The 288,358-nt window shown below is 39.1% G+C and overlaps 1 protein-coding gene across 2 annotated transcripts; it reads left to right on the plus strand.

The window, feature by feature from the left end:
- Window positions 1-45,065: 45,065 nt before the first annotated feature.
- Window positions 45,066-216,108, plus strand: mvb12ba (multivesicular body subunit 12Ba). 2 transcript variants are annotated; one of them, XM_060841079.1, is made up of 10 exons: window positions 45,066-45,293; window positions 59,342-59,455; window positions 82,575-82,682; window positions 94,869-94,965; window positions 95,558-95,687; window positions 102,926-103,057; window positions 135,932-136,029; window positions 171,592-171,647; window positions 175,226-175,285; window positions 213,687-216,108. In XM_060841079.1, the coding sequence occupies exons 2-10, from the start codon at window positions 59,351-59,353 to the stop codon at window positions 213,768-213,770; spliced, it is 870 nt and encodes a 289-aa protein (XP_060697062.1). In that variant the 5' UTR covers window positions 45,066-45,293; window positions 59,342-59,350; the 3' UTR covers window positions 213,771-216,108. The 2 variants fall into 2 exon arrangements, with proteins under 2 accessions (XP_060697062.1, XP_060697063.1); XM_060841080.1 differs by lacking the exon at window positions 45,066-45,293 and adding an exon at window positions 45,597-45,640.
- Window positions 216,109-288,358: the final 72,250 nt, after the last annotated feature.

Consider the following 288,358-nt stretch of genomic DNA (forward strand, 5'->3'; position numbering starts at 1 on the left):
GCACTTCAACATACTGGGAATGAAAGGATGAGAAAACCCACTGAAAGTACTTAGGTGGCACAGATGAAATGTCATTTTAATGTTCCTTGCACAATTTTAAATATATGCTCTTTCTTAAAACACTTGCTCCAGTCAGGTTCGTATTTGGGAAGGAAGAATAGTAGAGCTGAATATTATTTAAATGGAGAAAGACTGCAGAAAGCTGAATACAGAGGGATTTGAGAGTTCTTATACATGAATCACAAAAAAGCTAGCATTATAGTTCACGGGATAGGGATAACAGGGAAGGCAAATTGAACATTGGTCATTATTTCAAAGGGAATGAAGTATAAAAATAGGGATGTCTAGCTGAAACTATTCCAGATGGGCCACACCTGGAATACTGAGAATACTTTGGTTCTATTATCCAAGGAAGTATATACCAGCATTGGAGGCAATCCAGAGAAGATTCACTCGATTGATCCAGATATGGACGGACTTTCTTATGAGGATATGTTGAATAGGTTGGGCCTGTACTCATTGGCGTTTAAAAGAATGAGAGGTGACCTTATTGAAATACAAAAGATTATAAGGAGCTTGGGTAGATTGTGAGAGTTTGTTTCAATTTGTGGGCGAATCTAGATAAGGGGGCATAATCTCAGAGTAAAAAGTCACCCATTTAAGATCGTAATGAAGAGGAATTTCTTCACTCAGAGAGTGGTTAATCTATGGATATCTTTACTGCAGAGGGCAGGCAAGATTAGCTCATTAAGTATATTCACAGCTGAAATAGGCAGATTTTTAATCAGTAATGGAATCAAGGGTTTTTGGGAAAAGTCAGGAATGTGTATTTGTTATGTAAGCAACAGAACATTACCAATTAAAGGAAGTCCAAACTCAACTCATTCAGCCTGGAGGTGGAGATTAATATATTTGTGACAACTTGTGGAATACTGGAGTTTGATTTCAGCGTTATGACATACTGATGCAAGTGCAAGCAGCCTTGTGTTTTCAGCCTGAGGTGGCAGCAACCTGATTAATAGCAGTACTCTTATCTCCCAGCCATCCTATACGGAGCAAGGATATTGGAAATCTGTGACAAAACAGAAATTGTGGAAGAAACTCAACAGGTCTGGCAGCATCTGTGGAGAGAGAAAGCAGAGTTAACCTTTTGAGTCCAATGACTCTTCTTCCAGTCCTGAAGAAAGGTCACTGGATTGAGAAATTATCTCTGCTTTCTCTCCACAGATGCTGTCAAAACCACTGAGCTTCTCCAGCACTTTTCTGTTTTTGTTTCAGATCTTCCACTGTCCTTTGTTTTATTTTCCAGGAATCCGTGAGTTCCCCAGTATGAACACCTCATGCCAGTTCCCAGGATTTCTGATGGAAACCTCCAAAATGTGTTTTTGATGGTCACAGCTAAGTTGAACATTGCTGGAGTGGAAGCCCTTTCAGTTGATGAACTCTGCAGATTAGTGACAGTGTTCTCTCAAAGCAATCTATCGTGCAGTCTATGCACTTGAAGCTGCCAGCAAAATCGGAAATTCCCACTGCCCAGCCCACATTTAAACTGGTATAATCTGGGAAAATGGCTTTTGGGAAATTAAATACAGGTCCCCAGTTGCCCCTTCAAATAAGCTGCTGGCATAAAAACACAGGGCAGCTGTGACCTCAATAGTCTTCAAAATAGAATGGAGAAACTGAGGACTGCAGATGCTGAAGATCAGAGTTGTAAAGTGTGGTATTGAAAGGCACAGCAGGTCAGGCAGCATCTGAGGAACAGGAGAATCGAAGTTCCAGGCATAAGCCCTTCATCAGGAATGAATTTATGCCGAAACATTGATGCTCCTCGGGTGCTGCCTGATCTGCTGTGCTTTTCCAGTGCCATGCATTTCAACTTCAAAATGGAACAGTCAGGCAGATTTTCTGAGCACAATTAGAATCCCTACAATATAGCAGCAGGCCATTCAGCCTATCAAGTTCACACTGACTGTCAGAAGAGCATCCTATCCAGATCCACCCCCTAACCGTATCCCTGCATTTCCTATGGCTAATCAATATAGCCTACACATCCTTGGATACTATGGGCAGTTTAGCATGGCTAATCCAACTAAATTGTACATTTTTGGACTTTGGGAGGAAACTGGAGAACCAGGAGGAAACCCACACAGACATGGGGAGAATGTGCAAACTCCATACAGACAGTAGTCTAAGGCTGGAATTAAACCTAGATCACTAAGCCACCGAATTCCTGCTACAGGAACAGACACAGTTCACTGATGCTAACCTGGGACACATTTAGTCTGTGGCTGGATTATGTCTCTGAGAGTTGTAGAAAGTGACAGCATCTGGGGTCATCATACTATCCTGTCCTTGGTGGATCATTATCTGCCATCTCTCCTGGAGTTTGCTGATAAAGTTGTAACTGCTCTCTCCTTCTGTGCTGTCTGTCTGTAAATAGAGGCCACAAGGACTCCAGCAATGGCAATGTTCACATCAAGTGTATAAGCTGATGATGTGTAGAAAATGTCACAAAGATCTAATCACATCATTAACAGTACTCCAGAGACCTCACATAAATCAGATAAAGCATCACATTGTTCTCTGACACAATATACCATGGAGGCTTTTAAAGGAAGTCAATGTCATGTCTCGTTAAAGAGTGATGAGATATGTAACCTGATCCAGATGTCCAGATATATGTTGCAGAACCAAAGGTGTTCCTGCTTCACAGGTGGAGTGAAATTCTGGCAGTAAGACACGATGCTGGACCACACTCCCTAAGAGAAAAGCTACCTTGGATACCACAGACCATGCCCTTGCATTCTTCCAATTCAGTGGAAGAATGTGGCAGCTCTGAAGTGTTGTCTTCCGATGTTAACTCTTAAATGGGATTCAGAAATGCGAAAGATAGGGGACACTTTCAAGTTAGCACCTAATTAGATGTGGTGAGCCAACATGACAAGGGTCAAGTAGTGCAAACAATGTAATGGCAATGATTGCAGAAGGCCATAATTTATAATTGTCCAGCCTCAGACAATGATAACCTGCTAAAGAAGTGCAATTTGATGCCAGATGGTTGGCATTATTGAAGTAATGGGTTCACACTTAATGTGATTGTTTGTAGCAGGATATCAAGCTCAAAGAATTGTATTCTATCCTCAAAACAGAGAAACAGCACTCAACACTGCCCACTCTGTGTGGGGTGGCAGCCATTTTGTCTCATTGTTGCATACTCGAGCTGACACCAAGCATGGCAAGGTTTGAACTTTGTCTCCTTGCGAGTGACTTGTAGGCTTCATATGAAATGAATGATGATTTTTTTCCCCATTCTTCATGTTCCCTTTTGTTTTGTTGTCCCTGCAACTCCTATGGTCTTTCAATATTCCCTCATTTCCTTTCAGCCTTTTATTTCACTATTAATGTCTGCAATTTAGAAACATAAAAGCACAGAAGATAGGAGCAGCAGTAGGACATTCTCCTCTATGAGCCTCCACCGCAATTCAATATGATCATGGCTGAACATCCAACTCAGTGCTTTGTTCCTGCTTTTTTTCCAATACTCTTTGATGTCTTTACCCCTGAGAACTGAATCTATTCCATTCCTGAAAATGTGGCTTCAATTTCTGTCATTGGCAAAAAATTCGATAGTTCACCACTTTCTGGGTGAAGAAATTTCTCCTCATCTTAGTCCTAAATGGCCTAGCTCCTATTCTTAGAGTGGTGCTGGAAAAGCACAGCAGTTCAGGCAGCATCCGAGGAGCAGGAAAATCGACGTTTCGGGCAAAAGCCCTTCATCAGGAAACTGTTGCCCCGGCTCTGGACTGCCCAGTCATCAGGAACATCCTCCTGAATCCACCCTGTCTAGCCATATTAGAATTTACTCCTTGAGTCCACAGCTTTGTGAACATTGTGGGAAGTTGTAGCCGTGATGTGCCCATGGCACTACTGTCTTAGTTCATCTTGATAGTAGATCTTGTAGGTTTGGAAAATTGTATTAAGGATGTCTTACCAAATTTTAACAGTGCATCTCAGAGATGGTACACACAGCTTACATTGTGCACTAAAAGTGAAGGGGATTAATGTTTAAGGTTGTGGATAGGATGCTGATTTTGAAGACAGCCTTGTTTTACAAATATTGAGCTTCTTGGGTGTTGTTAGATCTGCACTCATCCAGACAAGTGAAAGATATTCCACCACATTCCGGACTTGTGTCTTGTAGGTGATGAACAGGATCTGGAAAGTCGGGAGCTGAGTTGCTCAGTATGGAATCAGAGCCCGGAATACTTTTGCAGCCGCGGTATATTTTGTGACTGGTCCAGTTAAGTTCTTGTCAATGATGACCCTTGGGACATTATGGTGGAAATGCAGCGATGGAGATGCCACTGAATATCTAAGAAAGATGATTATATTCCCTCTTTTTGGATATGATGATGTGGAGAAGCCGTTGTTGGATTGGAGTGGACAAAGTTAAAAATCACACAACATCAGGTTCTAGTCCAACAGGTTTATTTGGAGGTGCTAGTTTTTGGAGCACTGCTCCTTCATCAATTGGCTGTGGAGGAGGACCATAAGACACAGAATTTATAGCAAAAATTACAGTGTCATTCAACAGAAATGATATATTGAACAAACCCGGATTACTGATAAGTCTTTCATCTTTTAGAATGGGTTGCAGGTTTTGGCTCATTTATATGCCATGTACATGGCAGGTACTCATGTGACTCAGCCAACATTATCTACCTCATACACTGTAGGCAAGGATGTCCCAGGGATGGTACATTGGTGAGACCAAGCAGTTGCTACGAAAACAGATGAATGGACACCACGCAACAATCACAAAACAGCTGGGGAACACTTCAGCGGTCAGGGACATTCAGCCCTGGATCTTCGGGTGACCATCCTCCAAGGTGGACTTTGGGATACGCAACAACGCGGAGTGGCCAAGCAGAGGCTGACAGCCAATTTCAGCACCCATGAGGATGGCCTCAACTGGGATCTTGGATTCATGGCACACTGCAGGTGACCCCACTGCCCTATACACGCTCTCCCAGACACACATAATGCCTTAAAAACACACACGTAGATCCAAGATGGCGGCGACTCAGCAAGTCTGAGTCTACAGAGCCCGTCCCAAAACCTGGGAAAAGTGGGTTTCCTGCCCCCACCACACTTGCCAAACCACCCAAAAAATTTCTTTAATCTTAATTAGCTGCTGAATATTATATTTAAACAGTCTAATACTGAGTGGATAATGAGTAAATCAAAGGGACCCCGCAGCTCTCAGAAAACAAAGACCCCTCCCCCACCCTCCTCTCCTCCGGCTGCAGCTGAGGTAAAAATAGGCCTTGGAGAGATGATTGCCAGATTGGAATCGACACTCGTCAATTTCATCGCAGAATCCCGACAGAGATGGAATGCATTCGAAGAAAAGCTGCAGAAACAGAATCAAACCATGGAGGAGCTGCAGGGCCGAGTGGAGGGGGCGGAGCTAAAGGCCACGACCTCCGAGGCTGCAGCTCAAACAGCTGCAGAACAGGTGTGAGCTCTGGAGCAGAGAGTCCGGGCCTTTGAAATCTACATGGATGATATTGACAACAGAAATCGGAGAAAAAATATTCGGTTGCTGGGCCTTCAAGAGCAAGAAGGGAAAGAACAGTTAGCAGCATTTCTGGAGCAATGGCTGCCCCAGCTTTTAAACCTGGGGGCTGAAACTGACCGGGTAAGGGTGGAGTGGGCCTACCGGGTCGCAGTACGCGGATCTGGCCCAAACCAGCGCCCACGCCCGGTCCTGTTCCGGCTGCAGAGTTATAGGGAGAGGCAGATACTCCTGGATGCCTCCAGAAAGCTTGGAAAGGATCCTAAAGCTATGATCCATGAAGGATCCAAGATTATGTTATTTCAGGACTTCTTCCCGGCTTTGGCACGAAGAAGGAAGGCGTTTGATGAGGTGAAGAAATGTTTAAGGGAGATATTCAATACACCTTACGCTACCCAGCGACGTTATGCTTTACCCACAAAGGATCCGAGTATAATTTTAGATCATCGGAAGAGGCCAAGAAACTTTTAGACTCGGTTAAATAAATCGTAAGAGACAATTTATGTTGGCTTGCCTCTCCCACACTCCGTGGGGAGAAATGGATACTTTATTCTACTTTACTTTTGCCTCTGGGAGCGGGGTTGTCTTCCTTGCTATGTTATTATACTTAACTGTAATCTGTTGGAGTTGTAATTTTATAGTTATGTGTGTTTGTACGTGGCATTGATGCTATTAGATATACTCAGGTATGGGTGGGGAGGGGTGGGGGTGCGGCGCTCACTGTTAACTCTAGCTCGGTATTATATCTAAATCCTATTAAGGAGCGCCCGGGTCGAGGGTGGGACACTGTTTGGGAGAGGATATGGTGGAACGTTGGAAAGGTAGTAAGGCCCCCTGAGAACAAGGGGGAAGATCTCCATTCAAACATGTTTAATTTTTATTTGTTTGTTCTTATTGTTTGGAAATTGCTTCCTTTTTATCATACTGTTATGAGTGTATTAGAGAACATTTTCTCTTATTTGAAGGATGTAAGCGACTCAACTATACACTCTGGATGATTGTGGATTAGTTGAATTTTGATGATTATATATTTAAGATCTATTTTTATATTAATGTTTGTGCTTGAAAATTCTGCTTATTTTTGTAAATTTGTCAAAATGTTAAATTCCCAATAAAAATATCTATAAAAAAAAACACACGCGCTCTTACATAATCACACACTCATGGAGACACGGAGACACAGAGACACACACACACACACACACACACACACACTCTCTCTCTCTCTTTCTCTCATGTGTGCACATGCACATATAAGATAGGGGGTGAATTTGCATTTTCAGAATTATATTTGCAGGTACATTCTATTTTATTTAAATCTACAGGCTGTCAATCCATGTGATAATTTATAAATTCCACTTTGGAAATAGAACCAATCTGACTGAAGATTTGGTTATAGACAGACTCAACCTCATACCTTTAATGCATTGTCTAAGCTGAAATGTCACCTTTTTTTTATAAAACCTTAAGTTATCGCGAAAATGTGACTTCAAAGAAATTCTGGGATTTGCATATTAATGAACTAAAACCTGCAACCCATTCTAAAAGATGAAAGACTTAACAGCAATCTAGGTTTGTTCAATATATCATTTCAGGTGCATGACACTGTAATCTTTTGCCACAAATTCTGTGTCTTGTCGTCCTGCTCCACAGGTACCTGATGAAGGAGCAGTGCTCCGAAAGCTAGTGCTTCCAAATAAACCTGTTGGGCCGTAACTTGGTGCTGTGTGATTTTTAACTTTTTGGAGATGGTCATTGCTTGACACTTATCTGCCACAATTGTTACTTGTAACTTAAGAGCTCAAGCCTGAATATTTCCAGGTTTTGCTGTATGTAGACTCACGGTGGGAACTAAAAAAATTCACAGATAAACTTCCAGCAGAAAGAGGGTACAATTGTGGTGATTATATTTGAGCATATGTGTCCCTTAAGGGACAGGAAAATAGTTTTGATGAGTTTACTCATTCTCAGACTAAGCACTAGGTGGACATGGTTCTATAGCAAAGACTTGACTTTGTATATGTGAAATTCTCAACCATTCTACAAGCAGCTCCCTGTTGACCAGTATTTGTCTCAAATTGGAATGGTTGCGCACTCGCCTAATGACTTTATTGCATTCACAACAAGTTGGTGCAAATCTAAAATCGCTATTACCAATGCTAAACATGGAGTGGTAATTAAGTGTTACAACTCAATGTGGCTCTAAACCACAGAGGGATGATCTCCTGACTGCACCACATCGTAGTGTCAAATTGGTCATGGATTTATGTAGCAGCAATAATGCATAGTTTTAGTGTTAATGTGACCTGCCCCTTTTTTGAATGAAGTCACGTGGCCGCAAGTGCTTAACTGAGGGAAAAAATTGCTAAAAGAGTTATAACGGAGCAAATAAATGTAATAGTTATTTTAAAGAAACAACGCTAGAAAACCAGTTGCAATTATTTTGGAAGATCTTGAGGCCAGATCTAATTGTTACTCCACCAGCAATACAAATACATAACTTTAATTAAGGGCCCAAGCTCTGAACTATAGACGTAGCAATTACTTACTAATTATACTAACCAGGGAACACTATCCACTCCTATAAATACCAATGATTGCTATCCATTCCTGCTGCAACAGAATGAAACTTCATCCGGCTCTGTTTGAGAGCCTGTTATTATCAGCACACAACTTCGAAAGTACTGGCTGAGGAATTCTGAAATGCTTCCCCACTGAGCCACAGTTACAAGTGAAGAGCTATTAACGTTTATTTTAAAAACAGCATTAAAAAACTCTTGATCGGTACATTAAATGTGCAAACAAAATTGTGCAACGATGTGTTAGGCATTGATTATTAACCCGAAAAAACGTTGAGCAACGTATACAGGATGCCAAATAAATAAATATCAATAATTAGTCAATCTAAATTTTATATCTGACTTGGATTTTCGATTTACTAGCCTGTAAGAATCTGAGTTTGTGAAAAAATGTGAGTAAATTTGGAGCTCAGCAAGAATGTTCATTGTTAATTTTGCCAATTGCTATTTACAGGTATCATCATATTGTACAGGGTAAATGTGCTCAATTCTGTCGAGTTATCTATCACATTAAGCTATAAGTCAGGTATGAGTAAATTTTAAAAAGGGCAACTTAGGGGGGTGAAGCAAATACTCAGTAACTATCCATAAAGGCAGATCATGTGCAGTCAGCTTCATTTATAGCCAATGGAAAAAGGAGGAGAATTATTTCTGAATATAATCAGTCCTGTTACTGTTAGTATCCCACGTCTGATTAGTATGAGTCACCTCATAGAAAAAGTTAATGGCTGCTTGAAGTTTTAAAGAACAGATTTTATAAAATAAAGGCATTTTATAAAGACAAAATTTTACAATATCATACTTTGGAAATTATATAATGCCTTAAAAAGCTACAGATATGAATTAAAAGCACGCAAACACTGGAAAAAACCAACAAGTCCATCAGTATCTAATGATGGAAAAATAGATCGGTGTTTTGAATTAAAACCCTCAATCAGTTCATTGTCTATTTTGAACATTTTGGGATGAATCCTAACTGGAAGAATGTTTTCAGCAGAAAACTATAGCATAAAATTAAGAATCTAGCAATGCACATGCTATCAAAGATGTCACATCTCATAGAAATCATGGAATTCCTACAGTGCAGAAACAGGCCATTCGGTCAGGGCAGGCAGGGACAACGTAGGACTAATAAATTAAACTATTTTTATTTCAATGCAAGGGGCCTAACAGAAAAGGCAGCTGAACTCAGGGCATGGTTAGGAACATGGAACTGGGATATCATAGCAATTACAGAAACATGGTTCAGGGATGGGCAGGACTGGCAGCATAATGTTGCAGGATACAAATGCTATAGGAAGGATGGAAAGGGAGGCGAGAGAGGAGAGGGAGTGGCATTTTTGATAAGGGATAGCATTACAGCTGTGTTCAGGGAGGATAATCCCGGAAATACATCCAAGGAAGTTATTTGTGTGGAACTGAGAAATAAGAAAGGGATGATCACCTTATTGGGATTGTATTATAGACCCCCTAATAGTCAGAGGGAAATTGAGAAACAAACTTGTAAGGAGATCTCAACTACCTTCAAGAATAACAGGGCGGTTATGGTAGGGGATTTTAACTTCCCAAACATCGACTGGGACTGCCATAGTGTTAAGGGTTTAGATGGAGAGGAATTTCTTAAGTGTGTACAAGACAATTTTCTGATTCAGTATGTGGATGTACCTATGAGAGAAGGTGCAAAACTTGATCTACTCTTGGAAATTGGGCAGGGCAGGTTACTGAGGTGTCAGTGGGGGAGCACTTTGGGGCCAGCAACCATAATTCCATTAGATTTAAAACAATGATGGAAGAGAATAGACGAGATCTAAAAGTTGAAGTTCTAAATTGGAGAAAGGTTAATTTTGACGGTATTAGGCAAGAACTTTCGAAAGCTGATTGGGGGCAGATGTTTGCAGGTAATGGGACAGCTGGAAAATGGGAAGCTTACAGAAATGAGACAACAAGAATCCAGAGAAAGTATATTCCTGTCAGGGTGAAAGGGAAGGCTGGTAGGTATAGGGAATGCTGGATGACTAAAGAAATTGAGGGTTTGGTGAAGAAAAAGAAGGAAGCATATGTAAGGTATGGACAGGATAGATCAAGTGAATCCTTAGAAGAGTATAAAGGAAGTAGGAATATACTCAACAGGGGACATGAGATATCTTTGGCAAATAGAATTAAGGAGAATCCAATGAGTTTTTACAAATACATTAAGGACAAAAGGGTAACTAGGGAGAGAATAGGGGCCCCTCAAAGATCAGCAAGGCGGCCTTTATGTGGAGTCACAGAAAATGGGGGAGATACTAAATGAATATTTTGCATCAGTATTTACCGTGGAAAAGGATATGGAAGATATAGACTGTAGGGAAATAGATGGTGACACCTTGCAAAATGCCCATATTACAGAGATGGATGTCTTGAAATGGTTAAAGGTAGATAAATCCCTAGGACCTGATCAGGTGTACCCGAGAACACTGTGGGAAGCTAGGGAAGTGATTGGTGGGCCTCTTGCTGAGATATTTGTATCATCGATAGTCACAGGTGAGGTGCCGAAAGACTGGAGGTTGGCGAATGTGGTGCCACTATTTAAGAAGGGTGGTAAGGACAAGCCAGGGAACCATAGACCAGTGAGCCTGATGTCGGTGGTGGGCACATTGTTGGAGGAAATCCTGAGGGACAGGATGTACATGTATTTGCAAAGGCAAGGACTGATTAGGGATAGTCAGCATGGCTTTGTGCGTGGGAAATCATATCTCACAAACTTGAATGAGTTTTTTGAGGAAGTAACAAAGAGGATTGATGAGGGCAGAGCAGTAGATGTGACCTATATGCACTTCAGTAAGGCATTCGACAAGGTTCCCCATGGGAGACTGATTACCAAGGTTAGATCTCATGGAATCTAAATATTCCATGAGAACTAAATATATGGATACAGAACTGGCTCAAAGGTAGAAGACAGAGGGTGGTGGTGGACGGTTGTTTTTCAGACTGGAGGCCTGTGACTAGTGGAGTGCCACAAGGATCGATGCTGGGTCAACTACTTTTTTTGTCATTTACATAAATGATTTGGATGTGAGCATAAGATGTACAGTTAGTAAGTTTGCAGATGACACCAAAATTGGAGGTGTAGTGGACAGCGAAGAGGGGTACCTCAGATTACAACAGGATCCAATGGACTGAGCAGTGGCAGATGGAATTTAATTCAGATAATTGTGAGGTGCTGCATTTTGGGAAAACAAATCTAAGCAAGCAGTTTATACTGAATGGTAAGATCCTAGGGAGTGTTGCTGAACAAGGAGACCTTGGAGTGCAGGTTCATAGCTCCTTGAAAGTGGAGTCACAGGTAGGTAGGATAGTGAAGAAGGCGTTTGGTATGCTTTCCTTTATTGGTCAGAGTATTGAGTACAGGAGTTGGGAGGTCATGATGCGGCTGTACAGGACATTGGTTAGGCCACTGTTGGAATATTGCATGCAATTCTGGTCTCCTTCCTATCGTAAAGATGTTGTGAAACTTGAAAGGATTCAAAAAAGATTTACAAGGCTGTTGCCAGGGTTAGAGAATTTGAGCTATTGGGAAAGGCTGAACAGGCTGGGGCTGTCTTCCCTGGAGCGTCAGAGGCTGAGGGGTGACCTTGTAGACGTTTACAAAATTATGAGGTGTATGGATAGAGTAAATAGGCAAAGTCTTTTCCCTGGGGTGAGGGAGTCCAGAACTAGAGGGCATAGGTTTTGGATGAGAGGGGGAAGATATAAAAGAAACCTACGGGACAACGTTTTCACACAGAGGGTGGTATGTGTATGGAATGAGCTGCCAGAGGATGTTTTGGAGGCTGGTACAATTGCAACATTTAAGAGGCATTTGGATGAGTATATGAATAGGAAGGGTTCGGAGGGATATGGGCCATGTGCTGGCAGGTGGGACTAGATTGGGTTGGGATTTCTAGTCAGCATGGACGGGTTGGACCAAAGAGTCTGTTTCCATGCTGTACATCTCAATGGCTCTATGACTCTATGATTCTAAGTCCACAATGACCCTCCGAAGAGTAAACCACCCAGACCCATTCCGTCTCTCCCTATTACTCTATATTTGCCCCTGACTGATGCACCTAACCTACATATCCCTGAACACTATGGGGCAATTTAGCATGGCCAACCTGCAAATCTTTGGATTGTGGAGGAAACCAGAGCACATGGAGGGAACCCATGCAGACACAGGGAGAATGTGCAAACCCCTCACAGACAGTCAGCCAAGGCTGGAATAGAAATAGGGTCCCTGATGCTGTGAGGCAGCAGTGCAAACCACTGAGCCCCTGTGCCACTCTGAAGGTCACATCAGAAAGTGTGAACTCAGGATTATCAATATTTGCAAAGAGTTGCAATTCAGAGCATCAAACATCACTTTGTCTCACCTTAATTACATCTTGCCCATTGGCCAAAAATTAACAATGAGCTGAAAAGCCTGTGCCTGTTCTCATTTCTGAGGGTTGGTCCATGGATTTGCATTGGGCTGTTCATCCATATGTGCATAGCACTGCAGTAGATTGCCATTGCCTTCTACAGGTTGTCTGACCAGAAGACTCTTCCACTTGTTATCCTGCCATCAGGTGTATTGTAATATATCTGGTCACCTTCCACAACCATCAAGGTCCTGGTATTGGACTCAAATGCAGAGCTATTGTTCCAGATTTAGCAATGCTACTGTAGCACCACAAGAATTCCCAACCATTAAGCATCAATCAAGTATTGATTAAATATGAAAATAGAAAAAAAAAAATCAGTTATTGAGGAGTTACCTAGGCACAGAAGAGTGAACAGTCTATTACATTTTATTTTTAAATTTACCTACATTTGAAACTGCCAAGTTACAGAGATCAATTAGCCAAAGGGATCAAATCATTTTTGGAACTTGAGCCACTATCTTGATTTTTTTCCATTATCTGAATGTAATAAAACAAATAATAAAATTGCAAGTAATTTTAAAAGTAACATTTCATAATAAAAGACATATTCTGACTGAAACAGTTGTCTGTACAGAGTCATAAATCTTTGATAAACATTTTACTGCAGTAACCTTGTCGAATCCCAATCCTCAGTCAGAAGTGCTTTCTTGAGTTTCCATTTCTGAGTCAGGCCATGTTGACATATTTTTGCTGCTACCCATTGATTGATTAATTGTGGTTCATGCTTGTGCAGTTTTCTGTGTGGAAGAACGTGTTGTGCTTTTGGGTGCAATCAATAATTTAAGATTCATACTATTAAAAACAAAAAATAAAACCATTGCTTTTTATATGTTGCTAGTTTTCACAAGAGAACCAAATGTGGTTGCTTGCTTCGGAAAATGTTGCATCAGCCATCTGCTTGATACATTTGAGAGTGACAAACCGTCTCCATATGCTGATGCCCTGTGCCAATAACTGCAGTAGCCACTCACAGTAAGGTCTAGCAGTGGTTGAAGGGAATGAATCAACAGGAAAAATCTTCTCCTGATGCAAACACACGTGCCAGGCATCCCTCCATTCCTCTGATTTTTAATTTGAACCATACACAGTATTTTTCTTCTGTATTAATCCATCTACGCCTCCTTCTCCGATTGGTCATGTCTAAGATAGAGATGGCCAGTCCAATATAGTGCTGGAGTAGGGCTCTTATGTTGAAATCAATGAGGTAAAAAGCTTGTCCACTTTTCTTTTTCTTTCCCTTCCCTCTTTTTTTAACTCACTTACCTTGACCTGAGCTTGGACTACATCATCCGTGGTGAGAGCCCAGTGCATGGACCTCAAGCAGACTTGGTGTGGGACCTCCAGCAGACCCAGTGTGCAGAACTCCATCAGAAACAGCACACAGACCTCCAGCAGACCCAGTGTGGGACTTCCAGCAGACCTAGTGCATGGGCCTCCAGCAGACCCAGTGTGCAGACCTCCATCAGAAAGAGTGCCCAGGGCGCAGTGCGTGGATCTCAAGTGGGCCCTGGGTGTGGATTTGAACTGGGCCCTGGATGTGGATCTCAAGTGGGTCCAGGGTATGGATCTCAAGTGGGCCCTGGGCGTAGATCTCAAGTAGGCCCAGGGCGTGGATCTCAAGTGGTCCCAGTACATGGATCTCAAGCAGACCCAGTGCACAGACTTCAAATGGGCCCAGCGCAGAGGAGAGTGAGCCACCCCTTACTTTATATGGAGCAAGCACAGAACCTGGACTTGGTGGTTTCTAATCGGCAGAGACGACCATGGCATGGGTAGACCCAGCTGCACAAAATGGTGCCTGAGGTTTGGCAACTTTGTTGTTGGTTGGGTCAGACACTGGCGGAAGCAAAATGCTGGCAAAAGGGCATCACGGCAACATCGATGAGCTAGGCGCAATGGCCAAAACTTGGGACTCTGACATTGGAGGGTCCGGCTCAGGTAGCAGAGGTGTATCAGCCCTGCGCCAGTGATGGTGCCTGAGGATCAGGGACTTTGATGTTGGTTGGTTCCGGTGTAGACGACAGCGAATTGATGATGGAGGGAAGGTGGTGCAGGCATTGTTGATGGTGATCAGCTGGCTCAGGACTCTTTTCAAGCTCTATTTTTCTTTCCTGTTCCTTATTCTTAACTTATTCAAAATGACACTGTGTCATGGTGACAAATGAAAGCTCTTCATCGTATTTTCTTGTATTCTTACTGTAAAATACATGTGACAGCAAAATCAAAATCAAATCTGAAGAGATACACAGCAGCCATAATTTCATGGAGTGGTGGAACAGGTTCAAAGGGCCAAATGGCCTACTTTCACTCTTAATTCATATGTTTGTATGTTGGACCAGCTATCTCAATTGTTGAAGTCTGAAACAAAAGTTGGATGGGCCAGAAACCATCTTCATCTTCTGAATTTGGCAACAAAAAGGAAAATGCAGTTAAAGAATAGAATTCAAAAGATCAATTGAAAAGCATATATTACTTTTGAATATCTTAAAATAAAATTATTTCAAAGACAAGATGCAAAATTTATGTGGGGCAGTTAAAGAAACTATGTAACCATTGCAGAAGCTTATTTAAACCATTGATCCTTCCCTTCCCCATCCCTGTATATTAAGGTGTACTTCCATTGTCAAAGGCAGCAGAGTGCACTGACATTTAAATAACATAATTTCTCTTGCATTAGCATACCATTTCTGCACCTGCTGGCAACCTGAACAAAAGTGCATCTTATGTGCATTATGGATGGAAATTAAGTGTCGGATTTCTCCACCCAAATTTACATTCCATTCAATAAAACAAAGAACTGCAGATGCTGGAGATCTGGAAGAGCACAGCAGTTCAGGCAGCATCCAAGGGGCAGCGAAAGCCCTTCATCAGGAATAAAGGCAGAGAGCCTGAAGTGTGGAGTGATAAGCTACAGGAGATTGGGGGTGGGGAGAAAGTAGCATAGAGTACAATAGGTGAGTGGGGGGGGGGAATGAAGGTGATAGGTCAGGGAGGAGCGGGTGGAGTGGATAGGTGGAAAAGGAGATAGGCAGGTAGGACAAGTCCGGACAAGTCATGAGGACTGTACTGAGCTGGAAGTTTGGAACTAGGGTGAGGTGGAGGAAGGGGAAATGAGGAAACTGTTGAAGTCCACATTGATGCCCTGGGGTTGAAGTGTTCCGAGGCGGAAGATAAGGCATTCTTCCTCCAGGCGTCTGGTGGTGACAATCACCTGATGAAAGAGCGTCGCTCCGAAAGCTAGTGTGCTTCCAATTAAACCTGTTGGACTATAACCTGGTGTTGTGTGATTTTTAACTTTGTATTCCCCTGATCATCTTATAAACCTCTATCAAGTCACCCCTCATCCTTCGCCGTTCCAATGAGAAAAGGCCTAGCACTCTCAACCTATCCTCGTATGACCTATTCTCCATTCCAGGTAACATCCTGGTAAATCATCTCTGCACCCTCTCCAAAGCTTCCACATCTTTCCTAAAATGAGGTGACCAGAACTGCTCACAGTACTCCAAATGTGGCCTTACCAAGGTCCTGCACAGCTGCAACATCACCTCACGACTCTTAAATTCAATCCCTCTGCTGATGAACGCTAATACACCATAGGCCTTCTTACAAGCTCTATCCACCTGAGTGGCAACTTTCAAAGAGCTATGAACATAGACCCCAAGATCCCTTTGCTCCTCTACCTTACTAAGAACCCTACCGTTAACCCTGTATTCTGCATTCTTATTTGTCCTTCCTAAATGGACAACCTCACACTTGACAGGGTTGAATTCCATCTGCCACTCCTCAGCCCAGCTCTGCATCATATCTAAGTTCCTTTGCAGCCCTCCTCACTATGCACAACTCCACCTACTTTCGTATCGTCTGCAAATTTACTGACCCCCCCTTCGACTCCCTCTTCCAAGTCATTAATAAAAATTACAAACAGCAGAGGACCCAGAATTGATCCCTGCGGAACTCCACTTGTAACTGGGCTCCAGGCTGAATATTTACCATCTACCACCATTCTCTGACTTCGACCGGTTAGCCAGTTCTCTATCCAACTAGCCAAATTTCCCACTATCCCATGCCTCCTGACTTTCCGCATGAGCCTACCATGGGGAACCTTATCAAATGTCTTACTAAAATCCATGTACACTACATCCACTGCTCTACCCTCATCCACATGCTTGGTCACCTCCTCAAAGAATTCAATAAGACTTGTAAGGCAAGACCTACCCCTCACAAATCCGTGCTGGCTGTCCCTAATCAAGCAGTGTCTTTCCAGATACTCATAAATCCTATCCCTTAGTACCCTTTCCATTACTTTGCCTACCATGAAGTAAGACTAACTGGCCTGTAATTCCCGGGGTTATCCCTATTCCCTTTTTTGAACGGGGCACAACATTCGCCACTCTCCAGTCCCCTGGTACCACTCCCGTTGACAGTGAAGACGAAAAGATCATTGGCAACGGCTCTGCAATTTCCTCTCTTGCTTCCCACATAATCCTAGGATATATCCCTCAGGCCCGGGGGACTTGTCTATCCTCAGGTTTTTCAAAATGCCCAACACATCTTCCTTCCTAACAAGTATCTCCTCTAGCTCACCAGTCCATTTCATACTCTCCTCTTCAACAATACAGTCCCTCTCATTTGTAAATACTGAAGAAAAGTACTCATTCAAGACCTCTCCTATCTCTTCCGACTCAATACACAGTCTCCCACTACTGTCCTTGATCGGACCTACCCTCGTTCTCGTCATTCTCATGTTTCTCACAAACGCATAAACCATCATGGATGTTTTTAAATTTGCAAAGGGTCAGATGTGGGAGGTTGGCTAGCAGTCTAGTGTATAATCGAGCTGAGAAGTAAGGTAGGTATAAATAGGGGGATCAGCAGTAGCTGGGCTGAGGCAGGCAGCAGCAGAGTTGGGCGATATTGTGGAAATAAGTCATCTTAGTGAATGTTGAAAGGGCATCCTTGGGTGAAATATGATATGAAGACGCTAAGCAGTCTGGTTGATCTCAGATTATAGGGGAAAGCTATGGAGTCAGAACTAGGAAAGAATGACAGAAGACAATGGCTTCAGTCTTGGCAAGATTTAATTAGAAGAAATTTCTGCTCATCCAATATTGGACATAAAATGGACAATCTGACAATTTAGCAGAATTGTGAGAGCTGTTGGTGTCCATGTGAAAACAAACACTGTGTAGTAATGCCCCCGCATCTGCAGGGGATACATTTCATGACTTATCGTGGAAACCTGAAACCGCGGATAGGAGTGAACTCATTCATTTCAATGGGAAATTCACCTTCCCAGCGGCACCATGGTCCCTGGTTCTGGAGGGTTCCCTATAATATGTTCAGCCCACGGTAACTGCGGGTAACTGAAAACAATTCCGCGGATACAGGGTCCGCCCTGCATTTCATTGGATGTCGCTGAGACACAGATTAGAAATGGGAGGGGTAACAAGGACAGATTCACTGGGGACACTGGAGATAACAGGGCAGTAATGGGGAGAGAAATTATTGCAAGCGATTCTCCAGCTAGATATATAAAAATGGAAGAAGCTGAGTACAGTTCCATCCGGCTGGACAACAATGGAAAGGCATGAAAGGACAATGATAGCAAGAGCATGGGAACATCATTAATTTCAAGTTCCCCTCCAAATCAGACACAATTTGACTTGGACATACATTATTCACCTTTCCATCATGATCAAAATCCTACAACCACCTACTTAATAGCTCTGCGGGAGTACCATCATCATGCAGACTGCACTGGCTCTAAAGAAACACCTCCCATCATCATCATCATAGGCACAGGAAATAAATTCTGAGAGTGAACAAACAAGAAGCTCAGCCCAAAGCTGTTTCACAACAATAATCAAATTTGATATTCTTCGAAGAATTTAATTTCTTGCAACATTATTACAAATAAAATTTGTGCTTGCAGAATTTTAATACAAACTTCAAATGAAAGATGAACAAGGGAACAATGATGCAGAACATTGTAATATGACGTTATATTATCTTTTTCTTGGAATTGAATTAAATATGTTTTTTTCCATGCAGCAGTGAAAACATATCACTATCACTAAGTGAGATTTGCCTGCTATCTGACCAGCTACCAACTACAGCCTTGAAGTATCCATCAAGGCATTAGCTTATTTTGCTCTCATTAAGGGATTTGGAAAGCAATGTTGAAGTTTTGCCCGTGTTTTGCCACTGGTAAAACCAACATAATGAAAACCCTTAATGATCTCAGTGCTTTCTTTGGCTTAAATCTACCAGAATAATTCATAACCCTTGGGCTGTCTGCTATTGCAGTAACCTATTCACTTGTACTAATAATCTTTGAAATGGTAAAAATACTAAGGCATCTCTACGGTACATGCAGTAGAAATTGTACATCAGATTTAGAGATCCAGAATAATCAGAGGATTTTCAGTAAACCTTAGTTAATTCTAGTGGTACCCACATAGCATGTGTGACATTTGCAGCTGTAAAATACTTAGGCTAATACTCAGCATATCTAAATACATTCTAGGCCATATGACCCTCCAGTTGAATTATATCCCAAGTTTCCTTTCAAGCCTCCAGGATGGAAACCACAATATCGCCACTAAATCAATTAAAAACATGTAAGATGTACAGTTTAAAATTGGACAAATCTTTAAGAAAAGACTTCCATGTTAGGATTACACTAGGACAAACATTGCTGACAAAATAATAGTAAGTCAGGTGTCAGAGCAAGTTTAAATTCCTCTATTTTTTCCAGGCTAACTGCTACATTAAATAAGTCAGGTCCCTGTCATAACTCTGACTCTAGCACAGCAGACGGTTTTAGAGAGTTCCAAATGCTGGGCAAATCCTTATGCTGGAAGTACCATAACAATATCCTGGGCAATTCTCACAAAGTTAGCTGCATTGGGACTTCTGCATTGTCCCATAATACAACTTCTGTTTTTGCTTCAGCAAGGACAATCTTCCTGTCACAAGATTTGAGCCATTTTGTTTTACAATGGAGCAGCAGTTTTGTTATATTAAAGGTGTAAGTGTAACTTGCTCATTAAGAAAATTGCTAGGAGTTAGAAATCCATGGAACTTGTAGCTCAATTTGCATTTCATTGATTACTCCATGTGGCCCTTAGTCTCCCTGTTATTCCAAAGAACCTGCTGTTGATGAACTTTAATGGTCATTAAACACATTGCAGAAATCTCGGGTCTTATAATTAACAGCTTGAGGAGCAGCCATAGTTAATGCAACACTATACAATCTTTCCATTCCTGAAAGACAAACATTTAAACTATTTTTTGGTACACTGGCATTGTCCACCCTCAGGGTTGAAAGGTCCAGGTTCATATACATGCCTTCTTTGGGCAGGCTGATTTTTAAAAACTATTTGAGCCACATTCTTGCAGATTGTAAATTAGAGAGTTCTAAGCTGTCAACTTGTTTCTTACTTTTCTGTTCCCTTTCTTCTTTCTCTCTCTACTCAAACCAATTCTTTTTCCCTCTCTCATTTTTTTGTCTGCACCTCATTTGATTTTAAGTTGCATTTCTTCTGCATCACCCCTTGTTTCTCTCAAATCAGTCCAGAACATTGAACAGGGAGATACACTGTCGGTCCTATCATTCACCAAGATTTTAAATGCCCTGTTACGTTTGTCTTGCCCTTATCAGCTAATGCTTTCAGCAAGTTACAGTAAAAATTATATTCAAATCGAAAGGTGCAGGGAAATGTCTAGTAATATCCTGCAGGCCACGAGAAGCTTTAATTCAGCAATATGTAACCCACTATTTCACATTCTGTACTTTATCAAGATTGCCTTTTTGCTCTCTCTTAAATTAAATAGCTTTGAAATCAGTTTTTAATCAAATGATTCAGAATCTCAGTCTTTTTTTTGAGAGGCATTATGCAGTTTTTATTGTTAGCAACAAAAAACAAACCAACAAAATTAATGCCCAAAAAACATAAACTTGAGAAAAATCTGTTTTCATGTTGAATATCATTATACCTGAAGAAAATGTGGAAGACGCCAACCAGAAACAGTTAAATAAATGAGAAAGAACAAATATTAGCACAGCTTACAGACTCCACTTTTATGGTCTACAGTGACACTTCCAAAAGTAGTATAATATAAGGCTCCATGATCATAAAATACCATCAAGATATTTCAGCAATAAAATACATTAATAGTATTTGGATGGACTTTGCACAACAAAATGCTGACTGCTAAAATGGGTGTTTAAAATAGCATGTGATCACGGTAGCATTGTGAAGCACAAATATTTATAAATCTATCAGAGCTGTTAAATAGTTGATGCTGAAATCTAATTTTGTTTTGTATCACTACCCTTTTATGTAGTGCATCCATTTTGTTAATGGTATTGCTGTGGTTGTGTTCAAGGTCCTTCAACATCTCTACATTTTGCATACGTAACATGCTTGCATGTTCAAAGTGACATTTGGTAAGAAAACATTGGAGAAATGTGTTTAGTTCCCCCCAGGTTCAGTAGAAAATCACTTCTTACTCATTTGCTGCCTCCAAAATATCTAAGACTTTATCAATGGAAAGTGTTAAAAACTGATGTTAAATGTTCTTGTTTTCCTTAAGTAGCACTGAATAGTTCATTTTTGTCTAGGCTACAGTAAAGGAAAGCATTAGTGGCACTAATTATTTATCAAATGGAAAACTGAGATATGCCTTGCTCTTGTCAAATATTACATATTATACTGCAGCTTTATCCTTACGTTCCACAATGCAGATTGTGAAAAATATTTCTCATGCTATGTGTGTACTTAAACTACTCAGGAATACTGGCACTTAAATGCAAACATTATTGTCTGACATTTATTTTTAATAATGTGGTATTGTGACTAAAAAGTAATTTTCAATGAAATTGTTTAGTCTTTGCGTACTTGTGCCTTAGGGAATAAGTGCTATACCCTGGATTTTAAATAAAAGATAGATTCATATCTCTTGTTGAGCATTATATTAGAAATGCATATTACAAATGTAATATGTCATGATCAGAAGTGAAATTAGGAACAATTCAACTGACAAATCATCCTTAACTTTACCTTAACGTTAAGATTGGTCACTTGCTCAGGTAAGAATCAGGTTAATTTAAATCTACAGATGTAAAGATAAATATTTGCAAACAAATTTTGTGGAATTTGCGCAGTCCAAACAAACAAAATTTGAATACATGAGGAAATGCAATTGACAGCTTTTGCAACAATTCAGAAAGTATTGCAGAAGTCCTGAACAAAAATTGGGGTCAATGTTTTGTGATCCATGCGTTGACCTTTCTGAGATTGAAAAATTGCATTCGAGAGTGTGGTGCTGAAAAAGCACAGCTAGTCAGGCAAGGCATCCAACAAGCAGGAGAATCGACGTTTTGGGCATAAGCCCTTCTTCATCAGTCTTATGCCTGAGATGTTGACTCTCCTGCTCCTTGGATGCTGCCTGACCTGCTGTGCTTTTCCAGCACCACACTCTTGACGCTAATCATCAGCATCTGCAGTCCTCACCTTTTCCTCCCTGAAAAATTGTGTTGGTCTTTTGTTGATAAATTTTATTTAGTTAATGGTTGAATAAAATTTCATACCTTTCAAAAATAAAACCACTTGCAGGAAAATTATAAAAGTGTGGTCTCAATATTATCAGCCAAATGGGACGAGAGGAAGCAAGTGGCTGCTGGGGAGGATAGATAGGCACAGCAAATTTTACTGACTAGATCTGATTAACACAATGGTTGCCGACATCCTGGTGAGGAAGGAGAAAATGAGGACTGCTGTGTTTTTCCAGCACCACATGTTTCGATCTTGATGATGAAGTCAGTGTGCTGCACCTTTCTAACCAGTAAAATCAGACAAGCACAACTCCAGCACCAGATATTAAGTGGTCTGCAAGAGGAAGGGAAGAAAACCTAGCACTGTGAAGCCCAGAATATTTTTTTTAAACTCTCTTTTAGTTATCCACTTCATGAAGAGAGAAGAGGAATGAGAGTTAAAATTGTGTCAGCTGATATTTTCTCACCTCAAAATACAATTTTGGTGGCACGGTGACACAGTGGTTAGCACTGCTGTCTCACAGCGCCTGAGACCCAGGTTCAATTCCCAACTCAGGCGACTGACTGTGTGGAGTTTGCACGTTCTCCCCGTGTCTGCGTGGGTTTCCTCCGGGTGCTCCGGTTTCCTCCCACAGTCCAAAGATGTGCGGGCCAGGTGAATTGGCCATGCTAAATTGCCCATAGTGTTAGGTAAGGGGTTAATGTAGGGGTATGGGTGGGTTGCGCTTCGGCAGGTCGGTGTGGACTTGTTGGGCCGAAGGGCCTGTTTCCACATTGTAAGTAATCTAATCTAATTAAAAATAATTTCTAGAAGAGTCTAAACTAACTTTTTATGGTCTAGGGGCTGGGGTATGTTTAACTCATACAAAACAGATAGGGTATGTTTCAAATTTTATTCATAAACTATTCAAAATGACACTGGATTATGACTACAGTTGAAGCTTTTTGCTGTATTTTACTGCATTATTCACTGTAAAATGCAAGTGACAATAAATCATTCAAATCAAATCACATTCTGTCACTCTTTCAACCCACAATCCTTGTTATGATAGTGTTTAACCTAAAGATTTTAGGCACTGATTGGTCCACAGGGCACCTATACCTCAACACATGATTTAAAACGGATGAAAAGTGGCAAGAATTATCAAATTAGTCCCTGAGAAACATCAAATTAACTAATTGTTTAACCATTAATTAAGTAAATTGTTAAACTTATCCATTCTGTTTAAGGAAATAAAGAATATGTTGCCATTGTCAGTCTCAAGAATGCTATAAATCATTTAAAATGAGGACATTGCAGATTTGTAAAAAGTGCTTTTTGATGCGATGGCTTTGATGATGATAATGTTTTATGTTCTTGACTAACATCCCTGAGATAAGGAAAAGCCAGGCACAGAGGCTGATTTAATGAACATTGCAGGAGTTTTGTCTGGTCCATCATATTCTAGACAATTTTAATTGTTCTCAAATAAATCAAAGTCTCTGCCAGGTTTAATTGAAATCAGTATGAATTATTTATCTTTTCTATTTTATCTTCCCTTATTAAAAACTATTTTCCTCATCTTTTAGCTTCTCTGTGTCACACAATTGACGCAGACTCTGCCAATTCAATCTGCCAACAACCAAGAGCATTACAAAGTAGCTTGATCAGATTTAGCAAGCAGGATCCCACAAGCAGCAATTAGCAAATCTTTCTTAGTATATTGTCTTAGTAATATTGATCCAGTGATAAATATTGCCCAGGCGAGGATATGAGAGAGTGCTATTCTTCTTCAATATATTGCCAAGGGAACTTTTACATCAATCTGAGAGAACAGATATTGCCTTGCCTTATTCTTTCATCTGAAAGGCAGCACCTTCAATGGCTCCCTCTATATTTAGTTTTGATTTAGATCCTCAAGTTCCTAAAGCCAGTATTAAGCTCTCTTTTGACTAAGGAGAAAGGTATGTTCCACCTGCTCCAAAGGTGTGTAATAACATATCTGGGCAGCACAGTGGCACAGTGGTTAGCACTGCTGCCTCACAGAGCCAAAGACCTGGGTTCAATTCCCGCCTCAGGTGACTCTCTGTGTGGAGTTTGCACATTTTCCCTGTGTCTGCATGGGTTTCCTCTGGGTGCTCTGGTTTCCTCCCACAATCCAAAAATGTGCAGGTGAGGTGAATTGGCCATGCTAAATTGCCCATAGTGTTAGGTGTAGGGGAATGGGTCTGGGTGGGTTACGCTTCTGCGGGTCAGTGTGGACTTGTTGGGCCAAAGGGCCTGTTTCCACACTGTAAGTAATCTAAAAGAAAAATCTACAGGAGGTGTTGGCTCAAGTTATATCATACAATGGCAGTGTATTGGTACATTTTGGGACGAAGTGCACTGGATGCCCTTTAATCCTGTGACACCCAGTGAGGATGTAAACGCAGAAGAGAAGCAGGCAGTCAGGTCCATCAAGCCCCCACATTACAGTGGAGAGATTATCAATCCCATGTATGGCACAGTATTGCTGTGTTAAATGAACAATCAGCTATCCCCATATTATGTCGTACAATAAGCTGACATTTATACCTCTTTGCAATTTAGAACATCCCCCTTTGTTAACTTTTTAAGTTTGATAAGTTTACTTTAATATTTTACCTTGTAATTTACAGTGATCCTTTAAAGGGTGATTCATTACCTAAGTAGATTATTTTTATTAATTTAATTTTCAAAAGGGTATAAAGAGGGAACATCTGGGTCTGGGAGTTGGAAATGAATTATGAGATTAAGACAATAATGCCAATAATCTCACTGTTCAGGAGACACTGTGTGTATAATTCACTGACCAGCTTGGATCCAGTTAACTGGTCTGACCTTGAAGTCCTCATCTGTGTAGGCCCAAAGCCTGAGGTGAACAAGTGGACAATGTCAAAAGACAAGATACTACCACTACAGGTTTAACAGAAAACTGTAGCACTCGGGTAAGTAACATTTTATTCAATAATGGAATAATTCTGTGCATGATTTAACAGTAATTTTTCAGGCACTTCGGAAAACTTTGAGACAATGAAGTTTGTTGCAAACAATGCTCCAGAATTCGCACATGCTCAGTTAACACTAACTGTTAAATCAGTGCAATACAGTAGAGTCTGTTTGTTACATGTTCTTTTTATTGCAAGAGATAGCATCAATATCTGAAACTTTTTGGAGCTTGTAAATCAGTGTCACGTTGCTGTACAATCAGCTGACAGGATGTGCCTGTGTTCACGAAGAAGGAAGCTGGTTTGTTAGTTGTATTGTGGAAAGTTCTTGCCATGTAGCAATTCAACTATGTCAGTGGATGAATGGAATAATGGTGCTGTTGTAAAGAAATAAGCTCTCTCTTCTCATGAAAATCAATGTGCTATTCTTTTATTGTTTTGTAAGAAGCAATAGAATGTTGCTGAGAGATCAATGAAAAGTGATATTGCTCCAGTCATAGACTCTTCTGTATTTGTCATTGCACTGACTGAGTTGGTTAATTATATTTTTTAACAGGTCTTTATTTTAATTCATATAAAAAAGGCTACCTTCCTACTGTCCATCCCAGTTGAAACCAAATAAAATCCAAAAGAACTGTGGATGCTGGAAATAGAGTCATAGAGTCATAGAGATGTACAGCATGGAAACAGACCCTTCGGTCCAACCCGTCCATGTCAACCAGATATCCCAACCCAATCTAGTCCCACCTGCCAGCACATGGCCCATATCCCTCCAAACCCTTCCTATTCATATACCCATCCAAATGCCTCTTAAATGTTGCAATTGTGCCAGCCTCCACCACTTCCTCTGGCAGCTCATTCCATACACGTACCACCCTCTGCGTGAAAAAGTTGCCCCTTAGGTCTCTTTTATATCTTTCTCCTCTCACCCTAAATTTATGCCCTCTAGTTCTGGACTCCCCCACCCCAGGGAAAAGACTTTGTCTATTTATCCTATCCACGCCCCTCATAATTTTGTAAACGTCTATAAGGTCACCCCTCAGCTTCTGATGCTCCAGGGAAAACAGCCCCAGCCTGTTCAGCCGCTTCCTGTAGCTCAGATCGTCTAACCCTGGCAACATCCTTGTAAATCTTTTCTGAATCCTTTCAAGTTTCACAACATCTTTCTGATAGGAAGGAGAACAGAATTGCATGCAATATTCCAATAGTGGCCTAACCAATGTCCTGTACAGCTGCAACATGACCTCCCAACTCCTGTACTCAATACTCTGACCAATAAAAGAAAGCATACCAAACACCTTCTTCACTATCCTATCTACATGCAATTCCACTTTCAAGGAGCTATGAACTTGCATTTCAAGGTCTCTTTGTTCAGCAACACTCCCTACGACCATACCAGTAAGTGTATAATAAGAAATCAGAGACAAGAACAGAAATTGCTGGAAAAGCGCAGCAGGTCTGGCAGCATCTGTGGAAAAAAAATCAGAGTGAACATTTCGGGTCCAGTGACCCTTTTCAGAACTTGTTTCTGCTCTCCCAGATGCTGCCAGTTCCGGAGCTCTTCTGGCAATTTCTGTTTTTGTTCCAGCAGAAACCAAAACTGGACAAACAGTTAAACTTGCGCAAGGGGCCACACCCACCAAGATCATGTTTATTTTAGAATTTTGTTTTGGTGCCAAAGAAGAGGGAAAGGAAAGGATGCAATCCTCTAAATATGGAGATTGAGCTCTAGCACTATTTCAATCAGAGTAAGTTAGGAAGTTGTTAGATCCTGTCACCTTTCATGGCACCCTGCACCCACTTTGCCCCAATCACACATCTTCTTACCATGTTGTGTGATTTTTATCTTCTTACCAGAGTGCTATAGCTTCCTGTTTAAACCTGTAGTGGTAGTATCTTGCTTTTCGATATTGCCTAGTTGTTCACCTCAGGCTTTGGGCTTCAAGATAAGACCTGTTAACTGGATCCAAGCTTGTCAGTGAATTAGACACATAGCTTTTCCTGAACGGAGATTTTATTGGCAATTTCGTCTTAATCTCACAATTCGTCTCCAGCTTCCAGTCCCAAGTGTTCCCTCTTTATACTCTTTTGAAAATTAAATTAACAAAAATAACCTACTTAGTTAATGAAACACCCTTTAAAGGATCACTGTAAATTACAAGGTGAAATATTAAAGGAAACTTTTCAAATTTAAATTAAAATCCATCCTGAGGGGAGGTAGTGCACTGCAACTCCTATGTGGCCATGTAGTCATGTGACACCCAGTGAGGATATAAGTGTAGAAGTGAAGCAAAAATTCAAGTCCACCAAGCCCCTTTCCACAGTTCACTGCCTGGATTTGATCATGGCCAGACATAGACGCAGACCCACAACGTCGTCCTCTGATCTGCCTGTGACCCCCAACACCAGATGATCAAAGTTCAGAAGTGACTAGGGAGTGATGTAACCAAAAATTCAGGAACAACCCTGTTAAATATCAAAATAAGGCTTTTGGTCTGACACACTCGTTTTCAAGTGTGACGTGACTCCGAGGCTATGGTAAGTACAGGCTACCTGTTAGTCCGTGAACAACCTTCCTTTTCTATAGCACAGTGTTGCTGCATGCAAAGCTCTTTACACCAAAACCCTGATGGCAAAAGGGACAGCTCCAGTGGACAGCGGTTCCCTCTTCCTAACAAAGCATACATTTTTTAAAAAAGTGGTATATTAAACCTCTTTGGCAGGTGAGATTTGAACCAGGGTCGACAGAGACAAGAGCATTACTTCTCAAGAAGCTTCCATATGAATTATTTTCAATCAACTTGTTTTGACATGCTACAACACACCTCTAGCGCAGTACCTTCTAGCCCATAGGTAGGGAAACTATAACTGCATCTGAAGAGGTCCTCCTGTTCCTGATTTATATACACACAATTAATTGATCAATTAACTTCTGTCATCTAGAGTCATAGAGATGTACAGTACATGCTGACCAGATATTCTCAATTAATTTTATCTCATTTGCCAGCATTTGGTCCTTATCCTTCTAAACCCTTCCTATTCATGTACCCATCCAGATGCCTTTCAAATGTTGTAATTGTACCAGTCTCCAACAAATTAACCTGGCAGTTCATTCCATACATGCAGCACTCTGTGCATGAACATGTTGTCCCTTGGCAACATTTTCATCCGCCTCTTAAATTTTTCCCCTCCAGTTTTGGACTCCCCTCCCCTGGGGAAAACAGCTTGACAATTCACCCTATCCAAGCCTCTCATGATTTTATAAACCTCTCTAAGTTCACCCCTCAGCCTCCAACGCTCCAGGGAAAATAGTCCGAGCCTATTCAGCCTCTCCCTATAGCTCAAACCCTCCAACCCTGGCAACTTCCTCATAATTATTTTCTGAACACTTTCAAGTTTAACAACATGTTTCCTGGAGCAAGAGACCAGAATTGAATGCAGTGTTCCAAAAATGGCCTAACCAATGTCCTGTACAGCCGCAACATGATCTCCCAACTCCTACAACGTAGTATAATACTTGTCATTTACATCATTGCTGATGTGGAGCAGTTAGCTGGTTTCTTTGCCTAAAAGACAATGACTTTATTGCAAAATTATTAATTGCGTGCGAAGCTTTTGGAATCTCCTGATAATAAAAGAGGCAGTGTTTAAAAGTAACTCTTTCTTTGTTGCTGGGAAAAGTATGTAGTTGTACCAGAGAACTGAAGTGAGGCGAACCCCACAAGTCCCAGATGACTTATACTGAATGTGGTGTGAAGCCAAAATCAGAGGGAAAAAAGAATTAGCAGAAGTACTTTCAGAAGATCAACCTCTTTCACACTAAAACATTTTCAGGGAAAGTGAGAGGTCTAAGGGTCTTGCTTGCAACCTCCTGACTCCAGTTTAATTTGTTTGTGCATTGAATGACAGCATAGATTCACATGCATGCAGTTCACTGGTCGAACAAATGAATAACGCTGTGGGAATTTCCCATCTAGCTGTTCAAATAGCAGTCATTTACTTGTGCAAATAGTTGAAAGGAATGGCATGTGACATAATGAGAAAGTTAACCTATGCCTCAAGCAGTAATTATCCTTATTTCAGAACATTTTTAAAAAGTATACCATTAATTGTTCTTTTTCATTCTTTCTCATTACATTCTGTCATCTTCGACCATTTTGAGGCATACCTTCATAATCTACTGCGAATATTCATGAACCTTTATCTGGTTCTTTTTATGCAGTCTCACTTTGTGCAAGTAAGATCACAGGATATAACAAAAGATAAGACTGTAGCATTTGCAACAATCTTTAGACAGAGGTTCCGAGTGACTGATCCATCTCAGCCTCCTCCAGTGGTCCCCAGCATCAATATGCCAGTCTTCAGCCAATTCGATACATTTGATGTGCTATCAAGAAATGGAGACACTGCTTACTTCAAGGGCTATAATCCATGACAACATTCTAGTAATAGCAATGAAGACTTGTGCTCCAGACGCTCCCGCGAGCCAACTTGATCCAATTAAGCTACAACACTGGTATCTAGTCAACAATGTGGGAAAATTACCCAGGTATGGCCTGTACACAAAAAAGCAGGTCAAATCCAATCCTGCCAATGATCAATCAGTCTACACTTGATTATCAGTAAAATGAGAGAAGGTGTTATCAACGGTGTTATCAAGCAACACTTTGCTTAGCTGAACCTGATCACTGGTCACCCAGTTTGGGTTTCACCATGGTCTCTCACCTCCTGAGTTCACTACAAACATGGACAAAAGAGCTGAATTCCAGAGTTGTCGGAAAGTGACCGACCTCGACATTAAGGTTGCATTCGACCAAGTGTGGCATCAAGGAGACCTTGTAAAACTGGAATCAATGGGTACTGAAGGAAAACTCTTTTGTTGGTTGGAGTCATACCTGGCACATTGTAAGATGGTTGTGGTCTATCATCTCAGCTCCAGGGCATCTCTGTAGGAGTTCCTCAGGGTAGTGCTCGGCAGAACCATCTTTAGCTGCTTCATCAATGACCTTCCCTCTGTCATAAGGTTAAAAGAGGGAATGGCTTCCAAGGTTTGCTCAATAATCTGCACCATTCACAACTCCTCAGATACTCAAGCAGTTCATGTTCAAATGCAATAAGATCTGCTCATTAACTGGCTTGGGGTGAAAAGTGGCAAGTATTGCGAATACCATACAATGACCACATCCAATGAGAGACAATCTAACCACTGTCCCATGGTATTCAATGGTGTTACTATCACTTAATTCTCCCAATATCAACATCTTGGGGGATATCATTGGCCAGAAACTCAACTGAACCTGCCATATAAATACAATTGCTACAAGAGCAGGTCAAAAGCTAGGAAGAATGCAACATATAACTCACCTCCTGACTCCCCAAAACCTGTCCACCATCTACATGGCACATATCTGAAATGTGATGAAATATTCCCCACTTGCCTGGAAGAGTGCAGCACCAGGAAAACTCACGAAGTTCAACATCATCCAGGACAAAGCAACTGGTTTGATTGGCCACTACATCCATGAACATCCACTCCCACCACCACCAATGCTCAGGTGCAGCAATGTATACTATCTACAAGATGTACTGCCGAAATTCACCAAAATTCCTTAGATAGCACCTTCCAATCCCAAAACCACTTCCATCTAGAACCACAAGGGCAGCAGTTACATGGGAACACCATCACCTGCAAGTTCCCCTCAAACTCACTCACCATCCTGATTTGGAAATATATTGCTGTTCTTTCACTGTTGCTAGGTTAAAGTCCTGGAATTCCTTAGCATTATGAGTCTACCTACAATGCCGGTGGACTGCAGCAGTTCAAGAAGGCAGCTCACCACCACCTTCTCACAGCTAACTAGGGATGGGCAACAAATGCTAGTCGATCCAGCTACACCAATGACCCACAAGAAATTTTTTTAAAAAGTGAGTAGCATCCCTGCTTCTAAGCCAAAACCTCCAGGTTCAAGACCCCTCCAACATTTGATGGTCAGAGAAAGTTGATTATCAACCTACAAATCTTTCCAATATGCCTCTGGTGGAGTAGAAGGCTCTCCTGGTCAGCTATGTTTGATGCAATGTGGTGCCCCTTAAGCAACAGCCCGATGACCAGTTCCAGGAAGCTTAACCATAGGAAAATGGAGATAAGTATGTGTTCTTTTCTACCTCATGTGCCACTAGACTTGGGAAGGGGAAAAAAAAAGATAAAGTATCTGCAAAAGGTTCATATTCTTAATGTGGCATCATTATTGAACATTAGTCAACATGTTAATGATATTGGAATTACATTCATATTTCATAAATTTGATGTTTGGGAATGATGAAACTGCACTGTATGTTCAAGTTAGAATATAAACAGGAATTAAAGCCTATTTAAGTGTGAATAGCACCAGATTAAGATACCCTCATCCACTTAGATCCCTTTCTGTGTACTTTCAGTGCAACATGGACCAAAAAGCCAGCTTAAGGTTGGATTTGGAATAAAAGTTCACAGTGCAGGTGACCCCCACCTCCACCCCCTTTGCCCCAACCCCTGCACCTTACCTGATTGTAAACGAGTAAAAAATATCTGGGAGCGAAGTGGTGAGCTGCATTCTTGAATCGCTGCAGTCCATGTGCTGTAGGAATACCCACAATGCTTTTAGGGAGGTGGTTCCAGGGTTTTGACCCAATGATACTGAAGGAACAGTGATATATTTCCAAGTCACAGTGGTAAGTGGCTTGGAAGGGTCTTGCAGGTGGTGGTGTTCCCACTTATCTGCTGCCCTTGCCCTTCTGATGGTAGTAGTTGTGGGTTTGGAAGGTGCTGCCTAAGGAACTTTGATGCATTTCCGCAGTGCACCGCATAGATAGTAGGCACTACTGCTAGTGAGCATCACTGGTGGTGGGAGTGGATGTGGTGCCAATCAAGTGACTAATTTTGCCCTGGATGATGTCAACCCTTTTGAATGATGTTGGAACTGCTCCCATTTAAGCATGTGTGGAGTATTCCATCACACTCCTGACCTGAACCTTTCAGAAGGTGGATAGGCTTTGTGGAGTCAGGAGGTGAGATTCTGGTTGCAGTACTCCTAGTGTCTGATCTGCTCTTATAGTCATTGTATATATATGGCTAGTCCAGTTCAGTTTCTGGTTAAGGATAATTCTCAGGATATCAATAGTGGAGAATTCAATGAAAACATTCAATGTCAATGGGTGATAGTTAGTCAAGGGGTGATCTCTTGTTTGAAATGGTTATGCCTGGTACTTGGCTTATGCTCGAAACGTCGAATTCTCTATTCCTGAGATGCTGCCTGGCCTGCTGTGCTTTGACCAGCAACACATTTGCAGCTGACATAAATATTACCAAGCCAAACCTGGCTATTGTCTAGGTCTTGCTACATTTGAACATGGACTTCTTCAGAATCCAAGGAGTCACAAATCCATGGTACCAAACATTGTGCAATTATTAGTGAGCATCCCCATGTCTGACTTTATGGTAGAGAGAAAGTCATTGCTGAAGTAGCTGATGATGTTAGGGACTAGGACACCAGCCTAAGGTTCTCCTGCCGTGATGATCTGGAGCTGAAATAACTGCCCTCCATCAATCACAACAGACTTCTCCTGTGAATCCGACCAAGGGGGAGTAATCCCCTGATTGCCATTGACACTAGCTTTGTTAGTGCTCCTTGATTCCACCTGAGATTGCTGCTCTTGAGATCCTACTTTTATATTTCCTTCCTAAGTACTTGAACTCTGCTTTCAAGGTCTCATTTCTCTTCCTACCTATGTTGTAGCTACCAATGTGAACCATGACTTCAGTCTGATTGTCCTCCCCAAGAAAGATGTCCTACAGCTACTCTGTGTCATCCTTGATTCTGGCACCAGGAAGGCAACATACCATCCAGCAGTCACATTTGTTGCCGCAGAAATACCTGTCTGATTCTCTGACTGTGGAATTCACTTTCCTATTGCCCTTTTATTCTTCTTTCTCTCCATTGTACAGCTAAGAAGCCATTCATGCCAATGATGTCACTGGTTGCACATCCATGAGAAACTATCACCTACATTAGTATCTAAAGCAGAATACGGATTGTCAAGCCTGATATATTCAGAGGTCACCTCTCCAACTGTCTGGTTTTCTAAGAATATCTACCGGATATTCCTTCTCTGTTTGTACTCTTCTAAACCGTGATGTGACCACCTCCTTATGTGTGCTATCCAAGTAGCCCTCAACCTCACAGGTGCAGCAGTGACTCCAACTGTTGCTCAGTTTCTGAAACTTGGAGCTCAAGCTTGTGCAGTGGTGACATTCCTGCTGATATGTTTGTCTGAACACATGGTATGTTCATGACTTCACACATAGCACAGGATGTGTACGCCACTCTGCTGACTTTTCATCTCATAACTTTGAAAACTATTTGTTACCCTTAGAATAAATGTATACTTATATGAAATCTTAGAAGTAATCTAACTTCATATACGTTAACTTTATTTTAGTTTACTTTGACTTGATTTAACTTTACCTCCTTTTTATTAATGTTCCTTACTGAGAATTGAGTAGAATCACAGAATCCCTCCAGTGCAGATAGAGGCCATTTCACCTTTGAGTCTGCACTGACCCTCCAAAGAGCACCCCAGCCTGTCCCATAACCTGCACTTACTATGTCTAATCCACCTAGCCTGCACATCATTGGGGAGACTGGACGCTTTCTCGCAGAGTCTTTTAGGGAACATCTCTGGGACACCTGCACCAATCAACCCCACTGACTCGTGGCCGAACATTTCAACTCCCCCTCCCACTCTGCCGAGGACTTGCAGGTCCTGAGCCTCCTCCACCGCCACTCCCTCACCATCCGACACCTGGAGGATGAACGCCTCATCTTCCACCTTGGAACACTTCAGCCCCAGGGCATCAATGTGGACTTCACCAGTTTCCTCATTTCCCCTCCCCCCACCTACCCTAGTTCTAACCTGCCAGCTCAGCACCATCCCCATGACTTGTCCTACCTGCCAATCTTCCTTCCCATCTAACCGGTCCACCCTCCTTTCCGACCTATCACCTTTATCCCCACCTCCATCCACCTATTGTACTCTTGGCTACTTTCTCCCCAGCCCCATCCCCCTCCCATTTATCTCTCCACCCCAGAAGCTCCCTACCTCATTCCTGATGAAGGGCTTTTGTCCAGAACGTCCATTTTCCTGCTCCTCGGATGCTGTCTAATCTGCTGTGCTTTTCCAGCACTACTCTAATCTAGACTCTGATCTCTAGCATCTACAGTCCTCACTTTTGCCTAGCACATTTGAATGGCCAATCTCCCTAACTGACACATCGTTGGATTGTGGGAGGAAATCAGAGCACCTGGAGGAAACTACACAGACATGGAGAGAATATACAAGCCCCACAGAAACAGTCACCTGAGGCTGGAATCGAACCCAGTTCTCTGGTGCTGTGAGGCAGCAGTGCTAACCACTGCCACTGTTCTGCCAAAAGGTAGCTACCACACCTTTTTTCTAGTTTTAAGCTACTAAAAGAGAATTAGCTGCAGCTTTTCATCGACCATTAAACTTCCTATTAGGTCTCTCTGGGACTTTTCTTACACACTCACTCCTGAGGAGACATGTCTCCTGTAGTCCCAGGTATCTCTTCTCCCTGAAAGTGAATGAAGGAAATGGGTTGTTCAATATATTACCTCTTTTCAATATTCTCAGTTGAATGGTCTCACAAGATACACTATTTGTACTGTTAAAAACCATAATCAGTAAATATAAAGTGATCTGCCAAGAACTCAGAGCAGCATAGTGGCTCAGCGGTTAGCACTGCTGTTTCACAGCACTAGGGACCCGCGTTCGATTCCAGCCTTGGGTGACTGTATGTGGTTTGCACATTCTCCCCGTGTCTGCATGAGTTTCCTCCCATAGTCCAAAGATGTGCAGGTTAGGTGAATTGGCCAAGCTATATTGCCCATAGTGTTCAGGGATGTGTAAGTTAGTTGCATTAGTCAGGAGAAATGTAGGGTAATGGGTTTGGGTGGATACTCTTTGGAGAGTCAGTGTGGACTTGTTGGGCTGAAGGGCCTGTTTCTACACTGTAGGAATTCTAATTTTCGATTGCCATGTCAAATCCATGTAGTAATTGATCATGCATGATAACAATGTAAATGGTTAATATTGTAAATAAACTTCAACATCTCTGTGTCAATAAGGACCCATGTCTCTGCAGTGTATATTACATGGACTAACCATATCTAAAACCACAAAGTACATTGTGTAGTTCAATATTGTGTGCCAAATGGCTACAATTTAGCAGTGACTATTTTTAAGAGATTGGTGAAGTTGCCCCAGAGCTACCCCAATCAAAGTCACTTTTTTATGACTTGAATCATAGATCTATGACTCTATATGTCTATAACAACATCGTGAAGCTATTAGTGGGACTACTCATAGGAGCCATTGCAACTCTGGCAGCTATTTGCATGTCTGAGGTTTCTCCTGCAGATTCAGTTGGTGTTGACTAAGTAACACACAGCTGTTGCTGTACAACTGTGTTAACTATAGAATGACACTAAATCCATTCACACCATGAATCATTTACCAGTCACAGTCAGAATATATTCTGATTTAGCTTTGTTGCTAGACCCATGAAGTTGAAATGCCAAAGCAACTCAGCAGGGTCCACAGTCATTGTAGAAATCTGCTCATGAGCCGCTAAAGTTTTATCAAGCAATCCCACTACCTCTTCAGCATCCATGATAAGTGGTTCTCCTGAGTATGAGCTGCAGGCAAATACTTCATTTGGCCATATAAATTTAGACTAATAACAGACATGGAGAGTGTTGCTTCCAATTGCACATGACAGTACAGCCTTTTTCTGCTTCTGGAAAACAATAATTGCTGCGTGATTCGTATATAATTTGTGAGAGGGAGCTTTTCTCCTATCACATCCACTCTCTCCCGATTACAGCTGCTGATTGATTCTTTCATTCTATCTTGTAAATTCTTGCAATTGAATCCCCACTGTGGTTTTAGTATATCTGTTATCTCTGACCCATATTCGTTAATCTTAATTGCAGCTTGCTTGATTAATTTGCAATTATTTTATTGGAGTCATAGAGTCATAGAGATATACAGCACGGAAACAGCAACTCAAACTTTACTAACCACACCTCCCTTTGTTGCGATACTGATTTGATCAGTCCAGTTCATTGTAAGTGTCTGTTTGTTAGGTGCAAGTTCTCCTAAGTTCATCAGTTCGAGGCACTTTAATCTCTTTCATGAAAACCCCATGCTCTTTGTATTACAACCAGCTGGCACACAATATATTGAAAAATATACAGAATGAATCATCTTACAGTTATAATTTTCATATTTTACTGCTGGCATGGTGTTGGGGGAGGGGATGTGGGTGGAATGTTGAATCTTTGATGTCCTTGGGGATTGACTTCTTCTGGTTTTGTGTGGAATGACAGGAAGCATATGGTGAGCGCATTGTTATGCAGGTTGCAATCACATGAACATTATATGCTTTTTATATCGTTTTACAATTGTTGAATATTCTATTTGTTATTGTAAGCAAGCACGATCAGACAAACTCAACCAGATCTGCTTTCATTTTGTACACTTGGTATGTGTCCCAGGCCTACTCTGAATTCTCAACCTATAATTTTTAATGGCATCTCCTCAAAATGGGTACAGTTTCTGCTTGTGCTCACCTATTAAGGAGGCTTGTGTCTTATTAAGAACTGCTTTTCTTTACTGCAAACCACCAAGAATATTTTTCCAGCTGCATGAAGATGAATTCACTATGTGCAGAATAGTCTCAAACGTCCTGCGCTTGTTACTGAACTTACTTTGTATGTTCTTGGAAGTGACTCCATCCCTATTGTTTCTAATGCAAGATTAGCAATCTTGCTTTCCTTTAAGTTTTGTAGAATCCCTACAGTGCGCATAGATGTCATTTGACCCATCGGGTCTGAACCTCCCCTCCAAGGAACATCCCACCCAAACTCACCCTTATACTCATAATCTTTACTTAGCATGGCTAATCCACCTAAGCTGCACATCGTTGGACCATGGGGGGAAACTGGAGCACCCAGTGGAAACTCATACAGATACAAGGAGAAAGTGCAAGTCACCAAAGGCTGGAATCGAAGCTGGGTCCCTGGCACTGTGAGGCGACAGTGCTAATCACTGTACCACCCCATTCTAAACAAAAACTTCAAATCTCAATGTTGGATTGGTTCAATTTTCATCAGTTGTGCATTTCCAGGTAGTTTTTATACTATTTCACTTGAACGTGTGAACAAGATGCAGCAGTAAACCAATAGGTTCCTCATCCCTGCTGTGCCATTTAATGAGACCATTGTTGAACTGATTGTAGCCACAGGTTCACATTCCCTTGTGTACAATGATAAATTTTCATCCTTTGCTTATCAAGAATCTATTCACCTCTTCCTGAAAAATATTTGAAGTCTCTGCTTCCCTTGCCTTTTCATTAAAAAACCAAAGATCCATGACCTTATGTCGTCGCCTCTATTTAAAATGGCTGACTGCATATTTTTAAATCATGGTCCCGAGCTCTACACTTTTCCAGAAGAGGAAACTTTCTCACAACATATACCCAGTCAAGACCCTTTGGGACTTATACGTTTCAGTCCTTCTTCTAAACTCCAGCAGATACAAGCCTACTGTGTCAGTCTTTTCTCATAAGACAACCCACCCAGTTCAAGTATTAGTCTAGTAAACCTTCTTTGAACTGCTTCCAGCATATTTACATCCCTCCTTAAGTAAGGATTAATTATGTTTTTAATTATTTTGGATTAAGTATCCTGTTTGTTAATGTACTGAAGCAAATATGGTGAAGTGGATGCTCAGCCAGTGATCATTATAACTGATGGGAGTGTCTCTTCATTTGAGTGCTATTTGTAACACACTCAATTTGGTTGAAAGCTGCAAAGTACTCAAAAATGTTCAAAAAGGAAGGAAAATCCTATTTAATGTGCACTAAGTGTAATTTAATCATCACAGAGTATTTTGTAACTGCCAATTCAGTTTCAGGATGACTTTAGCTTGAAGATTTTCAGCAATGCTGTGAGTCAGTTCATACATTTTAGGCTATAGCACTAGGTTTTATGTCTTGGGAAAGGATTATATCATTGTGTATCCCAAAAGGGTTCACATTGCCATCATATAAACAATTGCACCAAGCTAATAGTCCTCTGAGGGAAGCAATTAAACTCAGGAAGTTATTGCTTATTCTTATGGGTGATCAGACTACAAATAAATTTAACTTTCTATAATTGAATTAATAACTAATCGTTATAAAAGAATGATATGCCTTCACTTAGCTGAATTCTGAGGAAACTCACTGTCATCAGCATATGCCAAATAAAAATGCATGTTATTAATGCATTCACATATCTGTTCTGTACATTTGACAGCATAGTTGCATATTGATTCTGGATTTGGTTTCTGCTGGTTTCCTGCTTTACACATGCTACCAAGCTTGTTATTCCCAATATAGTATCTTTGTTTTTCATGTCTTCACAGGTGCAGAGCTCTGTCATGAAACTAAACATAAAACGGCAGCTTCACTTTTTAATATTCTTCACCACGTACTCACCATGTGGTAAGCTGACTATTATTATTTGAGATATTCAAAATGATAAAAGTTTCCGAGAGAACAGATTGTGAAAGATTGCTTCTGCTGGCTAGCAGTGAGTTACAAATAGTATAGAATTAGAGTCATCATTAACAGAGTGAGTTGAAAGTTAGAATTTCTGCACACCAAATTATTTTGTATATTGGAATATTTTATCCCAAAGAATAATTGAGGCAATGACTGTAACAGCGTTTTTAAAAAGTCTGATAAGAATTTTAAAATATGAAAGCAATGAGGAAAGAACAGGGAAATGGAAATGGAGTAGATATTTAACTCTGTATCACTTACCTTCTTTGGAAGTTCATTTCACATTCTTACTATCCTCCTGGAGAATAAAGGTCTGTCCAAAGCTATAATGTGCAGGATTTGATGAAATAGAACACAATTCATAGTTTTAAAAATTAAAGCAACATTATCAGTAAGGTATCAACAGGGTGAATGAATGCATCTTAGCATAATTTTTCAAGGAATACCTAATATTGTCAAACTTTTGCCATCAAATTTCTGAAATAATTGAAATATCAGTACATTATTTTTGTTGCCAAGTACTACGACAAAAATGTTTCTGTAGCCATAAAATTAGTTTTTTTTAGCTGGCCATCTTTGGATTAGATTTTAAAACAAGGTTCTGTCTGCCTGTTCAGATGAACATTAACAATCGCAAGGCACAATTAGAAGAGGAGTAGTGAACTTCTCCTGATGTCCCAATAAGTATTCATCCTTCAGGAAACATCGGCAAAACAGATGAATTGATTGTCTATTTCACTGTAGTTTGAAGGAACTTTGCTGTGCACAAATCAACACTGTAAAATGCACAGAGGATATAGAAAAGCCCTAAAGAAATGCAATTAAATTATTCATTCATAGTTGACATCATTTTTGAGCAGTTAGCAAAGATGGGTGACACTTGCAGGGTGCCTCTCCATAAATAAATGTATGAAAAGCAATCCATTAGACAAAGCTTTGGATATGCTGCCTTGTTATTCTTGACTTCTCTTAAAATCTCATCAGTACTTAATTTTTATAATAATAGATATCAATACTGTAAAGAGGCACAACTATTATTGAAAAATGTTTTTCAAAACCTTTTCTCCTGTGTTGGTGGAACAGTAACATGATGCTGCCTCTCATGCCAACGAATCATTGTACTGCTGCGCATGACTTCATCAATATAAAAATAGCACCAGGTGTGCTGACTGCTTTTTCTCTGGGGATCAACACATTGCTTCTATTGTTTGCCCAAATGCAATAAGCAATGCTTCACAGTTCACCACAGAATAATGATGCTGGTATAATTGTAACTTACCTTGAAAAACTGAAAAGGAACTCATTGGCACCACAAAACAGTCTGCTGAAGAATGCTTGTGACATTGCAATTCTTCTGATTTTGATATTTTTATCCTTCCAAGAAAACACTACATGATTTACTTTCATGTTGAGATCATACTCACTTGAAATTGTCAATTTCTTGAACAAACTAAAATGAATGAATAAACATGGATTTATTCAGCATGTTTTATCGTCAAAGGAGATAAATACAGATTTACAGGATTTCATGTTAATACAACTCAACTTGGGTTAAACATATTTTTATGACCAGCTTAGTGAGTTTTCTTACCTTGGTGTATCATTTTTGGTAGTTGCTGACTCAAAACTGAATTCTTTGGAATGTCTGCACATCACGAGTGTAAATTTGTGAAAATTTCTAGAAATTTCTGAAATGTTTGCTGGTTCATTTGAGTAATGTGTGTACATTCATCTATCTACATATATTATATACTGATTACTATCTCACCCAATGTGCAGATTCTCTGTCATGAGTAAGCATCTTCAGTTTGGATGCCATTGCGTTTAAGCTACAACAATAGCGCAAAGCCTTTCAAATTGATGTGAGTGATGTGGGTGTTGGTGCTGTACTTCTGCAAGAAGATGACGAGATGATAGAAAGACCTATTGAATACCTTTCCATAAAACTGAATAATCATCAATAGAAATATTCCACAATTGGGAAGGAGACCTTGAGTTTGGTGTTGGCGTGGCAACATTTCAACATTTATGCTGCCAGCAATGTGTCTGAGACAATTGTATACACTGATCATAACCCCTTAAAGCTTTTAGAAAAATGTAAGGTTAAAAATACCAGACTGTTTAGGTGCAGCCATCCACTTTAAAAATTATACACATGGCAGGACGAAAGAATGTAATTGCTGACACGTTGTCACAACTTTGATGAAGGTGTTTGGTGACGGGAAAAAATGGAGCGTAATCAACTGAAGTAGTAAATGTTTGCATGCTTACAGTCAATGTAATGTATATGTATTGTCATGTATTAATAACGTAACACAAAAGGTTTTGAAAATGAAGCCATCTTTGTATATTAATGGTTCATTTTTTAAAAGAGAAGAGGTGTAATGATACTATAACTTTAAGAGGAGTATTTTGTTCTTTTTTGTAACAAAGAGATTTTGAGACAAAAGTGCTGAGTGGTCCACTCAAAGCCAATAAAGCTAGCTTGTGATTCCTGTTTTTTTTAAATGTTTGAACAATAGAAACTGCCTGAATGGGTGGCTAAAGCTCCCATAGAACCAAGATTCTTAGTTTAGCTTTCAGTAGCAGTTGGGGACTTGAAGCTGGACCTGGGGGCTCTTTCTTCTTTCTCTGTTACAGCTAACAGCTGGGGGTCTCTTCTTGTTGCTAGAATTGCATGTGAGACTATCTATTTTACTGAATTTTCCTTTGCCAATGGTGTACTTATGAGACGTTACTATTTTGGAACACTTAATGAGTAGTTCATAATTTTGTTAAGTATTTCAATAGAGTTATAGTTAAGTCAATTTTTCAATTCCACTTTTATTTTGTCTATATTTTAACAATAGTGCCTGGTAGTTTGAACAAATGAATTGTACTTGGAATGTAACACCTGGCATTTGGCATTAAAATAAGAAAACATTATTGTCTAGGTACTTCCTTGACATGTTTTCCGCAGGTTTAGTCTGGCCCATAACATCGTGCTCAATTGGATAAAGTTGTAATCCATCCATAACTCGGTGTTTGGCATAACTCAATCTCTGTACATGTGTTCTCTTACAGCAAAACAGAACATAAGTGAAGCTGCCTTCACAGGCTTCATGGTATGTTATACATTGTGTTACAAGTGGATCATATTATATTATACAAATAAAGAATACACTGATGTAAATTTAAAGCAGCAATTTCATTGCCAGATTTAGAAAATTGCTGTAAACCAAGCTTTGGTCCTATGGTTTATGACATAATTGAAATCTCTTGATAAGATTACAACCTTCTAATTTACTTGCAGTCAGGCATTATCACATATCCGCAGTATAAAGTTATAATCTGAATAATACAACTGTGAAATCTAAGTGCCAACATTTTATTTTAACAAGTTATAAATGGAGCAACAGCTGCTTGGAATGCATTCTGCTACCCCAACAATTTTCTCTTCTAACTTCAATACTAGCTTAGCTGACGGATTTTAATATTTTACTTTTGATATCTATCTTTCTGTGCTTTCTCTGATTTTGAGTTAGCTGTGATTTTTTAGGTTGAAGTTTGCAGTTAGAAGTGTGAATATTCCAATTCTAAATCTACTGTTGCCCATTGAGACCTGCCATTAATCTTTCCACTTCCCTTTTTTCTTCTTATTTTCAGGATTAATTTGGTTTCTTGTTGCCCCCTATTGCTCCCGTTCTCCCCTATGCCCCTCCTCCCTCCAACTTGAGTTTTAAGGCAATCATGTATTTGGAGCCATGTTGAGAAACTATTTCAGTCTGCTAATATTAATGTTACACAGGGGAGCCAGATTGCAAGCATTCTTATTTCTAATAAGTTTGTGAATTTCTAACAAATTGTGAAGGGGTGGCATGGTGGCTCAGTGGTTAGCACTGCTACCTCACAGCACCAGGATCCCAGGTTCAATTCCAGCCTTGGGTAATTGTCTGTGTGGAGTTTGCATATCGTCTTCATGTCTGTGTGGCTTTCCTCCGAGTGCTCCGGTTTCCTCCCACAGTCCAAAGATGTGCATCTGTCAGAAGGAAATGGGTCTGGGTGGGTTACTCTTCAGAGGGTAGGTGTGGAGTGGTTGGGCCAATAGGCCTGTTTCCACACTGTAAGGAATCTAATCTAGCCTTCGTTCACCCAGCCAAAACAACCACAAGTTAAAGGAGAGGCAATGTAGCTCAGTGGTTAGCATTGCTACCTCACAGCTCCAGGGACCCAGATTTGATTTCAGCCTTGCGTGGCTGTCTGTGTGGAGTTCATTGTACGATTGGACTCTCTGTAGAGACATACAGCATGGATGCTGCCCCTTAAGTGGCTATAGAGGGTAGACACTGTCACACAGCTCCTTCTGGAATAGGCCTTTGCAAAGGAAGTGTGGAGAGAATGCAGTAGTTTTTGTCGAAGTTCATCCCGAGCAACTCCATGATGCAGGACTCTGAGTCCTACGGACTATTCCCTGGGATGTACACTGAGACAAACATCGATTGAGCCTGGAGGTCCATCAACTCAGTGAAAGACATTCTGTTTTGTCCGATATTTGTTGGTCTTCCAGATCAAGGAGTTTACCTTGACTGAATGTTGCAAACTGAGAGAAAGTGAGGACTGAAGGTTCTGGAGATCAGAGTTGAGAGTGTGGCACTGGAAAAGCACAACAGGTGAGGCAGCATTTGAGGAGCAGGAGAATCGATATTTTGAGCATAAGCCCTTCATCAGGAATTCCTGTGTTGCAAACTGACACATCCTAAGGTCCGGGACTATGCGCTGAGGGACAGACTAAAGCTCGGGTAGCGGCTGCCAAGGCGCAGTGGGGAAAAAATACCATCTAAAGTCTTTCTGATGAAGTTCAGAGTGGGCTTTTTTTCAGTTATCGAACTGGTGCTTCAAATTTATGTAAATAAAGTCTTGTACAAGTAAGAGATGCCTTTGGCTTGTTCGTTGGTTAGTCAAACTCCAATGTTTGTTTGTTTCTTCTTATGCTATTATACAGGCTATGTATGTATGTAAAGATATTTTATGAATAAAGTATATTTTTGAAATAAAAAATTAGCTGTCTGTGTGGAGTTTGCACATTCTCCCTGCTTCTGTGCGGGTTTCCATTGGATGCTTTAATTTCCTCCCACAGTCCAAAGATGTGCAGGTTATGTATATTGGTCGTGCTAAATTGCCCCAGAATATGCAGGCTAGGTGGGTGAGCCATGGTATGTATGGGATTACAGGGTCTGGGTGGGAGACTCTTCAGAGGAGTGATGCAGACTTGATGGACCAAGTGGCCTCTTTCTGTACTGTAGGACTTCTAAAATGGGTCCTCATAATTTTCAGACTCCGGCCTATTTTCATCCAAGCATGTTGCTTACATTTTTAAAAGTTGTTTTTTTCATTCTTATTTAATCACAGATTTTATGTCTAACATTATTTTGGAATTGCCAGATCTCTAGTTAGAGTCACATTTACGTACATTCCTTAACTCAAATCTTTAACCAAAAATAAAAACCTTTTTTTGTTTTGATTTAGCTTTTATGGGTGCCTTTGTAGAGTTATTTGGCCAACCTGCCGACACATTGTTATCAGTGAGATTGATATATATCATCAAAGAATGAAACTCCTTGCAAAACCCTGAATAAAATCTGATAATTGGGGCTTCTTTTATTTTTAGAGTGATACGTTGATTCAACTGTTAAACCAAATAAATATGCACCTGCTGAGTCTCATTCACTTTGTAAATGTTATCAGGTTTGAAATAAACATAACTTAATGTGGTTAAATCAGCAATATAATAAACAAAATTCATTTTGAGCTAATTTATGAGTTATGCACAAAAAACGTTCTGAGTGCAGGAAACTCGTACTGTGCAGCTGGGGGAGATGGCATTCAACATAAAGGAAAATGAAAGACTTGCACAATCACGAGATATTCTGAAGTGTTTTAGTGTGTTTTGAAATGCAGTCACTGTTGAAGGAAACACAGAAGCCAATTTGCGCCGAGCAAGCTCTCACAAATGACCTGATTTTTGTTTTGTGTGACCTTGATCAAGGGATAAATACCGGCTGGGGCACACTGGGCAGAACTAGTGACCGATTCCTCGGGGTGGTTCTGTGAAACCTTTGATGCCCCCTGAGAGGTCAGACCCTGGGATCAAGATGTCAAGGGGCGCGGAAAGTGTTGGTAAGCTGGTGGGCCAGGTGAGAGTGCCACTGAAAGCCACAGAACAGGGTGGGGAATGGGTTAACGTGGGTCAACCAGGCTTTGATAGGAGTCTCTGCAAATGTGCATCAGTCCTCCCTGTGGGTGTGTGGGTTGATTGACAGTTGAGCTGGTGCTGCTCTGGGAGGGGAGACAGTGCAGGCTGCAGGGCTGGGGAATCCGGCTCCTTTAATTCGGATGTTAAAAGCCGCCGCTGTTTTATTTGCTGAAGATTCTGAGAGAGAGAGACTGACAGACAGGGAGATAACCTGGGTTCCCCCTCCCCTCCTTTCCCTTAGCCAACCCTAGGCTTTGTCCTGAGTGTCGGTTTGTTTGTTTTTTAATTTTGGTAAGGATTTACCCTCCTCGTTTATGTTGATCGTTTCGTTTTCCTCTTTTTTTTGTGCTTCTGGCTGCGTTTCTGTCGGCTCCTTCGCTCCTGTCCGGGCGGGCCCGCTGTAGCGCTGCTGCTGGGTCGCCCGGTGCACGGCTTCACGCAAGCCCGAGGATTTGAGGCCTAGTGTGGGAGTTTGGGGGGTGTGTGTATATTGGGGGAAGGGAAGGCTGCACCTTCATTCAGTCGTGCCTTTGTGTTTTTTAAAAAACATTAATTAATTATTTATTGGGGAGGGGGGGTGGGTGGCCATGAAAAGCTGTTTTTGTGTCAGACGGAGAGACGAGGTGCCGCAATTAACAGTTAAGTTTATTTTTTGTTTATGGGGGGGGGGAGAAGCAAAAGTTTCACTGGGTTACACAGGGCTGGACGTTCACTGTGAAGTGGATTTTCTTTTTTCAAGGAGATTTATGGCATTTAAATATCTGTATTTGTAATGCAGTGAATGCTGGATTAATGCAGGGAAGAGAGGCTCCAGGCCTTTAATCAATTTATTGTTTGAATTTCACTCCTCCTGTCCACAGCCAGATCTAATGTTTTATTTTTCTCTCTCCATTGTGGTTCCTCTTGACAATAGGAAGCATTTTAATGTAGTGTCCCAATATTTGCCATCGTGTATCTTTACACTTGCATCTTACTGAACCTGGCCAATCCTGATATACAGTTTTTTTTATTGCAGTTAAATGTTGGGAATCATTCGATTTCTTTCTGAAAGGCCTGGCTTTGTTTGAACAATTCATGAATTGATATTCTATACTTGCTCAGTGGTTACAGTATCATTTTATTAATTTCTTGAAATCTAGGAATTAAGTTCAACCCTGCATAGTGCAGAATAAAGCTTATCACTGTAAAATTTCAGATTGGCTTTGGGGAAATCTTTCTTTTAGCACACAATAGTTTAGTTATACTCATGGGTTTTTTGTGACAAATACTTGGAGCATGCAGTTCATTGTATATGAAAAAAATTGCAAATTTCTCATAGATCTAACTTCTAATCTGCTATGCTACTAGTTTGGTAATGATGGTGTCTTGTCTAAAATATAATATGCTGCGTATGTTTTTGAGAATGGTGTCAGCAGCATTTTAAATTATGTTTACAAGCATTTTTTAAAAGTGTATTAGACATTTCTTAGATCATTTTTCTTTGCAAACCAGTTTTTAAGTCTTCAGTTTCTTAAATATGGAAGACTTGTGCATTTCTTATGAAACACTTTTCATATCAAAGTTATGTTTCATAAAATATTTAATCAGCATCTATTTTCATGAAATGTTTTGGAAAGATCAGATGTTATAAGATGAAATGAAGTCTGGAATAATTTTCTCTCGTATTGAAGATCATTCTTGTTGGAACATGCGCAAAATACTACAAGTGCTGACTTTGCTTGAATGAGTGCAGATTGTGAATTTTGAGGACTGTTTTAATTGTATAGGGCATCTTGGTCTAGTTTGATACTTTTTTTAAAGTCATGTGAACTATACAGTGTGGGTCATTGGTATTTGAAGTGGGAACCCTGACATGTTTTTGCCTCTAGTAGCCTGGGAAGCGAGGGGTGGTTATGTTGTTCCAACTAAGATAATTAACTCAGCATAGTTAAAAATCACACAACACCAGGTTATAGTCCAACAGGTTTAATTGGAAGCACACTAACTTTCGGAGTGTCGTTCCTTCATCAGGTGATAGAGGAGGGTTCAATCCTAACACAGAACTTATAGCAAAAATTTACAGTGTAATGTAACTGAAATTACACATTGAAAAATCTTTCAATGTATAATTTCTGTTACATCACTCTAAGTTTTTGCTATACATTCTGTATTAGGATTGAGTCCTCCACTATCGCCTGATGAAGGAGCGACGCTCTGAAAGCTAGTGTGCTTCCAATTAAACCTGTTGGACTATAACCTGGTGTTGTGATTTTTAACTTTGCACACCCCAGCCCAACAGTGGCATCTCCAAATCATAACTCAGCATAGATTGATAGTTTATAAATTTCTCTATCTAAATTATCAATAAAAACATAACCTATAGAGTATGACAGTATCTGTGGAGAGAAAGAATTAACATTTTGGGCCTGTGACCTTTCATCAGAACAGGGAAAAGATAAGAACGTAACAGGCTTTGAGGAAGGGGTAAATGGGACAAGAACAAAAGGTCAGTGATAGAATGAAAGATGACAGCCTAAATGACTGCAGAGTCAGCCTTCTAGGGCCAATGGTGCTAAATGCTGAGAACACAAATATCTTTTGTAAAGAAGGTGAGGTGTACTGTCTGGATGTATATATGATCACTTACCGGTCTGTGTTTTGTTACTGAAGTTATGTAGATAGATTTGGAGAAGTTGGAATTGATAACTTTCTCTTCTCAAAAGCAATGGGGAGACTGGATAAAAGCTTTCAAGATCATAAGGGGTCAGCACAAGTTAGATCAGATCTGTTCCCATTGGTGGAAGGTTCAAGAGCAAGATGGGACAGATTTAAGGTAATTGGCAACAAGAAACAATTGTGACTTGAGTAACTAATTTTTCATGCAATAAATGATTAAGATCTGGAATGTACTGTCTCACTGTAGTGGAGACAGGTTCAATCAAAGAACTTGGGAGAGAATTAGATTGATATCTCAAGAAGAAAGGTGTGCAGGGCTACAGGGAAAAGGTGAGGGATTGGCAGTAGATGAATGGCTTTCTGTGTTGTAAAAATTCTATTCTAGCAATGTAAGAAATAAGATCAGGAGTAGGCTATTTGGCTCCTTGAACCTTCACCACTATTCTGTTAGGTCACGGTTGGTTTGATCTCTGTTCAACCCCAGTTTCCTGTGTCTAGGAACCCTATGGTTAAGCGAATGTCTTGGCCTTGAATATTTTCAATGACGCAGTTTCCTTAGCTCTGTGGGGTACAAAATTCCAAGCAATCATAATCCTCTGACTCAAGAAATTTTTCCCAATCTTCACCTTAAATGGGCGATTCCTTTTTCTGAAACTGCCTCCTAATTCCAGTTCTCCTATGAGGGAAAACGTTTTACACTTCTTTTCAAGGCCTCTTGGAACTGTATGTGCTTCATTGCAACAACCGTTCATTGTTCTAAACCTCAATGAATGTTGGCGCAAAATCCTCGATCTTTTCTGATAACCTAGCAATTTCATCCCGGGAATCAACCCAAGGATCCTTTTCTAAATTGCCTCCAGTACAAAAACGGTAATTAGCTGTCGACTTCTTTGGTTCAGAGATAGGTGTCTCCAGTTGAGCGAGACAATTTGTTATATAGCTTGAGGGGCACCACTCCATATCAAGTTTGGAGTGGGGTATGGAGACAGGCCTCTGAGACTCTGCAGTTGGTATGGAGATTGAACCTATCCTGTTAGTGTCATTCTGTGCATCACACTAGCTGTCTAGCTAACTGATATAGCTTTCCCTAAATAAGAAAAACAAAAATTGTACCAAAATCATGCAATGATCTTTGTTTAATGGTGATTCTCTATTTACTGTATGCAAGTATACATGAAAGCCAGTTGCATTCATCTCAATTTTGTTCATATCTGATTGTTGAACAATTTGAGATTTTTGAAAACCTTTTCAGCATATATAGCTTTGAAAATTAGAATGTCTGTTTGCAGTTATTACATTTGGAGCATTTCCAATTTGACAACAGTTTACTGAGAGTGTTTAATCTGTTGTCATGAACATTATTGGCAAGTAGTGAATAATGGGAATTACCTAGGAAGTTTGAATTTCTGATGGGCAATTCCCCTGCTCCCTGGGTTCCTCTGCAGAATTCTGACTGAGTTTAGAGATTTTAGACCATTCTGACCTTTGACTTGGATAGTTAAATGTTAGTCAGAAAAATATTAGTCTAACTCTTGGATAAATACACAACCAACCTCCCAAACACTCACACTGATAGCCAACCCTCAATTCCTCTGCTTGAGTCTCAGCCTATCTACTGTTGTCTCTGGACTACCCACCCTGACTGCCTGACCACCAACTCAACTTGATAACCCTCATTGACCACTCCCCACACTCGACCAGACCTACCCCTGCAACTTTATCCGAATTCAGATTCATACACGTGCCCTTCACTTAATTTTCTTGCCTTAGAGTGGCTAGTATTGTAAGGAACCAACATCATAGCACGTCTTCCATCTAACATTTCAGCTTTGTAATGAAGCTCCTTATGGGACAGTACACTTGATGTTTTCTGAAGAAGTCAGGCTTGGAAGACCGATTGAAAATGTGGAGTAGTGTCAGGGTGGGCAAACATTGGAGCTGAGCAGCAATTTGATAGTGGTTGTCATTTTCCAGTCCTTTAGTTTGATTCTGAGCTGATTTGACATGTTGGAACCTTGTGTTTATATTTTGCAGTGGTTATATGTGGTTGTTAACTTCTATTTTTTAAAAACAATGACTGTAGAAGAAAAGGAAATCTAGATGTGGGGCAATTCTGAGTTGGTTCTAAGTAACTGTGGAAAAAGTGATATGCTCCATGGGCTACAATCATTTGACAATAAGAGTTGAATATATTCAGGAAATGGAATTAACAGACACATTTAGGGCGGATGATGGTCATACAAGTGTAACAGCTTGGCGAGGATATGATGTTTTCAGTAGAATAAAGTGAACTGTGTTAATTTGTGCCAGAGGCTAAGGGGCAAATTCCATGCTGACATTTTCAGAGGAATGAACAATAGTTTTAATGTCTACGCTGTCAGGAGCGTCCCTGTTTGGTTCCCTTGAGTGAGCCCCTTTTGAAACAAAATCTAATTCATGCACCATGACAATGAAACTAAACCTTTTTTCAATGTAGTTTAATACCCAGAGTAACGTTTACTTTAATAATTATAAATAAAAGGACTTTTAAAATATAACTCTACTTCTCTTCACATTTTTCTGTGCTCTTCTTTGTTCTATACGTAACTTTTTTGTTGCACCTTATATCCTGTTTTTGCCAGTTTATTAATCCCTGCCTCCTGATGTTTCTGTTGGCTTTGTTAGTTTGCATCCATATGTAAATAGTCTCTGATTTAAATGTGATTAACCAGTTATTCTGTCCTGCTAAAGAACTGAGCAACCTTGTTAGAGCCACTTCTAGTTCTGCAGTATCTAGATTAAACTCCTGCTAAAGTCAGGGTGATATTCAGTAGCTCAAATTGGTTCAAGTATTCAGGGTAACTAGTTGAGAGCTGAGATTAGATTACTTACAGTGTGGAAACAGGCCCTTCGGCCCAACAAGTCCACACCGACCCGCCAAAGCGCACCCACCCAGACCCATACATTTACTCCATTACCTAACACTATGGGCAATTTAGCATGGCCAATTCACCTAACCTGCACATTTTTGGACTGTGGGAGGAAACCGGAGCACCTGGAGTAAACCCACATAGACACGGGGAGAATGTGCAAACTCCACACAGTCAGTCGCCTGAGGCGGGAATTGAACCCAGGTCTCTGGCGCTGCGAGGCAGTAGTGCTAACCACTGTGCCACCGTGCTGCTCACAACTAACCACAGTTGTTTGAAAATGTGCTTGTTTTAATTTTCTGATATGGTGGAGCTCCTTTTTGTAAAACATATAGGTATAACTGTTATTTAATTGGTATTAGACATATTTAATGCATTGATCTCAATGTACAGTAATGTCCTTACCTCTAGGCCAGAAGGCCTAGTTTCAAGTTCCACCTACTCCAGAGATGTACCATACCAGACATGTCTGATCAGGTTCTTTAAAAAATATTTACATCCTGCCAAATCACAGACAGACCAGGGTGTTTAAATGTATGCTCATCTTCCATTAATGACTCAAATTTATATTTCTTATCTTTTGTTCAAATCGCTTCATTGCATCATTCCTTCTCATCTTTGTAACCTCCTGTAATCCTCTGAAAACTCAGTATTCCTCCAGTTCTGACCTCCAATACATCCTCTCACTATATTAGCCTCTCTAGTGAAAACCCATGCTTTAATCTGTCTTGCTAGAGAAGACCTGGGTTTCCATTTGCTTTTCATCTTTTTAAGATCCTCGTTCAAATCTTCCCCTTGACCAACATTTTCTTCTTTAATAACAACAGTTCCTCCTTTGACTAGGTTTCAGTTTGTCTGATTACACTTTGCTCATGTTAATATTCCGTGTTTTTGTGGGCTTTTTGAATATGTGTTTGAGACGAAGTGCAAACTCTGCATTACAAAGTACTTACATGCATTCACTTCAATTACAGAATATTGGATAGAAGCTGAATGAAAAATACATTTTTTTTGTTCTTAATTTCTTTCTTTGCCCAGAAGAACTAAAAGCATTTTTGATCCCTCCTGATGAAATGAGTTTTCAATGTCATGAATCAAAACTGAGATCAATTTGCTTATGGACTGTTTGGACCGAAGGGTCTATTTCCATGCTGTATGACTCTTTCCCTTGCCCTTGAGGGTTTGACTCAGGTACTGTCTTCAGCACAAGTCTACATGTGTTTCCTCATCGGTCAAGGGCAGTGTGTCTGGCTTTTCTCTTTTGCTATTTTTAATTGTTGCAAAGTCCTTTCAAATGGAACTTCAGGAAGGACAATACCTAATGTACCTAATGGTCTGCAAAACCAAAAAGTGTGCACATAAATTTAAAGCATCATTCATAAGTACCTATCAATGTTAGGATTTTATAATTTGAAGTTGAGCAATGATATTTAGATTTGTATTTCTTAGATTTACTATAACTCTAGTTTCATGACAAACTTGGAAAGTTGGAGTTGGATAGTTTTACAAATGGATTTGGTAATTTGATTGAACTTTCATGATGCTACTATAATTTGGAATCCAACTTATAGAAAAATTCAGAGCTTTTGCGTTTGCAGTCTTGCATTGCAAATCGTCAGAAATGTTTAGTGTCAGTGGTCTGTCTGTGGAGCTGCTGGATTAAGTACCATGCCTCCTTTTCTAAAGTTTCTGCACATTGCAGCTGTTTTATAGTGGCTAGGGGATTTACAGGGAGTTTTCTCCAGTTTCCTCATTTCCCCTCTTTTCCCCCCACCCCCCATTTTGTCTCAGTCCCAACCCTTGAACTCAGCACCACCTTCCTAACCTGCAATCTTCTTCCTGACCTTTCCGCCTCCATCCCTACTCTGGTCTATCGCCCTCACCATAACCTCCTTCCCCCTATCGCACTTCCAATGCCCCTCCCCCAAGTCCCTCCTCCCTACCTTTTTATCTTAGCCTACTTGGCACACTCTCCTCATTCCTGAAGAAGGGCTCATGCCCGAAACGTCGATTCTCCTGCTCCTTGGATGCTGCCTGACCTGCTGCGCTTTTCCAGCAACACATTTTCAGCTCTGATCTCCAGCATCTGCAGTCCTCACTTTCGCCTGGTGTGTCAGTCATAACCAGGTAGTATACTTGTTGGAATTTCAAACACATGCCAATCTTTTATCATTATTTAACTGTGTCCTGTACCAAAGAGAAAATACTTCTTGAGTTAAGGTGAAAATGGTGATGTGGATGCAAAATTGGCTTATTTGCAGAATTAAAGGCTGGCATGTGAGTTTTTTTTAGACTGGGAAGTGATTTGCAGTGGTGTTTCTCAGGGATTGGTTCACCTTTTTATAAATTTCTTAGCTTCATGTGTAAGAAGCAACATTATAAAGTTTGCAGAAGGTCCGTGATGAAGTAGTAGATCTTGATGAAGATGGTTGGAGGTTTCAGGATACCATAATTTGGAGATGTTGGTGTTGGACTGGGGTGGACAAGTTAAAAATCACACAACACCAGGTTACAGTCCAACAGGTTTAATTCGAAGCACTAGCTTTCGGAGTGCCGCTCCTTCATCAGGTGATTGTTAGGATGCCATAGACATGGTAATATTCGCAGAAGCATGGCCTTTGGAATTTCATATGGAGAACTGTGAAGTGATGCACTTTTGGGATGGTTAATATAGAAAGACTAGTGGTTTTTGGAAAGTATAGATCTACAGAAAAAAACTTTGCATGTACCCATCCTTAAAGGTAGAACAGCAAATTGAAGTGGTTTCTACTTTGTCATCTGGGATCAATAAATTACTTTGAAATACAGTCAAGTAACATTACAAACACAAAAACACTTTTAGCTCTTTCTGTAACAGTTAAAACTTGTTCCTTTAGGATCATATAAATAACTAAATCACTTGTAAGGAAGAAGTTTACTTTTAACATTGAATCTGTAATGTAGATCTAAAGCTTCTGCTTTAGGCAAAAGTAAACAGTGTTTCTAGATACCCAACAAATGCTGTTGGGCCACCCCAGTGGTTTATCATCAAAGGAATGTGACTTGTGTTTGATGGTAATCACAGTGCTGCATCATCTGCCTTGAACTAAGCTTTGTGCATGTTATAACGTTTTTGTCACGCTGGAAGAGAGACCACAGCTCAGTTTTCCACTTGCTGTCAAGTTTGTTTATTCTTGACTCACTGAAACGTCAATATTTTCTGTCCATCCTAACTGGAATCCACAAGGCTGGGACTCCCACCCTCCTTCTTTTCCCCAGCTTTTATTAACCACCTGTTCAGATTATGTTGCACTTTGAGTAAGATGTTGCACTTTGTTTGAATTTATATAACTAAGCTTCTAAGACGCTTTGATATCAATATTTTTTTGCTTAAGTTAAAAATCTCACAACACCAGGTTATAGTCCAACAGGTTTAATTGGAAGCACTAGCTTTCGTAGCGCTGCTCCTTCATCAGGTGGTTGAGCTTCCAATTAAACCTGTTGGACTATAACCTGGTGTTGTGTGATTTTTTTTAAACTTTGTACACCCCAGTCCAACACCGCCATCTCCAAATCATGAATATTTTTTGCTACAGGAAAAAGGGGAGAAAAGTTGATCCCTAATCAAAAACTTATTACAATGAGAGAGATCTAAATGAAGGTGGAATGAAAACATTTGTAAGAGATTAAAGTAAGAATGTATTACATTGGAAAGAATTTAACATTTTCTAAGGAGAAATGAGGTTCTTGTATAATATGTTTTTAAAAAAACACTTTCTTACTCAGTCTTTTCTGCCTTTTTAAAAGTAAAATGTACTTTAATCTCAGTAACCATTTATGTAGATAATTACAAGGTCTGGCGGCTTTCAGTACAAATTGCCAGTATGTGTAAAGTTGTATAAAAGCTGCTTGTGCAGCCATAAATGATCAATGTAACTAATCATTATGCAGTTGACGAATACTATGAAACAAATTTAGGAAGCATACCATAGTTTTCATTTAGGTTCTAAAAGCTGTTGCATTCTGTTCATTGCTGTTCAGTAGGGAGGCAATAATATAATTTAATTGGCTGATTTTTAAAATATTTCAGAAATGTACTGTATCATTTCAAGATGTTTTAAATTGATAAGTTCAGGTTTATATTTGTGATTTTCTATAATTTCTTAGGCTTGTAGTATTAATACTGGATAGTATTTCATAGATTTTCCACTGAAGACTGGCTAAAGGACATGGCCAGAAAAATAGTGTAGTGTCAAGACTTTTGAATATCTCTTTCGTGCAGTGAGCTTTATCTTGGGCTTTAGGAAAGGCCATACTATAGTCCCAATGATATACTCTCAGGATTCACTGATTGAAGAAATAATTGAAGAATTGTATGGCATTAAAATTAAATTTTAGGGAGACTGAAGTCATTGTTTTTCAAATCCTGCTCAAACTCCGTTCGCTCATTGAATCCATTAACTTCCCTGGCAATAATCTGTGATTAGGCCATCTGAAATTTCAGTACGATATTTGACCCTGAGTTGTGTTTCTGACCATGTATCTGCCCCCATTTCGAAGACTGCTTATTTTCACCTCTTGGACATTAAAATAACTTGGTCCATGTCTCAACTGATCTGAATTAAAAGGCTTTATTCAGCAGACCATTAATTCAGGACTTGACCACTTCAGCATACTCTTGGCTGGTGTCTTATTTTTTTTTTGTCCTCACTATAAACTTCAGATCATCCAAAACTCTGCTATCTGTGCCTCAATTTGCATTCTGACCTATCCACCTGTCATCCTGTACTTATTGATCTACTTTGGCTCTTAGTAAAAACAACAGCTTGAAGAGTCATTTGGACTGCATGGGTGTCTTGATGGTTAGCACTACTTCTCCTTAATGGCAGGGACCCCAGGTTTGATTCTGACCTTGGATGACTGTATGTGTGGAGTTTGTACATTCTCCCTGTGTCTGTGTGGGTTTCCTCTGGGTGCTCAGATTCCTCAAAGGATGTGCAGGTTAGGTTGATTAGCCACAGTAAATGCAGGCTTGCAGGGAAAAAGGTTGGGGGGAGGAGCGATTCTGGTGGAATGCTCCTAAGATGGTCATTTCAAACTCAATGGATAGAAAGGCCTCTTTCTGCACTGTAGGGATTCTGCAATTATCTGTGATTATCTTTATTTTCAAATTCTGCCACTGCTTTACCTGTCATATCTCTGTATAATGCTGGAACCCGATAATCCTTCTAAAAAATTATGTTCACCTAATTCTGGCATTTTGTGCAGCCATAGTTGAGTGATGATGACATTTAGTGGCCATGCCTTTGTTGCTTAGGTCCTCAGCTCTGGAGTATTGTTCCTATAGCTCCCTGACACACTCATTCTCTTTCCTTCTTTATGAAACGTCTACAAAACTTCGACCAGAAATGTCCATCTTACCATCTGACCATATACGTCCTTACTTGAAGATATGTTGCATTTCTCATGCTTCTACAAAGTACCGAGCATTTTTTTTAAATGATAGGGGCATTATATAAATTTATTCAATTCTGTATCTCACATCTGAAGGGTCAGTTTTACTGCAAATAGTTATTCACATTACAAGTTAACTCTGAAAAATGAATAATGGTTATCTGTTCAGATAGCTATCTGTTGTGGTAGAATAGATTTTGATAATGTGAGCAGTGAATTTACTATTTCCTTATTGCTGCGTAGTTATGACAAAAATAATTTTAGACTTGTATGTGATTGTGTTTCACTATTATGGTTTAGAAATTTGTGTGGTTTCCAGAAAGTATTTCACAAAGGTTGTCCTCTAAGAATGACTTGGAACAGTTCTGGTTTCCACATGTTCTTAAAAGTGACAATGGATTATGTTGAGCTATTGAAAATTGTCTTTTAATGCTACAGCCAGAAATAATTTAACTACGGTCTTGACTGAAGCTACATTCGAAACTCTAACATGCAGAATTGAGCTTGAAAAGGCACTCAATTTTTAAACTTTGAAGCAGTTGATCCATTATCAAATTGTATCTTTCAATGAAGTTTTATTTTGGAGTTTGTCCAAAGGTCATTTGGTTTCTGTTTTGCTTCCTGTAAAGTTATTTTACTCTCACTGTTGTGGTTTAACTTGGTTATGTAGTGAAGTCAGATTTCCTAGAACTCTATTCTATCAATTGAATTGCCTATCTGGATGAACTTGCCACCAAATTTTTTAATCAATATTGAACTGAACTGGATAGACTGTGATCAGTAGGAAAAGAGCCATTAACGTCAACAAAGCTTCTGAAAATAGGAAATGTGTGTTCAAATCCCAGGGTGCCTGCATTGGTGGCATTTCGGTTTTCTGCTTCACTCTCTTGTGATATTTGAGGGTGCGTTTTTTTGCACTTCCTTCCTGCTGCTGCTCTTGCTGTACTTGTCTAATGACAACGTTTAGATTGTAGCAATAGTATCCCTTGGCTTTGTGGATACCTGCATCTCAGGAGGCATGGTGGCTCAGTGGTTAGCACTACTGCCTCACAGGTTCAATTCCAGCCTCGGGCGACTGTCTGTGTGAAGTTTGCATCTTCTCCTATGTCTGTGTGGGTTCCTCCCACAGTCCAAAGATGTGCAGGACAGGTGAATTGGCTATGCTAAATTGCCCATAGTGTTAGGTGCATTAATCAGAGGGAAATGGGTCTGGGTGGGTTACTCTACGGAGGGTTGGTGTGGACTTGTTGGGCCGAATGGCCTGTTTCCACATTGTAAGAAATCTAAATCAAACATCAAAGTCTTTTCAAAAACAGACTAAGTTAGCTTAATTCAAGGGCAGGTTAATTTGATTGAATTTGTAAACTGTTTTATTTCACATTTTAGTGAAATACAGGATACGATTGTATAGTTTGATCAGCGTAGCAGTTCATTTTGAAGTTCTTGTAATGATATAATGGTGTAATAAACCTGTGCCATCACATCATTTGCATTGTCTTACTGGATTTCGGTGCAGTATCCTTGCATACTGACCTGGGGTCTAGATTTAGAATCACACTCTCTAATTTACCCTGTCCTTTTGGAAAATACTTACTAAGTTTCTGCTATCTCAGTGTTATCTATAAAAGTCTCTAACCATATGGAAAAGTACCATCCCTGTCAGACTGACAGAGATCAAAGGATTTGCAACACATCAATGAGTGTGCCTTTTCAAGTGCATGGCAAACCAGCAAGTTGTATATTTTAACTCTTGAGGCAAAATACACTCATTAACAAATTAACCAAAGTTCTTCCTTTTTAAAAAGAAAAATAAGGAAATCTGTTTTCTTCTTAGAAACTTAACCTTTTCTTGCTGCTTTGTGGAAAAAAGGAGGGAAATCCAGAAATTCTCCCAAGTTGAACAGCAATCGCAACTGAATGTTTGTTTGCAAAATAACTTGGATTAAGTGTAATAATACTTAGATTTATGTTGCATGGAAGGCGGCATTGCTATTTGCCTGTACCCCCGTATCTCCCAAAAAATAAGTGGTTAGTGGATGTTATTTTGTGCTAATTCTTGTTGGCAGTCGTTAAGAATTATTGTGTAATCACACTAGCAGACTGGAGCACAGTTGATTTCAGAAGCTCATTTGTTTCTTCACTCAAATCACCACATATGAAAAGCAAAGTGATTTTGTTATTAACTTGATTTGAAGTGATATATTTTCAGTTACAGTTCTTCGAAATTTACTCTTTGGGACAAAAATGGAAAACCTTTAAGTGTCTTTACTGTTGCTCGATAATTAAGTATTAAAATTGGATTGATTTAGATCAGTTCTGCAGCTGTGCTGACAAAACACTGCAATTAAGACAATTCTAGTCTTCAGTAGAATTCTATATTCTACGATATTTTGAAATGCTTCCCTTATTGAAAGGAATTAGTTTCATACTTCATCCAGTTGTTTCCAGTTGGTGCACTGAACTATTTTGCTGCTAAGCACCACCTTTCTTCTACTGGAAGAATTTCAGTCTTGGCCTTAAGTTTCTTTCTTATTGAATTGTCTGACAAATCTGTTATGACCATATTGATTCCTTTTTATTAAAACTGAAATGCCAATAGTATGTTATGGCTGAATGTCATGTCATAATATACTCCCTTTTTTTTTGCTAAGTGATATTGTTTTTATGATGCACCTCTGGAGAATGTAAATGCCTTTTTGATTCAGCTACAGGCGATACATAGCCAATCTGTGGTTTAAAGTAGATATGCACTGCATGCAACTTTGCCAAACTTCTCGCTCTTCTTCCCTTCCTATTGCATCCCTTCCCGTTTTTAAAAAGATTTCTGAAGCTCATTTTTAAGCTATTTATACTTCTTAATTCTTTAATGTTGAAGAGCCCATAATGAAGACCTCCAAACATGGAAGCAATGAAAAATGTTGAAGTTGAGAATAAATTAGGACAATTTTGCAGTGTTGTATTTTGCCTTATCTTGCGGTACAATATATATTGAGTAACTGCTCCAATTAAATGAACGTGTACTTTTAAATTTCTGGATTAACCCTTGTTTCAGTAACTGGAAATCTTGGAAATCTTTTTTCTAAATACTGTGTTTGTCTTGATCAAAGCTATATTACTGAATTATCTAGAAACAGCTCTTAAAGTTATCATAGTTTTAAAATGAAAAATGTTCCACGTTATTGCTATTCTGCTGGTGACAACCTATTTGTGATGCGTGACTGTGGTTAGCTTTCCCTGCAGCTATGAGAGCAGGTGTCTGCAGCATTCTATGGTTAGTAGTATACAAAATCATGTTTTGTGTAGTTCAAATTCAAGAAGGATTGTATGTTTTATTTATTTCAGTGCCGCTCAATGATGCCTGAACTGTGGGAAGCCTTGCCAGATTTGTCTATGGATCCGATTACTGGTGTCGGTGTGGTCGCATCTCGATATCGGGCACCTACCACTTACGAAGTAGTAAGTAAAGTGTTAACCTTTGTGACTGCTCTGAAATTAAATTTGGGATCTGGTAGTAATTTTTAAATAGAATACATTTACTCGAATATCCCACTATCAGTGTCCCAAAACATCTCCAGGAGACTTATCAAAAAAGAAAGGGGACTCGTTAATAACGTACAATCCAACTAGCTTGAATATACTCTTCTCCCAATAGCTATAATTTCCCCAAGGATTTGCTTGTGTCCTTCAAACCATCTGTTTGATATTTGATATGGTTATTATTATCAAAAATTATATTTGGAGATTTTTAGTTTTCATGTTGCATTTCTTTATTCAAAAAGTGTGGATTTCAGAAATTGCACTTTATCATAGATTCTACTGTATAAAAGATCATTTTATACAGATCAGTTTTCATATTTTTCAACATTTTTCACCATTTCAAATATTTTGCAACTTTTGATTTGTTTTTAAGTTTTCACTTAAACCTCATAAATTACAAAACGAACATGAATCTTAATATTTCCAACTTGGACTACAATTCTTTGTAATCCATAGCAAAATGTTTTCTGTTAACCCTCCAATAACGTATTGGGAGGCAAATGAATTCTCTTCTTTGAGCAAGAATTAGTGTGCCTTTATAAATTCAGCAGAAAACAAAGTAATAGCAACAGATCCTAGAATTTTGCTTTTTTAAAAAAATCAGGTTTACTCTCCGCAAACAGCGCATGTGTTTATGTATACAATAATGGATATCCATTGAGTGAGTTACAAGGCTATAATTTGCTTGAGTGCTCCAGGTGATGTTTATAAGCTGTTTTGGATTCACTTACCAGTTTGATGTGTGCAAATCCTTCTTTTAAATTACAGTCTCTTAGTCTACTTCTTTAATGTGTGTGTTCTTCTGTGGATTATGATACGAACCTTTAAAATATCATAGCTTATGTAAGTATTTGCCTTTTTTCTGATGTTCTACCCAGAACTCTCATAACAGATTATTAATAATTTTTGATAATTATGCATTTACAGTCATTTCTGCTGTAACGCAATGGTGATGTTCTTGTGTGAATTGACGCTATAGAAAATTGTGCAATAAAAATAACAGGGCTTATGGAGAAAATAGGGTTAGAGGCAGACCACCAAAGATATTACTCAAAATTGAAACAAGTATAGTAGTTAGCCTAGCTCCAAGGACAGCACGGTTTAAATAAATGTTAAATTAATATCTAATAAAATAATACAGTAAATGTAACACTGAAAAAGTTTGAAGATAACTTGGGGTGGGGGAAAGTGGTTTTGAGGTTGCTGAGATATTAAGACAAGGGCTGAGGGTCATCATCATCACCTTCAGATACAGTTGTGGTTGCAGGATTAGAATGAAAAATAGTTAATCCATAAGTAGATGGCTGTGGCTCATTGTCTTCTGACTGTCTCTTTGGGTTTAGCTTAATAAGGCATCTAGCTTTTGCTGCTTTGCCATTTTTTTGATTCTCCTTTTCATAAAGGAGCTGTTCATCAGGTGCCAAGTAAGACCTTACTCCACGAACTGCTATCTTGCTGCATCCTGCATTGTAATCACTTGTCTTCAAAGAGCTGCAACTGCTTCTCAGCTTCCCTCAGGATAGAAGACAGACGAGAAATGGAATGCTCTCGTGGTCCTAGACTTCATTTTCTTCATCTCCAGATTCCATTTCCTGCTCAGCAACAAGTTGTTATAGATCAGCTGTAGAGAGGTCTTCACAATGCAACTCAAGCAGCTCTTCAACATCCTCACTCTCCGCTTCTTGAAATCCAGTTTACTTTGCAAAAGCAACATAAGGTTTGTTTGATTCTTGAGAGCTCTTCTGACCTGTCTCATCCAAATTGAATATTTGATCTAAGTTGTAGCCTTCTTCCTCAGTCAGTTTTTCACTATGGGAGAAAATGTCATCCCTCGTTCCTCATCTACACTGGCAGATTTGCCACAACCTTACATTATGCAAAGTATAGCAGTTCTTAAAACCATCAAACCAGCCACTACTAGCTCTAAAGGCAAGCACGTCTGCAGGATTTTCAGCTTTTTTCTTTTGTCTTCATAAATTGATAAGGTTTTCTCTTTTTATGGTGAGAAAGCTGGTCCCAGATCACTTTTTCATTTGGTCTTCTATCCACGCACTAGAAACTATTACATCTCCTCAAGTTCCTTTGGCCATGATCTATCAGATTTACTAGCAACAGGCTTGTTCCAGCAATACAGCTTGCTGTAATTTTTCTGCATTGTCTGTAATGGTGTATAATGTAGACTCCTTTATTCCTGTTGCATGAACAGTATCACAGGTTTTTTCATTACATTCAAAACACTTTATAACATCTAGCTTCCCTTCAAGTATTATAGCCTTTCTTTTAAGTTCACCACCTGCAGTTTAATCACCAGGATGCTGCTTGTAACTTTGTTGTCCCATATTTAAAGGTAACACTGAAAAATTTGTAAAAAAAAAAGAAAATTTCTGAGTACCTCTCAAAAAGCATTTCACAACAAAGCACGTGAGCCAACTGAACATGTGATGTTGACATGGAGACTCTGTTAACATAAGCGTCGTATTTTCTCCATGCCCCATGACACTTAAAAGTGTTAGGGATGGAATCGTCTAATAGCCAACACGTGCATGCGAATGTTCCCGTTTTACGAACGCATTCACCTATTCATCAATTGTGTTCCAGCCAATTGATCAAACATGCATAGTAGCAGGAAGGACTGTGTATAACAAAACAATGTCATATTCGTTTTGGAGAATACAACAGTGCAATTTAGGTTCTCATTAACCGCAACCTCCCAACGCACACACAACAGAGTTTATCTTTCAGAGACCCTTTCTCATCCTGTGCACTGAAGACCTCCTCCAATTATTTGAATCTCCCTTCTAGCTTCACCTTTTTCCTTTAGTTGTATCTATCTCCTATCTTTCCATCATATCTGCCCTTGCCACTCCAGTGGTCTGAGTTACAAATGAAGTCAACTCTGATCACTTCCTTGTATTTTTCACCATCCATAACCTCTTCAACTCTTTAAACTTTATCCCAGGCTCTGAAAAGTTCTTTCTCAAGTCTTTTTGAATTCTGTTTTGAAGTTGTGTTTTGCCAAACTTTTTGATCTTCAATTTTAACCGAATTCATTAATCTGCTTAGCTGCTGTGTATCTTTTGATGTCCTTTTCCTGAGCAAAATGATGATCTTCTCCCATCCTGGTTGCTCTCAGCTATGAGGGATCTAGTCTGAGGGTGCTATTGTGCTCTTCCCCTACCAGAAAACCCTCTAGCATTTTATGTTCCACTACCTTCTAACTCCGGTTTGCTAGAGAGGAGACTTGTGGGACTAACAATGAGCAAGAGATTCATAGACCTCTAGGCATTTAAGATTAAAATCAGTTGGTATATCGGCCTCAGTCTTATCACTTTTTGCTTCTGCCCACAAAGCTAAACCTTCCTCCTACCAGAGCCCTGAACTTGTGACTTGGCTACTATTTATTTGGAGTGCAGAAGAATGAGAGCGGTGACCTTATTGAAACAAGGTTCTTGGGGAGCTTGACAGGGTAGATGCTGAGAGGTTGTTTGCCCTTATGGGACAGTCTAGATTAGAGGACATAATTTGAGTAAGGGGTCACCCACTTCACTCAGATGAGGAAGAATTTCGTTAGTGGTTAGTGTCTCTATGGAATTCTTTACTGCACAAGCTTGCAGAGGTTGGGGTATAAAGTATATTTTAAAGCTGTGATAGACTTTTAATCTGTAAGAGAATTAAGGGTTATGGAAAAGGAGATGAGGATTATCAGGTTAGTCATGATCTCATTAATTGAAGAAGAAGACTTGATAGGCTGAATGACCATCTTTTGCCCTTGTCTCTTAAGATTTCTCTAGTTTCTCCCTTTGTTCGACACAAATGCATCTTGTCCATTGTTCCTTTAAACTCGTTCCCACTAAATTGTTGAGCACCCATCTTTTTTCCAGATGGGCTTCCTCTATTCTGCTGTCTCCTTCCTTTTCAAAATCACAATCTTCACCCTTCTGTGTAAATGGTTAACTATTGTCAAACTGTTGCCTTGAAAAACTTTTTGCTTTTAAAATCTGTACCCAAATTTCCTGTAGTTCCACGTTTCAACTTCCAATTAGTTTTCAAGGTGGCTACAGCACTGAAATGGCAATGGTCAATGTCATAAATGATATCCAATGTTACTGTGCCCATAGTGCATTATCTGTGATCTTTATCATTGTCTCTGCAGCATCTGATGCTGTAATTTATCACGTTCTAATGACGTTTTGTGTTCTCCAGTGGAGCTGCCCTGTGCTTGGTTCCACTTGTAACTAATCAATGATGAGTAGAGCATTATAGCAGTCACTTTAATTCTTGCTCCTTTATTCTGCCTCTACAAATTTTCATGCATCTGTTCTTGGCTTCACCTCATCCATATGCTGCCTTTTACTGACCTAACTCAATGACAAGATGTCAGGTTGCATCCGTAAACTGAAGTGCCAAGTTTTATGTTTCAACCTAGGCCCAATGTTCTATGACTTAGTGGTGTTAGATTGTTTTCATAGCTCGTTTAAGACTAGATGCTACAATTTCAGAAATTGTGGGAAAGCCTGAGCATGTCTGGCAGCATCTGTGGAGAGAAAGCTGAATTAATATTTTGCATCCAGTGAACCTCCCTCAGAAGTTCTTTGACCTGAGTTGCCACACTTGAGATTTTCTAGCAATATCTGAATTTGTTTCTGATCTCCAAGGTCAGCTGTGAATTTCACTGTTTGTTTATTTTCCTTAGAACTAACTGATGTCCAAGATACTTGAAACTAAATAGTAGAGGCAGTCAGCCGTGAACGTTCATTGCCTAATCAGACAACTGTGCAGGTTTCGTACTCTATTTGTTTCACCTCCCACTGCTTGATCCCTGCATTGTCTCACTTCCTCCTTTATTTAAAAAAAGTACCTTGAGCAGATGGGCCATTGGGCCGAGAAGTGGCAAATTGAGTTTCATTTAAATAAATGTGAGGTGCTGCATTTTGGAAAGGCAAACCAGGGCAGGACTTGCGCATTTAATGGTAAGGTCCTGGGGAGTGTTGCTGAACAAAGACCTTGGAGTACAGGTTCATAGTTCTTTTGAAAGTGGAGGCTCCGGTAGATAGGATAGTGAATAGGGTGTTTGGTATGCTTGCCTTTGTAGCTCAGTGCATTGAGTATAGAAGTTGCGAGGTCATGTTGTGTCTGTACTAGACATTGGTTAGACCACTTTTGAAATGCTGCATATAGTTCTGGTCTCCCTGTTATAGGAAAGATGTTGTGAAACTTCAAAGAGTTCAGAAAGGATTTATAAGGATGCTGCCAGGGTTGGAGGGTTTGAGCTGTAGGGAGAGGCTGAATAGACTGGGGCTGTTTTCCCTGGAGCGTCTGAGGCTGAGAGGTGACCTTAGAGGTTAATAAAATCATGAGGGGCATGGATAAAGTGAATAGCCGGGTCTTTTTCCTAGGGTGGCGGATATCCAAAACTGGAAGACACAAGTTTAAGGTGAGAGGGGAAAAGGGACCTAAGGAGCAACTTTTTCAAGCGGGCGGTGATGAGTGTATGGAATGAGCTGCCAGAGAAAGTGGTGGAAGCTGGTATTATTACAGCATTTAAAAGGCATCTGGATGGGTAAATGAATAGGAAGGGTTTAGAGGGATATGGGCTAAATGCTGGCAAATAGGGCTGGATTAATTTAGGATAGATGGTTAGCATGGACAAGTTGGACTGAAGTATGCTGTACAGCTCCATGACTCCAACATCGTAGTTCTTTTTATTGAGCTGCAATTTCCTTCATTTTATCAATAGTGCTTTGCCCAGGACTGTAAGAAATGAGAGTTGTGAACACAGCCCAGTCCGTCACGTAAGCCAACCTTCCATCCATTGACTCCATCTACTTTGGGAAGGCAGCCAATATAATCTAAAACCCCTCCCACCCCTGTTATAACTTCTTCCAACCTCTTCTGTTGGATAGAAGATATGAAAACTTAAACACACGTGCCAACAGAGTCAAGAGCAGCTTCTTCCCTGCTGTTATTAGGCACTTGAATGGACCTCTCAAATTTTAAATTTAATGTTAATTTTGCTCATTATGCACCTTCTGTGCTGCTATAACATTGTATCCTTCACTGTGTTCAATTATCCTAATACACTTTGTATGGTGTGATCTGCCTGTACTGTGCGCAAAACAAAACTTTTCACAGTACCTGGGTACATGTGACGATAATCAAATCAAAAGCTGTATGAAATCATTGCCTTCAACTTCACAGCAAACTCCATATGCTACCCCAACCATTGCCTTCAGTTGTACCTTGTTGTTTGTTGCCTTGGTATTCTATTCCTGAGGTGACCATCTAGCGCCATGTTCACTGCATTATCTAATTCCATGTCATTAGACATCTTCTGCCTCTTCCCCTCCCACAATTCGTGTCCTATTGAAACTCTCATCCACTTTTTTTCCCATCATGTCCATACTTATCTATTCCAGTGTTATATCTGATCTTGCCCTATCTTCCAACCCCTTGCAAGTCTCAGCTGGCACTAAACTCTGATTTCTGTTTTCCATCTCATCCCAAGTCCCTACTTTGTCCTCGCTGACTTACATTGACTCCAATTCTACAGTGCCTCCAATTTAAGACTATTATGCTTGTGTTTAACTGTTTGTAAAATTTTGCTTGTTTGTATATCAATAATCAACTTGAGCATCATGAGACTCCAAGAACTCTTGTGTTTCTCTGAGCTTGGCATCCCCTCTCCCCCATTACTTGATTCCACCAGGGTTAAGTCTCTGGGAATGACTTTTTTAAAAATGAAAAAGAGTGGGAGGATCTGGATTCTCTTGATCAGATTGGAAGTACTAACATAAGTACTAACATCAGAAGTATTTTTTAAAAGTTTGGTGCTGAATTAAGTAAACTACAGGTTTACTGTCAAATTTATAGGCAAAATTTAAATCCTTTAAACTGACATTGACTACAACTTATGCCGCACTTAGATTCATCTAATGGTTACAACCACAGGAGGAGGCCTTTTTTGGTCTGGTGTGCCTGTGTCTGTTTGCCACACTTGCGTCAAGACAGTAATGGCATGTCTTCCAAACACACTGACAGAGAGAATTGCTGCAAGTTCTGTCTATGTTTGTATTAACTCATATACCTAAAAATTCACAGCAACTGTGTTGTTCACTTAGAAGATTGCAAAGTCTGCCTACAAATGTAATACTTCTTTGTCACTAAGAGGATTTGCTTAGCACAGTTGCTTGTGGAGAGAGACAGCAGCAGCTTAAATGACACAATTGGAAATATTAAAGTGCTGGCTACGCTTGTAGTAATCCCCATCATAGCCATTCAGCTGAAACAAAATGAGATCTATACTGCAATACAAACTGAAAACTACAGCAAACAGTGTTGCCCATCGAGGAAGATGATCTTGTTAACTCAATCAGAGGTTTGGTCCTTACTTGTGAATGATCCAAGAACTCCATTTCCCAGGGATTGCTTTTGTGCTCTTTATGTACTGACCACGAGAAACAAAACAAAATCTGTCAAGTTTCTGAGGAATTGTTGTTTGAAGCTTTTGTAGTTTAGCTTCAAACAAGATTCAGTGATTATGTACCGGGTTCAGCTGCAGCACGAAATGTTCCAAACATCACATCACAAGGTGTAATATAAATTACTTGGAGCTAAATGTATGGATTGCACTTTCAAAACTCATGCAACCAAAGAAGTAACTGCTGCTGCTGCATAGTACCAGCAGTGAATGGTATAACACAGGAGACCATTCAGTACATCGTGCCCATACTTGATCTGTGAAAGAACAGTGGAAAGGACTAATCAAACTATTCTTTCCCCATCGATCAGCATTTTTAAAGTTTTTAATTAGCTATTCAATTCCCTTTTGCTCTTTCAGGCGATGAATTACAAATCACAACCAGTCACTGCACAACTTTCTCTCATGATACCTCTGGTTCTTCTTGTGACAACATCTTAAAATCTGTCCCCTCTAGTTACAAGGTATTTGCTAAAATCGTTTCCACACCCATGCTCTATTTCTCAATGACTGCTTACGGCTCGGAAGATGACTTTGACATCACGTCTATCATTTTCACTCCGTGCCCACTTCTTTAGACAAGAGTCCTCTCCCCATCCCATAGACCCCTTGGTCCAACTCCAACACTGTCCCTCTACCTGGGCCCGTCCCTCTGACCTTTTTTTATAATATATTTTTATTAAGAAAAAATAGATTTTGAAATATTACAACAAATACAAAACAGTACAAAAATAATACAAAACTAAACCCCCCAAAACATTCCCCAACCCACCCACCTATATGAATGTATAAACATCTGTAGAGAAGTATAAAATTAAAAAAAAACTTAACTAGTTATTTAACTAAATAAATAAATACCTAACAACAAACAAATAGTAATAACTCAGCCCAGCCAAACAAATCACTCAGACATTCACAGTTCCTCCTCCCTGGATATTGGACTCATGAAACACAATCATTACGGCTATATAAAAGCCCTTGTTAGTGTGGCAGGTAAGTCTGTCCAGGTATTTCAAAAAGGGTTGCCATGTCTTGTAAAAATTCCCAGTTTTGTGGTGTACCATATTTGTGAGAAAATTCAGGGGAATATGCTCCATAGTAATCTTCCGCCAACCTGACAGGCCTGCAGGGTTTTCTGATATCCAACCTAGCAAGATATTCTTCCTTGCACAGAATGTAAGAATATTGAAAAGTTTTGCCTTATATGAGTCTGCAGGAAATACAATGGGTAGCCCCAAAAGGAGCGAAATAGGGTCCTTCTCCACCCCTACACCTAAAATCCTCTCCATTGCACCCACCACAGCGCTCCAAAATGTTTGAAGCCAGTCACAAGACCAAAGACAATGGGTAAGAGTACCCGTACAGACCTTGCACTTGGGGCATGCTGAAGATACCCCTGGTTTAAATTTTGACAAACGGTCTGGGGCTAAGTGTGGAGAATCTTCAACTGTAAAGCAAGGGTCCTATTGCAAATTGATATCCTCCTTGCATTCTCCCAAATACCCTCCCATGCCTCTGAAGAAACTTCCAACACCCAGCTCTCTTTCCCTCATCTTGCAGAGTCAATCAGACTCATCTGAGGTGGCACACCCCCCCCCCCCCCCCCCCCATTCGTGGCATAGAGTACTGACAGAGAGTGGACTCTTAGCCCTTAGTACCCCTCTTCCTATGTCAGATTTGTAGGGATCAGTCAAAAGTATGGACTTTTTTGAATAAAATCCCTAACTTGAAAAAAAATCAAGAGGTCCCTATTAGGTAACTTGTACTTCCGTACTAACTGATCGAAGGACATCATTACATCTCCCTCGAATAAATCACCCATGCAAGATATACCCCTAGCTGCCCAACGTTTAAATCCTGAATCTATCATACCTGGTTGAAAACTCGGCATACCCACTAAAGGTGTAAACAAAGATGTTTTGCCAATATTATCTTCCCTCTGCCGAATTGCCCTCCATGCTTTAACAGTATTGATGACTCTTGGGTTATGGCAATGTTCCTTAACTGTCCTCACCTTGTCCAAAAACAGCAAACCAGTAAGGGGGCACCTTGCCTGGGAGACTTCGATATCTAGCCATATTGAAAGAGGGTCCCCACAAACCCAATCACTTACGTAGGTCAAAAGCGAGTTTAATTGGTCATTTTTAATATCCGGAAGGTCTACTCCCCCCAGTCTGTGAGGCAACTGCAGTTTGGCTAATTTAATGAGGGGCCGTTTACGGTGCCAGCTAAAGGAGCTAAACCAACCATTCAATCTCCTGAGTGTTTGTTTATTAAAAATCAAGGGGAGCATCCGTATAGGGTATAGCAAACAAGGGAGAATATTCATGTTAATAAGCGCTATCCGACCCAACCATGAGACTGGAAGTGCCTCCCATCTTTGGAGATCTTGTTTAATTTTTTCAAGTAATTGAGTAAAATTGGCTTTGAACAGCCAATCCAGAACTGGAGTAATGAATATGCCCAAATACACAAAACCCCCCTGTGACCACCTAAATGGGAATCGATAGTCACACTCAAGAGCCAACTCTTTCCTAAGACCACCCATAGGCATAGCCTCTGATTTAGCAAAATTAATCTTATTTTCTGAAAAAGCGCCAAATGCGTGAATGCATTGTATCAGGCAAGGCACTGAGACTACTGGATTTGTCAAGAAAATTAGAACATCATCTGCATACAGCGAGATCTTTTGTAATTTTGACCCCATTTCTGGAGTTGATATATTGAGATCCCCACGAATGGCCTCTGCCAACAGTTCAATCACCAACATAAAAAGTAATGGTGAAAGGGGACAGCCCTGCCGGTTGCCCCTTGAAATATTAAAATTGCTTGATCGTACACCGTTGGTAATGACTGCAGTGAGAGGTACACTGTAGAGAATCTTTAGCCATCTTATGAAAACTTCGCCCAGACCAAACCGGTCTAGAGTGTAGAAAAGGTACAGCCACTCAACTTGGTCAAATGCCTTCTCTGCATCTGAAGAAATCACCAATCTCTGTATTGACTGCTGTTGGCATGCTTGAATTACGTTAAGCAGCCTCCTAACGTTATTAGAGGATCTGCGACTCTTTATGAAGCCCGTTTGATCCTCTTTAATAATAGAGGGTAACACAGTCTCCAGCCTTAACGCAAGAGCCTTAGAGAAGATCTTAAAGTCCACACTTAAGAGTGAGATGGGCCTGTATGAAGCACAGTCTTCCAGATCCTTCCCTTTTTTAAGGATAAGTGAAATATTGGCCTCTCTCAGAGATGGTGGGAGACGAACATGACTGTATGAATCATTAAACATATTCAGCATCGGGCCTGACAGTATACTTATAAATTCCTTATAGGACCGGGCGCCTTTCCACTCTGAAGCTGCCTGACAGCTTCCTGCACTTCTTGCTCTGATAATCGGGCATTGAGAAAGGACTGCTGTTTAGGAGTCACACCCGGGAGCTTCAGATCTCTAAAGAGGGATTCCATTTTGGCCAGCCTCACCTCTCAATTCTCCGACTGATGTAACTTAGAGAAGAATCTCTGGAACACCACATTAATTTTTTTAGAATCACATGTTAGATTCCCAGACCCTTCCCTAATCGCTGTGTTGGTTTGTGGGGTACTCCTCTTTCTGGCAAGGTATGCTAAGTTTTTGCCTGGCTTGTCGCCATGTTCGTATAACCTTTGCTTTGCACAAGCCAGCCCCTTCTTTGCTGTCTGCATGAGCATGGAATTTAGTGCAGACCGCAGTGCCGTAATCCTCTGTAGTTTGACCAACCAGGGTCTGTCAAAATAGGTCTTCTCAGCTGCCTTCAACCGTGCTTCAAGGAGATGTTGTGCTCACCCTTCTGCTTCCTACTTGTGGAATATGAAATAACTAACCCTCTGGCATATGCTTTGGCAGTTTCCCAGAGAACAGATGTGCTATCAACTGAGCCTATGTTGATGTCTAGGAATGCCCGAAATTGCCTAGAGAAATACTCCACAAACTTGCTGTCCATTCGCCAGTACCTTGACTCCACTGTAACATCCTTAATTTTAACCATGAGGTACACTGGAGCATGATCAGAGATGGCAATATTACCAGTTGTACAGGATGCCACCAGATCCAGGGTTACCGCAGGGGTCAGAAAAAAAATCAATCCTTGTGTGACATCTGTGCGGATTGGAGAAAAACGTGAAATCTCTACCTGTAGGGTGGAGACACCTCCAGATGTCCACCAATCCTAATTCCCCACACAAATACACTAACTGTTTAGTTTGTGCCGAGGGTATCGAGGGACCTTTAGGCAACCTGTCTACTGTGGGGTCCATGAGGCAGTTAAAATCTCCCCCTATAATGATGTGCCGAGACTTGAGACTTCTCAGTTTAGAAACAGCATCTACCAAGAACTTAAGAGGATGAGCTGGGGGACAATGAAGATTTAAAATGCCATATTCTTCCCCATTTATCAAGGCTTTAAGAAATACAAACCTCCCGTATGTGTCTTTAATACATTCCAACAATTTAAATGAGAGATTTTTCCTTACCAATATAGCCACTCCCCTACTTCTGGTATTAAATGAAGAAAAATAAACTTGGTCACAGTCATTCTGCTGTAATTTCAGATGCTGCTTGTAATCCAAATGTGTCACCTGTAACAAAGCAATATCCACCTTCTCCTTTCTAAGACTCCAGAGTACCTTCTTCCTCTTAATTGGTGAGTGACTTCCCTTGATATTCCAGGTAAATCATTTAATAAAATCATTAGCCATAATCTTCTCTAATTACATTTAAATTCCAGAGAGGAGGAACCCGAACCATAAATTGCTGAGCCTTAATGTCACATGGTCCACCAAATATAAAAACTACATAAACTAAAACCATAACATTTAACAAACATACAAAATTAAAAATAAAAAACAACAAAAACCAGAAAACAAACCAACATATAAAGTGCCAATAGTGCTGAGTAGGTGAACTCACCCCCTGCCTGGAGGGGGGAGCTACCTGTCCCGAACTGCCCATAAATAGGCATCTAACCCTCAACCACCTTCACTTCGCCCAGCTAGAGCTGCATCGCAAGCACAAGCTAAAAAGAATAAACACCCCATAGAATATCAATATGAATAAAAAAAATTCTGTTATTAAAAAAAATGGGGGAATAAATACCTCACCCATCCTTTGGGATGTCCTAACTTAGAAATTTAAAATGTACATCTTAACCACCGCCAGACATAGTTTGAACCAAATTATTATCAATAGAGGGAAAAAAAGGGGAAAAACAATACTCCAACCGGATTTCCTCCATTTCTTTTACAGAATGATAAATGCATACCCAAGCAACAATATTTATGCATACTACAATTGTTTAAATTAGGTTAGTTTGTCCCACAAAGTCTCTTGCCTTCTCCGAAGTGTCAAAGAGATGCATGGATCCATCTAAGGTGATCTGAAGCACTGCCGGATATCTGAGTACTGTATCCCAAGCTTCTTCGATCTTCTCTTGACACCATCATACGATTTTCGTTTCTCGATCACTGCCGCTGAAAAGTCCTGAAAAAACATGATCTTAGACCCTTCATAAATTAGGGCCTTTGGATCCTTCCCCTGGAGTCTGGAAGCCTCCATGACTCTCTCCTTATCCTGGTAATGATGGAACCGCACCAGGAAAGAACGAGAGCATTGACCCAGTTCTGACCTCTGTGCTGCCACCCAGTGAGCCCTCTCTATCTTCAGTCCTCTCATGCCAGTCTCCAGTCAAGGAATTTCGGAAGCCAATCTTCAACAAATTCCGCAGGCTGCTCACCTTCCTTACCCTCAGGCAGACCGATGATCCGAATGTCTTTTTCTCCTGCCCCTGTTTTCAAGATCATTCACTTGGTCATGCAAATTACGAACCTGCATCTTCAGGGCTTGGATTTCTTCCTTGAATGAACTGGCATCAGCTTCCACCATTGCGACCCTGCGCTCCACTTCATCCGTCCTCTTCTCCAGGTCTCCCAGCTGTTGCTCATGCTTCTGCAGCATGAGAGAGACTGGAGCCAGCTTCTCTTCCCCAACATCTCGCGAGATTTTGAGAGCTGGTTCACCAGGTCCTGGAGAGTAATCGGCTCCGAGGCTGCTGCAGGCTGAGCTTCAGGCCCTGCCTCAGATGCTCCTCCTCCCTTTTTAGGCATTTCTGGACAGCTGAAAATACAGGTAAGTCAATTTTTAAATGTTTCTTGAGGCTCCACAATCTTTCCAGCGCCCCAAGAAATCCTGATGACCTGACTTGGGTGGGTTAAAGGACCATCCTGCTCCTGCTGCGATGCAGAGCTCTGCAGTGTGATCTTCTCAGATCGCTGCCATCTTAGATCCCCCCCCCGATCTTTGTACATGTACTCGATCTGTTCATTGAGAACTATCAATGTGACGTTGGTTGCTTCAATTTCTCTGTCCCCTCCTTACCCATTCTAACCTTTTCTCTCCCTGAACTGACTGTTCTCCATGCACTTAAATCCACCCCTGGCATTGTTATTAAGCCTGCCATTCTGAGGAAGGGTCACTGGACCCAAAATGTTAACTCTGATTTTTCTTCATAGGCGCTGCCAGACCTGCTGAGTTTTTCCAGCAATTTCTGTTTTTGTTCTGACTTAGAGAATCTGCACTACTTGCGATTTCTTTCCAGCGTAAAGTCAATCATGGGGAAAATGTTAGAAGTTATTGTTAAAGAAATTCACAGAAATTCAGAGTATAAGGCAGTGTCAGCGTTGTTTTGTAAAAGATAAAATACTTTTGACCAATTTGTTGAAGTTTGTGAAGGTAATGTGGTGAGAGTAAAGGGGAAGCAGTGGACGGACTGTTCTTGAATTTCCAGAAGGCATTTGTTAAACTTCAGTACCAAAGGTTATTCTGGAAAGTAAAGGTGCATGGTGGAGGGGCTAGCGTATTGACATGGATAGAAAAGATTGGTTGTTTCACAGAAAGTGGAGAGTGGGTCCAAATGGGTCTTTTTCAGGTTGGCAAGGTATGTTAAATAATGCAGATTAAAGAGAGACCCAGATTGTTTTACTGAGAAAATGATGCCGTGTAGTGCAAAACAATACAATGGCAAAAGCATTTTTGCTCATGGCTCACGTTAGTCTCCAAAATCCCAGGAAAGTGTTGTGAAATGTCATGCTTACAGATAGTTAAACTTTTTAAAAATTCTCTTATTCAAGATAGAAAGGAGTTGGAAGCTTAAAGGATAACCAGCATTCCTGCAAGGCTAATGTGATTCTCACTGCCGTGACCCTGGACACTGACAGGGAAGCGCTCATAGGAACCCATTGTATGATCTGGTTGCAGGTCATCCTAAAAATATCACTGACATTGCACATTCAGTCAAAAAGAATCTGAGAAAGAGATGGAAGCAGTGAGTCTTTTACATATCTCTAAACTATAAGTGGAAGCATGGACTCAAATTGAAGAGGCCGATACCATAAAGCTGGAAAAGTTACACAACAACGGCTTAGGGGAGAGATCTTCAGAGTAACCCGCACTTGTGCTTGTAGTTTGTGGATTAGAGGTTGCCAGCTATATGGGAGATAAGAATCATTTTTGAATTGCTTTCATGAAAATCAAGTAAAATATAACCATAATGATTTTAAGTTGTTTGTAAATATTAATCTTTTCTACAGTTTACAGTTTAAAAAGTTATCTACTGAAATAGTGTTTAGTCAGTGTTGCTTTATGTTTTTGTTACAGAAGGAGTATTTAAATCTTGTGTGATTGTTGCAATCTTTGACCTGGATGCTGCACAACAAGTAAAAACTATAATGTATTTAAAAAGCTTTTAGCTGAATATTGCTGAAAGAAAACACATTGTTGATACCTTTGATCTTGCACTTGGGAAAATTTACAAAAATACTAACATAAAGGAAACAAAAGAGCATGCTGATTGGTTGGTTGTTGATTGTTGTAACATTGCAGTGGAGAATGTACCAGTTACATGATGACTTCAAATGTGGCTTAGATTTAAACAGATATGTTGATCCTAATTAGTCAAACCGTTGCCCTGAGGAATAAACCAGAATATGGCTGTCATTTATATTCATGTGAAGTAGACTGTAAAGAACAGGACCCTGTTTAATATGTAGCTTCCAGTGCCTGCAGTATGCTATTCTGAGAGTCCAGCTGACCATTTCAAATTGGATGTCTGCATACCTGTTAGCACACCCAGGATTGTTGGACAGAATTTGCTCTATCTATGAATCACATGTAATGTTGAACACTGTGTATAGGATTTTGTTAATGGGATGATTGGGCATAGTCAGTACCTTGTCTGTTATAACTATTTGAAGAGAAAACTGTTTAGTGTGATTCACCAGTCTTTCGGACGTATAGCCTATACAAGTAGTGGCACATGAACACTGAAATTCATATACCACACAACTTCAGTGTGATAGGCAGAATAGTGTTGGGCTTGACAGCAGGTGCAAATACCACTTATATTGTAACTGTATAGCATCAGCAGGAAACAGCAGGCCTCCCCTCACCTGTTGCTCACATTTTTTGAGATACCTCAGCTAGACTGGGCACTTCTTATAACTGAAAATGGTAGCCTTTGGCCTGTTCACGAGTTTGCATGATATAGCAAAAAATGATCTGATCAGCTTAGCCACTGTCCTACAGTATAGATTTGTTGCACCCTATTTCAGCATCAATCTTACACGATGAGCAAATGGTTTAGGTGCTATTTACAAGGCAAACCTTATAACAACTGGAACTGTAGGAATCCCAGTGCATAAATTTCCCAGTAAAAGTAGGGTTGCAGTAGTCCATGGTAGAGAAATGACTGGCAGATTTCTCAACTGGCCTATGAAGAAAAAGGAACATTCGAGTGCTCAGTTTCAAGGGTACGTTTAGGCAAAGGATGAAGTCCAGTAGAAGATGTAAGGAAGTTCTTAGGTGTTTATCTGCGATTGATTTAAAAATAACAAATTTGTTATCTACGTAATGGAAATGTTATTCTTTAAGGATAAAGTATCTCTGAATTGGAGCAACAGGTGAAGCTTGCTGGTTCATGCAGATTTTCTGCTTCAGCAACATGAGTGATGTTCAAAGCTAACAGGATACTGTTGTCAAGCCACAATATGTGTTGGTTGTAGTCCTAATGAATAATATAGTATATGGATTTCAGTGGCATGGCATTGCATAAGTAGACCATACTTTCCAACTCTGGTGAATCGTACCATGCATAGATCCCTTTTGGCTGTTCAAAGCACAAACATACTGACTGTACCAACCAGCCCATTCTTGCAAAGGTTCTAAACTGTGTTCGATACTAGATGTGATTCTGCCATTGGGCGCCATTTGCTGAATAATTCCGAGTGTGCTATGAATCGCACTCTTGTAAGAAAACTTGCATGTTTTCTTTCTGGATTGTAAACTGGAGTTGAAGTTGGATTGCTCTATACCTGAAATATCAGGAGAGTAAAGGCAAGTGGATTACACTGTCTTACACCTTAAATAAAAATGTTATTTTTTGAAGTACTGAGGAGGATACTTTGAGACTGAATCTTTTGTGTTAAGGAAAGACTGCCTGATGGTAGCCTTGTGTTTGGTTGAGCTACAGTTTGTTGCAATGCTGTGCAACCAAAGATCTCCAGAGCTGTCAAAATTAAACATCTCTCTCTCTTCCTCTCATGCAAAAAATCCCAAGAAAACTTTAAAAAATGAAATCCAGCAAGAAAAGAGCTATGTCCAGAGATCACTCTGTGGCCAAGCACCACTCCAAGGCTCTGTACATGCCAATTGACACGGTGGTGCAATCACTTTCACTTTCTTCAACCACTGCCACATGTAGACCTTGGGTCCGTGCTGTGGAATTTGGAGGGAATGTATCGCAAATTCACTGGGGCAAGTATCTAAGTTAAGGATAACCATTGCTTTGCAAATAAGAGTATATCATCTTTGCTGAAATCTGAGACTATTTAGAGTCCTATACAGAGTCAGAGATGTATAGCATGCAAACAGACCCTTTGGTCCAACCCGTCCATGCCGACCAGATATCCCAACCCAATATAGTCCCACCTGCCAGCACCCGGCCCATATCTCTCCAAACCCTTCCTATTCATATTCCCATCCAAATGTCTCTTAAATGTTGTAATTATACCAGCCTCCTCCACTTGCTCTGGCAGCTCATTCCATAAATGTACCACCCTCTGTGTGAAAAGGTTGCCCCTTAGGTCTCCTTTATATCTTTCCCCTCTTACCCTAAACCCATGCCCTTTAGTTCTGGACTCCCCCACCCCAGGGAAAAGACTTTGCCTATTTACACTATCCATACCCCTTATAATTTTGTAAACCTCTGTAATGTCACCCCTTAGCCTCCGACGCTCCAGAGAAAACAGCCCCAGCCTGTTCAGCCTCTCCCTATAGCTCAAATCCTTCAACCCTGGAAACATCCTTGTAAATCTTTTCTGAACCCTTTCAAGTTTCACAACATTTTTCTGATAGGAAGGAGACCAGAATTGCATGCAATATTCCAACAGTGGCCTAACCAACATCCTGTACAGCTGCAACATGACCTCCCAACTCCTGTACTCAATACTCTGACCAATAAAGGAAAGCATACCAAACGCCTTCTTCACTATCCTATCTACCTGCGACTCCACTTTCAAGAGCTATGAACATGCACTCTAAAGTCTCTTTGTTCAGCAACACACCAGAGGACCTTACCATTAAGTGTATAAGTCCTGCTAAGATTTGCTTTCCCAAAATGCAGCACTTCGCATTTATTTGAATTAAACTCCATCTGCCACTTCTCATCCCATTGGCCCATCTGGTAAGATCCTGTTGTAATCTGAGGTAACCCTCTTCGCTGTCCACTACACCTCCAATTTTGGTGTCATCTGCAAACATATTAACTGTGCCTCTTATGCTCACATCCAAATCATTTATGTAAATGATAAAAAGTAGAGGATTCAGCACTGATCCCCTTCAGAATTTTGTTTTCCCTACTCCTGATATCTATGCCAAATCATCCGGCTTCGTTGTGAATGATTGTGTGGATGTATATTTGAGATTACTGAAGAGTTTTGCTTTAAGCCACATTGTAGGGGATTAGGAATCTGTTCTTTTCTCTGCTGTTTGTTAAAATTGAGTTCATTACAATGAATATAGTTATTTCATGTTTGTGACAAAAGCTGGTATGAATTGCTTCAGTCCTGCATAGCAGTCAGTTGGGCAAGTTTGTTGTTTTACTGATCTAATTGGGAACTTGTGTATTTTGTGATGTCTTGTGGAAAAGTGGGATACAATTATTGGAGCACTCATCCTAGTTAAATCGTGACATTGAAACAATTCAAGACTTGTCAGTTGCGTTCACAACATTTATTAATGTGCAGGGTCCTGTTCTTTGTAGACAAGCAGAACATGTCGCTGCATTACACATGTTCCAACTAAACAAAATAGTTGATGGCTATTTCCTGGTTAATGCCTTTGATCAAGAGATTGTCCTATCTGATAACTGCCTAGCTTAAATTGATCTTTTTTTAGTTTGATTCTACAGATTTTATAGTCTGCCTGTTTAGAGATATTATTATACACCTAGAGCAGGTGGAAATTGAACCTTGGCCCAGAAGTAAGAACTCTACCATTATACCACAAGTGCCTTCCTGGCTTAAGTTTAAACAAAGCTTGGCAATTAACTATCATTTATCTATTGGTGTATTCACCATGGCAACACCTCCAGAGTCATGCTAGCCAGCCACTCGGAGTCAGTGAGTACGGAAACCGAGCCCTCGGTCCAACTCATCCAGGCTGATCAGGTTTCCAAACTAATCTCATTTGCCTGCCTTTCGCCCATATTCCTCTACATCTGTCCAAATGTCTTTCAAATGTTGTAACCACTTTTTCTCTGGCAGTTCATTCCACACACGAGAGCCACCCTCTGTGTGATCAAGTTGCTCCTAGGGTGCATTTTAAATATTAAACTGATGTCCTCTAGTTTTAAACTTTCTCCTCGGATGGGAAGATCTTTGTTATCCATTTTATCTATACCCCTCATGATTTTATAAACCTCTGTAAGGTTACCCTTCAACCTGCTATGCTCCAGTGAAAAACAGTCCTAGCCTATCCAGTCTCATTTCAATCTCCTAGACAATTAGGAGGTACGTTTAACTAACGTCCTACTTTTACATTTCAATCTCCTTATAACTCAAACTCTCCAATCCCAGTAATACCCTTGTAAATTTTTCCACTAAATAATATCTTTCCTAAAGCAGACAACTAGAACTGTATATAGTACTCCAAAAGCGGTCTTACCAGCATCCTGAACAATAGCAACATGATGTCCTGACTCTTATACTCCAGTGGTCTGAGCAATGAAGACAAGCATGCCAAACACCACCTTTTACTACCCTGTCTACCTGCATCGCAGTTTTCATGGAACACTATGTACCTGAACCCATAGGGTTCTCTGTTTGACAACACTCCCCAGGGCCCTACCATTAACTGTGTAAGTCCTACTTTTGTTTGTGTTACCAAAATGCAGCACCTTGCATTTATCTAAATTAAGCTTCACCTGCCACTGCATGGACATAACTCAATCTAGAAAATTGCACAAATGATAATGTACCATCTGCAAAACATTGGAGTAACAGTCTTTTATTTATTTTGTATGCTTTGTCCATGTGAATTATATCAGTCATCAGTAATTCAGGAATAGGAATAAATACCTGAAAATGTGCTGACTGTGATTGCAAATGCAGAAATTGTGCAAAATATGAGCAACTCCAAAAGGCTGATCAGAATGGTGCTTCCCCAAGAAGTATTATGTAGTTCTTTTCCTTGTGAAAATGGTTAAGTAGACTAGTCTCCGTCTTGGATTGTTTGCAAACAAATTTTATTTAAAGTACAGAAATGAATGTACCTTTGTAAAGGAATGCTTAAGGTTACTCAGTCATTTCATTCAACCAATCTTGAGTTCTGATTGTTTTTTAAAAGTTCCATTTTGCTAATACAAGTACTTTTTGGATTTTTTTTAGCGCAAAATTGCCTTTGTAGTCTCTGGAGCTGTCGGTCCAGTGAAGCTGTGAAGAACAAGGTGTATTGTGGTGTTCTAAATGTTGGTTGTGTTAGTTGAGAGAGTTGTTTTAACAAATATAATACTGAGATGAAATAATGGTGGTTTTAAGCCTGTCACTGATGATGTTGGGCATGGAATTGTTTGAAGTCACTAGAAATATTGCACAGTATTAAGACATTATTTTTCTCTCTTTCTCTGTCTCTGTCTGTGTGTGTCTCTGTCTGTGTGTGTCTCTCTCTCTTTCTTTCTCTCTCGCTCTCGCTCTCTCGCTCCTCCCTCCCCCCCTCCCAACCTCACATTGAAATAATCTTGATCTTGCTGGTTTCTTTTCCTTTGAATGGCAGAAATGTGTCTCTGCCACTCTTTTGCAAATCAATGTAAATGGTCTCTTTCTGAGACTCACAATAAAGGTAGACCTTTTTGAAATGAAATAAATAATGAGCAGCTCAGTGTTCTAAATAATGGAAGCTGCTATTTCTGCAAAGTTGTATATCTGTGCATGAAAATGATACTAGTGGCCTGGTTTGCATTGTATATTTGGTGCTTGGTTCATGTTACTGTGCTGTAACAGGCAGTGAATTTCCTTAGTGTGATTATCAAACCATTGCTTTGACAGTTTCACCCTAAAGTATGTATGTCATGTTGGGTGCTTTTGTGAAAATGATTAGTGTGTGCGAATGCTTCAGGTATCTGTAGTCTCAGCAGAGGCTAGAGCAGAGGTTCCCAAACTTGTTGCGTACTCCCTTCCAGAACAGCCAGCCTTCCAGCATACATGTTTAATACTTTAAACTCCTAGTGCCAGAGCATTGAGCGCATTGTGCAAGCTATATTTGAAACACTGTCTTATTAGTTCCACTTGCCACTAATGTAATGGCTGAGGTTGTTTGTTTGAGCTTGCTTGCATACTGTTTGCAGTGATTCGTGATTGTTTGAAGTGGAAGTTGGTCAGATTAGGCTTCACTGGCCAATAGCAAACTCTCTTTGTGCTCCATGCTTGGGTGAATGAAAATTGTATTCACCTCTGCACCTGCCTGTTCCTACCAAAGCAGGTGACTCCTCCATTTCATTTAATTTCATTTCATTAAGCAGTTTTTCACATTGTTGCCAGTAGTCTGATTTATTGGTTAACATTCTCACTACTTACTGCATTGTATGCCAAATAAAGATGAAAGGAGCAGCATTAAACCTTGCAAGGAGGCAGCCATGACAAGGCCCAAATCATTTTTTGTGCGTGTATATAAAATACCAAGTCTACAACATCCTTGTGTTTACTCAGATAAACTTCTATTCATCATTATTCTCTGACTCCTTTTTTCCTCAAGATGGTTTTGGTCGAAAGTTAGCTTTGTCTTTTTAATTTCCCCTGGACTGCAACAAATGCAGTTCTTGATAAGGATGCTGGCATCTTAAGAAATAATGAAAATCCCTTAATTACTGATTACTCTGTTTCTTTGTCTAAGTTAGTTGATGATACGTTTTGTGAGGCAGACACCAGATTGCAGAGATGTGGACATGTTAAGTGAATGGTTACAAGGTGGTAGATGGAATATAACATGGGCAATTGTAATATTATTCACTTTGATATTTAAAATTGAAAAGCCTTTTTAAAGAAGTTGTGAAACTTTGCAATTCCCTGTCAATAGCTCCCTTGATAACATATACCCCTTTCTCACTAATTTTCCTTCCAGAAAATCTGTAAGTATAAAAAGGCAAATTTTTGTTTGAATATATTACTTGTGTTATTGTTTTGGATCTTCAGCCCACCAACATGATGCCTTTCTATACTAAAAACCTTTTCTCTCTGTGCTACCTCTATTACCTACCTATTCATATATCTGTCAATTTCAGTTTGAATGTTTCAATAAGTAGATGTAATTGTGCTGTCTGTGTTAACTAATGAGTATTAACCAAATCTAGTTTTTAAATTGAATAAAGTATTTTCTTTTCCAGATTAAAGAAAGATTGCATGTTTCAGTTTCATTTTTGAGGTGGACCGTGTTAATTGTACTATAACTGTAAATTGAGATTACCCACGTTACAACATCTCCATTTCAAAATGAATAGTCTGATGTGTGTAAATTGCAATTACCATTGTCAATTGTGTAAACTGTGCTTTCAAGACTGGTGACTAACAGTAGTCAGAAGCAAAACCATTCTTAGCACATCTCATTATTTTCTCCTATGTTGTTTCATAAGTTGTCAACATAACACAATATAAGCATTCCCTGACATGGTTTGAATTTTAAGTATATGGTAATTTTTTCCACCATTGCCAAGCACCATCCATTCTACTTGCCCACAAATGTTGTAAAACTTGCAGATTCCTTATCAAAACCATTTGCAATGTATCTTGAGGCAGCTGTGCCCTTGAAGACTGTATTTTTTTAAGAAGCATTTTTGTAAATAATTTTGTACAATGTCTGATGGAATGATTTAATGAGATGCAGTATGATACAGTCAGTGCTAATTAGGGAAAGTAGCAAAACTCGCTGTACATGAATCAGCTTTATCCCACCTCATATTTGCACATGCTGTCTTGTTCTTACAGATTTCACAAACAGCAGATGGTTTGGATGCTGACCTCTGGAAGGACGGCTTATTTAAATCCAAGGTCACAAGATATCTCTGTTTTACGAGATCATTTTCTAAGGAGAATGTAAGTTCAAATCAATGACCTCGTGCTTGTGATTTTATAGCAGTTGGTCATGAAAAATGGAAGCCTGTGTAAATGTATTAGAGTACATTTCAGTAACCAATTTAGGAGCACTTATTACAAATATAGTGGTTTCAATAAGATGGTAGAATGCCATGTAATACTTTCTTAAATTCAATTTATTAGAATGAGGGTCAAAATATGAAATCACAGTTCAATTGCTTTTGCTTTGCCAGTTACAATTCACATACATATATTGTGTAGCTTCAAATTTTACTAGGTACAGCTTTTTAAATATATAATCAATAGTGTACTGAAATGAAGAGTAACAGCCTTTGTTTTTGGTTTGGTGCAGCTATGTTATCATATTCACAACTTGAGTGCAGAGTGCATTGTATATGAAGCTTTTACGTGTCTTTTTGAAGCCACTGTTATGAGATAACCAGGCAATCTTAAGTAGAGGTCTAAAAAGAATCGTTGCCCCATTAGTTGAGGTATGCCTAAAGGAGAGTAGGGAAAAAAAATTGCAGAGAGGTGGTAGCATATTATAAGTCTTGAGTAGAAAGGTTTCCTCCCTTTGAACCATTCTGTACACACCTGAAAGGGCAGGCAGTGAACTTGCTTTCAGAGTTTTGCCACTGCTTTTAACTAGTGCAATTAACTAGCCCTTGGACTTTCCTTTTTTTCCCTTTTATTCCACTACAGTCTGCCATGGGGAAGCACGTGGCCTCATGGATGAGACTGGGATCTTATGGCAGTGAGAAATATGGGAGTATGTGGCTTAAATGACCATGTAGGCTAAATTTATGGTCAGTTAAAAATTTTGAAGCTGAGATGAATGTCAAAAGACATCCTTGCATCTCAGTGTACAACTATGTCAATTGTTATCTGCATTTTTCTTCCAAGCTACTTCTGAGATGGGCAAAGCTGAGAACTAACTAAGTTCTTGGCTAATAAAGATTCTGTGTGGAATGTTGGAAAAGTAATAATTATTCATTTTTATTCCTGATTGTGCACACCTGTGAAAAGTTGAACAAACCATTAGTGTACTGTTCATGTTGACATGAAAATTTGTGGTCTGCAGTCTGTTCAGTCCTCTAATCGCTTCCACATGTCTTACTCTATCTCACTGAAGAATAGTGACCTTTGCTTTTTATTAGAACAATTTAAACTATGTTTTTATTCTCTAAAATCTTAATAAATCTTTAATATTAAATTGCAGGTTTTGTCTGGAGTGTTTTGGTTAGTCATTTTATGAGGTGTATCTGGTTATTTGGTGAGGAGTGCATAGGTGTAGTCTGTACTGAATGTTACAGTCAAGTTTTAAAGTTACCAATTGTTACCCACAGTTACAGATAGCACTTTTTTTTTCAAAACCACTTCACAAAACATAGAGCGCCCTGTAAGGGAAGGGAATGGCATGGAGATTATCTAGTAGGTATGGGAGGGGGTGCATAAGATATATGAAATGGTAAATGGGGATGACATAGAAAGAAGGGATTGAATAAGGATGATACACAGTAGGTTAATGAGGTGGGATGGATATGGCATTGGAATGGAATGGGGTGGAGCTTTAAAGAACATTGTGGAAGTAAAGTTAACAAATAAGACCATTAAGACATAGCAGAAATTAGGCCATTCAATCATGGGCTGATAGATTTTTCAACCCCATTTTCCTGTTTTTCCCTTTAACCTTTGATCTCCTTGGCAATCAAGCACAAATGTTTTGTCTCTGCCAGTTTAAATATATTTGAAGCACGCACTCACAAGCTGTGCATTAATCTGTATTTGGTGAGTTATGTTCCTATTTCAAATTTCCATCTGTTGTATGCTCAGTATCACTGTCTATTAACCTTTTACTGTGTAAGTGATTGAAAATGTTGCTGCTTGATATCTTCGAATTCTATTAGACTTGATGCTGATTTTCTGACTCTACGTCCTCCAGCATCAAACAGGTAATGTGGGCTGTGTCATGGATATATTCAGTACTGCAAGACATGTCCATTGTTGGTAGTAAAAACATATGACACTTTCCAGTGGTGACAACCCACACCAGTGATTTACAAGTTTCCATTTTTGGAGTTTTTTTTTGTTTTGTTCGAAGCTTTGCAGGCTGACATATGCTAATACTGCAATATGTCATCAGCTTCAGTCAAAAGTCCTTCAGTACACTTTCTTCATCATGACGAACTACAGCTCCTCTCCTCCTACAGGGTGCTCTATGTTTATTGTGATGCTTAGCCAACAGCAGCACACACCAACCTGAGTTACATGGCCTCGATCTTGACCAAAACTGGTAGATGTCTTCAAAAACTTCTCAACTTTGCTTATGATGATTTGAATTGGTGTGGCTCCAATGTTATTTTCAAGTAACAAAAAGCTACAGCAACCTTCATTTGCTTGATATCAGCCTCTGGATTTAGCATCTGTCTTCAGCCTGCTTGTACTTCTGTACTGAACTCATCATCTCCTGAACTCTGATTACTCTGTTTCATTTTTATATTGTTTTCTAGCAGAGCTTTTGTGGAGGTGCTGGTGTTGGACTGAGGTGGACAAAGGTAAAAATCACACAGCACCCAGGTTATAGTCCAACAGGTTTATTGGAAGTACTAGCTTTCATAGTGCTGCTCCTTCATTAGGTAGCATTAGAAAGAGGAGCAGGAGTAGGCTATTTGGCCTATCGAGCCTTCTCTGCTATTCAATAACATTATGGCTTATCTATTTGTGGACTCAGCTCCACTTACCTGGCTGCTCACCATAAACCTTAAATTCTTGTCCAGTAAAGGAATTATCTTTACCTTAAAAACCTTCAGTGAGGTAGCCTCAACTGATTCATTGAGCGAGGTGGCAACTTTCAGAGATCTGTGTACATGGACACCGAGCTCTCTCTGCTCATCTGCACTCCCAAGAATCTCACCATTAGCCCAGCACTTTGCATTCCGATTACTCCATCCAGAGTGTATCACCTCACACTTGTCCACATTAAACTGCATTTGCCACCTCTCAGCCCAGCTCTGCATCCTATTTGTGTCTCTCTACAACCTACTACTCTTGCTAAATCTATTCTTCATCTCGCCTATCTCTTCTTTCACCATGATCTACCTTCCCCCAAAATATTTCATTACTTGGGTTGTGTCGCCTTGGGCATTTCTTCTCTCTCACCACTTCCAGCTGTCTGAGCCCTGCACCCCTGAATTCCTTAAAATATCTTTGTCTCTGCACCATCTCCTTTTCCACAAAGACCTTCATTAAAATCCACCACCTCATTTACTGTTTTGTTCATTCACTGTCGTCTCTCTGCCACTTTTGAAGTGACATGGGAATTTGAAAGATACTGTTTAGACTCAGAACCGTTCCTGAAGGATATCTCTTTCGGCTTCACAAAACTCAAGCCAGTTGTATCTTTTGCTAACTGCTTTTAAACTGCTCGGTCAGACAGTACTTAACAATAAGGCTGTGTTAAGAATTAGTATTTGAAGATTAAAGTATGAGTGTTTAATTGAGAATATCATTTCTGCAGCAGTCACCAGCATGCTTGACATGGAGTGAGCTTTTTTTTGATTCAATGAGTTTTTAGCTCATTTCACCTAATGGTATAATGATCTCACAAATCTACTTCAATAATACCTTGAATGAACTGAATGAGCAGCAAAACCTCAAAGTTGGTTACCTGACTGAATGCATCTACAGTTTAATAGTTGTTGGTGATATGACCTTTTTATTTAATCTTTTGAAGGCTTGGGCCTGTTCATAGGAATGGATTTTAACACCCATCTGAGTGATCATTTATGATCATTCCAATATCTCTAACATCAGCAGTACCTCTTCAACAACATTCCACTCCAACAAAATTTAAAAGCATAGTATTTTTGCAGTTAAATTGGCCTACCTATTATCGATAAGCTTCTTATTGTAAGTCAGAAATCCACTAATGCTTTTGTTTTGCTGATTTCTAATAAAACTGCAATTGATGCTTTGTTCAAGCTAGATAATCAGTTGCCTGAATGTTTAAATTTGCCTCAATGCAAAGACTGCAGTTGCAAAGAAGAAAAGCACAAGAATGCAAAAATAAATCATTATTTATCAGTTGTGTATTAACTGGCAATATTTCCCTTGATTTTTTTATATGAAAGGGTTTAGCATGGAAGAAGGAAGTTGGACCTTTGCCAGGAGAGAAGAAAATTCAAGTTGCTGGAGCAAAGTGTGATTGAATAAACTGTTCTTAATATAATTTCCAATAGGAAGCAAGGAAATTGCAAAGTGTGGAGAAGTTTAGCAAGATTTTTGCTGAAAGAATGAATGCAACTGTTGCAACAGATCGTAGAAATATATCGGTGGCTATTTGCACCTTCAAATGTTAGTTGAAGTGCCACGATACATGCCCTTGGAACATGTTTGAAAGCAAGTGTGCCAACGTGCATAAAACTGGCAAAGCTTAGTGGGGCACAGATAATTGATTTTCTGGCTAGAAGATGGAAAACAGTGGAAAGTAGTAATAAAAACCAATAAAGGTATGGATTAATATATGGGCAGCCAGATTGAATCTGTCTTTCATTTAACTTGTGTATGTACTTCTAAATGTTAACTAATTGCACCAGAAGACTGGCAGAAAGAAATTGAGCAGTTTCCGTAAGATTCTAACTTGCCCATCATAGTTCAAGGCAGTGATGGTTTTAACCAATGTGCCTTGTTAATGTACTGCTAGTTCATGGAAAATCAACTGCTATGCCGTCAAACATTTGACTGGTCTTGGACATGCAGTGATATTTGCAGAGATATAGGGTACAGGTTTTTCGAGGGCCTTACCTTAACAACTGGATGTGCATAGCAAGGAAAGCCTTATCTCTCTTTTGTAGGCTTTGAAGGAAGACTTGCCCAGAAGGCAAAGTTTTAAAAAAAAATCTTGCAGTTTCAAATTCGAGATCCTCTTCTCAGATTCTTGCTCAGGCTGAATGTTAGCTTTGGGGCCCACACCATAAATTTGTCATTGCACCCTAATGAGCTCACTCATGACTTGCATGGGTGAAACCAGCCTGTCTTGAAGCATGGGTCTGAAATTGAATATTTCTGCTGGTTAAGTCATGTGGGGCATTTTAACTGCCCATGTTAAAATCTATCCATAGGTGAAATTCCATTCTGCCCCCCACTCCCCAATCCAGGGCTAAAGAGAGAAATTATGGGCTCCTTTTAGCTTCTGACTTTACAATGTACTTTAGGCCCTATAGAATAGAAGAGTGCAGAATAGAAAGAGGTCATTCAGCCGATCAAGTCTGCACCAGGTCTTTCTAAGAGGAATCCGGTGCTTAAACATCTGTATCCCTCTGCTCCCCACCTACTCATGCATCTGTCCAGCCGCATCTTAAATAAATCTATCGTGCCTGTCTCTACTACCTCTGCTGGCAACGCGTTCCAGCCCCCTATCACCCTCTGTGTAAAGTACTTGCCACGTGTATCCCCCGTAAACTTTTCACCTCTCACCTTGAAAGCATGACCCCTTGTTATTGAATCGGTCACCCTGGGAAAAAGCTTCTCTCTATCTACCTTGTCTATACCCTTCATGCTTTTGTCCACCCCAATCAGGTCCCCCTCAATCTCCTTTTTTCGAATGAAAACAAACCTAACCTACTCAACCTCTCTTCATAGCTAGCACCTTCCATACCAGGCAGCATCCTTTCTATGGTAGGAGGATAGGGTAAGACTATCAATGAAGGGGAGAAGGAGGTGCTTACAAGGTTGGGGAAGCAGAAAAAAAAAGAATGGACGTTTTTAAACCTGCAAGGTGGATAAAGAACTGGTTGAGCAAGATAAAAGAACAGGAGACAGAGAGTAGTAGCTGAAGGGAGCTTCTTGAAATGGAGAAAGGTGACCAGTGGTGTTCCATAGGGATCAGTGTTGCGACCAGATATCCATAAATGATCTGGAAGAGGGCGTTGTTGGTATGATCAGCAAATTTGCAGATGGCATGAAGATTGTGGAGTAGCAGAAAGCATAGGGAACTGTCAAAGAATACAGGAGAATATAGATAGATTGGAGAGTTGGGCAGAGAAGTGGCAGGTGGAGTTCAATCCAGGCAAATGTGAGGTGATGTGTTTTGGAAAGTCTAATTCTAGAGCGAATTATACAGTAAATGGAAGAGCCTTGGGAAAAGTTGATGAGCAGAGAGATCTGGGAGTTCAGGTCCATTGTACCCTGCACTGGATAGAGTGGTCAAGAAGGCTTATGGTATGCTTGCCTTTATCGGACGAGGTATCAAGTGTAAGAGCTGGCAGGTCATGTTAAAATTGTACAAGACATTTACAATACTGTGTACAGTTCTGGTTGCCACATTACCAAAAGGATGTGGACGCTTTGGAGAGGGCCCTGTAGCATTATGTCAGTGTGTTCTCTCATTTGGTATTTTGGACTCTCGGCAAAATTAGAAGAACTTCTCAATATCCTCAATTATCAAGCCTTTGGTAACCTTGAGCTACAACATGCAAGGAAATCATTCATTTATAGACTTCACAGTATTTAAATTGGCAAAACGCAACAAGCATAAATTAGTAATAAAAATTATTTTGAAAGTAACTCTCAGCGTCTCTTTATATTGAAGTGTCTGTCATTTTAACACACCACCTGCAGATTAGTGAGGTCACAAACATCTCCATCACCATATGGGCAAAATGTTTTAACCAGATAGTTGCAACCATTTAACTGCATTTCTGATCTTCATTTAAAGATTGACATGTTGTTCATAATATTTCTTAAGTAGTAGCTACTGAATTTATGCTGTCTTATGTTGCAGATTTCACATTTATTTGCAAGGAATTCCTTTTATCTCAGTAAATACAAATTCCCTGGCCTCTGGTTAGATGAGAATTTTTTTACTTGCAGGTTTAAAAGCATCCATTCTCTTTTTTTTTCTGCTTCCCCAACTTTGTAAGCACCTCCTTCTCCCCTTCATTGATAATCTTACCCTATCCTCTTACCAACATCCTCCTTCCTACCTCTCACTTGCGGCCTGTTCCTTCTGCTACCACTTGCATGTGCCTCCATTTTACTCCCTCACCCCTTTCCATTCCCCTGGAACCCCAGGTCCAGCAGGCCACCTAAGGTCTGGCTCCTGGTGGCAAAGCTACCGGCCTGGACTCAGTCAGCAGTAACTCCAATGATTAGTCCGCAATAGGCATTTACGTATGAGCTATTTTCACCAACTCCATCCCCCAAACCACATGTTGGCCCTGTCTGTAGCAGCATGTGATTGGAGGAATATTAGGTTAGAGAGACAGTATTTTGGTTTGAGCAGTAGATCAGTGTTGCTATGGTACAGTGTTTAGCACTGCTGCATCATTGCCAGAGACCTGGGTTCAATTTCATCCTTCGGTGACTGTGCATTTTTACTGTATCTGTGTGGTTTTGCACTGGGTGCTCTGGCTCCTTCCACAGTTCAAAGGTGTGCAGTTTAGGTGAACTGATCATGCTAAATTGCCCTGCAGTGTCCAGGGATATAGAACATAGAACAGTACAGCACAGAACAGGCTCTTCACCCCACGATGTTGTGCCGACCATTGATCCTCATGTATGCACCCTCAAATTTCTGTGACTATATGCATGTCCAGCAGTCTCCTTAAATGTCCCCAATGACCTTGCTTCCACAACTGCTGCTGGCAACGCATTCCATGCTCTCTCAACTCTGTGTAAAGAACCCCCTCTGACATCCCCTCTATACTTTCCTCCAACCAGCTTAAAACTATGACCCCTCGTGTGAGCCATTTCTGCCCTGGGAAATAGTCTCTGGCTATCAACTCTATCTATGCCTCTCATTTTCTTGTATACCTCAATTAGGTCCCCTTTCCTCCTCCTCTTCTCCAATGACAAAAGTCTGAGCTCAATCAACCTGTCTTCAGAAGATAAGCCCGCCAGTCCAGGCAGCATCCTGGTAAACCTCCTCTGAACCCTCTTCAAAGCATCCATATCTTTCCTATAATAGGGCGACCAGAACTGAACGCAGCATTCCAAGTCCAGTCTAACCAAAGTTTTTATAGAGCTGCAACAAGATCTCACGACTCTTAAATTCAATCCCCCTGTTAATGAAAGCCAAAACACCATATGCTTTCTTAACAACTCTGTCCACTTGGGTGGCCATTTTAAGGGATCTGTGTACCTGCACACCAAGATCCCTCTGTTCCTCCACACTGACAAGAATCCTCCTGTCCTTAATCCTGTACTCGGCTTTCAAATTCAAACTTCCAAAATGCATCACCTCGCATTTATCCAGGTTGAACTCCATCTGCCACCTCTCAGCCCATCTCTATCCTGTCAATGTCCCGCTGCAGCCTACAACAGCCCTCTATACTGTCAACGACACCTCCAACCTTTGTGTCGTATGCAAACTTGCTGACCCATCCTTCAATCCCCTTGTCCAAGTCATTAATAAAAATTACAAACAGTAGAAGCCCAAGGACAGAGCCCTGTGGAACACCACTCACTACAGACTTCCAGGCAGAATATTTTCCTTCTACTACCACTCGCTGTCTTCTGTTGGCCAGCCAATTCTGTACCCAGACGGCTAAGTTCCCCTGTATCCCATTCCACCTGACCTTCTGAATGAACCTATCATGGGGAATCTTATCAAATGCCTTGCTGAAGTCCATATACACCACATCCACAGCTCAACCCTCATCAATTTTTCTAGTCACATCCTCAAAGAACCCGATAAGGTTTGTGAGGCATGACCTGCCCCTCACAAAGCTGTGTTGACAGCATTCAATCAAGCCATGCTCTTCCAGATGGTCATAAATCCTATCCCTCAGAATCCTTTCTAACACCTTGCGATCGACAGACGTGAGACTGACTGGTCTGTAATTGCTGGGGATTTCCCTATTTCCTTTCTTGAAGAGAGAAATTACATTTGCCTCTCCCCAGTCCTCAGATACGACTCAAGTGGAGAACGAGGATGCAACGATCTTCGCAAGTGACGAAGCAATCGCATTTCTCATTTCCCAAAGCAGCTGAGGATAAATCTGGTCTGGGCCTGGCGACTTGTCAATCTTAATGTTTGACAAAATTTTCAGCACATCAGCTTCCTCTATCTCTATCCATTCCAAGATGCACACCTGCTCTTCAAAGGTTTCATTCACTACAAAGTTCCTTTCTTTCGTAAAGATAGAAGCAAAAAACTCATTTAGGGCTTCCCGTACCTCCTCAGACTCCACACACAAATTCCCTATGCTATCCCTGATCGGCCCTACTCTTCCTTTGACCATTCTCTTATTCCTCACATAAGTGTAAAATGCCTTTGTGTTCTCCCTAATCCGTTCTGCCAAGTGTTTCTCCTGCCCCCTCCTGGCTCTCCACAGACCATTTTTGAGCTCCTTCCACGCCTGCCTGTAATCCTCTAGAGCTGAGCTTGACCCTAGCTACCTCTACCTTTTGTAAGCTACCTTCTTCCTTTTGACGAGAAGCTCCACCGCTCTCGTCATCCAAGGTTCCTTTTATCTTACCACTTCTTGCTTGTCTCAGAGGGACATATTTATTCATCACTCGCAACAACTGTTCCTTAAACAATTGCTCCCAGTCCATGCTTCCTAACTCACATCTAATCGCATCATAGTTTCCTCTTCCCCAACTAAATATCCTCCCATTTTGCCTAATCCTCTCCTTCTCCATAGCTATGTAGAATGCGAGGCAGTTGTGGTCACTATCACCAAAATGCTGTCCCACCACAAGATCTGATACCTCCCCGGCTCGTTTCCGAGCACCAAGTCTAGAATGGCCTCTCCTCTCGTCGGCCTGTCAACGTACTGAGTTAGGAAACCCTCCTGAACACACCTTACAAAAACAGCTCCATTCAAATCTTCTGCTCGAAGGAGGTTCCAATCAATATTGGGAAAGTTAAAGTCACCCATTACAACACCCTTACTACATCCACGCTTTTCCAAAATCTGCTGACCTATGCTTTCTTCAATCTCCCTGCAGCTACTGGGGGCCTGTAATTAAACCCCTAACGAGGGGACTGCTCCCTTGCTGTTCCTAATTTCCACCGATACTGACTCTGTAGGCAGACCTTCCTTGACAATGGAAGCTTCTGTAGCTGTGATACCTTCTCTGATTAGTAGTGCTACACCCCTCCTCTTTTTTTTCCCCCTACCTATTCTTTTTAAATGCTCCAAACCCTGGAACATCCAGCAACCATTCCTGCCCCTGAGAAGCCCATGTCTCTATGGCCACAACATCATACCACCAGGTATTGATCCATGCTATAAGTTCATCACTTTTATTCCTGCTACTCCTTGCGTTAAAGCAAGCACACTTTAACTGATCCCTTGGTTCCTTCCCAGGAAAATCCTTCCCACTAGTTGGTCTACCTCTTGCTATTGTCTCATCTGCGTCAACTCTTACCTCCAGTATACAACTCAGGATATGCAGGCTAGGTGGATTAGCTATGGCAAATGGAGGGTTACAGGGTCTGAGTAGGATGCTGTTTGTAGAGTCAGTGCAGACTCAATGGGCTGAGTGGCATTTTTCTGCATTGGAGAGATTCTATTATTCTGTTCATCCCTCATGTACAGCGATGACTTTGCTCTGATTGCAAAGCTGCCTGAACCTGGATCCAGGCACTGTTTATTTGCAATATGTATGCTCCCTCTTCTGGCTCCTGCCCCAACCCAAGAATTTGCTCGAGGTTGATCTTCAACTAGCTTATTCTAAAGTTGTTGTTTATTCTTCTCTTTTGAGTGTTCATTGGTGACAGTTGTTTTAAGACCCGACTATTGCAGCGTTCTCTATCTTCTGACAATTCTAGTTCTTCTAAACGTCTGCTGACCCGATCCAATTCTATCCCATCTGTCCTTACTGATTATCAGTGGCCATATACATTCCAACTTAAAATTCTCATTCTGCTGTAAAAATCCCTTCAGGACCTCACGCCTTCCTATCGCCTCTACTTCTACATTCTGCCGTCTTCTCTCTCCCACAACTCCTAAAGTATACTAATTTATGACCAAACCTTTGGGTCACCCATTAGCACAGGTTTACCTTTGTGTACACTATTGACATGCCATCACTTATTTTTTGCTTACCTCTGAACTTCCAGATTTCTTGCTTATTGGCGTCTCCCACACCCACATCCCAATTAGGTCTTGCAGCTGATTTATGGCTTTCAATTGTTCGTCCCAGCTCTTTATCCCACTACTACTCTTGTAGCTTCCACTAGCATCATTCTTGCTTTGCCAAACACATTCCACCTATCCAGAATTAGAAATAAATCTTCTCCAGCTCATTGGCTAACTTACCAACTTCCAAGTAGGGTTGGTAGAGCTTATGTGATTTCTTCCAGTCATTGTGTGCCTGGTACGATGGTAAGATGGCTCAGTGGTTAGTACGGCTGCCTCACAGCTCAAGGGAGCTGGGTTTGTTTCCATCTTTGGGTGAAGATTTAAGAGGCATTTAAATGGGTATATGAATAGGTAGGGTTCGGAGGGATATGGGTCGGGTGCTGGCAGGTGGGACTAGAGTGGGTTGGAATATCTGGTCGGCATGGACAGGTTGAACCGAAAGGTCTGTTTCTATGCTGTACATCTCTATGACTGTTTGTCTGGAGTTTGCACGTTCTCTCTGTGTCTGTGTGGGTTTCTTCCAGTGCTCTGCTTTCCTCCCCCCATCCAAAATGTGCAGGTTAGGAGGTTGGCCATACTAAATTGCCCATAGTGTCCAGGGATGAAGGCCAAGTGGATTAGCTATGGGAAGTGCAGGATTACAGGGATAGGCAAGAGGGTAAGTGTGAGTGAGTTGCTGTTTTGGAGGGTCGGTGTAGACTCGATGGGCAGAATGGCCTGCTTCCACACTGTAGGGATTCTATGATGCATGTTGACGGTATACAAAGGGAACTAACTGTAGTGTGAATTGAAAAAGGAAAATTGCCGAGGGCGTGTATATTTGTGAAAGTGTTTGTTTCTAGTTGCAAGAAGTGTGACCATTACTGACATAGGCTTATTCCTGTATACTTTGTTTATGACAAGAATTCTCCTTGGTTTTGTCTCCAGAATTTTTCAGGAATGCTCACTTGAATTTTCTAGCATTTACTTGGTAGATGGAGGTTTATTTGTTTCTGTTTTGGAGGTGTAATGGAATCTTATGATATAGACGAACCAGAATATTGTAGCACGTCTGACACCTTTTGTTTTACTCTGTCTGTTGTGGCAATTGAAGAGCCATTTAGGGAATGTGCTTGTGGATATGAAGCTGATCGATTTAAAGGATACTTTACCAGTGGGCTTTATTCCTATTCAGGAAACAGTGGACACACGTAAGTTATGGGTTTTGTGTGCTGCAGACATGGTTAAGTGGTATTGGATTTTATCAGATAAAGACGTGTAGCTTTAAAGTTTTGAATTAGGGAAAGTTTATCTCTTATTTCATGGTTGTTAAAGCAGAACAGTAGTTGTAAATTATGTTCTTTCACAACCAGAATTAAACCAGTCCTGGACTTTTGTACTATGCCTTACGCAGAACACATTAGGGTGCAAATTAAGTTATTCAAATCTACATAATATTTGAAAGGAATTTTTTTATATATGTCAGTCCTGCTTGCTCTATAGTTTATGTCAATTTGACTGCAATTTTTGATGTATAAAAACCCAAAGGAATATGAGGAATGGTCATTCTTTCCCTTAATTGGTACAATAGTTGCTGTACTTCATAACCTGTAACATCTACCAAATTAACTGATGATCGAGTTCTTCTATCATTTATTATAGGGGTATACAATTATGTGCATATATCAGGGTTAGAGTGAAGCAACTGTCTTTTCTATTTATCAAGCCATTGTATGAATCATGCTTAAAAGCAATTTCAATAATAGGCACCCATTTGTATCATAAAAATTATCTTTTAAATAGAAGAGCAAGCTTTCAGAAAGAGAAGGATGTGTATCAAATTCATTCCTCGTGACTCGACTGAAGCTGCCATTTGTGATGTAAAAATTCTTGGCAAATCTAAACAAGCTCCCCCTCAGTATACTTTCATTGGGTAAGTGGCTTTAATTTGATAATCATACTGTGAAAAATGTGTCTGTGTGAGCTCATTAAAATCATTTTGCTGTTTTACTGCAAGTTTAATTTTGTCCATTTCAGTGCTGTAAAATGTGACAGATTGCATTTATGATGATTGTATTGTGTGGGTGCATGATAGATGTATTCAAGCTGAAAATGAATTAAGGCAAAATTGAGTGGATGCTGGACATCTGAAATAAAAACAGAATATTCAGCAGATCTGGCAGGATCTGTGGAGTGAGGAAAAAAAGTGTTTCTGATCTGTGGTCATTATCAGGAAATTTCATCAGGAAGAGTTTTATTGGAAAGTCAGGGACCTGATGCATTTATTCCATTTCTTTCTGTTCAGTTGATGCCAGATCAACTGAAAATTTTCTTATTTAGTTCTGTTGCTGAAACACTTTGTTTAGCTTGCTGGTTATGTTTTAAAACATCAACTTTTGCATCATTTTTGTTGTATTTATGACTTGTATGAATTGAATTTTAAAAGCTTCAATACTTTGCTCATTTTCATTCTTTCAGCTATTGCCTTCCTCTTTTGGCAAGAGGTAGTAATAGACTAGTCTAAGAATCTGATGAGTGCAATGATGTAAGCTAGTTGGTCACATTCTAGTTTTATAGGAATTAGGGAATAGTTAATGGAAAGAATGACCATGTAGTTGGATATATTGTTCCAGAATGGCTGTGCCCCTAGATTTACTGCTTTATACTGAAATTAATAATGTAGCATTTCTGTTAATTGAAGTCACACAATCCTTTAGAGAAAAGTGTTTATTTAATGAACATGTTTTGCAGTGAAACATTTAAGGTAATTTTGCTTTTTTGAAACCAAATCCTTCAAAAACCCATTTTTGGGGGGAGGGGTTGGCAGGAAAAGATTCCTGATGAAGGGTTTTTGCCCGAAATGTCGATTTTCCTGCTCCTCGGATGCTGCCTGACCTATGCTTTTCCAGCGCCACTCTCTAATATAGACGCAAGAAGTTGTCATCAAGCTGTCTTTCAGTCATATGTTTTATCCTCACAGAGGGCTACTATTTCTGAATTGTGGGCACTGTGATTACTTCTAAGCTTTAAGAAAAGGATTGTAATAATAATTAATACTACTGTAATGGCTCATAAAACTATTAAAACAGTAACCCATGGTTAAGTGGAAATATTATTATGATGACCAGTCAACTATCCAATTATCTTCACCAAAGCCTCATTATCTTCTTCCAGTAAATTATTGAGATGGAGCACAGAGGCTTCTCTGCTTGTTCAATCATTTCGTTCAATTTCAAATCCAGAGGAGTAGTAGATATCCATTCTGTGTTGGTTCCTTTTGAGCCTTGGTAAATATTCCCTTATCCACCTGCATTTTAATTTGGTTATGTGTGTGAACTGAAATTGGGACTACTTGTCTGAGTGGAAAATCTAACTCTTCTGCAGTTTTGCAATATGGTCGAGTAGAGCAATTTCATTAATCCATGTAAATACAACTTTCCCAATCAAAAAACAAAACAGTATTTTATCCTTTGTCCACCCTACCCCCACTGTTTATATCTTTTAAAGCATGTACAAAAAATCCTGATGCAGTTAAACACAGAAAATAAATTTCAGCCCCCTTCTAATTTTCAAAACATGAGCTATGGGAGCGTAAAAAAATACTAAATTGTTATCCATTCCTATGAATTAAAAACCAGTTAAAAACAGAAATTTTCGCACCATCATTATTAAACATTCTGTGAGGAAACTCTAGTGCAGTTGAACTACAGGATATCTATAGTATTATCATGCTGCTAGCATTTCCCCATTCCACTACCACCAAGGTGATTAATTTATCAGCTCTACTTCAATTACTGAGCCCTTGGTATTTGATCAGAGTTTAAAAAGTGATAGTCTTTTCGTCTGTAAACCAGAGACCCTCTCACAATGTACACTAGCCAGAATTTCTGTTGCCATAAGTTTCTGACTTTCACAGTAACAGAGTATATTTAATTTAGATCAATACATTTTCTTCCCAGAGACCAATACTTTAACTAAATTCCATATGGAAGAGAGAAGAAAATAACAAAACAGTGAATGCTTACAGAAAAAACAATAAATTAGGTAATCTTTCCTTTTATTTTCAGCTGCCCTTCCAAATAACTGACGATAATATAACTAAAGAAAAAGTCAGTTTTTACAGTTAAACAAAACCTTTTGTAGCCTCTGTCATGATAGGGGAAAAGGAAGAACTACAGTCATATTTTTCTGAAGATGCTTTAATGAAGCAATGTTCTGAAAGTTTACACCTTTTAACTGGAAAGGGACACGTTTTATTTCTTGGTTAGTCCTTTTCTTTTTCAAGCAGATGTTTGGTTTCTGATGATTGCAACTCCAACATTTGGAAAAAAAGTTCAGTAATAGCCAGGATGTACTGATTACCCTACTGAGTCCTTTCACATGGGCCACTGTGATTAATGTGCAAATTTCTCTCACCCTTCTGGTGGCCACTGAAAGGCAATAGTGAGCCATCCCATAGCCTTGATAAGTAAAACATTATCCAGCATTGTAAATTCCTACTTTTGTTAATGGCATCTCTTGTTCCATGTTGACTACTTGGACTGATTTTGTTCCAAGAGCCTCAACCTGCACCTCTCTAAAATCTAAAAGGAGTATTTAGTTTTACTTATCTGATTCTGAAAGGCATTTGTTTCCCAACTTAGATTCTGACACAAATTACTCTTACCAATCATCTTTCTCCTTTTTTTTTAAAAAGCGTTACTTCTCACTTCTCTATTTAACTGAGATTAAGTTGCTCACACGTTGGTTAAATGTTGTTCACCTTGCTAATTTGTATTCACTAACGTGGATATAACTGGTTAAGCCCAAATTTATTGCCCACAGTAAGATAGTCCAGAAGTGAGAGTTTGGCAGTAGCATGAAGTCAACAGCAAATTTTCCTGTAGTTGTGAGATTACAGGTCGTCTCAGCTGTAGCTCAGTAGCATTCTCAGCTTTGATTCAGAGCTTTTGGGTTCATCTTCCATCCCAGAGACCGGCATAAAGTCAACGCTGACTTTCCACTGTGTTCTGCTGTTAGAGTTGCTATCTTTTGGATGTGAAGTTAAATTGTCTGCCTCTTAGTTTTAATATAAAAGATTCCATGACACATCTTTTTGAAGAACAGGGGACTTCATTTGTCTAACATTTGTTTTTCAATCTAGATTGCTAAAATTGATTATTAATTCGCTTTTATGTAGGTGTTTGTGGAACCTTGCTGCACACATTTCTTAACTTACAACAGCAACTATCCTTCAAAACTATTTAATTGTAAATGCTTAGGGACACCCTGAGAGTGTGAAAGTTTTGTAAATGAAAGTTTGTGTAATGAAGTTTTCTGAAAGCAGGTAATGCTGGAAACATATGACAAGTAAATTGGTATCTGAAAGAGAAATCTTAACAGGTCACACTTAAAACATTATGTACATAGTTGGGGGTGCTGCCCTTTTGAGACAGTTGGTCAGATGACATTGAGGGGCCGTCTAGAACTGGCTGTGGAAGTGTGAGAATCCTCAATAAGATGTTCCTGTTCAGATTTACCATTTATCTACCTGGTACATAATTCGTTGTTTCAAAGAAAAGATCAATGTATCACCCAGTGATGAAATGGGATCTGACTCACCAACTCTGCAAATTTTTTTTGTTTGGCCGGGGGAGCGCCTGGACTTTGGAAATGTTGTAAGGAGGTAAGGTGACAGGAAGTGGTCATAAGGGGGCTCTGTCTGTGGTTGGTGCTAGGAAAGAAGGTACTCGCTCGGGTCTGAGCTGAGAGCAGCAGTTGGGCCGATGACTGAAGAAGAAAGTACATACCTGGGAACTACTGAAGTTGTCGCAGAGAGCAGTTGTAAGGGGCCTTGGATTGCTGGTGACGCCAGGGAGGAACGGTACAGTAACACAGATGGTGAGGGAGTGGCTGACACAGGAGTGTTCACTGAGGGGACTCAGGCTGCGAATGGCTATAAGACTAAAGTAGCAGGAAAAATCCCTGCTGCAGGAAAACGAAATGGCAAGCAGAATTTAAGGCGATGAAGAGAGAGAAAATTGGACTCTATATGAATGGAACACTTTTTTTTTGTTTTTAAGACCAAATTAATGTGGCTGAGGACATCATGGTACTGTTTTTTTTAGTAGTACCATTGTGAGCTAGACCTTTGCAATTCTCCCAGAGAAGACATTCCAAGAGCTATGTAAAGAGGTAGGAAATTATTTCCCAAACGGGTATAACACAAAGGAGAGTCCATTGCGTGATTTGTGGTTGCCTTTAAGAGGTTTGCAGAGTACAGCAAAATTGGAAGGTACCCCCAAGGTGCCTGACAGCACAGTTTGGTTTGTGGTCTCCAACATGAAGCCATCTAACGGAAGTCAGTAACAAGGAGAAATTGCTCCCTCAATGGAGTGGTTGCGAGTAAAGAAACCCAGTTGGTTGACAACACCCAGGTACATCAGGTAGTTGAAACTCAGCAAAGTGCGGTACCAACTATAGAATGCCACTGATATGGTTGCAAGGAGTCAATGTGTTGGATCCAAGAAGCCCAGTGCTGCAGGTGCAAGTGAGTGGGCCATATTGCCTGAACTGCCATGTTCAAAGCAAACAAGAGAAGGGGAGTTGGAATGAAATAACCCTGAGGACAAGACATATCTCCAGCCAGCAAGTAGACAGGGAGTCAGCTGGATCTGCTGGAGAAGCAGAAAAATTTAAAAGAACCCTAAAAAGATTGCAGGAGCACAGTGTACAAGTAAAAAGAGAGAATTGCAAGATTTAAAAAAAAACTCCATAGAGTATTTGAACATGTAATCTAATGGTGAGGACTACACAAGGTGCCCAAGAAGATGGAGGCTATCATGAAGGCCCCTAGACCAGAGAATGAGCCTGAACTGAGACCTTGCTTGAAACTTGTAAATTGTTATGGCAAGTTCTTGTCTGACCTGGTAACCGTGCTAAAACCTGTGCATTAGACTTTCAATCCAAAGTTGGATTGAATGTGTGACACCCCACCTTATAGGGTACTGTCACACATCTTCCTGAATGGAGAAGAAAGGCCCATTGTGTTTGCATTGAGGTCACTAACAAAGATGGAGGAGAATTTTGCTCAAGTCACAGAGCATAGTGTTCCGTCATAAGTTCACCCATTTCCTTTACATTGGGCACTTAGTGCTACTGACTGACCACAGACCTGTAACCTCCATTTTTGGCCAGGATACGGGAATACTGTCAATGGTGTTTGCATGCTTGCAGAGATGAGCATTGGCTCTATCAAGTCTATTCCTATGAAATCAAATAATGTCAAATGGAGATTCATGGCAATGCAGATGTTATGTCAATATTGTCACTACCGTGGAATAAAGGTGTTCCTGACTGGAACCTGAAAATTACGACTTTTCCTAGGATGACAAGGAACCAGTGTCAGCAACTTAGGTGCGGAATGTTACTTGGAATGACCTGGTTTTGAGCCAAGTGGTAGACTTTAGTTCTGAGAGGAAGGACCACTCATGGAAACTGCGCAGAACTACTCCTTTACCTATCCAGGAGGTGGGAGTTGTCCATTATGGGTGAGTGAGTGTTTAATATGGCGAATGAGAGTTGTTATCGCTCCCCTTTTTAAGGGAAAAGCTGCCAAAACAAGGGTACCCCGACATGGTGCGAATGAAGGAGATAGTGAGGAGGTATTTTTGATGGTCGAATATAGGCTTCCAGATTGAGGAGAAACTAGGATCATATGAATGCTGTGCGTTAGTAAGGATTGCACTGCTGTTATCGTCCCTTAACCTATGGGAACAGCCTCAAACACCATGCCAACAGATTCACATCAATTTTGCAGCAGCAGTTGCGGGACAGATAGTGGTTATGGATGTACACTCCAGGAGGCTCCAAGTGGCAGTCGTGAAATCAGTATTGACGGAAGGAATGATGGATCACCTGGATGAAATATTTACGAGGTTGTGAGTGACAGTGGTTCAGTTTGTGGCGTAGGAGTTCGAGGAAAATCGTACAGTCAGACATGTGAGATCAGCTCTGTTTCACGCTGCAACAAGTGAAGAGATTTGTTCAAATGTTGAAGCAGGCCTTAAAGGGTTCACAGGGGGAGGTTTGCTAGGACGGTGAGTCAACAAGTTCCTCAATGTGTAGAGAACACACCACACATGACAACCCAGTGTTTGCTGGCATTGTTAATGTTCAACTGCCAGCTGAGAACCATTTTTGACTTACTAAGGCTGGAAGAGACCAGAAAGGTGGTAGAGTGAAATCAAGAAAGTCAGATGGCCAGAAAGGAAGGAATCTCAAGGTTGAAGGTATTCCAAAGAGGAGAGACTGTATTAGCCAGGAATTATACATCTGGGGAGAAACTGATCCCAACAGTGGCTCAAAAGAGACCGTTGTCATACACGGTGCAGCTAGGGATTAACTTGTCTGAAGGACACGTGCTGTCTGGCTGGTTGCTGCACTTCATCAGTAGGGGGCGTCCCTCGGAATACTGAGCTGGTCCAAATGGGACCAGTGGTGTCAACTGAGTTATGTGTTTCCGAGCCAGGGAGGAGACAACAGCATCACAGAGCAACAATAGCCAATCGGAGAGAAACCTAACTACGGAACAACAAGAGATTGTTGAAGCCCTGGAACCTACGCTAGGAAATGGTCCTTGAGGAATTACCATCCCCCTGACAGACTGATCACGTTTCATTGTAAACTACAAAGGGTGATTTTGTTTCTCTTTTTTTTGTTTCCCTTTTTTTGTTGTTTCCATAGTGCTTGCATAGCAGTTATAATTGTATGTATGCTTATCAGTGGAAGTTCTAAAATAACAGAGGAGCGGTGTTATGTACATAGTTGAGAGTGAGAGCTAGTCAGGTTACTTGGAGAGGAGGAGCTTGGTTCCAGGCTAAAACTGGCTGTGGAGGTGTGAGCATCATAAATAAAATGTCCCTGTTCGGATTTACCATTTGACTACCTGGTATATAATTCCTGATTCCAAAGGAAGCATCAACACATTACTCTTTACTGGTATGCTGCTTAGAAGCTGAGTTGGCAGTATAAAAATTCCATGATCTTTAGTAAATTTTGATATTTAGCCCATCATGACATTTCACAGTTCAAAAATGAACACTTGGAATTGCTTTCATTTCAGTGAATGTTTTTGCATGGAAATGATTCTGATTTAAAAGAAAACGTTAACTTATTTTGTGTAATATTCAGGGAACTGAACAACATGGGAGTCTGGTACAGAATGGGAAGAGTTCCTAGGACGCAGGTGGTGTCAACAGCTACAGTAACAACTACATGCCTGACATCCTCCTCTTCGCCAAGTCCTGCTCCTAATCTCCCCAGGTATGTTTTTTTTAAAAGACTGTATATTAATCACTCTTTTGTAGCAAGCACGTCCTGATTTGACTTCTAAAGTTGTTACTTTTTCAAAAACAAAATACTGTTGTAGTGGCAAACACGGTATTTCTATTGGTGAACTACGAGGTGGATTTGCTAGGGTTTTTCCTGATATGAAAATGTTCAGTGTGCACAGTGCTGCAGTTAGCCATAAAATCATGATATCGAGGCAGAGGAGACGACTTGTACTCCTGCTTGATCTATTTTATTCTTATTCCTAACTTTTTTCACTGCCTGTTTTTTACTGAGGGAAGTGGGATTTTCATTGGAAATGCTTTCAAACTCAGCCACTTGCTACCATGCAACTGTAAACCTGAGACTAAACCTCTGGTCGCTTGTCATTTGTAACTGAATTGTCAGTCGTTGGTGCTGCAGTTCACTGCCATTAGAAAGATCTTGTTTGCCGGAATAACTTGCAACATGTCTCATAGTGACAGTGTTCTACAGGTGGAGAAATTGCTTATTATGGATTCATGAATGCTAAATATGATCACAGAAATGACTTCTCTGAGACGAAGAACAAAATCTTTCCAATTTCTAAAGAATTTGTTGATTTTTGTTTGTTTAAAATATCAGGACGTATGTTGGGTCTTACAGTTGTGTATACAGTATGGCAGGGAACATAATATAGTATTTTTGCGTTTTAAAGCAAAGCTTTTTAACTTGCATCAGCAAAAGTGTTAGCCTGGCAACTCATTCAATGGCAGCTTAGTCATGGATATTATTATGTTGCTGTACAAGACAAAGTACAGTTACCTTCATTTCTAACTTTCCTGGTTGTAATTGGTTTTATGATTTTTTTTCATGCTATTCTGTGGTAGGGGAGAAGCTTACAACTTCCAAATTCTCATTTTAGAATGTGTATGTTCAAATTGTGTTGAGTTATATGTTAGACTTAGTGAGGTGGTCCTAATTTGTCTTCTGAAGCCAAAATGGAGAGGGACAACTTTATGGATTATAGCCAATCAGGAGGAGCACAGTTATTAATGGAAGGGGGGGTGGGGGGATGAGAAATGACAAATAATCAAGTTTTAGGCATCACCAAAGCAATCCTAATTAAGCTGTAGGCTAGCAACATCAAAGGCATGCCTTTTAAGGATTTCCTTTCATGCATTAGCAAGTTTCTCTACATTAAACATACATCAGAATTGCATGTTTTAAATCTTTCTTGCACGAGTATGTTTCCTTTCACCTTAAAAACCTTAAGAATGGCAGCTCAAAGCCAGTTGTCAAATGTGTTTGCATAACTTGATTGATGAATTGTTTCTGGCGGTTATCAATTTGAGATTTATCTTGGTAAGGTGCAGAAAAGGAGGAGTAAGTGCATCAAGTACTGTTGCCATTTCCCCCCCACCCACCAAAATAAAAGCAGGCACCTCGCATAATTTCCATCTATGAGTCTATCTCAACCAACTGTTGTTCCGTTAGCCTAATTCCCACTAAACTGTGGACTATCCAACGCTTTCCTTTTTATTTGTTCTTGAAATGTGCAAGGCCAGCATTTATCACCTATCCCTAGCTGTCTTTTAGAAAATGGTGGTGAGCAGCTTTCTTGGACTACAGTATATATGGTGAAGTTCCTCCCAACCATTTTGATCAGTTGTAATTAGATACAATTGAATGGCTCTCTGTACTATTTCAGGGGTGACTTAAGAATCAGCCAATTTGTAGTGGGTCTGGAGTTGTATGTAGGCCAAGTTTTCTCTTCTAAAGTGAATTTGAATAATTTTTATAATATTTGATTGTTTCATAATTGTTAATTGGACTAACCTTTTAATCTAGATTAGTTTAATTGTATTCCTGGTCTACAAAATAGCTGAGGTAAGTAGTCATTTTAAGCCACCTCCATTTTATCATTACCACCTACAATGGCTCACCTTTTTATTCCTTTGTGCTGCCAAATTATTACCCCACCTACAGCCTTCCTTTCAGTTCAAGTCCCTGAAACAGTTGTTCTCTCCCAATTCTACAACTCAGTTCTACTATCTTCAACTGTCACAGCACTTAAATGGCCAAATGAAAAATATGAAATAATACCCTCCTGATTGTGAACAATGTATGTTGATCGCCCTGTAGCCTTGGAGATACTGGGCTATGCTATCCTTCTATGCACTCCTTTTCCATTATTCATTTTAGTAACACTACCCTTGCTTCCCTCAACTCACCTATTCAAATACAGTTAGAGCGATGCTTTGTTCCTGCAGGATCTATTCTTGACTGTCCTCACTTGCTTATCTACATATGAGGTTAGCATCCACATGCAAGACTGGACTACAGCTATTTGTTCCGACTCCTCTGTTATTCCTTTCTTGTAAGAATGTTTGTTCAATATTCTTTTGAATAGATCATAATTTCCTCCAATGTAATATTGGGAAGATAAAAATTAGCATATTCAACCACACTACCAGTTGTGCGCTCATTCCAGCTATCTAGCTCATTCAACTGGACTGTTTGAAGCCTAAACATTAAATTTGATCCTGAATCAAGCATTTGATCCCATAGCTCTCCATCAGAATGACTACCCACTCTCACTTGTGCAACATCATTTTTTTCCATTCCTCCCTTAGTCTGTTTGCAGCCGCAACCTTCATCTTTGCCAAGATATTTCCATATTCAATTATTCCAATGCCTGCCCAGCCGTCTAATTTATACCATTCAGCTCCTCTAAAGCTCTGTTGTCCATCTATTTTGCTTAGATTATCACTACAACTTGTTGTTGCACATTGGTTCCAGGTCCCAATTGCTTTCATTTAAACTTCTCGCCCTTTTCTATACTTGTTGCTATGTCCATCAAGCTTTAGGACTGGTGAACTATCTGACTTCTGAGCTCAATGCCTCGGAAATGAGTCATTCCAGAGATAGTCACTTAATTGACAGTTGCTGATTCACTGCAATTTTTGATATTGAATTTACCATTGTAATAGTGTAAATATTGTACAGAAACCATTGTGTCAATTTTTGAAATCCTAAACTGGAACTACAGTTCTGCCACATGGAACACTGTGGTTATTGAAAGGTGAGATGATGTATTGCCTCAATTTCAGAGTTGCAGTGATCTAGAATTTTGGGCACACCAATCATGCACTTACTGGATTCCAGTTTCCTGGTGCATTACATTACAAAATTATAAATAAGGATTTGCTGCAAGTAGGTATAACCCAACTGCACATATACTTGTTTGCTGCCTTGTATTTGGAGCTCGTTGAGACCACAAATGGAAAAGAGAGAATTCCAAATTATTACTTCCTAGCATTTCTGTTTTGAAGGACATTTCAGTTTTTGCTAAACTATCTAATTTTTCACTTTACCACCATAATCAGAGGTTTAAATGATGACTTGCAACAAAACCAAATTTTTCTTTCTCATTATATGGGCTGCATTTGTTTCCACCTCCATTTGTCCTTACAATTTAGGAATCTTGGTTTCAATATAGGGAAGCATATGCCTGAGGCATTCTTATAGTACAAACAAATGATTTTAAGTCACTTTATTTTTAATTGACATATTTTTGAACATAATTAAGAATTGAAATTAAAAGAAATAGCCTTACTGAACTTTGATTTTGGAGTGGCCAGATGGTTTGTGTCCTTTGGTTTACACACGTTGCTTTGTGGACTGATTTGCAAAATGGTAATTTTCAGCTTTGGAATACAAATTCCATCCAAAACCTTATTCTTGTTATTTCAGCTTTTGATTTGTAAAAACCAGAACCATTGTGTGGAAATACTTTGTCAAGCAATAATAAATTACTCTTTTTAAACTTAATAATACAAATTAAAACATTGTGTCCCCAAGTAGGTTCACATTAAAACTTGCATGAGCTACAAATATTTTATTTTACTGTTTTATGACAAAAAATGTGTTGTACTGAAAAGGATAAAACATTGACGATTTTTAAGTTCCTTGTTAAACTTTACTTGGCTTTCAGTCTTGCGAAAACCCAATCATTGACTAGAGCAGAACTACAGGGACCAAAGGTTTGTGGTCTGTCTACTAAATGAAAAAAGGAATTAGTGAATGATTTTTTGCTGTGTGTAGTCAGCTGGGATTGACATTATAAACTGGGTTATTAAGCTGAAGGTGATAAAGGAGAAAATATTGATCCTTTGCCTTTGAAAGTATGCAAGGCTCTTTTGTTTGTCTGCATAGACTGTATTTCAACATTGCTGAAAAAGCTCATGACCAGGTTTTCAAATTTCCTTCATTATGTTGTTTACTGTATTTCCTAAAGCAGTTACCAGCAGTTTAATGCTCGAATATTTAGTTACTGTTATCTCCCAGGTTGTAAAAAGAAGTTTAGTTATCAGTTTAATGATGTCTTAAATCTGATACTGACAGAATAACAGTCTAGCATGTCAGCACTATTTCATTTCAGGATCTTTTAAATTAATTTTGCTTTAGAATATATATTACATCTGTAAGGTTTATGAAGTCCTGATGCAGTTTGCAATGATGTCCTTGTGGAGGACTGTAGGATACAAAGGAACAGTCAGTACATTGTGTAAATTGTATGATGTACATTGTGCAGCATACAATGGTCAGAATAATTTGCTGGCTATACTTAAGGTTTGGCTGGATCAGGGCTATCACATATGACATGAAGCTGTGCAAGACCAAGGATTATGCTGTGGTGTTTTAGTTGAGGGTTAATGGCCTGTGCATGCATTGTGATACAATGCCAGAGCTCAAGATCTATCCGAGTTGTCGGATTTGAGAAATGGGTTCCAGATTGCCTGCTTTCTGTGTAATTCCGGGTGGAGTCCATTTATGTTTTACAAACGTGTTTAAATTTAGTCATTTAACAGTTTCAGGATTTACATAACATACTGTATTTTACAAAATGTGTTGTTTGTGTATTAGGTGGTAGAAAATTCCAGGTATATTGTGTGTTTATACCTTGCAGGGGTTCAAACCAGTCTGTCAGCATGAAAGAGACCAAGTTGTTTTAATACACAAACTTTTGTGTTCATAACTAGTGCCACAAGATTTATAACAAAGCAAATAGACTTTTAGGATCTATTACCAACATGATCTAATATAAAGCTGAAAACAAAACGTTGTCCATTGCTTTCATCTAGAAAATGATCCTCTAGTTTGGTGGGCGACATGGAAATCTTGGGAAGCACTCCGAGGTAGCTTAGGTGCTCAGCCAGTAGATTGATTCTCATTTGAAATTATTTTAGTTAACCACAGTAAAATTAAGACACCTCTCACAAAGCATGGGCCCAAAATTGAGTTATTTAAAATCATAAGGGAATGTGAAAGTGGATAGACTATTCCAGTTGGGAAGAGTGGGGAAACGCTGAGGATATGTGAATATGTGAGATATCCAGAGGTATTTCTTTCTATAGAGGATATATTAGTCTTTCCAGTTCATGTCTTGAATGTGGATTTGTTCTTTTCGGAAAGGAGTTGGACAAGTTTCTGGTTATGTGCAAAACAAAGGTGCGAGGTTGGCTGATGTGCTTTATGGTCACTGTGGTATAGCGGTCTTTTTTTTAACAAGGGGTCAGAAATGTTCCAGCTTCTGTTTCTGTAATGATCAGGGTTTTTGCTCCTGCATGTTAATGAAAAGCTTGGGGAAAGGTGATACACAACTGCACTGCAACTGCATGGGGCAAGTTCATTGAATCAGTTCGTTTCCTGTTTGTCAATTTTGTACATTCTTATGAAAAGCAAATTCAATTATTTTAATATTTACCAATATGTTGAAAATTTCTGTATTAAAAACCAGTTGGGACCCATTGAAGTAAATCATAATGTTACATAATGAGTTGTCTGCTGTTTAATTTCAGCGTTGCTTTCTATATGGCCCATTGAGGACCTCTAGTGGCAGAAACCTAATATTTGAAACTGTAACAGCAATTGTTTGATGCTAACAGATCCTAACCAATTATCTTCACAAACTGCTTTCAGTTGTCATGATTTGGAGATGCCGGTGTTGGACTGAGGTGTACAAAGTTAAAAATCACACAACACCAGGTTATAGTCCAACAGGTTTAATTGGAAGCACACTAGCTTTCGGAGCAACGCTCCTTCGTCAGGTGATAGTGGAGGGCTCAATCGTAACACAGAATTTATAGCAAAAATTTAGTATCATGTAACTGAAATTATACATTGAAAAACTGATTGTCTGTTAAGCTTTTCATCTGTTAGAATACAGTGATAGTTTCATTTCTTTCATGCGTAAATCACAAAACCTTTTTTAAAAGTTGCATTCCCGGGTTAGCTGTTAACAATGGTCTTAGCTAGACAATATGTTGAAGGTGTTGGCCCTTTGTGTTCTCTGTCTATGCCATGATGTTTAGATTGATTCTAATCTAAAAAGTGAGATAACAGAGTGCTACATGAATGCATGAATTTTTTGAGCAAAGTACAATGTAACTCTGCAAGTACAAATTCATCCTTTTGGGGTGAATTTGTACTTGCAGAGTTACATTGTACTTTGCTGAAAAACTGTATGCATTCATGTAGAACTTTGAGCTGAAAGACTGCATGAATTTATGTAAAACTCTGATTCTAATCTAAAAAGTGAGATAACATCATGGCATAGACAGAGAACACAGGGGGCCAACACATTCAACATATTGTCTAACTATCACCATTGTTCACAGCTAACTTTTTAAAAAAAGGTTTTGTGGTTTACACATGAAAGAAGTGAAACTTTCACTGTATTCTAACAGATGAAAGGCTTAACAGACAATCAATTTTTCAATGTATAATTTCAGTTACCTCACACTAAATTTTTGCTATAAATTCTGTGTTACGATCGAGCCCTCCACTATCACTTGATGAAGGAGCGTCGCTCCGAAAGCTACTGTCATTCCAATTAAACCTGTTGGACTATAACCTGGTGTTATATGATTTTTAACTTTGCTTTCAGTTGTGATGTTGATTCATGCGAAGATTTGATAAGTTGGCACTAGTATCCTTTTTAGTGTTCTTGGGTCTCTCTGATAATGTTGATGACTTTGTAGAATGATGGGACATTGCACAGATCACTTCAGTAAGATTTGCTGTTGCCTTTTTAACATTGAGCCATATTTATTTCTTGACTGGCTTTGGCAAAATTAACAAATTATGGTAAAGGCTCAACTTAAAATTGCTACATTCTTAATCGCTAAATCAAAGAGTAATTCCAATCCGAGGTATACAAGTCATGTTGCTAAAAGAGATTGAGATGTCAAGACCGCAGGTGAAATGAAATAAATGCTGTTGACATTGTTTTTATGTAGACATGCTTCTGACTTGAAGTTTAGTTTCTGTTATGGTGTAAAGTTACCGTTATGGGCTAAACAACAAAGAATTAATGGTCAGGATATTTCACTTGCATGAAATTATAGTCTTTTATGCCATTATCAGACAGCTGTTCCTGTACCCTTTATTTTAATGCCCTACAAGGTGGAAGTAGTAGTTGTGGAATTAGTTTGGCTTTCAGAGTACCATACCCAAGGGCAAAATGACTGCAGGTGGAGTGATCTGCAAATGCATTTGATGTAGTTTTATACCATTGTATTAGATGATCTCAAAATGGCAAATGTTGCACAGCAAGCAGAACTTCACAAAAAGCAACTAATATATTAAACAATTTCAATCTAAATTCTCAGCATATATATTACATGTACTGTATGCATAATGCATAGTCTGTAATGAGTTTGCTGTATTTCATGACACTGATTTGCTTTTGAGTCTATACTGTTGTGTAAGCTTTTTGCGATTTGGGTGTGTCACTGAGCACCTTAAATTTAACAGCAATGGATTTCGCAAATAATTTTCAGAAGCAAAGGCTGAAAGAGTTCAAACTGAAGGTGTTTGACTTTCACCAGAATGAAAGCAGGGCTAAAATGGTTAAATTACAGCCACCACCTGCACGTTCCCCTTCATTTCACACATGAACCTGACATGGACTTATATTGCTGCTTTCTCATTGTCAAGATCCTGCAGCTTCCTTACTAATGATATTATGGGTGTATCTATGTTACAGGGACTGCAGCAATTCCAGAAAGTGGTCTATCACTACTTAAAGGCATTTAGGGATGGGCAGTAAATGTGCAAATACTCTTAAAATTTTTTTTTACTAAGATAAGAGCACTTTGCATTTACTTCAAGAAGGGAAAATTATGGGGTGATCTAATCTAAGATCATTAAATGAATAAAAAGGTTGTTTGGAGAGAAACTGTTTCTTACAGTGGAGGATTCTAGAATATGGGTGGTAACTATTTTCGCATTATAGCTAGCCCTTCTGGAATAATACCAGGAAGTACAACTTAATACAAAGGGTAGCAGATCTCTGAAACACTGCTCTCTAAAACAAACTGCAATTGTATACATAGAAACATTCAATACTGAGGTTCATAGATTTTTGTTAGACAAGAATATTCAGAATCAAAGAATCAAAATGGGCAGATGGGCTTAAGATGGTAACCAGCTGTAATCTAATTGAATGATGAAACAGACTTGAGAGACTGAATGGTCTTCAATGAAGAATTCAATAATTTTCATCTTTCTGCTTGTTCATTCTCTAGCGAGGCTGGCTTTTCTTATAACAGTTAAATTTAAGTAGCCACTTTCAAAAAGAACTCTCATGCTTTTTCAAACTCCATAATCAGTGTTTCTGTTAACTACTTGAGTTAGAGATTCTGAGACATACATTATACATGTGTCTAATTAACAACGTGAGACAGGTGACAGGTGTCATAAATACAGTTCTGAAGATCTATGAGCAATTTGCATATCTGTGTCAAACTTACATATCCTCAGAATGGAGAAAACCAGTTATTTTTCAATCAAAAGAATAGTGTTGCTAATTAAATGACGAAAATGAGTCAAATTTAATCTTTACATCTAAGACAGAATTTGATCCTTTAGTAAATGAAACCAGCAATTCCATTTTACTGCATTGAAATTGTTAGATCCATCACGTTGTAGTTGAAGGTAACCTTTTTCTTTTAGGGTTTAGTCAACATTGTCCATTCTGCAAGCCAGAGCTGAGTTTCCCACCTGTGGCCTGCATGAGTGTTGCATTTTATGCACAATATCTAGGATCAAAATGAAAATCTTTCCTGCTGTATTAACTGATCTAACTGAGGCACGTGCCCTCTTGTGGTTTTATAGCCTTCCTAGACAAATAAACAGAATTGATTCCTACGTTGTGGAATAATCTATGAATTAAGTATTTTTAAAAAATCAAGCTTAAATTGTATACAAAGTCTGCATGAAATATTTAACTTCGTTACTGAAACTTACCTCTTGATTCCCTGCAAAAAATATAAATGTGTGTAGCATTCCATTAGTGCTCTTCATCGTAACCTCAATTTGTATTTGAGGATTCATATAATCCTTCAAAGCACTCCTGTCTAGCTCAAGAAATTTGGAATAGCATTGTAGCTGTTCAGTAGTCTGTCACTTGGATTTGAAAGCATCAGGTCCTCTTTCTCTCAAGTCTGTCTGCTCAGTCAAGGTGATGGACTGACAATTAATAGATTGATAACAATGCAGAGAGTTGTCAGGAAGTATGATCGAAAATTTTGCAAATACACCAGCGTAGTCTGCCTGTGTGAAGAAAATTGATGAGTTGGGATTTGAGGTGTGGGGCCCTTTGCCAGACCTGCAAAGGATATTCACCTGAATCACTGCTTCATTTTTCTCTGCAGATATTGATTGACCTTTTCTGAAGACTCTAGCATTTACTATTTTTGTTTTAGATTTCCAGTAGGTGCTATTGGTGTGTTTAATAGCAATAGCTTTGCAAAGCCTGTCCACATGTACAGGTCAGGAATGTGCTGGGATACTAACCGTATGCCTGGATGAGTGCTGTTCTGACAAAGCACAGGAAGCTTGACACCATCCAGGATAAAATTGCCCACTTGTTCTGCATCAAATCCACAAACATTCACTCCCTGCACTAGTGTCTCAGCAGCACTAATGTCTACAAGATGCACTGCAGAAATTCTTAGACAGCACCCTCCAAATCATTGACCACTACCCCATCTCAAAGGAAAAGGCCAGCAATACATGCAATCATTTACGAGTCCTTCTGTGAGCCACTCGGCATCCTGACTTGGAAAAGAATTTTACGTTGAATAAAGACACTTAAATTTGTTTGAAATCTGAGTGACCAGACATGGGTAGGCTCCCATATATATCCCTGCCATTCTGAAATAAATTTTAATAGAATTAACATGATTAACTTAACTTTGAAATCTTGCTAGGGTACAAACCTGCAACCTCTTACTTAATGACTCTGTAATCCAGCATTAGTCTGTTCTGTCACCATCACAGCATTTATTTCTGCTTCTGCCTTGCTACACAGCAATATCAAGCAAAAACATACATCCTTCCAGAATAGAATATCTATGCAAACAAATTGTGCTGCATTTTGACAAATTGAAGCTTTTTATTATTTGGTGGAAAGCTTTGTTGCCCCACTAAACAGCACTGCTAAGCTGTGGGGACAGATGGGTAATCTGCTCACAAACCAGTGTTGCTGTTGTACTGACTGCTCAGAGCACCATTATTAGTATTAGTTCAATTTTGCTTTATGATTGAACTGAGGTTCAGCAGTTCCATCATATTAACTCACTGCTGGCCTCGTCTGCTTTACTGTAATTGGAATGCAAAATTTGTTGAAGTTCCAAATAGTGACTTTTTTTAATTTGCTAATAAAATATTTTGTTATGCAATATTTGTCTCATTTTGAAAACGCTGGGCTGAACATGCTATTTAATTTTTGTGTTTTTAATTTCTGTCCTAAATTTTAAGTGCATATAAACTTCCAGACAGAGAAGGAGAACAAAATGACCATAAAGTTTAACAGGTTTACCAAGACTTGTCCGTGCTTTTATTTCTAAACATGGTCAGCATTTAATATCAGTTTGTCTCCTTGTTATATAGGATTTTCTTGCCTTTGAATCTTTGAATTTTGTTTGTGAAAGTCTGCAACTTTGTACTGTACTCCGCTATTTTTGACATTTCTTTCAAATTTCAAAAATGATAGTTAATGTGGTGATAAGAGTCCTTGGTTACATCAGTAATGATGTACAACGACGAAGCAAGACAAGACTTCAAAAGGTTTCTGTATCTGTCGCCACTGACTGCAGTGATGTCTAGGGAATGTAAACATTTAAGGCTGTCAAAGCTTGTTTATCACATAAATATGTTATCACTCATCAAAGTTGTATTTTTTTCTTCAAACAACATGGCATGAAAAAGACAACAGCTCACTAAGGTTTGTGGTGGAAGTATTTTTGGAAAAAAGAAGCTGCACCATTTCATGTATTTTGTCCTATCTATGCATATCTATTATGCAAGATCACCCCTTCTGAAATATTATGAAATTTATAGATCTAAGATGAAACATGTCTGATAATTATATTCTTCCCTTCTATTCCCCCCCCACCCCTCCCGCCACCAACCTCAATGCATAAACTTTCCTTTTGCACATGATTTTGTAACTTTTCTGTTTTTGGATTAAATGTGAACAAATTCAGAAATGCTACTTTTTCTGGACTTGAAAAGAATTTTTAAGGAAACCCTATTTCACTTGAAAATAAAATCAGATCATATGCAAACAAAAAAGTTAAACTCTTATTGGTTTTGCTTCATGTATTTTGAGATTCCTCTTTCGAACTTCATGGCCAGTGTACTGTGACCGAGCAGCAGTCTTCAGCAATGTTTCTTCTAATTAGCTATGCAGATCTCAACTAGTCAACCAATACAGAAAAGTCCGAAATCCAGTTGTCTGGATAATTTCGACAGTTACAAACAAAATTAATCAAGACATTTCATTAGAACAAAACATGTAATTGCAAACATTCTTGGACAGCAGCATTTTTGAAGATTTTTCGATCAGTGTACTTGTCTAGGAGCTTCTCAGCTGCTTTTGAAATCTAGTAAATTTACTGAGCATGCTATAAGATAGCTATCATATGCGAGTCAACTTGGCCGAGATCTCGAATTCTTGAATTGCTTGGGATTGAACACCAGTAGGAATTCCGTGTTTGGATTATTTTGTGCTCCATTACAGGAATTGAGACTCACAGGAAAAACTCAACAAACACAACCTATTTATTTTAAAATAGGCTTAGCAAATGCTAATGTGTTCAACAAAAATTCCTTTTCTTCTTGTTTGAAACTGTTTGTGAATAGTCTTAGAATTTTTAAGTCTATACGTGGTGTTCTATTCCAAGAAGTCAGGAAGGCACTTTATTTACAGGTTACATGTTACAAAAGATGTGCTGCTTAACTGAGCAACTGTATCTTTAACTTGATCCTATTTAGATATTTTCTAATCAACCTTTTGAGATGATACTAAACACACAAGTGCACATGCATAACTTGCTGGACAAGTTCAATTGCTGGAATAGTTCTGAGGAAAGGTAACTGGACCTGAAGTGTTACCTTTGATTTCTGCCCGCAGATGCTGCCAGACCTGTTGAACTTTTCCAGGAATTTCTGTTTTGGTTTCAGATTTCCAGCATCTGCAGTTCTTTCAGTTTTTATGATATTACACACCTCTGGAGCAGGTGGAACTTGAACTGGGGCCTCCTGGCTCAAAGGTCTGTGCTCTTGTTTCCTAATGGATCGATTCAGAGATTTAAAAAAAAAATTAATGTTTGCTTGTGGCACTTGGGCATCGCTGGCTAGCCAGCATTTATTGCCCGTCCCTCTTTGCCCTTGAGCAGCTGGTGGTGAACCGCCTTCTTAAATTGCTGCAATTCATGTCCTGTAGGTAGACCCACAGTGTCGTTCAGGAGGGAATGCCAGTATTTGGCTCAGTGACAATGAAGGAATGGTGATATATTTTCAAGACACGCTAGTGACTGGCGTGGAAGGGAGCTTTAAGGTAGTAGTGTTCCCATATACCTGCTGCTCGTACCCTTGTACGTGGAAGTAATCAAAGGTTTGGAAGGTGTTGTCTAAGAATCTTTGAATTTCTGCAGTGTGTCTTTTAGGTAATACACTGCTGTTACAGAGTGTCAGTAGTAGAGGGTGTGGATTCTTATGGATGTGGTGCCAATCAGGCACCTCTGGAATAGATGGGCCTTGAACCTTGGTCTCCAGGTTCAGAAGTAGGGACATAACCACTCTGCCACAAGAACTCCTTTTAGATATTTTTCTTTCTATTAATATGTCACCATCTTTCTGCAGACATTCTACCTGTTTTGACATGTTATGACACAGATCTAGAGCAGGTGGACTTGAACCTTGGTTTTCTGGCTCAAAAATGGGGATACTGTCTCAAAAACCATCTTGTTTAGACATAAAGGAGCACAAGTGAATGTCCATGACCTGCACATAATTAAAAATTACTGCCTAATCAATACCTAGTGAACTTACTGAATAATTGTATTTCTGAGTTGGATATTAAAAAGAAAGAACTTGGATTTATGTAGTTTTTGTTAAGACCTAGAGTCATTCCTAAAGCGCTTTATAGCCACTAAAGTATTTTGGAAGTATAGTAAATTATGATGTGTGAAATGCAGTAGCCAACTTATAAGCAGAAAACTCCCACAAGCAACATTGATCAAACAACCTGTTTTAATGATGCTGATTTCAGAATAAATACCAAACAAGATACCTGATAATTAACTCGATTGAACTTTTCATGCTGAGAATGTTTAACTGACGTAAAATATTGAACATCAAAAGGAATCAGCAATGAGTTTTTTTTTAACTAATGTTCTTTTGTAGAGGCCTGAATTAGAGAAGCACAGATATTATTGAGGGTTTTGAGGCAGAGGATATGATAGACTAGCGAGAGGTGAAAATGGGGAGGGATTTAAAAATGTATGAGAATTCTAAAATCAATACATTGAACTTCATTAGCTTGATCAATCCCAATTGAGCAATGAGGATAGGGATGATGGAAAAATAATTTGAGGGTTAAGACACGGGCGAAAGTTTATGGGGTTACTCTAGTTTCTGTGCCTTTATCTGTGCAAGATGAACTGCCCTCAACATCATTGCAAGTATGCCTTTCTCAACAATGCTTGCTGTCATAGTTGTATCTCATTCTTAAGATCATTACATGCTTTTACTATAATATATGCACTTGTGGTGATACCTGCTTCAAGGAGAGGGAGCTGATGATTTGGTGAGAAACCTCTACATTTGACCAGAAAAAATGATCTGCTCTGTTCATGGAGAAAGTTATGCTGAGCAAGTAAATAAACATCCATTTGTCACTCCACTTATATATCTTCACTGAGTGGTATTGATTGATCGTATTTGACCATAGTCCTTTGAAGTCCCATGGATTCCTAGCACTCCCTCCTGTACAGATGTAGATTAACTTGCACAGAAGTGATTTTTTTTCATAACTGGTTGGGATTTGAAATTTTTTATCCACTCCAGTTTTGTGCAAGCTTATACGAAGTGTGAGGATTTCAAGTGGATAATTTGAGTCAGAGGTTTTTTCCCCATGCAATAACTTCTCAGTTTTGTCACAACATGTAGTTTGTGAAACTATCATTTACTGAGCTCCATTAACGTTTGTGAAACTATCACTTTTCACTTTGACCTTTTTTAGTACTTTCTCACCAACATTTCTGTTTGGTGCAATTTTTATAGGAAGTTCCTTACCTTTTTATGTCCAGTGATTCTCTTAACTTGGGAAAGTTTTACACAGGTATCATTTTGTTCATCTCCACCCCCTTTAAGCAGCAGTACAACCAGAATGTTCCAAACTATTTGACATGAATACAGTTGCTTATTGGGATTGGAAATCTGTTAACTGTTGGAACAGACTTTAGTTCAGTCTGTTCCAAATTCTCTGTCCTGTAAGATAGTTGTTTGAATTATAGATGTCTCTACCTGTTTTACAAGAGAAGTTACGTGTTCAGTGTTCTATGTTAAATGTTGAAGGGCTTTTGCCCGAAACATCGATTTTCCTGCTCCTCAGACGCTGCTTGAACTGCTATGCATTTCCACTACCCCACACTCAACTAAAATTTGTATGTCCGAATCAGCAAATTGAAAATTTAACTTCGCCTGCAAGTCTTGAGCACTTTAGAATGCCGAGTATTCCTTCATCAACTGAATCATCACATTGCTATGGGAACTTGCCATTTGTACATTTCCCTACAATGCAGCGGCTGCCCTTCATAAATAATTAATTAGCTGTGAAATACTCTGGGAAATTTGAAAAATAATTCTTGCATAAATGTGTTTTTCTTCCTTTTTTTTCTTTTCTTTTGATGGATGTGGTCTGTAATATGAGAACGTGAGGCCAAATGAAAAGAATTCTAATTTTGTTGTTCTTGGCAACAAAACTGTGATCTGATCTCGTTACTTAATTTTTTTAAATGTAAAAATAGTACGTCCACTCTTGAAGCATCTGTCAGTACATCCAGACAATGATAGTTTAAATCCACTTGTTTATCAATTTGATATGTATGCTGCTTGGCTGGACTTGAATAATGCAAATGCTTAATTTATGTGCAGGTTTGATTAGAACAACTTAAGTTGTGTAGTTCCTATTTTATGACCCACTGTGCGTTCTGTCTTGAATTGTTTTGGTGAAAATCTTAGAGTAAATAACTGCACATATGTTTTATAACGGGTGCAGAAAGATGCCCCTTGTTTGCTCTTACATTTCCAGGGTTATCTGCATTCGCCACATTCCTTTTAAAGGGGTATAAAGTAACCTAGGTAATATCGGACTCTGTGGAGCATGCTAGGTTTGACTGATTTTAGCATAATTGGTCGAGCTATAAAGTGTTTGCTTAGGTTGCTTTCAGCTTATTGTTTGGAATGTTGTTCAAAGGTAATTGATCCATACAAGATGCTGTGCTTCAAATTTTATGTCCATCATTTAGTGACAGTTTCATAAACCTGGACTTGAAGTTAACTGTAATTCTTTGAGTAATGCACTCTTTTATGCAGTGCTCAAAGGTAAGGTGTTTCCAAAGTACCTTTAGTCTCTTAAACATGGCATTGAAAGCGTTTTATGTCAGAACATTCAAATTGGTCTCTGTGCAGTTTGCTGCTGCTCTGCCTGTTTAGATGGATTCTCTTTGTCCCTTCAGGCTGTGGAAAAATGCACTGACTTCTGAAAAGTTGCTTTCATTTAGATACTCAAAATATCCTGGTTTAAATGAAGCTTTTAAGTTCTGATTTGAGTATTGCAGAACTAAAGAGAAAATGTACTTTACTGAATTCCCACTTTGTTCTGATTGCCACTTACTGGTGTGTCTTAGTTTGCCCTTGTGTTTTATGCTTTCAAACTGTGGGTAAGTGGCAGTCTGGGAACAAACTTACAGTATAAAATCTCCTTGTCAGTGACTACATGAAGTTGTCTCCAGTGACATGAGTGCTGCCTACAGCTTCTTGTTCTTTTTGATGATGTCGCTGGAGAGGAACTTCATGATGCTACTGAAAATGAGATTGTATACAACATGCCTGCTGTAAGGCTGCCTCTGTTACAGCTGATTCAAGGCATAACACTCAAATGCTGTTTTTTGTGGAGATAACCTTTACTTGTCCTCATTCAGGGTGATTGAGAATTCCTGTAATATATACTTCCACATTTTAGTAAAGATAACTACAGATGGTATGAATGGCTCATTTGGAAGCCACCTGCAAACATGCTAATAATTAAGGTGGTATTGTGATAAAAAAAGTTTTGTAAATATTGACATTACTGAATTCTCCAAACTGTCAATTTTATATTGTCATCTTTCTGAAGCATAATGGCCGAGTGTTGAAGAAATCACCCCATTGATGACATTTGACAGATTCCACCTGACATGAAACACACTCTTAAAAAGAATCATATGGTTTTTTTTAATTGAGGTTTGCTGAGCAGAGAGTTAGCCACCAACTGCCCCACAGGTGGTCTGAAAAAAATGACCCTTGCAGCAGGAACACTAATAGTTGTTTTGTATGGTAGCCTTGCTAAAGTTAGTTAATAAGCAGTCTAGGGCTAGTGAGCCTCGATCCTACTATGGCAAACTGAAATTGAATCGAATTAATTTTAATCATTGTGGGGAAACCCCAGGAAAATAACCACAATCATCTTTTAGTGTCCGCTGAAGCGAGTCAGCCAGCCACTAAGTTGCATAAGCAAGAAGAAGGACCGTTTCCCTTATCACCTTATTGGGCTACTGTTGCTACACACTCCTGAACACCACTTGTTTTTGTGAGATCTGTGATCAGTGGGCTATTGACCCTTGCTTGTTTATGCACTATAGTGCTATAGAATTTGAAAAGCAACATCAGTAGGCCGTTGGTTGAATGCATCAAAGTCAGGTTTGAAGCTACATTATGCTGAGAAACCTATGAGGATCTGTTTGATGAAAATTGTCATAGGATTGATTAGAAATACCCTATTTTAACAAAATAAACTTCCTCTAATGAGAGTTGAATATCTACAGAATATTATTTGGTATTCCTGCTAAATATAACTTAAATCTTCCTGGTAGTAATCAGGCAGTTACATGCTAAACTTTTATAGCTATATACTGGATTCTGTTTGAGATGAATTTTTTTTTGCAACTAACATGTTACTTTTATTATTTTCAGGAGTATGTGTTTTTTTTCTTGAGATATGCAATTAAAGTAGATAGGAATAGGAGTTGGCTATTGATCCTCTTGAACCTGTTCTACCACTGAGTTAGGTCATAGACAATCAATACCTCTACTCCAATTGCCTGGCTTTTAACTGTGTTTTTTAATAATCATCTTAAAACCTATCTATCCCCGGTTTGAAGGTTTCAGTGACAATAAATGCTGGCCAGCCAGCGACTCTCTCATCCCACAAGTGAATTAAAAAATAATGCGTCATCCACAGCCTTTTGGAGGAAAGGCTCCTGGAGTTTTCCTTGACTGTATATATAAGTTTCTTGATTTCAAAGTTGAAAATCCAGCTCTAAGTTTTAAAATTGAACTGACTTGTTCTGGATTCATCTGTCATAGGTCACAGTTTCTGGTTACCTTATTCTACCTTTCAACTTGTTAAGTATCTCAGTTAGATTATGCCTCTATCTTCTGTACTCCAGAGAATACAAATAAAATGAATGCAACTTCTCCTTCTAAATTTAACTGTTTAACATAAAAGTCATTGGATACATTGCCATACAACAGACTTCTGGGCAGAGTTAGAGCTCATAGAATTAAAGAGATGGTAAAAACCATAAGCTGTAAGAATTATAAGAAATAGGAACACGAATAGGCCATTTGGCCCCTCGAGCCTGCTCCACTATGCACTAGGATTACAGTTGATCTGACGTTAGCGAGCTTGGAGAAGGCTTGTAGCTCAGGTTGTGGTTCTGGAAGTAAGCTTTTGCTCTCTTGAGCAGGAAGATTCATTTTCAGACAATCCGTCACCATATCAGATAGCATCAGTGAGCCTCTGGTGAAGCACTGATCTGACATTCCCCATGTCCACTTTCCTGCATTATCCCAGTCATTCTTGATTCCCCCTGTTCACCAAGAATCTATCTCCCTCCGTCATCTGAGAGAAAGAATTCCTCCTCATCTCGGTCTTAATTTGGCACCTCTTTATTCTGAGACTTTGAACTCTGACTCTAGACCTTCCTGTGATGAGAAATATCCTCTGTGTTTACCCAGTCCAGTACCTTAAGAATCCTATATGTTTCAATGAGCTTACCTCTCATTCTTCTAAATTTAGGTTAGTGGAGTCCCAACCTGTTTAACCTTTGCTCATAAGAAAATCCCTCTATCTCTGGGATCATCATAGCGAACCTTTTCTGAAATTCCCTCAGGTGCATATACATTTTCTTCTATAAGGGGAACTAAAACTGCTTACAACATTCCCAAAAGTAGTCTCATCATCACCTTGTACAGTTACAGTAAGACTCCCCCTCTCTTATTCTCCAATCCCAATGAAATAAAGTCCAACATCCCATTATCTCACATCATGACTGGCTGCACCTGTGTGCAAGCTTCAGTGTTTACTGCACAAGTACCCCAAGTTTGTTTTGAGTTGCAGCTTTCTGTAGTTCTCTATTTGAATAGTAGTCTGTTCTTCTGTTCTCCCTTTGAAAATTGGGAATTTCACATTTCCTCAATTCGTAGTCCATTTGTAAAGTTCTTGCCCACTCACTTAATCGATTTGAGAAACTGCTTGAATCCCTCTTGCGACGTGCAATTCTATGACTTTTGTGATGTCTGCAAAATTGACTACAGTACATTCGCTTCTTTCCTCCAAGTTATCAATATATTCGTATGGACCAGACCAGGCACCTCAAAAATATATTAAGATGATAGACAAAAAAAAATTTGGCTTAATTGTAACTCTATTGAAATGGTTAACAAAATAACATATCTATTAACCAAGACTAATTAACTGTTCTTGTATAATAACATCCCTTGACAAAGGCAAATTCAGAACAATAGATTATCTCACAGGAGAAAAAGAACGGCAACTTTTTAGCTGTAACATAGTGGGATAAGAACTTCCATATCCAGCTTCAAGACCCTAGCCACTGCTGAAAGCAAAAACTATTGCTTTATGTGGGAGCTTGACCCTATCCATTCAGGGTTCTTCTATGGTTCGAACTTTTTCTTAAAAAGAAAACCCAAGATCTCTCAATCTATTTATTTTATTGCCTTTGAGCAGACTGCTTGTTACCTCTGTCTTAACCTTTCTTCATTTTAAAACAAAGGACAAAAATACACCTCTTAAAGCCACCTTAAATACACCTCTCAATATCATCACAATATATTGTAAGGTCACATAAACAGTTGCAGTCCCTGCCCTGATTCTTGTAGAACCCCTCTGGTTACATGTCACCAAAAAGAACCGCCTTTTTCTCTATTTGCTGTTTTCTGTCTATTAGCAAATTCTCTATCCACACTAATGTACTACCTCCGATACCATGGGTTCTTATAACTTAACCTTTTGTGATGTACCTTGCCAAATGCCTTTGGAAGTCCAAATGCAACATAATTCCTGGCTTCCTGCTATCCACTCTTGATTGAGACTTCCTTGAAAGTTCTAATAAATTAGTCCAACACAACTTCCCTTTCATGAAGTCATGCTGACTCTGCTCAATTAGATTATGATTTTCCAAACGTTCTACTGTTTGTTCCTTATTAATTGATTCCAACATTTTCCCTCAAACAGATGTTGGGCACATTGGCATGGGTGGCTCAATGGTTAGCACCACTGCCTCTCAGCACCAGGGACACTGGTTCGATTCCAGCCTCGGCTGGCTGTTTGTGTGGAGTTTGTACATTCTTCCTGTGTCTGCATGGGTTTCCATCAACTGCTCTGGTTTCCCCCCACAGTCCAAGGTTTTGCGGGTTAGACGGATTGTCCATGCTAAATTACCCATAATGTGCAGGAATGCATAGGTTACGTGTGTTAGCTGTGTGCAGTGCAGCGAAAGGGTAGAGGTTTAGTTGGTATGCTCTTCAGAGGGTCAGTGTGGACTTGTTGGATTGAATGGCCTGTATGCACACTGTGTGGATTCTATTCCTCTAGTCTGTAGTTACCAGCCTTTTGCGTCCCTCCTTTTTTGAATGGGGTTGTCACATGGACAATTTTCCAATCCTCCAGTACTTCTCCAGAATCCAAGAATTCCTGGAAAATACAACCAAGACTTCCACTATCTCTGTAGGTACTTAAAATCTTAGGGTGCAAACATTAGGACCAGGAACATAACTGCCTTTAGCCCCATTAGTTGTCTAATGCAGTAGCAGAAAAGTACAAAATTGGCTGAGGGATAGGAATGAGAGTAATGGCTAATGGTATTTTTCAGGCTGGAACTTTGACTTGGTGCTCCCTTGAGAGGTGCTCCCTAATTTCTGATGAAGGGCTCATGGCCGAAACGTCAGTTCTCCTTCTCCTCGGATGCTGCCTCACCTGCTGTGCTTTTCCAGCAACACAGTCTCGACTCTGATCTCCAGCATTTGGAGTCCTCACTTTCTCCTCCTTGGTGTTCCCTTGGGATTGACATTGGGACCCATACTTTTCCTGATGCTCTAAACCTTGGCGTACAGGGGACAATTTCAAAGTTTGCAGATGATATAAAACTTGGACGCACTGTAAATTGTGAGGATGACTGTAAAAGTTCAAAAGGACATTTGCAAGTTGGTGGAATGGGCTGATAGTTGCCAGGTGAAGTCTGATGTGGAGAAGTGAGAGTTTGGTTTTGGTGTAAAATAAATGGAAAGATGATATAAAATAAAAGTACTATTCGAAAAGGTGTGCAGGATCAGAGAGACCTGGATGCGTGTAGCGCACTGAAGGTGGCAGGGCAGGTGGAGAAAACCAGAATTAAAACATACAGTATCCTACACTTTGTTCATACAGACATAGAATACAAGGCAGTAGTCACACCTCGGCTAGAGTATTGTATATAATTTTGGGGGAGCTATAATTTATGAAGTAAATGAACACATAGGAAATCCTGCAGAAGAGATTTATGAGAAATGGTTCCAGCGATAAGCAGCATCAGGAATGAAGATAGATTGGAGAAGTTAGGATTGTTTTCCTTGCAGATGAGAAGATGTGGTAGAAATTTCAAAATCATGCTGTGTCAAGATACAGTGGATAGGGAGAACTTGTACCCAGTTGTGAAGAATTTAGGATGAAAGGATATAGGTTTAAAGTATTTCACAAAATAAGCTTATGCAATGTGAGGGGGGAAAAACTGAGTTGTTGGGGTTTGGAATGCATTGTCTGGACATCTGATGAAGTACAGTTTTATCAAAGCATTCAAGAGGGCATGATTTTTTTTCTATTTAAATAGTGTACAGGGTTACGGAGAAAAGGCAGGAGCATGGCGATGTCATCAAGTCCATTCACAGTCAGTGCAGACATGATGAGCTGAATGGCAGTGTCCTGACCTGTAACCATTCTGTAAACACTCAGTATCATTTTGGTGAATCTCTGCTATGGTGTCTTTGATATATACTCCTCCTAAGGTTGAAGCTTCCAGAACTGAATGCATTTCTCCAGATGATCTCGCCAAGGTTGTGTAACTGAAACACCATTTCCTCCTATTCTGAACCTTTGAGAGGATGGAAACATTTCATTAGTTTTAGTTTTACTGTCTCATGGGATGAGGGCACCCATGACTGGACCAGCATTAGTGCCCTTCCCTAATTGCCTAGAGGACAGTTGAGAGGCAACCACATTGCTGTGAGCCTGGAGTCACATGTAGATCAGGCTGGGTAAGAATGGCCACTTCCTTCCCTAAAAGACAACAGTGAACCAGAATGGGTTTTTCCAGAAATCGCCAATGGACTCGCAGTCATCCTTAGAACTCTTAATTCCACATTTCTATTGGATTCGAATTCCACCATCTGCTGTGGTTGATTTCGAACCAGTGTCCCCAGAACATTACCTGGGACCCTGGAATAACAGTCCAGTGATAATACCCCTTGGCCGTCACCTTTTGTGTTGATTGGTTTTTATTTTACCTGCCCTATCTTTTTGCATTTGATTCCAAAGCTATTTTCAGCTAACGAAATACTTCTGTAGTACAGTCAAGTCACTCTGATTACGTCCACTCAAACAGGCAGACAGGACCTCAGTATAACACTGAGTATAAAAGGAGGTGTATCTGACAGTATATAAGGACACTGTGTATTAGATGTTTCAGTTTGAACCAACGACCAAACTTTTGACTTGTGTTAGTTCTATTGCAGAATCAAAATAAGCACCCTCTGCCCATTAGTTATCTCCCAAAGATTGAAATTTCTTGAAGATTTTATAATATTGCAGCCAAATTAACCGTTCCTTAAAGCGTTCAACTCGGTAATTTTTCTCTTTGAACCCTTTATTCTTTTCTTCAACCTCTAAAAGTTACATTATTCAGATTATTTTTCTTAAAATTAAATACTTTGTTTTCATTCAGTAATTCCTGTACTTTCCTATTGATTTTTGGAGGGTGGATTCTTCAGCTGCTAAGTCAGCTTTAATCTTCAATCATTTGAAGCCAAAAACTTGTGATATGGTCTTTATATATATATTTGTAGATTGAAATACAATTAAGTTAGCTTTGGATGATTTAAGCTGTGCACAGTACTAGCAAAATACTGAGGATATCTCAAAAGCAGTTTATCAGATGCTAACATAGTGAGTTTAACACTGTTCTCATCACATTGGCCAATCTTGATCTGACATGCTTTGTATTTTTTTTTCAGAATACATTGCAACACCATGTAGTATGTATTTCCATTAATATTGATCATTCTCGTTTATTTAAATGCAAAAATGATTTTGTGTGTGAAAAGATTATGAAAATCAGTGTATCATTGCCTCTGATTTAGGCTTTTCAAAAAAAGTCTAGTTTTATACTGCATTTCCTGAGTGTCAGATAAATTTTAACTGTTCATACTCCTAGATTAGAAACTTTTTGTGAAATTGCAGTGCTTGAGATAGTATTTAGCTCACTCATAATTGTATGATAGGAATGCAAATGAGATTTATTAGTTTAATGCGTTCACTGTCTCCATGGTTATGGAGCAACAGTGTTGAGAATGTGTCACATTGCATCCGTGAATTTGGTAAGAGTGTCAAAACATGGCTTCAATTAGTTCTCTCTAATTATGGCTCTAGAGATCTTGTAACAGTATAGATTCTTATTAAGAAACACTTATGGTGATATTTTGTGGATAAACAAGAAGAAATAACTTAGTTGTTGTAAAAATCTAAAATTAAGTAACCTATATAAAGAGAAATTGTTCAGGTTATAAATGGAAAGCAAAACACAAACAGAAAATGCTGAAAATACAGTTTGTCATCATTTAGAAAGAGGAAAGGTGAGCTAATTCTTCATGTGTAGTTTTGATTGGAAAGTCTAAACTTTCGCATCAGAATGCTAATAGTCCTTTTTTTCAGATTTTGAGCATTTACAGGGCTATAAGAGAAAGGAATGGGGGTAATTGGATTTCCCTTTTCAGTAGGCGGAACGGTTTCATGTGTGTTTTAGCTTAATGCATATAAATACACACGGTCTGCTAAAAGTTTGATTTAAACACTTCATGAGTAATACTGGAGCTAATGGAGCCAGTGATTTTTCACTGCCTTTATTAAGCAGTAACGTTATGCATTGAAATGTAGGAATGATTATTTCAGCAACTCTTGACTATGGAAAGTGTAGAAAACAGTGAAATGTTATCCATGTTGAAAATGCTGATTTGAATTTGCTCTTTTTTTACGGAGATAAAAATGTAGACACCATACAGCCATTTAACATACATGGATGAAGAATGATTTTTCAAAATATTTTGATTCTCTCAGCTTCAGACAAACTCTTATAATTAAAGTCTTATTTAAGAGGTTGATGGGTTCACTGACCACTATGTGGAGAACTGAAAGCTTGATATATTCTGACATGGATTCTTTTGAAAGCTGTCAAACAAGCAAAGCACAGCCTTAACATTTGATGTTGGCTTTTAAATTTTTATCGATGGGCTGCAATTTTCCTACATCACAGATGTGTGACTAAATTATGTTGGAAACTCTGTAGAAGTATTGTTTCCTTGAGACTGCAGGTGGAATGTCTTGGGTGCAGTGGTGAAGCTGGAGCTATTTGTATGTATGGAGACAGTGAGTTCTGCAGATGCTGGAGATCAGAGTTGAGAATGTGTTGCTGGAAAAGCATAGGTCAGGCAGAATCCGAGGAGCAGGAAAATCAACGATTCGGGCCGGAGCCCTTCATCAGCTTTTCATCCAGCAACACGTTCTCAACAATTTGTATGTATTTTCAACTGGATTGTGACTAGACGTTAACATTCAAGTTTGATGATTTTTTTTGTATTCTTTACCAGCTACTAAACAGTGTTTCACAAATCTCCATCTAGGGTGATTAGATTATTTGATATGCATCTTCATTGTTATTGATGATTCAAGATGGTATGTCAGAGTTAGGGGTCATAAGAGTGGACAGAACAATTATAGGATTGATGCCTATTTTTGATGCCCTAATTGTACAATCTACAGAGTACCTTATTCTTTCCCCTCTAATTCAGTGTTGCTACTATAAATAAACACAGTTGCTCTCAGCAATCATTTCAATGAATTGGAGCTTTTTATTGAGGAAAAGGGCTTTGGCGGAATCTGAAATTTAAAAAAAAACAGAAATTGCAGTGAAACACAGTAGTTCTGGCAGCAGCAGTTGTGGAGAGAGAAACAGAGATAACTTTTGAGTCCAATTTGACTCCTCTTCAGAGGAACCTATTTTGTCATAGCTCAGAAAGTGTGCCTACTTAAGTTTGCAGTCCAGCGAGCTCATTATGTTCAGTGTTTAGTAGCTTTTAAGTCACATATATTGGAGGAAAAAAATTATCATTTCATTGGCTCAAACAAAAAAAATACACAAATCCATAACTGTAGTGAAGATGTGCAATAAAATAGTCAGATTTCATGAACTTTTAAATGACACTAGAATTTCTGTGTCACTGATTTTGTAATGCTTTGCACAATTTTTGCAATGTTCAGGAAGGAGAAAGGATTTTTGAGTGGTCACGTTGCAAGATTTTGAAGCTGTTAAATGTTGGTAGGTGTGTTTATGCATCTTGAATGGCGCAAAGGGAATCTCAGCGCTCTGAATCCTACATAAATACTTCCCACGTTGGTGGCAACAGATGTAAAGCGGTGGTTATCAGTGACTGTTCAAACCCTGTGGGATTTCAGTTCTGATGTGATGAATACTTGTCTTTAACCAAGTTTGGCAGCCAAAATGCTATATATACTTTATATATGTAACTGCTCCGGTGTTATGTGGTATGGTTAGGTTCTCAGTACAAGAGATGATTGAACTGTTCAAGCATTAATGTCTAATCATAATTTTGAACAATTTTAAAGTTGAGAGCGATGAGATTTTGTTGCCAACGTGTGACAGACCATGAAATCTGCTTTAGCAGTGAAAATGAGGATTTAGTTTTAGTTGCATTGTCTAAAGTGGCCTTTCCTTCAGTAGAAAAACTGTAGTGTCTGAGTTTTAACTTTAGTTACAGATTTGCAAGTGTTTTTTAAAAAAAAAGTCAATGAAGGGATAGATCAGGATGTCACTAAGTATTCCATTCCTGATATTGGCATATAAGATTGAAAACTTATTTGATCAATGCTAGTTATATTAACAATCTTTCCAATAGATTTAATTTTTGTTCTGGTATTTTTTTGTGCATTCTTTTGATTCAGTTTAGTCAGTGGGACTAATTTCATAGTATGAGTTTTCAAGTATATTTTCGCATCTTTAATCTTTCAGGAGTAGTAGGCAGGAATTTCTAGGTATGGTTTGTCTGGGAAGTGCTTTGTTTTCCCAGACTGCTGATTTTGTATTCTGACTAGTCCTGCAATCAGTCTGAGTGATGGTATTGGTTCTAGTTCAGTTTAACAGTCCTCAGACTTGCCGACCAAAGTGCAGTGCAAAGGATTAATTTGAAATACTGAGCCTACCATTAAGGGGAATTATGTCACAGAGTCCCAATCCATAACTGTCATAACTTCGTGGTCCGCAAACACATGTATTTTTCTGATGTGTTGCAGTTTATGGAGTTGTTGCAACCCCTTGGCTTGCTCCCAATCCAACTAGTTTTAAGCATTCTAAATGAGTCTACTGACACATTGTCAACTTGGAGCTCGACAGTAATCCTAACGGAATGTAACACCAACATCGCTTTGTATGGGAGGTGCAAACAAATTATCTTGAGACTTGGGCACTGCTTGAATTTTTTTAAAACATCAGAGCTGTGAAAACATCTTGTAAAATGGCCTGTGATTAAAATATCTAACAGATTTAAAGCCTGAAAATAGAATGATTTATTGGCCTAGTGAGCTTCAGATTTGCAAGTGGATTGCATGAAGATAGTCTGCAGTTTCCCCTCCTAATTGGTTTCTTGATTTGACTGAACATGTATTATTTTACTTTTAAGCTGCTGTATTCTGAAGTATCTTATTACTCTAACTGTACATAGTTCACAGTTAGAGAGCTAACCACTTTGCTATTTTCTTTTCAGCCCATTATGTAATATGCTAATTAAGCCCTCGCAGGAGTAGCAGTTGAGGGGTTAAACCCTATAATTATTCAAATCTTTCAGGCTTTTCTCCCAGTTTACGATAATTTGATGAGGAAGTTCACTGTAATTAAATATTCAAATTATGAATAAGTGTCAATATGGCTTCCTATAGCCTGGGAATGATGATTAATTGTATCCAAAACTCTAGTGGCTCCTCTAATCTGAGGCAAACCGTTGCTGTTGATTATTTCTGTGGAATGCTTGCCATGTTTTTTGTTTTAGAATTTAGCCTGGTAATTGATTTGCCATATGTTGCACAAGTGCAGGTATTTAGAAGATGTGTACTTGAAGAACTCTGGGAATTTTTAATTGTAATGTTCATTTTTATTGTGGCAGGCAATTCTTAACTTATTTTTCTCCACCCTGCTCTAAAAGACTCATTTGGCACATAAAAGCTATAGCAGTTGAATTACTGTTGCATGCCTATGCTATAGAATTTTTCAAGTGTGAAGTTACCATTATAATGGCAGTTTTGAATGTAGTTTTGGAGGCACATTAGTAGAAGGTAGCACTGTAGCTCAGACATTCAGATCCAGATCTGAATTCTAAATTCAGAAGAAACAAACTGAGACTGCCTCTAGGAGGCTTTGAGGTAGCAGTTAGGTTTCACATCAGTGGAGTATAACTGGGGAGTTCAGTCTGGAGCTGAGTTTAAATGCTCAATGGATCATTAACCTTTTGATGGCTTTATAATAATTTTTAAACTTCACATTATACCAAGCAGATTCACCTCATGAGCCTCTCTCTAGTGTTAGTACCCACAGCAGAAAATTGTGTTCTCCTTGGTAGTCAACAGCTACTACTCTGAAAGCAGTGGTGCAAACAACTACAGGCCTTCTTTGGTGGTGATTGGTCCAGGTTACAGTTTGTGATTTTAATTTAGTACCTCAGTTGAGGGTCAGGAAAGGGGCAGTTGGTGGAGTGAGATGGCAAGTGGTGAGCAAGAGCTAAGGAGAGAGAGTTGAAGGCTTTTGAGCCAGTTGGGTTCAAGACAGCCAATAGGTTTTTAATGTAAATCTTACAGATCAGGAACACAGCATATGCTGATAACATATTTTCTTCTGGAGAAGTTATTTTCATTTTATTCATTTTTATTTGGCACATCATTGTTTTCGGCACATGCTAGTAGTCCTAAATAAGGGAAGGATGTATTTGAACCTTAATGGTTTATCAAGGAAACCAATTGTTACACAATTGATTATATTCTGCCAGTATTGATCACTATAATATGATGGACTTCTACCTATTCGGAAGTAAGTAACCAAGCATTTTCAGAACTGTCCGCCTTTGTAAGACTGTCTGGTTGATTTTGTTGATCACATTCTTGAGCTTGGACCAGAAGCTTTGGGTTTCAGCCCAAAGTGATGATCTTACTTTATAATCTAAGCTGATGCTTTACTCCTGTACTGAGGAAGTGGTGCACTTTTGGTGGCACTGTCATTGGATGAAATGTTTTAACTGAGTCTCTATATATCTCATTTGATAGTTTTGGTGAACCATAAAGGTTTTGTTATTTCAAGTATTGGCATACTTTTCAATGTTATTGAAAACAAGTGAAGTGATTCTTGGTGTTTGTAATATCTTGCTGCACACAAAATAGACACTCTGCTCATACTTGCCGTACTATTTCAAAGTAGTTTGTTGTATGTGAATTATTTTGGAACAACGCTGAACTGATAAATTGCAAAATAATGCAACTCCTCAATCGTGACCACATTGCATTTGGATCGAACCATTTTGCCTGGTGTAACAAGAAAAATGTTGTGCCTTGCAATCATATGTGTTGAATGTCCTGGCTACTTTTTGTGGTGATGCTGCTCATATAATGTTGGGTGCAACATTGCCATGCAGGTACACTTATTGTAAGAGAATGCCTCATTGAACGTGTGAAATCTTTAAATTATTTTGTTTGAAATGTTGTTAACACCGCTCAGAGTCATTTGTAGATTTTCATTTTTTATTGAAATGTGAATTGTATCTATGGAGAGTATTTTAAACTCTCCAATATTCGGGTTAAATGTTAGCCATTATGGGTGTGTCACGATAACAGACAAATTTTAAGGTGAAGAATGATCATTTATGAGATTTATGTGACTTTCTTGTTAACTTCGCAACACTCTTTATGGATCTATGCTTTTTAGATGATTTCTGCAAAAGTGACTTTTTTTTAGCATTGCTTATATATATTTTGTGACATCCCTGCAAGTGTCAGTATTTAGCATTAAAAATGTCTATGGTAAAAATGGCATTTAAATTGAGCATTTGTGTCTTTACAAACTGCATGATGTCGTAGAGTCATGCAGTATTCAAGTGCTTTACTGCTAAATAAGTATCTCTTTTGTTTCTTATATGCAACACAACTTCGATCTCCCACCCTAAGTCCTAAAAATAATGATGAAATAAATAACCAGGTAACAGCCTGTTTATTGATTGTAGGCATAAATTAATGAGGACAATAAGATAACTCCTCTTCAAGAACTGTCATGGGATTTTTATATAAACCTAAGTCTGTAGACAGGGTATAGGCTTAATGTCTGAATAAGAAGCATTCTGGGTAATCCACGATTGAGGAAGGGGAAAAATTATGCTTGTAAGAGGTGCTGTTTTGGTGAGGTATTTTCAGCATTGGAGCTGATTTCCTCAAATTCTAGGAGCAACAATCACTGTTTTATAAGCTCTTGCATTGTTTCGGAACTTTTTGGGGGAAAAAAAATCAAGGCAATGACACTTTAAAAAAGGAGGAAGGGAGAGAAAGGCGGTGACCACATGGTGGGAAGTGAATCAACAGAGAAAGAAACCTACACTGATGTCTGACCCAGCAGTAAACCTTCACATGTACTGCCTCTGCTGTTTGTCTTTAAGTACAGGTCATTCTGCTATGACATATGTTTTGTTAATGCAAATTCACTGTAACGCGATTGCCAAATTGAGAGGCAATGTTTCTAAAGCATGAACTTCGCCAACACTTAAGCACAGTTTCTAAAGTGCAATTTTTCTATAATGTGAGGTTACACAAGAACACAGCAATCTCATTATAGAGGAACTACCTGTACCTTTTGGGCATCAGAGTTCATCGAAGAAAAATAAGCAAACAGCGAAATTCACAGCTGTCATGTATGTGTGCAATGAACTGCCAGAGGAAGTGGTGGAGGCTGGTTCAGTTACAATATTTAAGAGGCTTTTATGGGTGTATAAATAGGAAGAGTTTAGAGGGATATGGGCCAAATGCTGGCGAATGCGACTACATTTATAGGATATCTGGTTGGCATGGTTGAGTTGGACTGAAGGGTATGTTTCTGTGTTGTATATCTCTGAGTCTGTGACTCTAAGAGAGCATTTCTGGCATTGCAGCACTCACTGAGGACCATACTGAAGTATCAGTCTGGGTTCAATTGTCTAATTTCTGAAGTGAGGTTGACTTCAGAGGTGCCACCATTGAGGTGAAGTTTATTTTAAGTGGAGGTACACAAAGAAACTCCATTTTGTACATTTGAAATGAGAAATTTTATTTTAAAAGAATTATCAGTTGGATTTTGTTTTTAAATGCTATTGGCTTGCCGCTTCCAAGCAACGGGACATGTTTAAAGTCATCACATTTGTCAACTGTGTCAAAGGCTGCTTTCAGTACCAGAAAACTGGAACAATCCTTTCACAAAGATATTAATGGAAAGGAAATGTTCATTAACGCTAGCAATTGGCCTCTTGAGATTGATGCCAGCTTTTTAAAATTCACAAGCAACCTGTGCTCAGTCTTCAACCATGCAAGTTTAAATTAATGGGATGAGAGGAACCTAAGACATACCTGAGAAAATATCGTATGACGCATATCATTGGGGAGAGAGTGGTTTTTCACAAAAATTAGCTGCTGGTTTTCAAAATCCTATCTTTTTTCAAGATTAATTAATGCATCCTTTTTATGCATTTGTTTTAAAAGCAGTTAGATTTCCCTTTAAAACTAAATGTCACATATGCTTTCTTTTGATGAATTCATGGAGATTGTGCTAACAGTAAAAATGTACATTTTCAGTGAATTTTTATGATCTTTATGGACTTGTAAACTTAGTATACATTGATTTTTGATTCTCAATTTTTGAAGTCAAATGGTAAGAGTTTCACTGATGCTCTGTAGATGTAAGACTTTTGAGGGTTGACAAAGATTCTTTTTTTAAAGTTACATAATAATGTATCGTGCTGATGAATGGGCAAAAAATAAATCTTTTACCAGGCTTTAGAACATAACATGATGTTAGTTTGCCTCTCAGTATTACCTGTCAAACTAGCTTGGGCAAATTTTAATAAAAATCCTGATGGAGTGAAAATACCAAATGAAATACATTGCACATAACCTCATTGTGCTAGTCCCTTTAACTCATAGAATTAATTTAACTTTGTAAAATGTTTATTTTCTGAGGTTTGCAAAATTAGTTTGAAATTTGTCTCCACCATTATCCTCCTTATCCTTTGACTTGAGCCGTTTTAATTTCCTGGATTATGTCTGTTGTATGAATATTTTAATATAGTACTTATTTAGTTTGACTAGAGACTTAATGCCATCTCATGTTCAGAAACAAATAAATATTCTAATTTAAAATTTGCACAGAAATATTGGATTTAAAACTGACACTACATGCTACTTGATCTTACTGATTACACCTTTAATAGCTTCTATGGTTTTCATAGCACACAAGTGTTTTCATAGGCTTTGAAGCACTTTTGGAGCATAGTCCTCATTGCAATGATAGGGAGTCATGGCAGCCAATTCATATATGACAAGATCCCACAAACAGCTGTAAAAGAAAATGCCAAATACTGTAGTTCAGTGATTATGCTAGAGAGTTCACTGTCAGTCTGGGTTCAGTCTTCTACTAGATTACTATTAGAATCATAATATTGTATGGAATCATAAACCCCTATAATGGAAAGAGGCCATTCAGCCCATCGAGTCCATGCTGACTCTTTGAAGGGCATCTCACCCTGTCCCATAACCCTGCATTTCCCATGGCTAATCCAATTAGCCTGCACATTCCTGGATGCTATTTAGCAATTGTACTGTGGCCAACCACCTAACCTGCACACCTTTGGACTGTAGGAGGAAACCGGAGCACCTGGCAGAAGCCCATGCAGATAAATGGAGAATGTTCAGACTCCACACATGGTTGCCAGAGGCTGGAATCGAACCCAGTCCCTGGCACTGTGAGGCAATAGTGCTAATCACTACGTCACCATGCTACCCCTATGAAATTGCTGACTTACACTTAAAATGTATATATCATATGCCTACTATGAAATTATTTACATGCATTTGAGAAAGTATGGAGGAATTTGGTGTAAAAGCTCAAGTAACAGTGTATCAATGTGATTGTGTCCCAATACCTGGGTTAGATAATCTAGGTTCAAGTTCCACTTGCTCCAGAGGTGTGTCATATTAGGTTCTGAGCAGGCTAATTTAAAGTACTTATCAATCCCTTTGTATGGTGCTAAGTTATTGACCTAGATTGCGTGCTTTGGAATTCACTCTTTTGCCTCGAAATTAAGAATGATCAAAACTAGCATCGTGGCTCTTCCTCTGCCGCCTTTTAAAAGATAGATTATAGCAACTTCTCTCTTGTGACTTAGTCATTGTGATCATGTAAAATTACGCTATTTCAAGGGCAAATGATCTAACACACTGCTCTTATTTATTTCCGTTTTGAAGGCCTTTTTTTATGACCTTCAGTAGTTACCAAGAAATAACTACTCTTTTACTTTTAAAGACAGAAAAAGGCCAGAAGGACTTGTAGCTTGAAACTGTCTACTAATTTGATGATTTTTGTCTTAATTCAGGCACATATCCTTGACACTTCCAGCTAGCTTCCGAGGTAAGATGCATGGCACAAGACCTGACTTTGAACACCAGACCTCCAACCTATACGCTATATCAGGTGAGTGTTACAACATGTGGAAACCCAGCACCAAAATGCTCCTGTTTCAGATTAAACACTATTGTGTACCATATTAACGTATTTTGGAACTATTGTTTTTAGTGGCACAAATCAAAAAATAACCTTGCAATATCATTATATAGCTCGAGTTCCCAGGTGTCATAAAGTCACCTGAAGACATTAATGTGATGTAATGCAAATAATATCCAGTTACTTCCTTTTCATTGCTACCCTTTTGACCTCGAATGCTACAGGGATTTTTTTTTTGTATTTATATTTATAGTGAATATTTGTGTACAAAAATTAAGGTGACAGAGGATTATGTCTTATTATATACAGTTCCTTTACCTTATTTTCAGACTTCCTTATTTGGTCTCAGTATGACTGATCTGAACCTTTCAGCTTTCAAGCGTAAGACTATTTTGTACATTTTTCTCTACAAAAAAGTAGTTTGTTCCCATGTTCTGAAAAGCAATCTGGCAAACAATTTTAGGAATGCCTTATATTGTCTTCTCTGCAAGACTAACAAGTAAATGAATTCTGAACTGTCAGGCTCCTATTGGATTGCACAGGTGTAAAAGGTAACGTGTTTAGAGCATAACTAGCTGAGTGCTTAACAAATGGAGGTGAAAAATTAGCTATTTTGATCTGATCTTTGGATTTTTAAAGAAATTCTATTTATTCAGCAAATTCGATGTTTTGGTGATTATGATGTTTTTCTAACTTGACCTTTTATTCCAAGTTTTCAAATGCTATCAAGCATTGGAGCATAACTGTCGTATTCTATTTAAACAATTGGGTTTTACATTTGAAAGATTCTTGAAGAATTTAAAAAACCATATTTTTCTAAAAAGTTGACTTGATTTTAGTAAGTGTCCTGGTTCCATTCACTTCTAAGGGTGGGGGGGTGGGGGTATTAATAGCTGAAACTTTGTAAATTAACAGGTTTACCATTAATCATATGTTTTATATTTGTTACCATGGTGATGTTGACAGGTGGGCAGGTTTATTCTTGAAAAAACATGTGGGTGCTGTCAGGCATCAGGAAGCAGGTTTGTTGGGATTGATGAATTGCCTGCTCCCTTGATTAAGCCTTCAGTCACTCGCAACAGCAAAACTAGGAACAGGATTTGGAATAGAATGTGTCAAATTCATTTGGTTCTGGGTTGTTGCAGATGTTGGAGCTAGTGTCATATATTAACAAAAAAAAAGTGTATTTTGACACTTTTCCTGTTTGTGCATTATTTGCTTATTGGCAGGCATAGTGGAAAATATTGAAACCTTGGATCTGTCTCCTCTCAATTCAAGCTGTGCTTGGAATTCTGTCGTTACTGGGAGGCATGGATCGTATCATGAAAGAACAGGCCAATAGTTTTCAAACTGGTGTGGAGTTTTTTAGTTGAAAAAAAATTGATAGAACTCTTTTAGTCTGTATTCTTTTCATGCCAGGTATGTGCCATAACCATCTAATTAATATAATTAGGTCTAATCCTTTCTTCTTTGAAGAAACTGTGACTTGCTCGCTTTTTAAAGAAGCATTATCAATTCATAAATTGAAAGGCTTTTTAAGCTGTGATATCAGAACTGTTTAGCTAGTAGGATGACGATCTATAACTTGCCTGACGTGCAGTTTCTGCCTGCAGCCTAAATTGCACATCTAGCAAGTGAATACAGTCCCATCAGTCTTGACAGTCTCAGATAAAATTTAAGAAATGATTTTGTTTAGGTTCCTCTGGTCTCCTTTGTGGAAGTCCTGCCCCTTGAATTGTATCAAAGCCTTATTCCAAACTATTTATTAAAATATCACTCTCCACTGAACATTATATCGTGCTCCTCTCCACGCATGAAAACCTTGCTATTTGTTGATGTCTGGTTCCTACTCCTTTGTCTTCATGCTGTTTCCTTGAGAACAGTTACAATGCTGCAGGGGAAAAGGGTCTTTTCTTTTGGACTGAAAGAGGTAAGGAAGGTTAAAAAGTGAAGAAAGGGGGAATATAAAAGAGAAATTAAGAAATGAAAGCTGAGAATGAAAGTGAACAACGCTGAAGGAGAACAAAAAAACAAATGAAGTGAAGGGGAGCAACATACAGAATAGGAGGGCTTGAAGAGAGAAAATGGAGAGGTGGGGAGAAAAAGAAATGAAGATTATTTTTATTTTTGCGGAGCTACAACTAAGAATGTTCAGATAAGGAGAAAAGAGGTTTGAGTCTGTTCCATAAAGTCTCTGAGAATCACTGAATCAGATTGTTGGTTCAAAGCAACCTGAGTAAAAGGACTTCATGATAGGATTTAGAGTCATAGAGATGTACAGCATAGAAACAGACCCTTTGGTACAACCCGTCCGTGCCGACCAGATATCCCAACTCAATCTAGTCCCACCTGCCAGCACCCGGCCCATATCCCTCCAAACCCTTCCTATTCATATACCCATCCAATTTCTTCAGACCTAACCTACGTTTTCTCAGTGGTTGTGGTTATTCCAGACTTTTGCGCAGGAAATACCTCTGAGAATGGCAAGACTTTTCATTGATGCATAACCTACCATGTCGATAAACAGCTGAGAGTGACACGTATGAAGTTCTTAAAAAGTGCATGCTTATACAGGCTAATTTGCAGAGAGCAGCTATTTCAAAACAGTTGCAGAAAATGTCTGTTCACTATCACTATTAAGACCATGTCTTTTTCCTCTGAATTGCTACTATAAGCAGAAGAAGTGGACTTATCTTTCAGCTGCCGTACATCTTTTTTGGTAGTGAATCCTGAATGCTGTTCCGCTGTCCCTGTTTCCACTATTACATTATCAATTTTCCTATGATGTCAGCATGAACTGACTTAATTCAAACACTCTTCGTATGGACAATGGTCAATGGTTCCCAAATTTGGCAGTGCTGGTTAGGTTTATTAGTGGATGGAGTAGCAACACACAGTAAACATTGATTTGATATTTAAGTCACCTTTTGAGCCAAGTTGCCAGTTTCATTCAAAGCTCTTGTATAATTGAAGTTTGAATGCAACTAGTAGCTCTTTAATTGAAGGGTCAGCATACTGTTACTAATTAAAAACTGCAGATTTTTTTTGTGGTAAATGTTTTGAGAAGTATATGTTTCCACAGCTTCTACAGCACAAATAATTAGCCACTTTATTGCTCCATAAATTACATATTTTTCAAAGGACTAAAATGACACAAACATATATTGGTTTCAACGGGTTTTTACAACCAATAACTGTAACAGCTGTCTCATACTCCATCAATATGAGACATTAAAGCATTATTGCTCAAGGAATTTATTAAGAAATGCATTCTCCACTGTAAAATCTCCCAAAATGACGCACATAAACCTCTGTACTGCTGAGTTGAGCTCAATATATGTCAATTTGTTAAAGACACCCATTCTAAAAAAATAATTATGCAAACTATCAGCTAAACAGTAGGCTATCAAAAACGGCTTTCCATGTGAAAATCGCTGAAATTGTGCAACTTGTGCATGGAAATATTTTATCAGAGACCATATGTAAAAACCATATTAAGAGAATTTGCTGTAGATTGTACCTGCACATCATTCTCAGCTTACCGATTTGAATTAAAATGTTTCTAATGAAAAGAAAAATGTCTGCTTCAAGTTCCAACTTGGGATGATGATCTCAGCTGGAGATGATCATTCTCCACAATGTATTCAATATTCCTTTTGGGAGAGATGATTATCCTGCACTTGAATGGGAAGGGTTTGGAGGGTTATGGGCTGGGTGCTGGCAGGTGGGACTAGATTGGGTTGGGATATCTGGTTGGCATGGACAGGTTGGACTGAAGGGTACAACTTTACAACTTCCATGCTGTACAACTCTGACTCAAAAGCAATAATTTTATCAACAGTGGGCACTGAATTTGTGTCTCGAATTACCATGGACTGGAACTAGTGCTTGAAGTGACTGGGCCACCAAACCGCTTTGTTTAAAAAATAGTCTAGAAACTGTGGCTGAAATTTGTTGTGAATCTGGTTCATCTGAGATACATGGACAGATGTTTACATAGGATCTATAAATGGCTAGGAATTACATGTCCATAATGTCTTTGAATCCATAGCTCAGTTTCACTGGAAGGTCTCTCCAGGGAGCTTTTGCTACTAAATTGTGGAACTCAAGATTGCATCCTTTGGGAACATTTATTTCCTATTGTCAAATCAAGCTTTCTGCTACCGCTACGTAGCTATTTTTGGACTAAGTTTTTTTGTAATCAGTGATCTCTAAAAGGTCGGACTACTGAGCTAACTACTGTGGATGCTGGAAGTTTGATTCAGTATTTGAAAGAAATTGTCTCAGTTAAAATCTGTTACAAAAGTAGAGAGAAAATGTGTTAAGGTGAATGGTAGGAAAAATACAATCATAAAAGGGGTAATGGAGCAAGTCCAAAGGAGGTGATAATGAAATAAATAAAGGAACAAAAAATTGGACTGGAATCTAGTGGTGGTGTAAGTGGGAAAAGCTAAATCAATACAACCAGTGGTTGCTCAGAAAGAAAGTAGAGGCAGAGAGTATGATCTGAAATTATTGGAACTCAATCATGAGATTGAGATTGTCACAGCCAGATCATCTTTTGATTGGGGCTATGTGGAAAATTGCTGAGGTATTTTCTGTACCCAAAAGCAGGACAAATCCAAACCAGCCAGTTAACACCCCTTCAATCTACACTGAATCATGAAGCAATGGAAAATGTCATCAACAGTGCTATCAAGCAGCACATGCTCAGCAATAACCTGTCAATGTCATTACCATTGAATCTATGCTCTCAATGTGCTGGGGCTACCATTGATCAGAAGCTCAACTGGACTCATTGTATGAATACACTGGTGACAAGAGAAGGTTAGAGGCTATGAATACTGCAGTAAGTAACTCACTTCCTGACTCCACAGGGAATACCAGCCTGCAAGTTCTCCCCAAACCACTCATCATCCTGATTTGGAAATAGTTTGCCATTGTCAATGGGTCAAAATCCTGGAATTCCCTCCCTAACAGTATTGTGGATCTACCTACATCATATGGACTGAAGTGGTCTAAGATGGCGGCTCACCACCTCCTTGAGGAATGGGCAATAAATGCCAGCCAGCCTTCTACACCCATGTTTATTTAATAAAAAACAAAAGCACATCACCAAGAACTAATGAATCCAAGTGGAGTGGAGAGGGAATTTAACATGATACAGTGACTGAAAGCCAAAGGCTGTATTTCTGAACTAAGTCGGGGCTTCCTGCAAAGATATCTCTCAACCTGTATTTGTTATTTATTCCCCAACCCACCCCCCGTGTAAAAATTAAAGGCACTATGCACTGCATTTAAAGATGTAGAAGTAAATGTAGAAGTGAAATGAATGTTCAGGACCTTGGACAGTGAGAATACTGGCAATTAGAGTCACAGAGATGTATAGGATGAAAACAGGCCCTTCAGTCCACATTGTACATGCCAACCAGATATCCTAACCTAGTCTAGTCCAATTTGCCAGCACTTGGCCCATAATCTTTCTAAACCCTTCCTATTCATATACTCATCCAGATGTCTTTTAAATGTCATAATAGTATCAGCCTCCACCACTTCCTCTAGAGTTCATTCCATACACGTGCCACTTTCTGCATGAAAATGTTGCCCCTTAGATCTCTTTTAAATTTTTCCCCTCTCATCCTAACCTTATGCCCTCTAGTTCTGGACTCCCCCACCCCAGGAAAAAGACTTTGTCTATTTATCCTATCCATGCCCCTCATGATTTTATAAACTTCGATAAACTTCTGGCACTCCAGGGAAACAGTCCCAGTCTATTCAGTCTCTGCCTGTAGCTCAAATCCTCCATTTCTGGCAACATCCTTGTAAATTAGATTACTTACAGTATGGAAACAGGCCCTTTGGCCCAACAAGTCCACACCGACCCGCTGAAGCGCAACCCCCCCAGACCCTTCCCCCACATTTACCGCTTCACCTAACACTATGGGCAATTTAGCATAGCCAATTCACCTAACCTGCACATCTTTGGACTGTGGGAGGAAACCGGAGCACCTGGAGGAAACCCACGCAGACACTGGGAGAATGTGCAGACTCCACACAGTCAGTCGCCTGAGGCAGGTATTGAACCCGGGTCTCTGGCGCTATGAGGCAGTAGTGCTGACCGCTGTGCGACCGTGCCGCCCACTAATCTTTTCTGAACCCTTTCAAGTTTCACAACGTCCTTCCAATAGGAAGGAGGCCAGAATTGCATGCAATATTCCAAAAGGGGGCTAACCAATGTCTTGTACAGCTGCAACATGACCTCCCAACTCCTATACTCTGTGCTCTGACCAATAAAGGAAAGCATACCAAATGCCTCCTTCACTATCCTATCTACCTGTGACTCCACTTTCAAGGATCTCTTTGTTCAGCAACACTCCCTAGGACCTTACCATTAAGTGTTGCTCTGATTTGGTTTTTCATAATGCAGTACCTCACATTTATCTAAATTAAACTTCACCTGCCTCTCCTCAAACTCGCTAACTATACCTCCTATGTTCACATCTAAATGATTCCTATAAATGACAAAAAGCAGTGAGCCCAGCACCAATCCTTGTGGCCCTGACTTTCTTGGTAAACAGGCCATGAAGAACATATTGGGATATTTTGAGTCGACCAAGATATCTGGGAAGGAACAATCATTTTAGAATGCTCAGAGGATGAAGTAGAAGTGATGGTAGATAGAATGAAGTGTGTTTGCTGAATGTTGGAAACTGTCAGGATATGGGTTAAATACAGGGGGAGCTCAGTTTAGTTCTGGCATGGAGGAGGATCTTTGTGAGAACAGCGTGTCTCAATCCCATTTACATTTCCAGCCAACCAATAGTCCTATGATCCTCAACTAAGGAAAAGTAAATTGTGAGAGAAACTCTTATGAAAAGTGGTTTCATCAGAAGGCATATTAACAGGTCCTTCTGCTATAACATGCATTTCATTAACACAAATTTACTATAACATGATTCACACTGTTTTTTTAAAGTGCAAACTTTGAAAATCTGTGTTGGCTGTAATCTAATTACATTGCCAACACTTTAAGTGCTGTTTTAAGGGTGACTTTTCTATAACACGGGGGTTGCACAAGAACGCAACCATTGTGTTATAGAAGAACTACCTGTACAGAGAAACTGGGAGTGCAGAATAAAGATACTGAAGGAAATGGGGTGGGAGGAATTGTAGCCAAGGTAATTGAGAGTGTCAGTGAGCTTATTGTGGTTAAGGGAGGTTGTTGACTTGAACCTCTACCTTAAATTTAAATAAAAAATTGACTCTGCCTTTTAAGAAAAATTCAAGGGCAAAGTTTCCTACAGATTGGGAGAGAAAAGACAGTGTGCTGGAGTAAACAAAAACTGATGGAAACAGCCGGAAGATGTTAATTAGAGAATTTTCATTTGAATTAATGAGAACTTGGAACGTGACTGTATTTATTATTTCAAGTACTGTTATGACTGTAATGTTTAAGTAGCAAATTATTGCTCTCTACCAATTATTCTTTGATTTTGATTTTACTAGAAACTTGAGAAATGTAGATTTTAGAGCTGCTTTTCAATTTTTGAATAAATAGACTATGAAGTCCCAATGTCCAATACTAACAGTGGTCTTCTAAAGTTGCTATCCGCTACCAGTAAATGGAAATACAGTACTTTTTCAAAAAGATCATGCAGGGCATGACAGTTTTGAACATGTGGTAGGGTGATGCATTTTTGTCTTTTTAGATTCATTTCCATCCAATGTGTCCTCCTTTGGCACAAAATAATCTAGTGAGAAATTCAAGTAGCAATATTTAGCATGTAATTTTGAAGCTTAATATTTTGTGTCATGTGTTTTGTTAAATGAATTACACTTAATTCTTGAATATGTTTTACAAGTTCAAAGCAACCAGCTGAAATTTCATATCCTGTAATTGTACAGTAGAATATTTAGGTATGTGTACATTGTCTGCTTTTATTTAATTGTTTCTAATTCTAGAATATCTTTGAAATAATGAAAGCTTTATTTGCCTTTGTTCACTTGATATCTCACTTTTATTACTCAATGCTGGAGACGAAGGACTTTACGAGTGAAGTAATGGAGAAATAATTGTTCATGTGTAATATTCAAACAGAAGTATTAACTTTGAATTGTGCAAAAATAGAAAATAGCGTCCTTCACTGCAGGAAAGATTAACAGGCAACTTTGTGCTGTTGGATTTAGATTAGCGTTTTCCGATCTTGCTGTTCACATGTCATGATGTGGATTAGAACATTTCAGAATTGCTGAAACTTACAAGTGAGACTCTGTTTCCAAGATGTGCACAGTTTTCAGGATGTCTGTTTGTGTAGGTGATCTTGTGATGATATTAAAAAAAAGTGACATTCAGGTTATGAAAGGCACAGTGCATCACTAGCTGTAATTATTCTCACATATGTAACTTCCATTCTTTTTCCCTTCAAAGTTAACAGTTCTCCTTAAATTGATTAAAGTGCTGTTAGGGAAGGTACTGATGGATGAATAAGTTGTGTACACTAGATCATCTTCTATAAGACACGATAATGTCAGTGTTATATAAGGAAAATTGTGTTTATTGTGCATTTTCTGGACAGAGCTGTAGACAGATTTGAGATTTGAGAACTTTTTAGATCATATTTTAGTTTTGGCAAACTTAAATGTGCATGCTTTCTAAGTTTTTGCTGAATTGAATCTAATTGCGCTTATGTTAACACATAGCCTCAACTCTTTAGCTGCAGACCAGTGTTGCACTGGTTAATCCTTTGATAAGGCATATACTGTTGATTTTTCTTCTGTACTATGTAGCAGTTCCCCAAAACTAGCTCTCCCAAGATAGAAGAATATCATACTTAATTATTGCTGCTTACTCATCTTAAACCACAGGACATATGTGTCTACATGTGCATCAGGATAAAACCATGCTTGTCTTTTACAAATCTTTTACAGTGGCATTTGAAAATTTCAATCTCTGTTTGCCAGATTGGCTGGCTTCCTTCTGAACCTGCTGCCTATGCTGCTCAAAATAATCAGTACATTCTGTTACTGTCTGATTTCTACCTTCTCTTAATGAGCCCCAGAAATTCCCCTCACTATGTGAAGACCACAAATTGTTTTGTATCATGATGATGCAATCTCATAATCATACTTTTTTTGGACAGAATTGCAATCTTCCAAATAGATTATACATATTGATTTATAATGGACAAGTACATCTTGTGGAGTACTACAAATTGTGTTTTTGACAGTTCAAAAAATCATAAAGTGCATATTTTAGTTACTTGCTAGCAAAAACCTTGGGATAGATGGAACAAAGTTGTTTCAGTTTTAATCCATGAAGGCTTTTAAAGACACATTCAGAAAATGTCCAATCCTTTGTTTGTACTGCATTACACAGAAGCTGAAGTTTCAGCATTAGGTTTCAGATGTCCTTCGGTTGTGTTCTGAAATGGTTTGCTTTATTAATGTTTCCTGTGAGCCTAAGATTGCTAAATTGCTGATTTATACTTGATGCAGGGAGCACCATTCAGATCAAACAATTCGTTACAGAAGAGAAAGAAATGAATAAAAGAGCATATTTCAAGAAGGGATTTGTTTCATCTTGAGATCTCAAGTAGCTTTGGTAGTTCAAAACGTGAATCATCAGATTGTTTTCGCTCAGTTACTGACATGAAAATGTGGCTGCATTTTCTGTTCCTTCTTTGAATTGAAGGTGTAATTTACGCTTTTTATAACATGAGAAAATGCACTTTGCATGTGAGGTATTTAGTTTTTTTGCCTCTTTTTCCAAAGCCAACTTTAGTCAACACAATACTCCAATTTGGGTATAGGAAAATGTGCTTTGCATGTGAAATATGTTTTCCCAAATTGAGTAAAGTGTTTTTGGGGTGGATTCATACTTGTCCATTTGTTGTTGCAAACAATTTAGATTAAATAAAAAATAATCAAATAACTTGACACTTTTAAAATGTTGCATTAGCACCGTTAGCTTCTAAAACTTTAGTTGAGGATTTTTACTATTACATAAAAGAACCTTGCAGAGCATTCATATTGTGGCTTTTAATGTGGATGGAACCTACTATGAGATCCAATTATTTTAATAGCTGTTAGATGACTGACAATTAACAGACTGTGTAGACAGGTTTTCCTTTTAAACCAGTAAAATTGAGGGTAGTTCGGAAAATATCAGAGCAGCAAGATGACAATGAATTTTGATTTCCTGGAACCAATATTAGAGTCCTTATTAAAGTATGTGCATCTGCTTTTAATTTACTCCAAATAATTGGAAAATGCAATGAAGCTTTCCAATTAAGGCACTGCTTTTATGCTGTTTAATAATACCCCCATAATATTATAGCTTATGAAGTGACAGGTGAGCTGTTATATGAATAAAACATAAAGGCAGCAATAAGGGACAGAAAGTGTAGACAGTTGTGGGCTTTTAAATGCAGGATGTGATTTGCATATATTAATCTTTTCTTTTCAGGCTTATCAGGCTTTCTTCAGTAGTTGAAGTAAAAATAGCCTTGACAGGCAATGGCATGCTTCATTTTTTTGAGGATTTATTACATGTATAATTCCAGATCTTTAATAATAAGATATGACTGATTTTCTTAGTTCCACCGAATTGAAGGAATTCAGCTAATTGTTCCAGATGGTGCATTCTGATTATGCAAAATTACTTCTCATGCTGATTTTTTTTCTCTCTGTTTGGTTTTGGTATTTTGATAGAATTCAAATAAAATTAATTTTTGCATACACTTTTATCTCTCCTATAAAGATACATCATTTGCTGTAACTTCAAATTTAATTTTCACCCAAGTGCCGCCTCTTACTGGTTCCTTGACTGTCTGAGATCAGTTCTATTTTCTATATTATTGCAGTCAGTTTTTACATTCTGCACATTTTTAAAAGAAAACAAACTGTGATAGAATGAACTGCTGATCTTGTTTTAACCAGCTTAGAGATGTTAATGGACACAAAGTTATTAATTTAGGAATGAATTATTTCTATGGCTTTTTCATAGAATGGGTTGGCAGGGTAAAATATAAATGAGTGAAGTCCCCAGTTTGAAGCACTTTTTGTTTTTGAAACCTTTGAGCAACACATCACTTTCCTGCCAGGGAGTGGCCAGATTGCCTTGTTTCAGAGATTTGTCGGAAAAATTGTTTTACTTTCATTAAGGTTCTCTTAACTTATATGTAGCCTGTATCCTTGAGTTGAAAAGTGGGATTGAATTGTAAAGAAACAGTTCTTACCCAGGATTTAGATGCTGTAGCAAGAACTCCACCACTTCAATTCTTGAGGAAGAACCTTGCCTCTTCCATTGAAGTCAGAAATTTGCTATATTGGAAATTCACAGCTGAGAGTCCAAACTTGTACCACTTTTTTTCCAAGACAAGTATGCAGAGTTTGTTTTTTCATGCCAAAATAGTGATTTGGGATCTATGTGAAAAATGAAAATTGAGCAACATGTTCAAAATAACTGTGACAAGTGCTGAAAACATTGATGATTTTCTAGCCATTTTCTTGTGCCTTATAATAAGTTTAGTTGTTAAGATAACAGTAGTAAATCTAAAGGTTTAATTGTGTGGTCATGAATTCTACATGTTTGAGAGGTCATTTAGTTGTGGTTGCCTTGTTAAGTGATCATTAGTAGTATGAGTTTTGTGAAATATTTAATTTATTCTAAAGGTACTGATGATTAAATTGCAACATTTAATTTCCAAGTCTCTATACATCGAATGTTCTTATTAAGAGAGAGCGCTAAACTATGACTTGTTGGGTTGAGACTTCATGCTGTAATCCCAGGTGCGTTAAATATGTTGTAATAGAATTAGTTTTTATTTCAACAATGTAAAATGTGGAAGAGTGTATAATAATATTGTAGGTATGCTGTTACCCTGAGATGGGTAAAGAGAGAAATGTTGGTGATCGCTAAAATTTAAAATGTTCACTTTGTTGTGGGAGCTACAAGAGTAGGTCAGAGACCAGGAATTCTGTGATGAACCTCACACCCTGTCTTCCTGCTTTCTGTCTGGTATCTATAAGGTCTAAGTCTGAAGTGTGATGAAATGCTGTCCACTTGCCTGAATGGATGCATCTCCAACAGCACTTGAAGCTCAACGCTATCCTGCTTGATTGGTACCTTATCAACCATCTTCAACATTTTTTAATCTTTTTCCCACTGACTCACAGTGGAGCATTGAGTACCATCTACAAGATTCCTTGCAGTAACTCACTCCAACAGCACCTTCTAAATCCATGACTTTTACTATCTAGAAAGGCAAAACACTACCATCTGTGAATTCCTCTCCAAGCAATGCATCACCGTAACCTGGCACTCCCTAACAGCACAGTGCGTGTCCCTACATCCAAAGATGTAGCACTTTAACTAGACAATGCACTGACATCTTTTCCAGGTTAATTGGCAGATAGGCAGTAAATGCTAGAGTAGTCAGACCACGTGCTATGAACGAATTAAACAAAACAGTTTTATTATTCTAGGCCGTGACACCTAATACCAGCCAAAACATGGTTTAATCAAAGCATGATCTCAACTCAGCATTGCCCACCTTCCTACCTAAGCAACGCTGTTTTCATTAGGGTGAAATATGGTCATTATGTTGCAACTTCTTCACTTATCTTTGCATTATGGTAACATTCACAACCTAGTTGAATTTTACTGCCTTGCTTTCTATATTTCAAATTTGGAAACTATTCCTACCTTAGGGTGGCACGGTGCCTCAGTAGTTAGCAATGCTGCCTGACCACACCAGGGTTCCAGGTTCGATTCCAGCCTCAGATGACTGTCTGTGTGGAGTTTGCACATTCTCCCAGAGTCTGTGTGGGTTTCCTCCGGTTGCTCTAGTTTCCTCCCACAGTCCAAAGAAGTGCAGGTCAGGTAGATTGGCCATGCTAAGTTGCCCATAGTTTTAGGTGCATTAGTCAGAGGGAAATGGGTCTGTGTGGGTTACTCTTCGGAGGGTCAGTGTGGACTGGTTGGACCGAAGGGCCTGTTTCCACACTGTAGGGAATCTTACAAAAAAAAGGATGCTTCAAGGCAGCATGCTAATGTTGCAGAACTTTTAGAACCAGGCATGTTTCAGTCAACCTGTTTTTTAAGCCAATCAGCAAGAAAGGTTTACTATTATTTAGTAAGAACATCACAGAAATATTAATCAGTATACAGTGTTGTAGGCACCAGCCAATGTCTGCTCAGTCTCTTGGTGAATACAGTAATTATTATGGAGAATCTATTTAAGGATGCAGCAGACGATAACTATTGGTTAACTGGCTTCACTGACAAAATCCAGTTATTTCAAATTTATCAAGCCTAGCCCAAACATGTCCTCCTGTCCTGACTCTCTTCATTCATTAAAGGCAGTCTAGTACTTTATTTAGTAATATTAGGTTCTGTAAAATCAGTGGTTTTGTTTTAGAAATTTTATTGATTTTTCTCACGATATCTTTAGTATTGAAGTACAGGCTAAACCTGAAAATGGTTTGGGCCTTGCGATTGTGGGCTTGGGTGGATTCTGTGGCACGTTGGATACAATATGGGCAAAGTATTGGCAATGTGGAATTATCCCTGTAGCTCTACACTTTTCGTTTTCTTTTAGAATTAAAAGTGCTTTCAATTTGAACAGTTGGCTAAGCAAGTCTCTTGATCATTTTTAATAGAATATGTGCGAGGAGGATCATTGTGATTTTGCCATTCTATGTCACTAAAGCAATTACATGTTCTAATTGTTCATTGAACATTATTAACGTCCTTATGCCAATAGCTCTTTCTTTGAATGTGTTGTGTTATTATAGTAATATTGCAACAAGGTAAGAAGAAATTATAATTAATTTAACATTATTTAAATTCCAAACTTTGTTTTTATTGAATGGGTCACGAATTTTTGTGTCGCGATATGAACTGCAGTAGCCAAGATTCTCATTTAGTAAAGCCATGCTACATGGATCAGGGCATTTTATTGGTGTTTTCTAGCAAGATTGTTTTTAAAAACAAAGTTGTGTATTGACCTAGTGACCCATGCCTTTTTATGGAAATATGGTTATTGTGGGAACTCCACAAATATATAAATGTAACATTGTTATCAAAGATAAACTATAGATGTCAGGAAAATTCAGCCCAAAAATATTGAATTGAAAGGTACTTTTCTCTGAAACCTCTTCCAAAGGCCTCATTAGGGGCTTGTTGATCTAGTGTTTAATATGCAGATTAAATAGACCCATTAAATATAGTTTAAAGAGATTTATGTGCAGACATTTAATTTTTTCGAAGATTTTTTAATAGGCCCATTTACTCCAGCAGTATTAATGATTACATAATCCATATTGAACACTCAAAGTGTGATAATTTTCTTGTGTGAATAGTGAAAGCCTGCTTAGGGGCATTTTTCCCTTGGTTCCAGACTTGAGAAGTGGACTTCAATTAAATTATTACATGCTTAATTGTTTTCCTCCTTTTGCTTATCTTTTACTCAATGGAACTGATGCTATGCTGTAAATATTTTTTGTGTACATTTGAATAATGGACTATTAGAAATGTGCAAAGACATTTGAGCTATCTTCCAACCAGTATGTTAAGTAAAATAAGCAAGAGTTCTTTTTATTTAAAATCTGTACAAAACTGAGCTTGTTGAACAATGCTTTGTATATTCACAAATTAACTTGCAGGTCATATAAAGAGAAGGGTGGTTTAACAAGTTTATAGATTTGTAGTTACAAGTTTTGGAACATGAATTTGATTTAAAATATGTGCAGTAACAGCCACTATCTATGCAATCAAGGTATGGCACATTAGGGTTAAAATTGCATTGCTTTGCTATACAGTGTGAGAGTCTTTTTCTGAATTTGTGGTGAAAATTGGGATATTTTAGCTCCATGCAGTTTTGTTGTTTCTTCTTACAAAGGTATTGTTAGTCTAGGTTTCGAGATTTTTATGCAGTTAAAGTACAATTATGTTTTGTGATTTTTTTTGTGAAAAATTGCACTTACTATCAAAAGCTTGAATGATAAACCTGTCGATTATGCTTGACCATTTAGTCAAATTATTGGAAGACTGGAACCTCTGCTTGGAATCTAGATGAAATACAGATCATCTTAAATGCTGGCTGAACATGTAGCTGCAGTTAGTTGATTGTAACCTTCTGTTGCCATTTGCAATGCTTTTCTTAAAGAGAACTTTGCTCCTTAATATTTTTCTGCAGATGTATGCATATAACCCTAAACAGATTTAGTTTCAGTGAATAAATGCTATATAAATGTAAAGTTAGTCAAGGTGTTTATACAAGTCAGTACTTAAATAGTGAAATCTGAATTGAGTTAAAAGCATCCCCATTTTCAATACATAATAGCTTCTGTCATAACGTTGTGATATCATGTAAGAGGAGGACCTGCAGACCAATTAATTTTATGTACAAAATGAATTCCATAAATAATGTGCATATATCTATAAACAGTGCTTCGAATACATATGAGGGCCTCGATTCTTGTATTTGTTGACCTGGTCTCCACAGGTCTTCAGAGCTAGCATTATTTCTGATAAACCATATCATGATAGAGTTATTTTTCTTGTCAGAAATTGTTCTTTATACTTTAAAGCCCCTGACACCCCATACGTTATATGGCGAAAATCAATTGACTTCAACTTGGTTTCTACTAATATAATTGTGACTCTGTCACATATTTAACTTTAAAATCCTTAAGTTGTTGTAGACAATGTTATTTAGATGATCTCCTCTTTCAGCAAAATTGAGGGCAGTTTTTAAAAAAAAAACTCTTCTATTAGCAATTTTTAAAAAAAATTACAGTGGAAGAAATGAAAACAGTTTGGTAAGACTTGTGGAAAGAAATTTGGGCTCTTGAGAATTGGAACACTGCTGCTTGATAATTGTGCCTCTTGTTATAAGCCTGTAATTAACAAAATCGCAGAGTTAGGCTTTGTCACTTCATTTCCTTTCATCAGAATGAGTATAATAATGAACAAAGTTCCCTTGTTTCATATGCTAAGCTCTTGCTCTTAAACCCATATGAGTTCATAGGCTTCTATAATTGCTAAATTGGTTTGTTAGAGCAAGATAATAGAGAATTTCTTCTCTTTATAATTGGACACTTCTTCCCTGTAGGCTAATGTATGCACATCTCTTGCATACTCAATAAGTTGCGCATTTGAAAGCCATAACTAGCTAATAACTGCTACAATGTCATCAGAGAGTAATGGTATGCTGATTAGCATAATTAATGACAAATGGCATTGCAGAAATGGTGGATTGGTTTAGTGGATGATGAATGCGTCAATGCCTAGGTTGGAACCTGCCAAGTTGGCCTAGCTGGCTGTCAGCCCTTATGTTATTTCACTGGTAGATCTCATTAGTCACCATGTGAGATGCCAGTTTTTATTCGTTGGTGTCTTGAACACTGAGAACTTAATAATGTGAACAAATATGGCTTCCAGTTTCTGGAATTAAATCTTACATTAGCATTTTTTCTGCTTCATCAATTTTTTATCCACTTCATCTCTCACAGAATTCACTAGGATTCATCGATCTTTTAATGCAAAGAATAGTAAAACAGCAGCGCTACAACAAGAGCACTTAACGTAGTTACTTTGAGCACATACATAAGGCAGTGAATATGCAGCTAAATGTGTTTTTTTTTCAACAGAACTACCTGTTAATGTCAGTTGTAGGTGCGAGTTCTATTATTTTCCATAAAATTCCTTTTGTGCTGTAAAGCTCCAAGATAAAATTGGACTTTAGCTTCACGCTGCAATAGTCACAGTTCTAAATGTGAGATTTGCTAATGCAGTTACAAAATAGCACTGCAGTTCAATCTGACCAGAACGCAAAATAAAGTTGGCTTTTCTGTAGCTCACATCAATCATGAGGTGTGCATTTTGCATGAAGTCACATCTGTTGTCTTTATAGTGATGGACCTGTGCCATGACAGCTAGTCAGAGACTACTTTTTTGTAGTAGAATGAGCCTAGGATCAATATTCCTCTCCCAGTGCTGTCCAGGAACAATTTAGGTACAAATCACTGCAGGTTTGTTGTTTCTGGGCTACACCTTGGTACCTAATCTTCTTGGACTGAATTTAAATAACACATGTACGTTGAGCAGGCATGGGGTATATTATTGAAGCACAGCGGGGAAATTCCATTTGCTGCCTGTGGCTAAAATGCAGCAGCAACCTTTAAGGGCCAGACCATGCAGAAGCCTCATGAGGAAGCCTGAAGGACTTGAGAATTTGACAGGAATTGAAAGCAGGAGCTTTTAAATGTATTTATATCTGCTGGAAGCTGTGATTTGGATATCAGTGGTCTTTACATTTACTTAAAGGATGGGTGTCTATTTTGTACTTATATTGTTGTGGTTCTGTTCGCCGAGCTGGGAGTTTGTGTTGCAAACGTTTCGTCCCCTGTCTAGGTGGCATCCTCAGTGCTGGGGAGCCTCCTGTGAAGCGCTTCTGTGATGTTTCCTCCGGCATTTATAACGACCCGCATCTATGAACACCAACTAGACACAAAACGACACGACCAGCTATCCTTAGTAGCCACACACGCAGATGACAAGCAACATGAATTCCACTGGGACAACGCTACTATTATAGGGCAAGCCAAACAGAGAACAGCCAGGGAATTCCTAGAGGCATGGCACTCATCCACAGATTCTATCAACAAACACATCGACCTGGACCCAATATACCGGCCACTGCAGCGGACAGCAAGAACTGACAACCGGAAGCGGCAGAGACGAGCCACTATAAATGCCGGAGGAAACATCACAGAAGCGCTTCACAGGCGGCTCTCAAGCACTGAGGTTGTCACCTAGACAGGGGACGAAACGTTTGCAACACAAACTCCCAGCTTGGCGAACAGAACCACAACAACGAGCACCCGAGCTACAAATCTTCTCCCAAACTTTGTACTTCCATACGTGGTTTGTGATTCTAGCAGCAGGCTAGACACTTTGTATTCTGACATGAGGTAAACTGATAAGAGGATGGCAGCACAGTTTCAAGTATTGGGAGGGAAAACCAGTGTGGGTATAAGGAACATAAAACATAGTCCATCGTTAAGTGTAAAGTACCTGTGCAACAAAACAATACTTTCTTTAGAATCATCCCACACGAAAAAAATTATCTTCCTTGACAATGTAGGTCTGTCTTTGAAGACAGCTAGCATCTGAACAACAACACCAGGCTTTTTTTTCCCAGAGACCAGCATGCTACTGTAGTGTACCTAGTGCTATGGAGAAAATCGTAGTATAGATGTCTTCGAAATTTATTTGCATTGTTGCAGGTGCCAAAGCCATAGCAGAAGTTCATGGGTAGCATGGATGTTTACAAAAAAACAAATAAAGAACAATTTTCCACCCATTTTTCAGGGGAGGGAAGAAAGTGAGGAAAATCAATTTTTAAACAAATTAATTCTGGATCTTCTGCAGTAAAAGGGTAATAGTGATTTGTTGAAGATTTCCAGGTTGGCATTTGCTACAGGTAACAGTTATTTGTTCAAATTTTGCAAAAATTGCCTACAAATGTAATTTAAAACTATTCTGGGAGTTTAGCCTTTCAGTATTAGAACATAGAACATAGAACATAGAAGGATACAGCGCAGTACAGGCCCTTCGGCCCTCGATGTTGCGCCGACCGAATCCTACCTAACCTATACTAGCCCAATAACTTCCAAATGCCTATCCAATGCCCGCTTAAATGACCATAAAGAAGGAGAGTTCACCACTGATACGGGCAGGGCATTCCATGAACTCACAACCCGCTGTGTGAAGAATCTACCCCTAACATCTGTCCTATACCTACCACCCCTTAATTTAAAGCTATGTCCCCTAGTAACACCTGACTCCATTAGCGGTAAAAGGTTCTTAGTATCTACCCTATCTAAACCCCTAATCATCTTATACACTTCTATCAGATCTCCCCTAAACCTTCTCTTCTCCAATGAGAACAGCCCCAAGTGCCTCAGCCTTTCCTCATAAGATTTTCCTACCATTCCAGGCAACATCCTGGTAAACCTCCTCTGCACTCGTTCTAAAGCTTCCACATCCTTCCTATAGTATGGCGACCAAAACTGCACACAATACTCCAGATGAGGCCTCACCAGAGTCTTATACAACTGCAACATGACCTCAGGACTCCGGAACTCAATTCCTCTGCCAATAAAGCCCAGTACACCATATGCCTTCCTCACAGCACTATTTACCTGGGTGGCAACTTTCAGAGATCTGTGAACATGGACACCAAGATCCCTCTGCTCATCCACACTACCAAGTAGCCTACCATTAGCCCAGTAATCCATCATCTTGTTATTCCTACCAAAGTGAATGACTTCGCACTTAGCTACATTGAATTCCATTTGCCACATTTCCGCCCAGCTCTGCAACTTATCTATATCCCGCTGTAACCTACCACTTCCTTCCTCACTATCCACAACTCCACCGACTTTTGTGTCATCCGCAAACTTGCTTACCCAGCTTTCAAGTCCTTCCTCTAGATCATTTATAAAGATAACAAAAAGCAATGGTCCCAAAACAGATCCTTGTGGTACACCGCTAGTAACTGCGCTCCAAGATGAACATAATCCATCAACTACTACCCTCTGTCTCCTTCCAGCCAGCCAATTCCTAATCCAAACCTTTAATGTATCCTCAATGCCATACCTCCGAAGTTTTAGCATTAGCCTACCATGGGGAACCTTATCGAACGCCTTACTAAAATCCATATACACAACATCTACTGCTTTACCCTCATCCACTTCCTTAGTCACCTTCTCAAAGAACTCAATAAGGTTTGTGAGGCACGACCTGCCCTTCACAAAACCATGCTGGCTATCCCTGATCACGTTATTCCTACCCAGATGTTCATAAATCTTATCCCTTACCATTCTTTCTAAGACTTTGCCCACCACTGAAGTCAGACTCACTGGCCTATAGTTACTAGGGCTATCCCTACTCCCTTTCTTGAACAATGGGACCACATTCGCTATCCTCCAGTCCTCTGGTACTATTCCCGTTGACAATGACGACATAAAAATCCAGGCCAATGGCTCTGCTATCTCCTCCCTAGCTTCCCATAGGATCCTGGGGTAAATGCCATCAGGCCCAGGAGACTTATCTATATTCATCCTTTCCAATATTCCCAAAACCTCTTCCCTGCATATATCCAGGGCATCCATTCTAATTATTTGTGATTCCATATTCACATCAGCAACAGTGTCCTGTTCCTGAGTGAATACTGATGAAAAGTACTGATTTAATGTCTCTCCAATCTCCTCCGCCTCCACACACAACTTCCCACTACTATCCTTGACTGGTCCGATACCTACCCTAGTCATCCTTTTATTCTTGACATACCTATAGAAAGCCTTTGGGTTTTCCCTAATCCTACCAGCTAAAGACTTTTCATGTCCCCTTCTCGCTTCTCTTAGCTCCCTCTTTAGCTCCTTCCTGGCTACCTTATAACTCTCAATCGCCCCTACTGAACCTTCACGCCTCATCTTTACACATGCCGCCTTCTTCCCTTTCACAAGGGACTCCAATTCCTTACTAAACCACGGCTGCCTCACAAGGCCCTTTACACCATGCCTGACTGGTACATACCTATCGAGGACACGCAGTAGCTGCTCCTTGAACAATCCCCACATCTCATTAGTGTTCTTCTCTTGAAGCCTGTTTTTCCAATCCACACATCCTAAGTCATGCCTCACTGCATCATAATTTCCCTGCCCCCAGCTATAGCTCTTGCCCTGCGGCGCACGATTATCCCTCTCCATCACTAAAGTATTTTAGGAGAAGGTCAACTTAAATCTGCTGATATGCAGGGAGTAAATTATACTTGTCACAACTGTGTTTGTTTGAAAATAATTTTATGAAAATGCTGCTTTAATTCAGTAGTTTTAATTTTTAATTTTCTTTCCAAATGTGGTCCAGTTCTAGTTCACTTTTTTTCTAAAAAATACACCAAGCGTTATAACTGTGTATGTCCTAATGACAATATTCATCACAATTACTATTCCCTATACAAAGGTTAACTATAAAGTGCACTCCTTTATAGGAAATGCAGGTGGCAAATACAGGTGTAAGGATTCACCTTCCACCTACCACCACTTCTATCTAGAAGGACAAGGCAGTCAATACATTGGGAGCAATATCACCTGCAAGTTTCCCTGCAAGCCACTCATCATCCTGACTTGGCAATATATTGCCATTCCTTCACTGTTGCTAGATTACAATCCTGGAATTTCCTCTGGAATGGCATTGTGGGTCAACCCATAGGAGGTAGACTGCAGCGGTTGAAGAAGGCAGCTCACCACCACCTTCTTGAAGGCAACTAGGGACAGGCAATAAATCCTGTTCTGCCAGACACGCCCACATCCCACAAATGAATTTTAAAAAGACTTCAATTTAGCAGCATTTTCAAAGTTTATGAGAAGATTTGTAGCTCGGATGCTCGTTGTTGTCAGTTCCAGCTGTCCGCTGCAGTGGCCAGTATATTGGGTCCAGGTCGATGTGTTTGTTGATAGAATCTGTGGACGAGTGCCATGCCTCTAGGAATTCCCTGGCTGTTCTCTGTTTGGCTTGCCCTATAATAGTAGTGTTGTCCCAGTCGAACTTGTGTTGCTTGTCATCTGTGTGTGTGGCTACTAAGGATAGCTGGTCGTGTCGTTTCGTGGCTAGTTGGTGTTCATGGATACGGATCATTAGCTGTCTTCCTGTATGTCCTATGTAGTGTTTTGTGCAGTTCTTGCATGGGATTTTGTACATTACGTTGGTTTTGCTCATGCTGGGTATCGGGTCCTTTGTCCTGGTGAGTTGTTGTCTGAGAGTGGCTGTTGGTTTGTGTGCTGTTATGAGTCCCAGTGGTCGTAGTAGTCTGGCTGTCAGTTCAGAAGTGTTCTTGATGTATGGTAATGTGGCTAGTCCAATTGACAACCGGAAGCGGCAGAGACAAACCACTACAGATGCCAGAGGAAACATCACAGAAGCACTTCACAGGAGGCTCCCAAGTACTGAGGATGTCACCTAGACAGGGGACGGAACATCTGCAACACAAATTCCCAGCTCAGCAAACAGAACCATTAGCATATTGAATACTGTTATTTTCGATACATTTTTGGTTTTCTTCCTTTTTCTAAGTTTTTTTTTGTATTGGTAAGCTTCAACTGTGCTTAAATTAGTGAGTAATGGAGTGTATCGTTAGAAATGTATTTTAAGTAACAGCTGGGTAACTATAAACAAGTTCTGGGAAATAGATATAAACTGTGTCTTGGTCAGGAGTGCAAGACATGTAAATAAATCCATAGGAACTGTAGGAGCAATTTACCACAGATGCTGGAATCTGCATTGGCAAAAAAACAAATGCTGGAAATCGCAGCAGGTCAGGTAGCATGCATGGAGAGAGAGCAAACTAACGTTTTGAGTCTAGATGACTCTTCATCAGAGCTGAAGTGAAGCGTGGAGGCAGCAGCATTTATGCTATAGTTAGAGGTATGTGGAGTGCTGGAGGAGAAAAGATGTTGATAGTTTAGATTAAGTGATCGGAGTGTGAGAATGGCAGCACAATGGTGTGTTTACCTGCCAGAGTGGAAAGAACAGACCGTCCCAGTCAGGGAGGGGAGAGAAGATATAGTGACAAGGAGTGTAACAAGTTAAAAGAAATGAAAGAAATAGGAGTTGGTTCACAATTTGAAGGTGCCAAACTCGATATTATGTTCAGTAGTTTGTAAAATGCTTAGTCAAAAAATGAGATGTTGTTCCTCCAGTTTGCGCTGCAATTCACTGGAGCACTGCAGTATACCGAGGACAGACAAGTGGGCATGTGAGCAGGACGTTGTGTTAAAATGACTGGCTATGGGAAGGTGAGGGTCATGCTTGCGCACATACCAGAGGTGTTTGGCAATGTCATAGAGACTGTCCTCTCTGCTTTCAACTCTCAACATTAATGCGGGAATGGGGCATTGCTGCACTGTGTGCTGCAAGTTAAAGTGAACTTCAGGTATCAGATGCTGTCCTATTGATGTGATAAAAAACTGCTGTTGGCCCAAGTCTTCCCGATCAACAAAATGTACAGATTTAGCATCCTCCAATTTTCTGAGAAATCTTCTGATGGTAGATTCTTCCAAGCTCAGTGCAAGAAGCTTCAGAGATGACCGCAAAGGGAATCTGACCAGAGATTGTGCCTCTTTAGTTTTGGATGTTGTATACTTTGGAGTTTAAATATTCCACCATAACAGTAGAGTGGTTGGGTGCTGAAGTGGATAACTGAGTAGGGTGGGTAAGATGAAGGTGTAAGAGTGTATGGTAGATGAGGTGGACATTTGGGTCTGGTGCTAGTGTCAGGTTGGATCAGATCATATGGTTTGGACAGAGTGGGGTAATGTTACGACATGGCGGTGAACTGTTCTGTTAATTAAACCAAACACCCAGAAAAGTTCACCTCACATTGTAATCTGTTGAAGTATGAGTGACAGAGAACTCCCACATTCCACTATTTAAAGAAAATGATATCAATTTATTCCTTAACTCTAAAAGTGAATATTAAACAACAACTATTTACAACTCGAAGCCCCCTTTCTCTTAACTGCTTAATATATATCTCCAACTCTATAATAGTATACTGTTCCAATAAAAAAAAGTATCAAAATTACATCAACTTAATTTCAAAACCATACAGCGGCTGTCGTCGTTAGTGTCTTTCTTCTTTCGGCTGAAGATCTTTTACTGCAAATATTTTTCATATGAAAAAGGTACCTTTGATAGAGAGTGTTTTTGAATGGCAGTGTTTCTTGATGGCAGTTACTCTCTGTCTAACTTTCAAATTGCCTGCCCCTTTTATCCATCCCCCCAACATCGGATCATCTCATTGGTTTGATATTGACAAAACAATAAATTCAAAATCGATTGGATTTTAGTGTCCTGGCACATAATTTAAACTGTTTAAATTCAAATCGTTGTCAAAATAGCAACCAACTCAGGTATTGATTTCACAGCCAAATGTTACGTATTTTCAGTTTTCCAGTAGCTAGCTAGTCATATATGACAGGTGCTTGTAAGCTGCCCGTGCAAAATAGCATTCACACTCTCTTAAAGGTACAGTACACGCCTTCAACTTCATAACAGTAGTTGGCTGTGGGGTCCAGTTAAGTTGGATTGAGGTTCGAGGAGTTCTACAAAAGATTTTTTCTGTCTTCATAGGTACCCATTCTAGTTAATAGATCAGAACTGTTCAGACTAAAATATTTTACAAGACTCCCAGCATGCAGAGCAGCTGTCCACTTGGAAGTTCAACCTTTCAGGCAATTCCCATTGAGTCAGTGCATTAGGACTTGTGAAGGATCCCAACTATCTTTCTAGGGGGCATGCCTGGTCTCCAATGATCCAAGCTAGTGTTTGTATGAGTTGGGATATAGAGGAATGAGTCATATGCAGACATTTTTCAATAGTAAAATGATTGTCATACATAAGAAGAATCGTGACTTTCCACACTTGAAGCACCAAGTTCTGTTTTCTAAGCTCCAAATTCGATTCTCACAGCTAATCTGAGGAAATATAATGAACAGTTAAAAGCATTATTAAATGGAAATATGCAGAATTGCTGGATTCAAGTAGGAGAAAAGGACAGGATACAACCAATTTTTTTTTAAAAGTAAAACTCTTGTGGTGCTGGTGGCTCAAAGATGAAGATAGGTGGGTGGCACAGTGGTTAACTCTGCTGCCTCACAGCACCAGAGACCCAGGTTCAATTCCCGTCTCTGGCAACTGACTGTGTGGAGTCTGTGTGGGTTTCCTCTGGGTGCTCCAGTTTCCTCCCACAGTCCAAAAATGTGCAGGTTAGGTGAATTGGCCATGCTAAATTGCCTGTAGTATTAGGTGAAGCGGTAAATGTCGAGGAATGGGTCTGGGTGGGTTGCGCTTCGGTGGGTCGGTGTGGACTTGTTGGGCCGAAGGGCCTGTTTCCACACTATAAGTAATCTAATTGAAGATACAGAAGTAAAATGGAGGTAGAAGCGTGATTTTACAAATGCTCATAAAGTGGGTTAGTGACTGACTGACTGAATTTTGAAGGTCACAGAATTGAAAATAAGTTATGGAATTTGCAAAAAAAAAGGCAAATTTTAAATGAAGTAACCTAATGTAATGATCTGGAAGGGAAAACGGTATTGAAAAAAGTTATCTAAATCAGGCAGTCATTACTCAGTTGAAAGACAGGAAAATTCTCTTTTTAAAGAATTATAGTTTTCAAATTGAGCTCGTAATTGCTATTTTGCAACATCCTTGAAGTCAATGAAGTTTAATTGGAATTCTGACAAAAAGATCATAATTATTAATTCAGACTGATAAAAATTTTTGAAATAAAACTGAGGTCAGCCGACTACGTGGAGATATGTATGACCAGAATTTTACATCACAGTGAAGTTGGAAAGTTGTCTAAGCAGATTGTCGAACTTCACTGAATTCTTTATTACCAAGACATTTGAATTATTGACGGTGAGACCTGAATTAGCCTTAGGAAACTTAATCCCTATAATATTTTGTGAGTGTTTGTGTATTCAACAAGCAAGAACAACTTCTCCCTAAATTCTTGGTCCATCCCGCTCACAATTTTGAGAACCTCTGTCAAATCACCTCTCAGCAGCCTTCTCTCCAAGGAGAACAATCCCATTTGGTACTGCTCTTAGATTCTACTCTAATGGCAATCTCCAGTAATTGATCATGGATAATTTAGATGAACTGTTAACATTTGGTTCAGTATCAACATACTTCTGTCTAGAGTTTTTTTTTGTTGTGATTAAGTTGCTTATCATTTGTGTGTTTTTTTACTGCAGTCAAGTCTTAATTGGATTGTTTGTTTAGCTGTTATCAATGAAGTGGTGATAACATGCTCAAAATACTTTCTTTCTTAATCTCAGAATAACAGAATTGTTATGATGCAGGAAGAGACCATTCAACCCATGATGCCTGCACTGATTCTTCGAACACACATTATTGCCTAATGCCAATCTCTTGTCTTTTCCCCATCCTCTTCACACTATTTCTAATCAGACAGTCATCCACTAGCCTCTTGAATATCTTCAATTGAACTTGCCTGCACCACATTTCCAAGCAGTGCAATCCATACCTAAATATTCACTGCATGGCAAAAAAAAAATTGTTCACCTCATCCTTGCTTCTTTTGTACATCACTTTAAATCCATGTCATCTTGTTCTTGTTTGTTTTACTAGCAAGAACAACTTTTCCCTATCTGCTTTGTCCAGCTTGCTCACAATTTTGAGGACCCCTCCTCTCACCTGCCTTCTCTGCAAGAACAGTCCAAACTTTGCCTCATAACCTGAAGTTTTCGTTCCTGGAACCCTTCTCGTACATTGCTTCTATTGTTTCTAGTGCATTCACATCCTTCCAATAATGTGGCACCCGCACAGTACTCCAGCTGAGGTCTAATAAGTGTCTTTATCTGTAGTAATCTGTAGTTTAACATGGTTGGTTGGGCTTTTCTTTTGATATGAAATGTGAAATTGAACAGATATTTACGTGCAATTAATGCATTATGGAACTGCTCTGAGATTCTTGCAATGCTTCTGAACAGGATATTTTTCAATCCTTAGTTATTACATTGCTCATGAAGTAAGGAGGAAAATTTAAGGTTAAATTTGGAAATCCTAAAATAGAAATTATGAGTGAAAGAAAGTTGCCATTGTACCTACATTGTGGACTTTTAAAAAAAAACTAACAGAGTTCTAATTTACTGGAATTTGTAGTTTTGTTTGAAAAATGGTCTAAAGGGGCACTCTATGTTTGAAGAATATTAATATCTGATTATTGCATGAGTACAGCTAAATCTGAAAGTTAAGAAGTCAGTGCTGTGCCCTTCCAAAAGCTTTGCTAAGACTGAGTCTTGCTAAAGCAATTGTAATGGCATGAAGTTGCAGTACTTGTGTGATACTTAATGTACAAAGCATGCTAGAAAAAGCTGAGCTTGTCGAATTCAACGCAACTAAGATCTTAATAACATGATGTTTACTGCCAAACAATCTGGCATTGAAGTTAACTTTTCCAAATGTGGAGGCTCATTTATTCAGATTTTAGTAATTGTGGAGATCTTTTTAATTTTGTTGATGTTTTTCTTGACTAAACCTCTTAATCCCATTTACTCCCCTCTTTATTTTTGCCTTCTGTCCAAGGTTTGGCAATGAATGAACTAATCTTAGTTATATTTCATGGTTAAAAGTCAGTATGCAGTCAACAAATACAGTAGTCCCAACTTACCTGCGGGGATACGTTCCAAGACCTACCACGGATAGTAGCAAACCCATTCATTTTAAATGGGAGATTTACCTCCCCAGCAGCCCCTGGTCTCTGGTTCTGGAATGTTCCATGTAATAAGTTCAGGCTGTGGTAAACAGCGGGTAACAAACCACAGTAACCGGCCCCACGGATACAGCAGTCGCTCTTTATCCTTCAATTTTATGAGATAAGGAGTTGCAAATTGCTTGCTTTGGTCAACAGGTCTTAGATCATCTGTAAAGGCTTTCATCACATCAAGCCTGAATGCAAAATAATCACATTTTAAGGATGTGTGTATAGAGGTACTCAAATAATCTTCAAAAATGCAGCATTTTAGAAGTCATGTCAAGATTTAATTTGCACAGATTGTTTTACTACTCATTTTGCTTATGGGGCTGCACTTATCTTTTCAATTTTGAAGCATGAGGTTGAAGTGTAACACATTATTTTTTTTCTCCTTTGTATTTCTTGAATTGATTACTTAGCACTGTGTTGGTTAGTTTTACATGATCATCTCTGTACAAAAGATACATGTCCACAGCACCATATTATTATCATAAGGAGCAGAAGTCATTAAACTAATCTGAAAATAGAAGCTTGCTATCATCAGTTCTCATACTACGGGTCACAAGCTTCAGCAACACCAAAATTTTTCCTGTCAGGATAGGGGGCAATTTTTATTCCCCCTCATTAGACAATTTGACTAATGACTAGCTTTGGCTGTGGAGCTATTCAGGGACTACGGACTTCCGTAAGGCACTTGGAACAGCGTGTAAAGACGGCCTCAGTTGGAATGGCACAGATGGCAAGCCCAAACGACAAAATAAACTACAATATGTCTTGGAGCTGCTGTCAGGCCAGAGCTTATTTGTCATGTCACAGCAATCTATTGGGTTGGGGAGCAGCAGCTCCTCTCCTGGGCCTTGAAAACTTCCACGCACAGCATTGTGCTTCAGGTCCAATGGGTAGCAGTGAGGGGGGAAAAAAAACCAGTTCCTTGATATGGTTTTAACTAATTAGCCCTTGTAATTTCAAAGGGTTTAATTTTTATATGCAAAGTGGCAGGATGCAGTACATAAACTAATTTCAATTTGGGACTCCTGGAGCTATTAAACAAGCAGGTTGTTGATGCTAAGTAAACTGCCTGTTAACATACTTTTGTGTTTAGAAAGCTGCAATCAATAAGCTCAATAGCTTTCTAGATTATTGAAGTAATGCCTTTTTAAAAAAAACAACAGTTTAATTAGATTGCTGATTGCAGTAGGATTAGTATCAGAAGCACTTAACTGTAATCAAAATGCAAGGATATTAATCTAAAGACTTGCTCAGCAGGAATTTTTGTATGATTTGTGAACTAATATTCATCAACTGCAAGTTTGAATTTTGATTTTCTTGAAGTATTTGTGGGAATAATTGGTTCATTTTGTACAAATTTGTAGCTCACTTAGGAGGCTGAAGGATCTGTTGCATTGGATGACTTGTGGCTTTATTTGTTCTGTTTCAATCATGTAACTTATATCATTCATTCATACCAAATATAAAATACTTGTTTCCTTCTTCAGTTGTAATAGCTGTTGCCATTGTTTTATTATTCAGTTTTAGGTGAAAAATATTAATAAGCGGTTTATGTGCTGAATTTCAATTTGACTGGAAAAATTACAATGTATTTCCCCCATTTAGAAGTCATTCCATCTTACAGTATCACGCCATAGTTGATTTCTCAAAATTAACAATTTTATAAAAAAAAAGCAGTGATGTAGTAAGCCAATATAACACTGAACTCTGTTAAACAAAGAGGCCTTTTACTTGATAAAACAATCAAGTATATGTTCATTAAAGGTAATGTAAAAAATGAGTCAGATTAGTGGGAACCCTGGGTTCAAATTTTATGTTGGAAATTGTGCATTAAGTGGATACTTAAAACTTTGACCCTGAAATTACGCTGTAGAAAGCCAGCATACAAGTTGTTGAATGCATTTGTCTGAAATAATTTCCTCTGCTATTTTAACAGAGGCATTAACCGATTTTAAGTTAAACTGATTGCACCTACATTAAAATAGTGCAAAGGGGCATTTCAACCTAACAGATCAAAAATTCATATATTAACATCCTACTATTTAATTTAAGGGCCAACGTCCTTGCAATATATTTTAAAGCAAGGTAAGTCAGTGCATTATTTTTGGAAAGAAGAAAGGTTGGATTTTAAAGATTTTCAAACGATTGTTTTTACAAACAGTATTGATGTTAATCAAGCTGTTCATATTTTTTCATTGGATTGCTGTAAATACACAGATCTACAACCTTCTATAGGCAAGAAAATCAATGAAAATGTAACTGTGTATGAGAATTTTGCCCAAAGCTCAAAAAGCTAATAGGTCCTAACTTTTGGATGACAACTCTGTATTTTGCACTTCATTGCACAAGAGACTGAGTGCAGGAATTTGTGACGCATTGCACTTGAATTCCTTCAGTAGACGTGTAGAATTTCTCTGTGTACAACAATAGAAGTGTTCAGTGCTGTGTGGAATTGTAACCCTCTGAGTACTGAAGAAGTAATTCATCTACACCTGGTAGCTACACATGACAATGTTAGCATTTTTCATTTTACTGACATTACCATTAATAAAGCAATGATCCAAAAGTAGCTTTGCTGAGTCTGTTCTTTGCTTCCATCATTCACGACTATTTAATTTAAAATGATGCAGTGCAAAATTATAATGGAAAACGCATTGCTCTTCATTGTTTACAATGTTCTGAATCGTGTTGAAAGAAGTGCATTTGAGCTTTACACCATTTAAAATTAAGATTAGCTTGGAAAACATTAATAGCTCAGAAAGAAGGGGCTGCTTTTTTTCTAGCTACATTCGTGTTGAACCGTTGGGCAAGATTTTTAAAAGGTAAATAATGTTTAACGGGTTATAATTTTTAAATGACTTGTGTGGTTATGAATGTTGAGTTCCTGCTAAGTACAATTTGGGGACAAAAAAAATCTAAAGTGAATGATTTTTTTTATTTGTGCTTAATTAATGTTTTAAAATTTCAGTAAAATCTTCTAGCTTCAGTTGGTTACTATGTATAATATACAGTTGAAGAAAATATGCACAGCACAGAAATGGGTCATTCAGCCCAAATGTTATGGACTGGCATTTATGTTCCAGATAAGCCTTCTCATAGTTGACTTCAGCTGACCCTACAAGCATGTTCTTCGAATTGTTTATTTCTCATGTGCCAATCAAGGTCCCCCTTAAACACGCCTATGATATTCAGTCACTCGATGACAGCACTTCCTATATTCTAACCGCTTTTATAAATGTATTACATTTATGACGCATTGTTTTGGGCTCCACTCACTGTTGAAACATCTTCTGTAATTATCCAATGAGAGGCAAAAAAAAGGGAAGTTATGTATACAAAACCTTTGAACTGTGAATGTACTTTATGCTTTTAGTGTAATCTTAATGTCTGATGCCACGGCAGCGAGACAATATCTTCCTTTTCTCCTCCTTGCCTTCTAAGCAAGAACACGAGCATTGCTGGTTTAATTAACTCTAAATGACCAATGTTCCTTTTCAGAGTCACTACATTGAGCTCATCCTCTAATAAGTTGTTGCCTTGGAATCCCCATTTTTTTTAATGTAAATACTATAATCTTATTTTTATGTTATAATTTGAACTAATTTTAATCAGACTATTATGGATAACATATTATCCACTGACTCACTTACAACTTCTGTGCATTGGAATATGAATGTCATTCAGTCCCTTAAGTATATTTAACCATTCAAACAATTCGTGGTTGATCTGTACCCCAAACTCCTGTAACCTACGTACTCTTCAACACCCATACCAATGAAAATGTGTCATGTAATTTTGGAAATTTCAGATAACCCAATTATCCACAGCCTATTGGAAGAGAGAATTCCTCAGTCACCATCCTTTGTGTAAGAAAAGAAGTTCCCCTAGTTTCACTTCAGAATGACCGAACTCCAATTTTAAGATTATACCTTCTTGTCCTGGATTTTTCGTACCGGTATAACTGTATCTAGTTCATGGAATCATTTGTCATTATAAGCATCATGATGTAGATAAATTTTCAACCTTACACATTCTGTGGAATACAAACTAATTTATGCAATCTGTCTTTGCAATTTAACCCTTCTTGTATCATTCTGATGATTCTGTACTGTAACGCCTCTCAATGACTTATGAAACTGGAAGGGTAATCATCTTGTATTTCCGACCATATTAAATGAAGCCAAATAATTGACTTCCGTATTTAAAAGTTTGAAAGCAGCAAGTGTGGATGATACTCATATATCCATCCAGTTCCATAATGGCTGTTGAACAGAAGAACTAGCTACGTAGATGTTCTTACTCATGAACCAATTTTTTTTACCCATTTTATATATGGTATTTTGCATTGATTGTTATATTGCTGTCCCAGAGCAAGGGCAGCCATCTGAATGGAAGAGAACTTCAGATTTAAAAAATGTACAAATGGTAATCCTTTCCTGTGCTTCCGAACTGGTTAAAATAAATTGTTTTCTACCATAATGTCTTTGGGAATTCTGCCATGCTCATGTTAAAAAGACTATTAAATATTTTCTTTCAGAGTTGAATTTTATATATCTTTTGAAAAGTTCACATTGCTGAATTTGTTGATCAAATGCACTGAACTATCTCTGGATGTATTTTTTTATATATATCAACAAAGACGGTGTTAAAATTTGACAGCCTTGACATGCTGATTTCTATGTACACTCATTTCAGTGTGAGGTTACAGGATTAATAATACAGTTTCATGCTACTTGCCATTTTTAACCATGATCATTATGATAAAGGGCATATACTTAATTACAGCCCTGTTTAATTACAGCTCTTTTGAAGCTCATTTGTTTGGTAGAATGCTAATTAAAATGGCGAGCCTGTGGCATGTCCTTATTTTCATCCTTTGTGCTAGGTGAATGAACTAAGTGTAATGCACCATGTATTAGTGCTTTACTAAAATAATTACAAGTGCATGCAGGATTTTGCTGGATAAGTCCCAATAGTTTTCTAAACTTTTAGCTTATTTTTACAGTCTTCTGCCCTGATTCACCATCTTTTTGCATTTTTATTTCAACGTTTAATACCATTGTTTTTGTATGGAGTAATGCAGATATCAAAGTTAGTGTACTGTGTAGAAAATAAGTTCATTTAACTATTGTTATTTTGATCATTTATCTTAAGTTATGTTAATTCTTTAAATAACTTATGTTGTATCTTCAATCTATTGCCTGTTGTATTCAGTAAAATCTATTACCTAGCATTAATTTTTTAATGAAGAAATTTAATCCTAAATTTAGGTAGTATTTGGTGCTACTGATGGTACTTTAATCAAATATGCACTGTGGTCTACGAAGCATTCTAAACACAGATTATTTCCTGTTTACATTTTTATGATTTGTTCTTTCTGACTATGAACTCGCTCTTAACCATGGCATATTCCCAGTTCATTCAGTTTCAAAATTTGTCCCGATTTACTTGGTAGGCACTTTTTTTTTCCTACCAAGAACTATTTTCTAAAAAAAAATTAAGTTTAAATAAACATTTATCTTTAGACCATAAGACCTGGGAGCAGAACAAGGCCATTTTCCCACTGAGTCTGCTCTGGTGTTCAGCGAGGTCATAGCTGATCTGATTATCTTCAACTGTTTAATGCTTTAAAATAATGTTCTAGAATGTGATCTTCACTGAGATAGTTAGTTACATATGTCCCTAATTGCCCTTGATGAGTAGTAGTGAGCCATCTTTCTGAACTATCCAATGGTGTAGGTTCCTCTCACTGATTTTGGGTTGGAGGGGTTTCAGGATTTTGACTGTTAGTTATTTAGTTAGTTAATTAGATTCTACTTGTTGGAGATGATAGTTGCCTGGCACTTGTGTGATGTGAATGTTGTTTGTTGAATTATTCATCCAGGTCTATTTGCATGTGGGCAAGGACTGCCTTATATATACAGAATCATGAGTGATGTCAAGCACAATAAATTATCAGTAAATTTATAACTAATTTAACTTCCAATTTTGTTATAGGAAAATAATTGAAATACTTGAAAATGGTTGGACTTAGGACACTACACTGAGAAACATATACCAAAATGTCCTGGGATTGAGATGATTGGCCTCCAGCAATCAAATCATCTTTCTTTGTGCCGGATCTAACATTAACTGTCTGTTGCTCTTCCTTTGATCCCCATTAACTTCAGTTTTGCCAGGAATCTCTGATGCCACATTAGACCAAATGTTGCCTTCATTTGTTGGCAGTCACTGTCATGTTGATAGAATTTTTCAGAAGCATAATGCTTGCTTTAAATGGGCAGATATCTTTTCTGCAAAATATATTTTACATAAGTATTGACTATGTTACTTATGTTTGCCCTAACTAAATTGAGAAACCTTTTAAGTAATGTGTGCATTTGGTAGTATGAATTTGCTCTAGTTGGATTTAAGTAAGTAAAATATTATGAGTGAGATTTAACAACGTATTTTAGTAAATTACTAATTTTCTTTTTTGTAACTTGTAAAAAAAAAATGAAAGATTTTCTACTTTGGATAATCAATTGCCAGTCTTCACGTTACTATTGATCGATTGTAGAAATAACACAATGCCATCATGTATGATTGTGATAAATATTTTGCTTAAATGTGTTGTTTTAGAATATTAATATGAATGTATAATTGATCAGTTCAGTAGTTTTATGGATAGGAGAAAAGATTTTGAAATTTTCAGTGTATCTTCGCTTTTCAACTTATTGCCAATTGTTGGCTGTCCTGCATGACTGTGCTTACCTCCACTTTAGCACAGGATGTTATTTCTGTAAAGAAAAGCATAATATCAGAATTGAGATGCTTCGGATAGTTACTGAAGTTCAGCCTTATTTTCAATATAAATTTCTGGGACATTTTAGTAATTCCCTGCCATAAAATTCTTTTTGGGAAAAACTGAATACACTCATAAATCATCAATGTCAGCTTTCATGCTAACCATCAAAATAGTTGGCCATTTCCCAATAACTCTTATTAAATTCCTGGCTAATGAGTGCTTGAGGGACAAGCTTTATATGCAGGTGGTCTCCTAATACATTGTTCTACAATAACATCATTAATATTTTGATAGGAATTGCATTACTTGAGATCTATGACTCTTCTCTGTCGATCAAGGTCATGGCACTTTTGAATAGTTTTCCTTGTTATTTAACAATATTCTGTTGCAACTATGAAATGTTTTGGCATATTATGTTTCCTCTCATGAAAATTTCATAGAGAAAAAAAACAAGAGCATAAGCAGCAACATTTGGTTTTTTTTTAAAGCAGCATAGAATTTATAAATCTAACAATAGTTAGCTTCTGCTTTGGAGTGACCAAAGAAGTTGCAAATTCTGCTATCTGGTGTTTCATTTTGCAGTACAGTCAGTTCTGCTATAATATGTCTTTTGTTAATGCAAGTTGGCTGCAACACAGTTGGATGAATAGAGAAAGCTGTTTCTACAGTGCAAACTTTTAAAGTGTGTTGGCTATAATGTGACTTGAATCATCAACACTTTAAATGTTGTTTGTATTGCGCGATTTTCGTGTATAACAGGGTCGCACAGAAGTGCAACTGTTGCATTCTGGAAGAATTGCTTGTATTGTCAAAGTTGCACGAGCAGCTTTAACACTTAAACAGTGCAAGGATCAGGCTACTAAATAAGTTACTCATTGCTTCTCCAAACAGTTTCCTGATGAAGGGCTGTGGCCCGAAACGTCGAATTTCCTGTTCCTTGGATGCTGCCTAACCTGCTGTGCTTTAACCAGCAACACATTTTCAGCTCTCTCCAAACAGTTCATCTTTGAGAACAATTAATTGAATAGGACGTTCTTTTTTTTTTTGAAAAAAGCTTTTTTCAAGACTCAACCAAATATTGAAAGAATTTCGTACCAAGTTTTAAACTATTCATATCTTGTCTTAACAATGAAGATTTGTATTGATATAATGTAGTTGGCTGGTGTATGACAAACTATCACCTTTTAAGGTGTGAGGGAAATTTCCATTGGATGTATATTTTGAAGAAGTATCTGTTAGCTGAACTAATTTTAAATCAGAGCTATTTTGGTATTCATAACTTTGTTCATGGCAGACCATGACTGTGCCTGGTCAGTCTTCTAACGTAAGACCTTAAGCAAGCATCATTAAGAACTAACTACCTATTTTTGTCTATTTCAGCAATGGATGGTGTGCCTTTCACTATTTCAGAAAAATTCTCCAGTGCGATTGAAGCAGTAAGTGTGTCACTGTAACTAAAATCTGTTACTCTTTCAAAACTAAGACCAATTACAAACCTGAATCTTGCTTTTCCCTAATTATTAAAAGCAGGTTACAGATATATGTCATTCAATAGTAAGAATTTCAAAGTATGCTGAAGATACGCAAAAAGGAATAACTTTTGGTTCATACAGAAAAAGTGCATTCCACATAGTGAGGAAACTGTTGGTGCTAATACCGCACTTAGAGCAAAGGTTGCCATTCATTATTTACTGAAACATTGAATCAGTTGCAGAGGCAACAAAACATTTAAAGTTTAACTTTTAACCAGTAATATTTTTGACTGGTTTAACTTCCCTTTACCAGATATGAACATAGAACATAGAAAAATACAGCGCAGTACAGGCCCTTCGGCCCTCAATGTTGCGCCGACCGAAGCCTACCTAACCTACACTAGCCCAATAACCTCCATATGCTTATCCAATGCCCGCTTAAATGACCATAAAGAGGGAGAGTCCACCACTGCTACTGGCAGGGCATTCCATGAACTCTCAACCCGCGGAGTAAAGAATCTACCCCTAACATCTGTCCTATACCTACCACCCCTTAATTTAAAGCTGTGTCCCCTAGTAACAGCTGACTCCCTTAGCGGAAAAAGGTTCTCACTGTCAACCCTATCTAAACCCCTAATATGTTTGTGACTTTGTGCATAACATGGCTGCTGTCCATGCTGTTCACTAAAACTAGGTGGGAGTAATCAAATGAGTGCTACATTTTAATGAAATTGTAGCTGAATCTTGGCTAGCTGTCAGAGAAGCAACTTTTGGTTAAAATATATTAACAAAATTAACACTGAGAAGTGATATTAACAGCGAGGAAGATTCGGACAACACATGGAGTTCATTTTGGTGATGGTATAAAATGAAGTGTTAAGGAAGGTTCCAGTTCAAAATGGTTTGTGTTTTAATTATTGTAGGATCCATAGAGAGAGAAAATATTTGAGATGTGTGCGTTGTGTATCTTTTATTACATTTTGTTAGATATTGTTCCAAGAAGTGTTATCTGGAAGATATTAATTGCTGTTGTATTCTTTCGCCAAATAGTGCCCAACCTAAGTATTTTCATGTAATAAAATTAGGCCTAAGTGAAGCCTGTCCTTTGATGTATAGTGAATATAGAATGAATCGGAAATCCAGATGTAAATATACAAAGCTTTGGACATGGGACACAAAACTTAAAATAACTAAGAATTTAAAATAGCATTTATTTGTTTTGAAATCTTGAAGTTCAAATAATTTTCACTGTAAATAATGTTTATAGTTAAAGCGATTTCCATTGAGCAATGAATTATTTTACCAACTTCATAAAGGGCATTTCTTATGATATGGACTTGTGCTAGGTGAGAAAAGGTTGTGTTATTGCAGGCTGTAATGCGGATAGAATTTAGGCAGTGTGTGTACGCATCTTCTACTGTACACAATCTACCACCAAGATGCATTTTTCATATAAATGTAGAAGTGGCTGGATTTTTATTTTCTTGCATAGTTTTAATTTAAGAGCTTAATTCTTTTTTTTAACCAGAAATCGGCTGTCTCAATTTTGGCGAGCTTCCTGGAAGATTTCTCATGTGAACCCGAGCGAGTTCTCTCACTTTACTCACAGCTCGCTTCATAATTATGCACAACTCCTCCTTGGTGCCAGCTTGCCCTATCTTTCTAGCTGCAATGGCAAAAGTACTCACAACTTGCCGGACGTTAGGGTATTCCTAGTGCTAGTGCCATTTTTAAGGCCGAGTCGTGCACCAGATCAAACTCTGCCAGCCAGAGCTGCCCTTCACCGTGCAGGTGTGGGAATTAAAGAAGGAAATGTTTCTGAGGGCACATGGGTGGCATGATTGATACTTCATTGCAGCTGCAAGTATGCATTTGTCAATTTTTTTTGATATTTTCACATCACCTGACTAATTGACAGCCATTATACCGATAACTATAAGATCCAAGCTGCACAGGTTAGCTGTCCTTGGCATCATTCCATCCTCAAACCCAATCTAAGAGTATGCCACTCTTTCCCTAATGCCCAGAGTAGCCTAACATCTTTTCATCATTCAATGGCAGAGCATCATATATGGAGAAGCCTTCAAATAGTTGAAAAAAATGCAGTTTTATTCAGCAATAGCAAAAGCAAAGATGCAATGAAGAAAGGCTGCACTTGTTTCTGGCAACAGAATGGGAATTGCTTGCCTTTCAACAACATATTTACAGGTCATGAGTGAGCACTGCATCCAGCTCTGTTGGAACCAGGTGTCAATTAAGTTCTGCCTGTCTTATTGCACTTAGTATGGCTATGCTCTATCATGGAGAAGATGATGTTCTTCCAAGTTCCTGTTCAGAAAATGCCTGCTGCTTTCCCATCTCTACAGTGTCCATCACATCCCCTTTTTGGTCATTCAGTTGAACCAAGTATTGACCACTCTTAGCACCCTGGTCACAACCCTGAACTTTCTCCCTAGCAAACGTACTCCACATGGATAGCAATGGTTCAAGAAGGCAGTTCACTGCCACCTTCTCAAAGACAAATGGAATGGATGACAAATGCTGGCCTTCCATGTGATGCCCACATCTCAGGAACAAGTTTTTAAAAATTCTTGCTTCAGCCATTGGGACCGTTTATTTGCATCTTTGCAACATTGTCTGCTAGTGAACCTGCTTCACAGCAATCCTTAACTGTTGCTGCTGAAAATTCTTCTCCAAGCTTTTGTCATATGTTGACTCAAATCTTTAATCACCAGCCTCTGAAATACCAACCATCATCTTCCAACTCCTCCAAATGTCTGTTGTTCAAAACTTACCCACCCGACATCCCAATCCTTATGACCCCCCATCTCCCAACACAGAAAATTTAGAGTCTTATCTCTTAAATCAAATCCTTCCACTCACCGTAAATATCTCTGCAATTTTCTCCAGCATCACACTATCTCACATACCTTCCAGTTTTTTTGAATCTGACCATATACACAACAGTACCTTCTTCAAAAGTCCTGCACCTATGGATTAAGCTGTTTCACCACAATGCTTTTGTACTCCCTCATCAATCTTCCTCACTATATCTCTTCACTTGAAGTCTTCTCGCAATTCACCCCTTTACCTAACTTCTGTTCAATTCTCCAAACACCTGGAAATGTGGGCTTTTCCCTTCTTCAGTGAAGCATTTTGGGATGCTTCTGCATATCTAAGGTGCTAAACAAATGCAATCTAGATGTTATTGAGTAAAACACAGCATTTGTGTCAAAAAGTAATTTGTTTAACTTATTTATATGGTAAAATTTTAGATTAGCATTTAACAATGAGCAAAATAAATAAGACCTCTTGAAAACAAAGTACAATATAAGGGGCTTATTGTCATGAAATAATCTGAAGATATGCAACCATGCATAAAACGATTAGTTGTAATCATAGGTTTTAGTCTGTCAAATAAAGCTTGTTTGATAACTGTGATTTATTAAGATTAATGTTATCTATAATTTTGTGCTCTTCAGAGTTATCTTGGATTTGTATTTTATTAAAATTTCCGTTTTGAATTTTGAATTTGATTTCAGGTGCAACCAGTTGATTTAATGGGCATAACGATCAAATCGTTGGCTGAAATTGAGAGAGAAGTAAGTATTTATTTGTAAATCATCTGAAAGGATAAATAATCTTCACACATAATTAAATAAGTCATCAACCAGCAGGGAGTAAACCACTTGGTTGAGGTGTTCACCCAATCTGATATATGTTGACCTTCTTCCAAAATACTTGTTTTTAATTCCATTTGTTAGTCAACAATTAATTGTTGTCCACTCATACAGTTTCATGTTTCTGTCCTCCAGTGGAGCAGTACTTTTTCCAGAGCATTTGTATTGTAAGAATAACCAGTACTATATTTTAGCCAGTGAATTCTGTGTTTTGGTCCCTTTATGGATTTAGAATGCATGTTAGTTATCTGCTTGCTTCAGGAGCAAGACCATCAATTTAAAACATCTGTTGCTAAATTTCATCAGTGCAGATCCATGGGAGTTCATCTTAAATTAGAAGTTCCAAGAATGTCATTTTCTTCATTATGAAGGAAAGAACTTGCATTTACCTAGTTGCTTTCATTATTTTATGACATCCCAAGAACTTTGCAACCAATTAGGTCCTTTATATTGAAGAAAATGAAGTTCTTGGAACTTCTAATTTAAGATTAACTCCCATGGATCTGCACAGATGAAATTTAACAACAGATTTTTGATTGTCCTCCTCCTGTAGTAAGCAAAATAACAAAATTTTGTTTTAAAACTTTTTCGCGATACCCCATAGTTAGTATGTTTTGATGGTTGATGTTTTTCAAACCAGGATTGGGGATTTTGCTATGGTGAGAAACAGAAATTATTCTATCTTGACCAGCACTTCACATTAAATGAGATCACTAGCCCTGCTGTCTTTAGCACTGAACTTCCATACGTAAAGACTCAGGTTCCACATCTACCATTCAAAGACGTACATCATTTAAGAGTGAGTTGAGATTTTAACTTACTAACTGGATAGAATATCTCCATGTAGAATGAACATTTCTGAGTCTTTACAGAAGCAAACCTAAGATTTTTTTGTTTAGGGAGACATTGAGTATTTGAGGAAAGATCGTTCATATATTTCAATTTGTTAAAGACTGCTGTTAATTCTAATTATAAAGGAACAGATGAGTGATAGTACTTCACTTTTTTAAGTTAAGGGTGACAGGACAGTGGAACTGCAGTGAAATGTACGTGTCAATTATGAGCACAAAAGAGTAAATGGTTTAAAAATTAGCAAAATTAATCTGCAGTTGTTCAATTAACAGATTTGAACCAGATTTATGCGCATTGCATACAAATAGATTCTAAGAAGGCGAGAAGATGATAAATCTGGAGACATTCAAGCTTTATGATTTTTGGTTGGGATATGCCAGTTCCTTCAAGGAAAACTGATGCCTATTTTTACAGCTACTTGATAGAAGCTCCAACTCCCCTGGTGTGCAATGTCATTATATCTTAATTACGAATGTCATTCATGATTGACAAGCAGCTGTGTAAACAATTCAGCCTTCAGCATAGTCACATTTATTGAATGAAGAAAAATCAACCTTTAAAAGTAGAGGACGTTATTGTAATAACTGCAGAATCTCACCTGACATTCCTTTGCCTTAAAACAATTCTGTAGAATTGTACTTCTAACAAAAGGACATTGTCTCTTGGCACATGTGATTGATTTAGGTCCTGCTTTAGTTGACTGTTTGTACACTTGTATCAGACCCATTCCAGAGACTTGCATATATAACCTAAGAGAAATACAGTGCAGAGCCGAAGAAGTGTCTTTGGGATGAGAGGTTAAATGGAGGTTCCATCTGCTTCAAATTTAGATGCAAAATTCAGATTAGTTTTCTGAGTATTCTGGTTAATGCCTGCCACTTGACTAATACCACTAAATAGAACATTTAATGATTTATCTTGTTGTTACAAATGAAAGCTTTTATTATTAATTAATTAGGAAGTAATGCTGGCCCAGTGGTATTGTCACTAGACTATTAATCTAGAGATTCAACAAATGTTCTATAGATCTGGGTTCACATTCCACCTAGCAGATAGTGGAATTTGAATGAAATTTTAAAAATTTGGAATTAAGAATTTACTGATTACCTTGACACCATTGTCAATTGTCAGAAAGACCCATTTGGCTGACCAATGTCCTTCAAGGAATGAAATCTACCAGTCCTGCCTGGTCTGCCCTACATGTGACTCCAGACCCTCTGCAGTGTGGTTGACTGTCAACTGCCCAAGCAAGCCACTTTGTTGCTTCAATTGCTACGAAGTCTCAAAGACTGCCTCACATTGACCTAGGCACCAGAAAAGATGACAGCATAAACAGCCATGTTGACTCTGCAAAGTCCTTCTATCTAACATCTGGGGGATAGTGCCAAAATTGGGAAAGCTGTATTGCAGATTAGTCAAGGAGCAGCATAATGTTGTCTGCAAGATGTGATTCCATGAATATGACTATGTCTGAGACATTACCATCATCATCCCTGGAAATGTCCTGTCCCACTCATAGGCCAGACACAGCAGAAGTGGTGGAACAGTGATACATCGTCAGGAGGGTGTCCTCAACATTGATTCCTACCCTTGATCCCATGAAATCTCATGGGTTCAGATTAAATGTGGGTAGGTAAATCTTCTGACTACTATGTACTTTTCCATCTCAGCTGATGAATCAGTACCCTTCGATGTTATACAACACTTGGGGAAAGTATTGACAGTGGCAAATATATTCTGGGTGGGATATTTCAATATCTACCACCAAGGGTGGTTCGGCAGCAGCAAGACTGATCAAGCTCATCAGGTCCTAAAGAACATGGCTTCAAGAGTGGTTCTGCAGGACGTGGTGAGGGAACCAACAAGAGGGAAAAACATAGTTGCCCTCATTGACAGTCATGACATTCACTGACATACCTGACAATCTGCTGGCTGCAAATGTATTTGTCCATGACAGTATCAGTAAAAACAACCACTGCATAGTCCTTCTGAAGATGAAGTCCTGCCTTTACATTGAGAATACTCTGCATCATGTTGTATGGCATTATCACCGTGCTAAGTGGAACAGGCTTTGAACAGATCTAGCAACTTGACTGGGCATCCTTGAGGCACTGTAAGCCATCAACGGCAGCAGAATTGCATTTCAACATAATCTGCAAACTCATGGCCTACTATATCTGCCACTCAACCATGATCATCAAGCCAGTCAATAAGCACAGTTTCAATGGCGAATGCAGGACAGCATGCTGGAGCAGCATCAACAAAGCTAAAAATGAAATTTCAGGATTGAAGCTACCAAACAGAATTGGCTTACCCATAGAAAACCAGCATGTCAACAACAACTGATAGACAGAGCTATCAGCTATCATGGATCAAACTTAAATTCAGAAGTCCTGCCCCATCCAGTCATGAACAGTGGTGAACAATTAAAACAACTCAGTAGAGGAGGAAACTCTACAAATACCTCCATCCTCATTGATGGTAAGAGGCCAAACAGTGCAAAAGAAAAGGCTGAAATATTTGCAGCAATCATCAGCCAGAAGTGTCTGATGGATGATCTGTCTTGGCCTCTTCCAGTGGTCCCTAACATCACAGATACCAGTCTTCAGCTAAATTTGATTTACTCAAAAAAAGCATTGAGGCAGTGGATACTACAAAGGTAATGGGTCCTGATAATATTCCAGTAATTGAACTGAAGATACGTGCTCCAGCACTTGCTGCTACCTTAGCTAAGCTCTTCCCACACTGTTACAATGTTGGCAGGTTACATTGCTACCTGACAATGTGGAAAATTGCCCAGGAAGGTCCTGTACACAAAAGCAGGACAAATCCAACCTGGCTAATTACAACCCCATCCTTCTATTCTCAGTCATCAGTAAAATGATGGAAGACACATCAGCAGTCCTATGAAGCAGCACTTGTTTAGCAAAAGCCTGCATTGACACCCAGTTGGAATTCTGCCAGGACCACCCACCTCCTGAACTCTTTATAGCTTTGGTTGAAACGTGGACAATAGAGCTGAATGCCAGAAGCGAGGGGAGAGTGATAGCCCTTGACATCAAGGCCTCACTTGACTGAGTGTGGTATCAAGAAATCTTAGCAAAACTGGAATCAGTGAGAATCAGGGGCAAGCTCTTTGCTGCTTGGAGTCATATCTGGCATAAAGACAGACAGTTGTGATTATTGGAGGTCAATCATCTTAGCTCCAGAACACCTGTGCAGAAAGAAGTGGTGTTGGGTCTCTCAAAGACATTAAAGATGGATAAGTGCTCAGAGCCTGATGGTATCCACCCCAGGTTATTAGGACAGGCAAGAGAGGGTATGGATGGAGCCTTGACCAAGATCTTTGTCTCCTAACTAGCCACTGAATGGGGCTGTTGAGGACTGACCAGAAGCTATTGTTGTTCCTCTGTTCAAGAAGTGAAATAGGGAGCATCCAGGAAACTCAAGACCTCTGAGTCTCACATCAATAGTTGGGAAGCTGTTGGAGAGCATTCTTCAGGGTAGGATTTATGCTCATCTGGAAGAGCATGGCCTAATTAGAGACAGTCAGCATGGCTTTGTGTGGGACTTGATTGAATTTTTCGATAAGGTGACAAAGGCGATCGATGAGGTTTGATCAGTGAATGAATTTTAGTAAAGCTTTCAACAAAGTCCCTCATGGTAGGCCCATCCAGAAGATTAAGATGCATGGGATCCACAGTGACTTGGTCACTTTGATTCAGAATTGGCTTACCCATAGAAGACCAGGGATAGTGTTGGAATGGTGTTTTTCTGGCTGGAGGTCTGTGACTTGTGGTGTTCCGCAGGGATCTGTACTGGAACTTCTGCTGTGATATACGTGAATGAGTTGGATGAAGCCATAGGTAGGTTGATAAATTTGCAGAGCGCACAAAGATCAGTGGAGTTGTGGACAGTGTAGAAGATTGTCAAAAGATACAGTGGGATATGGATCAGTTGCAGGTATGGATGAAGAAATATCAGATGGAATTTAATCCATGTACTTGTGAGGTACTGAACTTGGGAGATCGAGTGTTAAGGAAATGTATACAGTTAATGGCAGAACCCTGAACAGCATTGATGTACAAAGGAATCTTGGGGTTCAAGTCCGTAACTCCTTGAAAGCGGCCACGCAAGTAAATGGGGTGATTAAAGGAGGCGTACAGCATGCTTGCCTTTATTGGTCAGGGAATTGAGTATAAGAGTCAGGATGTCATGTTGCAGCTTTATGAGACTTTCGTTAGATTGCACTTAAGCATATTGCATTCCATTCTGGTTGCCACATTACAGGAAGGATGTAGAGTTTTTGAGAGGATGCAGAAGAGATTTACCAGGATGCTGCATGAGTTAAAAGGTATGAGCTATAAGGAGAGGCCAGAAAAACCTAGATTATTTTCTGTGGAGCAACAGAGGCTAAGGGAGACTTGATAGAGACTTGGTGGGCGGCATGGTGACACAGTGGTTAGCACTGCTGCCTCACAGCGCCAGAGACCCGGGTTCAATTCCCGCCTCAGGCGACTGACTGTGTGGAGTTTGCACGTTCTCCCCGTGTCTGCGTGGGTTTCCTCCGGGTGCTCCGATTTCCTCCCACAGTCCAAAGATGTGTGGGTCAGGTGAATTGGCCATGCTAAATTGCCCATAGTATTAGGTAAGGGGTAAATGTAGGGGTATGGGTTGGTTGCGCTTCGGTGGGTCGGTGTGGACTTGTTGGGCCGAAGGGCCTGTTTCCACACTAAGTAATCTAATCTAATCGAAAAACTGGGATGCATAGGCTTGACAGTCAAACTCTATTTCCCAGAATTGAAATGTCTGATAATAGGGGACATGCATTTAAAGTGAGAGGGGAAAAGTTTTTTACACGGAGAGTGATGGGTGTCTGGATGCACTGCCAGAGGTAGTGGTGGAGACAGATACAAGGGGCTTTTAGATAAGTACATGAATATGCTAGGATTGGAGGGATATGGACTCGGGGCACACAGAACGGATTAGTTTAAAATGGCGTCATGTTCAGCACAATATTTGTGGGCAAATGGGCCCATTCCTGTGCTGTGCTATTCTATAATGTTGAGTACCTCCGGTCATGTCATATGCCTACCCATCTTCATCAATGATCTTTCCTCCATCATAAGGTCAGAAGTGGGGATGTTCACTGATACACAATGTTCAGTATCATTCATGGCCCTTCAGATACAGAAGCAGCCCATGTTCAAATGCAACAAGATCTGAACAGCATCCAGACTTGTGCAAATGTTACTTATGACTTGTCAGCCCAACACAAAATGCTATGGAATGACCATCTCCAATAAGAGACATTCTAGTCATCTACTCCTTGACATTAGTTGTGTTACTATCACTGAATTACCCTCCCAACATCCTGGGGGTTGCCATTGACCAGAAGCTCAACTAGGCTCACCACATAAATATTCCTGAGGAAGGGTTTATGCCCGAAACGTCGAATTTCCTGTTCCTTGGATGCTGCCTGACCTGCTGCACTTTTCCAGCAACACATTTTCAGCTCACCACATAAATACAGTGGCTGCAAGAGGCTAGGTGAGTAATTCACCACCTAACTCCTAACTGTCCATACTCTGAAAGGCAGAAGTCAGGAGTGTGATAGAATATACCGTACTTGCCTGAATGAGTGCAGCTGCAACACCACTCAAGAAGCTTGACACTTCCCAGGAGATATCAGTCTATTTGATTGGCACCGCATCCACTCCCTCCACCACCAATACGGAGTAGCAGTAATGTGTACTAACTGCATGATGCACTGCAGAAATTCACCAAAGATTAGACAGCACATTCCAAACCAATGAGCAACTACTTCCATATATTTCTGTTTCTTCATTGTCACTGTGTCAAAATCATGGAATTCCTTCCCTAATGGCATTGTCGTCCAACCCTGAGCAGGTGGGCTGCAGTGGGTCAAGAAGGCAACTCACTGCTACCTTCTCAAGGGCAACTATGGACAGGCAATAAATCCTGGCCAGCCAACAATGCCTGCATCCGGTGTGTAAAGTTGAAAAAAAATGTCCCAGCATTATAATGCTACACCTCCAAAGGCTGGCAGTAAAGAATTTTATATACATATACGACACTATGAAAGGCTGTTTGCTGCAGCTATGCAACTGTTAGTTTCCATTTTCCTTTTTGTTAAGTTTATTGGCAGTTGAATCTACATTTTTCACCAGGAAAGGGAAGATACAACACAGTTATTAAAAAGTGAGGCCTTTTCTTCCATAACTCGGTTGAAACTTAAGAATCGGTAGTGATTCACTGCCATCTTTCTATGCACCTCGCAGTAAGCAAAACAAACTTCTTTGCAAGTCATGTTCTTTTGAGGTTTGGGGACGTTGGAATCTGACATCTATGGTAAATTTGCTCATAAGTTGTCTAATCATTTTCTTTTAAATATTTTCATTGAGGAGCAGACATTAAAAACAAATGCGCCTTGCCCCAGGCAAGAAACAGCTACTTGCACTCTTGATGTCCAGTGGGAGGATGTTCAATGGCAGAATAAGGAAAAAATACCTCCTTCAGAATATTTTGGAAACCCTCGGTGGATTGTCAGCAGACTTTGTTGTACTTTGCTTTAATAATGTCTTTATTTTATCTTTTTGATCACAAAAAATACCTGTCTTTCAATCTGTAAGTTAGATCCATCAAAAATAGATGTGGGATTGGTTTCTCAAATAATTTCCTGAAACACCTTTTTTTTAAACATTTGGCTTTATTTCTTTGTTTTTGTGTTATCTGCGAGGTGTCACAAATAATTCTGTTGCTCCTGTTTTACCCATTCTGTCTCAGGACTTCTGGCAGAAAGTTTGAAAACCCTAGACTTTATGATTTTAGGATCATTCCTTTCTATCATCTTAAGGCAAAGTGTTTAAAAAAAAGTAGTTGCCAGACATCCTCCAAGAATGGAGTCCCACTGAAGTAGAATATAAACAAATTGACTTCAGGATAAGCTCCTCTGTCTATATATTTTTCCTTGATTTAGGTTCTCTTCTGAAACATTGTGATAAATCATCTTAGTATTTACATAGAAAATAATATTTGGAGGATATTTTGCTTCTCCAATTTGTCGACATCCTGACCTCAAAACTGATATTACTAGAATTGTTGATGTTTAGTTGAAATGAATTACACAATAAAATAAAATGGTGTACATTGTTAAGGTTTTGCATCTTGAAATCCAATTGCTCATTGGATCAGGGCAAGACAGTACCTTTCTTTTGAAATAGAAACCCTGTTATCACACAATATTTCATATTTGCTCTAGACTGAAATTAATATTTTTGGCCTTTAATAATTCTCTGTCTTAAAGTTGAATTTGTTGTATTGCACGACTGAAGAGTAGATCTAAGCTGCAGGTTTTGGTAGCTTCTGTCACCACATTACTATTGGAGTCTCAAACTGTTGTACAGATAACTTTCTAAGTTATTTTTAGCAAATGGCAGTGAATAGTATTGACTAATACGTCCTTGATTATATCTTTAGACATCCTACTTTTATGTTGTCCTTGGATTCTTTTTCCAAATTTGGTTGAGAGTTTTTGCTTCCATTGGAGAGTTTCCAGTGAGAGAAAACATCAGGAATTCCATTGAACATGTAATTGGAAGTACAGGTAGGTAGTTGTTATGAGACTGATCACTTGCGTCAGGGAAACAAACTAGAAACCTGAGCTTTTCAGTTTTGAGTGGAGATGTCAGAGAGATGATTTGTACGTTAAATAGCGAATATATGACCAGGTAATACAGACAAGTGAAAGGTCAATTTAAGACTGCTTTTTGCACAGAGTTATTGACTTATGGAAAAGACTGTAGCCATAGAATAGTGAAAGCAAAATTATTGAATCATTTAAGAAGATGCTGGATACAAAACTTCATCAAGTCAACCTTGCACTGTCTTTTGGATATATGAACTGTGTTGAGCCAAATACCTTTCTTCATTCATTTGAATGCGATGATCAACACTTCAATTTAACCTACCTGAATAACTTTGCCCTTGCATAATTTGTAAGCGTGATACCAGTACTCCCTAATCTATGTATTTCAAATAATTTGTCTGTCTGAACTCCATCTACATTCTTGATGATTTTAGGCAGGGAAAGAGATCATGAGACTGGATTAACTACGAGCGTAGAAGGAAGCGGAGAAGTCTTTTATAAACAAAAGTTATAACAGGGTCGGCAAAGAAAGGATCAGGTTTTCTTGAGGCTGAAAGGGAGATCTTCTAATGTAAGCAGCAGAAGTAGCTGGGTTACTAAAGGATTACTTTGCATCAAAGCTGTCAGTGTATCAATGAAGAAGAAGAAGGCAGTAACAAAATTGGATAGAATAAAGAGAGCTGAAGAGGATGGACTGAAACATTTAGCATCCGTTGTTGTTTGAATGAAAACCATCCTGGTTACTGAAGGATGTGAGAATTACATCTGTAGAAGCTCTGGCCGCAATTTTCCCATCCTTGGAATGAGTTTGATGCTAAGAATTTCAAATGTTATATTCCAACTCTTCCAAAACACGTGGAGTGAGTCTTGGGTTTTCGCACACTCCGTCCCACAGTTTGCATTTGGTCTCCCTCTGTGCCTGTCAGAGACACCCAAAATGTTGATTTATTTGCAGATGCTTCTTTCTCTAAACTGGGGAGTCTTTTGCTAAAGATTATCATAGGTTAAGGACAAATTTGAAGAAGTTTCTCTGCTCTTCTGGGATCCACTTGGCCCGATGAAGCTCAGATTAGAGAGCTTGTTTTGGTCAAAGAAGTTGGCTTTAAGGAGCATCTTAAAGAATAAAGGAGAGGGAAGGAAGCAGAAAGTGGAAAAATGTACAGAAGGGATTTCTAAACCTAAGGCCTTGGCAATAGAAGATATATCTATCAATGATGTTGCAGTTAAATCTAAGATGCTCGTGAAGGGTTGGAGGAGCACTGATCTATTGGAGGATTGAGACGGAGGTAGATTATAGACGTAAGGAAGGGTGACCCATGGGAAGCTCTAGAAACCAAGATAAATTTAAAATCGAGATGTTGAATGAGAGGCAATATCAAACAAACGAGTAATGAATGAATGGGACTTCATGCAGATCAGGACAAAGACTGCAGAATTTTGGATGACTTTGTGTTTACACAGGTTATCCTGGAAATAGTATGTGGAATAATCAGGACTGGTGAAGTAACAGATGAGCTGAATCAAGATTGTAGCTGTAAGATTTTAAAGAGGTAGAAATAAATGGTCTTGGTAAGGGCTCGGATATATGCTTGGAAATTCTACTTGGGGTCAAATGTGACACTAAGGTTGTAAACCGATTGTGTTTGCCTCAGTTTCCAGGAAGAGGGATGGTGGTCGAAGCAGGGAATTGTGTACCAAAGGCAATGTCTGTGGCCTTGCAATATTTAATTGGAGGTCATTTCTGATCCACTGAAAAAAAATTAGCAGCATTAATTGCCATCAACAGATGGCATAATGGGATTACTTGAATGGCACAGAATACCATATGTGATCATGAATTATTTGAAATTTCAGCAACAATAAAGGGAGTAGTTTCGATTACGTGGAATACATTAATTGCAGTTTGTGTATTTTAGGAAACAAGAGGATTGATTGAAGATAATATGAAATTGGTAAAATGAGCATGAGCATAGATTTGTTAAAGCTGCATTGTGCTTGACTAATGTGATTGAGTTATTTGAAGTAACAGAGAACTGATGAGGGTTGTATGATCAATGCTTCTACGGACTTAGTAAAAGCACTTGATAAAGTACCATGTAATAGACTTAGTAAAATTAAGGATGAAAACAATATTGTCACATGGATATTAAATTGATTAAGGACCAAAAGCAGAAGTTAGTGTTGAAATGTTGGTCCAGATTTTCTGATGTGGAATATTATGCTGCACAGAGCCACTTGCCATGGGTAAAGCCCTATGTTTTTACAAGTAGTTATGAGAAACACTGGGTGGTATTAAGTACTTTAAATATGCTGTTGGTACTGCGTACAGCTTCTTTTACATGAAATAGGAATTAGAAAATTCTGGGCTTCTTGGTGGTTTATCCAGAGCATTTCATTCCTTACTCAAACCTTTGTGGATAATGTTTGTAACCCAACAGCTCTATTAATACATTGCCCTCAATGTTAAATCTGTCATCTGTCCATTCCTTCTACTAGTTCTTCAGCTAACTGTGATGTACTCTACATAATTGATTTGTTGTTAGTAACTGACATTTTCTTAAATCGTCAATTATTTGTTCTCATTCTGGATTTTCAAATATAATGTCTTTTCACTTGTTCACTGTTTCAGTTTGTTTCTACACTTCACTGTTGCAATAAATTTAATGTTGAACCTAACTTCAAATTAGGCAAACAATTTGTTTTAGATTAATCAGTTGTAATACTTGTTTTCAAGTCAATAGTACAGAAATAAATTCTCTATGTATTAATTTTTTTTCTCTATTTGCTTAGTGAAATTTAAATCATTTTTGAATAGAAAATAGTGGATTTGGACATTCATGACATATCTGCAGAAAAATGTTTATTTGTTTATAGATGGTTCCATTAAAATAGTTTTTTCTACATCAACACTATGAACATGCAAATGTCTATTGGCAAAGGCCCTTTGAGACTACCATCATTCCTGGAGTTGGAATTGGAGGAACTATTTCAGTATTGTGCATTCCCATTGGGCATTGTTTGCCAGCTTTTCAGCGAAATCAGATTGAGACCTATTTCTGTATTAGCAGATAGCAGAATAAACTGGCAAAGGACCAAGCTTGAGAAATACCTCTCCCTTGTGTGGGCTGTGGGTTAGACCCTGGGGTGAAAGATAACACAGACACTACAAATAATGCAGGAACTAAGATGAATAAAGCTACAATAAAATCAAGGAGGGTATTAATTATAAATGTGCTGTAAATGATTAAGCAAATCTGAGGCGCATTAATGTGCTGTATTTAGTGAACTGGCGGGCAGAGAAGATAAATGAACTCTGAATGCAGAATGTGATGAAACAGTCATTGCTTCATATTCTAATTATTTAATAGAAGGATGTTTAAGGGAAAGCAAAACCAAATGTTGTCTTGTAATGTGCCTTGTGAAAGCACAGCTCAAAATGTGCCATAAGCACTTTTATTATTTGTTTTGCTGTTTGCTCTTTCAGTTTGTCTTAGAATTTGATGCCTTATACCAATGGAAGATCACAGTTCCACTTAATACCTCTTAATATCTCTCCCAACCCCCACTCCCAACCCAGTCACTCTCACCATTTTCAAGTGCATTTTTCTTGGAAAAAGAATGCTTGAGTGATAGTTTTGCAATAAATCAAGCCATCGTAAAATTGTTGAATGTGTTATGCAATGAAAGCAAATTTAATCCTGGAATGAACATTATTGATACATTTCTGAACTAAGTTTACTGGTTTTAGTTCAGCAATATTGCTGTTCTTGTACAGCCAAGTAGTTTATTACATGCTAATCTGTACATTTGCAGGTGGCATAATGGGATTCCTTGAGTGGCACAGAATACCATGTGTGATCATTAATAATAAGGAATTTCAACAGCAGTAAAGGAAGTAGTTTTGATTACATGGAATGCATTAATTGCAATTTGTAAATGTGTATCTTAAGAGAATTATTTGAAGATAATATGAAATTTGTAAAATGAACTCTAACACACATTGACTTTTTTTTAAAATAAAGCAATGGTAAATAGTGCAATAGGTTGAGAAACCTAAATCATGAAAGGGCCGTATAGTTCTTTTAACATTTTTAAACTAACAGTGGTTAATTCAAAACCTTGGTTGAAATCATTACTTTTTAAATTTTACAGCTCTAAAAAAGGCATGTATTCTTAGAAACAGCCTAATGCACCAACAGCAAAATGTACTTGACTTTGCCACGTTGGTTAAAGTTGTGCACATAATATGTAGAGGACATTGGGAAAAAGGTGATTTTCCCAAATAACCTTTTCAGGTAAATGTTACATGTTTACCGTTTGGTAGTTACTGAAACATAATACTATAGTCACAAGATACTGATTGCTCAGTATCAATGCTTGATATGACTGGTCTACATTAATAAACATATTTGCTAAGTGGCAAGAATTTTGAATGCTTGTTGAAGCAATTAGGTCCTTTTGATTCCCAAATGAGTACAGAAACACTTCTTGATTATAATTGCTCGTAGTCACGCATATCTAATTTGTGTCTTTTTAAGTGTTAATTAGTAAACATTTTTAGCTGACATCTCTATGTATTTGTATTTTGAAAAATGAGTCCTGTTTCTTGCGTAGCTTGAGGCTGAAGCTGTTAGCTGTGACATCATGAAGTAGGTGGTAAATTGATGAAGACATGCTTGTCAACCATAAAAAAGCAGGGAAATTAAGAATTTTTGATCATCTTTGCTTTCATTCAATGCATATACTCTAATGTTTCTTCATTATTTTTTAACCAGTGGACATTGATGCATGGGTTTTGTGATGGGGCCTCTGCTTTGTGCAATCCATCATGATAATTATACTTTTGTTTGTATTTTTGTAAGCAATTATCTGCTTTCTGAAGTAATGAGCATGCCCTGTGTTTGCCATGTGCTGTTAATGTTACTGTTAATTTACTCTTGAGAAAGTGGTGGTTCAGGCTTTACAATTTACAGGTTCAGAAAGTACAGTTTAAATGTTATTTTTACAACAGTGGTCTTTCAGCAGCACCTAGTGTTTTATTCTCATACTGCAGCAGTTAAAATATGATGCTTAAGCATTGCTCAAAGTGCCGTGTCAATTCTTTAAAATCCAGTGCATTATAGAAATAGATATCACTAGTTGTCTTATACAGATTTTCAAATTCTAATTCTGCTGTTCTATAGCATAAAGAGATCTCTGTAATGAGACCAAAATGTTGCAATAGTATTATTGGTACAATATCCTGCATATTGTCAACACATGAATTTACTGTAACTTGGTGTGCAAACCAGACATTAATTCATAATGTTGTGGTGAAGCATCAAGCCTGGAACAGGAAAATTAATTGTGATGGCATAATGCCCATGATGAACCTTGTAACTTTTTTTTTGAAAAAGGGGTATTTTTAAAAAATCTTTGAAGATGTTTTAGTATGCATTCTACTCTTTTTGTTTGGAACTAAATTCTAAATTAAAAAGTAAGTAAATTTTTTTTAAAGTAAGTTATTCTTCCTTTCCTATTTTTCCAACTTGCACAGCAATTACAGCTTGCTGACTTCAAAAGATAATTAACTACCTGCAGATGGGATCGTTTTTAGATTAATGCTCACTTAATTTTTCTTGACCAAAAATAGCAATATCAGACATAAAAACAGTAGCCAAGGTCCAAAACAAATTGAAGCTACAGAAAGACACTATCTGTCCTTGAGGAACATAAAAATAATTTGGATGTGTCATTCTTGTCTTATTTACATGGGCACTCAAATGGTAGGTAGGCATTCAGACATCCACAGAACCCAATCAACTTTTATTTCACTGACTGTGGTGAAAAATGATCGCCTTTTTTTGCTATTTAGTAAAGACTTTTGAAAAGGACCCCTTTAAATACAGGAACTAAAGAGAAACAGCTGAAATTTAACTTTTCCGTTGTGAGAATACACTTTTGCAGCTAAGAAATTATATGTTAACAGTTTTTTGCTAAAACTGTTAACATAAGGCTATATTTTTCAATGCACAACATTAATTTAATTGTTTTACACATTGTACCTCCTCATAAATATACTAGAAGAAATTTAGAGAGTGTGTGCTGTAAAGCATGTTTCCTACAGTTCCGTGATCATTTTCTCCAGCTCCCATTTTGAAGAAGCAATGTGGCCTCAGTTATTTACCCATGTTCCTCTGCAGCATATCGTGCTATTACTACCAAACACAGAACTTTTATTAGGTGGAGTGAGTTGATTGGTTCTATATTCACATCTGACAAGATTATGTCCTTCTGTGGAGTTTAAAAAAGACTTGTGTCTTTCTTCATTCCATAGCATTTTCTTCCATGGAGTTTTAAGCATTGGTTGAACTCAACCTTGCTTAGCCTGCAATTCGTCTGGCATTATTGGTTTGGCTTTACCAACAATTGTTTTTTTTCCCCCCAGCTTGTTGGGAGGACAAAATCATTTGACTTTTATTGGTTGAAGAAAGTGAAACAGTTTTTACAGGCACAAAGCACAAATACCAGCTGGTGTCATAATGGGAGCTACCTAAAGCACTGCCATTTCAAGAGGTCAAATAAGCTGAGGTGGTGCATCCTGTGAACTTGATTCATTTGCTACTCCAATAGGTTCCTCACATAGAGCACAGAGAATAAGCTATACCCTTATAGTTGTACTTTAATCTAAAATAATGACTAAGCACTAAACTTAATGATTCCATCCACTTATTGAGTAAAATCAGATTTACTAGATAGTCTATTTGTATTATTCTTTTATGGGGCATGACACTTGCTGCCCATCCATCCTTGAATTGACTGGCTTGCTCGGCAGCTAAGAGTTTACTACATTTATGGACCTGGAATTACAGGTAGGCCAGATCCACAAGGACTACAATTTGCTTACCTAAAGGGAATTAATGAATCAGAGACTTTTTTTTTAATACCAGTGATAATTTCGTGGTTATTAGTTCTGAAACTAATTCTCAATTCCAGAATTATAAATTGGATTTAAACCTCATTAGCTGCTAAATTGACCATGACCCCAGAGCATTAGCATCTGGGAGCCAGATTGCTTGTCCCACCTGAAATGAACAGTTGAACTGTGCAAACTGGTTGTCTTGTAATTTGTATAGGCTGGGCTTGTATCCATTGGAGTGAAGGGTGATTTGATTGAAGTGTGTAAGATCTTGAATGGCCTTGACAAGATGAACACAGAAAAGATGTTTACTCTTGTAGGTGAGTCTAGAACTGGGAGGCGGGGGTGGGAGGTCTGTTGAAGCTGTGGGCTCAGTCTTTCAAGACAAAGATGGCAATTTTTTTGAGTCGAATGATTTGAAGCTCTCCACTTCAGAACAAAAGGTCACTGGAGGCAGGGTCATTGAATATTTTTAAGACAAGTGCATAGATTCTTGTTTGGCAATTGATTTGTGTGTAATCAAACGTGGATGGGGATGTGGAGCAGACTTGAGAGGCTGTGAATGGATGTCTTCTGCTCCCTATTTGTCATATTGAGGATGGTTTCTTTCAGATTGTAATTAAACCAAGGTCACATCACCCAACTCAGGCAGACATAATGGATTCCACATCACATTGTGATGTTGACAGGGATGTTCTCCAACTTGGTCACCAATATTTATCTCTCATCCTTCAGTGACCTTCCCTCTATCATAGGGTCAGAGATTTGCTAATGACTACAATGTTCTGCACTGTTCATGACTCTTAATACTGAAGCAACTATTCTTCAAATGCAACAAAATCTGGATAATACCCAGGCTTGAACTGACAACTAGGAGAAAGTGAGGATTGCAGATACTGGAGATCAGAGCTTAAAAATGTGTTGCTGGAAAAGCGTAGCAGGTCAGGCAGCATTAAAGGAGCAGGAGAATCGATGTTTCAGGCATAAGCCCTTCTTCAGGGCTTATGCCCTTCATTCCTGAAGAAGGGCTTATGCCCAAAACGTCGATTCTCCTGCTCCTAGGATGTTGAACTGACAACTGGCAAGTAACATTCACACCACACATATGGCATTCAATGACCATCTCCACTAATAGGAAATCTCATCAGTTGTTGACAGTTGTCGACTTTTATCATTGGTGAAATCCCTGTTGTCAATATCCTCTGTTATTGTGGCTACGTGAGCGGGTCAGCGATTAAGAATCCTGCAATAAGTAATTCACTTTCTGACTTCTCAAAGTCTGTCTATTATCCACAAGGCACAAGTCAGCAGTGGAATGGAATACTCCCCATTCACCTAGATCTGTGCAACCCCAACAATACTCAAGAGGCTTGACATCGTTTAGGACTAAGCAGCCTGCTTGCTTGGCACAGATCCACATTCACACTCACTATTAGCACCTCAGAAAAGCAAAAGTGTGAATTATCTGCAAGATGCATTGCAGAAGTTCACCTAAACTCCTTAGATGTGCCTTTCTATAAGGACAAGAGCAGAAGAAACACGGGACCATCACTACTACACTTTTACCTTCAAATAACTAACCATCCTGACTTGGAAATACATTGACTTAATGATACTGAAGAAATAACAAAATCCTGGAATTCCCAAACTCTGGGCATTTTGGGTCTAGCTACAGCACATGGACTGCAGGAGTTCATGAAGACCATTCAACACCACCTTCTCAAGTGAAACTAGGAATGGGTGCATGTCTGTTGTGTTAAACAAGCCAGACTACCTTGAAAAAGCACAAGCACTACTTGCGGATACAACTACATACCGATAGGTGAACTTGGACCCCTCGTCACAGTTGGAAAAGAAAATCAACACACTGAAGAAACTAAAACAGGCAGGAAGAATCACCAAGAAGAAATACCTAAAAGTGAAACTAGAAGGCTCAAATACCCTCTGCTTCTATGGACTTCCCAAAGTAAACAATCCGGAAGCCCCACTCTGACTCATAGTTTGCCTACCGGGCACACTCACGTACAAACTATCCAAAGAACTACAATGGAGTTTCAAACATTTCATCAATGGCTCAACCCATTCAGCTCAGGAATTCCTTAGAAACCTCCAAAAATGTCAAAATCGACGAAGAGGAAATTATGATTTCCTTTGACATTGTTCACATCCATTGGCATACCACTAGCCAAAGAAACACTGGCCACATTATGAGAAGAACCAAGGTTGTCAACACCCAACAGTACCATCAGCAAGGATAATCTGCTCAAACTATTGGACTTGTGCCTTACCACCCACCTTGTCTTTTAACGGCCAAATTGATGGCAAATCCACAGGATCACCCATCTTGGGTATCATAGTAGTCATTGCAGAGACTAGAACACACAGCCCTCCCCTTGATCCAACCAAAGCTGTGGATACGATATGTAGACGATCATCAAAAGAGGTTAGAGGAAACACATTGACTTTTTCACTGGTATTAAATTCACTAGAGAAGAGGAAAACAACAACACCTCCCATGTCTGGATGGAAAGAATGGCCAACGGTGAATTCCAAACTATGATATACAGGAAGGCAACCCACACAAACAGAATCCTTAATTTCAACAGCAACCATCCCAACACCCACAAATGAAGTTGTGTCAGAACACTATGCAAATGAGCACTAACACATTGCAGCACCCGAGAACTATGCAAAAATGAAGAAGAACACCTCCACAAATTTTTGCAAACAACAGATACCCAGTCAGCTTTATCCATCAATGCCTATGGAACAGAAAATGTCATGAAGGCACAGTACGGCCGAGTACACTGGTCACCCTACCTTATATTAAGAGCAGCTTGGAAATGATGACCAGATTCCTACGACCACTCAGGTCATGGTAGCACACAAATCCACAGCTACACTACACCAACTGCTGTCATGAATGAAAGACTCCATACCCGTAATATATAGAACCAAAATAATATGCAAAATTCCATACAGTGACTGCCACAAACGCTACATCGGACAGACCGGAAGGAGACTAGATCCGAGAGTATAATCATACCAACTGGCAGTTAAACGACACGACCAAAAATTCTTACTCATCTCCGTACACTCAGACATGGTGTGCCATCAATTTGACTAGGATAACATAACCATCTTGGAACAAGCTAATGAAAGGCACCCACAGGAATTTCTAATGGCCTGGTTCTCAACCATGGAACGCTAGTTCAACAGACATGTAGAAATGGATACTACATACAAGCAACTGTGGAACAGGACAGGAAAAGATACAACTCACCATAACAGACTGGGTCAAATAAATAATGAGCGGAGTGATACAACAATGCTTCATCGAAAGGCGCACTGATGATGTTACCTAGCAGGATGATGAAATGTTTGCATACAAGACCAACCAGCTCAGTTGGGTAACCAACAATTGCATCAACAACCTGAGCTACAAATCTTCTTAAAAAATCTCAAATGGTCAATAAATGCTCATCAAGCAGCAAAGTTCACATCCTGTAATATTTTTAAAAACTGTGTATAAATGCAAAATCTTCTAAAAGAATGCTCGTTCTAACCACTTTTATACTGAAGTGTCTACCAGCGCATGTACCTCTGGAAAAACTTGGTCAAGGGACATAGGGTAGGATAATGATATTAACTTTACCAATAACAGTGTTACAGTGTGGTCTATGGACCATTGGAATTTCAATTTTCTTTCACTTGATAATGAGATACACAACTGCTTTTGAAAGTAATCATTATATCTAAGCTGTGAATTATAATTTTAGTTATTGAATCTTTGTTTTCAGAATAAGAGCCAGTAAGTAACCATTCAAAAATTCTTGATTGAAAATAATCCATCATATACTTTTTCTCCCATGTTTAATTTGATAGTTTTTTTGAGCTGTCTTTGACGCAATAAATCACAACATCCATTTTTGATAATCACTCCATTATTTCTTTAAGGCTTGTAACTTTATTCAAATGTTAAGAGATTTTGCATCCTTAGTTTTTCTCAAAACTGATCTTCCATCTGGGTAAGCTGTCTTAACAAAACCACAAAGTTTTGGACATGCTCATTTGGTCAGGAAACATCAGTAGTTTAATTGTATAAATTTAAACCTGTGCAAATAAAGTTCATTCTTCGGATAATTGCCATTGTGTAAACAATTCAGCATTTATACGGTATGAGGAGAAAGTTTTGATTGTTCGGCAAGTAGACTCTAATTGGAAGAGGCATTGATGTGGAAAATGCACCAGTTAATGATGATTGACTGTTAAATGCCAAGTTTTGCTTAAATTTTAAGCAACAGATTGACTGTAGTCAAGGAATTGCCTTGAGTAGTGAACCAGAGAATGTATGTCGTCCTAAAACTGAAAGAACTGCACATGATGTAAGTAAGAAACAAAAACAGAAATTTCTGGAAAAGCTCAGTGGGTCTGGCAGCATCAATGTCATCTGTTTTGCTGCATGTAAGCAAACTTCATGTGTGTATATTTTTTCTTCTGTCTTGTCCTGTATTTTGATACACTATGAAACTTGCAACACTCTGCAGTGTTAGATGTGATTCTGCAATTTGAGTACATTTGCAGCAAAGTATTATGCTGATAGCCAATTTGGAATTGTTAGTTAGGATCTACATGTGCTGGAAGCTATATGTATTAATACAAAGAGGCCTGTTCCTTGTAGACAGATGTGAATGCACATTACACACATTTTGACTTGACCAATTGAAGTCAACCTGCATTGTCTAAAACATAAACAAAACCTGGCAGTTAACTGCCAATTATTATTCTCTGGTGAATTCTCCTCAGCAGTACAATGCCAGTCAGAGTCCGTACACACTCCTCATACAGTATGTAGTAAATACTATTTTCCTTAGCTTTGGCATTTCATGTGAAATTTCCTGATGAGTGCAAAATTTAAACTTTGACAAAATATCTTCTTACAGCAATACACAATTGTGTGTATTTTTTTGGCTTGTGAATATTCGCACCTTACTGATATTTTAATCTCTACGTGAGAATGGGGTTTTTCTTGGTCTTCCTCCTTACCCTCGAAAAGCAGGAAAATGTTTGTGTTTTGATATCTATTTTTATACTTTGGTCAGTGTGCCTTTTGAACAAATGGAGGTGAAAGAGTTGCCTGACCATGGAGACTTCAGATGATGCAAAAGGCCACATGACCTGGTCTCGCGTTATTCCAGAAAGTCATAACAGCTGTATAGGGAATTACTTTTGTGTGTTAGCTTTGTGTAATGAATCCATAAAGTCATTAATTAAGAATTAAGTTCACAAATGTGCCCCTTACCAAACTTTTTTTTGACTCCCCCTCTCATATCTCTTATGGCTTAGATTGAAGCAGCAGTTTCACTACATTGATGTGTATAGAGTGTCAAAAATAGGTTTTCCTGATGGCTTATACTCTAGAGGAGCCTGTTTTTACTCTGTTTTCTACAAGATATTTGTAGGATCTTTTCTTCATTGTTATTAGTAGCAATTGTTATCTTGATGGTATTCGCTTCACAATGCCATGTCAAGGATTTGCTTCAAAGGCACCTGTACAACTATGACTTAAGTGTTTATTAAGTGTTTAGTACTTATTGTCTTTTTTCAGAATTTTGCAGAACAATTTATCTTTACTAACACCCTCCTAAATATTCAATTAGACCAGCGAGAGTTGTTGTGTTTCTTATCTAAGAGCTGCTTTGGTACAGAAGGCAGTATATATGTGAAGGGATGTCAAAACATGCAGTCCTCATTATTCTCAGAAAATTTTCGAGATGTGTTATACATTGCTTTCATGTTTCAGATTTGCTCAGCAGTTAAAGTTAATGACTACAAATATGAATGTCTGCTAATTTTTAACATTAGTTCAGAGCAATTCCTACCAATTCCAGTGTTTAAGATTGTGAGTTATAAACATTAATCCAAGATCCTGAGAGTCTGGCATAAATCAACTTAGTTACATGTTGTAGGCATAGTTGTGCAGTATGATGTAGTGGCTTGGAACACACCAACTCAAATTTAGTAGAGGTAAAGGTAAAAGTTCTTCCATTTGTCGCTATCCCTCTGAGAAGGTGATCTTTAATTTGGACAAAGCAGGTTCTTTCATTTTTAAGTGCGCCGTATTTTTTTAAAATTGCCTTCATTTTTTAAAGGCATATCTGTCCTTGGAACTCCCATGATAATTTTATTTATAACCTTTAACAATTTAGCAGCGGAGTGCTAAGTGACCACAGATGATTAGTGAGGTTCATCACTCACAATCTCAGTTGAGGGGTGGGTATGGGTATGAATTCAGAGGAAGAAGCTAGCAATCCATCTAAAGACCAATAGGTATAGACACATTTGAAAGGGATGCAGTAGCAAAAAGATGGACATATATAAGTGAATTGTATAATGGTCCAAATCAAGAGATTCCTTAAGATGTAAAGAAACAGAATGGATGAGATGTTACGATATTAAAGGTGAAGAATGTTTTGTTACTGATGAATATAGGCAAAGCTTCAGGTAACAAGATAACATCTAAAAGCTGTGGAGAAGCAGAATTTGCAGTGATAACAGAAATTTGTTTACCAAATCACATTCCAAGTGATTTGAGACATTTGCTATTCATTAAGTTACTCACAAAACCCAGAATAATGGCATACAATCATCTTAGAACTGAAGCTTAATGAGTCATCTCATGAAAGTGATCGTAGCAATCACAGTAGAAAGAAATAATAACATACTTGAAGCAAAAATTAGTGGAACAGTCTGGATTTAGATGAGGAGTAGATGGGAGAGGGAATATTTCACCCAAGGGCAGCCATCAGTAAATATCTCAAACTAAACAAGAATATTTCTGTCTGCTTCATAGAGTAATTTGAAGAATGCTTTGGTAACAAAGTAAAGTTAGACTACCATGACTTGACAGATCAATAGCCACCTTCGGTGCTGTATCTATTTTAGAATTCAACACAACTTTTTGTGCCAATTTTTTAAAGTGATTCCCAGCGATTATTATATTTTAATAAGTATTATTTTAAAGCCGTGGGTGTCTGGAGATAGAATAGGTCCAAGAGATCTCAACAGTGATATCACACTAATGCCTAATGATATGGTTGGCACTGAGTAGCAATAACAGGAACTGGTGTTTGGTGGCAGTTTAAATTGTGCCAATAGTCATCGTCAGTTGATTTTGGATGGCAAATCATTTTTATTTTGTTTCAAGCCCAATCCTGGTATAATACTGGTTTGTCAAATTTATAAAATGAATCCAAGCCCTCCCATTGTTAGGAACGTTAATCAATCTGACTCCATTGAATAGTGTATTGAGACAAAATTAAACAGGTGCTCGTATTTAAATGTACTTTTATATTGTGAATAGAATATTTGATGCTAAATTTATATTTTCCACTGCATTTTCAAAATAAGCTTTGAATATTTTCACTAAAAAAGGAACTGTGGCTGCTGAAGGTCTGAAATGAAACCAGAAATTGCTTGCAAAACTCAACAGGTCTGGCAGCATCTGTGAGGAGAAAGCAGAATTAACGTTTCAAATCTGGTGACTGATGAAGAATCACTGGACTCAAAACATTAACTCTGCTTTTCCCCCAGATGCTGCCAGACCTGCTGAATTTCGACAGCCAGTTCTGTTTCTGTTGGAATATTTCCACTTGTAGTTCATTTAGATTGAACATGGGGGGAAAAAAAAAGAACAATTGTCTGCCTTCCCATTTCCTGGCTTTTACTTGAAGCTGCATTATAAGTCATTGCCAATGATTTATATCATCTATTTTGACCTGTTTATAGCTTCGTAAAAATAAACACACAGGAAATATTAGGGGACTATTTTTCACTTTGACATAAGTATGGCAAAAATATGCAACTCTGAAAATTAGAGCAAGGTTTATAATGAGCTACCTTAGATTTTTGATTATTAATAGTACACACAGTTTCATCAGTGATAGAAACCATCATAAAACAAATTCTATTTTATGCTTCTGGGCAAGCCTTCAGCCTTCCAATCCCATTGTCTGAAATTATCTGACTCGGGCGGCACAGTGGCTGAGTGGTTGGCATTGCTCCTCATGCACCAATTCCTCAGCCACACATTCATGTCCATTATCTCCCTGTTCCTGCCCTCTCCAGCCTGAGGAACTGGAAGCAAACTGGAGATAACCACCCTGGAAGACCTGCTTTTTAGCCTTTTTCTGAGTTCTCTGATGTCCCGCTGTAGAATGTCCCTCTTCTTCCCGACGTCATTTGTGCCGACATGCACCACTACCTCGAGTTCTTCACCTTTGCCCTTGAGGATTCCCTGTACTTTGGATCCTGGCACCAGCAAGGTAATACACCATCCTCAAATCCTGCCTGTTGCCACTGAAACACCTTTCAGTCCCTCTCACTATGGAATCCCCTATTATCATGACTCTGCATGATGTCTGGCTCCTCGGCTCTGCCTCCACACCAATTTTCGATTGGCAGACCTGTCCACCTCTCGGACTGGTAGTGTTGTCTGCTTCGACAGTTTCCAAGAGAGTTAACCTGTTCACGAGAGGTACTTCCCCGGGGGTCTCTTGCACGTGAATCATCTCTTCCTTCCTCATCATCATCTCCCTTCTCTCTTCTTGTATGCACAGTGTAGTGACCTCACTGAAGGTTCTGTCCGAAAAATTCTCGTTCTGTTGGATGAGCCTGAGGTCATCTAGTTCTCTCTTCAGTGCTGCAACATGCTCCATCAGAAGCTGAATGTGTACACACTTTCCACAGCTATAGGAGCCAGAGACACCATCAGTGTCCCTGACCTCCCACATCATGCACGCAGCACACTGAATCAACTTGGCAGTGATGTCTTCATCTTCTTCAACTGTGGCATAATCTCCTCACTTTGCTGAAGACTCCTGAGCCAAAGACTTGCACTTTTCTCACCAGACACTCTCCTCGACCCTTTTTTTTTGCTGGTTTCAAGGTCAGTACTGAAATAGCACTTGCTAACCTTCCCAACAGCCTCTGTGCTCCATTCTCACTTCCGCCCATTTGGGTCTCTTCTGAACACCGTCTACTTGCTGCCATAATTTGCTGGAACTGTGCTCATTTCATAATTAACAAATGTCAGAACCTGAAAGATGTGATGGGACCTGGACATCTTAATGTGGTGAAAACTTAGAAGTGAGAATGGCTGGAGCATAGTATGTGGGTACTCAGTCACTAGGTTAATCCCCTGGCCAGAGTGCTGAGTTAAAATATGACATTTAAAAAAAGTTCTAATTTCTCTTGTGCATTTCAATTTGAGAGACTTCAATCAAAATTTCTAATCTGAATGAGATTGTAGTTTCAGTAAGGGTCAAGGCAGGTATAGATTCCAAATTCCAAAATGCTGTGAGAGAAGAAGAAAAGGAATTATGATTTCCCCCCAATTTAGAGTGATGTGTTAATTGGAGGATAATTTACATGTTCTGATATTCCTGTGCACCAGTTGGCTTTGTTCTTCTGCCTTATGGAGAATTTAGGCATCTTGGCAGTTTGCTGGAGTGCATTTTGTAGACAGTACGCATGCTGTCATTGTGCATAGATCGAAGAGAGAATCAATGTTTAAGGTGACTTGGATGTTAATGAAGTGGTATTTTTTTTCCTCTGTGTGGTGTTACGATCCTTGAATGTTCTTTGATCTATACCTATTCAGCCAAGTTGAGATATTTCTGTCATTCTTTTGAAATGTGCTTGTAAATGGTAGACAGGCTTTGAAGAGTTGGGAGTTGATATGCTTGCAAGAGAATTCTCAAGTTTTGCCCTAGGGTATACCTACATGCCTATGTGGCTAGCACAACATCCTGGGCATTGCCATTGATGAGGTTTCGGCACTGATTATGCATCAGAAGCATGAATAGGTTTCTTGTTGGAGATGGTCATTGCCTGGCAATTATGTGGCACATATGTTAGTTGCTGGTTATGAGTTGAAGACTGAAGTTGTCCAGACCTTGCTGAATGTGGGCATGGAGGCTTTATTATCTGTGGCAACTGAACTGAATACAGAAGCATCAGCAAACATCTCCACTTCTGGTCTTGTGCTGGACGGAAAATAATTGATAAGTAGCTGAAGACATAACACTTGCAACAATGACCTGGGATTGACATAAGAGACTTCCAAGAACAATAATCACTTTACTTTGTGCTGGGTCTGACTCCGAGTAGAAAATTTTCTCCCAATTCCTGTTGGTTTCAATTTTACCACATCATGTCAGATGCCGTCTTGAATGTCAAAGGTAATCACTCATGCCTCACCTCTGAAATTTTGCTGCATATTAATGTTTGGACCAATGGTTTAGCTGACTAGACCAGGTGGAATCCCGGCTGTCATCAGTGAGCAGGTTATTGCGATGCAGTTGCCACTTTCATTAGAGACATAGTCATACAGCACAGAAACAAACCCTTTGGTTCAACTCATCCAGACATCCCAATCTGATTTCGTCCTACTTGCCAACATTTGACCCATATCCCTCAAACCTTTCCTATTCATATACAAATCCAAGTGCCTTTTAAATGTTATAATTGTACCAGTCTCCTCCACTTCCTCTGACAGTTCATTACATACACACGTCACTTTCTGCATGAAAAAATATGCCTCTGGTCCTTTTTTTTAATCTTTCCCCACTCATCTTAAACCTATACCGACTAGTTTTAAACTACCCCCACCTTAGGAGAAAGGCCTTGCCTATTTACCCTATCCATCCCCCTCATGATTTTATAAACCTCCATAAGGTCATCCCTCAGTCTCCCGATACTCCAGGGAAAAAAAGCCCTAGCCTGTTTAGCCTCTCTCTATAGCTCAAACCCTTCAGTACAGACAGCATCCTTGTAAATCTTCTCTGCACCCTCTCACGTTTAACAATATCCTCCCTATAGAAGGGCAACTAGAATTGTATGCAAAATTCCAAAAGTGGCCTCACCAATGTCCCCTGTTCAGCCTCAACATGACCTCCCAGCTCCTGTACTCAGTGTTATGGCCAGTGAAGGCAAGCTTGCCAAATGCTCCCTTCACCACCCTGTCTACCAGTTCCAAGGAATCTGCACCACTAGGATCCTACCAATAACTGTTTAAGTCGTTCTCTGGTTTGCCTTAGCAAATGAATCAAACACTGATCTAAATTAAACTCCATCTGTCAATCATTGGTCCATCTGATCAAGGTCCCATTGTACTTCTGAGAGAATCTTCTTACTCTCCACTACACTACCAATTTTGGTGTCATCTGCAAACCTATTAACCATATCTTCTATATTCATATCCAAATCATTTATACCAATGTCAAAAAGCAGTGGACCGCTGTGCTGATCCTTGTGGCATCTAGTCCGAAAAACAACCCTCCACCACCTCCCTCTCTATGTACTACCTTCAAGCCAATTTTCTATCCAATTGGCTCGCTCTCCCTGGATCCCATGTGATGTAGTCTTATTAACCAGTCTGGAGAAAGTGAGGACTGCAGATACTGGAGATCAGAGCTGAAAAATGTATTGCTGGAAAAGCGCAGCAGGTCAGGCAGCATCCAAGGAGCAGGAGAATCGACATTTCAGGCATAAGCCCTGAAGAAGGGCTTCCTGAAAAAAGGCTTATGCCCGAAACGTCGATTCTCCTGCTCCTTGGATGCCGCCTGACCTGCTGCCCTTACTAACCAGTCTATCAAGGAGAACCTTTCAAACGCTTTGCTGTAGTCCATAAAAACAGCATCTACTGCGCTGCCTTCTTTGATATTCTTTGTCACGTCTTCCCTCAATCGGGTTTCCCACGCACAAAGCCATGCTGACTATCCCTAATCAAATGCATGGAAATCCTGTTGCTCAGAATCCCTCCAACAACCTACTCACCACTGCCATCAGACCCACCGGTCTGTAGATCCCTGGATTTTCCTTACAACCTTTCTTAAATAATGGTATCACATTAGCCGCCCTATAGTCTTTCAGCACCTCACCCGTGGCGGTCAGTGATCTAAATATCTCTTCCCTAACTTCCCACAAAGTTCTGGGAAACACTTGATTTACCTTTTATGCTTTTTAAGACCTCCTCTTCATACTCTTTTCAAGGTATCACTATTTATTTATTTCCCCAAGTTCTTTGGCTTCTAAGTCTTTCTCCACAGTAAATACTGACTTGAAATATTTGTTTAGTATCTCACCTATCTCCAGTGGTTTGCTAATGATTGAGAGTAGTCTGATGGGATGATAATTAAATTTATCCTGCATACCTTGGCAATATTCCATATTCAGCAGTGTCAGTGTTGTAACTGCACTGGAATAACCCGGCCAAAGGAGCTGCTATTTCTAGAGCAGTAATGTTTACTAAAGCCAGAATGTTCTCCGAGCCGATAGCCTGTGCTGTGCCCAGGCTATTGGCCATTCTTCATAACGCATTGAGTGAATCAGATTGGCTGAAGCCTGGCATCTGCAATCATGGGGATTTCAGGAGAATGTTGCCCACTCAGCGCCTTTGGCTAAAGACATTTGCACAGGCGTATGCCTTGTTAATTCCAATATCTTTCTGGGAATTACCATCAATGAGAATGAAGATGTTATTTTTCTTTTACTTCATTCACAGTACATGCTGGCTAGGCCAGCATTTATTGTTCATTCCTAACACGAGTCTACCACATTGCTACCACATAGATTACTTAATGTGGAAACAAGCCCTTCGGGCCAACAAGTCCACACCGACCCTCCGAAGAGCAACCCATCCAGACCCATTCTCCTACATTTACCCCTTCACCTAACACTACGGACAATTTAGCATGGCCAATTCACCTGACCTGCACATTGTTGGATTGTGGGAGGAAACCGGAGCACCTGGAGGAAACCCACGCAGACACTAGGAGAATGTGCAAACTCCACACAGACAGTTGCCTGAGGCGGGAATTGAACCTGGGTCTCCGGTGCTGTGAGGCAGCCGTGCTAACCACTGTGTCACTGTGCCGCCCATATAGGGCAGACCGATTTCCTTGCCTAGTGAACCAGGTGGGTTTTAAAAAGTAAAATCTCTTACCAGTAAGAGAGCGTTTAATTCCAGATTTTTATTCAAATTTCACCACCTGTCACTGTAAGATTTGAACCCATGTACCCAGTACTTTAGGTAAGATTACCTCTGTACTACTGCCTTGGGCTGTTGAGTCTACTGTATTATTTAGTATGAAAATTGAGGGAATTTTCATACTAAATAATGAAGCCTGTTTCTGTTAGAGCGCATGTTTCCTGGGAGTGTTTAATCACTGTGCAAAATATTACAAGTGTTCTACAGGAGCTGAGTTTCATTGAAAGGCTAAAGGAAATCCGTACCAGGCTGACTGTTTTATCAAGACCAGTAAGAACTTGGAGCGTCAAACTATATCGTGATCATCGGTAACAGTGCTTGAAAGCACTGTGCTCTTAATCTGTACATTATGTTCCTTCTCTTGCTTTGAAAACAGTATGCATTGTTAATCTGTACATATTTCGGACATCATGTTGTGCAATGTGTAACGCATATACTTACTTATTTCTTTTTCAAATTTCCTTCCAGTTCTATTAACTTCACCTAACTCTATCAGATATTCAGCTTGAGCTGTTTCCCCCTCCACATTACAGGTCTATCCATTTGTTCAAGTCAGACTTGAATGACTTCACCAGCTTGGCTTGGCAAGCATAGTTATTCTGCAGAGAAAGGAAAGAGTGGCAATCCTTCTCTATGTCCTTACCTGGATCTATTTGTTGACTGGCTCAGGTCATGGCCTTGTACTCTCAGTAAACCTTCACCGATTTGTTGCAGACTTGCTGGTGCTTCAGTATAAGATTATTTGAACTTGGGCTGTTGAATCTTTTGGTGAATCTTGCAATGAAGAGACTTAGCAAATATCCATCTGTAATTTTGCCATTAAGGTTGATTTCAATCATAATCTGTCACTTTTGACTATGGCATATATTTTATCACCAATTTGTACTAACAAGGTTGATATGAGAGCTCTTGTTTTGTACATTTTCTATAATTGCTTAGAATTTATGAATGTTTTCCTCATTGATCTGTATGTCAGGATGCACCTCACAAACATAGCCTTTTGAGGGTTGTCTTCTGGAATACTCACACCAGGTGGTGTACAAAGTTAGGGTCTGTTTACTCCATGATCACCGGACTCTGATCAGAATATAGGGAAAAATGGATAATAAATGGAGTGGGATGAATAGATGGTGAGGAGAAGGGCAGGATTGCATGATAAGATGAAAATGGTTGGGACTGTGCGTCGGTAAAGGTGAAAGATGAGAATGGGTAGGTTTGCAGTGTTGTCAAGTAGGTCTAGATACGATATTGTGCCGTTTTGAAGTGGAATAGCAGTAGATGAGTATGGAAGAGTATAATTGATTTGATATTTAATTGTACTTTGAATAAATACTTTTGAATTGGAAGAAAGTGTCATCCTGCCTGTATGTAATCAGGTCAGCCTTTCACATGGAGAAATCTCCATGCACTTGACAACAACACAGCAAACCTAGCCATTCTCATCTTGCACCTTTACCAATGCACAGTGCCAACCATTTTCATTTCATCATGCAATCCTGACCCTCTCCTTACCACCATTTAGTATCATTTTTCCCTATCTATTCTGACCAGAGTCCAGTGACCAATGCATTGAACAGACCCTAACTTTATACATCACCTGGTGTTACATCTGAACACTTTTAATAGTTTATTATAATGATACATTTGCAAGCATTGTACCAGCACCCCTTTTAAGTTGAATCAGTATGGACCTCCAAATGAACTAACAGACTTGAGTACGTTGGTCTTTTCCTTAAATTATCACACTCCCAAGTCTCTGAGACCTATCTGTGATGCAGTTGGCTGTTCCTTTTACACCCTGGCTGCTTCCATTACACTGAAGAATGCAGTTTGTTTTCAAAAAAAGAACAAAAATCACACCCATGACAATGGTTGTTGTGAAAAGCCACATCCCGAATCTGTCATTTTATCTGTTTAACAACTTCTCGAGTAGTCATTAGCAGGTGAAGGCAGTATGGATAGGGGACGATTCTGGTATTGTTAGTTTTGCGTTTATCAGAAAGATATCTCTGAAATTAGCATTTGTCAGGAATGTGGCGTACATTCAGACACCGACTCCAAATCTGTCAGTGTCTTTACACTTTTACAGTTTAGAGACACAGGACTCTGTTTTACGAGCGTCCAAGTTGCGAACAGTCATTCTTACGAAAGCAATCCCTTACGGGATACGAATATTTCTGGTGCTTATGAATGGATGTTTTAGTGTCCGACATTGTGTTCTGACTTGTATGCAAATCGACTTGCAGGAACCGAATATGTTTCAACTTGGACATTGCCTGTACTTATTGTGTGATCTAATGTCTTGGTAATTGAAGAAGTCACGGCGTGTGCACATGTTGGATTTTTCCATGTCCTGTGGAATGCTGGGAGGCTGTGTTTGACCAATTTCTGAAATTTTACATCACAAACAGCTTTTGCTTTCAAATGTTGGTGCCATTTAAATTAAATATCTTCATGTTGAAGATCCTGCTAATTACTAACATAGAGAAAAAGGCTACGTATATTACATCAATTCAATTAGGATGAAAAGGGCTTTTTTTTACAATAATTCTATGATGTTTACATTATTATAATTTTCATTTAGCAATTCCATCTTTATGCCTGCTGACATTGTATAACACTCGCCAAGCATTACCTTGAGAGAGTGCGGAAATGGAATCAGTTGTGACTTAAAATTATAACTTTAATATCTAACATATTTATTAAACAGTCCCAGGATAAATTATTTTGGCATCAAATGTTGGAAAGTGTGTCAAAGAAGTGTCATAAATTAAAATTTATGACAAATTAATGTCACATTGTAAGATTTCACCATTCATTTTTCAAACTTTGACCCACATCACAAAAGTTGAAAATTACTCCCCAGTGACCCAGTGTGTGAATGAGTCTTGCAACTTGTTATGGTTGAAGGCTAAAATCAGTAAAATCAGGATTCCTGCTGCTCACCCACATTAAGGGAAGGGAGGAAGTGAAAAGAAAATGCTGAAAAGGTAGGCTCCAAATCATTAACTATTTCATGCATACTATTATTTTATGGAAACGTAAATACTTCTGAGTCAAAACGGTTGAGAGTTTAATTAGAATTCCTGTGGTGGAGCACTGAAATGTCAGAAAATTGATGACCTTGATCTACGTTTGTATTCACTTGTGCCTAAGTTTTATTAGCCTTCCCATTCCTTCATTCATTTAAACAAGAAACATTTCGTTTTCCACACTAATGCGAAATATTATTCGTTCATGCACCACAAATACACAGTAAATACTTTTTGTATAATATGTACACCTTTTGAACAATTATCATATTGCTTTATGTTCAAATAAAGTTCACTTTTTGATTGGAGATCTGCCAATGGAACACAGTGTGGGAATTGGGCACAGAGCAATGATGTTTTGTAAGGATCTAAGCTTAATTCTATTTTCACTTGATATAAGTGACTTTAAGATTGACAAAAACAAATAGAATTGTTATAAAATCAAAGACATGGAAGCTTTCAGGAAGAATACAAGACACTGCCAGAAGACTGGGTAAGTGGTTTTCCAATATACTTCACTGCAGAGAAGTGTAACGTACGACTTTCTTTGACAGTAAAGAACATTTGAAGGGTATATACCTTGGGCATGAAGACTATTTTTATAAAGAGTAGGGCCATCAATGCTAAATGTTAAGGCAGGAGAAGCACATGGAAAAGGCCAAAGGCAATTAGTCTTGTATATTGGTACATCAACACAACAGCGATAAAGTGATATTGAGTTCGTACGAGATTGCTTGCACAAGAGTTCTGGACGCCCTGTTACAGGATTAGAGATGTGAAGAAAATGGTACTTAATAAGTGAGAGAAAATTTAAAATTATTTTCCTGTTAGAACAAAAATAGTGAAAGATGATCTGATGGAGACTTTGAAAAAGTAAAGTAGTGGAAAGCTGTTCTGACTGAATTGGTAACAAGGGGTGTAAATTTGTGATTGCTGTTTGAAGGATTTTACTCCAAGTTTTAAATGTTAAATTCTTTATCTCAGACAGAGACTGCAGCATAATTTAAGATAGTATTGGACTAGTAATGTACAGAAGAATTTTTAAGGTACAATAAAAAGCAGAGAAATACGATGAGAGTAGATTGCTCTGGTTAAGCTAGTGAAAGCATAATGTACGAATGATGTTTTCCAATGCTAGTTCCCTCAGTTTGAAATGGCTAGTTGCTCCTTGCATTTACTGAATCAATCATTCAAAAGCACATTGTGCTATTTAATTAGTTAAAGACTACGGGAAACCAGCATATTTTAACCAAAATATTTATACTGGAGAGCTCTTCATTTATATCTAAATCATTTGGGATTTTAGAACGTTGAAATTAGGCAGCTGATACTCTGTTTCATCATGATGACCGTAATAGAGCACTAGCCATTCATTCATCAGTTTACTATTTACATATTGTGTATTTTTTTTAAAACATCACAAAGATCTGTATTTTGCAAGCGATGCAAGTATTTGAACAATATTAGATTGCTTTAATATTAAATATTAATTTAATATTAAAACACCTTTAGGTTCCTGAAGAAGGGCTTATGTCAGAAATGTCGATTCTCCTGCTCCTGCTGTGCTTTTCCAGCAATACATTTTTCACCTTTAGGACCACACCAGATATGTCCTCCAAATGATCCATGAATTAATAACTTGATATAAACTTGTATGTAGCCACCTTTTAGTCATTAAGTGTTTAATATTTTTAAAAGCAACTGCACAGGTTTATGCTTTAAGGAAAATTAAAGATTAGTTTCTTACACATGTTGTTGAGTTACATAAGAAAAGGGTGATAGTTATTTGTTAAAATATAGATATAAAGATGTTCGTAAGGATAAAAGTTGCACAAGTTGGAAATGACATCAGTCTCTGCTTTTCATTGCAAGTCTTGTTTGCTTGAAAACTTGCTTCCCGAAACAAAAGGATCGAACATTTGTCGTCTAAATTAGCAGCTATGATGCTTTCTGTCGTCAGATAGTTGGAGATTGCTTACACAGGTCTTGGGAGTAAATGAAAGCTTCAGTGTTTCCATTTTATGGCACTTCAATTGAGAGCTCTGGATAAACTGGTTCAGTTCAGCAATTCTGGAAGTCCTTCTCTACCTTGCCCTGTTAAGAATTAGTGACTGCTTAAAGATGTTTCTCTCAAGGTCTGTACACAAAATAATTCATTGTCAGATATGTACAAATCAAATTTTGCTTCCATAATAAGTATAGAGTTAGCTTAACTCTCAGACAGACCCATCCATTATTTTAAATCAAGATAGCTTAAATAACTGCCTGTAAGATTATTTTAAGTTGAGAGCTATTTACACCACTAAAGTTGAGTTTCAATTTACCCTGGAAATGTTCATTCAATTTTAATGGGTCAGTTGTGATTACCAGCTGAATCCACAAATGTCATCATCTGACTTGTAGCCAGTTTTGTCAGTTTTTTGTGTCCATTTTAATGTCTGAGGAGCTTTCCTTCCAAAATATGTAATATTGTAAGCATATATTCTTGACAATCCAAAACATTGGGATTCATTTTTTATTTGCAAGTTAAAAACCGTCCCAGATTTTAGAATGTTATTTGTGATACATTCGTTTTAATGTCAATACTAATATATCTGTTGATATGCTTTATCTTCCTGACATTTCTTAAAACATGAACGCATCCTAATGATGAAGAAATGAAAGAATACTATTTAATGGAAGTAGAAGTTCTATGCTGGCAAGAATGTAATATAGCAAAGGTTTTCTTAATTTCTTTTAGACACTGATGAATGCATTACGTGGTACATTGGAGATACTAGGAAGGCTGTGACAGTACTTAAAGTGGATACGTCCCTCTATCTCAATAATATGACAGTGTTGCTGACAATAGTAAGGATGGAAATTGAGGCGCTGGCCATAGTCTTCCAGTCCACCTGAGATATGCAGTTACTGGAAGAGGACTGCAGTAGTTAAACTCTGTTTCAAAACCAAACAAAGGATACAACTGGTCATCCTACATCAGTCAGTTTAACAAAAGCTTTAGCATCATTAATCAAGGCCAATTAGAGGAGCATAGAACCAGTTTTGTTTTGGTTTGATTGTGTTTTTTGGTGAAGTATAAGTGAGGATGAATGAAGACCTGGCAGTTGTGGGCATTTTTAAAATATACGTACAATAAATAACTACGTGTTAGGCTTTTAATCAAATTGAAGCCTGTGGGATGGAGCAACATGGATACTGAATTGGCTAAGGCATACAAAACCATATTGTGAAGGGCTGATTTTCAGGCTGGAGGGAGGTATGTGTTGATGTTTCACAAAGTTCAGTATGAAGACTACTGCTGTTAATACTGTATTTGTTAATGACTTTGATTTGGGAATACATGACAGAGCACAGTTTTGAAGTTACAGGTGACTTGAAACTTGGGTGTTGTATGACGCTAATCGATTTCAAACATGAATGCAGATGTCACGAGCACAGTTGCAAATTAAAATGAAAAACTTTAGAAGCTATTACTGAATATTATAGCAGAACACTTAAAGTTCAAGGTAATTAGTCAACTTGGTTTTGTGAAAGGGAAGTCATGTTTAACTAATTTATTGGCATTCTCAAAGGAAATAATGTGTGCTGCCTATAAAAAGGGAATACTGGAATGCACTGGGTTTAGATTTCAGAAGGCTTTGATAAGGTCCCACATCAAAGATGGTTGTAAATAAAATTTCAAGATGTAGGGATAATATAATGGCATGGATATAAGATTATCTAGCTAATACGAAACAGAGTAGGCAGAAATGGATAATTTTCTGGTTAGCAAGCTATAACAAGTGGTGTTCCGTAAGGATCAATATTGAGTTCTTAAGCTCATATAAATTCTGGATAAAGGAAGGTATGGTTGTTCAATTTTCTGATCACACAAAGGTAGGAAAGTAAGCTGTGCAGAAGAAACATGGAGGCTACAATAGGATACTGATAAAAATCTAGCAAATGGAGTATAATACAGGAAGATATGAAATTATTTTAACAGGACAAATAAAACCGTCGTACTATCTGAACGGTAAGAGATCGTATAGAAAAGGTTGGTATGTAGGTACAGCAAGTAATTAGGAAAGCAAATGAAATGATTTTTGTGGAAAGAGTTGAATATCGTCATTGAGTTTGTTTCAGTTGTACAGGGCATTAGTGAGGCGACCTCTAGAGTATTGTACACTGTATTGGTTGTTTTATTTAAGGAAGGACAAATGCATTGGAAGCTGTTCGAAGACGTTTTACTAGACTAATGAAACGGCACATTGACTCATGACAAGCTAGGCTTGCATTGACTGAAGTTAGGATGTCTACTCCTGTGGGAGAATCGTGAACTGGGGGTCATTTAAGACAAGTTATGAGATCTTTCCTGAGGACTGTGTGGAACACACTTCCTTTAAAAAGTATTGGAAGGAATTTTTGAACATTTTCAAGGCAGTTGAAGCTAGATTGTTCATGCCATCAAGGGTGTGAAAGATTATCAGGTATAGGCAGGAATGTAGGGTCATGATCTCATTGATTGGCAGATCAGGCTCAAGGGACAAACTGGCATACTCCTGTTCCTGATTTAAATTTAATGCAGGAAAGTGTGAGGTCCTCCGTTTTGGAAGGAAGAATGAACAGAAACAGTGAAAGTTAATGGTGCAATTTTAAGATGAGGAAAAAGAAGAGAGTCACAAAGAATATAAGCAGTGGATGTTAGTGCACAATTCTTTGAAGATGGTTAGCAGAGCAGACATAAGGTACATGGGCACCTGAGCTCTTTTAAGTAGAAGTGTGGAGTTCAAAGGAAATTATGCTAACTGATTTTTAGAAAAAAGTAGTTTGCCCCTAGCCAAAGTATTGTGCCCCAGTGCCTGTCCTTTAGAGAGGACATGAAGGACTTTGTGAGAGTCCAGAAGAGGTTATTTCATTATAGTTAGATGGATCAACTAGAGGAACACAGACTGTTAGAAGAGAAGCCTAAAATGAGATTTGATAAATGCATGTTAAAAGCTTCAAGGGTTTAGAGAATGAAAATTCATTTTGTGATTGTGGAGATGACCAGAGAGTACACATTTAAAGTTGAGTGACAAAATAGCCAGAGGTGGCATGAGGAAAAATATGCTCTAGTGGTTAGGATCTGGAATGCATGGGCTGCTAGTCACAGAATTGTACAGTAGAGATTAATCTATTTAGACCAGTGTGTCTGTATCAACAAAAACTACTCTAAATCTACACTACTTCCACTGGCTCTTTCAAATACGATTTCCTTAAATTAATTTAAACACTTCAACGAGATGATTGCATGCATTTAGAAAAAGAGAATTGCTCTTGAAAACCAGCAGCACAGACCCAGGGGGCTGAAACTCCAACACCTTTGCTGCACTACTGTGTTTAAAAATTCCCAGTGTATTTAATTGGTTTTCCTTATACATGCTGAAGTGTAATGAACATTAAGTAACCTCTATAAAGCCTTAAAATGACATTAGAATAAAGCTGATGTTGCACTTTCTTGACTGACAGAAAATGCTGAATTTTCTTGTTAACTCTAGTCCAGTTCTTGCAAGTGACCTTTTAAGGACTGAAGTAATTGAAAGTGGACTTGCACTTCACGCATGCACCACCAGATGGCAGCTAATACTCATTTACCAAACCCTTTCATACAAATTTTCCTGTTTGGCAGCAGCTAGTTTTGTTTGAGGTTTTGTCTTGAGGTGTTGAGCCAAATAGGTTTTAAAAAGGGGAAATTAATTAAAACAATTGAATGTAATGATTGTTTAAATATTTTCTTAGTGTTTATCTCCCTTTTCTATTTTTCTTCTGCTTCCCAACCATGGAAAGAAAGTGTTTCATCTTTATTCATGTTCTTTTCCAAGTCAACTTGCACTGCAAGAAAACAAAGCTGAACTTCAGACAGATTAGTATGTATGAGTTGCACCTGCTTAGTTTGCTGGATGGCTGTCCAGAGTGATACCAACAGCATGGGTTCAATTCCACACTGGCTGAGGTTACCATGAAGAATTCTCCTTCTCAACTTCTCTCCTCACCCTGAGATGTGGTGACCCTCCAGTTAAAGCACTACTAATTTGTCGGTCTCTTTCTCGGTCTCTTTCTCGGTCTCTTTCTCGGTCTCTTTCTCGGTCTCTTTCTCGGTCTCTCTCTCTCTCTCGGTCTCTCTCTCTCTTTCTCGGTCTCTTTCTCTCTCTCTCTCTCTCTCTCTTTTTCTCTCTCTCATAGCAGCCTTATGATCCAGTACGACTGTGGCGATTTTACTTTGAACTTTTCTCTTGCAACTTTAGCAGCACGTGTTGTCTCCCAGTGTTTGTTCTTATACATACAGTACTTATGGTCTAGGAAAAGTTAGATTTTCTAAATATTCTGGTCAATTCAGGGTTAATGGTTCAGCCATTAAGAATACTTAGTTCAGTGTAAGCAAGCTGAAAATGTGTTGCTGGAAATGTGCAGCACGTCAGGCAGCATCCAAGGAACAGGAGAATTGACGTTTCGGGCATAAGCCCTTTTTCAGGACTGAAGAAGGGCTTATGCCCGAAATGTCGAATTTCCTGTTCCTTGGATGCTGCCTGACCTGCTGCGCATTTTCAGCTCTGATCTCCAGCATCTGCAGTCCTCACTTTCTCCTCATTGTAAGCAATCCTAGTACCTGTTGTCTTTTTCTGAATGCAGTGCCTGTATATAGCAGTACATTTCAAATGTTATCTTTAAAGACATCATTAATCCTGCTAACTGAAGTTTACTGATTTCTGTGATCAAAATTTCATGATACTCATCTTACCATTTGATTTACTGATTCAAGTTTTCAAAGATTTGCTTCATTACTTCTGTATTTTTCACAGTACGATTACAGCTTTAGAACAGAACAGAGTGCTGCAGCTCGCCTTCCACCAAGTCCCACTAAATGTCAACAACCTTCATCCTGAAGATGGACCTTAATTGAGTTGTTGTAAACTAAGGGACAATATCTACTGGAACAGCCACCACGCGAAGCAGTTTTGGACACTTTGCTTCCTTTAACTTCTACTGAAATGGTATTCTTGTACTAATGGAAAGGACAGTATTTCTAATAACCAGCAGTCTACCTACAACTTAACATTGGGTAAAATCATTTTGTACATGGAGTTTTGTAAATACAATGTTTAATGTGACCTTTATTTGCAAATCTTCTAGCCTTGAATAAGGTTAATCATTTTAATAATTATTAAACAAAGGCTGGATATTTTTGCTTTCTTGAGCCATAGCTTATTTTTGTTTCTCCTTTTTTTTTGTCAAACTGATTTTGCACACTTCAGAAATGCTACTGGTATTGGCCATTTTCGCAAGCTATGCATCGTTTCAGTTAATAGACCTTTAGCCATTTGTTTTCACTTTGAGATTAGATGTATTTTTAAGGAAATAAAGTTTTGAAATATCATGTATAGCTGATGTTTTAGTTTTATTTCCTGTGTCTAACAAGTCAAATTTCAGTAGTACTGAGAAGAATTTAGTAATAGTTAACATCAAATTTAGGAAAGTCAAAGTAACTTTTTATTCAGATCAGAGAATTGGGTGCTAACTTCTATCATAACATCTAGAAATCTTAAGATTTACTAAGCTATTGTTTCCGCACAGATATTCTACTTTTATGTAGATTTTCCCTCTAGTCAGTGGTTGTTTTCTCTTTTTTCTGACACAGAAAATATCATAGTTACCTGTTTTCCCTTGGAACATATCAAATTTAGAAATCATTATCAGAATTTCACAAAAATTAAGTTGGTTTTTTGATATTCTTCTCTGTTACGTTCTCCCTTGTCTTTCCAATTCTGCTTAATTAGATATAATCATGAAGCGTTTTTGTTGGAATTCTCAGATTTTCTACATCAAAGCCTTCCAGCCTATAAATATCTTGCTATACTTTAAAGCTGTTGTTTATGGAAAAACAGTATTAGTTATATCACAGTGAATGAACAAAAATTACAACAGGCCTTCCTTTTTGGTTCCTTTGTTAACAAAGGACATTTCTGCTATCCGAATGCAATATTTGTTAATGCAGTTTTTCTACGGTTGCATAAGGTATGATTCTGTGGTTATAATCTGAGTGCAAGTGTAGCTTTGTCAAAATGCACTGATTTGCTTTGCACTGCATTTTTAATGTTTGGGCTTTTTTTAAAATGTGGACCCTTGCTATCTGAAACTCTTTTGTATGGTTTTTAACATGCTTGTGATTCTAAATTAATGTTAAGAAACACCTTAATTGTGTAACACTGTAACACTCTTGTTAAGTAGCAGCTTTTCTTTAAACACTGCCATGAATCTACCAGCCTTACCTCAATAAACCTAACGGCTACAACCTCCTTTCAGGCTTTGTGATCCATACTGAGAGAAATCGACGTTCAAAACTGCATTTACTGCAGATACAAGAATGTAGTGCTTTTATTGAATGGCAGCTGCTCAACAAAAACAATCTATGTTAGCAGGTTTACACACTATATGTAAAGCAATTATTTATTTTTTCTTCATTTTCATCTTTTTCTCATTTCCAGTGCAAAACAGATGCTACTTAATATGTAGGGCAAGGGTAATCAGATTAATAATGCCAGTGTTTAGAATTACAAGTTTGTCTTTTTGTCTGTTTAGCATAGTACTTCAGACTGTCATGTAAAACAAGTGTTCTGATCCATTGGCACTGTTTGAAATGAACAAAATGCTTCAGACATTGAATAATTGATTTTCAATGTTGCATGAATAGTGTGCTTAAGCGATTAATTCAAGAAACATAATTATATTTTCTGTCTGTTCTGTAGAAATAATGTAAACCCATACCATTATCGTTTCTGTAAAGAAACTAGGCATTTATCATTTATGTATGAATATTGGCTGCATCTAAATGTCTGGTGGAGCTCTATGAACTTAAAGATGATAGAAATGCATTCTGCTGTTAAATGATGAACGTTCTTTGCAAAACAGAGCGTAGAGCATTGACAGTATGACTAACCATTTCCAACTCATCCATTTACAATTTACTGTGAATAATTAAAGCATGGTAACATAAAAGCTGCAGAACTTCCACCCAAGTGCTATCATCTTTAAAATGTTGAAAAATATTTAACTTTCACCAGCCATACAATTGTAATAGTTCAGTTTTATTTTTAATTGTGTTGGAGATTTAACTCACTGCTCTTAAAGTGTTCAGAAATAAAAACTTCCTGTATTTATTGTAGATTTGTTTCCTGTAGTTACAAAGGGAGGTTTACAATTTGGTTTATTGAGTCTGTATTAATAATGTGACCTGTTAAATAAAATATCTGTTTTAACTAGCTTCTTTTATGGATGCGCTTTCATGTTGCAATATTAGAAACACAACAATTGCATTAACTTAGTATATTTTGCAACCTCAACCTCCTAAAGCATTTCACAGTGAAGAATTTATCGCGTTACTACATTATAGCTGAACATAATTTGTGCAGTCTTTCCCACAAACTGCGTGAGAACCAAATAGCTGATTGTCTCTGTAGACAGAAAGGTGTTGGCTAAGGGAGAAAGAGTACAGCCTCTGAAGAGACATAATTGCCTCAAATGAAGCATGATGCCTTCAACAATGCAAAGTTAAAAGTCACACAACACCAGGTTATAGTCCAACAGGTTTAATTGGAAGCATACTAGCTTTCGGAGCGCTGCTCCTTCATCAAGTGGTTGTGGGACAGCAGTCCTTAGCATTGTATTGCAGTGTCAGTCTATTTTGTTTTCAAATCCCAGGGTGGGGCTTGAACTCTCCATTGTTTGACTTGGTGCTGAGGATGTGGTCTGATTGAAAAATATCATCACGTTGTTTTAATCAATAATTTTTTTTAAAAACTGTTATGCTTTACACACTACAAAAAAAAACTAATCAAATTGACAAACTGCACATGTCAGTACCTGAAAAGAAACTGGGCCAGAAATTTACTGCATTCACATTTTCTTGTCGTACATATACCTTCGGTTCTTTTGCCTGAGAGTAATTGTTTTATTATGTTCTAATGAGCAAACAAGGCTCAATCATCAATATTATCTGTAGAATAAAGGAAAATTGTTTCTCTTAAACCAACTATTACAAATTTTTACTTGAAGAAATAAGTTTTAAATTAAAATGTTTTTTTCTTGCTTTTCCTTTCTGATATTTTACCCTTCAATCCAGTCCTTTCTCTCTCCATCTTTTACTGTCCCTGATTGACATTGAATTCTTATTTGACTTAATTTGACTTAATTCTTATTAGTCCTTTCTTACTTACCAATCCTTAAATCCCAATGATTAATGGATAGTCTTGTTTGTTGACTTGTTCACTCAGCTCATTGTGGGCATTCCTTATCAATGAAAATACAGCAACCAATCTATTTAGGTGCCGTATCTTCACTTAGTGCACATTTGCTGATTGACAGTGAAAGCAATCTTTAAAAAGCAGTTTCTGTTGCAAAGTGTACCACATGAAACTGTCATGTGATACTGTGGGTGGCTGTTTTCAAAATTAACACATGTTGCCAAGCTCCTGTGGCCGTTGATGCGGTGATGCATACAGGCAGACAGGAGAAAGTTTCATAATTTCTCTCACCAGCTTGTGACATCCAGGTGTACCAGTCGATGTTCAGCATTTTCATGTTACACATGGAAGAATCCTGGTGGCTCAGCAGTTAGCATTGCTGTCTCACAGTGCCAGGGACACTGGTTCAATTCCTGCCTCGGGTGACAGTCTGTGTGGAGTTTGCACCTTCTCCCCCTATCTGTGTGGCTTTCTTCCCATGATCTGAAGATGCACAAAGATGCTAAATTGCCCATAGGGTTAGGTGCATTAGTCAGGGGTATACGTAGGGGAATGGGTCTGGTGGGTTACTCTTCAGAGGGTCGGTGTGGACTTGTTGGGCCGAAGGGCCTGTTTCTGTACTGTATCAAATCTAAAGCAGAGCTGGGTCATCTGGCTCCAGCACCTCACCACACCAAATGTCCTTCAGTGTGAGGCTGCTGTCTATCTTACATATGTGTATGAACCAGTGAAGTTTGCCATGTTTAATATTGCCAATATACTTCACAGAATTGTTACAGAGCAGGAGAAGGCCATTCATCCTGGTATGACTGCTCTGATATTTGAACCCAGGTCTCCAGGTAATTAGCCTGGGCCCCTAGACGGTGTAGTCCTGTGATATTAACACTAATTCCTTATCTCCACTTGGGACCTCGGCCTTTGAGAGGATGGCTGCATTTGTAATTTTGTCCTGCCAAGGTATATTCACAATGTGACATTTCACTGTCATACAGCAAGTTGCTGAGAACACAGATCTTCTAAACTGTCAATCAGGTCATGAATACCCTATTAACCCTGACTGTGTAGCATCGCCTTGGACTTCCAGCAATCCATGCGGGCCAGCAGTTTATCAGCTGAAGAGTGCACAGTCATCTCTCTCACACTAACTGCAGAAAATGTGTTGCCGGTGAAAACTGCAGCCCAGGATCTCTCGTTATTTGATGATTGAAAGATTTGTTTCATTCCTCAAAGTAAAAGAAAGGATTTCAAAGGCTATCGAAATGGAGAGAACTTCCGTTGTTTTCTGAAAATCATCAAGCTTTGCATCAAAGACAACATATCCAGAAATGACCTGTTTGCTTGAGATTTGACTAGATTCCCTACACTGGTGGAAACAGGCCATTTGGCCCAACAAGTCCACACCGACCCTCCAAAGAGTAACCCACCCAGACCCATTTCCCTAACACTAGGGGCCTGCACATCTTTGGATTGTGGGAGAAAACCCCACACAGACAGTTGCCCAAGGTGGGAATTGAACCTGGGTCCCTGACACTGTGAGGCAGCAGTGCTAACCACTATGCTGCCCCATTTACTGCCTGTAAAGTTAGAGAATTGGCCATTTAACATACACTTGAAGATGTTTCGACAATGCATCAGCCTTGACATTTTTTTGAGGGAGGAGGTTTTGATAGTATATGATCCAAGCTCATGAAAGTATTCTGAGAAAGTGATTGGCTTATTGGTACAAATTGCACTTGCATTCTCTCACTGAACTTAAATAATGATGATACAAAACGATGCATCAATGTACTTATTCATTTTGGGTGTTATGGTTAGTATTCTTTAAATGGATGTGAAGTGCCTATTGTTGGATATTAAAATGCTGTTTCCTTGGATTTTGTTTTTGTTTTAAGCATGTGTAACATATATCCCTAGTTTCAGAGCACTAACCCATCAACAACATCTGATTATGCAACTATGGGCACTAGGGTTTAAATGGAATCAGAAGTTAAAAGGATCTTTGAATGGATAAATAATTCTGATTTCTGTGGAACTTCATAATCCTTCATTTGGTCTGTGAAAACTGCGCATGTACTTGGTTAAAAGTCAAGTCTCTTTTGGAGCATGTGTAAAAGTGTCACTGTATTGGGGTAGTTTGAAAATTGCACTTCCGGTGTGTTTGGGTTTTTCTGCTGTGAGGATTATATATTTTAACACCTACTTAACACACATACAGTGGTCTAAGGATTTTGAGGATTCTTTTAAGTCCCATGAGAATGGTTCTGACCCCCCACCCCCACCCCCCCCACCCCCACATTAGGAAAAGCTTTCCTACTTACTGTGGATATAGCCAAATTACCAGGGTGGTTTATAAGTTTTGATTGTGGTGTTGTTTGTAAAATTTATTAATTCAATTAGCTACTCTATTGTGACTGAGTAGGGTAAACTGTATTGTCCGCTCAATCTAGGCATGCATGATGACCCATTGTGAAAAATTCCATTAAACTTACCAAACACATATTTAACTTGGTTTTATAGGACATAAGGGTACGTTTCGTGGAATGTACATCTCTACAGGTTTAAAATTGCTCTGCATATTATCAAACCCCCTTCTTTCAATAAAATGTCGAAACTGATGCACTTGAAGATGTTTCGACAATGCCCCAACTGATGCAGATTCAACTGTTGTTTTACTTTAAGTGTAGGAGTCCATTCGGCCCGTCATGTCCATACATTGTAGCCCTAACATTTGGATATGTCTTCCCTCTCCTTCCTTGGCGTGAGCTCGACTGAAAGGTTATTGAAGGAATGTGATACATTCCGCCAGCATTGTGGCTTCTGTCGTTAATATTTCACTTTGTTTCCCAACAACACGCCTCGATAAAGTCAGCCATATCCTCCGAGACTTGGCGAGAACACTGGGCTTGATTAAAAACACAATGAAATGCTCAGCGATTCTGCCAGGCACCCTCCCTATTGACGCAAATGAGTCGGGACAAGCGAGTTCGAGTTGTGGTCAATTTCCTATCTCCTTGTACGTTCGTTTTCTGTGATGAGCCTCCTGGCCCCAGCGTCTGTGACCAGATGTACTTACAACTTCCGTACTGTATGAGGATGTTCTGTATTGTCCTGGGAGCAGTTGGACGCAAAACACTGCACTATATACAATCACTAAGAGATTACATGGTATCCCCCAATCAGTATTCGAAGACGCAACTGGGTAATACTCTCATAAGCTGAACCAACACTGACTAAGATAATTTATAGGTTCATTCTTTTAAAAAATGTTGGAACCTTAAACAGCCAGCTGGCGTTTACTATTGGAGAGTGAGACCAACCATTATGTACCCGGATTGGCAATCGTTTGATCGTTTCTTGAACTTAATCCCCCTTCTGTTTTGTGAAAGCCAGCTGCTTCTTGTTGGCCCTTAACTCCCGGACAGTTACATCTAACCTCGCTTTTTCTGAAGTTGAAGTTCACAGGTTGCGATCCATGGTAATGTAATAATGGAGCCTCTAGCGTTGCCTGGAATGGTATCTACGAAGATAACCATATGAAATAATTTGAAGACTGAATTGGAACATTGTTCTGTTTTCCGCACCTCCCTTGTGTTCCCCCTTATCTCTCCCTTCTTTATAGGTGATTGAATGTAATTAAGAATCAGTTTCTCCTTGAGATTGTTCATTTCCTGTACTGGTTTGAGTACCCTTTCACTGGATGGACTGGCGAATGATTCTCAGAGAAGGCTGTCCCCCAGGCAACTACTGAACATCCTTACCCACAGTGAGATGTAACCAGTCCCGTTAGGGTAAGGATAAAACAAAAAACCGCGGATGCTGGAGATCTGAAATAAAGCCAGAAAATGCTGTGTTTCTCTCTGCACAGACGCTGCCAGACTTGCTGAGTTCCACCTGCTCTGGCGCAAGAAGATACTGAAAGGCAGTTTCTGTTGAGTTATCCTGTCCTCATCCCTCTGAAGAAACTGGCTAGTCTGATATGGATGTTTTTTTTAAGAAAACATGATTTCTGCTTCTCAATACAGTCCATACGCAAGCGTTTCCGGCCTGGGCTGGAAATGGGCTTCACTTATTTAAACATAATTTCGAGGTCACGGGGCTTGCACTTCTATTTGTTTGTAACACTTAGATTTTTCAAAACAAAAACAAAAATCCCCTCAAGTTTTGGTCAGAATTAAGTTTGCTCCCAGACATTCAAATATTTCTCCCTTTCTACCAGTCTTCGGAAGCAGCAGCAGACCGCGTCTGAGTTCAGCTCCTAAATGTTCTTCACTCACACAGACACCGAGCAGTAATCCCCGACGCGGGGCTGAGACTTTTACCGGTCCAAAGCGTTTACACGGAATGAGAATTTCAATCTCGCCGGTTGGTGTACACTAACTTGTGTTTTTATTATGAGCATAAAGCGTGAACTTTTTCTACCTGGGATACAGAAATGAGACAAAACACAATCAGCATAGAAAGCCCAGGGATCGCCTTAACTTAAAGGATACAGTTGATGCTAGTGAACCAAGGCAGGGGCAGTCTCTCAGTCTTAGCAGCGTGGGTTATTCAGTACCGACCCTGTTATGTATCCTGTCCACAGGTAAATGCGTTTGAATAGAGGCATCTAAAAAGAGTTCAATACTTAAGTGAGAAATGTGATTTTTTTTAAACGGTATTATCTGTGATGTTTGACTTGAACTGTCTATTCATAAAGTATATCGCAAAAGTAAATTTTTGCAAGGAACAGTTCTCTCTGTAGATGCTGACTGACCTCCTGGAGCTCCCAGGACTATCCTGCTGTGAGATTAGATTGAAGGCATCTGCTGTATTTCACTTTTAACTGAAACTCCTTTTTTTTTAGGCCGTGCTAACCCGTTTAGGTACTGATAACTGATTCTTACAAAAAACATATAGAGGGCGGCACAACAGTTAGCACTGCTGCCTCACAACGCCAGAGACCCGGGTTTAATTCCCGCCTCAGGCAACTGTCTGTGTGGAGTTTGCACATTTTCCCCGTGTCTGTGTGGGTTTCCTCCGGGTGCTCCGGTTTCCACCCACAGTGAATTGGCCATGCTAAATTGCCGTAGTGTTAGGTGAAGGGGCAAATGCAGGGGAATGGGTCTGGATGGGTTGGACCTGTTGGGCCGAAGGGCCTGTTTCTAATCTAAAAGATCTAACCTAATCTAAAAAGATCAGCTAAAACAAAGAACTACAGATGCCAGCGAATTGAAACAAAACAAACAGAAATTGCTGGAGAAACTCGACAAGTCTGGCAGCATCTGTGGAGAGAGAGAAACAATTTCTGCTTTTGTCATGAATTCAGCATTGTGTTTTTCTTCTATCACCCAGACTCTGATCACCAATTAGCAGCCCATGTTAGGATATGCTGTTCATCATAAGGCGTTCTAAAGTTCTCGAGAATGCTGAAGAAATCGTACTTCACTCGAAACATTCACTTTGTTTTATTCTCTGCAGACAGGATGTTTCTTCAGAATTTTCTTTTTACTTCAGATTCCTAACATTCGCAGTATTTTGCCTTTAACATTCTAGCTTTCTCCTTCAGACCATTGTCACGTGCTCCCATCGTTTATTTTTAAAAAAGTTTTACGAATAATCCTGTACTTATTGTGAAGGGTTATTCAAGTTGGTAGTTCACGATTGTGATAACTGCTACATTTGTACTAAGCTGCATCAGGCACACAGACCTCAAACCATGACTCGAAGGCTGGGAGGGCTTTGCAAAATGTCTTTTTCAGATGGTTTTATTTTTGTGTGTAAGTACCATCTTTTGTTCTGATGATTGAAAATTGCCTTAGACCACAACATAAACATTGCAGAATAGCTTACATTTGATGAAACTCTGAAACAAATTGTCTTCGCCTGTACAGTCAAAACAAACAAACCACACCCTGGAATTCTGAACACCTTGTCAGGGATGTAGCTCTTTCCTACCCTAATGAACGTTAGAAACATTCAGAATTGTTTCCACAGCTTCGGTTGGTGTATTTTAATGTATTTTGAAACAAGGCAGATTTTCTTTATTAAATTTAATAGGTAATGATCTCATCTGCTTCCAATATTTATCAGACTATAGAAGGCCATTAATTCTGATCGGTTTGAACAGAACCATCTGTTATTCCTCTCCAGTTGATGTGCTTTAGTTTAAACGCACCTTTCTTTTGCTAGTGAACACAAGACTTATTAATAAAAAGAAACGAGTTGCACGGAAAAAGTTAATTTATTCAGATGTCCACCTAGCGTTGCATTTGAGATACCAAGCAGCTGATGTGGGCAAGACACGTATGTGATGAGTAAAACATGTTTCAGAGTTTAGGGGAGTGTACCTTTATTGAACAAGAATATGGAGCGAGTATTTTCACACACCCGCGTGATTTCCTCTTAATTACGAGCCAAGTGACCAACCCTTTTCTCGGCTTGAATTGTATCATCTCGGCTGAACTCCGCCGTCACTGTCACACTGTATCAGCTGGTCACCAGATGGAATAGCCTGGAGCAGAGCTGGGAGTGGAACATAGGTTAACATTGAACAACATACTGGCCCTGGGGCACCGTTGCTGATCTCCAATGCACCAACAACTTTACCGAGTCCCTTTCCAAAATAACTTCCAGTTTTTATCTACTAAATTCCTCATAACACAGCGCGACAGATTGCTCGCACCGTGTTTCTTTTTTTTTAACAAATGTGCAGGTTCACAGTAAAACTTCGATTGGAACCAGTAAATGGACGCAGCAGTGAACACTAGGGAAAGGAAACTAATAATTCGTGAGTTAATTATCCTCTCCGTCCCTTTGAACTTAAAAGAAAAACACGTGTGCGGTAAGAGGACTGGACAGCCCCCAATTATTGTAATTCATTTTCAAGCAGTTTTCTGCTCGTTACAAATGAGCTGGAGTCGAAGTTAGTCTGGGGAAGCAATGCGGATGAGAGTTGTGGTTAGCTGCACCATCTGAATGCTGTTGGACAGCAGCTGGGTGGAGAAGCACGGGCAATGCTCGAAGAGATTTGCAGTAACTATGAACACTTGCTGAGGGGTGAGGTGGCATTTACTAAAACAAAGGGGGGGAAGCTTCATAACTGAAATGAGTGCAGGTCTCAAAGCAACAGGCTTGTTAGTAAAACTGATCACAATTTTTTCATCCCCAAGAAATGGGCTTGCTAGGGGCTCAGTGGTTGGCCCTGCTGCCTCACAGTACCAGGCACCTGGGTTTGGTTGCTGGCCTTGGGCTACCATCTGTGTGGGTTTCCTCTGTGTGCTCCGGTTTCCTCCCACATTCCAAAGATGTGCAGGTTAGGTGAATTGGCTGTGCTAAACTGCCCATAGTGTTCAGGGATGTGTAGGTTAGGTGTATTAGTCAGGGGCAAATGTAGGATGGGGGAGTGGGTCTGGGTGGGTTACTTTTCAGAGGGTCAGTGTGAACTTATTGGGCTGTAGGGGATTCTATGAAGAAGCAAAGTCAGAGTTGAGTGTTTTCAGCGTTTTTCTCTTTTTATTCCAGTTCCAGACTTGGCATCCTTTGAAATGGAGTGGTAAGGGTTAGAAAGGAATTGAGTGATGTTAAACAGTATTGAATGTATTCAGTACTGAGTAAACAGTGTTCAGTAAAATGTATTCAATGAACAGTGTTGAATGAAAGCATGGAATTAAACAATGAACTGCATTACTTAGCTTTCCCATCTGAGATACCTGAGTATCATTAGACTCTTCTTTATCTCCCAGGGTGACCAGGAGTTGAGACCATACAGCATCGGAGTAGAGGGAGGCCAATCAGCCCACTAAGTCTGTTCTTGGATGATCTGATAATCCTCAAATCCACTTTCCTGCTTTCATCGCATAACTCTTGATTCCCGTGTTGATTAAAAATCTATCTCTGCTTTGAATATACTTAGCAACCCAGCATTGTCAGTTCTCCATGGCAAAAGATTGCATAGATGCACCTCCACACAGAGAAGAAATTCCGCATCTCTGTCTTAATTGGGTAATGGGTGGCTCCTTATTCTGAGATTATGCTGTCTGGTCCTAGACTTTCTCAAAAGGGAAACTATCTTTCAAAACTTACTCTGGCAAGTCCATTAAGAATCTTATATTTTTTTCAATAAAGTTTCCTCTCAACCTTCTAAGCCCAACCTACTCCAACCTTTCCTCATAAGAAAACCTATGCATGCCTAGGATCAACTTAGTGAACATCTTGACTGCCTCCAATATCTATATATCTTGCCTTAGATAAAGAGATAAATTTGTTCACAGTTTTTAAGGTGTGGTCTAGCTAGTGCCTTGTATTGATAGAATAATACGTCCTTACTTTTATACTCTATCCTTTTGAAATAAATACTAATAATCCATTTGGAAATGGAGGTAATGGGATGGTGGTAATGTTGCTGGATTAGTAACCTGAACTCCAGGTTAATGTTCTGGGTACATGGATTCACATCCCACTATGGCAAATAGTGAAATGTTAAGTCAATAAAAAATATGGAATAAAAAGCTTGTCTAATGGCAACTGCTGTCAATTTTTGTTTAAACTCAATCTAGTTCAGTAATGTCAATCAAGAAAGGAAATCTGCCATCCTTACCTGGACTGGTTATATGTGACTTCAGACCCATGGGAATGTGGTTTGACTCATAACTGCCTGCTATGGAATTAGAAATAAGAACTAAATTCTGGCCCAGCCAGCAATGCCCAAATGAAAGTAAGAGTAAAAAACATTGTCTTTCTTATTACTTACATGGTAGATTTCTGCAATTTATGCTAAAGGATTGCCAACTCCCTTTATGTTGCTGTTTTCTGCAGTCTTTCTCCATTTAAATAATGTTATGCTCCTCTACGAAAGTGCATGATGTCCCATTTTCCCATATGGGATGTCATATCCCATCCTCCAAAGTTCTTGCTCATTCAATCTGTTGATATCTCTCTGCAGACTTTTTGTGTCAACCTCAGTATACATCTTCCCATCTATGTTTGCTTCATCTGCAAAGTTTCACTTCTCTTATCCAAGTTATTAATAAATGTACTGTAAGTAATTGTGGTCCCAGCATTGGTCTCCCTGACACTCCACGAGTTATTGGTTGCCATCTTGAAAATTCCCCCTTTCTTCTATTTAGGTAACCAATTTTATGTCAATGCTGATATACTATTCCAACACCACAGTCTGTTATCTTCATTAAGTAGCCTTTTGTTTGGTATCTTTTTGAAATCAAAATATTACATTTACTGATTTCCCCCAAATCTATTCTACTTGTTACCTCAAAGAATTCTAATAAATTGATTAGGCATGATTTCTGCTTCATGAAGCTAAGTTGACTCTGGTTAGATTGTGTGTTTCCAAGTGTTCTGCTATTAGATCATTCATAATAGACTAACATTTTCCAAATGATAGATATTAAGAAAATTGGCCTATAACTACCTTGAGTTTTACTTTCCTCTCTTTTTGAATAAGGGGATTACATTGGCAGTTTTCCAATCCTTTGGGGCTTTTCCAGAATCAAAGGATCCCTGGAAGATTACTACCAGAGCATCCACTATCTTGAAAGCTATTTTCTTTAATATTCTTGTTGGAACCTGTTAAAACCAGGAGAGAAATCAGCTTATAGGCCAATTAGGTTCCCTCGTCCTTGTGGTCTGGTGGTTTTTATTGTGTTTATCTCCCCTCACCCCACATTCATTCCCAAATTGTCTTGTATTTTTTGAATATTTTTGTGTCTTCTCCAGTGAATACTGATACAAAGCATTTATCCAAATCCTCTGCCATTTCCTAGTTCCCCCATTATGATTTACCAAATGTCAGTTTCTAAAGAGTCTATGTTCACATTAACCTGTCACTTCCTGTTTATATATTGAATGAAGCCCTTACATTTTCATATTACTTGCTATTTTTTCCTTCAAGTTTTTTTTTCCTTCTTTATTAATTTTTGTCTTTTGGTGGTATTGAAAACTTTCCCAATCCTCTGGCTTACCACAAATCCTTTCCACACTGTTTTTCTTTCAATTTGATGCAAACCTTAACTTCCTTGGTTACTCTTGCTTGCTATATCCCCTTCCTAGAATCCTTCTTACTCACTGCAATATATCTTTGTTGTACGTCATGAATTATTTCCGTAAACATGTGCCATTCTTCACTCCTTTCTAGTCCTTTCAGCTTTTTTGGTACCAATGTAGATGTCAATGCCACCCTCTGGTTTTCCATACCTGCTTCACCTAGAGTCACAGCCTGCTGTCCCTAATCTCGAACCAAATTTGAATAATCTAATCTGAGTGATGTGACCAATGTGTCCACGTAACTTCCCTCTCCTTGATGTAGTATAATGTCTGTAGGTCAGATTTCAGTCTTTCAACTGTGATTAGAAGTTCCTTGATCTTCAAACACATCTTATAAACATGTTTACTCTGAACCACATTGGTGTGCAGCAGTTCCTATATGCTGCAGCTGCAACACATCACCCGCCCTGCCACCACCAGTCATATTTACACTTTATTGCTATTTCTTTTACAATAGTATAAATTTTACATTTACCAAACAATTTAATGAAGAGAGGAAAAAAATACAGAAGACTCTTAATACAAACTAAAGACTTTACTTTAAAAACTAGAATTACTCACCAATCAGTAGTTTTCCCTGCACTGTATTGCTGATCTCACTGCTTCACTGTTAGGCCTTTTCATCCATGCCTTTTCTCCTCTCATGATCACCTATCATTCTGGAGACATAAGTTCTTGCACAAAAGTAAAGTATGTAAAGTCAACATAGTCCCAGAAGATCATTAGAACCAAACATTACTTAAAGCATCTTTGCCCTCATTCCACTGATTTCCCACTTTGAACCAAATTTCCAGATATACTCAGTCAGCCTCTGTCTCACTCAGGTGAAAGCTTCTTCAGTCCGGCTGTGCTCCTTGCTGCCCATGCAGTATAAAAATCCCTTTCTGATATCAAGCTTGGATGATTCACTTTATTCCTGATGAAGGGCTTATGCCCGAAACGTCAAATTTCCTATTCCTTGGATGCTGCCTGACCTGCTGTGCTTTAACCAGCAACACATTTTCAGCTGATTCACTTTATAGCTTTACCTCTTGCTACAATAATCTACATTCAGCCAAGGGATTTCAGGTTTTCAATAGATATATCAGGCAGCTGACTTTCTAATTAGTTTATTTGAACTTAAAGGCCAATTTTTCTCCATCTGGATCTGACTTTTACTCTAAAATTGGATTTGGATAACGATTTACCAGTTGAAATCCCACTTTGAAGTAATTTTCCAGATATACTCACTCGGCCTCTGTCTCACACAGGTGAAGTCTCCTTCACACTTCAAATCAAGAATTGGAGAATATTCACGAATCAAATAATTTAATTATAATATATTTAACATAAATTCATTAATCAGCCTGGACTCTATATAATATAATAATGCCAAATTGTGGCCACTTATACTGTACATATCTCACTGTATTTTCATAAATACAAGTGACAATGAATTGCTATTTTGTCTATTCTAATTCTGTGGTGTAAATACTCACTAGAGTTGCTCCAAGTGTCCAAATGAAAAGAAGATTAATCAAGTCAAGTTTCTTGAAATTCCAATAATTTCTGTCAGTTACTTAAGTTAAAATTTTTATGGTAGCATTTTTGCTGCATTGTGAAATGTCATCCTTCAAGCACGATTTGTTCCAATCTCTCTCTGACCACATGTTAAAGCTGTTGTTAGCTCAATGAGTACTGGATGTACTTTACAGCTTATAAAATGTGGACATGTAGCATGTGCTAGGATAATATTTATAAGACTGGTAAACATTTCTTGAAGTTTCACCCGTGAGATAAACTACTGGTCAAGTGTCAGCTTGACATCCCAGGGCCTGTCAGAGATGTTCCATAAAAACCATTCTTCCGGGACTTGTTTTTGAGTTCAAATTTCTCAGTCTCACTATATTACAAGTTTCTCAAGTGTATTCAACAAATTATGTATTTTGTTTTGTTTTGAAATATTTTTAGATGTATTGAATTGTGAGAGGAAATGTTTCAATTAAACTGTTTTGAAGTCATCATATTTATTCACTATTGAACTAATGTTTATTTAGAGTGGCTTCAATAGGATTGGAAGACATTCACTGTTCAGATATGATCCAGGAATTGAGCCAACTATCCCACACTATTTTTCAACTAACAGTATTTAGTCTATCTGGGTCATATATAGCCATTTGGTTTTAACATTGAGTTCCATTCAGCCAACCAGATGTGACATATACTTTTTGTACATTAATAACAAAGTGGCAGTCCTCAGATTGTGTACTGAACTCAGAAGCAATGCATCCAAAATTATTCAGTAAGACAATATATAGGCTGTAAACTTGAATGACTTTTAGGAAGTTACATTGCCTGAGTCCATTAAGTATCCTTTTCTGTGTGGTAATTGAGTTGTTCACCATCAAATTTTACAGAAAAGCATTTTAAAGTCTCTTTTGTTTCAGAATTGCAGCTTACCTGAAACTTTGCCCTGCATGTGAAAGGATTTACACATGCTTTTTATATGCAGTTTAAATAGTTTGGGTTGTGATCTGTGTGTATACAAGCAAGGAGAGGTGATGGCCTAGTGGGATTATCACTGGAGACCAGGTAATGTTCTGGGGGCTGGTTCAAATCCTGTTGTGGCAGATGGTGGAATTTGAATTCAATGTTTTAAAAATCTGGAATTAAGCCTCTAATGATGATTATGAAACCAGTGTCAATTGTCAGAAAAAAACCCATCTGGTTCACTAATGTCCTTTACGGAAGGAAACTGCTATCCTTACCTGGTCTGGCCTACACGTGACTCCATACCCACAACAATGTGGTTGACTCTTAACTGTCCTCTGGGTAATAAATACTGGGTTATCCAGCAGTTCCCTCATCCCCTGAATAAAAACAAATGGGTAACTTTGTAAACCTTATATGCTGATACTAAATCTAACAGACAATTTTTTTGTTCCATGCAAACCTCTTGTGAAGCCTGACTTTACCTATCCAAAGGGTATGAGCAAAAAATAAATACAAAGTTTAACCCCACTATAAAGTCAAAACCCACCACTTAAGTCTTTGACACATCACATTAGTCTTCTTTCACCAATTCCTACAAATGGTGAGTACCCAAAAAAATTCAAAACTTTACAGATGCCAAACCTCTCATCTGACAAAGTAGCATCAGGTATCAGTCCTGATTTCCTGTCAATGATCAGTAATCTTCTGTCTGGATCAAAAAACAACAAGTGTTAAAATATGCCAGCTTTTCCTTACATTTTTGGTAGTTATGGTAAAACATTGTTCAGTCTGTGAAAGTTTAAATGGAATAGCTAATCTGACTGAAAATGAAAAGCTTGCTACTGAGTGAAATACTATAAAAGATTCTATTGAACCATGAGAACAGATCCTCTAGTCCAATTCTCACATTTATTGAGCTGAGAGTCAAATATTCTTTGTAGTTGAAACATTAGATTAGATTGGATTAGATTACTTACACTGTGGAAACAGGCCCTTCGGACCAACAAGTCCACACCGACCCGCCGAAGCGCAACCCACCCATACCCCTACATTTACCCCTTACCTAACACTACGGGCAATTTAGCATGGCCAATTCACCTGACCCGCACATCTTTGGACTGTGGGAGGAAACCGGAGCACCCGGAGGAAACCCACGCAGACACGGGGAGAACGTGCAAACTCCACACAGTCGCCTGAGTTGGGAATTGAACCCGGGTCTCAGGCACTGTGAGGCAGCAGTGCTAACCACTGTGCCACCGTGCCGCCCACTAGCGTTTATCACAGAATTCCCAATATATTGGGTTAAAACCAGATTCACTCAGCAAAAATAACCCAGCTTGTTTTGATACACCATAGCCCCAGAAGTTGTTTCTGGTTAGGAATCTAATTCAATTAAAATACAAGGATTGTGTAGGTTTTGTTTGAGCAGGTGTTTAATTGGTAGCTCTTGTTGAATTTAAGAGACACACATTTAAAGTGACTTCTGACTTGGTTGCAAATTTGAGCCTGATAGGAGGGAGCACTGGTGGAGACTTGAGGCAGAGTTAGTGGAGAGACAGCACCAAAATACTCTTGAACTGATAGAACTGTATGCTAGCAGCAAAAGTGAGACACAGAAGATTTAGCTCTTCCTCCAATCCGATATCAAATTTAAGAGAAGTTAACAACAGGGGTAGTTTCATAAGAGCTTAAGAACTCTTGGCTGACAAAGTTTGGGGTAAGAGACTGTTGCAGCCATTGAACAGTTAAGTGCTCCTTAACTTTTTTGTGTTTGAATTTAGTGGACATAAAAAAGCAAACTATGTGTATAGCTCATAACTGACAGATAAAGAGTAGCTAACCAGTTGCAAAAAGGTCACTGGAACATCCTGGAAAATTAGTCATAGATCAAATTCGGAAATTGTAGCCCAAAAAAAGGAAGTAAGGATCAATGCCAATTATTGTGAATAGTTCTGAAAGTGACAGCTCAGGGAAGTGTTCATCAAATCCATATAGCATGGAAGCAGACCAATCTGACCATTGAGTCCACACTGACCATCTGAAGATCAGCCCACCCTAACCCATATGCAAAGGCCAATCCACCTAAACTGTGCATCATTGGATGTAGGAGGAACCCTACACAGACCTGGAGAGAATGTGCAAACTCCACACAGTCAGTCGCCTGAGTCAGGAATTGAACCTGGGTCTCAGGCGCTGTGAGGAAGCATTGCTAACCACTGTGCCACCGTGCCGCCCACAGGGTAACCACTCAGCCAGCTAAACACTTTGTGACTTCACAGGAGTTGGAAACTCCATGACCAAATGAACAATTTAATTACTCACCCTTTGTATTTGGGGCAATGTTCCTGTGTTCAGCCTGTGCAAATTGGCAGCTAATAACAGGATGCAAACAAGCACTGGTATGACACTCTGTACAAGGTTGTGACCAGTATTTGAAGACTAAAGTCTCAGACATCAGTGGATGTACCGCTCCTCAAACTACCTTGTGATTAAAAGTGGAAGAAATATTGATATCAATGCACATACAACTCAAGATTCCATTGGTGATCTGTAGATACATCTTAGCTAAAGTAAAGTTACTAAGAATAAGGGTGGGTGGGAGTCATCTGGAGTATTTGCTCAAATGTCAGGAATTGCCCATTAATTAAACTAAGCCAAAGAGATTGTCGTATTCATTGTGTCACGGGACTAAATGCACTGATCGGTCCTGATGTACTTGAAGTTCTTGCTGATAAACTAATGACAGAATATGTAACAATTAGCTGCAAGGGGACCAAAGGTTATATTGTGATAGTTTACAGCAATCAGCCAAGGGATCTGAGTGGTATATTCTAAAGATGGACAGAGCCTTTGTGGATGGGCCTCATGTTTGAGGGTTTAGACCACTCCAGGTGTAATTAGCTCCCTGTCTGAGTGATTAGTTACAAAGAGAAGCCTTTAATGTATAATTATAAACCAGTGTCACTTAATGGACAGGAAATGAAAGAGTTTCAACTGACAGTCCCTAATGCATGTATCTGAAAAATTGTATCCAATGCTAGCTATTCAATGATATTCCTCTTCAAAAGAAAAAAGGGAAAAACACAATAAGAATAGATCATGACGTCACTTCTTGCAGGACTATTATCTTGGCTGAACTTTTGGAAGGTGATCGTTAGCATTCTAAGTCTACTCAATCTTAACAGTTCTTTCAAAAGGATTGACAGGAATTTTGTAGGTGTCATATCTGTCAAGAGTCAACTGGGGATAGGTATTCAAGTTCAGCAGCTGTCATGTCAGTGGGTGCAGATGTGCAGCTGATGTATTGTTGTAAACATTCATTTGAAATCAAGTTCCTCAGAAGAGATTGTGTTCATCTGGGGCTAGGTTTATGCGCCTGTTAGTTAATTACTTGTGGCAACATTGCCAAATAAAACAACTCTGATCTGCACTGCACCATTCTCAGCTGGCAGCGCGGTTTAATAGCAGACTTAAATGCTGCTACATCCACAGAACTGAGTGAAACTGGAACCAACCATAATTATGTGGTAGGATTAGTTCGAAAAATCAACAGAAATAAAATGTGAGAGAGATCAAAAACATGAAGAGGAAAAGAAAATCTGCAAAACATCTGCAGGACCCAACTCTTGCCTCGTTGAACTGATCCCCACCTGACTACCAGCCATTCAATTAACTTTTCCTTTCCTTAGACTTGTTAATCATTGTTAATGACACTCTATGTTCAGGTACCACCCCCTTTCTTTTTAAACTGCATCAACACCCCTTCTTCAAAATACTTAACTATGCTGTCCCCTTCAATGTCTGTCCCCTTTCCAGAGTTTTCCTAATTCTTTGATAATGCCATGACCGACCAGCTGTAAACGCACTGTCCCTGATATTAAAGTTCTTTCCGTACGGCTTCTGCTGCACTCACAATACAGACAGCAGCCTGGTCAGTGTCACAAATTACATCTTCTATGAACCTGAGCTCAATGTGTTATCTCTCCTTGTTCTCAGGTGCTTAACTGATAGTACACTCGCCTGTGAGTCACACAGTTATGGGTTCAAGACCTACTCCAGGGCTTCAGTACAGAAACTAAAGTCCACCCTATGGTGGGCTGCACTGTCAGAGTGTTAAAATCAGGACCCCTCTGCTTGCTTGGCTGGATGTTAAACCTTCTGTGACATTATTTTGAAGCAGAACTGGGGAGTTATCTCTATTGTCCTGGCTGATTTTTACCCTAAATCAACATCACAAAACAGATCATCTGTTTTTGGGATCTGGCTGTGTGCAAAGTGACCACCTCATTTGCTCTCATATACTCTCCTTGCCAGGTTCCTGGTTCCATGTTTCATAAATACCAAGTCATCTGTAGTCAAAAAGTGTGGTGCTGGAAAAGCACAGCCGGCCAGGCAGCATGCGAGGAGTAGGAGAATGAGCCTCATTGCTGACGTCGGGCTTTTGTTTGAAAAGTTGATTCTCCCGCTCCTCAGATGCTGCCTGACTGGCTGTGCTTTTCCAGCTCCACATTTTTTGACTCTGATCTCCAGCATCTGTAGTCCTCTCTTTCTCCAAGTCAGTTGTAGCTCCATCACTCACATCTTGCATTACGTTAATTCATCCATCACTCCAATCCTGGCTCCTTCTGGTCTCCCAGTGCATCGCATATGGAACACTCAGCTCCAAAATGGTCAATGTCTTTACCCTATCAGAATGCTCCAACCTCCTCCAGCAGCGAGTCCATCTCTGTATTCACTCTCTAATCACATTTACCCCAGTGTTATGGTGTTACCTTCATTGTAAAGATCAAGGAACTGATTGCTAATGTAAGAATACATTTCCTGAGGTATCACAATTTCCTACTGTGCTGCAGTCATGGGGTGAGCAACAATGGATCAATTCTATAACCACAGAGAGGACAGCAAGACATACACTTAATGAGGCTCCAGCATTTGGCATTTAAAGTGTGATTTTTCTTTTACTTTCAGGAAGCAGAACACAGTGGTAGTTGGTGCAAATTTAATGTCGAAATAGATTAAAATGACCCAAATTAGGGCAGGGCAAAGAGAAAAACCAAGTGAATCATACAAAACCAAAATGACACCAATGAGGCAATACACACAGCTTCAACCCATAAGGAACTGAAAGATATTTGCAAACATTAAACAAAAGTTCAGACTGACAATTGGTAACTTTCAAAAAGGTGCTAATGAAGATGGCAAGAGAGAAAGTGTCACACTTGTTGAGCTGGGAGCTGAGTTAAGATGACAACAGAAACCTTGACAAAATCTTCGAATAATTCAGCAAAAATCTCCAACCAAGTCATCGGACCTACCAACATAAAATTTCCAGGCTGGAGGCAGGAGACAGGTGAGTCCGTTGACAATTTAAGGTGAAAAATGCCAATTCAAAGATGTTGGTTCAGCTCAGTTGAAACTCTATATTCCCTGAAAACAAAAAGAACTGCTTGGGAAAGATTATATCAAGCTGTAGACACTGCAAGAGCTCATGAGGCCATGAGTAGGCAGTTGAAGATGCTGGCTACCTCAGTGACGAGGCTTCACTTCAGTCAAGAGATAGACAATAGTGTTGATTCAATGAAATAGCAACAAAGGAATGCACAGCAGACAGGCAGAATGACAGTACTGTGGATGACCCTGGAGCTCACAGATAGAAGGAAATATCATGTACAAAGATAAAACTGCAGAGCTTGTGGCAAGTCTAGTCACAGGGAAAAGGTGTGCAGGATAAAGAAAAAATATGGTAAATGAATCAATAGAGACAAAACAACAGGGAGAATAAGAAGTACAAGAAACCCAGACATCTCTAGCCTGATGGTGAATTTGCCTAAGCAATGGGCATAAGAATTTGTGTGGAATAGCTGGATGTGACATTTCTCAGAGGAGAGAAGTTCACACAAACATTCAGATCAGAAAGAGTGTAAGAAATGAGCCCACAGCCATATATTCAAAGCCTGATACCAGAGTAACTCAGACTGCACCAGAAAATCTTCCGTGAAAAATTTGGAAGGAAATGGGTATCCAAGGAAAAATGCTCTGAAAGTAAAGAACTGCTGTGGTAGCAGCCTGATGGGGAACAGAGATTCGAGAGCTAGAAACAACCCAAATCACAGGGACACTCAAGAGAAAATGTATTAATTGCAAGCTCTATGTCACAGAAAAAGATGGCCCTGCTATTCTGGGATTGAGCAATTGTGAAGAGTTGCAGTTCATCTCAATGAGATGAGAGATTGAGGTGCAAAGATTCATTACCTAGTGAATGGAAGACCAATGAAAAAAGTAAAATTAGAGTTGAGACAAGCAAAGACAAAGAGTTACATAGAACATAGAAGGATACAGCGCAGTACAGGCCCTTCGGCCCTCGATGTTGCGCCGACCGAATCCTACCTAACCTATACTAGCCCAATAACTTCCAAATGCCTATCCAATGCCCGCTTAAATGACCATAAAGAAGGAGAGTTCACCACTGATACGGGCAGGGCATTCCATGAACTCACAACCCGCTGTGTGAAGAATCTACCCCTAACATCTGTCCTATACCTACCACCCCTTAATTTAAAGCTATGTCCCCTAGTAACACCTGACTCCATTAGCAGTAAAAGGTTCTTAGTATCTACCCTATCTAAACCCCTAATCATCTTATACACTTCTATCAGATCTCCCCTAAACCTTCTCTTCTCCAATGAGAACAGCCCCAAGTGCCTCAGCCTTTCCTCATAAGATTTTCCTACCATTCCAGGCAACATCCTGGTAAACCTCCCCTGCACTCGTTCTAAAGCTTCCACATCCTTCCTATAGTATGGCGACCAAAACTGCACACAATACTCCAGATGAGGCCTCACCAGAGTCTTATACAACTGCAACATGACCTCAGGACTCCGGAACTCAATTCCTCTGCCAATAAAGCCCAGTACACCATATGCCTTCCTCACAGCACTATTTACCTGGGTGGCAACTTTCAGAGATCTGTGTACATAGACACCAAGATCCCTCTGCTCATCCACACTACCAAGTAGCCTACCATTAGCCCAGTAATCCATCATCTTGTTATTCCTACCAAAGTGAACGACTTTGCACTTAGCTACATTGAATTCCATTTGCCACATTTCCGCCCAGCTCTGCAACTTATCTATATCCCGCTGTAACCTACCACTTCCTTCCTCACTATCCACAACTCCACCGACTTTTGTGTCATCCGCAAACTTGCTTACCCAGCTTTCAAGTCCTTCCTCTAGATCATTTATAAAGATAACAAAAAGCAATGGTCCCAAAACAGATCCTTGTGGTACACCGCTAGTAACTGCGCTCCAAGATGAACATAATCCATCAACTACTACCCTCTGTCTCCTTCCAGCCAGCCAATTCCTAATCCAAACCTCTAATGTATCCTCAATGCCATACCTCCGAAGTTTTAGCATTAGCCTACCATGGGGAACCTTATCGAACGCCTTACTAAAATCCATATACACAACATCTACTGCTTTACCCTCATCCACTTCCTTAGTCACCTTCTCAAAGAACTCAATAAGGTTTGTGAGGCACGACCTGCCCTTCACAAAACCATGCTGGCTATCCCTGATCACGTTATTCCTACCCAGATGTTCATAAATCTTATCCCTTACCATTCTCTCTAAGACTTTGCCCACCACTGAAGTCAGACTCACTGGCCTATAGTTACTAGGGCTATCCCTACTCCCTTTCTTGAACAATGGGACCACATTCGCTATCCTCCAGTCCTCTGGTACTATTCCCGTTGACAATGACGACATAAAAATCCAGGCCAATGGCTCTGCTATCTCCTCCCTAGCTTCCCATAGGATCCTGGGGTAAATGCCATCAGGCCCAGGAGACTTATCTATATTCATCCTTTCCAATATTCCCAAAACCTCTTCCCTGCATATTTCCAGGGCATCCATTCTAATTATTTGTGATTCCATATTCACATCAGCAACAGTGTCCTGTTCCTGAGTGAATACTGATGAAAAGTACTGATTTAATGTCTCTCCAATCTCCTCCGCCTCCACACACAACTTCCCACTACTATCCTTGACTGGACCGATACCTACCCTAGTCATCCTTTTATTCTTGACATACCTATAGAAAGCCTTTGGGTTTTCCCTAATCCTACCAGCTAAAGACTTTTCATGTCCCCTTCTCGCTTCTCTTAGCTCCCTCTTTAGCTCCTTCCTGGCTACCTTATAACTCTCAATCGCCCCAACTGAACCTTCACGCCTCATCTTTACATATGCCGCCTTCTTCCCTTTCACAAGGGACTCCAATTCCTTACTAAACCACGGCTGCCTCACAAGGCCCTTTACACCATGCCTGACTGGTACATACCTATCGAGGACACGCAGTAGCTGCTCCTTGAACAATCCCCACATCTCATTAGTGTTCTTCTCTTGAAGCCTGTTTTTCCAATCCACACATCCTAAGTCATGCCTCACTGCATCATAATTTCCCTGCCCCCAGCTATAGCTCTTGCCCTGCTGCGCACGATTATCCCTCTCCATCACTAAAGTAAAAGTCACCGAGTTGTGGTCACTGTCCCCGAAGTGCTCACCTACCTCCAAGTCTAACACCTGGCCTGGTTCATTACCTAGAACCAAATCCAATATAGCCTCCCCTCTTGTTGGCCTGTCAACATATTGTGTCAGGAAACCCTCCTGCACACATTGTACAAACACCGACCCATCTAATGAACTCGAGCTATAGCTCTCCCAGTCAATATCTGGGAAGTTAAAGTCCCCCATAACAACCACCCTGCTACCTTCACTCTTTTCCTGAATCATCCTCGCAATAAAGTTATCGATACTGTCTCAGCAAGTGATTCTACGACAGCCTGATAAAATCAGTTTCAATAAGATCCATCTCATCTCACTGGAAAATATTGTTCTGATGAAGATATATGAAATACACATGGAAGTGGGAAGTATAAATTCAGAGTCAGATCGTTGTGTACTGAAGAAGTATCTACAAACATATCAAAGGATTGGTATCTCCATAGAATATATTCCTGAAAGACAGAAATGCATAGCACTCAGAGATGATGTAAGTTACAGCTATTTTACTCTCATACAATCAAGAATTGAATCTCATAGTTATAGAATAATTGTCAAACTTCTCTGGTTATCTGAAAAATGACAGCATTACAACAATCACCTTTAGCAGGACAAGTTCGGTTCACTAAAGAAGGGATTCCTGAAAAAGGCACGTGTGACATTGGGACCCAGCTCACCTCCAGAGAATCTAAGGAATGCACTGAACAGTATGAGCTCAGTATCAACACCTTGTCATCGCATTATCCAAGGGGCATTGGTTTATAGAAAGATAAATCCAGATGGCAAGGGGATCCTTGTGAATTGTTTAGAGACAAAGTAAGACTTAAACCTTGCCTTAATCTCACTCTTTACTCATCTCAAGTTAGATAGAAGAGCTATTGAATTGAAGAAAGTATAAGACAACTCTGCCAAGTAAGATACTTCCTTCTGGTCACTTACAAGAAGTAAGACTGCTATTCACTGCTCTTATAGGAGGAAGTCAACACTTCAACAAGCAAGTTGTATCCTTGCCTGAGCTGCTGAATGGACAAACTGTCTATGTACATGATTTAATCATGGAAACTCAGAACCTAGCAAAAGCCATTAGAAAAGTTGAGATCTAGGGTCATATTAAGGCTGAAACAGACAGGCAATTGAGAAGGAACAGAATCTGTATCCAATCTACACCGGAGCTGGAGAAGCAGGGAAGACGACCACAAACATCAGTAACATCGTGAACAACAGCATCCACAAGCAATGCTATATCAACAACATTGCAAACAGACAACGCTAGCAACATCAAACAGGATTCCTATAACACTTGGAGCAACTTCCAGAACATTGCTTATGTGGGGTACTAACTCACCATTGAGAGTCTACGCCAAATCCACAACATAGAGGCACTACATTCAATATCTAAACACCATCTTGAATAATATTTACAGAAACGATATAAAAAAAGTCTTTTTGCTTGCTTTATTTGTAAAAGTCAGTTGTTAGTCGTCTTTAGTTTAGAAATAATTAGTAGAATCATTATATTGGTATAGGTATATACTTTTTAACGGAAGGGGAACATATTGTTATGAAGGTGGGCTAATGACAAATATTGATTTTTAATGAATTGGCTGGAAATGGATTAGACTTTTAAAAATTCTCTGCAGACTAAATTGACTTCAACATATATCAAGGCTATTCAATGTTCCAATCTCAATGTAGAAGAGATGGCAAGTCTACAAATCTCACCAAAGATAGTGACCCCTGACAGTGACTTTGAAAGTTAAAAATCACACAACATCAGGTTATAGTCCAACAGCTGACTTTTAACTTTGTCGACCCCAATCCAACACTGGCTCCTCCACATTGTGACTGTGAAAGACCTTCTTTCCTACTCTCATCACAACATGTGCATGGAAGATTAGATTACTTACAGTGTGGAAACAGGCCCTTCGGCCCAACAAGTCTACACTGACCGCTGAAGTGCAACCCACCCAGACCCATTCCCCTACATTTACTCCTTCACCTAACTCTACAGGCAATTTAGCATGGCCAATTCACCTAGCCTCCACATTTTTGGACTGTGGGAGGAAACCCACGCAGACACAGGGAGAATGTGCAAACTCCACGCAGTCAGTCAGTCACTGGAGGCGGGAATTGAACCCAGGTCTCTGGCGCTGTGAGGCAGCAGTGCTAACCACTGTGCCACCATGCTACACACAGAATTTGACAACTGAAAACAACAATTGTTTTGGACAAAAACATCTGGAGTTTTAAGACAGTTTTCCAGACAAATTGCATTTGGAATCTAGAATTAGGTTTTAATTACTGTTAGTTGGAGAGAGATCGCATAACCAGTCCTAGTCTTTTTCAGGATTTGACCACACATTGTTCTGAGCAGAACTGAGCCAATCATAAGGGAACCAAGTGGGACCTTTTCCATTCTGCTGGCAAAACTCAGATCCTATCTTCTAATATGACTTTGTCGCCATCTTCTTTCTTAAAGAATTTAACTCACAGCAGCAGTACCTGGAAGACAGAAAGACCAGCCACAGTGTTAATTTGTCTCAGCACTGAAAATGACTCAGCTGGATTTGGCTGCAGTCAGCGGATACACTGAACTATAAACTATGAACTGCAGTCTGTACTTTGTGTGCATGTGGAAGTTGTAATTTATTTTCTATTTAGATCAGTTTAAGTATAAACAAACTGATCTTTTTCTTTGCTAAATTAAAGAAAACCTGCTTTTTTTTATGATTATAGCGCATAAATGGTTAAGTACGCACTGAATTATCCAAGGATATGCTTACCTAAAAGAACAAATCCTGATGTTTCTAAGTAAGGGCTGGAAAAATTGGATGAGCAATTCAACCACTTCCACAGTTGGTTTTAACATCATGTGTAATGAACTCAGAATTAATTACTGCATGCTACATGACCTGACATGCCACATTTTACTCTTTGCACTGTAGTCAAGTGCTGAGTAACAATCTTCCAATCTCCCAGCTACACAGACAGCAGCAGGAAATCTCCTCAATGATACTCCGACATCTTGAACTGGCAAAACAATGACCATGTCAAAGTAGAATTTCTAGTTCAGTTTCAGAGTGAGAAACTTGGGTTAGAAACAACAGTGTTAAATGTAAGTAATATATGACTCACAACAAAAAAAAAACATATCTCAGTGAGATATATTCTTGAAATGGGTTAAATCAACCAAAGAAGTTAAGGATAACATCACGATGAATGAAAAAAATGTGACAACCATTAGTGGTAAACCAAAGGGTTGGGAAGGTTTTTGATACCAATAAAGAATCACCTAAAACAGAGAAGGAAATAAACTTTGAGGATAAATGAGGAAGTAACATCAGGATAGACAGAAGAGCTTCTGTGACTATATCAGAAGGAAGAAAGTGGCCCACGTGGAGTGTAGACCTCTGAGAGAATGAGGCTGGAAACATAACGGAGAAATATCGGAGAAAATACTTTGCATCACAATAGAAGACACTAATACCATCCCAAAAAAATTTGGGTGGAAATCTAGAGACAAAAAAGGGAAAGGAGATAAATACAATAATGCTCACTAGAGAAAATGTGCAAAGGAGACTCATGGAGTCATGTTCCTTGGACCTACTGGACTGTGTCTTAGGATGTTTAATTGAATAGAAATCAAGATAGTGGAGACACTGGTTGTAATCTTTCAAGAAACCTTTAACCTAGAAAAGACCTAAAGGGTTAGAAAATTGCCAATGTAACATCCTTATTCAGAAAGTGAAGTAAACAAAAAAACAGGTTACCTTATTATTTGTTATTATAAAATGTTAGAGTCTATTATAAATAACAGAACATTTAGAAATGTATTGTTCTAATCAAGCAGAGTCAGTTTGTCTTCTTGAAGGGCAAGTCACGCCTGTCAAATTTATTAGAAGTCTTTAAGGAGATAACAAGCAGGGTAGATAAAGGGGTATTAGTAGATATAACATATCTAGCTTTCCAAAATGTATTCAGTATGGCACTGCAGGTTATGCCACTAAAAAGTAAGAGCCTACTATGTTGGGACAAGTATATCAGCATGTATGGAAGATAAACAAATTAAAAGAAGACAAAGTGTTGTGATAAGTGAGGCATTTTCAGTATGGCAACCTTTAACTTTAAGAGTGTGATAAGGATCAGTATGGAGACCATCATTATTTACAATATGTATGAATGATTTGGATGAGTAAGGTGAATGTACTATCATCAGGTTTGTGGAATGGACATAAACTTGGCAACCGAATATAATGTGCAAAACTATAAGTTATCTACTTTGGCAGGAAGAATAAAGCAGCTGAATATTATTTACATAGAGAATGACTGCAGAAACCTACAGCACAGTGGGATTTGGGAATCTTCATACATGAATCACTAAAAGCTAGCTTCAAATTCAGCCAGTAATAGGGAAGGGAAATGGAATGTTGGCCTTTAATTCAAAAGGAATATAACTAATGTGAAAACTATTCTATTCATTAACACACCTAGAATATTGTGAATAGTTTTGTTCCTCTTGTCTAAGGACAAATATACTGGCATTGGAAGCAGTCCAGAGAAGGTTAATGAGAGCATGGAGGTATATTTGTATGAAGTGAGATTGAATCAGTTGGATTTGTACTCATTAGAGTTCAGAAGAATGAGAAGAGGCATTCTTGTAAACGATTATTACAGAACTTGACAGATAGGTGCTGAGAAGCTGTTGCATCTTGGGAAGAGTCTAGAATCAAAGGAGATTATCTCAGAATAAGGGGTTATCAATAGGCTGAATGACTAACTTCTGCTCCTACATTTTATAGCCTTTTACATACATCCTGGTGTAGTTGGCCTTGAACTAATCAAAACTTAGCAGAAAGGGTTCAACAGTATGAATTGGGGGTTAGTGATCAGATGCTAAATTGCATTGTAAATTTTAGATACCACCCAATGTGTTTCTTACAACTTTGATGCCAGTTTTTTTTGTATTTGGCACTGTGGTTCAGTGGTTAGCATTGCTGTCTCACCGCACCAGGGACTTGGGTTCGATTCTCTCCTCGGGCAACTGCCTGTGTGGAGTTTGCACGTTCTCCCCGTGTCTGCACGGTTTTCTCCGGGTGCTCCAGTTTCCTTCCACAATCCAACAGTAGGTGAATTGGCCACGTTAAATTGCCCATAGTGTTCAGGGATGTGTAGGTTAGGTGCATTAGTCAGGGATAAATATAGGATAGGGGAATGGGTCTGGCTGGGTTACTCTTCAGAGGGTCGGTGTGGACTTGTTGGGCTGAAGGGCTTGTTTCCAAACTGTAGGGATTCTAATCTTCTAAAAAGGAGCTGCATTCAGTAGCCTCTTGAAGAGTTGAGACCAGCAGCAGGGGGAGGTTTTACTCACCAATGTCAAATGTATGAAACTCTGGAATGTCCTAATGTAGGTGCTGACAGGAGAAAAGCCAATTCCATTCAGTATAATTCGTGGTAATGTCCCCACTTCTGTAAATGTTTTGGTATTCAGGATAGAAAACATTTTAATTCCACATGTACAGTACAATAAACTATACATCAAGAATGATAGATTATGTAAAATGTTCTAATGCCACTTCATACATATTTAAAATATTATCCTTTGCATCTAAACACCCTTTGGAGATGTATGATGTTGTAGATTGAAGCAGAAAATATGATTTAATTTCTCCTTCCTCTGATGCTGCGGTTTTGCATTCCTTAAAACTGCATCCCAACCAAATTTTGTTCGTGCCGGTACAAATGATTTTGAATGAAGTTTAGAGTGATGAGCTTTCAGCATTATCATGTAACAAATTAAGTGGATTGTGCAGCTTCTTTGATTTATGGCATTATAGCAGAATAACTGGAGGGGCAGAATATACTGGTTTGTTAATATTCTTGCGATGACTCTTTAGAATTGAAACCAACAGGAAATAAATTATGTGCAGACAATTGAATATCTATCCTGGACCTACAAGAAAACACAACAGTAGGTAAATTATTGGAAAGAAAACAAATCTGGTCACATTATGAAATAAATGTAATAAATTGATTGACAAAAACATTGAAAGTGGCTTTGAATTTGGAAGACATAACAGCATTATATTTTTAAAAATGAAAGAAATATAATTTAGAAATAATGGTGAGACACTTTCTGTGGAGAGAGGCACAGAATTAATGTTTTATGTTGATAATTGAAATCTTTCTAAAACTAATATTACATAGCTTCTACTGCCTACTCAGGCAATCTTTGCTGATATTGATTGATTGTTTTTATAGTTTGTGATTCTTGAATCAATCAGTTCAATTATCAGAGGTGCAGGTACTAAACCATGTTATCATCATGTCACGGAAACATACGACATACGTTTGCTCAGAGGCTTGCTATTCTTGATCACTAACTTGAAAAAAAATTCTTTTGATTTAGTACACCTCTTTTTTTAAAAGCTCCTACCAACCCAAAAAGTCTCAGTCTGTCATGCCCCAGTAGCTAGGAATATTGACTAGTAAATCAACAGAACATCTCTGTCCTCTGCACACGATATCGAAGTACTGAAGCATAAACAGAGGATGTTGGAGAAGCTCAACAGATCTAGCAGCACCTGTGGAGAGAGAAACAGAGCTAAACAGACCTTCAGAACCATTGTTCTGATGAAGAATCATATTGGACTCAAAATATTACCTCAGTTTCTTTCTCCAGAAAATATCTCCTGTTCTTTTTCACGCACCTTCCATTTTCCACTATTTTTCAAATTATCTCTTCGATTTCCCCTTGTACTTCTTCTGTTTCCCTTGTTGATATCCACTTTATTGTATTGCTCCTTCACTCTATCTGCTCCCTCACTTTCATCTCTAGCTGCCATTTTCATCTCCCCTCATTCACACACTTTACTCTCCTTTCACTATTCTCTTCTCTTCTTCATAGCTGCTTCACCTTTAGGCCTTGTCCGTTCTACTTCCAGCAGCCCTAGTGCTGCCAGCTGGTCTCACCACATGCAGTATAATGATAGCACCAGACTAGTCTCTGAATAAGACATGGAATTAAAACTTCATGGGAAGAGATAACATGAAGATAAATGCTGATTGAGACTTTTCACAGGGTCAAAAATCAGTAAATTAAACATCTGACTCTTTAATTTTCTACTTGCTTTAAATTTTACATTTTTGAAAAATATCCAAGTACAATTCAATATAGTAACATTTAGTCATAGAGTCATAGGGATGTACAGCATGGAAACTGACCCTTCAGTCCAACTTGTCCAAGTTGAACAGATATCCTTATCAAATCTAGTCCCATTTACTAGGATTTGGCCCATATCTCTCCAAACCCTTTGTATTCATATACACATACTGATACTTTTTAAATGCTGCAATACCAGCCTCCCCCATTTCCTCTGGCAGCTCATTCCATACATGTACCACCCTCTGCAAGAAAAAGGTGCCCCTTAGTCCCTTTTATATCTTTCCCCTCTCACCCTAAACCAATGCCCTCTTAGTTTGGACTCCCACACTCCAGGGAAAAGACTTTGTCTATTTATCCTATTCATACCCCTCATGATTTTATAAACTTCGATAAGGTCACCCCTCAGCCTCCGACACTCCAGGGAAAACAGCCCCAGCCTGTTCAGCCTCTCCCTATTGTTCAAATCCTCCAACCCTGGCAACATCCTTGCAGATATTCTCTGAACCCTTTCAAGTTTAACAAGAGCCTTCTGACAGGAAGGAGACCAGAATTGCATACAATATTCCAAAAGTGGCCTAACCAACATCCTCCACAACATGACTTCCCAACTCCTATACTCAATACTCTGACCAAAAATGGAAAGCATATCAAACGCCTTCTTCACTATCCTATCTACCTGCAACTCCACTTTCAAGGAGCTATGAACCTGCACTCCAAGGTCTTTTTGTTCAGCAACACTCCCAAGGGACCCTACCATTAAGTGTATAAATCCTGCTAAGATTTGCTTTTCCACCTCGCATTTGTCTCAATTAAACTCCATCTGCCACTCCTCAGCCTATTGGCCTATCTGATCAAGATCCCATTGTACTCTGAGGTAACCTTCTTCACTGTCCACTCCACCTCCAATTTTAGTGTCATCTGCAAACTTACTGACCAAACCTCCTATGTTCACATCCAAATCATTTATATACATGATGAAAAGTAGTGGATCCAGCACCGATCCTTGTGGCAATTCACTGGTCACAGGCCTCCAGTCTGAAAATCAACCCTCCACCACCACCCTCTCCTCTACCTTCAAGCCAGTTCTGTATCCAAATGGCTAGTTCTCTCTATATTCCATGAGATCTAACCTTGCAAACCAGTCTCCCATGGAAACCTTGTCAAACGCCTAACTGAAGTCAATATAAATCACGACCACCGTTCTGCCCTCATCAATCCTCTTTGTTACTTCTTCAAAAAACTCGATCAAAAGTTTGTGAGACATGAATTCCCATGCACAAAGCCATGTTGACTATCCCTAATCAGTCCTTGTCTTTCCAAACACATGTAAATCCTGTCCCTCAGGATTCCCTCTAACAACTTGCCCATCACTGACGTCAGGCTCACTGGTCTATAGTTCCCTAGCTTTTCCTTACCACTTTTCTTAAATAGTGGCACCACATTAGCCAACCTCCAGTCTTCCAGAACCTCACCTATGACTATTGATAATACAATTATCTCAGCAAGAGGCACAGAATCACTTCCCTAGCTCCCCACAGAGTTCTAGAGTACACCTGATCAGGTCCTGGGGATTTATCCTCTATCAGGCATTTCAAGATACCCAGCACCTCCTCCTCAGAAATTTGGACATTTTTCAAGCTGTCACTATCTATCTCCCCACATTCTATATCTTCCATGTCCTTCTCCACAGCAAAATACTCATTTAGTATCTCCCCCATCTCCTGCAGCTCCACACAGAGGCTGCCTTGCTGATCTTTGAGTGGCCCTATTCTCTCCCTAGTTACCCTTTTGTCCTTAATGTATTTATAAAAACCTTTTGGATTATCCTTAATTCTATTTGCCAAAGTTATCCCATGTCTCCTTTTTGCCCTCCTGATTTCCCTCTTAAGTATACTCCTACTGCCTTTATTCACGTCTAAGAATTCTCTCCATCTCTTCTGTCTATACCTGACATATGCTTCCTTATTTTTCTTAATCAAAGCTTCAATTTCTTTAGTCATCCAGCATTCCCTATACCTACCAGCCTTTCCTTTCACCCTAACAGGAATATACTTTCTCTGGGCTCTCGTCATCTCATTTCTAAAGGCTTCCCATTTTCTAGCCGTCCCTTTTCCTACACACATCTGTCCCCAATCAGCTTTTGAAAGTTCTTGCCTAATACCCTCAAAATTAGCCTTCCTCCAATTTAAAACTTCAACTTTTAGATCAGGTCTATCCTTTTCCATCACTATTTTGAAACTAATAGAATTATGGTCTCTGGCCCCAAAGTACACCCTGACTGACACCTCAGTCACCTGCCCTGCCTTACTTCCTAAGAGTTGGTCAAGTTTTGCATCTTCTCTCGTAGGTACATCCACATATTGATTCAGAAAATTTCCTTGTATGTGCTTAACAAATTCCTCTCCATCTCTTATTTAAATTCCTCCAGGCAGCCCGTTATTCAGATTCTTGAAAAATGACAAAGAGTTTTGTCATCACCAGACTAAAGCTCCCATACCATACGTCATGCTGAAACCCTTGATTATCCAACCCATAAGGCCTCTGGCACCTATATTTCTATTCATGTTCCCCTTCTTCAATCTTCAGTTGTCTCACTCTCATTGAATTTCAAGGACATTAAAGTGTGGAAAAGTCTACTTTTTTGCAGAGATCCCTTGATAATTCTTAAACCATAGGGCCAAGATTTGTCAGTATTAATATCAAATTAAATACTAATTTTAGCAAATGAAATATTTCCATGTCAATGTCGGATAGTTATGGAGTCAAGCTTCCTTCCAGATACCTGAGTGCATCATCCAGGTTAACTTTCTGAGCGTGCCTGAGCTGTAATTCCACTTGTACACAATGGGGCATATACTTATCTTTCCTCAGTTAGTTTAACAATGCAAGATTAGTGATAAACAAGTTCCCAACCTGAAGTCAACTGAACTTGGCTGCATTTCCAGGTTTTAATTAGTTTAGATGTATATTTGGGACTGAATTAAAATTCACTTCGGTGCATATTCAAATCGAGTGGTGATGATTAATATGTTGCTACAGCTCCTAAGGTGAAGATTGCCTTGTTGACTAACGCTTCTGTCAGCAGCAAACCCATGTTTGCCAAAAAGAACCCTGCTGTATCTCAGAATGTTTTGCATGCTGCTACCTTCTGCTCCACAACTACTCCCTGTGAATTAAAATTGCTGACAACCTAACAATGTTTAATGTCTAGTATTGGTTGAGGTGGAGTGAAAAGAAGTTTGTATTATTTTATCCTGGCCTCTATTCAGTTTTGTTATTGGGGAAGACTGTGACATCATGAAAACTAGCAATCCAGACAACTAGGTTAATGAACTGGGGCCATACATTCAAATCTTACCATGGTAACTGGTAATTGAATTGTTCATTTCAATTGACAAAGTGAAATCTGGAATTGAAAGCTAATCTCAATAACGATTTCCAATAAAAACCCACCCAGTTCACTAATGCTGTATCAAGTCACTCAGTTCAACAGCAGTGATAGGCACCAAATACTGACCTTGTCAACAATGCCCACCTCCCTACAGAGAATAAACCAAAATAATGTGAAAAGCACAATGTCACTTCCATATTACTTAAATAGTCTTGCATTTTCCTGCCTGTTGCTTTCCAACCTGTTTATCACAAGAAGTGCTGTCCAGGGATATGCAAGTTCTGTGGATTAGCCATGGGAAATGCAGAGTTACAGGGAAAACATAGTGGTGGGTCTGGGTGGGTTGATCTTTGGAGGGTTGGTGCAGCCTCAATGGGCCAAATGGCTTTTGTATGCACAGAAACGATTCTGTGTGCAAATGGGATTTTATTGCATTGTCACTCACTTCATCCTCTGTGGGCATTACAAAGCAGAACATGGAGTCCATGACTGATCTTAATGTGAACATCAGAGTAAGGGGAACAATAAATGAATATTTTGCAAAACAGCTCAAACATAAGTATAGAATAAGCCCTACCAGTGTAAGTGGAGGATCTGATATTTATGATGATTGCTGTTAAGGAAAATATTTTGCTGCAAATTACTTTGCGAACGACAGCAATAGTTGCCCTAGTCGGCTCACATCCACTGGTTTTACTATTCATCTGGTTTAGTCTGCACTCCCATTAAATATTCTCTTCATCTCAATGCACTAACCTTACACAAAATCAACGCATGATAACACATGGGGTTATGTGTGGCAGAATTACTGTAGGTGAAATCATTATTCTTTAAGGCTAACCACAGTGAAATTAAAATTCAAAGATTTAGACTGAGTAATGTTGAAGAATACCAGGGAATCTCCTGTAGTTGATTGGTTAGTTTGTGACTGGAGATGATTTGAGCTGCTTGACAAGGTAAAAGCAGCCTTTGAAGCTTACTCCTGTTCCATGTACTCTGCAGGAGTGATGAGAATACTGCCATGCCAGAGATTTAATAATTGAATAATAAATAGTTTAAAAGCTTTTATTAGCCATGCTTTCCAAATAATGGTTTGCAAACTGCCTGGCATGTGAAACTGTTTGATGGTAATTTAATCAGGTAATTAGGTGTTGCCGGATTACTGGCCTATTGCAGTGAAGCTGAGGCAGTACTGTGCTATAATGTGGCCAGATCCTAAATGTTGGAAAAGAATCAAGAGAAATGAACATTTTCAGATATTAGAGTGGGCTGGACAAAAAAAAAGTACAACTTGATTCTTGTTATCCTGGACAAGTGCATGGGATCCATCTGAAGACAGGTGCACTGACCTGATACACCCTCTAAGGTGCTACTTGCTCTTTATGGGACATTTATTACAAGTGCTTGCCTTTCTTGAAGCACCTGCATGCAATAAAAAATTACATGTGTGAGGGCCTTTCAGGGAAATTAATGGTACCTCTCAAGGGATGCATATTTTTAAAGATGTTTATTAAAGTTGAAGTGGTCCCTGGGTGAAAAAAATTAACATACTGAATGCAGACTTAATGCAAGTAAAGCTTTCTATTCCATCCACTGACCAAAATAAACTAGCTTTCAATTAACCCACTAGGTTCCAAATTCAGTTCTTCTGATTGTAAATGAACTGATTTTGACCTCTTTTCAGGGCCATTAAGTTTTGCATTCAATATTTATCACATCTAGTGAACAAACCAAGTTTAGTTACAGAATTTGAATACAATGTTCTTGATTTTCATTCTTCAAACAATGATTGAGGCTTTTAAAACTGCCAGATCCCCTTTTTCCCTTTTCTAAGTTGACATTGCAATTGCATGGGAAGAGTTAAGAAAACACTGCTTATCTGGAACTATTAATACAAACCAAGCAATAAGCCCAGGTGGACTGTGTTAATAACTTTGTTTAAATTATTCCTTTCCTTTGAGAGGCAAAAAGCATCTATTAATGCATTCATTAGAGTTTATAGCAGGGCTCTGGTTTTCTCTCAGTGACATTAACCAGGCAACGTCAAGTTGAACTAATTCACCCCATCTGTCTCCACCATGTTAAATAACAAGTGCTCGGTTCAGCAGTGATTTCTTCACATCTTACTCACTTTTCCTCTAATTACAGTATGACTGTCTTCTGTAGATCACTTTGATGTGCAAACATGCTTTCCTTGTTAGCCATCATTTACAACCCAGAATTGTCCCTTGTTACTTCATATTACCATCTTTATATCAAGCCATGCTTTCCCAATCTAAGATCTACATCTCGCATTGTTAATAATAACTGGAGCTGTGCAAATACTTATAATGCGTATATGATATTATGAAAGGTTGCTATTTCCTTAGGATTACAACAACAATTTCTCAGAAGTTTAATGCAAATTGTACTTGCAGCATAATATGAAATTTCTCAACCTATAAAATAAAAATGAACAATGGTCCATCTCTGCTAAACCGACAAATTTTAAACACAAAAATAGAAAACATTTTAACTGCACAGAGACGTTAAGCTCAGAATTCAACTGTTGGGAAAGATTACCTTGCTGCCTTGTTCTTATTACACAAAGTACTGAATATTTTATGGGACTTGTATCAACCTAGAGCTACGATGAACAGGGAATCAGGGATTAAAGGTATTGGTGTCACTGCACATACCAAAGTGCTTTTGATTTTTGAAGGAATGTCCAAATGAAAAAGACAAGCTACTTTGCTTTAAAACTACCTTTGCTGGGATGATTTATTGCACCAAAAAAAAGAAAGAAAAACTGTTAAAAGACTAAGGTCAACATAATAAATTGTGCGTTTTATCTCCACAGGATATGCTTTGGCATAAGGCATGATAACACACATCTTACAGTTCATTATTAGCTCCTTTGGTGGCTGTAAACCTTGAGGAAAAGAATGAGGGGCTATTCAGTTCTACACATAAATCTCAGTAACTAGTAAATGTATGTCAGTCATATAAACTTACTCTTGTATGGTTTCCTCTAATTCCTGAAATTTAAAGGTTTCCATACTGTATGGTGTGAATTTGTCTTCACATACAGTAATAACCAACATTTTGTTTGATTTTATTTTGGAGGGAGAATTGAATTTCAAATGAGAGCATGTTTTAATTAACCACTTCAGGCCGTTAGGTTAAGTAAATGTATGGAAATTTCAGCAAGTCGACTTCTTCTTGTCCAAAGCCTGTCATACTGACCATTTGTATCTGAAAGTTACAAGTCCTGATTGTTCGAAGCAGGATTAACATTTCAGACTGTGAAATTGTTTGGTTGTCAATAATTACTGCAGAGCAAACAGTGTTTTAGTGATTTCAGTGTCTGATGCTTTTCACACATAACATTTACTATGATCTATTGTCACTCTCGATGATAATGTATTGACATAGTCCATTGCAATTTTGATATTCAAATTTGGTCATTCAAATAATGTGAATACTGCTACCTACAACATTTCTCCCTGCTGTATCTCTTCCCACTCTTAATAGATTTACTTCTATATCTGTTTCTTAATTACTTTCTGTTTTATTTTCATTCCCACTGCAACTTTTCTCACCTGCTTTTCAATTGTGAATGTCTTCTTGAGGTACAGTTTCTGAAGTGATAATCTCTCTCTCGTTCTCTTGGATTTCTTTCCCCTATCACCACCAGGCATGGGCAAGCCTCGCCTACAAGTTTTGGCAACTATTTGTTCAAGGGAGGTTTAGAGCCAGGCCCATTTTCATTCCATTGGACATACAAGGTCCAAATTAGCATAGACCATGAGATAATAATGATCACCAACACAAACTCTTTTTAGCTCTTCTCTCTCTCAGCATACTTCACCCACTAACCATGCCCAGAGTGAGATCAACCTTGTATCTTCCCAGTTTGTGGCTCAGCTATTCAGTGAGCTATGAGGAATCTCTTGGCTGGAGTTTTATTTTATCCATTAGCTTTACCAATGTAAATCCTTCTGAAAATAGTCATTCAGTATTCTTTTACTAATGTTCTGCACTGTAAAAAGTCCACTTCCCAACAGTCTGCTGAGGATAAATAAAAATTTATGAAGCAGACTTGAAATTGTTAGGGAAATTAAACCTTGGAAAGGGATAGGCCTATTTCAACATGTAAATTCTGAGCAGCTAACTTATTGCTGTGGTTTGGCTCAATTTTAACATTCTTTAGCTTTCAATAACCAACATTTTTTTTGTTTTGCATCTGTACACAGCTAAGTTTTTACTTCAATTCATCCAAACTCCCACTGTTGTTCCTCCGTGAAACAATAATGTTAATGATTTTAATGTTTTTCATCCAATCTGTTTCTATTTGTGTGAACCTTAACAATAAATTTTCTAGTAATATCTGGCATGTAAAATTGAGGAAAAGACCCTTCCAACTGGTCATGCAGAAAGAGCAATTACTCACTTTCGGAGGCAGTTGTTAGAATTTTTATGTAACCACTGCTATGAGTTCAATTCAGAAATGACATTGTTAATTTACCTAAATGACATTTTTCGTGCATTTTTTAAAAGTACAGCACTATCTAAAATAGCATTCTTTAAACAAAATATTTTAGCTTATTGACTGTATTTTACAAATGACTATTTGAGAAACTGGTAAATAATTAACTGTGACTGTTCTAAGTTTGCACACTGAGATAAAACAATTAAAAACTACTAGCTAGTGAACAGGAACGTAAGGGAGTTCTGCATGTTTGATTCCCTGGCATTCAGTTTATCAACATTCATGAAGCAAATCATCAGACTGAGCTCTGCAGCAAAGGGATGCACCATGTTTTTGGGTCGAGAGTATAGAGTAAATAATTTAAGCCAGATCTCCTCACAGCTAATAGAAAGGTTTGCACTTTAATAGCATCTTTTCATACCACTTGGAAACTTGTTAGAGTGCAACATGCAATTGAATATTTTGAAGAGGAATAACTATTGCCGTGTAGCCAAATACTGTCCCCATCTTGTTCAGCACAAGGTCCATTTGTAAGATGAGATGATGAATTTTCCTTCAGTTATGAGGGAAATGTTTATCAGTATGTTAGGAAGTTAGGCGTCAAGTAGGTTGTCAGAACACATAGGAGTGACCTTACACTGCATACATTGGATTTTATAGTCAAGAGGTTCATCTCATGTGATGATGCAAAATGGGTGCTATTATGTTGGCAGTTGGTTCTATGCTCAATGAAACTAAATATCAAGTGCAGTGTTGAATGGTGGCTTATTGGGCAGTCATGTTCTGCAGCACCACCTGAAAGGTATTTGTGTTCCTTCAGTTGTGATGGAATTGGCTGATTCTGGCACTTACAGAAAACACAGAAAAGTATTTCGTGCCCTAACACTTATTTATCTTAACTTGTCAACACTAACTTTCTGTAGTTTAAGTTGAGTTTGTTGAATCCAAGAGGGTTTAATTGTATATAAACAAACTAGCTAGAGTATCTTTTGGCTCAAGCAATTAAGCACAATGTTTGTTAATGATTTGAGTTGAAGCTGCTGTAAGTATTTACTACACTCTATTAAACGGTACAGATTAATCACTAACAGACTGATGAAGGAGCAGCACTCCAAAAGCTAGTGCTTCCAGTTAAACCTGTTGGACTATAACCTGGTGTTGTGTGATTTGTAACTTAGAAATAGATCAGTTATTTAAAGATGACCAATAATATATCCCCAGCAAACATCACAAAAGCTGCTAATTCAGTCATTATAACATTGCTGCTGGTGGGAACTTGCCAATCAGCTGTAGACTTTCCCAGGTTACAACAGTGACTACATATGAAGGGAACTTGATTGGCTGCAAAAGAGTTGGTGGTCATGATCAGTGATGTATAATGCAAATCTTTTTGTCCTTTTGGACCTCCTTTGCAGTTAACCTGGGAATGCTTTTGGCTAATTCACTTCAGAACATTCCATGGGCGTTCCTTTTTGGTTGTTAGGCAAATTCTTATCTTACTTAGCTTTACAAGCTTCAGTTCTGAGAACAGGAATAGAACCGAAACATTAACTCTAATTTCTCTCCATGGACGCTGCCAAACCTGCTGACTTTTTCCAGCAATTTTTGTTTCTTCTTCAGAAGCTGTGATTCTTTCATTTTTATTTTAAGCTTACCTGTTGTTCTAGGTACTTCCACTACTTAATATGGAAGTGAATCTGATGCTGTTTTGGATTGAGGCTTGCAGTTGGGAGCATTAATGAACTGGAAGGAGCATTTTTTTGCATCACAGCATGCTTTGTTCATGGTGTTCTTGCAATAGTTGTTAAAAATCTATTTAATGAGATTGTTATTGTCATCGTTCCCAATTTTTTTTTCACAGAATTGAGTTTGACTTTTACATCGTGCCACAGTAGTTTGTCAAAGTTCATCAATACAGCAAACTTATGTTATTATCTTCCTTCAGTAAATTACTCTGAAGCCATTCTTGTACTGAATCCTGAAGATAGTATAATATGTTAAACAGCAAGTCCGATGTTTTCATTAAAGAAACCACAAACACTGGTTTTGAATCTTTAATAAATGAAATAAGTGTTAGACAATCAGAAAAGAATAGTCAGCTGAGTAGCATAGAATCACTGGTAAATGTTCCAGTAATGATGAACAACGAAGCTTCTGCAGATTAGATGCTACATTGTTTAATCTCATATTCAAGAAACTATTGACAAAGTGGTAACCAACTTCAAAAGTTGCCATTATTTCAATAGAGATTCAGCGGCGGATTATCCCAGCAGTGATTCTACATCAACAAGTGCATTGGTACATCGAACAACTCAGTTTGGTGACTGATATTTATTTTAATAATGCAATGAGTTGGAATGCTCTTACTAAAAGTTGTAAGGATTTTAGGAAAAAAAAATCAAACATCACAACAGCTTTTATTTTGTACTGTGGTATCCCATCAAATTTGAACAGCTACTAAATTTAGGAAGAGCCGAAATTTTTCAGGAGAAGACTTCTCTTTTCAATATAATAAATACCTCGCTTAGTGGTCTTTCGGCTTATTCAGTAAACCAGAGCTGTTTATTGCAGTATTCACCTTGGGACACTTGGGTTTTTCACTTAAATATATTCTTATTAGCTGTAAGTGAGCATATTCCATTAGGGACTTGAGGAGTTTATTTCGGTGATATTTGAAATTATGTTTGTTGGTAGACTCCAAAAACACATTATTTTTAAGTACAAGGTTCTAAGAAGTAGAAAGTATGAGTTGTAGTGGTTCCTTTCCTAATTAAAATCTACATTAAATTAAACTCCCTTTAACAAAATATATAAACAGCATTAGATTTAAAGTTGGTGAAAGTCATGGATGATATAAACAACCAGTGTTGTTAGCTATCCACTTCTCGAGAGCTTTTAATTATTTCTACATTTTCAACAAAATCTGTCCAGTGTTCATGCCTGAGTGTGTGTGTGTGTAAATGTGTGCGTGTGTGTGTGTGTTATTGACACGCTCACTAGATCCTGCTACATTTACTGACATGCTTCTGGGGACTTCTCGTTAATGCTGAAAAACTTGTGGAGGAGCCCCAACTAAACTCCTGCAAGATCAATTATTTGCAGACATATTTTCATGAATATACAACAATGGAAATATTGTGCCAGTAGGTCAACAAACATAGACAAATATTTTTTAAAACCTGAAGACCTCATGGACATTCCAATTTTGAAAATGCTTGCCCAACCTCAGGTCATACACATCCTTCTAGTTGCTGGCTCATGGAGAAAGCACTTAATATTATGCACATCCACACTCTATGATGTTCCAATTGTACTCAGAAATGTTACTACTGAGGAAATGTTAAAAAGTTAATTCTTATTCCCTTTACGTCCATCAGGTCATATGGCTGATTTGTCAATCAAAAATCATGGATTGGAAGCATTTCTAAAACAATTTTTTTTGCGTACTTTTTTTGCAGCTCTTAATATTTTCATTGTGTGCTGTGGAGAGATTAGATTTTTAAGTATGCTGTCCTTAAAATAATAAAAAGGCAAGGAGAAAGTCAGTCAATGATGAAGGTCTTTAATCACTTGGTAGTATTGAATTTGAGAATTACTGAAATAAAAAGAGACATGCTGTTGAAGTTTTGGTCCTGCACTCATCAGGACAGATGTAAAACATGAGAAAATAAGTCATTGATCCCAAAACAAATTTTTATCGCACCATAGAAGTTGTTCTTCCCTTTAAAACGTGGTGTTCTTGCAACTGTCCTGATGAGATGAGATGAAAAGCTTCAACAGCATGTCTCTTGTCTTTCAACCACCTTTAAGTTTTGATACAGTAAATAAGGTAGGAATGGTAGTAATCAGACGATCTGGGTTTTAAGTATATTTGTTAAAAAAAAGGTGATAAAGGAAGAGTTATTTTTATAGATTGCAAGTTCCTTTGATCTTTAAAGCTGCTTGGAAGAGTAATGAAGTAAATTCAGAAGGAGATTTCAAGGAGAATAATTTATATATTTAGAAAAGAAATATACAAGCCACAAAGGTAAAAGCAGGGAATAGGCAGTAATTGGGTGGCATTTACAAAGAGCCAACACAAGACTGCATGGCCAACTGACCTCTTGCTCCACTGTAAAATACAATCAAACTGCTTCACATCTTGCCAATCACATCCTAGAACCTACAGGATTTCAGTAAAAGTTTTGTTTATGTGTTATTCCAGAACCCCACAAGTTATAATTGTTTTCAGAAATGTTATATTTACTGCTGTTCCTCATTTTGAGGTGATTTTCAAAATTCAGCAAATCAACTCAGTTTAAACCTGCAATGCAACCTTATTTTATTCCGTAATGTACCAATATTCAGAGCTGAACCAATGAAGAACAGATGGATTATGAAAGACAGGATTATGTTAAATATTCAGGCAAATTATAAAATAAAGGAATCTTCAACATAGCTCCGCATTAGCCAATCTAATATTAGGAACTTTATTGTAAATACGGTGTGGTTTTAAAAAGGAAAAACACAAATTATTTATAGTGAACTAATAGATCATATATTTGAGAAGCATTCTGCAACACTTTAGACCTTATGGCTTGATGTAAAGAAATGAAAGACCACGTTTGGTTTGAATTTAGTTTTTTTTTGTTGAAAGACTTCATAATCTATCATGTTGCATATTTTGGAACAGAATGAAAGCTTTAAAATTCAAAAAAGGAGCTTTGCTTGATGAATCTGAGGTGCTTTAACAAAGCGTAGGAGAAAGCTGCATTTCTGCAACATGAATAAGCTGCTCATGAAACGGTGTGAATGATTGCCTGAATATGAAATCTGTAATTTCTGACTGAACAGTTCTGTCATTAATGGTGAAGAAAAACAATCGAATATTTGGGTAAAGACAGATTTCACTAACATAGACTGATTTACAAAGGATTTCCAGTGCTTATGATTTTATAATATTGTTTTCAGCAATTGCACAGGGCATATATTTATCTGAAAAGGGATATAGGTCTGGTTATACTGGAGTTACTCAGACCAGTAAAATAATTTATTCATTCATTTTCTGACATGGTAAATTGCACTTTGATTTGTACAACTCTTACTACACTTCTTTCCATTTTACAGTGAGATTAGTCAGCCTAAGTTGCCAGTGAGCCAACAGGGTGATTTTTTTTTACAATGCCAACTTTATTATTTTCTTTCCCTTTCTCAGGATAGAAGTTCCTAATCATGAACTCACCCATCAACCCAAGACAGACCTGTAGCCAGTCAGCCAAAACATTTTGGAAATGTGTTCACTAAGGTGCCACATGGATTGTTGGCATTGCTTGAATCATGCCTGATTAGAACTGTACTTGTGCAGTGTAGGCAAAAGCTCAACATCTATGGAGTTGATCCCCAGAGGGAAAAATTGAAGTGGTTAGAAATCAGGGAGGGGAAGAATCTCCGGTCTTGAGCCATTTAAATTAAGGTTGCTTACTTTTATAAGAGAGTCTAATGGCTTTACACTCCATGTGGTGTTGACCTGAGACAGTGTGCCATTATCCCCGAGGGAATCACACTGGTCAGGTCAGGTTCTGACTCCAAATTAACACTGCCAGCTTAGTGTTGGGATGGAGCTGAAACTACTTTGCAACTACACTAAACCTTGAAGTGAAAAACCACCCTTTAAATAAGGCCACATTGAAGGCCATTGGACAGACATTAGTTTTTGGGTCATATCTGTGGAAAAGCAGACATTGTTTCATTTATTTAATGCCTGTAGAAAGGGGGGGGGGGTGAGTTGTTGTCATAGTAGGAAAAATAATATTGCATTAACAGTGAATAACAGACCACAAATAAGTGCAGCTCACAAAACTTTAACAAAATAATTCGAAAATATCAAATTATTAATTTAAATCACAATGATCACAAATGTATCTTCACTTCAGTCTTTTTCTGATTGTGGAAATAAAATTCTCTTTAAGCATAATAATAGTTGGAGAGTTGTAAGTTGTTGAATTGATTGCATTTTGAACAATGTTATGAACACTGAACTGTCTGCTATTCCACAAATTTATGCTTTTTGTAAAAAAACACTCCCCAGTGTGCTGTTATTCCCCATTCTTCTTCATAACTGAGTAAGTATTTATTTGCTATCACTGTTTAAATCCTTCACTTCTTCGGGGTTGAAATACAAAATATTGTTTTCTTTCCTTCTGTAAATTGTATCAATGCTGCACCTGATTAAATTAAAGAGCCAATCCCAACACCCAAGAGCATTTTGCTATGCCACATTTTAGAATTTTATTTTTGAAGAAATGATATGAATGTTACAGTTATTTAATTTTAAAAGCGCCTTTCGTTGTCTGAACAAAAGCAACCTTACCTGGAAACTGTTCTGCAATTCATTAGTTGTTCAAAACTTTTTGACTATGGACCACAGTCAGATAGATTATTCTGTGTCTTAGAGGTGCATCATTACAGTTCTATAAAAAGTTCCACCTTACTCAACAGTATCATTGTAATTCTGGATCTGCCTCAGATGTGTTGCAACAAAGAAGAAGTTTCAGTTCCAAAGAAAATGCATTTGACCTCCAGAGAAACTCCACAGCAATGAGTAGATAAGAGCATTTTTAAATCTTAAATGCATAAATTCATAAAATTAAGCTGTGACAGAACTGTGAGTTTTTCGACTGTACAGAGACTGAGTGCCTGCTGGATCCAAAACTCCATCTAGACAATTAGAACAAGGAAAGCACAACTTACCTCGTTACTACACGCCGTAATCATTCCTCATCACCTTTTTAGAACATAATGAAACTAAGAATAATTTCTGCAGCAATTACTGATTTTACAGAGAGCTAATATTACACATGACCAAACTGTCAGCCCCGAGTGAGAATACTGTATGTATATGGTGCAGTGCGCCTGGCTTAATAAAGTAAAACTTTACAGCCTAATGCTTTCTTATATTAGTATCTCCTGGGACCTTACTATGGACTGGCACATAAAGAAAAACACATGGAAAGTGTTTGAATAGTTCTCAGGTATTCCTCCGTGCACCAAAAAAAAGAGCAAATACCAGAAACTCCAATAAAAGGGAAAACCAGCCTCTGGGGGAGCAGGATTACAAAATAAAGGAAAATAAAAATACAGCAAGGAAAATGTAACCCTTTCAGTGCTGTGTCTCTTTGGGAATATTGAAAATCAGCACGGGTTTATCTTTGATCAGCTACAGATGTGATTTCTTTATATATCTTGCGGTGGCAAGCACAGAGCTCCAATTCTCCAGCAACTTCGGTTTCAATTTTAGGACAGCAAGGCATGGCTTTTCCTTTCTGAGAATGTTAAAAAGACTCCATGTTATGTTTATACAGTCCCAAGAGATCACAGGGCTACCTGAACCTTTATAAACGAGGCTTCACTCCACAGTTGATTTATACTTCACCTTTCTTTGAAGGCCAAGGAGTGGGGATCTGTGTCCTGAAGGATTTAATGCAGCTTGGCTTTAATGCTACTTCAGGTATCAAATCTCTAAGCAGACCTGTCATTTTCACAGAGTCATACAGCATGGAAACAGACCCTTTGGTCTAACTCTCCTCTGGCGCACTGAGCCACTTCTAAGATGCTTTGCGCAAGTCGAAATCTAACTAAATCCTGAGTCCTTGTTATTTAATCATTCCACAACTTTCAGTTTAACCCAGGCTTTGGGATGAAAGGAGTTGCATAGCTTGAGTGCTGATCCAATCATTGGCTCTTGAGCCCACTGCAGGGTTGTGAGATCACCTCCAGGATGCCAGACTCATATTGGACACAGTATAACTCCAGTTCAGTACAGAGCTAACTTTATAAAGTGGCCTGGTGCCCCCCCCCATTTAAGTGCCTATCAATGTTTCAAACTTGCCATGCAGAATTTTAATGTTGGAAGAAAATGAATTCTCTCTCTCTCACACGCATGCGCGCGCGCACACACACACACACACACACACGCGCGCACACACACACACACACACACACACACACACACATTCAGTGAGCTACCTTTGGTCTCTTGCACATCTCTTGTTGTCATGATTACACCAACAGGAGCATGTCTTCAACTGCTGAAGCCCTGAACTCTAGAATTTACTCATTAAAGCTCAGCCTGTCTCTATCTCACTTTCCTCCTTTCCGATGTTCTTTTAGAACTTCCTTCCCTTGACCATACCTTTGGTCACATGTCCCTACAGACTGAACTTTTCTGGTCACATTAAAGCAGGATAAGGAATTAGGATTGGGAGTGTGACTGGCAAAGAGCAGTCTTACAGGTGCTGAGGTAGACATGGCAGCAACGACCAACTCAACAGGGATTGGTGACCATTGTTAGATCAACTGGAATACAGACATCACCACTGCCAGGATACAACTGAGGCTGAGGCATGGTGGGAACCATTGAGCCTCTTTTCTATCTCCCATTAGATGAACACAAGTGCCTTCAAAGGGATGGCAGCAGCAATAAGGCATCTGTACTTTTTACAATTTGGTAACACCTCCATTTTGAAGAACTCTCATGGTCTCCTGCTGGTTTTGGCAGTACCCATCTCCAGCTATGGGACTGGCTCGATATCGCTGTTGGCTCTCTGATTAGGCTCCCTTCTCCACTGATCTATCACTGCCCTTAATTGGATGGGGTTCCTGGAGCTAGCATCCTGATGAAGGGCTTATGCTCGAAACGTCGAATTCCCTATTCCTGAGATGCTGCCTGGCCTGCTGTGCTTTGACCAGCAACACATTTTCATCTTTAATGGTTGCCTCTGGGATATTCACAAGTGATAGCCCATCGTGGTCATTTCCAACTTCCTGACACTGAATTAGAAAAGGTTCACAAGCATATACAAACATATAGATGAGGAACTGGAGCAGGCCATTCAGCCCCTGAACCCTGCTCTGCCCCATTGTATATGATCATAGCTGACATGACAATGACCTTTATTTCACATTCCTATCAAATCCTGATAACCAGCTCATTTTATTATGTTCAAGACCATAAGATGTAGGAACTAAAGTGGACCATTCAGCAAATCAAGTCTGCTCCCCCATTCAATGAGATTGTGGCTGATCTGATAATCCTCAACTCCACTTCCCTGCCTTTTCCCCATGACCCTTTATTCCCTTTCTGGTTAAAAATTTGTCTCTATCAGCCTTGAATATATTTAAAATAGTACTTTATCAATGCAGTAGCAAAACTCAGGGTAAGCAGCCAACCGAACCTCATGATATACAATTATCAGAGGTGGAATCCTACCTCAGGAGCAGTGCTAACACAGGTAGCTTTACCTGTACATTTTCTAAGCAAATTTCTGTCATCAAATGTTTCATCTTTAAGAGGATGATATAATTCCCAAAGATTCCATAAAAACACAAAAGCAATAGAACTAAATGAGGCAATTAAGAATCTAAAAGCCTTGAACATTGGAAGTGTTTGCAAATACAGTATTTGTATTGTGTTAATAACTTGTTGAATCATCCTGCTCTGCTACACCAGTTCATGCAGTAGCATGTTTGATTTGGTTGTTTATATAAAAGAGAAGTGGATTCTTGTGCCTCACTAGTCAACCTCTGCCAATGTTTACTGGATCTTCCCAGACTCTTTCACTTCCCACTCGAAAGGAAACTGTGGTTTCTATGGTATAAGTCCAGTCTGCACGCAAGTGAAATATTGGGAGCATTTAAAACACATGCAGGATTCAGCTATAACTTTTATTTCAGTTTCAAATATGTCAGAACGCTGCTGAGGGCAGCATTTCTGTCATTTCCCAGCCTTTCAGTTTGTATTTGAGTGCAAGATTTAATAAGAACCTCATGAAGGTCCTTGTTAATATGAACAGAGAGGGCAGAAGTATGATTGACTTCAATCGTATTTTACAGAATTATGGTAAACACTTGCCCTTTTGAAATAAATTAGAACAGTTTAACTATTTCAACCGAGACATGTTAATTTTTAATGAAGGGGTTATTTTGAAGGCCAATGTGCTGACCATTTTTCGAAACTTATTCATTGTTCCTTCCTTACTTTTGAATATGAGATCTGATTTTACTCACCTTATTTTCCAATCCTAGTTGCGAATTTTCATTGCTGCAATTTAACGAGCCAGGTATGTGATCAAAAAATCCATGGTCGAAATGAGAGGCATGTATGCATGACGTCTGTTTTCTCCTCTATGAGACACTTCATCCATCAGGTCTGAAACAAAGGTATTTCTGGCCCACTAGATTCAGGTTGGGGCCCACTTCACAAGAATGTGCTTGTGGCTTTGAGTTCTACTGCTGCCTGACATTTGAATGCATGAGGCATTTTGTACTTGCTCTAGTCCCATGTGATTGGGACACCAGAACTGAGACCTGGGGGAGGCAGAAACCGATTCCCCCTCAGAAGATCTTGGAGTATATCCTGTCTGTTAGAACCCACCCATGAAACAAGGAGCAAAAAACAGTCTGGAATGGAGTCACTCAGTCCTTCTACAATGTGCAATGTAAACATCAAAATTCTGATTGCCTGAGAAGGATTCATGCAATCTCCCAATAAACTGCAAGGATAGTTGAGCAAAATACTTATCAATCTTACAATTTTATCATCTCAAGGATAATTAAGGATAGACATTGTGTGAACGAATAAGCCCAGATTTTTAAAAATGCATTAACACATCATTTCATAATTTAATAAAAGTTAGTAATTAATTGTTATGAAGTTGAAGGTGTTTACTGTACCTTTAAGAGAGAGTGAAAATTGAAAAGTTGGCAAGCACTAATCATGTCACTGACTAGCAAGCACAAAGTGTACTGGACAATTTTTAGATGTAACATTTGGTCTGTAAACTAGGTACATGAGTTGTTTTCACAACAGTTCGAATTTAACCAAACAGTTAAAATTATGCTCCAAGATACTAAAACCCAATCGATTTTGAATTTTACTGTTTTGACAACATTGAACCAATGAGATGATCTGATGTTGGGGTATAAAAAGCCGATATTTTGGACAGCCAGAGAAAGAGCACCTATTGCCATCAAAAGACTGCTTTTCAAAAACGCTCTCTATTAGAGGTAACTTTTTCATATGAAACATCTTTACAGCAGAAAACCGAAGATGACCCAAGGAGATCTACAAACAAAGGAGGATCGACACCGAAGACAACAGCCACTGTCTGGTTTTGAAAATTGATTTGCTGTTAAGTTGTTAGGGGCTTTATCAGATCAGTATATTGTTATAGAGTGGAAGGTAGTTAACAAATCTTTAAGACAAAGGAAGCTTAGAGTTGTAAATAGTTGTTGTTTAATGTTCACTTTTGGTGTTAAAGAATAAAATTGTTATTTTTTCTTTAAGTAGTAGAATTTTGGTAGTTCTCTGTTACTCATACTTTAGAGATTACAAGGCGAGGTGGGCTTTTCTATGTGTTTGGTTTAATTAGCACGAAGAGTCATAGTCATAGAGTCATAGAAATGTACTGCACGGAAACAGATCCTTCGGTCCAACTCGTCCATGCCGACCAGATATCCCAACCCAGTCTGGTCCCACCTGTAGGCACAAGGCCCATATCCCTCCAAACCCTTCCTATTCATATACCCATCCAGATGCCTTTTAAATGTTGTAATTGTAAATAGCCCCCACCATGTCGTCTGGCAGCTCATTCCATACACGTACTACCCTCTGCATGAAAAAGTTTCACCTTAGGTCTCTTTTATATCTTTCCCCTCTTACCCTAAACCTACGCCCTCTAGTTCTGTACTCCCTGACCCCAGTGAAAAGACTTTGTCTATTTATCCTATCCATGCCCCTCATGATTTTGTAAACGTCCATAAGGTCACCCCTCAGCCTCTGACGATGCAGGGAAAACAGACCCAGCCTGTTCAGCGTCTCCCTATAGCTCAAATCCGCCAACCATGGTAACATCCTTGTAAATCTTTTCTGAACCCTTTCAAGTTTCACAACATCTTTCCAATAGGAAGGTGACTAGAATTGCATGCAATATTCTAAAAGTGGCCTAACCAATGTCCTGTACAGCCACAACGTGACCTCCCAACTCCTGTACTCAATACTCTGACCAATAACGGAAAGTATACCAAACGCCTTCTTCACTATCCTATCTGCCTGCGAGTCCACTTTCAAGGAGCTATGAACCTGCACTCCAAGGTCTCTTGGTTCAGCAACACTACCTAGGACCTTACCATTAAGTGTATAAGTCCTGCTAAGATTTGCTTTCCCAAAATTCAGCACCTTGCATTTATCTGAATTAAACTCCATCTGCCACTTCTCAGCCCATTGGCCCTTCTGATCAAGATCATGTTGCAATCTGAGGTAACCTTCTTCGCTGTCTACTACACCTCCAATTTTAGTGTCATCTGCAAACTTACTAACTAAACCTCTTCTGCTCACATCTAAATCATGTATAAAAATGATGAAAAGTAGTGGACCCAGCACCGATCCTTGTGGCACTCTACTGGTCATAGGCCTCCAGTTTGAAAAACAACCCTCCACCACCACCCTCTGTGTTCTATTTTTGAGCCAGTTTTGTACCCACATGGCTAGATCTCCCTGTACTCCATGTGATCTAACCTTGCTAACCAGTCTCCCATGGGGAACCTTGTTGAATGCCTTACTGAAATCCGTTCTGCCCTCATCAAGATTTATCACCATGTCATAACAATTTAGAAAAAAAAATTAGCAAAGAGGTTAGAATTGGGTTTAACCAAGAACAAAAGTAAAGCTAAAATTGTAAGGGAGTTACTTAAACACTTAGGTGTGTCAGAAAAACAGACAAGTGCAGTAGAGTTAGAAAAACTTAAATTACAATTGAGGAAAATGGAGTTAGAAGATAAACAAAGAGAGGTGTAAAAGAAAGGGAGCGAGAAAGAGAAAAAGAGAGAGAAGAAAGAGAGAGAGGAAAAATAAAGAGAGAGAAGATTCTTAGCTGAGCAAAGAAAGAGAAGAAAGAGAAAGAGAGAGAATTTGAACTTCAGAAGTTGCGATGTAGTCAGCAAAGTTAACAGGATGGAGATGAAAAGAGAAGGTCAGACTAAACTGGTAAGAAGGACGAGTGAGCTATTTGGAGTGCTGTCAGATGAAGGGTCAAGAGATTATGAAGAGGTCAAGCAGGCTATTTTAAGTGCTTATGAATTGGTACCAGAAGTGTATAGAAAGCAATTCAGAAACACAAAGAAGGAACTTAAAGATTTATGTTGAGTTTGAAAGAATTAAACATAGTCATTTTGATAGATGGTTGTGAGGCTTAATGGCTCTAAGAGAAATTATTCTGCTGAGAGAGTTTAAAAACTCACTTCCAGAGATGAGAAGAACAGAACGTCCAAGAAGTGAAAAGAGCAGCAGAGATACCAGATGAATGTACATTGGTGCATAAGGCAAAATTTAGTTCCGGCAAGAATTTCATCCTGTGAGGGATAGAAATTGGGAGAAGGGGAGATCCTACACTATAAACCAAAGAGTAGAGAACACTGGTAATTGTTTACCACAGGTTAAAAAAAGAAGCCCAAGAGGATGGAAAGGAGGTGAAAGGCTTCATGTGTTTTCACTGTAATGGAGTGGACACAGAAAACTACAGTGTCGGTGGTTTAAGAAGGCATTGGGAAAAGGTGTTTTCATGGCCAGAATGTGAGGCACGCAAAGTCACAGTGCTGGTCATTAAAGAAAGGCACTGTGGGAAAAGATGTGGTATAAAAAGCTAAGCCAGTGGCATTCATGAAAGTAGTAAACAAAACCCCAAGAAAAGTCAAGGAGCTGCAGGAGAGTGCACAGCCGAGACAGGGGCTGAGTGTGGAGTTACTACCCGATCTCTATGAAATATTCGCCTCTATGGGCAATGTTTACTCCAAAGGAACAGGGGGAGAAGGGAAAGAAGTTAGAATTTTGAGAGATTCAGGATCTAACCAGTCTCTAATAGTAAGAGATAAATATATTCGCACTCTTTCTGACCTGTTCCTTAGAGTAGTAATTTGTGGGATAGAAGTTTCGCATTCCCCTATGTAAGATCAGGTTTGAGTGCCAACTCAAGACTGGGGAAGTAACAGTGGGAATGATTGACAGAATGTTAGTTCCAGGAATATAATTTGTTCTTGGGAATGATTTAGCAGGATTCAAGGTGGGAGTGACACCCCTTGTTGTGGAGAACCCCAAGGAAGATCAGGGAACTAAGGAGTTAAAAGAAAAATATCTTTGTATTTTCCCAGACCATGTAGTAACAAGATCCCACTATCATAAATCACAGCATGAAGCAAAGACTAAAGAAAAAGATGAAGGAGTTGAGATTCAGTTAGCAGATTCCCTATTTGATGTAATGATACAGGAAAAACTTGAAGAGGCAGAAAGTCAGGCAGAAGTCTTTAGTTCTGAAAGGTTAATGGAAGACGAGACAATCAAAGACATATTTGTTAATGCATACTCTGAAAAGGAGGCAGGAAATATTCCTTAAAGATAGAATCCTAGGACAAAAATGGAGACCATGGCAGGTTAGTGCAGAGAAGAAATGGGCAGAAGTGTGCCAAATTGTGTTGCCAGTAGCATACAGACAGGAAGTGTTATGGGTAGCACATGAACTACCAGTAGGAGGTCACCTAAGTGTGTGGAAGACTCAGACTAAGGTAAAAAAGCATTTCTATTGGCCTGGACTGCACAAGGACGTGGTTAATCTTTGCTGTGTGCCAAACGGTAGGTAAGCCACAGACAATAAAACCAACACCTTTGTTGCCAATTCCCGCATTCGAAGAACCTTTCACACATGTTGTGATTGATCTTGTTGGTCCCCTCCCAAAAACTAAAAGTGGGAGCCAGTACTTGCTAACCATAATGGATGTGTCTACCAGATTTCCAGAGCCAATTCCATTATGGAGTATTAAGGCAAAAAAGATGGTAGAGGAGTTAATATCTTTCTTCATGTGGTATGGGCTACCCAGAGAGATTCAGTCAAACCAAAGATCCAATTTTCCTGCTAGGCTGCTTAAGGAGGTTATGGATAGCTTAGTTATATAGAACTTTAAATCCAGTGTGTATCATCCTGCATCCCAGGGAGCTTTAGAAAGGTGACATCAGACCCTGAAGATCATGTTAAGAGCGTACTGTCAGGATTACCTGAATGATTGGGATAAAGGTATCCCATTCGTGTTGTTTGCCATTAGAGATGCCTCAAATGAATGTACTCAGTTTACTGTCTTTGAGTTAAGATTCAGACATGAAGTGAGAGGGCCTTTGAAATTAATTAAAGAGAAATTGACACGACCAAAGTTGGAGATCTCACAGATTATGTTTCGGAGGTAAGGGAGAGATTAAGTTGGGTAGGTAACTTGGTTAAACTGCACCTGAAGAGGACACAGCATAGAATGAAGCAGGTGGCAGATAAAAACTCTGAAATTCAGATGTTTCCCGTTGGGATGACGTATTAGTAATGTTACCATTTGTAGGAGATCCCTTCAAAGCCAGGTTTAGTGGTCCTTGTCAAATTGAGAAGAAGTTGAGTCAGGTGAACTATTTAGTAAAGATGCCAGATAGGAAAAATCGGTATCAGGAATGTCATGTGAACATGAAAAAAATTACCCATTTTAATAGAGAGAAGGAACTGGAGAAACAGGTGTTAGTTACCCCCCACAGAATGAGGAATCAAATCCAGATGCTGTAGAATTTGATGTGCCTCAAAATGTGTTAAACAATGAGGAAATCCTTGAGGAGTGGGATAGGTTAATAAACTATCTGTCTCAGAAGCAAATAATGTAGTTGAAAGGTTTGTTGCAGCAATATGAGAAAATATTCAGGAATAACATGGGGAGGACTAATGCTATTGTGCATGAGGTAGAAGTATGGAATGTTTTCAGGTAAAACAACACGCCTACAGACTTAATCCTTTCAAAGCCACACAGGTCCAGAAAGAAGTAGATGTGATGCTCAGCGGAAATATCATCAAACCAGGTCAGAGCACCTAGAGTCCACTGATTGTGTTAGTTCCCAAACCTGAGGGGACTCAATGATTTTGTGTGGACTATCATAAGGTCAATGCTGTAACAAAATTGGACTTATACCTAATACCAAGATTGGACGACTTTTCAGAGAAAGTTGGTCAAGACAGTTACATCACAAAGTTGTACTTAATGTGTGGCTATTGGCATGTATCTTTATCAGAGATAAAGAAGGATTGAATCACTAGTTTCCATGGCCCACATTACTTTGCTGTTAGGTTTATTAATCAGGACCCCTATAAACCATGCATTATTGGAATTTACATTCACAATCTAGAAGCTACAATAGAAGGGAATGTGTTTTAGAGATGGAGACACAGTATTGTGAGTCTAATTCACTGACTTATGTTTACTGGAGATGCCTCTTCCACTAGGAGCATTAGATTACCCTTTGTAATTCTTTTGTTCAATAGAATGTGAAGATTGCAATTTAAATACATTGATACAATTCTCTTTCTATATATATTAAAGCTGATAATGTTACATATTTCAGAAAACATAAAATATTAAAACATTATGGCAGTAAACCATATATGAATTCCAACGTCCACATTTTTAATAAAATTGACTGTATGAAATTTTTCACAATAAATATTTCTTCCAACCATTCATTGTTCAGTAGTCATTCATTAGTAAGTATCTAGCAAATTTTACCATGCCCTTTAATAAGATCACAGTTGATCTGATTGTGATCTCAACCATCTCTTTTCCTCACTACTGATACCCTTTGACTCACTTGTTAGTTAAGAGTCTGAAATAACTCCACTAAGGCTGGGTGAAATACTCTTTCAGGGGTCGTTGTGGACTTGTTGGGCCAAAAGAACTGTTTCCACACTTGAGGATTCTATACTGCAGAACCATTTCTCCAGCAACCCTACATCTGCCGTGATCACAGCTTGTGCACCAGCTTGGTGAAGATGCCATGCCAACTGAGGGACGAACACATTACACCAAAGAGGGCATGTCTATTGCGCTCTGACCCTCTTTCTATCCCAACCCACATCAACCATTCAACCAATTTTCATTGCATTGAGTAAAATCCATTGTCATACCTACATGAATTATGATGCAGCAATGTTCCCCTCCTTCTACAGCACCTTTGCACAAATGATGGGGCATGATGGGGCATGATTGCCCATCATTCGCCTGCTTTTAAGTTATTGCTGCTAATGTTTGCTTCACTGAGATGACACTAGCACCAATGGCATGGTGCAATCTTCTTTTGACCGGCATTTGATGCCAAACACATTAACTCTTCATGCAGTGCATATGCGCAAAGGATTGTTGGCAGTTGAAATGTAGTTGGAGTTTGAAAACCCATACTTCACACATTTGCCCCTTTGATGTCCTAGCATCTTGCAGACAAGGATCTTGTGTGATCAAAGAACAGTATAGCACAGGAACAGGCCCTCTGGTCTACCAAGACCCATCACCCATCATAGTGATACTGATTCCTCACATCTATGGCATGATCCAACCATTTTTCAGTTGCAGTGCATATCTAGTGAACAGCAAGTGTTGGCAGGGAACACATTCACAGTAACCCCTAGACTGGTGGTGGCTTCCACACCCTATGCCTAAATTAGATTCTCTATATGTGGAAACAGGCCATTTGGCCCAATAAGTCCACACCGTGCCTCTGAACAGCAACCACCCAGACCCATCTCCCTCTGATTAAGTGCCTAAATGCTATTGGCAATTTAGCATGGCCAATTTACATCTTTTGACTGTGGGAGGAAACCAGAGCACACGGAGGAAACCCGCTCAGACACGGGGAGAATGTGCAAACTCCACACAGACAGTCGCCCAAGGAGAGAATCGAACCCGGGTCCCCAGCACTATGAGGCAGCAGTGCTAACCAGTGAGCCACTGTGTCACCTCAGCTAGATTGGGGATTAATCTTTACCAATTTACCAACATGATCATTTGATTGAATAAGCGTGCAGTGCGTTTGCCACAACCTCAGCTGGCACATGTGCTAAATGGATATCTCAGTGTGTCATATAGCAGGATGGCTCCCATCCACTCACTCCATCACCCCAGGAGATCTGTTCTGACAAGCAGCCTGCCTGTACATTTGCACGAAAGAGCTCATCAGTACCGCAGGACGGATAGTCTCTCACTCTGGCTGAAGCACTGACACAGTAACTGGCATGGCATGGCATGGCTGGCAAGGCATGATGCTGCGAGTGTGCAGGTCGGTGCAAAGTAAGAAAGTACTAAAAGCACAATCAAGCAGCATGAAATGCAGCCGACCCCAGTTTGTGAGCTGAGTGCCTGCTCTCGCACACAAAATGACCCAGCTATAGCATTTCAATGTTCATAGTGGGTGGCACAGTGGTTAACACTGCTGCCTTACAGCGCCAGAGACCTGGGTTCAATTCCTGTCTTAGTTGACTGACTGTGTGGAGTTTGCACATTCTCCCTGTGTCTGCATGGATTTCCTCCCATAGTCCAAAAATGTGCAGGTTAGGTGAATTGGCCATGCTAAATTGCCCGTAGTGTTAGGTGTAGGGGAGTGGGTCTGGGTGGGTTGCTTTTTGGAGGGGCGGTGGGGGTTTGTTGGGCCAAAGGGCCTGTTTCCACACTGTAAAAAATTTAATTGTCGGCAGACCCTGAATGTAAAAGTGGGTTTCCTGAGCAGCCTGCAGTTGGAGAGGAGAGATGTTCTGTTGGTTGTGATGGGTTGACAATTGTCAAGTGCCAGTGTCCATGGATGAGCTCATGTCTGTAGATCATGCCCTGAGATGCAGTTTGGTGCTAAGCAACATAGACACTCCACTGAAGTCAGCAGTTACCCACTCTGATTCCCATGATTCACTTGGCATCTGGATGATTTGATGCATTCTGTAAGACAGGAGTGAATATTAATGAGATAGCTTAAGCCTTTAACAAGGTGTATAACAAGCTCTAAACCTCCTTAATTGGCAATTTTTCTGCCAAAGGAGAAACTCGCATTGCCGCTCGGCAAAACCATCAAAGATGGAGCGAGACAATCCAGATGGTGAGATAAACCCCACCAGATTTCTTATATGACTCCACCACAGATTTCACACCCTTTCAGAGATTCCGCCCTGTGAAAAAACAAAGCAAAACAAAACTGGAATTAAACAGGTGAACTGGAAGGTCACGTTAAAAATGCTTTGTGTTCACTCTATCCAATTTTGTTTCGAAATTGCAAGTGGATTTTAAATGACAGCATGCTTTCTGAATGTTTTATCTCCCTTTCCTTTCCTGCCTGATGCTACAAAATGGTTTCAGGTGATCTTAGAAGCCGATCGATTTGCAAAGCATTTCTGGCTCTTCAGCCCCTACTTGTGGTGTCATGTGTATTCCGAAAATCACCATGATGCCAATGGTCTATGCAGATAAGCTAGTCTAGCGACAAAGATTTTCAACTGCAATCTATGTTCAATTTACTGGGAACACTTAATCCAAACTTCACAAACAGTTGAACAATTGATTATTTGCACATGTAAAATTTGTGAAGTACAACGGAGTCTTAGGATACAAATATGTGAATGCGATACATCTTCTTGTGTACGAAAGAAAAGACTTACAAAGGGTTTAGTTTTTTTCTATGTGTTGCCTGCAAAAAGAAATCACATAAAAACGTACCTGGTTATGTTGCTTGCAACCTTCAACACCAGCAAAGCACATCAAAGTAAATACTTTTGTTCTATTTCTTCACTTAACCCACAATGCTTCAACATAATTTGTCTTCAAGTTATGCATATAATTCTCTACCCGACTGAAGTATCAAATTGAACACAGGGATTTATGGAAAGCTGATTTGCCACTATCATTATAAAGGTGTGCACCCATTGCATAATGCTCTTACATACGAGCTGTTTCCCTAAGTAATTGTTCACTGTTAGTCAAAGGATTACCACATTTTTAAAAAGTTCAAATGCCAGGAGCCCAACTGCTGTATATAGACGTTTTTGTCCTCAGGTCAGTTAGGGATAATTGAGAGGCTCCTTTTCTCTTTTTATACATTTTTTGGCGTAAGAATGTAATTGTAATCTGTCAACTTCAATATCATGAATTATGTTTGAAGTTGATGGGTACACTTTCAAACTTTTATATCTAGTTGGAGTTAAAATAATGTGCAAAACTATTTTTTGTACAGCTACAGAATAAACTCATCTCATAACTGCAAAACATTAGTTTGGATTTTATTTGAAGAATTACTATGGAGTTTCCATGATTTTAATGTCAGGTTTTACCTTTTGTAAATTGCAAACTCAGCCATCATATAATGTTAGGCCGTGTAAGAAAATCTTCAGGCCTCAATTCTAAATTTACTTTAATGTTTGTCAATAAAGTTTTGCTCACCTATTTATTTACAAACACTTTTTCAGTGACAATCTCCACTTGCATGTGAATTTCAGCACCTCATTAGTGGTATACATAAACTGCACTTCCCCATTCACTACTTGTACAGTGAATCCAATCAAAATCAATTGTATTGCCTATATCAAGGCATAAACATTATTATTTTAAAATAAAGCAACATTATAAAATGTTAAGAATATTCACATATTTGTGATCCAGCAATTTTATGCTACTAGTCGTGTTTAATTTGACACTCATTAAATTCACTTGGATGAAAGATAATAATCTTTTAAAATATCAAACAGACCGCTGAAGTCAGAGGTTACTTACCTAGCTGCCCAGTTTTGGACATCCACTATTGGTGTTATGGACCCCCTTGGATCATTTTAAGAAAGTAGTCCGCAACTTAACTTTACTCATTGTTTAAAGCAGGTGTGTAGTGGATATTCCAGGAGTGATGCAGCTGGCCCACATACTTAGTTTTAAACAAAACAGAATTTATTTGCAAGATTACCAAATGAAACACAAACAAAAGAGCACAGAATAGATAATAACTTAACCTATCTGAAAACACAGCAGATTATACCTACTTAATGATGTTGCTTCAAATACGTGCAACAATCTCAATTAAACACCCCATGGCAAAAATGTAAAATCAAACCCAGGGTCTTACAGGAGAGATATCAGAGAGACAGAGGATCAGCAAGGACCTGCTTCTCTGGGTCCAGCAGCTTCACAATGACTGACTGCTAAAACTAAACCCAAACCCAAACCAGAGAAAAGCTGAACTGGGAGAATTGGCCACTCCCCTTTCATTGTACAAATGTCCTTTTTTTAAACTTTAAAGCTTCTTTAAGTAGATCAACCCCAAACCTGTTGGAAACAGTGTCTTTACAACCTCTTGAAAAAAAAACAAAGACAACATAACCTCATTAAAGGAGCAGCATCATCACACCTGCCCTATCAAAACAAAACCATCAATATCCAATTACGGCTTCATTTTAAAGCCCCTTAATTTTAAATTGTTAGTACGCTACAACACCCATACACCAGTCAGACTGATATCCCTCTTCATCTGTGTGTATGGATGGATACTAGTGATAGTTGATCATGCCTTTTGGTGGCTAGTTGGTGCTCATGTTTCCTGGTGGTTAGTTTCCTGCCCGTTTGTCTAATGCAATATTTATTGCAGTTCTTGTAGGGTATTTTTTATATGATGTTCATTCTGCTGGTTGTTGGTATGGGGTCCTTTAAATCCATCAGGAGCTGTTTCAGTGTGGTGGTAGGTTTATGGTCCACCATGGTACCTAGGGGCCAGAGTGATTGGTCGTCATCTCTGAGATATCTTTAGTGTATGGCAGGGTGGCTGAAGTCTGTGGGCGCATTGTATCTTCTTGATTAGGTCTGTTGTGCAGGAATTGGCAGACTGCGCTTATTAGGTACCCGTTGTTCCTGAATATATTTTATAAGTGTTTTTCCTCAACTTCTCGTAGTTCCTGGGTGCTGTAGTGTGTTCTGGATAATTTAAATAATGTTCTGATGCAGATCCATTGGTGGGTGTTGGGATGATTGTTCCTGTAGTTGAGTATCTGGGCAGTGTGTGTGGCTTTCTTGTAGACTTTGGTCTGCAGCTTTCCATTGGCTTTTCATTCTACCGTGACATCTAGGAAGGGGAATTGTTGTTGTTCTCTTCTTCTTTGGTGAATTATATACCAGTAAGGATGTTGTTTATGTATTTGTGGGTTTCTTCTAATTTGTTGCATTTCATGATGACAAAAGTGTCATCCACATAGCGGACCCAAAGCTTGGGTTGGATCGTGGGAATGGCTGTTTGTTCTAACCTTTGCATAATTGCTTTTGCTATGAGTCCTGATATTGGTTATCCCATAGCCAACTTGTTGATTTGTTCGTAGGTCTTGTCATTGAAGGTGAAGTGGGGTGTGAGGCACAGGCCTACTAGTTTGAGGATGCTGTCCTTGCTGATGGAGTTAGTGCTGTCTAGTGTTTGTGTCCTTGGTTCATCTGGAAGTGAGGCCAGTGTTTGGTTCTTCCCTCTGTGTTGTAACCAATACCATGGTCTCCTTTGGCCTTCCTTCCCTGTCAAAATACCTTTTGAACATATTCACATGACACACTCTGTGAGATTTCTTTCTGTCTGGAGTCCTTATCAAGTAGTTCACCTCTCTCAATTCCCTTTTGACTTCATAAGGTCCACTAAACCTTGCTTTTAAAGGTTCACCTAACACTGGAAGTAACACTAATACCTTATCCCCTATAGCAAAATTGTGAGTTTTTGGTTTCTTGTCTGCTTCCTTTTTCATTGTAAGCTGTGTTACTTTTAAATGCTGTCTAGCCCACTCCCCTGCTCTATTTAATCGTCCCCTAAAATTTGACACATAGTCCAATGATATGGTTTCTGAATTCTTAACTTATCATTTTCTCCTTAATTAATTTTAGCTATCCTCTCACTTTATGCCCAAAGACTAATTCAAATGGACTGAATTTGGTTGATTCATTTGGTGCATCTCTGATCACAAAAAGTACAAATGGAATTCCCTTATCCTAATCATCTGGATAGTCTTGGCTATAACCCCTCAACATGGTCTTTAATGTCTGATGCCACCTTTCTCGCGCTCCCTGTGACTCTGGATGGTACGTAGTAGATTTAAATTGTTTTATTCCTAAACTGTCCATAATCTGATTGTATCTCTGTGGGTAGTCCATATCTAGTGAAAAATTGGAGTCACTCCTCTACAATCCTTTTAGCTGTGATATTGTGTAATGGAACAGCCTCTAGAAATCTAGTGAACACATCCATTATTATTAACAAATACTGATTCCCACTTTTCGTTTCAGGTAGGGGACCTACACAATCATTTAAGTCTCTTATAAAAGGTTCCTCAAATGCAGGAATAGGTATTAACGGTGCAGGTTTTATTACTGCCTGTGCTTTTCCAACTACCTGATATGTGTAACATGTCTGGCAACATTCAACTGCAACCTTGTGCAATCCAGGCCAGTCAAAATGTTTTTGTATTTTAACTTGTGTTTTTCTCACTCTTAAGTGATCCCCTAGTGGTAACTCATGCGCTACCTGCAATACTTCCTTTTATATAACCCACAGGCAATAGGACTTGATGAACGTCTGCCCATTTCTCATCTGCCTGAATATGTGATGGTCTCCATTTCCTCATTAAGGCATCATTTTTAAGATAATAACATTCAGGGATACATTTGGATTCTTTTTATCTGTATGCCTTTCGATACAATTACTTTAAATATTCAACTTTCTGCTGTAACTCACTTAATATAACTGAGCTAAAGATGTCTGCTGTGTCATCTATCTGCTCCTGGTTTGCATCAACCATCTGATCAAACAGGGTCTCTGCTAATGCCACTCAACTTTCTTATCTGTATTTTTTGATCTCTCCTGTTTCAACAGGTGACTTTGTGACCTTGTTACCACACAGTCGGAAAACAAATCCCAGGATACGTGTCTTGCAATAGTTCAGTTGCCTGAGTTCCCACTGGCCTTTCAACCACAGTAAGCAGCACTCCTACTTGTAAACCAGCTAGATCATTAGCAAGGAAAAATTGTATTCCTAGAGCTGAGAGTTTGTCCAGTACTCCAACCACGACTTCTACACTCTTCACTGGAAACTCTAACCTCACTTTACATAATTGAGAGCTTCTTATCTCAACGTGAATTCCTGTTATTAGTATATTTTCTAGCAATAGTTCTTCAGAGGTAAATATCTCCTCATCTTTCAGCATCAAAGATTAAGAGGATCCTGTTCCTGTTAACATTGTAGCTTCTTTACATGCTGTTCCTGGCCTATGTGAATAAACTTTACCTTCACAGGTCAGATTGTACATTCTGGTGCAGCTTTCTAGCTCCACTGTACTTTCCATTAACACTCTAACAAAATTCACTGGCTTGTCCTGTTTTCTGACATCTGGCTTCCTAACCCACCAACACTGTGATTTCATGTGACCTACTTTATTGCAGTGAAAACTCTGGAGCTTTTTAACTTCTCTTTCTCCTTCAAAGATTTCCTTTTTACCCTGTGGTAAGTTATCCTTGTGATCTTCCTTGCCACATGAGGGTTTCTCTTTTCCCTAATTTCTATCCTCAAGGATTGAGATTGATGTTGGAAGCCAAACTTTGATTTATGGACCAACTCATAATCATCAGCCATTTCAGCTTCTCATTTTGCTGTTGTAACTTTCTGCTCTTCAACATAAGTTCTCACTACTTCAGGAAGTGAATTTTTGGAACTCCTGTCGAAGTCGCAACTTCTGAAGTTCAAACTCCTTTTTCTTCCTTTTCTCTTAGTCCTGTGCTTTCTCTTCTCTTTCTCTTTCTCTCCCTTCTCTCTGCTTTTTAATTGTTATTTAAACCGTTACATTTCTGTTGCACTTTCCTTGTCTTTTGCCTCTCACTCAAGCTGTTCCATTTTCAGTTGAACTTTAGCCATCTCTAAAGATTGTGATGGTGTTTCCAGCAAATTTAAATGTCGAACTATTGCTGTAATTATCTCTCCTTTCCTCACGGAAGGAGGCAGTTCCAGCTTGTCTCCCAATTCCAGCAGCTTCATCTTAATCACCTTATGCAAAACTCACAAAGTCACTTCTTCCACTCCCAGTAAACACTTGGTGACTGAAAGAGTCATTGCCGTCCCAAGCAGTGTTTAAACCAACCAAATTCAACACCTGGAACAAACAACACTAACACCTACCACTCACTGCCTTCGAATCCAACAGCCCCAGTCCCAGTATGGAACTCCAGTGGAGGACACAAGAATCTGAATTGACTCCTGGTGGGATGTGGACTTTCTTTGTTATTCCCCCTCAGTTCATGGAAGCAGGAAGAGGATAATCTCTAAGGATTGGGAGAAGGGAATTAGCTACTCCATTTCACCAGTGGATTTTTGATAGGGCACACATCTTTGTTCCTTGGAACCTGCTACAATAAAATAAATGCAAATTACTCTTACAGGTGGAAATATTGCAGAATGTTATATAATGGTACTCTTTAAAATGAAATTTATATAGAATATCCTTTCAAACTGTGTTACTAGACATCATTAGAACAATAAAAAGCACACCTCTATTGTAGGTCTTACTTATTAGTATCAATACTATGGTAGAGATTATGACATATCTTTTTAGAAAGAGAACATCGTTGAATCATTTTTTAGAGCATAGGTTCACTTTAAGGAGACCTGGAAATATTGCTCCTTTCGTGTTACAGTATTATAACATTATTATAGGCGACATTTCAGATAAGGTATATTTCCTAAAGCAGTGGTTTGTAATGCTACTGCAGTGATGTATATGTTGTTTACTTACATTTCAGTCTGCATTTGCTCTAAAGAAAATGTAATAATCCAATCATTTTGACTAACACTGCAGATTTGAAATTTATAAGTTACTTTGAAAACCTTGTTCATTTGAATTGAGTAGGCTACGTGGGCTTAATGTTGAGTACACTATGCTCTCCCTGGAATGCTAAAACATCAATGTGACTCAGTACAAAAAGGGGAGGAATGGGACACTAGGATTCAGTGAAGAGAAATCAAAAGGAGGATTGTTTTTCTAATCAAGGGATTGGTTCAGTAATTACTGACAAGCATACAATTCAGAACATATTCAACTTCAAATGAAAACACAAAAATTGATTTTTCAAATTTGAACAATTGCTCTGTAGTTACAGATTAGATTATTTGGTTAATTTTGTTGCTTGGACAATGATCCTTTGGAGCAGATCACCCATTCTTTAATGAATCCATCCAACTCTCAGTTCAATGATATTAGAGTTGAAGGTTCATCGTGATATTTTATAATTGCTGTCTCAGCATTAACCGATTTAATACTTCTCACCTTATGAATGACAAACTTTATTCCTGGGCTTTAATTCATCTCTTCTTCAAATATCATTATATGTGATAACAATAAATGCATATTATTTAAAGGTTAGGGATTTGTTTATGTTAGCTCTATGAATGTGAACATTCACATTTCAGAGTAAATCTCCTTCAGGAACATTTTCAAATAAATTAGAACACAAATTCCATGACTTCTCAACAGACATACCTCAAACCTAGCAGGTAAGTTTGGATTTTATGGAATATTAGTGTGCTACTTTAGAAAAGAATTGATATAAAAGAATTTTGCGTTTCCCAGTCCTTGCACTTTCTCCTTTCCATTGTTGGTTAATCCCATAAACTACAGCTAATTTCCTGTCCTCTCCAATCACCAAGCTCCATTGGTGTGTTGGGTGGTGCACACAGATTACCAGATCCAAACAAACAAAGGGTTTTGATCTCAATTGAAGAACGGTGGGTGAGTGCACTTAATATGTTTGCTGTCCATTTTGCACCAAATGTAAAAATTGGCCTGAAATCATTGGCTCCCCGACTGAATTGCATTCTGTTCTGGATGTTAGCAAATTGCGATTTTTGAGAAGATTCTACGGACTACCTGAAGCACACCAACCAGGGCCCCCCCCTCAGACCCATAGTCTCGCTACCTGGAACACCGACACACGGACTAGATAAAGAAATCCACTGAAAACTAAAATACCTGGTAGAAAACTCATGCCACTCCATTCACTCCGCCCAAGAATTCCTGAATATTGCCAAAGACACCAAGATAGAAGAGGATGAAATAATGGTCTCCTTTGATGTAACAGCCTTGTTTATATCAATTAACGTCAACCTGGCCAGAGAAACACTGACCGCACTACTCGAGGAACCAAGGACCCAAACACCATACGTAACCAACTTCATCAGCAAGGACAACATCCTCAAGCTAGTAAACCTATGCTTCACAACCCACTTCACTTTCACTGACGAGACCTACAAATAAATCAACGGAACGCCCATGGGATCACCAATATTAGGCTTCTGAGCAGAAGCAGTAATGCAGAGACCTGAACAAACAGCCTTCCCCACTGTCCAACCCAAATTTTGGGTCTGCTATGTAAATAACACCTTTGTCATCACAAAACAGAACAAGTTGGAGGAAATCTACAACATCACCAATGATATCTTTACTAGCATAAAATTCATAAAAGAGGAGGAGAACAACAACAGACTCCTATTCCTAGATGTCACAGTGGAACAAACAGTTGATGGAAAACTTCAAACCAGTGTCTACGGGAAAGTAATACACACAGACCAAATACTTAACTACAGAAGCAATCATCCCAACACCCACAAACAGAGCATCTGGAAATTGCTTAAATGGGCCATGACACACTGCAGCACCCAGGAATTATGAAGAGCAGAAGAAAAATACCTATACAGCGTATTCAAGATGAACGGGTACCCAATAAACACAGTCCACCGATTCCTAAATAACAAAACCAAGCAAGCAGACACAAGGTGCCCAGAAACTCTAGCTACATTACCATACATCGAAGACATCTCTGAAATGATTACCAGACTACTCTGACCCCTTGGCATCATGGTAGCCCACAAACCTACCAATACCTGAAACAGTGGCTGATGAACCTGAAGGACCCTATATAAACAACCAGTAAAATGAATGTCATTTATGAAATACCATGCAAAGACTGTACCAAAATTACATCAGACAGCCAGGCAGAAAACTAGCCACCAGGGTATACAAATACCAACTAGCCACCCAAAAACATGACCCACTATCACTAGTATTCTTACATACTAGCTCAGCAAGGGGATGGGAACCTATGGTGTAGTTCCAGTGTTCAGGAGGATGAGAGTAGGGAGGACATGGACATGATTTCACGGTCACAGAAGTTGTTCGCAGACAGCAAATGGTTTGAAGTGTATCTACTTCAACACCAGGAGTATCTGGAATAACGTAAGTGAACTTGCAACATGGACAGGTACCTGGGACTTCGATGTTGTGGTCATTTAAGAGACATGGAGAGTGCAAGGTCAGGAATGGATGTTGCAAGTTCCAGGGTTTAGATCTTCCATTAAGATCAGGGAAGCTGGTAAAAGAGGGGGAGGTGTGCCTTAATAGTCAAGAACAGTATAACGGTGGCTGAAAGAACTTTTGACGAGGACTCGTCTACTGAGATGGTATGGGCTGAGGTTAGAATCAGGAGAGGAGAGGTCACACAGCTGGGTGTTTTTTTTAGGCCTCCGCAGAGTTCCAGGGATGTGGAAGAGAGGATTGGCAAAACAATTCTGGGTAGGAGTGAACAATTCTGGGTAGGGTGGTCATTACGGAGGGCTTTAACTTCTGCAACATTAACTGGAAATGCTATAACTCTAGTACGTCGGATGGATCAGTTTTTGTGCAATGTGTGCAGGAGGGTTTCCTGACACAGTATTTCAAAGGGCCGACAAGAGGGGAGGCCACACTGGATCTGGTACTTGAACCAGGTCAGGTGTTTGATTTAGAGGCAGGTGAGGGTGACCATTTTGGAGAGAGTGACCATAATTCATTTACATTTAGTTTAGCAATGGAAAAGAATAGATACATGCAACAGGGCAAGAGTTATAGATGAGAGAAGGGCAATTATAATGCGATTAGGCAAAACTTAGGAGGCATAGAATGGGGTAGCAAAATGCAGGGGATGGAGACAATGGAAATGTGGAGCTGGTTTAAGGAACAGATATTGTGTGTCCGTGATAGATATGTCCCTGTCAGGCAGGGAGGAAGTGATAAGGCAAGGGAACCGTGGTTTACTAATGAAATTATATCTCTTGTTAAGCTGAAGAGGGAGGCTTATGTGACATAGAGACAACATGGTTCAGATGAGGCGATGGAGAGTTACGAATTAGCTAGGAAGGAGACTCTCAGATGGTTTGTTGCCTCCCAGGTGCCAGGGTCCGAGACGTCTTGGACTGTGTCTTCAGAATCCTTAAGGGGGAGGGTGTGCAGCAGAAGTTGTGGTGCACATTGGCACCAATGACATAGATAGGAAGAGGGGTGGGGAGGTCATTCAGGAGCTCAGGGAGTTAGGTTGGAAGCTAAAAGCTAGGACGGACAGAGTTGTCATCTCTGGGTGGTTGCCGGTGCCACGTGACAGTGATACAAGGAATAGGGAGAGAGTGCAGTTGAACACGTGGCTGCAAGGATGGTGTAGGAGGGAGGGCTTCAGGTATTTGGACGATTGGACTGCATTCTGGGGAAGGTGGGACCTGTACAAGCAGTATGGGTTGCACCTGAACCAGAAGGGCACCAATATCCTGGGAGATAGGTGTGCTAGTACTCTTCGGGGGGGTTAAACTAATTTGGCAGGGGGATGGGATCCGGACTTGTAGTCCAGCAAGTAGGTTAGCTGTTTTTCAGGATGTTCAAGAATGTAGGGAGGCTGTGGAGAAGGTAGCGCTGACAGGGAATACTTGTGGACACAGAGATGGGTTCAAGTGTGTATACTTCAACGCAAGGAGTTTCAGAAATAAGTTGGGTGAACTTAAGGCGTGGATCGGTACTTGGGACTACGATGTTGTGGCCATCACGGAAATGTGGATAGAAGAGGGACAGGAATGGTTGTTGGAGTTCCTGGTTACAGATGGTTCTGTAAGATTAGGGAGGGTGGTAAAAAAGAAGGGGGTGTGGCGTTGCTAATTAGAAATGGTATAATGGCTGCAGAAAGGCAGTTCGAGGGGGATCTGCCTTTAGAAGTAGTATGGGCTGAAATCAGAAATAGGAAAGGAGCAGTCACCTTGTTGGATGTTTACTGTAGGCCCCCCCAATAGCAGCAGAGATGTGGAGAAACAGACTGGGAAACAGATTTTGGAAAGGTGCAGAAGCCACAGGGTAGTAGTCATGGGCGATTTCAATTTCCCAAATATTGATTGGAAGCTCTTTAGATCAAGTAGATTGGAGGGGCGGTGTTTTTGCAGTGTGTCCAGGAAGCTTTTCTAACTCAGTATGGAGATTGTCCGACCAGAGGGGAGGCCATATTGGATTTGGTACTCGGTAACAAACCGGGACAAGTGATGGGCTTGTTAGTGGGTGAGCATTTTGGTGATGGTGACCACAATTCTGTGGCTTTCACCTTGGTTATGGAGAGAGATAGGTGCGTGCAACAGGGTAGGTTTTACAATTGGGGGAAGGGTAAATACGGTGCTGCAAGACAGGATCTGAGGAGCATAAGTTGGGAGCATAGGCTGTCAGGGAAGGATGTCATTGAAATGTGGAACTTTTTTAAGGAACAGATATGACGTGTCCTTGATATGTATGTACCTGTCAGGCAGGAAAGAGATGGTCGTGTGAGGGAACCTTGGTTGATGAGGGAGGTTGAATGTCTAGTAAAGAGGAAGAAGGAGGCTTACATAAGGTTGAGGAAACAAGGTTCAGACAGAGCGTTGGAGGGATACAGGATAGCCAGGAGGGAGCTGAAGAAAGGGATAGGAGAGCTAAGAGAGGGCATGAAAAATCTTTGGTGGGTAGGATCAAGGATAACCCCAAGGCCTTTTATGCGTATGTGAGAAACATGAGAATGAAGAGAACGAGGGTAGGTCCAATCAAGGACAGTAGTGGGAGACTGTGTATTGAGTCGGAAGAGATAGGAGAGGTCTTGAATGAGTACTTTTCTTCAATATTTACAAATGAGAGGGACTGTATTGTTGAAGAGGAGAGTATGAAACAGACTGGTAAGCAAGAGGGGATACTTGTTCGGAAGAAAGATGTGTTGGGCATTTTGAAAAACTTGAGGATAGACAAGTCCCCCGGGCCTGACGGGATATATCCTAGGATTATGTGGGAAGCAAGAGAGGAAATTGCAGAGCCGTTGGCAATGATCTTTTCGTCTTCACTGTCAAAGGGAACTGGAGAGTGGCGAATGCTCCCGTGCTCAAAAAAGGGAACAGGGATAACCCCAGGAATTACAGGCCAGTTAGTCTTACTTTGGTGGTAGGCAAAGTAATGGAAAGGGTACTGAGGGATAGGATTTATGAGTATCTGGAAAGACACTGCTTGATTAGGAACAGCCAGCACGGATTTGTGAAGGGTAGGTCTTGCCTTACAAGTCTTATTGAATTATTTGAGGAGGTGACCAAGCATGTGGATGAGAGTAGAGCAGTGGATGTAGTGTACATGGATTTTAGTAAGGCATTTGATAAGGTTCCCCATGGTAGGCTTATGCGGAAAGTCAGGAGGCATGGGATAGTGGGAAATTTGGCCAGTTAGATAGAGAACTGGCTAACCGGTCGAAGTCAGAGAGTGGTGGTGGATGGTAAATATTCAGCCTGGAGTCCAGTTACAAGTGGAGTTCCGCAGGGATCAGTTCTGGGTCCTCTGCTGTTTGTAATTTTTATTAATGACTTGGAAGAGGGAGTCGGAGGGTGAGACAATACGAAGATTGGTGGAGTTGTGGATAGTGAGGAGGGCTGTTGTCAGCTGCAAAGGGACTTAGATATGATACAGAGCTGGGCTGAGGAGTGGCAGATGGAATTCAACCCTGTCAAGTGTGAGGTTGTCCATTTTGGAAGGACAAATAAGAATGCGGAATACAGGGTTAACGGTAGGGTTCTTAGTAAGGTGGTGGAGCAGAGGGATCTTGGGTCTATGTTCATAGCTCTTTGAAAGTTGCCACTCAGGTGGATAGAGCTTGTAAGAAGGCCTATGGTGTATTAGCGTTCATTAGCAGAGGGATTGAATTCAAGAGTCGTGAGGTGATGTTGCAGGTGTATAGGACCTTGGTAAGGTCACATTTGGAGTACTGTGTGCAGTTCTGCTCGCCTCACTTTAGGAAAGATGTGGAAGCTTTGGAGAGGGTGCAGAGGAGATTTACCAGGATGTTGCCTGGAATGAAGAATAGGTCATACCTAGGTCTTAGATTGAGAGTGCTAGGCCTTTTCTCAATGGAACCGCAAAGGATGAGGGTGACTTGATAGAGGTTTATAAGATGATCAGGGGAATAGATAGAGTAGACAGTCATAGACTTTTTCCCCGGGTACAACAGAGTATTACAAGGGGACATAAATTTAAGGTGAAGGGTGGAAGGTATAGGGGGGATGTCAGGGGTAGGTTCTTTACCCAGAGAGTGGTGGGGGCATAGAATGCGCTGCCTGTGGGAGTGGCAGAGTCAGAATGGCAGGTGACCTTTAAGCGGCAATTGGATAGGTACATGGATAGGTGCTTAAGCTAGGACAAATGTTCGGCACAACATCATGGGCCGAAGGGCCTGTTCTGTGCTGTATTGTTCTATATTCTATGTTCTATGATTTAACGAGAGAGTTAAGAAGATCAAGGAGGGGACATGAGCAGCCTTTAGCAGTGGGAATAAAGGAGAACCCTAAAGCTTGCTATAGGTATGTGAGGAAAAAAAGATGACTAGAGTCAGAATAGCGCCAGCCAAAGACAGAAGTGGAAAGTTGTGTGTGGACCCTGCAGAGATCGGAGAGTTGCTAAACAAATATTTCTCATCTGTATTCACTCAGGCAAAGGTGGATATTGTCGAGGAGAAGACTGAGATATGGGCTATTAGACTAGAAAGGATCGAAGTTAATAAGGTGTTATCAATTGTAGAAGGTGTGAAAGAAGGTAAGTCCCCAGGGCTGGATGGGATTTACCCAAGGATTCTCTGGGAAGCTAGGGAGGAGATGACGAAGATGGGATAATATAGGGGGATTAGTTCACAGGTCAGTGCAATACCAAGGGCTGAAGGGTCTGTTATGCGCTCTATTGTTCTATTCTGTCATTCTATTCTATTCTGTTAAATGCAGACAAGAAGGACATCACTTCGACTGGGACAGCACATCCATGCCAGCACAGCCTAAACAGAGACACACATGGGAATTCCTACAGGCTTGGCATTCAAACCGAATCAATAAATACATTGATTTGGACCCCATTTACCAATGTCTAAGGAAATGATATCACCCACCTGAAGAGACCAAGACATATAAATAGGAAGTGGGACAGTATACCAGTGCTTCATTAGAGGCTCACTGATGATGCTATTTATCATGGTAACGAAACATCTGAAACAAAACTACCAGCTCAGCAAAAAAAGTTAGCAAATTGTTTTACACCAGAGGTATTCCATTTTGCAATCAGGAATCTTGTGTTTATTTGTGGATCTGTGGATTGCCCACAGTGGGGATTTTGAGCATGAAAGTGAGAGACTGGATAAATCCTAAGAAAGTACTCAAAAAAAAATTGATCCCATCAATCTCATGGACAATTTGTTTCATCATGAACTCTATCCAATGTACATAATCTCTGAAGAAAAACTCCTACCTCTTCCCAACATAATACATTCTTCACAACTACAATTTTTAACAGAGCTTTGGTGTATATGTTTTGTCATCAATGGCTGGAATGGTATTTTGGTGGAGTGTATGAGCCATCTCATAGAATTCCTACAGTGTGGTAACAGGCCATTCAGTCCAACGAGTCCATACCAACCCTCTGAAGAGCATCCCATCCAGGCCCATTCCCCTACCCTATCATCCTGCATTTCCAATGGCTAACATACCTAACCTACACATCCCTGGACAGTACCTGGTAATTTAGCATGGTCATTCCACCTAAAATGCATATCTTTGGACTTTGAGAAGAAACTGAAACACCCAGAGAACACCTGTGGGAGGAATGTGCAAACACCACACAGACAGTCACTGAAGGGTGGAATGGGACATGGGCCCCTGACGCTGTGAAGCAGCTGTGCTAACCACTGAGCCACCGTGCCACTTGTTATTGAATGCACAGGCATTTCATTGCATCAATGCCTGTAAAAAGCAAGTGACTGATACAGGGTTTGAAGATGAAATTTACCCATTTCAGTTCAAAAAAACAACTCAAAAATAGCAGGGATTAATTGATGAGCAGCAGAGTGGCACAGTAGTTAGCACCCCTGCCTCACAGAGCCAGGGACCCAGGTTCAACTCCTTAGCCAACTGTCTTGTTGAGTTTATACATTCTCCTCATTCATGGGTTTCCTCCAGATGCTCCAGTTTCCTCCCAATGAATAAACACATACAGGTTATGTGGATTGATGCTGCTAAATTGTCCATAGTTTGCAGGCTAGGTGGATTAGCCATGGTAAATGTGGGATTACAGCGATTGGGGGGGATTCTGGTTGGGATGCTGTAAGGAGGGTCAGTGCATATTCAATGGGCCAAATAGCCTCTACCTGTACTGTAGGAATTCTGTGAGTCATGTTCCTTATCAGTGATGGGGACACTGTGTAATGTGGGAATATATAATTTGCGCAAACTCATTTACAATGAAACATCTTGTTGATTTTTCCATTGTCACAGAAAACACAAAAAAGATTTCTCTTAATAAGCGGAAAATCCAAAATAAATTTATGCATTTATTCAAACAACAAAAAGCAGAAATTAAACCAGGAATTCAACACTATCAGGTTAAACAGACTTTTCTTATCACAGAAATTTCATTCAAATTTTTTTCCCTTTTACATACTGTGACAATAATATGGCTTTAAGGGGTGTATTTTGTCCTGGAGTTTTTAATGAAGAAAGGTTGGGATAGTAGTGCTGAGCTGTTTGCTCCAAACCAATAGAATAAATATCTTGTGATGCCTTGTTTTTTAAAAAGTTGGAACAATAGAAGCAGCCTGAATGGGTGGGGTCAAGCTCCCATAGACCCAGAATTTTTAGATTTAGCTTTCAGCAGTTGAAGATAGATGTGGAAGCTTTTATTCCTCTTTCTGTTACAGCTAAAAGCTGGGGCTCTCTTCCTGCTGCTAGGATTGTATGTGAGACAATCTAGTTTACTGAATTTGTCTTTGCCAAGGGTGTGTTTATGGGATGTTATGATATTGGAATAATTAGTAGTAGTTAATATTTGTTAAGCATTTCAACAGAGCTACAGTTAAGCCAAATGTTTTATTTTGTTTTTGTTCTGACCTATTTTAGTGTATGAATA

Source organism: Hemiscyllium ocellatum, chromosome 21 (genome assembly GCF_020745735.1).
Source record: "Hemiscyllium ocellatum isolate sHemOce1 chromosome 21, sHemOce1.pat.X.cur, whole genome shotgun sequence".
NCBI lineage: Eukaryota > Metazoa > Chordata > Chondrichthyes > Orectolobiformes > Hemiscylliidae > Hemiscyllium > Hemiscyllium ocellatum.

Coding starts and splice junctions, on each gene's coding strand:
- mvb12ba (XM_060841079.1), top strand. CDS start 59,351: ATGATGCCTGAACTGTGGGAAGCCTTGCCAGATTTGTCTATGGATCCG. Junction 103,058..135,931: donor CCTGCTCCTAATCTCCCCAG/GTATGTTTTTTT, acceptor GTCTTAATTCAG/GCACATATCCTTGACACTTC. Junction 136,030..171,591: donor CAACCTATACGCTATATCAG/GTGAGTGTTACA, acceptor TGTCTATTTCAG/CAATGGATGGTGTGCCTTTC.